The sequence below is a fragment of the Chlamydotis macqueenii genome, chromosome 1, assembly GCF_036417535.1.
Source record: "Chlamydotis macqueenii isolate bChlMac1 chromosome 1, bChlMac1.mat, whole genome shotgun sequence".
NCBI classification, from domain to species: domain Eukaryota; kingdom Metazoa; phylum Chordata; class Aves; order Otidiformes; family Otididae; genus Chlamydotis; species Chlamydotis macqueenii.
The window spans coordinates 87,035,540-87,302,284 of NC_141556.1; the positions used below are offsets into that span (position 1 = coordinate 87,035,540).

The 266,745-nt window shown below is 40.8% G+C and overlaps 3 protein-coding genes, 1 long non-coding RNA gene and 1 pseudogene across 5 annotated transcripts; 3 read left to right on the plus strand and 2 right to left on the minus strand.

The window, feature by feature from the left end:
• The first annotated feature begins 9,567 nt into the window (after window positions 1–9,567).
• On the plus strand, window positions 9,568–153,850 carry MAN1A2 (mannosidase alpha class 1A member 2). The gene is made up of 13 exons (XM_086759953.1): window positions 9,568–10,108; window positions 41,738–41,993; window positions 59,023–59,119; window positions 79,893–80,011; window positions 82,433–82,513; window positions 99,992–100,086; window positions 102,845–102,968; window positions 103,386–103,479; window positions 123,488–123,603; window positions 131,158–131,377; window positions 138,852–139,024; window positions 147,100–147,215; window positions 151,119–153,850. The coding sequence occupies exons 1-13, from the start codon at window positions 9,801–9,803 to the stop codon at window positions 151,249–151,251; spliced, it is 1,932 nt and encodes a 643-aa protein (XP_086616079.1). The 5' UTR covers window positions 9,568–9,800; the 3' UTR covers window positions 151,252–153,850.
• Window positions 153,851–169,009: 15,159 nt separating this feature from the next.
• On the plus strand, window positions 169,010–170,276 carry ZNF697 (zinc finger protein 697; annotated as a pseudogene).
• A 4,267-nt stretch (window positions 170,277–174,543) lies between these two features.
• Window positions 174,544–185,057, minus strand: LOC104476511 (3 beta-hydroxysteroid dehydrogenase/Delta 5-->4-isomerase-like). The gene is made up of 3 exons (XM_010116328.2): window positions 184,904–185,057; window positions 179,159–179,323; window positions 174,544–175,358 (listed from the first exon to the last, which is right to left on the minus strand). The coding sequence occupies exons 1-3, from the start codon at window positions 185,055–185,057 to the stop codon at window positions 174,544–174,546; spliced, it is 1,134 nt and encodes a 377-aa protein (XP_010114630.1).
• A 6,782-nt stretch (window positions 185,058–191,839) lies between these two features.
• On the minus strand, window positions 191,840–201,836 carry HAO2 (hydroxyacid oxidase 2). Of its 2 annotated transcripts, none has more exons than XM_010116329.2 (8): window positions 201,739–201,836; window positions 199,929–200,082; window positions 198,941–199,092; window positions 197,820–198,103; window positions 197,245–197,460; window positions 195,616–195,774; window positions 193,862–193,931; window positions 191,840–192,552 (listed from the first exon to the last, which is right to left on the minus strand). In XM_010116329.2, the coding sequence occupies exons 2-8, from the start codon at window positions 200,057–200,059 to the stop codon at window positions 192,497–192,499; spliced, it is 1,068 nt and encodes a 355-aa protein (XP_010114631.2). In that variant the 5' UTR covers window positions 200,060–200,082; window positions 201,739–201,836; the 3' UTR covers window positions 191,840–192,496. The 2 variants fall into 2 exon arrangements, with proteins under 2 accessions (XP_010114631.2, XP_086624044.1); XM_086767918.1 differs by having other exon boundaries at window positions 199,929–199,980; window positions 201,739–201,809.
• Window positions 201,837–202,191: 355 nt separating this feature from the next.
• Window positions 202,192–204,371, plus strand: LOC147602196 (uncharacterized). The gene is made up of 3 exons (XR_015261222.1): window positions 202,192–202,400; window positions 202,997–203,082; window positions 204,269–204,371. It is a non-coding gene; the product is annotated as an uncharacterized LOC147602196 (long non-coding RNA).
• The last annotated feature ends 62,374 nt before the right edge of the window (window positions 204,372–266,745 follow it).

The following is a 266,745-nucleotide window of genomic DNA, read 5'->3' on the forward strand; positions in this document are numbered from 1 at the left end:
AGTGGGGAAAAAGTCCTACTTACTCTTTTTTTTTCTGAACTCTTACTGAGAAAATGGGTAGCATTTCTTCCTATGGGTACAATGTTCTTCCTATCCTTGTATTAGCATTTCAAAACAATGTTCCTCTTTATCTCCCTATACAAAATGTAGCCAACGCTCCCCAAACCAGTGCCATTCCTTCAATCATCATCCATTTTACTAGCCCTAATGATTTTCATGTACAGCAGAAAGTGCTGGTTGAATCTGAACTTTTTCAAGATTTCATCAGCATCTCTCATAATTTTTAAAGCTGTCAGGTTATTTATACGGTACCACCCGAGAGACTTTGGAACTTTGTTTTTATTGTGGTTTTTCTATACTGAGGTTGGTAATTTTCATCCAACATCTTAGAATCGTAGAATCATTTAGGTTGGAAAAGACCCTTAAGATCATTGAGTCCAACCATAAACCTAACACTGCCAAGTCCACCACTAAACCATGTCCCTAAGCGCCACGTCTACACATCTTTTAAATATCTCCAGGGATAGTGACTCAACCACATCCCTAGGCAATCTATTCCAAGACTTGACAACCCATTCAATTAAGAAATTTTTCCTAATATCCAACTTAAAACCTCCCCTGGTGCAACTTGAGGCCATTTCCTCTTGTCCTATTGCTTGTTACTTGAGAGAAGAGTCCGACACCCACCTCATTGAATGATAATGCTGGTACTTTAACAGTAGCAGTTGAGCAAAAATGAATGGCTATTAATTAGTCCAACCAAATGAAAAACAGACGCTAGAAGATTTTAATCACTGAAGAACGAATTCCTGGAACATCCTTGCACCTCACTACAACCTCCTTCTCCCCTCAGCCTCTTCCTCTCCAGACTAAACAACCTCAGTTCCCTCAGCTGCTTCTCATAAGACTTGTGCTCCAGACCCTTCACCAGCTTCATTGCCCTTCTCTGGACATGCTCCAGCAACTCAATGTCCTTCTTGTACTGAGGGGCCCAAAACTGAACACAGCATTTGAGGTGCGGCCTCACCAGTGCAGGGTATAGGGGGATGATCACTTCCCCAGTCCTGCTGGCCACGCTGTTCCTGATACAAGCCAGGATGCTGTTGGCCGCCTTGGCCACCTGGGCACACTGCTGGTTCATGTTCAGCTGGCTATCGACTAACACCCCCAGGTACTTTTCCACCAGGCAGCTTTCCAGCCACTCTTCCCCAAGCCTGCAGCATTGCACAGGGTTGTTGTGACTCAAGTGCAGGAGTTGGCATCATCTTCTCATGCATTGTTTTTTTTTTTTTCTATAGTTACTGGGACTTGTGATTTCCACTTTAAAGATTCCATTGCATTCTTGTCCTATTAAATGCAAATTTTAGGTAACAAAAACATAAAGCACACCACTCATGCTGCTATCTTTCAGCCTGACTTTAGTCTCTGTCTCTATCCATGAAAGAGTATGTGAAAATCTAGCAATGGTACAGCACAATAACCTGCCAGTGGTTATTGAACTATCGGATGGAACATAAACTTCCATGGCAGCATTTATAGGGAGGCTGGATAGGCTCTCTGAAGCATGAAAGGACTAGCTGTAGAGCTATGAAGATGTTCAAGTAAGATCAGCAGATTTTTATTCATGCTTGGGAGAAAAGGGATGAAGCTGGCTTCATTTTTCCTGAGGGGAGATGGCTCGCTGTTCTTAGTTGTCAGAGTGTGTCACGTGTATGTGGGTGTGTTTTTCTGGAAGGGAAAAGAAAGAGAAAATACAATGATGGTGAAGGTATGTAATCATAGATACAGTAGAGCAGAAGTTGCCAGTCTAATCTCTGTGGCAACAATGGCAACACTGGCCACCACAACCAGAAAAGGCAGCAGCAGAAACACCTTTTTCCCTCACCTGTTGTCATATGCCTCAATTTCCGCAGAGAAACTGTTTTGCTCTCCAGAATTTCAAACTTGCTGGAACTGGAGGACTTTTAAGTGTATCTAGTAGATCCAAGTGGCTACAAGTCTGTGTAGTTCATCCAGCTGGGCGACTGTATGCCTGGAAGTCACAATTGAAACACACACCTCACGCAGTTGCTGCATACCTGTCAAGTAGAGTTAATGCCATGAGGATGTGCTGGACTCAGTTACCGTCTGTCTGCTATTCAGTCAGTTGAGCCTGACCAGCATTTCCAGCAAATGTTGGGTTCATTGTGTATGTAAGACCTTAATTCCTACCTTAATAAATGCAGTATAATCCAAAAGTTCAGGCTTACTACTCACTTGCACCTATGTACATGTGGGAAATCCCAGACCAGCAGTGGGAGGCCACTCAGCCTCATACGGCACAGCTGGAATACAGGCAGGGATTCGCTAGGATTTGTGGCTAGAAAGCCTCATGCAGTGGGCATGGGGAGGGTGGTAGAAGGTGCATAAGGCATATCCTATCTGCTAAATAGAGGCACTTTGGAGACACTGTGTAGGGCCTTTGCTGGATAAATTTCTGTTACAGCTTCTGCAGGGAAGCCCTGCAGTGCTAGCCTGATGTTTGGGTACATGTAATTACAGACCCAAGCACAAACTCAGCTCAGACCCTGTCAGAAGGAAGAATGGTGGCCACCTGAGAGGTGGGTGGCTTTAGATAACTTGGAGGGAATGATGGAGGAGAGGGAGAAAGTATTAGATAAGTGAGGAGGACGATTATTGAAAAGTGTAATGGGTAGACTGACAAATCAAGAGATGGCCTTGTGTTTGGGTGACGACTATAATCTTTCATGAAAAACAATCCCACAGGCTTGACTTTCAACCTGCAGAGAGGTGGATAGGAAATTCCTGTCTTACTGTTGCCAGTCATGATAGGCACCTTGATGGCTTCATAAGGTAGCAAGGATGAGCACACTGCTTGGGACGCAGCAGTGCAGCCTTCCCTGCCACATGTCAGTCTGTGGTTAGCTAGACAAATGCAGGCTAGACAACAGTGTGCCAGGAATTTGTTGGCTGAGCATGGCATCCATGCAACAAAATAATGCATTTGCCCAGCGTAGCTGATGATGGTGCCTGCGATCTGGCTTTTTTTGGTTCATTTGGAAACAAGGGAGCATTGGTACATGAACCTCATATACTCCACAGCATATCATAGAATCATAGAATCATAGAATCATAGAATCACAGAATCACATGGTTGGATGGAACCTATAAGATCATCTAGTCCAACCGTCTTCCCACTACCCTTGCTGCCACAGGTACTAAACCATATCTTGTAGCTCCTCATCAAGCCGCCTCTTGAACACTGCCAGGGACGGCGACTCCACCACCTCCCGGGGCAGGCCATTCCAGTGCCTGACCACTCTTTGGGAGAAAAAGTTTTTCCTCACATAATCATGAGCTAAATGACCGCTACTATGTCTAGCTAATTTGCCTTGATGCCTTCAGGTCCACCCTCAGGCTTGAGTTAGCCTAGGAGATTACAGGTGTAAAGGTAATACAGGTATAGCCTGGGAGAGCTTCCGTTTGCATAGAGCCTTTCTTCCCTCCAGACCTGTGGCTAAGCTAATGAAGAGAGCTGCTAATGTGAGAGCTGGCTCTGTTATTTTTACATCAAGTGATGTATTCTCCTTTAACAGCAGAATTCTTGGTCCATGGACCGAGTCAAATTCAGTAGCATGAACTGAATGAGAACATTGTACCTGAAGATCAGGCTTCCAAAGGACTGGCTTATCAGCTTGTTGTAGTTCTAAGGCAGTTTAGATTTGAATGTCCACCTTTCTTTGATGTTTTTTCTCTTTCTAAAGAGAAATGTATTTTAATTAGTCTTTTAGCGTGGAATGAAGATAATGCAGAACTATTAACAATGCAGTGATAAAATGTCAAATGGCAATATATGCAGGGGCTCTTCAGTTTTCTATGTATTTATGACTGACTTTCTTTTAATAGAAAACATTTTTTTTCTTTCAATGTACAGATATAGAATAAAATCACTTGAAAGCGAAGAGTGAAATTGGATCTCATTAAAACATAGAGTTAGTGAAATGGTGACAGATGGGCCCTGCTGGGAAGGAGAAGATCATTGAACGAGACTGGGATAAGTTAGTGAGTTTGCAATTATAAAGCATGTGGCTTTGTAATTTCTAACCCCCGGTTCTGCAAAGTAATCAGTGCAGTTGGGCCCATATGCCTGCAGGGAGGCTCATTGAGACAGGCATGAAGATCTGTGTAGAGGAACAGGGACATGCAGATATTCCAAAACATAGCTGTAAGAAAGTGAATCTCTCTCTTTTCTAGCCAAATTTTCATCTGTCCTCTCCAGAATGGAAGAACACTTCACTATAAAATATGAAGCTGACTTTCATGCTCCCATGCTCCCCTGTAGTGGCTACCAGACCTGGGCTGGACTTTTAAGAAAAACGTGAGCCTCTCAAACATTGATTCATCTGCCACTGTTAATGTTGTCCATCTCAGTACGCCTGTGGCAATGGGTGACAGGTTTTTTAGTTATGTTTCTAAGAGGACTCTGACTTGTTTTTTATAATGTTGAAAATAATTATCTTGACTTATTTCTGCAATAAGCTTTTGGCATCAGGAAGCTATAATTTATTTACTTAGAAATTTCTCATCTCCATTATCGTAAAGATGTCTTAGCAATTCTATTTTTAAGATTGCACAAATGGGGCATAAATCCTCTTTTTCTTTAAAATCAGATTGGGCTTGGATGTAAAACATCAAATGTGTGAGACTTGTGTCCATTTGAATGATCAGCTTGGTTTTTATTTCCAGGGACAAGCTCAATCATCAAGTCCCATCATCTGCAAACGCAGACCACTATGCAGATGATGTATTTAACTAGTTACACAATCTCTTCCATATGTTTAGCAAGTTCCAATAATTTAGGGATGGTTCTCTCAGTGCACACTACAGGCAAGTATTTGGACTCAAGGTTTTGAAGCCGTGCAGCTCTTGGCCCTTTTTTCTGAGCATCTTTGGAAAGCTTATTTTTACTTTCTCAGCCAAAGAATGGCAGTGCTGCTGCTGATCCCAATACACACTTGTAGACCTCACATTTTCTTTTACAATCTGATATTTATGACCATTTTCTGTCTCTGCACAGAAGTTGCCATGAGTAAGTTCAGTGTTCATAGCTGCAAATTTACTGGTATAGTCTAATACTCTTTCATGATTCCCAAATTCCTTTTTGATGTGCAAGTCTTCATGCCTTAGGGGAGCACAGAAGAAAGCATGGAAGTACTTGAAACTTAATAAGTAGGTGCTGGAGGCTGATATTATAGGCTAACTGGGTATAGGAGGAGCTGGTGTTTGAATCAGAAATGCTAGGAGAGAAGGGGGAGGCATGTCAGGAAAGACTAGGAGGATGCAAAGCTTGAAGTGACACAAGGACAATCACACACAAAACATCTTTCCGGAAGCACTTTGAATGGACCTGAAAGGTGCAAGACTGCCTGTGTAAGAACCAGAGACAAGGAAGCAAGACCATGCCTAGGTGGAACAGTTTGGCTGAAGTGATGGATGGGAAAGTTCCTATCTTTCATATGTTACATAGAAAAAACTCAACAAGGTGTGATTCAGAACTTGGATGTGAGGATGTAGGGAGAATTCAGACAGAAGACTATGCATGGGTTAGGGGGTCTGAATTAGGAGAAGATTATGTGCTCCACCTTGATAGGAAGTAGGAGAATTGAGATTAGGGCAGTACTAATCATCCTGCTAGAGACCCGTTGAGGATGAGCAAGGGCTAGTCTTCCTCATAAAGATCTAAGACTAAGGGTTGTTTGGAACAGAGTGGGATTTGAAGGGAGAGGTTGATTTGTGAGTTGCCCACATAGAAATAATAGAAATAATGCTTACATACATTCAGCAACACAGGAAGGAGGTGCATGGAGAGCAGGGAAATGGGCCGCTGACCAAAGTCACTGCCTGGTCTGAGAGGACATGAATGTCCTTTTGAGCTGTGTCAGACTTTCTGTGGAACCCGGGGGCCAGAGGAAAAACTGGAAAGTGCTTGGGAGAAAACTGAACAGGTTTCGCAAATAATGATTGCAGACTGTGTGCCCAGATTGTGATGCTAAAAGGGTCACTTCAAGAAGAAAGTAGTATATGAATAAGGATCTATACTTCCACAGGACTTACCTTATCTACCTTTTAAAAATGTGAACTATCCTAAGAACTTTCCAGAAATGCTGGCTTGTGGAAATAAAGTGACTTTACTGCTGATGATCAAGCATTTTTGCACCTCAAGCTCCCAGTTACATTAGTAATTGATCAAAGACAAGGCAGTGAGTACAGGAAATTCCGAGTTCTTGTGAAAACCTTTAGGTTTCAGCACAAGACACTTCTGAGAATGTTCTGGGGATCTCTGAGAAAACACTAATAGATGCAGAATCTATATAGCATAGCACAGGCTCACAAAACCAACTAATTCAATGTAGTTCTCTATTTAATGTTGTTCAGCTACAGAGCAACACCACTGCAGCGTGGAAAATCACTGGCAGACTTACAGAGGTATGCATATTACCCAGTATGACAGAACCAAAGGATGAAAAATTACTCTTAGACTTTGGTAAAGAGTAGGGAAGTCAAAACAAGCACAAAATTGTAGAACTACAAAATTTCATCATGGTTTAGACACAGATGCTTTAGAATTTGGAAAGGTCATCATAAACTACAAAACCTACAGAAATGTCTCTTCCTTGCAATGAGCTAAACACAAAGAAACATTTTATAAAGAAATTGTAAGCTTCTGCTCAGTCTTTTAAAGCAAAAGAAAAACTAGCAGTTGGCAGGGTGAAGCAAAGGGCAAAAAGACTGAAGAACAAAAGTCTTCAGGGACTGATCTTTTTTTTAAGACGGTGTGTGAAAGCAATTTAGCAAGTGAAGACTGGAACATATTTGAAGATACTTTACCAGGTCAAAACTAGAAGACAGCTGAAATGGCCAACAGACTAGTTGCAGCCTGTTGATCCTGCAGTAACGACATAAAATATTAGGTTTAGTTGCTGTACTGGTTGGAGTGCATTCTAATATCACTGATAATGCAACTCTTCTCGTATATGCCCTCTCTATAGTATCCCTGTCCTACACTGGCTCTTTGGTTTTCATCACCTCATGACAGAGTTTCTCACTTTGTTCTGTTTTTTAATAGCACAAGACTAGTGAGCAGGGTCCAGCTGTGTGCTGTGTGGCATTGTCGTGGGTCCTCTTTGTAAAAAAAAAAACAGAGAAGAGGAAGCAAAAAGCTAAGTTGATGAAAGAGTTTAGCTGGGTGGGCAGATGGGAAAGGCCATTATCTCTGGTAGGTTATGCAAAAATATCCAGCAAGGTGCAATTTGTAGCTTGGATGGTGAGGACATAGGAAGTGATCAGAGCTGAAGAGTTATTCTCATATAGAAGATGGTCTCCTTCACCTTGATCAGTTAAAATCAGATAACCTGACTGACCCTAAGTGTTTATTAATCTGGATTTTTTTTTACCTAACCACACCTGTGCCACTACACTGACCACCAGAGTTTTTTTTTAATTAGCTCAGCTGCTTTCCCTCCCTGGAATCCTCCCAAATTAACCTCGAGGGCTTAATTTCCATAGTACACCACACTCAGACTAGAAGCTGAGCACTAACCTTCATTAATTCAGCATGTCCAGCTGGACTTGGAACATTTTTTTCACAGGCCAGCATAATTCCCCAAAGATTCAAAACATTTACAGGAAAGTATAAGACTGGTAACAGACCTAAATGCCTAGTATTACTGTTATCAAACCTGCTCTGCTCAGATACCAGCAGCTGCTGTGACTGGGATCAAGGGCACCCCACTCATGGACGTTGGCAGCATTAGTGGCAGTGGAAGCCACTGTTGGCTCTGTACCTGCTCTGTCTGCCTGCAGGACACATGCCTCTGCTTTTTCTCCCACTTTCTTTGTATATTTACATGTGTAGACTGGATTCCTCACCTTTCTGGAGCTCAGCTGCAGTATTCCCCGCAGGGAGCTGCTGCCTGCTGCTTCAATTCATCCTGTCACTCCTGCCACTATCTGGGGACGCTGCCTTACACCTTGGAAGTCCTCTCCAGTCCAGCTAACTTCACCTCAGCAAGCTGAACTGACCTGTCCTCTCCTGTGTCTTTGTTTCCTTGGCTGGAATTCAGCCTCATCTGCCAGATTCACTAAACACACTCTTCTCTTCATAATCTGGGAGTACTCATGGCTCCAGTGATATTGTTAAATCTTTAAAAAGTGAAAAACATCCTACTTTGAAAAGAGGTACAGGTGTAACTTGTCTCCCACAGTCAGGGACCTGCTTTTCTTCTTTTAACTCCTCTTGATCTGGTTTCTGCAGCAGGCTTTTGCTTGACTTTTCCTTTTGCTTTTGCACAAAACCCTTTAGACTGGGGTGCTCTGCATTGTACATGCGTGCAGGCACCAAACCATGACTGAGCAGGGTAAACAGATCATGTTTAATATTGGTAAAGGGTCATTCAGATGTTTTCTACCTTCTGCTTCAGCTATGCCCCTTCTCATAGCACTTCTGCCTTAACATTCCCACAGGTTTTAAGCGGCTCAGGGAGCTGGATGGCTGGAAGTCACTGCTCCTGGCACCACTGCTTGCAGATCCGCAGGCCTCGGCTGTCCCAAGACAGCTGCCCCGGACAGCCTGCTCTGCTACCCAGGCCGATTCCCCATGATAAACCCAAACATCGGCACCTGGGGACACAAGGCCTGACGCCTTCGTAGGGCACCAGTCCACTCCCGTCAGAGCCCTGTGCAGCTCCCTAGGGATGCACCTGCACTGCCATTGACAAATATTACTCCTCCACGGGGCCCTATCTTACGCTGTTCCCAGGACGGTTACGCGGCCCGGCGCTGAGCCAGATCTTCGCGACATTTTCCAAAAAAAACCCGAAAACCAAACCCCTCGGGTTTTGCTGCCCGACCTGCCACTCTCGCCGGCACCACCTACCCCGGCTGAGAGCGCGGCCCAGAGCGACACTGGCGCTGCCGCAGCGGTGCGGCTGGACACCGCTTCCCGCGAGGGGCGACACCGAGCCCCCGGGGAAGCGACCGCTTCTACACCGAGCTGCCCGGGCAGGCCGGGCCTGGTCCGACCCTACGCCCGCCCCCGCCTCGACCCGGCCCGCCGAGGGGAACGGCGCCGGCAATCCCCGCCCCCCGCCCCGCCCCTCCCGCCGAAGAGGCGGGGCCCTCTTGGCAGCGGCTTCCTCGAGGCCTCGCTTTCCCCAGCGCGCTTGCGTTGCTGGCCGCCGCCGCGCAGGCGCCGTGAGGGCGGGGAGCGAGGGGGTCCGGAGTGGAATTGCGGTGGCCGTTCTCGGCGCCGTTCGCCAGCGGGGCGGTGCGGCGCGGCGCGGCGGGGATGAGCCTCCGCCCGGCCCGGCCAAGGGGACGCGGGCAGAGGGACGCCGAGCGCCAGGCCGGGCTCCCAGCAGCCCACGGCCCCTCGCCCCTGCCGTCCCGCAGCCGGGCGGCCGCGGAGCTCAGGGAGCGCCGCTGACCGGAGCCTCCCGCCCGGGTCCTGCTGGCCCCGGTGCGAGGGAAGGGGGCGCGCAGGTAGCGGGGCGGCCGAGTCCCCGGGGGGGCGAGGGCCGTTGGGGCGGCCCAGCCCCCCCTCCCCTGCCCTCCCTTTCCCCGCGCAGTGGTTCGGCGGGCGCGGGGGGGGACGCGGCCCGGCGCCCGCGGGGAGGATGGTGAAGCCGCCCCCAGCCCCCGCGGCGGGCCGGGAGGCGGCCGAGCGGAGCCGGGCCAGGGCCGCCCTCCGCAGGGACTGAGGGGGGTGAGCCGTGCCCCGCGGGGTGGTCGCTAGCGGAAGGATGACCACTCCCGCCCTGCTGCCGCTCTCCGGGCGGAGGCTGCCCCCCCTGAACCTGGGGGCCTCCGCCTTCCCGCACCACAGGGCTACCTTGAGACTCTCCGAAAAATTTATCCTGCTCCTTATTCTTAGTGCCTTCATCACCCTGTGCTTCGGGGCGTTCTTCTTCCTCCCCGACTCCTCGAAGCACAAGCGCTTTGACCTGGGCTTGGAGGATGTGCTCATTCCTCACGTGGACACCAGCAAAGGGGGCAAGGACCTCGGCGGCTTCCTCATCCACGGGCAAGGGCACGACGAGCACCGGCACAGGTAGGTGCCTTGCCAGCCAGCGTGGCAGCGGGGCTGCCGCTGTGGCGGCTGGCGGGTCTCCGTGGGCGCAGGACTGGGTGGAAGGGAGATGCTTTAAAACAGGTCCTTCCCGTACCCCTGTCGCTCCTCTCTCCGACATCCTCACGCCTTCCCAACGTCGGTCAACTTCTGAGCGCTAGCCTTGTGTCCTCCAGCTGCCATACATAGCTGTGGGTCCATATTTTCTTTTCCAGTGTGAATTTAGCCTTCTGGCTAGTGAGGGCTGGGAGGATAAATATGAGCTTTCCTCCAGTGACTGATTCATTTTCTTATCCTAGCCCATTCGCTAGATCAGCTGTGGAAAGAAGGGGATTAAGTTATGGCATTTTTGGAGACAGTATAAGTGACTGAAAAACTGCTGCATCTTTTCTTTAGCTTCTATGTGCTTACTCAAAGTAACTGCTTGTTGCTGAATAGTGTAACAAGAACTTTGATCTGACAAAGACTTCGTGCTGTGATCCAGAGACTGTCAGCCTACAACATGCAGGATGCGGAACTAGTGTAGATGGCACGATCACTTTTTCTAGCCCTTAAAATCACTTGTTATAATGTCATTCCAGGTAATTGGAGGTGCTGGTGGCTAAGTTTCCTTAATTGTGTTTGCCAGTGTAAAGAAATTGTAGATAAAATAGTAGTTAAGAGTAACAAGGGTAAATGTCATGCTTTTGATAAGCTTTTTGGGGCCACCTGAAGCTTTGTGCAGTGCAAGCCTCTAAATGTTCAAGACTGGGTCATGTGAAGTTAAGCCTTCAAAACAGATTTAAAAACTTAAATGAGGGTTATACAGTGTATTTACTTCTAACATACTTTAGTTGTTTAAATCCTATCCTGGTGCCTGGATCATAGTGAAGATGACTGATCTGTCTTCACTATCAAAGATGTGAAAATGCAATGATGATGGGTGATAAAATATAAGCTTTTCCGTAGTCAAATTAATAATACAGTGAAATTTAAAGAAAGGTTACTTATGCTGATAGTGTTCCTTTGAGAAGAGTTTAAAATATATCCTATTGACATGATATAAGAATTATTTAAAGGTTATTTATGCTAGATTAAGAGGAGAGCATATAATTGCCTCTTTTTATTCATCAGTTACAATGACTACCTGCACACTATGGTATTTTTTTTCCTTAAGGCATCTTTGCTGTTGGATGTCTTGGGTCACTTATCAGGAGCTCTTTCTCCCTAACTGAAAGGGTATGGATGCTTAATATTTAACAAGGACTTCTTTTGTCTGTGATGTTAACTGGGGATGCGGTTAAATGTTGGATGAAACATCAGTTTAGACGCTCTCTAATACGCCTTTGAAGTTCTCATCTTTCACTGTCTTTTTTTGGTGATCTTATTTCTTAGCTTCCCCAATCACTGTGGTACAGGCAGTCAAAATCGGGTTCTAAAATAGAAGACAGGTGAAACAAAAAGAAGAGTTCAGAATTTTTCAAAACTCCAGCTGTGACTGTTGTACCTTGTGTTGCCCAGTAGATGGGCTGTAGAAAAAAGAAGTTTGTTGGTACTGGTAGTTCTGGAGTGATGCTCTTGATTAACCTATTTATGTGGGTCCTTTTCAGGTTTCCTCTTTAAGTGTAATTACTGAGGCTACAGCTTTAGTAATGAAGTGTGTACTATTTTTATCTGTTGTGTAGATAAGCAGTAACTTATAACTGTCAGAGGTGAATGCGTTTTACTTGTTTGGGATCTGTTCTTATACAAAGTGGTTATCCTATTGTCAGTTAACTCTCTTATAGTTCCTTCATAAACTATGAATGTGTGTACCTCCCCCTGCCCAAAATTGTTCCTGGCATGTGCTTTTTTTTTTTTATGACTGCCTTCTGAGTTGTTATTTGAGCAAGAATAGATATTATTCCTGTTGGTTTATCCCTGCAAACCACTGGATTACTCCAAGCATGTCTTAACCAATAAAAAAGCCTGCCTGCTTAACCTACTTGTAAGAATGCCACAACATGCATTGTGAAAGGAGGGTTGTGTGTTTTACTTCTGAAGTAACTTTTTTGGCTTATTTCTGCATAGTCTTATCAACAGGCTATTTGCTAGCTTGGAGCTGATGTGGTGACTGTTTTCCATAAAGGAAAACACCTGTTGCCATTTGCATTCTGAGTTCCTGCTCCTGGATTGCAGGGACATTGACAGATGGTATTTTGGGAAAGCATGGGGTCTTCAGTAGTGAATTCTAGATTGCTTGCATCTCAGGTTGAGATGGAAATCTTTGTTCTGCTTACTATCAAGGGGCAAAGTCAAATGTCACCTACTCTGTAAGTGTTGTTTTTTGGGTGGTGCTGAGGAGTTATGGTACAAAAGATCAAGAGAAATTAACCTACTGGTAACACAAAGGAGGATGTGGCCTAAGATGTGACGTATGATGACAGATTGACAAGCTGTTTCCAAGAATTGTGAGACTTTGGAAGAAACTGGATCAAAGATCAAAGGTAATTCATATGAAGTATGCACTTGATTATAAAATGACAGGTGTGTTGATTTAGTGACTAAAGGAAAGTGTTTCTTCTGTGAATGCTGGTATTGACCTCTATCAAATGATAAAACCCATGTATCATTATGCTGTTCCCTTGGTATACAGATTATAATTTTTAATGCTCATTTTCTCCTACTCCTTAAATTTTGAGCTTTGTAGGCTATTGGAGGATATTAATGTTTCTGTCTTCTGGCAAAATACAGTAATGCTGTAGATAGAGGATTCTCATGCTTTAGTGTTGGGTGTACAAACAATAGTTCTCACTGGACCTTCTCTGTATTCCTCACATTGCTTTCCTGCCTCTTCCCCTGGGCCTCCTTGACATTCTTCAGTGTTTTAATTATTATTGTTACAATGGTTATCCCTTGGTGACACTGACTTCACATCTTCCATTAACCTGTTTTTCTTACTGCTCCTGTCCCTTTTCCCTTCTCCTTTTCCAGGCAGAAAAAGGGGGAGAAACTCTGCTCCCTTCCTGATGGTCTTAAATATTTGTTCAAGAATTACAGTATCCTTGCCTATCATCCAAGAAAAACCAACTTTTTTTTTGTAAGAAGATGTTGAAATCTGGAATAAGAACTGCAATATATATTTTGGGAAATGGATGGGCTGTAGTGCAAGTTAATACTGATTTTTAGCGGTTCATTTAGTGAGTAAGCTCTTTGTGTGCACTTGCAGGATAATGCATGGGGAGTGGGTTAGTAATGTTGGAAGGGTGTACCTCAAAATCTTGCCTATGGGAGGAGGGAGAGTGGAAAAGACTAGTCCAGGACTTGTGAAGATATGTGCATACACACACTTTAAAAAAAATAGATTTCATTTCCTAAAGATGAATTAGTCTCCATTTCAAATAGGATATTGCAGAGATTCTGTAACGAGAGCAGCATGATTTTGAAAACACATCTTGCCAAACAAACTTGTGCATCACTCGAAATTTATTACACCGTTTTAGATAACTGTCACTTATCCCAAACTTCTGCATCTCCCCTGCCACATAAAAACACTTCAGATGTTTCTCAGTACCTGCTTACTTTCCAGCTATCTTAGGTATTTTATTCTTCAGTACCAGGTCTGAAAGATAGCTTTGGAACCAAACCAAAACATTCTTATGGCTTTCTTGGCACCTAATGTAAATGAGTGAGAATGCAGACACCCTGTGATCTACTTGATTTATCAATTTAAAAAAAAATAAGATTATCTGTAGTATGAAAACTGAGCAGACTTGTTTCTTTAATGATGTGTCAAGCAGCTGCTCTTTATATTACTTGACAAAAGTTAAGATCATTTCTGTGGTAAAAGTACATTAATCTTGGAGACAATGAATAATGCAATTTTATGAGCGCAAAGCTACAAAGCCACTTTGTAACAGCTCTTGGCCTACTGCTGTGCCAACAGTTCAGTCCTTCTGAATTTGCAGAGCTGTACCTTCAGCTGATAAATTCCTGTGTATTACTTCAAGCACTGCGTGTGCTTAAAAAACCCCCCCAACCCTCATGTCATCAGATTGGTAGCAGGTGCTGTTAATACAACTGAACACCTCATCTGCCTTGGCCTCTGTGTGTGAGTGGGTATGGATCAGTGTAAATCATGCCTTTGACTTCTTCTGTGAAGCTAAGGAGTATTGACTTCTATGTTGTGCAAAGATATAAAATCAGCAGTCTGATATGACTAGTTGTGGGTCAGCAGCTGTATGGCAATAGTCTTAAAGTGCTCTTTCTTCTGTTGCTCAATATATGATTGTCTCTATGGCAGTAGCAGCTGCTATCTCTGCTCTTAGGAGGTGAAAGTAACAAAAATTATTCTGAAGAGCTTTCAGTCTTAATTTCTTCTTTAAAGTCTTGCAATTTTTTTTAAAGAAACATGAAAGGCTTAATAGTCATCTTTGAATACCTTTATCTTCTCTGGTCTATATGACTTAATTAGCCATAGTAGAAGTGGTAGAGGAGATAATTTAACCTCTGTTACTCAGTGGGATCAGTGTCTCTTGTCATACTGTGCTGTGCTATCAAGTATAAAAGTGCATAAAACTCTGCTCTTCCTTTCCCACCTTTACTTGAGGCACAGCTCATTAGTGCAATTAAGTAGTATTTGCTATTGTGATTCAGATAACCTATTTTTTTTTCCCCTGAAAAATCAGGAGCCACTGTAGGGTCTGGACTCCAACTCCTGTTCTATCCATTTTTTTTTTTTTTTTGCTGTATGAAATTGAGCCTATCTTCAGAATAGACTTTACAGTCTCTGAAGTGTGAGCACTGAGTTTAAGCTGAGGTGCTTGGTCTAGAAGCAAGCAGGTTTTAAAGTGCAGCACACAGGAGCTGCAGGTCCTCATGAAGACACCTGTGGAGCTAGAGAGGGCAAGAGTAATATGTTCCAAGTCAGAGTTCAGACAATTCTTGTGTGTTTAGGGCAAAGAAATCATAACTGTCTGGTGTCAGTCTTCAACTGTTAAAGCTATTGCAAGAGCACTGCCCACCTTTATCTGGAGTATTTTCTCAGTCAGTTTTTAGTATCATGTGTCATTCTCTATTCTGGACTCCGTTTTGAGAAGAGGCTTGAGAAATTATGCTGATAGTTGAAGATTTACAGGAGTTTGATTTCTCTTGGTTTCTTCTGGAGTCTCCCTCCATTATACCCTTAAAATCAATTTGAATTTCTCCTGAAGTTGTACTGAACTGTGGGAGAGGTACCCTCTTGTATTATTTCTCAGGTTCTGCTGAAATTAGGGTATTGTGTTGTAGGCTGAGAAATGCTTTCATCTTTGAATTACAGTATGCAAATTCTAGACCATCTGTCTAGATGTCCTCCCTCCTTCCCCCCATTTGCTGAACATCCTACATCATATGTACAGTGCTACTTTCTTCAAGTTTGTCAAAGTATCTCCTATATAATGAAAGAGAGGAGTCGAGAGCTGGTGTTCTCCAGTTCTTATCCTTTCCAGTTTAAAAAAAAAAGTTTTAACTTGCTGGTTTTCTATTGCTTTTCTGCATGATCTGCACTTTGCTACGTGCTGGAAAACAATCAGGCGTGGGAAAACTGCAGAAAGTCTGCTGGCTGGATTTAGGCCAGCTAATGGGTGGGAGGCAGTAGCACTTTGGTTCATTCGGAGTTTTGTAGATTAAAATCTCAAAAGAACTTTAGCATAAATGTGGGTTGCTTGATGATGGTAGCAGTGTAGGCAATAGAAAGCAGGACGGCTGGTTGTGGGTGTTTTGCACTATAAGAGTTCTCCCATCTTCTGATCCTCTAAGTTTCCTGTAGTAAATACAAACATCTCGGTCTTTCTCAACTAGTTCTGAGTTATGGAGTTTTGACTCCTGACAACAAATGTATGCAAAACTAATTACAAGTTTGGTGACATCGTGTTGTATGTGTACGTGTTTTCATAACAATTGAACTGAGACTAAATATAGGCAAAGAGGAAAAATTTTTAATGCCTTGCTTCTCTTCTTATGTCCTTCCCTAAGAAGCCTATAAAGTCCAAAACATAGTCAATGCTTTTATTCCACCATCCTGCACTTTCATCATTGCAGCCCTCAGTGTTGAGAAAAGTCTGGTCTGATGGGTGGGCAACTGTTCCTCATAGTAGTTATTCAGGCCAACAAAGTGTGAACTTGGGGGCACATATTTAGATGTAGCTTGTGGGATTTGTTATTTCCCCTTCATTTCCAGTTGCAGGCTCAAATGAGCGCTATCATCTACCTTAATTTAGTAACTAGATTATCGCTTTATTACTGAAATTCAGAGTTCTGTTACACACTGTTTGTGGGGAGAGAAGTGTTCAACATGCCAACAAGGTAGTAAGGCCAGGAAAAGGGAAAAAGAAGTACCTTTCCCCTGCTGTCAAACATCTGAAGGCTCTAAATGTCCTCTATGATTGTAACTTTTCAAAACTATCTGCGTTTACCATGTAGTTATTTACCTCTGGTTTCGTCGATATGACTTCTGCTATTAGTCTATATGTTACTTTTTTATCTTGTTGTTTTGAGGGTGAATACACTTTTCACGGGGGAAATATTAGGGAAAGCTTTAAGACCTGCAAAATTCTTGAAAGATATGTTTGCTCATAAAATTTGTAGACTTTTAATTGCTTTTGTCTTTATATTGTTGTCTAATCTAGTGTTGTGTACAGAGCAAATTGTGTAGCTTCAACCATTCACTCAGATAAAAATCTTGAGGTTCTGTATTATTTAGTTTTTGAAGATCTCAAAAAATAAAGGAGATAATTTTCCCTGGTAGTTATAGGTTATTTATTAACCTTCCTTTCTAAGCTGGAGATTGCTTTTTAAAGGTATCTTTAGCCTTGTCTCCTCAGCAAAGTTTACGTGGTTGTGCCATATGTTCACCTGTAGCACTTGCTGACCCTGTTCTGTTCTCTGTTCCCTTTTTCTCCTCCATAACATCTATCAGCAGCAAAGGGTGACCTGTATAAGTACGTTTCTATATTTTATGTGTATCTCATTGCTGGGTGAAAGACCTTGCTTAGGGACAGTGCTGAAGGAAGAATCACAGCTATGAGCCTAAGAGTCTTTTGTGATACTTGGTCTGCTGCTAGTCAATCTGGACAAGTGTAACTCGGAACCAGCCACAGTGTGTGTCTTCTGTTCTTCACTGATCACTGGAGAAGGATGGAAAATAACGCTGTGGCAGGAAAGAGCTGGGTTTTATGGGATGTTTTATGTGCTTTCTTACTTGTTACTCACCTCTTAAACCACCAGAGGATTTTGTATATGCTTCCACAACCTCTTGCCTTAGCACTGCTGTTGAGGCTTACAATGGACAGGTAGCTGTTTTTGATGATTCTATTTGAGAGAGCAAGTTTGAGGTTTTAATTTGACTTAACATTATGTAATCTGTATGGCATAAGCAAAATTACAACTTTAAGGGAGTGCATATGGTGAAGCTGTTTCCTTGCTGTCTAAAGGTTTAAGAACTCTTAAATAAGATTACTTGTGTCTATTACCCCAGCATGCAGAAATGTCAGTTTTCACATTTAATACGTGCTGGTAGCAGCTTGGAAGATTTTTGCAAGATGACATTAATCTCGGCTGAGGTTTAGCACTGTTTGTAGGCCAGCAAGGCATTTGAAATTTGCACAGGCAAGCTGCGTAAGTAGTTTCTCCCTCTTGGTAATTTGTTATAATTTCTCTCTGGAACCTGCTGACATGTTTTAACTACTGAAGTGTACAGTCAGGCCACTTATGAGCAGGTGACTGTCAGTGGTAAATCAAACTAATCCATTTTACTCTTTATTGGATCAAACTGCATGTGCTCACAAAGGGTAAGAAAAACATCTCATCTGTGGGAGCAGCGTATCCCTTAAATCTTTCAGTGGGAAGGGGAAGATCGCATCTGCCATGTTCTTGCTCCGAATATCCTGCTGGATAAGTAAACTTGTGCTGAATGCACTGGACTGTACTCGTGGTTTAGGTTTGTTGGCTAGTAAAAACAGCGTACAGCATGTGCTGTTTCCTCGGCAGATTTTTCTGGATATGTTGCTATCTTTATAACTGTATTGCATTTGGAGTGCTGTTTACTATTCTCCCTATGCAAGTTAGGGGGTCTACTTTTGCCCCAGAATACTTGCATCCTTTCTATAGTGTATTTAAAAAAATAATAATCCAGAGCTGACTTTCTGGACTGCAGACTTCCTGGTGTTTTTTTTCAGTACTTTTGTGAAATAAAATTTGCTCTATGCTTTAAAAACAAAACTTGAAAAAGCACACGCCACTCTCTTGGCTTGTTTAAGATGGCAAAAGTAGTGGGTAAGCTGCTTCTTAGAAAAGAGGGGAGTTATATTCCTGGATAAGATACAGTATTCTCGCCCCTTTTTTTTTCGCCCCAAAGAAATAGAAAATTCAGTCCTGAATAAATGGTATTGTGAATAAGTTTGACGAAGAACCGTGTTTCCAGTGACCTTTGAAATCTTGTATTAATCAGGTTTATCTGGGACACACCGAAGACTGTTTAATTCTAAACTTAATAATTGCAAGTGATGCAAGCATGTGTCTATTTTCCCAGCGCTGTAATCACACATCCTTAGTTTTCTGAAGGCATCTGTTCCACTTTTGTTGGCTTCTATTTGAGTGGAAAGTGTTCTCCAAATTATTAAGTAATGCATGTACTGAATTCTGAATTGCAATGCACAATGTTCTGGAGAAGAAAATACTGCAGAGGAGTAAGTGGGCTCTTCTGCATCATGGAGTTCTGGTGTTATAAAGGATATTAAAGGAGTTAAAACTTCTACTTTTGTGAATAACTTCACCTTCTAGAGACAGTGGAACCCGTGGCAATTAAAATATTAATGGGTCTGTGAAGCAGCCATTTTCCTGTAAATAGGAGAAATCAAAACAAATGAGAAATAGCGTGAAGAATTAAACAAGTTTTTAACTTCAGTTTTATTACTATATCTTGCACATTATTTTGAGTGGTTGTTGTTACTCTGAACTGTTAAAAATGCTGATTTAGGTACTTAAAACAGTCCAGTTGAATCTACTAACTGTTATACTTGCTAAGTTGATCCAGATTAGTGCAGTGAAAAGTTCACAACGTGTGAACGTTATGCCTATTTCTGTGATTAATGAATGACTAATTCACATCCCCGATGACGGAAGCAAACTTAACTGCACTGCAATAACTGTCACCCTGATAACTGAGAACTTTTTTGGTTTTATGTCATGTCTGGGATCTTGTTCATATTGAGAGACTGATACCTATGGAAAGGTACCAAGGTATCTATATATGTGATGTATATAAACTACTCAGTGAAGTGAGTAATCAACTGTCACTGCTGGCATTTCAGTGCTTGCATGTGAAACTTTAAAACTAATGGCTGATGAGATGACTTACTCTACAGGAAATTTTTATAAATAACTTCTGTTATGAACTTGTTTCAGCTTTCTCTTGTAGTGATATTGGTGAACAGAATGATTGTGAATCATTCAAAGTTTTTATTGGTAATCAAAGGAAGCTCTATTATAAAAACAATGCCAAAACCCACCAGAAAACCCTACCCAAAAACAAAGCCCCTCTCCCTCATCATTCTTGCTATTACTTGATGTGAAAACCACCACCACCAAAAAAGTGATGGAAGAGAACCTGGAATCTTTCTGACTGGCTTTTACCCAGTCCTGTGTTGGCATTGCAGCATTTGATAGCTGTTTGTTGACCAGAGTAGGTGATAGAAACAGGTTATTGACTTGAAGTCAAATGCCTAATGGTTTACTTTGTTCTTGTGTGTGTTTGTGAAACAACAGAATTTTTGAAATTGTGTTACTAACACTACATGTGAACCCCAGGTTCGCCCTGTTTTTTATACATCTGTAGTCTTTTGATATGTTTATTTTGGTTTCTATCAATCGTTTGAGCACTAATTTTGTTCAGATGGATATGCTATTGCAGTCATGCATAGTTGTTTGCTTGACACCCCCCCTCCCCTCTTTAGACATAATTTTCTCGAAATAGCATCTGGCTGTCACAGTACAGTGGGACTAGATCATCCAGTCTACTGCTATTATAAAGAAAAATGAGGCTTGACATATTCATGTCAATTTGGCAAGATGCCTGAATCATTATCCTCAATGAATTATGTGACGTTTGAAGTGGTAATGTAATCTGCAGGAACACTTGCAGGGGAACCTTGAGGCACTGCGAAGAAAATGCCACCTTTACTTGGTCTGGGAGGCTCAGGTACTGACACAAGTCACCTGATCAATGCCCAGCATAAGATTGAAATTTAATCTATTAAGGTATGTAATTTTATTCAAAACTTTTTGTACTTGAATTTGCTGGTGGTGATTCTGGGAAAATCTAAAATTTAAAAGGAAAAAAACTGAAGGAAATGTCTGTGGAGCTTCCTTTCATACAGTAGCAAGTAAACAAACCAACAACCATCCTGGACTCCAAAGTGGTGTATATAATTTTTGAGTACGTTATAATTACTTGCTTTGGTTCCCTAGCAAGTTTCTTTTCAACCCTCATGGGTTCACAGTATGGAATTTTTTTGAAAAAAGCAAACAATGTAATATTGTGTAGTGTTCTAGTAATTAGAAAATATGTAGAAGCATAAAAATTTAAAATATTTCTTAGATTTGATACTTTAACAACTTCATTTTCCTATCTGACTTCTGTTAAAAAGGAAAAAAATTCTGGAGCCTGTGCAGACTGTAAGTAGATTTCTTCCAAGCTGCCTTGAAAAATGGCCTTAAACTGTGTCAGCTGTAACCTTGCCTCACCAGCTTTCAGGTAGGTTCAATAATGCTTAAAATAGAATGCCTTTTGAGATTCAGAAAGCCTTCTATTTACATCAAACTGTTCAAAACCATTTGTGGCAGACCGGTTTTGGTTTTATATTTTATTTTCAGTTTCTGCTCTACCTCTCCTTTTTATAGAATCAATTGATTATTTTTAGCAATTTGACCCTATTGTCTTTGGTTCAGTGCTCAGCAGTTGAAATAAAACAGGGCTCTGAAGGTGGCAAGTGCTGTCCAATGGTTGTGTGGTCTGAGACATCTAAAACAGTATCACCACCTTCTCTGGGAAAGCTGGGAGGGAAGGGTAGGAGGAGTTGGATGGAAGTGTAACTCAGTTTTTCTTATGTTCCTTTATGCCATGCTGTTTTTCAAATCGCAGATAGCCTTTGCCCCAACCTTTCTCACACAAAGCCTAGGTCTGGTCCCGAAACACATTGTGGTGGCAGGTAGGGAATACTGCCTCATCTTCTTTTAAACTGTTAAGAATGACTGAACTTTGACCTCTGAGAAGCAAGAGTAAATAAAAGCCTCCGTAAAACTTAAGAAATCCTCAAGTAGGAAAGCTACCTTAGGCTTTCATAGCCATCTTAAATACCATGTTTTGTGTTGTTTATTTTTTCTCCGGTCCCTTCTGTCTGGAACCCAAAATGATGATAACTGAAGGTGATGTGATGTTTATAGGGGAGGGAATTAAGCTTCTGTTTCCTAGTTTGAGTTCTTGATTTTGCAGCATCTTTACTTCAGGGTTGGAAAGAACTTCATATTCTAATATTAACTTCCATGCATGACAATGGCTGCAAGGATATGACCTTTTTCACAGCATTAATCTTCAGAAATAGTCTTTCTCTACTAAATTGCTGTGGGTATGGGCTCAGCATCTTCCAGCATACACAGAGGTTCTTCAAGCAGGAGATACACAGCAGTTATTTGCTGACACAGCAGTTATTTGCTGGCTTATGCAGAGAGAATAGCTAGTCAGGCTATTTATCGAGGATTAATCATAGAATCATTCAGGTTGGAAAAGACCTTTAAAATGATGTGCTTACCAGCTTGATGAATCACTGCTAACCTGGAAGGTGTGAGGTAGGAGGGTATCAACCTCCTTTGATTCTTGGAGTGGGTTGATTCATGATCTTGCTGAGTCAACATATTCCAACTACGCTTTGTTCTCAGATTTTATGCCTTTTTTGAGTCAATATTTTTCTCTTGAATTAAGTATCTTGGCAATTTTGCTGTTTTTGTTACCTTTTGTGGCTTACAGCTGTGAGAATATCCTCTCATAATGTAACTGTTTTTGGTGGAACTGAGCCCAAGCTCACACTAGACTTTGAGTCTTAAGGAGTTGAATCTCTGGGCTTGGTGATCTTGGGACGGCAGGCTTGTTTACTCTGGACAGATATGTTTAACACCATTGGATCTAAACTTCTCAAAATAAGCATGATTTTGTTGGCTGCAACCAGTGATGGAAAGAGTTGTGGGTTGTTTTCTAGTTCCAGAGTTTCCGTTAGTCAAATCAACAATGTTATACTGTTTGAGTCATCTCTTTCTTAATTATGTACTGTTACATTATGGATAGTGTATTTGTTAGGGAGATGACCTCTCATTCATGAGGTAAGGAAGTTGCTGTGATAACTTGAGCTAATTAAACAGATCTTACATTTGATTCCTCTAGGGTTAAATTATGACTACGACTGTCAACTGCAGTTTGTTGCTGGGGATTTAGAAAGCTGACTACAGCGGTGGTGAAGGAAGAAATTTTACTTTCCATGCTGGAGGTGTATGTGATTGTATTAAGCAAATTAACAGAGGAAGATAATGCAGCGTGTATTAGGTACTGTTTATAAAACTGTCTGAAAATTCTGAGATTCTATTGATGAAGACAATTCGAATATTGAATTGCTGAGACATTTTATGTCCCCTGCTCTTCTGTTGTTTTAGGTACATGTTCTGGCCTACAGTACTTCTGTGTATTGGTCACGTAAAGAGTAGTTTGTATCCAGCTCATGTTACATACATCTAAAGCCTGTATATGTAGTCTGTGAAACATTTTAATATTAAAGTATTTAACTGATACTGGAAATTGCACTGATAGCTGTTAATCAGTGTTTCACTGCTTTAGTTAATGTTCTCTTAGATTTGAGAAACATCCATGATAGTTCTAGATGTATATACTGGATGTACTACTGTACTAGAGATCTAGATGTATATACTACTGAAACATTGCTCATTTCCTGTATTTTGTTTCACTTGTATCCTGATGGTGTTTTTATTGCACATGTATATGAACAAGGATCTGCTTAACAGTGCCCAAAGAATGCCAAGTCATTTTTAGCTGACTTAAATGTATAAGAGTAGTTTACACATCACAATTTTCTGTTTTCTACTTTTTGTGCATTCTGTCTTGTTTACCATCGTGATACTAACATCTTTACCTTTTTTATGGGTCAGTCATTCCTTAGACTGTGTGCTATATTTTACTAACCTAGTTGGCTGTCCACAATATTGTTTACTCAGTTGGGAAGACATTGCAACTGGGAAACTGTCTTTTTTAGAGTGAAGCTTATCACCCATATGCTCTGCAGTTTGCTCATATATGAGGAAATTCCACTGCATGATTTATGGTAATGGTATCTACATCCTTGAAGATATTCAGAAGCTATATGTACATGGGACTGGGCAGCTGGCTCTAGGTGGTCCTGCTTGGGCAGGCGGGTTGTGCCAGGTGACCTCCAGAGATCCTTTCCCATCTCAGCCTTTCTGTGTTTCTATGATGGGGTCTCTGTTCTGTTCTGACGTGCAAAAGAATTACTTTCCGTATTCGTAGCTGTACTGAGTAGTGTGAGCCTTGCATTGTTACATTTTTTGGGTGGGAGTTACTGATCTGGTGTTGCCTTTCTGGCCTTTGTTAAAAAGAAAATATCCAATTCCCAATACCCAATTATCTGTCTCTTGAGTCAAAATTGTGTAGTTTATTAGTAGGGTGGATTATTTTAATGTGAAAGCTCATTAAAAGCACCTGGAAGGCTAAATAATTTGTCACACAGTTGTCTTTCATCCTCTGCTTTATTGACAAGATTAAAGAACTTGGGTAGTAATGAGATACAGTTTTACTCTGTGGAACAGTGCAGATTAGACTGTATGTCATGATTCCCAGGTATTTCGTTGCTCTATCTTTAGTTACTGTTGTGGCTGATTTGCCAAGTACAGAGGTATAAAGCTTTGCTGTTCTTTCTTTCTAACCAGTCCCAGAGGTGCTGTATGGGAGAACTTCCACAGAGTATTTCCATTTTAATTAATGCAATATTACTGTTAAAAGTATATCCACACTGCAGTCTGTGTCCTCTTATACTGTGATTCGAAAGGATTTCATGTAAGTGCTATATATATATACTTTTTTTTCCTGCTGAATAAGTAGGGCCTGTGTTTAACAGAACATTACCTGCAGCTCCTGTCCTGTCTGGGTTTTTCCTCAACATGTCATGAAATATCTTCTGAAAGCTGTTGATATTCTGAGGCTGAGTTCAAATCATTTTTTTTTTTCCTGTTGTTGCCCCATAATTCTTCCAGTTCTGTGAAACAGGACTACATTTTAAACTGCTGCCACGTAGAGAGAAGGGAGTGCTGGTGACTGGTGGGATCCTGCCAATCCTGTGGTGCAAGGAGCTGATCTGTGTCTTTCAGACTAATCACACGCTGCTCCCATGCCAAAACAAGGCTGATTGACTATCACCGGTGCTGTCTTAGCCGGGAGGGTTGTGCCTAACTGTTTCTTGATGGCGAGAGGAAGCAAGTAAACAAATTGCTGAAGACCTGTGTTTAGACTAAGCTGCACACCCCTAGTAGTGTTGTTCCTCTGTAATGAAGAGCTCATATCAGTCTCCTATGGTTAGATCCCAGGGATTTCCTCCTCCTTTCTCTTCCAACTCTTTGCCATACAGCATTTTAGTGTGTGACTGACAGTGCCATGCTTGTTGACTACTATTCTGACTTAAAATTCATTGATGTAGAGGTATCAATTTTCCATATAGCTATATGGTAACAGTTATAGGTGGAAGAGGAGGATAAATCTGAGCTGTACGTGTAAACTTCCCATAGGATATTTAAAGCACTGTTGCTTCTGGGATGTGCAAGGCAACTCTGGCTGGGTAAGTAAAACAGCAATATGGAAATGCGGTAGCTTGTGTTGACAGAACATGTGTGTAAGGGTAGTCACTTCCTTAGAGCTCTGTAGAACCTGCCAAAGGGTTTCCTGTGCAGAGGAGTCTGGTACCATCTGCCTACCTGAAAGTTTGCCATCTCTGAGTTTGCATTATATGCTATTTGCTATACTCTCACTTTGCAATAGCCTTTCTCTCTTTATGTGTATTTTTGCTGTCAACTTATTTTGTATTTCAACAATTGAGAATTTTTAGACTAAGACCATACTAATATCATGGCTATTGCTTTAAATTGCTTTTTCCAGCTGTTTTTCTTCAGTTGGTGAGAGTCTTGAGGTTTAGTGCTGGAGATCAGGCTGCTGAGAAGGCTCATGGTGTAAAAGGAGGGAGCTACCATACTTACTGTGGTACCTTTTTTGAACACAGACATCAGGAAGGAGACATTTCTTCAGTTAATGTAATTCTTAGTTTTCCAATATAAGGGATTGGAAAAGGGAAAGAAGTACCTAGTTAGGAACAGGAACCTGGAGGGGGAAAACTGAACCAGGGAGAGCAGGGGGCCTTGGTGGTGGTGAGGAGCAGCAATTAATTTCTTTCTTTGGAAGCTGGAGATGGGAACTGTACATATAGCAAAAGAAAAGGAGGTGGGATAAACTGAAACTGTATTTTGCTTTCCTTCCTTTTTTCCCTAAGTAGAAGAATATCAATATTGTCTGAGGCAGGCATTGGCTGAGTGAGATATCAGGCTGTTTAGAGTGGCCTTGGGGAGAGGAGACATTTGAAGCACGTTAGTGCTCAGTAAGGCATAAATAAAATTTAGCATGGTAAGGAGTCACTCTTATCTGACGGAGGAAGCAATATTGTTGAGATAAACTGGAGGAGAGGAAACCATATTGCTGAGTAAGGGGATAGAGGTGATGGTGAGGAAAGGAATGACTGGGCTTGATGGCCATGTGAGTCTGTGTGCAGAAAACATGCTCCTCATAGCTTGGGCTTTCATTTAAGGTCCCCGAACATGCAGGTCTATAACACTTGAAGCTCATGTCCTGTTCTGCTGTGTCCCCAGCCATTTAATCTTTCCTATATACTTGCCCCAACAGCAGTGTTTGGGCAGTCAGCCAGTTAGGAGACCTGGTTTGGCCTGAAATGATCAGTGATTTTTCAGCTGGTTTAGCTCAGCATGGCTGACTGGCTTGCTGCCTGGTCTCCTGAGTATCAGCGTAAGGAGTAATGGCTCTTGTTTTTGTAGGGCAACTAAAGCCCTGAAACTTAAAAGAATGTTTTGCACAGAGATGGTGACCAACACAAGGAATATAGGGTTATAATATCCTTCATTACGCGAACCAATATTTCAAGTGTTATTGTTGATCATATTAGTACTACAGTTGTAAGCAACCAATCTTTAACTTAATAAATCAGCAGCACATGTGGACATACAAGCATCATTCACATGCTACTTGACTTGCTGCTGCTTGCTGCTGTACCACTAATTTTCTAGCCATCAGTGACTCACTGCAGCAACACGAGAAGCTGTGTTCCTGTGCGCTGTCTGGCTGGTGATCAGGAGAGGGGACCCATGCTGATGGTGAGTGCCTCTTGCTCATCCAGGGATATTCTCTTACTAGTCCACACATGCGGCTTTCCTACCTTGGGTGTACAGTGAAGGCAGTATCATCTCCTCTCTGATTGGAAGTTGGGTCCGTGGATGGGTCCTCTCTAAGGTTGTTGGAACAACTTACCAAAGCTTAACCTGCCATGGCTTGTGCTTGCGTTGGTGATCTCTGCTTTAGGTGTTGTGTGGATTGTCCAGTCAGTTCATTTATCTCAGTGTTATTATATCCAATAGTCATCAGTTTCCAGCAGATCCTTTCCTTATTACACTTGGCTTTAACTGTTTACTTCTGAGCTCTACAGTTGGTTTCATTTCTTGTTATACCAGTCACCTTAAAGCTACAATTTACGTATTTGTTTCTGGCAGCTCTGTTAAGGGAAGGCTGCGTGGACTCTTCCGCAGAGGGAAGATGTTAGCTTTGGCTGTCACCTGATCCCACCATCAGCTAATTCATGGAGCTAACCTCATGCAAAAAACCTCAGGACAAATGAATATCCAGGAGAGCACTACTAAGCCCCCAAGTAGTCTACTGTGTTTAAACCCTCCATCAGTTCACCAGCCACTGACAAGTGCCAGAGGTTGAGTGGGACCTTTCACTTGGCAGTAGCTAGGTATTAATCAGCTTAAATATGATGTGAAACTGTAGCTGGAGTCTTTTTTTTTTTTCTACTGCAAGCTGATATGTGTGAAACCGTGTCAAGGTATTTTTCTCTTCCTCTGTTGTTGACCTACATAGTAACTGATAGCAGGAGACTGTCATTCTGTAATAGCTCAAATAGTGGAGTCTCTTTCGGATGTGAAACTCTAGCGTTACTGTTTTGAATCACTGGGTTGTTAAAATGATTGTCATAATTTCTAGTGATTGCTGCTTCTTAGTTTCCTTAAAAAACACCCTCCTACCCCCAAACACGATTCTACACAGCAAATGTATCTTGGCGCACCCTATTTTTCCTTTCTGGTGTCCCAGCCTCTGTTCTTAAGGTTACTTGATGCTTTCAAAAGTCAGCCAAATATTACTGCTTGCAGTTGGTGTGTTTCATTTTTTTCTGATTGTTATTTGGAGTCAATAAAACCTATTCTTATCAAAATAAAATCAAGTTAACTATATAAAAATGAGTTAAGAGAGGTGTTTGCTTGTTAACAGTGTTACTTGAAAAGTTTTCTTTGTCTGTTTTGTAGTTTGCTTGGTCGTCTTTTTAAAACAGGATTAGACTGGGAGTTGATCTTCTTTCTACTATTGTTCTTCTTGGACTGACACATTTAGTGTGGACTTTTTGGACAAATTATTTTCACGTATGTCCCCTCTTATTTTTTTCACTTTAGAACAAGCTTATAATGTCTATGTGGACTGTCACAGAAGTGTCATCTGTCCTGCCACATGTGGAGAGTGAGGCTGTCCTGGTATATTAAGTATTTAATATGTTTATATTTAGCACTTCCCATTGCAAGGAATTAATGCAGCTTTCTCTTTGACATTCTTACATCGTTCTTTCAGCAAGCTTTTGATACCTCCTGGAGGAGAGTTTTCAAGCTGTATCTTGTGAAGGCAAACAGATAAAATCCTGCTTCTCTTTTTCTTAAATGTGCTCTCATATAGTGCTGTTTCTGCATCTCGGGTGAAATGTTAAGAAATTCTTCTCTGCTTATTAGTCAAACTGGTATTACATGTTCTGTTTATGGGCTGAACTGCCTGAACAGGAGCATGCTATTATCAGTGGATGCGCTAAGAAATACCTTGTCGTCTCTACTGGTGTGCAGAAGGAAAAGGAATTTTCAGCTAGCTAAGGGTCCTACTTAAAACTTATTCAGTTTTTGGAGGCTATTTGGATCCTTTCAGTGACTCCTGAAGATTCTCTGCATGCCTCCAGGAATTCTTTTTCCTACCCTGGGAGTATCATGTGTGAAAGGGGGAAATTTGGATTCTGGGAGCAAAGAAGATGAGGAGAGAAGGGACAGCAAAGATGCTATGTGTAATGCTCATATGATTGGAGTTCCTTTTGTTGTTGCTTTATTCTTGTTTCTGTCCCCATCTCCTCCTAGAATTTCTGTACAGATCTGAGGTTGTGAACCTAGCATCCTGTCTTGGTGCTACTCTCGGGCAATGCAGCCAATACAGAGGGTGAATGAGTAGCAAGTCAGTACTGTAGTGCAAGCTTCCATAGACCATATACTGAAACAGTTACTGGTGCTGTACAAAAAGGGACCCATGATACGTGTTTTTTTTTAACTAAAGAAAATGAAAGAATTATATTTTTTAAAACCTCAATTTTTTTTCACTCCAGAGCACGTTAAGATATTAAGTAGTGTAGAAAGTGCTAGTTCTGCACTTGCACATGCAATTTTAGTATATCTCTTCATGTGTTCAGAAGGGTGAGAATAAGGTGTAGCGGAAACTTGTAATAATTTTTTTTCAGGTATTTGAATCTATTTTTTTAATCTAAAATTAGCCATCCAAGTCTGGCTAATTTTAGGATTCTGTTTAATATTGGATTGTGGTTACTTGGGAAAAAGCTGCCATCAAAGCAGGTTTGTTTTTATCATTGTGAAAAAAGAGTGCATATATTTAGTTTTGTATAGAATAAAGAAAAAACTTATAAAGATAGTAGCATGATGACCTCTGAGAAAGATGAGCTTTCAGCAGTATAGAAAATACAGTAATGCTTCAGATTGCAGCATGATGTATGCCAAATCATAGAATGTACCACTTTCATTTTTCTTCCTGGCTTGTGTTGTTGGGTTTGTCTCTTTGGTTTGTTGTTTTTGTTTTGGTGGTGTGTTTTGGTTTGGTTTTGGTTTTTTTTTTTTTTTTTTTTTTTCTTCTTGGAAATGTAGTTATTTGACAGTAATAGTAGACTGGATATAAAATAACATTTAAGAGCTTGATGCTGTTTAATGGGAGTGCTCTGATTCCTTTTATTTCTGCTTGAGCAAATGCTTCGGTATCTGATCTGTGCCATCAACGTCAGTGGGACTGCTTTGTCCTATAAGTAAATGTGCTTATTTGTAAAGATGCCTTTAATAAGAAGTAGAGATGACACACTGCTCTTGCCTGAGAACCCAGTTCTGTGTAATTGATTTCTCAGTATCACAGGACCAGCTATGTATTATTCTGCCTTGATCAAAGTGTCTTTTATATCAATAAATAATTTATCATGCAAGGTGTTTGTCCATGCTGTCTTAGACTTGACTGTGGTGAGTAAAGTGTAAACACTCTGATGCATTGCTTTACATATATCTAAAGTTGTGCAACAGCAATGTTTCCTGCAACCAAGAGTAGTTTAGAGTAGACAATTCCGTGATTTGACATTGTTAATTGTATAGGCTTCTGCAGTTTTGAATTATTTATCTTGTTATTTTTGGTGCTGTTCAAATACTGCATCAAAATAAACTTTCCATTTCCAGACACTTGTTCTTACTGTCTTGCTAATTTCTAACTCAATTACTCAACTAATTTCTAACTCAATTACCTTGTTCAATACTGATTTATTTTGTTTCTTATTCCTATAGTCTATATGTATTTTTCACTCCTGCTTCTTGTAAAATTCTTCCCTCTTTATTACTTAAAAAAAAAAAAAACAAAAAACCAAAACAAAAAAAAAAAACCCCAGTCAGTAAGGTGCTGGGAGACAGGAGGCTATTTAAAATCCTTTTACGCAGGGCTGGTAGCAATATTCTTCTCATTCAGGTTTCTTGGCAAAACATGAAGAGGTCCTAGATTTCATAAACTTTTAGTAAGACTTAGGCTTTTCAGTGTCCTTTTTTAGAAGTAAGATTGATTCTTAAAAAAAAAATAAAGAACTTTTCCCTCTATATTAGCATAGTAAGTGCTTTGACAATCAGATTTAAGACCTTGTTCTGCAGAGGCTTAATGTTCTGCACAGAAGTAATTAGCTGCAGCTGTTAAATGAAGTTTCTTTAATCAGCAAAAATTCTAAAATAATGCCTTCTTTTGATTGTATGTTAGTGCCTTGAGGCAAATCTACTTTTTCTTATATTGTATAAGCAAGAAGATTTAGATGAGATGTGTTTGATTAGAATAGAATCATTAAGGTTGTAAAAGACCTCTAAGATCAAGTCTAGCCATCAGCCCTACACCACCATGCCTACTAAGCCATGTCCCTAAGTGCCACATCTGCATGTTTGTTTGTGGGTTTTTTGTTTGTTTTTTTTTAAACACCTCCAGGAACGGTGACTCCACTGTTTCCTTGGGCAGCCTGTTCCCATGCTTGGCCACTCAGAGCTGTAGTGCTTGAAAACTCTACATTGTTGAACTTTATGCATCTATTGCTTTTCCTAACAAAGTATTTTCATACCTGAAGGACTGTAAGATGCTAAAAACTGAATGAGCTTGCCTATATCTAGTTGAAGACTTGTGTAAAGTGTTGTGTTGTTCATGTTTTTTCTTTGTTCCTCACAAATGAAAGTTGCATTCATTGCTGTTGTAGTCTTAAGTGTCATATTTTTTCCTGAAAGAGTTGATCTGATTCTTCTGAAAATCTTTCAGCTGATATAACTACAAAACTAAGAAATTTCATGTAAGCTTAAAATACTTATGCAGTCTTTCTACTGATCCTTCTTAGCATTGACAGATGTCTGTATGCTAATATGAATACAACTGTTGGAGTGTTTGTAGAAAACATCTGCCTTTCTTAACTAGTAAAGCTTAAGGTGACTGTACTGGCTATGAAAGTGCTTTCAGGTCCCAAGAAAGCCATAAGCTTGAGCTTGGCATCCTCCTCCTTTTTTTGAATCGATGCTTGAGATTACATGGCTGCTATAGAGAGAGACCAGGAACAAATGTCTTTGCTAATGGTCACAGCACTTGGCAGAATTTCAAGAGAAAAGTTTTTCCCCATTCTGTTCATGTTAACATTCATAACATAGGAAGAAAGTAATTCATAAGGATGACTCCTTGCCTGTATGTTGTCTTTATATTTTTTTTTCTCTCCTTTGGAAGTTATACATGTTCTACGTTTGATTGTGGAATCTGTACTGTTTAGTTTTTAACTGGAAGGTACCTACTTATTGTGAAAGAAAACAAGAGGTATCTGATATTCTATTGCACTTTATTAATGAAGTATTTTGTTGGGTGCATTGCCTTGTAATGATTTATGAGGATTCTGGCTGTGTTCCAAAATCTTATAAAAGGTATCTAGCAATGCAAAGGAATTTTTTGGCTTTGAGTTTTGCAGTGGGCTTGTTCTTCCTGCTTAAGGAATGTACTTCAACTCTCCACCCACTTCTGCAAGTTCTGTGTGCCCATTCAATCTGTGGTTTTGCAGTTGTCTCTAAATATATTCCCCAAGGGTTTTGCTTGTCCTCATTCCAAAGCTGCTTCCAAAGGCCCTGCCTAAATTGCAAGACAAAAGAAAACAATTGGGTGGACGGAGATACAGGAGTAACAAGCAACAGTGGTCTTTAGTGATCATCATAGAAATCAATGAATTTAACACATTGGACATCTAGAAGTGACTATGTTTTCTTTCTGTTGTGCCTAGAAAAATACATACAATGAATTAACATTTTTGCAGAAAAATAAAATACTGAAAGGCATTGTAAGGATGCAAGTAATTAAGTGGATTGTCTTCCAAACAGAATTGCTGGATCAACAGAACAAGATGAAGATCTGAGGGCTTCTAGCTGTATGGGTTAAGAAATACTGCATTTAAAATACATGGAAACTAAGCAGAAAAATTTAGGTGCAGTCAAGTTCTAGGAAATGGGAAGAATGCCCAGACACTGGCAGTCTGGGCAATGGAGAAGTTTCCACTGCTGAACAAAAGACGTGAGAGGAAGATTAAAAGTTAAGCTACAATTCATTTGACTTGAAGATGACACCTAGCTAGCTACAAAGAAGTGTCAGACTGAGGTTTTAGCTTAGATGAGAGAGCAGGTCTGAAACAGGATCTGTGAGCTTCCATCTTAGAGGTGACAATTTTTGAGAGCAGTGATGAAGGTGGCTGAAGACCTAGGTTCTTGGTGTGAGATTTGGTTGGAAGGGGATCAATTAGGGACATAACTTACTCCACAGAAGTGGAAGCAAATTTTGTTTGGAGGTGATCTATGTGGAGTTTAAGAGGAGCTATTTAGGATTAAAAGACAGTGCCTGTGTCAGTGAGTTAATTATCTCATCTCCCTAGCATGGTCTAAAGAAGTTGAATAATGAAAGTGAGTGAGTGGTGGCTGTGCCTTTGTAGAAGACCGAGGAAGCAAGCTAGCGGAGCCTAAGTTGATACAAATAATAGTAAAGGAAGGCAGGAAATGAGAACATGAAAAAGGTCAAGGGGAGGTGTGCCAGCAAGAGGAAAAACTTCTGAAACTGGAGGGATAGGGATAAGAGGACTTGAATAAGGACTCTGTCTTATGAGCAGGGCTCATGTCATATGCAAATCTAACCACTTGCTAGAAATAAATTGTCACCTTTGTCTAAAAGAAACCACTCAAGGAATCTGCAATTTGAGTTAATTCTCTGGGCAGTGAAGGGCAGTAGGTATCTATCCAGTATCCTTGCATGTAATAAACGCATATTCTTCATCTATGAGGAAAATGTGATGGGTTTGTAATATGTGTGAATGTTACAAAATCGTGTATACTGCAAGATTGGAAGGAAAAGCAACTTTTGTAGTTAACATGTGAAACGTAGTTAACATGTGAAACAATTTTTAGGTACTGACTCTCAAAAGATTGATCTATTTATTTATTTAAAATTAGTGCCGATGCTTTTGTTTCACTGTGTCTCTGAAAGTAGTCTCTCATTGAAGATTAAGCTTGACAAAAGGGTAAGAGTTCAGAATTTCCAAAGGGAAATTCTGGATGGCAGACTTACACAAATATTATACAAATATTACAGATATTTGTGCTTTAACAGTTCTTGTGTATCCATCTGCTGAAAATCCAAGTGATAACAAACTGTCCTTTTGCTGTAGTGACCCAGTACTCTGCTTTTTAGTGTGAGAGAACAATTGCTGGTGGCGAGTTTTCCTTTCTTGACTCTGTTTCAATTTTTACTTCCTTTTTTGATCATGAATCTTATTGACAAGTTTGAAAGCATTTTTGGGTGTGGGTTTTTTGTTTTGTTGGTTTTTTTTTTTTTAAATACAATTGGGTTTCTCAAGAACCTGTTGTGTCACAGTAGATGGGAGACTGTTATGTTAAAAGTAATTGTCTTGGCAAGTGAGGCTTTAGTAGCAGTTAAGTTAGAATCATAGAATAGAATCATAGAATGGTTAGGGTTGGAAGGGACCTTCAAAGGTCATCTAGTCCAACCCCTCTGCAAGGAGCAGGGACATCCCTGACTAGATCAGGTTGCTCAGAGCCTCATCCAGTCTGGCCTTGAACGTTTCCAGTGATGGGGCATTCACCACCTCTCTGGGCAACCTGTGCCAGTGTTCTACAACTTGCATTGTAAAAAATTTTTTCCTAATATCCAATCTAAATCTACCTCTCTCTATTTTAAAAACATTACCTCTCGTCCTATCGCAACAAGCCCTACTGAACAGCCTCTCCCCATCTTTCTTGTAGGCCCCCTTGAGGTACTGGGAGACTGCTATAAGGTCTCCCCGGAGCCTCCTCTTCTCCAGGCTGAACAGCCCCAACTCTCTCAGCCTGTCCTCATAGGAGAGATGCTCCAGCCCTCTGATCATCTTTGTGGCCCTCCTCTGGACCTTCTCCAACTGGTCCATGTCCTTCTTATGTTGGGGGCTCCAGAAATGGACAGAGTATTCCAGGTGGGATCTCACCAGGGCAGAGTAGAGGGGCAGAATCACCTCCCTTGACCTGCTGGCCACACTCTTGATGCAGCCCGGGATGCGGTTGGCCTTCTGGGCCGCAAGGGCACATTGCCGGCTCATGTTGACCTTCTCGTCCACTAGCACTCCCAAGTCCTTCTCCTCAGGGCTGATTTCAATCCATTCTCCACCCAGCCTGTATTTGTGCCTGGGATTGCCATGACCCAGGTGCAGGCCCTTGCACTTGGCCTGGTTGAACTTCATGAGGTTGGCACAGGCCCACCTCTCCAGCCTGTCAAGGTCCCTCTGGAAGGCATCCCTCCCTTCCAGCGTGTCCACGGCACCACACAGCTTGGTGTCATTGGTGAACTTGCTGAGGGTGCTGACAAAGATGTTGAACAGGGCTGGGCCCAACACGGACCCCTGAGGGACACCACTTGTGACCGGTCTCCACTTGGACATGGAGCCGTTGACCACCACTCTCTGAGTGCGGCCATCCAGCCAACTCCTTATCCACCGAGTGGTCTGTCCATCAAAGCCATGTCTCTCTAGTTTAGAGAGAAGGATGTCATGTGGGACAGTGTCAAAAGCTTTGCACAAGTCTGGGTAGATGATATCCGTTGCTCGTCCCTTGTCCACCGATGCTGTCATCCAATCATAGAAGGCCACCAAATTGGTCAGGCACGATCTGCCCTTGGTGAAGCCATGTTGGCTGTCACCAACCACCTCCTTGCTCTCCATGTGCCTTAGCATGGTTTCCAGGAGAATCTGCTCCATGACCTTGCCAGGCACAGAGGTGAGGCTGACTGGCATGTAGTTGCCTAAGTCTTCCTTGTTCCCCTTTTTAAAAACGGGGGTTATGTTCCCTCTCTTCCAGTCATCGGGGACCTCACCAGACCGCCACGACTTCTCAAATACGATAGCCAGTGGCTTGGCAACTTCATCCTCCAGTTCCCTGAGGACCTGTGGATGGATCTTATCAGGTCCCATGGACTTGTGCACCTTCAAGTTCCTCAGATGTTCCTGAACCTGCTCTTCTGCTACAGTGGGCGGTTCTTCATTCTCCCAGTCCCTGCTTGTGTCTTCCACAGCTTGAGTGGTGGGACAAGAGCCATTATTGGTGAAGACTGAGGCAAAAAAGTCATTGAGTACTTCAGCCTTCTCTATGTCCTGGATAACCAGGGCACCGGTTTCCTTCCAGAGGGGGCCTACATTTTCCTTGGACTTTCAGAAGTTCAGAAGGCTTACTCCTGCGTGCGTAATTAAAGCATATTAAGTTTTGGTTGGTGATTCAGTTATCAAGCATTACAATTTGTGGTCTTTTCTGAATGACATTTATACAGCTCATTGAGAGTGTACAGTATTCCTGCATAAACAGCTGCAATAGTTAATTACAGTGACTGTTTAAAAAACTTGCACCTGTTTCTAGTTTCAGATTCCTATTGTTAGGACTATTTATGGTTCTTGCTGGTAAAAATAGTCTAATCACAGGTTCTTTTAAAAATATTGCTTCTTTTAAAGTACCTACTGCTGTAGTTTCATGGTGCTTGAACCTCTATCTTGAGACTTTGGTATAAGCTGTTGGGGTGACTAGAAGAAAGTAGCAGCTTTCTGTTAGATAAGATTTTTGAAGATTTACTCAAAATACTCTGTATTTTAAGAGTTTGCTTATGTTGCCTAGAAGCAGAGGGTGGGGTGGGTAGTTGGATAGGGAAACTGACACATTTTGGTATATGTGTTTATGCTGGGATCCTTTCCAATGTTATATTTTTGGATTGATCCTTTCTGAGGTCTCTTTAACTCTGAGCATTTGAATGTAGTGATATCTACATGATTAAACTGTTGCTGACTCTTCCTCTTCCTTATGCTGGATGAGGAGGTTGTTGGAGTTTGGGTGTGACAGGGTGGAGGGGATGGGGAGCAGTCAACTGCTCACACATTTCCAGTCTTCTCTTTATCTTAACTTTATTCTGTATTTTCACTTAGTTCTTGTTGCTTAAGAACTCAGAAGATACATGTGGTATTGATATTTAGGGGCATGATTTTTCTTCCATTAGGGTCGTATACTTGAATATAACTGGTAAAATATGTCTTCAGCTGGAACGTAGAATATGACATTTCTTGTAGCTCATGCTGTCCATCATTGGTAGTGGTATAGTGAATATCTGTATGCAGAAGCAGCTCTTGTACTACCTCCTGTAAACTCCCTCAAATACCTGTTGACCTTTCTCTTCATCGTACTGTTTTACGCTTGTCTCAAAATGTCACTTCCTGGAAGACTTAGAGCTGCTCGTACAGTTAGCACTAGGATTTTTCATCTCTATTAAATCTCGGTGTATTTTCTTCAGACACTTAAGTATTCTACTGAGTGACTGAAGGAAAGTAAACTGTCATTCAAACCTCCTTAATGACTCTAATTGGATTATAGTGCTGTAGAAATCAACAGCTTTTGTATGTTTATATACTGGTTCCTGCAGTGTAAACAGATGCGAGTTCAAAACTTGTTTTCCAATTTACGGCTGTTTCATGCAGTTTGAATCTAGAAATAGATAAAGCTGGTAGAATGATGGAGCTTTTGTTATTACTGTTGTATGCAGCACCTGGGACTGAAAATTTAAAGGTAAATGGTAAAGACAGAATCAACATGGCACTTGGTCTTGATGGTACGAAATCATGAAGGTGCACTAAGCACATTACCAGTGACTCATTTTAGTGAGTCAGACTCACTGTAACTACTCAAAAATCATTAATCTTTTTCACACAGGGGATTGCCTCTGGGGGCATGCATGTTAACCATGGGTTTTACCAAAAATGTTTCTACTTTTGAATAAAGCACACTCATTGTAAAGCATCCTTTTCAAATTAGATTAATATGGATATACCTTGAACATTGTTTCATTAAGATCTGAGATACATTGTTACCCTGTTTTTCTAAAAATTAAGGTTTTTCAGTGATGGTTGATCCTTTGCAAAAAGAATTTCAGTATCTATTAACAAAATGTTAGTAGATTTAGTCAGAAGGTAAAGTCTGTAACTTGCCTCCAGAAACTGAATTTTGAAAATGAGAAACATACCTCCAAAATACATTATTCTCACACTGAAATATTTTGATTCTTGAATATTCAGTAACACTTCCTATTTCTCATTCTCTGCAAGCTGTCTCTTTGGCTCCTGTACAGCGTGCTGTCTCTTGGTGAGAACATGACTGTGGGAAATTTTGTCTCCTTCTGGGGACCTCATTCTCATTCTCTGGCTGCATCTTACGCAGAGCCCTCTGCCCCTGAAAAGACTTTCCAGAGTACAGATCTGTAGTTTCAAATCCTTCAGTTGATAGAGGTTTTCAGCTGCTTTTGTTACTGAACTGGGCACATGGCTGCCACAATAGAATGTGAGTAACGTTTACAGGAATACAAGAAAGTAATTTTCGCGCATAAATGGGCCATAGTAGAAGTAAAAGTTATCCTAAATGGTATTACTTGTATTTTCTCTCTTTAGACCAGTGTTTTTCCACTTTTAAAGTGGTTTCTTTGCTCTATAGTTGAGGGAGAGCACTGTTACTGTTCAACAGTGTTAATAAGCTTGAATTCGATAGTCAAAGTGAGGAGCTCAGTCCTTAATTTTTTTTTATTGTTTGTGAGAAATACGTATGCGATGTGGGTCGTATTGAGAAAGGCCGCTGAAGAACAATTTGAATGCCTTTCAGTCAGTGCATCTGTTAAAACATTGCGCTGTATTTCTGGTACTGAAATACTGAAAGGTAATAATGCTACTATATTTTATTTTAAATGCAAACCTAATAGCACTTAAGAAAAATAAAAGGGCTAGTAAAACAATCTTTGTGTAACAATGCATTTTGCTGACAGCATTTATGTTACAGTAGCGTGGTTTTCCCCCTGCATGCTATGGACATTGGCCTGTAAACTGGGAAGTTATTTTCTAGATGACATCAAGTGATGTCAGACTTTGTCAGATTGAGAGTAAAATGTATGCCTTAAAGTCTCAATTTGAGCTTTTGAGCCCAAGCTAAAGACTTAAGCAAATAGGAGTACAAACTTTAAGTTAAAAATACACCGGATGTTTATGAGATAGCAGTCAAGGCTAGCGCACTGGAAGTTTGAACTGTGAATTTCTGGAACTAAAAGCTTGATTTATTATATTTTGGCTTAAAATCAGCTCACTTTAGACAGAGGAATGTAATAGTCATAAACCTTGCACAAAATGAACCAGTCTGGGATTGCTCTGATACTACTGTATCATATGTATATGCAAGTTATTCATTAGTAGCTTCATTCTTTGACCTTTTTTTGTAAAGGTGAAGCAGTGCTCTAAACGAATATGACATGACCGTGGTCTGTGAGATTAAGAAACACAGTTCTACTATAGAATCATAGAATGGTTAGGGTTGGAAGGGACCTTCAAAGGTCATCTAGTCCAACCCCCTGCCAGGAGCAGAGACATCCCTGACTAGATCAGGTTGCTCAGAGCCTGGTCTAACCTGTCCTTGAACGTTTCCAGGGATGGGGTATCAACCAGCTCTCTGGGCAACCTGTGCCAGTGTTCTACCACCCACATAGTAAAATTTTTTTCCTAATATCCAATCTAAATCTACCTCCCTCTATTTTAAAACCATTACCCCTTGTCCTATCACAACAGGCCCTACTGAACAGTCTCTCCCCATCTTTCTTATAGGCCCCCTTGAGGTACTGGGAGACTGCTATAAGGTCTCCCCAGAGCCTCCTCTTCTCCAGGCTGAACAGCCCCAACTCTCTCAGCCTGTCCTCATAGGAGAGATGCTCCAGCCCTCTGATCATCTTTGTGGCCCTCCTTTGGACCTTCTCCAACTGGTCCATGTCCTTCTTATGTTGGGGGCTCCAGAAATGGACAGAGTATTCCAGGTGGGGTCTCACCAGGGCAGAGTAGAGGGGCAGAATCACCTCCCTTGACCTGCTGGCCACACTCTTGATGCAGCTCAGGATGCGGTTGGCCTTCTGGGCCGCAAGGGCACATTGCTGGCTCATGTTGACCTTCTCGTCCACTAGCACTCCCAAGTCCTTCTCCTCAGGGCTGATTTCAATCCATTCTCCACCCAGCCTGTATTTGTGCCTGGGATTTCAATGACCCAGGTGCAGGCCCTTGCACTTGGCCTGGTTGAACTTCATGAGGTTGGTGCAGGCCCACCTCTCCAGCCTGTCAAGGTCCCTCTGGATGGCATCCCTCCCTTCCAGCATGTCCACGGCACTACACAGCTTGGTGTCATCGGCGAACTTGCTGAGGGTGCACTCTATCCCACTGTCCATGTCGCTGTCAAAGATGTTGAACAGGGCTGGGCCCAACACGGACCCCTGAGGGACACCACTCATGACCAGTCTCCACTTGGACATGGAGCCGTTGACCACCACTCTCTGAGTGCGGCCATCCAGCCAACTCTTTATCCACTGAGTGGTCCGTCCATCAAACCCATGTCTCTCTAGTTTAGAGAGAAGGATGTCGTGTGGGACAGTGTCAAAAGCTTTGCACAAGTCTGGGTAGATGATATCCGTTGCTCGTCCCTTGTCCACTGATGCTGTCATCCAATCATAGAAGGCCACCAAATTGGTCAGGCACGATCTGCCCTTGGTGAAGCCATGTTGGCTGTCACCAACCACCTCCTTGCTCTCCATGTGCCTTAGCATGGTTTCCAGGAGAATCTGCTCCACGACCTTGCCAGGCACAGAGGTGAGGCTGACTGGCGTGTAGTTGCCTAAGTCTTCCTTGTTCCCCTTTTTAAAAACGGGGGTTATGTTCCCTCTCTTCCAGTCATCGGGGACCTCACCAGACTGCCACAACTTCTCAAATACTTGCAAAGCTCAGTAACCTCTATCCATATCCTCAAATATTCCAACACAGCACCCCAGCAAGTTACTTAAAATCTGTTTGACTCTCTGGAAACTTTATTGATTTATCATAGACTTTGGCATATATTTTTAATAACCTTTGTAGGATAAATATCCCAATTTAAATATGTAGATACATTACTATTTTTGTTGTCAATCTTGTGTTTATTTTCTTCTGTAAACTTTGGATTGGCTTTCAACTGCAGTAGGGCCAGATGATCATTGTAGGTCCCTTCCAACTGAACTTTTCTATTCTAATTCTCACTTATCAAATGGTAGTTGCTCCTTTTCATTGGTATGTTTTCAGCATACTGGAGAAAACATGTGATATGGGTCAAGGGACTCAATTCTTCCTAAAAGCGTTTAGGCCAAGCTTGGTATTTCTTACATGCTTACTTCTTGCCTTCTTTCCTTTCCATTATCCACTGTCTTATCTTTAATGCTGTTCAACGAAAAAGCATTTTTGCCTGACACGTGGCAACAGAGAGCGAGTGTGGTTTTTGTAACTAGTGCTTGTTTTAAATCCCTAGGACTATTTTGGTTTACATTAGTCATTGAGCAACTCTGTAATTCAAACAAGCTTGAAAAGGTTGTGTTATATTGAGAGTCTGATGTGTATCTTTCTGATGCATTGAAATATTTTAGGACTGGAATGAGCCATTTTTGTCTATTGTTAGAATAACATCTTGTTTAACCCAGGCTTTAAAAGAGCACTCTTAGTTTTGTATGTAAATCTCAAAACGTTTTTTTAATGATCATTAAAGATCATCATGGAAGATAGTGCTTAAAACCAAGATGATGTTGGTTTTGTTGATAGTGAGTTTCAAGGTCATGCTTTACTAAAAGCTCTTATGTTCCTAAATGTCTTTATAATTAACTCTGCATTTACCTTGTGAGGTTTATGGACCGTACTGATTCAAACAATGAGTTCTGAATTCAAGGTAAAATATGCTGTGATGAGGTTTCCAGCTCTTGCAGGTCACACCTCATTAATAAAAGGAGTGGCTGTGATTTTTTTTTAAAGTGGTTACTTCAGATCTTGACAAGTTGTATACGATGTATTTATTGTGCAGAAGGAGCCCTTCTGATTTTTGTGCAGGAGAGGAAGAGCCCTTCTGATTTCTTTCTTAAACTCAGTGATTGCTAGATGTGTCTTTGCACATGTCCTGTAGTTGAAGTACAGGATGTAGGGCTTTTCCTCTCTAAATTATTGACTAGACAAAGGTGCTGAGATATAATCTAGAAAACCTCTGTGATACACTTTTCTACAGTAGAGTTGCTGATGTGTGTGCTATTTTTCTTTTCGGGTATCATGGCAAAAATAGTGTACAATTATGCACTAACAAAATTCAGTGAACTTGTCAGAATTATTAGAATTGCTTAGAATAAACCAACTTGAGATGTGGCTTCTGTTTTGAAGTTACAATTGTTTATAAGCAATGTGTTTTTAGTAATCAGATGCTGACTGGCATTTGTGTCTCTAGAGAAGAAGAGGAACGTCTGAGAAATAAGATCCGAGCAGATCATGAAAAGGCTCTGGAAGAGGCTAAGGAGAAATTGAAGAAATCACGTGATGAGATTCAAGCTGAGATTCAGACAGAAAAGAACAAAGTAGTGCAAGAGTTGAAAAAAAAGGACAGCAAGCCACTGCCCCCTGTTCCTTTACCAAATCTTATAGGGATAAACAGTGGAGAACCAGCAGACCTGGATATCCGAGAGAAGAGGAACAAAATTAAAGAGGTAAAGATGATGATGTGATCCTACCTGTTCTTGTATCTGATACTGGTTATTTATATGGCGTCTAGTTGCTGTTATAATTAAAAGAAAAGAAAAACATTACTACAAATCTTTTTGATAAACAGTAATATAAAAGTACATGTCACTTATTAATGAACATCAACATTATTGCATGTTTTTTTCTTGATGTTGGGGTGTTTATTTCACTGGATAACAAAAGTGATTTTAAGGATTTTGTCAGCTTAGTAGTATGGGTTCAAGGTGAGTTTATCGTTAACACATGGAACGCAACAAGTGCATCTTTAAAGCAGAGCCTGACTTTGGCAGGTTCCATTCAAAGAGTAGGATATGTTAGTGTGTCACAAAATATTTTAGTGTTTAAAAAGTGGATTGAAAAGACAGGAAAAAAATGACCTGCTGCTAAAATTCGCAAATTACCAAATTATCGTATGCTTTTCAAAACAAGTTTTAAATAGGAGTTCATTTAAGTCGATTGCCTCATTTGTCTGTAAAACATTCAAACTATGGTGTTGGCTTTAGGCTTTTGGTTCTGTGGCAGCTTGTGCGATGGGAATTGCTGTTTCTGGTCTTACCCTTTCCACTCCTGGTTAGCCGTGAGATTTATTGCCCTCTTTTGCCTTGACAATGCCAATTTCCTATAAGTATTGCCAGGCGTTTTTCTGAGTCTGTACTTCTAACTAGTATGACAGAAGCATTGCACAGCCTTCTTTTTCTTTCCTGCTGTAGTATTAGTTTTATGCCTAAAAATCATGTTAGCAAGCAGGAATGGTTCAGGCCAGAGGCAGACAAGCACAAGCTCTGTAATTAAAGAACACCCAGGACCACAGCACTTAGTAGTTGCATCAGCTGAATCTTCTTTTAAATTGTAATCTGAGTTTAGTTAGCTCATAAAACCAAACAAAAAAAGGTCAATCATACACCTGTCCTCATAATAGGGAGGAGTTGCAGCTGGAGTATGTGCCATGCTGTGGGTAGATCACCCGAGTTGGAACTTTACTTTGAATGTTAATGATGACTAGATAAAACCCATTCTTATTGAATAATGAGCAACTGCTTGTGATACATGAAGGGTACAGCATGGAGCTGCATCACTATTTGTGTCGCTCATGTAGCAAATCTTTCCCTAGAAGGTGTGCTTGTTCTTCCAGTGACTACTGCAGAAGCACTTCTGACTGAGAAGTGGTGTGTGGAATATTGGACCCCCTTGACCCTACTTGGTTAGGTCTGTTTCCCAAAGGACAGCACTAAACTGTGGATTTCAAAAGGCTCTACTGCTTTTCAAAACTGTGCCCTCAAACATTTTTGGTGGGAATATACAGAGAATCTTGCTTTTCAAAATGTCTTCTGTAGGGTGAATGGTATGGACATTTAGCTGTCAACATTTCTTAACTTTAACTACAGATTACTGTATTTAAATACCTTTAAGTTTGGCACTGATGGATTTAATAGGTAGAATAAAATTTAATTGACAAAGTAATGTGAAAGTACTGAGCACAGCTAACAATGAAGAACTAGCTGGAAGAAATAATCAACTGAATTTGCTATAGATCAAGCCTGGAATTGGAGGGAGGATTGAAAATTAGTATTTGCATTTCTGAGGTTGTTTTGTCAGATTGTGGACTGAGAGGAGATGAGAAGCTACAGGTTAATACAGAATGGCAACTTTCTTGGTGACATAAATAAGTAGTAAATAAATAAAGTTTGGACAGTTCTTGCTGATCTAAACCTGAAGGTATAGCAGTTTTTGAGTGAGGAATTGGGGTAATTTAATAGCTCTGGTGATACTTAGCTGCATTTGCCACAAATCTCATGCTGTAAAAGGCTTATTCCTTTTTTTGGTGGTCAGCCTACATGTGAATCACACTGACAAGCTGTTGTTTTTCTTATTGCATAACTTGTTGATGGCTCCCATTGTGATTTCTGAAGTGTAGCTCTTCATAGTCAGACCAAAGATTTTATGGGACTGTATATTAGGTGGGTAAATACTTAAGATAATTGTACCTTTGTACTGAGCAGTCTTCAACAGTGTGACTGCTGTGCTTGAACAGCACAGGACCATATTAGCATGGCTGAATTTTCTGACTTTGTTGCATGAATTGCCTTAATTGAGTCAAGTCTTGTTAGTACTGTGTGACTATCAAGTGATCTCTAGAATTTTTAAATTATTTGATGCAAGGCAGCAGATTATTTCTTGTACAGCTAGATGTGTGAAGGGGTAGAATACAGGAGTGGAGGGTCTTCTGGTGAGAATGGACAAATAATGCTGAAGAACCCATTGTTGGTACATTATCATTTTTGTTTGGCCTCTGTGTCTGCCTCTGAATTTTGGCATCTGCTATATTGCAGTGAATAAATGTGGCTGAGATAAAACGTGTGTTGACAGTGTCAGATGAATAAAATTTTGCCTGAAACCTGTTTTTGACAGCATCAGATGTATCACAGAAGGCTGCAGCAATTCCAGAGATGCAAAGTGCATTTTGAAATATGCTATGATCATCGCCGAGGTCTTCTCTCACTGTTTTTTTGTAACCAGTGTAGACCAATACAAATAGTCTTTATAGATGAGATGGAGACTTATTTAAAAAAACCCCAAGTTCTGGAGACAGTATCTCTAACGTAGGTCTAAACCTAGCTTATGTAGCATTTCTGACATGGAAGACATTATGGTTTCCTGGATTGAGATGAAAAAAATAGCACAGGGAAGCATATCCAGCTTCATCCGTCATCCTCAGAAGGCATTTAGCTTGTGCCTTGGTTTACTTTGAAGTGTCTTGATGCATATTTGAGGAACTTCACTCTTACAGAACAACTTTAGACTGCTTAAATTCACAAAATGAAAGAATTTATACAACCTATTTTGCCTAGTATCAAATGGTGAAAAACTATGTAGAATTGGGCTGACTGGGGACAATTTGTAACACACGTGGCTCTTTACAATTGGGAGAAATTTTAGAAAACCTTCAACCATGGATCTCATTCCTGTCATTTTTACAGAAAATTTATTACTTCTTTTTCTTTCCAAAGAACAACTTGAAGTCTTTTTTTTTTTTTAGCAGATCTTTGTTTAAAAAGTGGTTTTACAGTACTTGAATATTTTAAATATATGTATATTTTGATTTTTAAAAAACAGTACATAAAAGTAAAAAGAATTTGTGTAATGCTTTTTAAAGCTTTGTGAAGCATTTGAATGCTTTATGTAATAGGAATGTTTACTCAGCACAGAGAGGGAGGCTTCTTAAGGTTGTGGAATAAACCAGGAGCAGAATCTGCATCTCTGGGTTTTGTTTTTGTGTGTTTTTGCTTTTGATATTTATATTTAGTGTTACATTGAATTAGTTACAATTGAGAATGCAGAGTTGTATAATCTATCTGTATTCTTTTAACAACTATTTATGAGGTGGCTGATTATTTTAGATGTACAGTGACAACTCTGAAAAGTAAAGGTTCTTACTGTACATACTTTGTACCATTTCTCTAATATATTAGCCTGCTGTTTTGGCTTTTAAAAAAAAAACTGTGTTTTTTAATTAACTGGTATTTTAAGAATAAATGGGTCTGAAAATTATTTATGCTGCCACACTTTAGGTTTGTATTTTAGTGATTTTTCTCATACTAAGTAAAAGATGAGAAAATGGTTTTAGAAGAGTAGATGTAACTTGTATAATTTTCTAAAAAGATTAAGATGTACCTTTTATTGTGGTTAATGCAAAGAAATTAAGAAGAAAACTAATCTTTTGGAAGTCATTAGATATAAATTGCATGAGCACTTGGAATTTTTGGCACTTATGTCCTTTAAATGGTGTTCAGAATATTGTTTCTTTTCTGCAGTTTAAATGTAGTCATTACATAGTGCTCTTTTTGTAATGAGTTTTGTTTCCTTGAGAAGTTAATTTTTACCCAGTCAAATAAGGAAAATTTTATAGTTCTTTTCATGCTACTCAGGGTTCAGGTTTTCTTTCAGCCTGAGATTTCACAGTATTATCTTACTACCAGCCTTAATTTTGGATACTTGCTGAAATAGCATATTTCAGCCAATAATGGTACTACTCCCGTGTAGGATGTCGTGTATATACCTTGTCTGTTCTAAATGTTGAAATATTTGAGTTCTTGGATTGTTAAAGTCTATAGGTGTTTGCTCTGAGAAGTGTTGAAATTATGGATGTCTAAGTTTTACATACAAGTCAGTATCTATTGTATGACATACAATATCAGTTTTGCATATGTACTGACTACAGAGCTCTGGGGGAAATTGTCAGGGACCTAAGGGGCTGGATAGTGACCTCCTGCTGGTAAGGGGAAAGGGTGTGAGGACGAGGACATTGGCAACACACATCAGCAGTTGGCTGTGGAACTGTTGTTGGCAACAGGGTTTTGGGTTCTACAACCATGGGACCCTGTTTGCAGGGTCTGCCTGGGAGAGATGGGATCAACCTCACTAAGACAGGAGACAAAGGCATCTTTGTCAGCAGGATGATTGACCTTGTAAGGAGGACTTTGAACTAGGAATGATGGGGGAGGGAGAGGATAATTAGCAGCCTTGTGTGGGACTGACTGATAGGGAGGATGAGCAAAGGGCCTGCAGTGGTGTGACTGAAAGGGATCACAAAATCAGCAAAACAAAGCTTAAGCAGGGTCACCTCTAGCATTTGCATATAAGCAAGGAAATGCCTACAAGGCACCATTATGGAGAAATCCCCAAAACCATTTTGGGGAAATCAGCATGCAAGGGTACCTCTCTGAAGGGCATGTACAATAATGTGTGTGGCATGGGGAATAGACTTGATTAGTTGGAAATCTGTGTGTGGTGCAGGGCTGTGATCTTGTTGGGGGATGTGGAGATGGATGGAGAAGTGATGGCATGACTTGCATGACTGGAGTGTTGCGTTGGAGGGATATAGACTCTTTAAGAACGGGCTAGGAGAATGAGGGAGTGAAGTTGCCTTTTATGTGAGAGAGCGCTTGGAGTGCCTGGAGCTCTGCCTGGGTATGGATGATGAACCAAGAGAGCTTATGGTAAGGATTAAAGAACAGACTGGTATGGCTGACGTTGTAGTCTATGTCTACTATAGGCTGCCTGACCAGAAATAACAGGTGGATGAGGCACTCTACACACAGATTGGAACAGCATCAGGTTTGCAGGCCTTGATCTTCATGGGGGACTTCAGCCAACTCAGTATCTGCTGGAGGCACAACACAGCAGGGCGTAAGGAATTCAAGAGTTTTCTAAAGTGCATTGATGGCAACTTATCCTCCAAATGATAGTGCAGCCAACGAGAAGAGGTGCTTTGCTAAACGTCATACTCACAAAGGAGGGATTTTTGGGGATGTGAAGTTCAAAGGCAACCTTGGCTGTAGAGGCCATGAGATAGTGGAGTTTAGGATCCTTAAAGGAGGGAGAAGGGCAAAAGGCAAGCTCAAAACACTGAACGTCAGGAGAGTGGACTTTGGCCTCTTCAAAGATTTGCTTGGTAGAATCCTTGGGATAAGGTCCTGGAGAGAAGAGGGGCCCAAGAAAGCTAGTTAATATTGAAGGATCACTTTCACCAAGCTCAAGAGCAGTCCGTTGCAATGAGCAGGAAGTCAGGCAGAAATGCTGATTCTTTCAAAACTCAAGTGCAGAAAGGAAGCATAAAGAAGGTGGAAACAAGGACAGTTAATCTGAGAGGAAAACAGATGCTCTCTGAGCTTGCAGGGATGGAGTTCGAAAAGCTGAGGCCCAAAAGCCCAACTGCAGGTGAATCTGGCAAAGGATTTCAAAGGCAACATGAAGAGCTTCTATAAGTACACAGGTGACAAAAAGATTGAAGAGTATGTGGGCCCACTGCTGAATGAGGCAAGGGACCTAGTGACAGAGGACATGGAAGAAACTGAGGTTCTTTTTTTGCCTCAGTCTGGGCTGATAAGAATGGCCTTCAGGAATCCCAGGCCCTGGTGACCACTGAGAAAGTCTGGAGCAAGAAAGACATACCCTTAGTGGAAGAAGATCAAATGAAGGAATACTTAGGCGAACTGTACCTACTTAGTCTATGGGCCATGATGGGATGTACCTAGGAGTGCTGAGGGAGCTGGCTGATGTCATTGTGAGACCTGCTGATAATATCTGAAAGATAGTGATGATTGGGAGAGTGCTCAAAGACTGGAGGAAAGCAAATGTCATTCTTGTCTTCAAGAAGGATGACCTAGGGAACTACAGACTGTTCAGCCTTACTTTGATCCCTGGGAAAGTGATGTGGTGGAGCAACTGATCCTGGAAACTATTCCCAGGTTTATGAACAACAAGAAGGTGATTGGGAGTAGGAGGCATGGATTGATGAAAGGGAAGTCGTGGTTGACTCACTTGATAAACTTGTACGATTAAATAACTGGCTTAGTAGATGAGGAGCGAGCAGTGACTATTGTCTGCCCAGTCTTTGGTAAAGCCTTTGACGCTGTCTCCCATAAGATCCTAGCAGAGAAGCTGAAGTATGAGCTGGATAAGCAGACAGTGTGGTGGGTTGAAAACTGGCTGAATGGCTGGGCCCAGAGGGTGGTGGTTAGTTACTTGAAGTGCATTTGGAGGTAAGTAACTAGTGGTGTACCCCAGGGGTCAATACTAGGTCTGATCCTGTTCAACATCTTCATTAATGATCTGGATAATGGGACATAATATATTCACAACAAATTTGCTGATGACAAAACTGGGAGGAGTGGCTAACATGCCAGAACATTGCACTGTCACCCGGGGGACCTCAACAAACTGAAGAAATGGGCTGATAGGAACATCATGCAGTTCAACAAGGGCACGTTCAGAGTCCCTCACCTCGGAGGAACAACCTCATACACTGCTGGAGGTCAACCATCTGGAGAGCAACTTTTCAGAAAAGGACTTGGGAGTCCTAGTGGATACAGAGTTGAATATGAACCAGCAGTGTGCCCTTACAGCAAAGGTGAATGGTATCCTGGACTGCATTAGACAGGGTGTTGCCAGGAGGCTGAGGGAGGTGATCCCTCTCCACTACTCAGCACTGATGAGGCCACACTTGGAGTGCTGTGTCCAGTTCTGGGCTCCCCAGTACAAAAGACACGTGGGCATACTTGAGAGAGTCCAGTGAAGGGCTGCGAAGATGGTGAAGGGACTGGAGCATCTCTCATCTGAGGAAAGATTGAGAGAGCTGGGACTGTTTATCCTGGACAAGAGAAGGCTCAACAGGATCTTACCAATGTGTATAAGTACCTCAAGGGAGGGTGCAAAGAGGATGGAGCCAGACTCTTTTCAGTGATGCCCGGTGACAGGACAAGAGACAGCGGGCAAAGGCTGAACCATAGAAGGTTCCATCTGAACATCAGAAACTCTTGTTTGGTGTGGGGGTGACTGAGCACTGGAGCTGGCTGCCCAGGTAGGTTGTAGAGTCTCCCTCCTTTGAGGTGTTCATAAGATAACTGGCTGTGGATCTGGGCAGCCTGCTCCAGATTACCATGCTTGAGCAGAGTGGCTGGACCAGATGACCTCCAGAGGTCCCATACAACCTCAAGGATGATGTTTGTTGGCTAAGCCTGTCAAATGGAAGAAAGCTGCTCAGGAATGTTTCACAAGTGCATGCAGTGAGCTTGAGTGAAATAGTTCTTATGTTCTAGATTTCAAAGATAGACTGGAAAAATCCAATTTCTCTGGAGCTTTTGTTCCACTGCTTGTTCTATATTCGTTGTGATATGCAGTCATGTAATTAGGCAGTGCTAATTATACATGGACTTTTAAAAATTCAGCTGAAAAGAGGTGTGGTGCTCACGCAAGCGAGAGTTGTGAAGTGGCTGAAGCTGCTGGCTGTAGCATGCTTGCTTCTTGTGCGGTTTAAAAGCTGTTATAGGATAGCAAGGAGATATGACTTTCTGATAAGCTGTTTTCAACATGGCAAAATTTTGGTTTTATTCCTGCTTGTCATGGATTTCTGGTAAAAATAAGTAGTTGAGAAAGATATTTAAGCGGAAGTTGTTGTGAAATTGGCATCCAGGATGCACAGGGGCACAGGTGAAGATCACTTGCTACATCTGATACCTGCAGAATGAGTCACTGTTAAGTTTGGGGACCAAAGTCCTCGCTGGGAAGCTGGAGATGTTCTGACTTGAGTTCTTTTGCCAGTTAACTTACTGTGGCCTTCAGTGACTTGTAATGTGTTGCCTCTTAGAAGGGGAGGTAGGAAGATAATTTACTTAATATTAGTGGAAGCAATTTTGGAAATACTTTTAGAAATGTGCCAAGATAAAAAGTGATTAAAATGCATTTTCATCATGTTATCTGGATGATGCTCAAGAGGCTGCTAATAATGTTGAGAAGTAACAGACTTTTATAAGCAGCAAAACTGTTTCCTATGGATTTTTGACCTACATCCCCTTATACCACCCTCTGCTCCTTTTACACATGTTCCTGTGAATGCCCTCTTATATTTCTATTTGGCTGCATGAATTGCAATGTGTTCTGTGCCTGGTTTTTGTGTCTGTCTACCTTATCTAGCCACAGATTTGATTTTTTTTTTTCCTCTTCTTCTCCTCCACCTCTGAGTGGCTGGTTCCTCCAACTCTGTAAAATCAGGTTTGAAAAGAGAGAATGGATTCAAAGGCTACTGCAAATGTGTGTGGCAAATGACAGATATCCAAACAGCAAGATTGTATAAGCCTTATTCTTTTAAGAAATCAGGTTAAAAATAGTAAGTGTCCTTTTACCTAGGTTCTATTTTCTATGCTTTTTGAGAAGAGAGATGTGCAGAAGAAAGAAATACTTAAACGTGTAGCAGTCTTTTCATGCTGCATAACTCCTCTTTTCATAGTTACTATTCATAAAACTTTCACTGCTAATCTCATTTGTGTTTTTTTTTGTAATTGCAGTATTTCTGATCTAGCCAAATTGGCTGCCTTCTGCTACTGGAGGACTTTTTTCAGCATCTAAAACCAAATTAGAACAATTTCATTATTGCTGACACTCTACACTGTTTTTGTTTTTGAATTTACTTGGACTTCTAGTTGGTTAGGACATCAGTTTTTAGTAATACATGTCTATTGCTTTAAGGTTTTTGCATTGTATTTTGTAGCTGACTGCTCCTGGCTTTGATCCCAATAGAAATGAAGTACAATATGTATTACGACCTATCTTTTTCAGTATTTAAGATAAGACTCCCTGCAGAGTATGTGTGTAAAATATATATACACACACTTACATAAAAGTATGTGTGTATATATTAAAATGTATTTGTATCTACGCATACGTATACACACACATCGTTTATTAAGTGGTTTTGTTTGCACACCTTGGATTCTCAGTTCTGGATTCTCAAATGTAATTCAGCATGTTGAGAACAGCTAAGTTGGCTTTAAATTAGTTTCACTGCACTTTTTAAGTGCTTATCTTTACTGAATTAATAAAATCTATGTAAAGTAAGGATGAACTTTTTTTGATCAAGCCTGTTGGTATGTATTGGAATGAAAATTGTGCAGTTGGCACTTTGGCCAGTACAGGCAAGTTAGGAATGGCCCTGCACAGTTATGTCTCAGCATGTTGGGATGATTGTATAAAGAACTCATTTTACATTTGTAAATCTTTAATTTATGCCTATGAGAAGCTTTGTGGCGTGGTGTGTTTATTTTGCTCAAACAGAAGGATGAAAATAAAGCTCCTAGTATGGATGGTGCGGTATTTCATCATCTTAGAATACATCCTGGATAGGTGGCTTTGGTTGGTAACTTAAAATGTGCTATTAATGAGGAATGCAAGTTTGTGAGGATATTTAAAAACCGAACCAATTCATTCAAGTTGTAGCAATTACAGAATTCTCCAGCACTCGTGCATTATTGGAAGCATGTTAAAAATTCAAGAAGGTTTTCATTATTAAAGATACCTTTTTTTCCAGACCATTATGAGAAGAACCTGTCTTTCAGCACACTGATGTATTTAAAATTCATAGATGCAAAATAAAATCAAGAAAACAAGGGAATACTTCACTTCCCTAATATAATCAGCCAAACAAAAATGAGCAAAACCTCAGGTAAATTGCTTATCTTCAGAATTGGGTAAATCAAAAGGCTCCATGATACCTGGTTGATCTTGCTATTGTTTGTTTTTGTTTGTGTTTTTTTTTTTTAAATTTTGTGTTTATGTGCCATTTATTCCTGTACTATGGCAATGTTAGTAGCAAAAATCATGAATTATGGCTAGATGGAAGAGAGCTCTATGTTAAATTATACAAGATCTATTATACTAGTGACAATGTGTGTTTTTGCGGCTATGGAGACTTTGATTGGAAAGCAAGAGCATCCTCTTAAATACAGTAAAAATTCTACTGCTTGTTAGTCATCTTTGCATAACTTCTGCTGTAGTCGCCTCTGTATTTCCCAGAGCAACTCCATAGAATATATAGCAGTGTGTTCTCTGACACACAGTTTTCCTGATGATGTTACATCTCAGAGTTATTGATATTAATGATATTATTGATACACAATGTGAGCGACTTGTAGGTGATGAGTAACCTCTTCTGGTGTGTTCCATTAGGACATAGACCTTCTGCATACAATACTGTAATATCTGAAACTTGCAATAGTTTACTCTGACTTAGTTTGGATTCTTGATTTGCATTGCTGTCATCTATTTGTATTTTCCGCTTTGTCACCAGAGGACTAGAAAGTGGCTTACAAGACATCAGTTTTTGAAACTGATTCAAGGGGAGACCAAAGAACTGCACACCCCTCTTCTGATGAAGAGCTGCAGATAAACAGATGCTAGAATAGGGAATAGAATTGTTGAGCACACACATATGTAAGATTTCCCATTATATTTTTAATGATGGCATGATGCACAAAGCTGTAGAAGATCCATGAAAATGTCAACAAGCATGTGAACAAGGGAGATATGGTTATATACATAATTTAAATATATATATATATATATATATTTGGCAAGGTTCATCACTAACAGCTGTTGAACTAAGTGGCCATGGGATAGAGGATTGTGTCTCTGCCTGAGAAGTTGGTTAGAAGGCAGGAAAGAGAAGAGTACAAATAAATGGTGCTGGAGGCCACGGAGGACCTGTGCTGGGGAACCGTGCTCTAAATTATGCAAATAAATATTCAGAGTTTGAAAATGGATGAGTAATAGTGTGATCAACTTTGCTGCCAACATGGAGATTTGGAATAGAAAACTGAGTCCAGACTGAAGAACTGGGGAAAAATCTTATGGGACTGAGTAATTATCTCCCCTTTTATTTCTCAGCTAAATATAAAATGATGCATATTGGGGCTGGAGTGGGAGAAATTCTAACTTCATGCTTAATATGAAAAGGTGTGAGGTGACTTATTACCACTTGAGAATGAGAGCCTGTGTTTATAATAGTTCCTTGGAAATGTCGCTGCAGTGCTCAATAGCAGACAAAAAGCAAATATTCAGTATTTTAGGAAAGGCAAGCAAAACAGGCAAGGTTCTTATGGTAGTGTGTGGGGCTAAGGTGCCTCTGCCTTGTGTGCTTCATCTAGTTCTAGTTTCTCAGTTTCAAAAAGAATATAGTAAAACTGGCAGAGGTGCAGGGATAAGCTGATGAAGGTTTTTACGTTGATGCCTGAAAAGGCAAGACTGGAAGAAAGGAACTGCTTTCTGTTGGCTCATGTGCAGTCCCAATTGTTAACAAAGATGGTCTGAGAGGTTCTAGTTTTCTGAACACCACAGGACCAGTCAAATCCATGAATACCAGTTTCTCTTGAAACCATGAGGACACACAAGGTCGAAACTACTGACTCATCATCTTAGAAAAAAAGCATTTGGCTTTCTTCTACAAACTTGAACAGTCAGTTCACTATTATAAGCTCTCTAAGTTTAGACTCTTTACATCTGCTGTTCCAGTTTTCACCAGACTGAAGTATTTTCCCCTTAGCTCCATCGAGCGTCTTAGACTTCAGTTATTTAACGCCAACAAAAAAGGACAACTTCCCACTTTGCATACATTTGATAAACATTTTAGTTTTGGTTTAGTAATGGATTTCTTACCAGATTCATCAGTAAAAGAAAACCCAGCTTTCTGTGTGTTAGGAACATGTTCCAAACAGACTTTTCCAGTGACAGTGTCCAGAAATGCATGACAGAGGCATAGACTGATGTCTGAAATAATTTCTCTTTAGGTAGAAATTTGTAGCTTCCAGAAGAATAAAATAGTCTAAGTTTTCTATGTTTCTTCAGAAATCTGAGTATCTATACAAGGAAAAGATAATTCTTTAATTTAACCTCCAAAAAGTAGTCTCTGCAGACAGTAGGAAAGTGGTTATTAATTTTTAATCTGCCAATTGAGCAGTGATCTTGTCTTGCAAGTCCTTGGTAAATTTTAAAGGAGAATTTGAAGGTGGTTTATATAAACCTCTTGAAATCATATGGCAAAACTGATTTGCTGTCTCTGTTATGCCCATTCCTGATGCAATGGCAAGAAGAGGGTAGATTTCTCATTTCTAAGCACAACCTGTAAAGACTGCAATTTGCCAGTCAGTTGTTTCTTTTGCTTATTTCTCAGGATTCTTATTTTCTGTTTGTTAGGTGTCTGCCCTTTTTGAGGAGTGGAAAGGGGCTTTTGAACAAATCTGTGGTTTGAATTATTGTTTCTAACATGCTGCTGTAGTGATATAATTTCGTTACAAAAGTCTCTCCAATCACTATAACCACCTTTTACTGTTGCAATTATGATTTTGTCAAAAGACATCATTACCACTCTGTGTTTATAAAAACTTGAATTCTCAGTGACTATAGAGGATCAGACCTCATGAACATGTTCTGAAGTAAAATAATCTAGATAACTGCTTTTGTAGGTAAAAAGTTTCATTCAACATGCCTTGCTTCTTGCTGTTCTGGCTTTTTACAGCTGAGTCCAAATTAATCTTTTTATAGAATTATCAAGCTGTACGTGCAACAGCATCTTGCTGGCTATTGTATATGGTGCATGCTGTAATAAACATTTGTGATACTGATATTCAATGGACTATCCCCTGTGAATGATTTTGCCTTCAAAAGTGTCAGTAAAAAGTCCATCACTGAAACTGTTTGTTCTCTGGTAGAAAGATTACAATCTCTCTGTGATATGCCACCAAGCTTCAAGCACTTAATTTGACTAACTGTTATCAGGTATGGAAATTTCAGCTATGGCAATCTACACCTTGCCTTTTTCATGCAAAGCATGCCTTTGGTCCATGCTTGGACCAACTTGTTATTTTCCATCTATTGAGCTTCAGATGTCTTTGTCATGGGTTCTTTAAGGGTTAGGAGTGGTTTTTTTGCAAGTATTTTTACCTTCTTTCTATTATCATTAATGCTGATGTTCTTATCAGTGTCGGAGACTTCTCTCTCCTCTAAAAGACAAGTTTGTTTTTCTTTTAAAGAAAATCCTATCTATACCTGCAGTTTTTCTTCTAGTATTTACAGCTTTCACTACTTTCACTATGCAAATGCTATCTAGCATAACCATAGAGATAGTCTTGTTTTTCGGATCAGGAGTTTGCATTGCTTGTACTTCCTGAGCCAAAGTGACATCTTTCTTTTAAATTTTTAGCTGGTAGAGGCTTCTGTCTTCTCCTGTCTCTGTGTGCACAGCTGCCCCTGATAGTATAGGTGTTATGTCTGTAGTATATCATGCTACCAGTTCTGGCAGTAACAGAATTCTCCATGTTGTTATAAGATCTCTTGGCTTATCATCCTTACAAAACTTGATATTGTATACAAGAGCTGTGGGGTTTCTCACTTGCATGTAATTTCTGCTAATGTGAAATTGTGAAGTCTGCTAGCTTTGTGGTAAAGGAGAGTAATGAGCTGTGTGCCACAGTAATGTTCAGTGTTCACCTGGAAAAAATCAGTTGACTAGTTAGTGTAATGAAGTCAAAAGATTCTCAGGGAGCTAGAACACCATATTCTTTGTGCACTGTTTGGAGGAGGCAGAGGGGACAAGACAGGCGTTCATATTTATCAGAGTAGCTTAATCTTCTCAAAATACAATTTCCTGTCTCAGCCCTTATGACGCAGTGAACTGTGTCTTAGTCTCTTGTGTTCAACAGAGTTTCTGGTCTCAGTGCATTCTTAAGTTACTTCTGCATTAATTCATGACTCTGGCGAAATTTACTCCTTTACAGTTTCTATGTTAATGAAATTTTATCTTAGGAGAAAATTTATCTTATGATCTTATGGATATGGAAACATCTTACATCATGATGTATTATTTTGTAGCGCTTTGTAATTTCCATAATTTTCTTGGGGTTCCTCCGAGCTAAATAGTCCAACAAAATCTATGCCTTCCCCCGAGAAGCAGAGCAAACTGGGACAGTGAAATATTCCACAACTATCATTCTGCCATGAGGAAACAAGCTGTTGCGCTTCTTTTGGACTGATTTTGATCTATACTGCTGTTTGCCTACACTTTGAGATTTGTACAAGGCTAAAATGTCGATGGTCATTTGATTCTCCTTCATTAAATATTTATTTGATGCATCCAAAGGTCTCAGAAGCCCCATTTCCCTTATGTGGAGGCAAGTTGATTAGATTTGCTGTGTCATGGTCACCTTGTTGTTTAGACATCCATCTGTTATCAAACTCGCATATAACTTACTGATCAGTAATTCTTTAATTTCATCCTCTGGTGCCTTCCTGGTCTTTTTCCCAGGTAGAGCTTTTAGGACTTAAACGTGGACTGGCAAGCTGTGAGTTAAAGCAGGACACTTCACGGAGGCCTTGACTGTCTGATTGTGACTGGAGAAAGCCTTTGGTTCACCCTGACTGGATAAAGCCTTAAGTAGCCCAGTCTGATCCCATAACTGATCCTGCTTTGAGCAGGAGGTTGAACTAGAGACATCCCGAGATCCCTTCCCACCTGAATGATGCTGTGATTCTCAATTCTAGGATATCAAATTAATGAACAATTTTGCATTAAAAATTGTGTGTTGATTCTTGATAATGTCAGTAAGAGACCTCAGAAGATCTTCTGTACTGCCTGTGATCAGGCTTTTATTGCATTTATCATGCTGTAATGTTGTTAGCTGTCAAGAGAGGATCACTTTACCTGAGTCATCTTGAGGTTCTAATAGCTATTAATTGGTCAATTTGATAAGTGCTTTGTGAACACTAAGGAATTTGCTAGTGCTAGTGAAATGACTTTTCTCTTTTAGTATAATATTTGCATTCCTCTTTTTCTTACATTACAAGTTCATGACACTAAAAGAAATGATGCAGTATTATTGCCTAATCTGGTGTCAGAATATTTTAGTACAAATTCCAAAAGCAATATGTGTACTGACTTTGAATGACAAAGCAGTAGAGTGGGACCTCTGGCATCTTGAGAGGGACATCTGTGCCTAGGTTGATGTCAGTTTAACACAGCAGTGCTTCCCAGCTTCTGGGCCTGTGCGTATACCTTTGCTGTGGTTCAAGATTATTGTCTATGCAGGAGTTAACTGAGCTGTGAGAAATGTGAAGGGACTTTTATGTTCAGAGGAATTACAGCTGTGTAGGTTGGACAGGGATCTCTTGATGGTTGTAGGGAGACATGGACTTTGTTTTGCATGTCTCAGCAGGCTGCTTAGATACAGTTTGAAAGATTTGGAATTACTGATGCTGACTTCCATTAAATCCTGAACTCGATAAGAGAAGAGCGCTGCTACTGTGTGAGGTAGTGCTGGTAAGGCAACTGGCTGCGCCTCACTTCTTAGCATCTGCTTGTGCCCTCCAGTTTTCTATGAGTATGATGACTCTGATTAAAATAAGAAAACTACAGTCTTGAAAATCATAGTGAAGTAACCTGTTCTAGTCGAAGACGTCCCTGCTTCTCGCAGGGGGGTTGGACTAGATGACCTTTGAAGGTCCCTTCCAACCCAAACCATTCTATGATTCTGTGAAAACTTTACTTGCCATGATGTAATCAGTTTCTTAAAGGATTAGTGTTGATCTGTTAGTTACATTAGCATAGTTTCTCCTCTTAGCATTTCTCAAACTTGTGGAGATCATTATTTAAGTCCTATGCATTTTCTTGGGATTTTTGTTTACATTAACAATATTTTAATGTAATTTTTAAGATCCAATATAAAAATACATATAATGTGGATACAGCTGCATGGCTGTTGTTTTAGAACAGGTTTGTTCCTAACTGTTCTTTTGTGTGGGGGGTACTGTCTTTTGGAATCTTATTTCTTCCTGTTACTTGCTTTGATCTGTTTAGGTAACTAATAATTGATTTTTTTAGACTGCATTCACTTTGCAGTTTGGTAGCTGCGGAATTTCTGCTGTATACTAACAAGCAAGGAATTTTAAGTTTTAGCAAATCCGTAAGCACTGCTTAGCAGCTGATGTGTACAATTAATACTTGTGGGTCAACAAGACCTTTTGTTTTTTAGAAGTAGCTTGCTTACTAGGTGGTGGAAACATCTGTTAAAAAGAGTTGAGAATGTTTTGTGGAGCAAACATTAATAATTTTATACTGCTTTTTCATTGTGCTTTCTAAAGACTGCAGCTTTTGGCATTTGTTTTGGTAGAGGCTATATGACAGTGTATCTTTGTCAAGTTGGAGTTGCTAATTAAAAATTTATGATGCTTTTTACAAAATTGTTTAGTCATACTTGGATACAACAGTCTAAATAAATCCCTTTTATGCTTCAGATATTGGTAGGTTTTTTTTTTCTTTTGGTTAGTGTCTTAGACATTAGACAGTATTTTTCACCAATTCCTTATGCTTAAATGCATTCCTTGTGCTTAAATTTGTAAATGTCTGTGCATTTCTTTAAGGAAAAGAACGAACAAGAAAATTACCTAATGCTCTGCATTAGGCTCTATACCTCAAGTCCAGTAGACTTGAAGTTAATTCCAAATTTATTCATGCTGTATAATCTGATTTCTGTAACAGACAGAAATAGTGGCAGAGAAATGATCAGTATGCTGGGATGACTGTGAAAGATGAAGTCTCAAATAAGGAGTAAAATATTGTATTCGTACAAAGTAGTTTTATAATGTAATCGAATCCTATTTTTTTCTATCTCTTAGATGATGAAGCATGCCTGGGACAATTATAGGCAATATGGATGGGGACATAATGAGCTCAAACCAATTGCCCGGAAAGGACATTCCACCAACATATTTGGTAGGCTGTATTTTCTGTTTGGTTGGTTTTTTTTATCTTTCTGTCTATCTTTCTATCTGTCTATCCTCTTGGAAAGTCTACTCAAACTTCCTACCAAATTATGTTTTAATGTAAGTATTTTGAAGTGTGAATCACAAAGTGTATCAATAATTTCAATGGTACTTTAATGAATTACTTCACTGAACTGTCTTTTTTGGAGTAAAGTGTTCTTATTTTTGCAAAAGCTAAGCTGTGTTGATGTGCGTTGTTACTTTGTGTACACACATATATATAAAAAAATAAAAGTTACAATGCAGTGGTGATATTTGGGATACAATTAATATAATTAAAAAAAAACCCCTCATCTTGTATAGATCATTGTGTTTAATTGCATGAGAATGTGATACAAGACAAAATGCACATGCAAGATCCCAAAAATGTGCTAGTAGCTAGATGAAATATAAAGTAGCTGGATCTGGGTAAGGCGAAAGCAACGTTGTTGCTTGATGTGTGACTTGTGGATTCTGAACCTCCTCTAGACTGAAATGAAAGAAGAAAACAACATTCAAAATAGAGAAATTTGAGGGTAGGGGAAGAGTTTTTTCAATAAATTTGAGGGACAGAGCGAGGATATTTGAACAATGGAGTGTGAATATGCGTGTTACAAATGATGTTGAGAATAGTATGAAATATGAGGAAGGTAAAGATCAAGAAATTGAATAGCCTTGTGTTGTGTACGTGTGATCAGACTACATGGCTTCTCTTCCTTAAAATATCAGTGATCTGCAGCAGTACTGCTTTTGCTGTAAAGGCATTAGGATAGAATTAGTAGAACAGTGATCGGAAAGTGACAAGTATTTTATTGGTATTCAAACCAGGAAATAATTTCTCCCCCCAGCCCTCCAGTTCAGTAGGACTAATGGTTCAAAAAACTTGTTTGTAACTGTTGAGGACTGAGCCCTGGAGGTTCTCTAGCTTTGTCTTCTAGTATAATATGCAACCTTAGTATTAGTGATGAAAGGTTAAGCCTGGATTGGTCCAGAATGCACAGCACCTAGGATGACTGAGCCATGGATTTCATGCATTTATTTTGAAATATACACAGGAGAGCTGCTCTGAGACTGGGTAGGGTTTTCTGAATTTGTTGAGGGTTTCTGTGGAATCTGAGGAAGGTACAAATTTATCATAACCACTTTTTACATCAAGAATGAGTGTGAATATACTGTGTATACATTAAGTATGAGGACAGGCTGAGAGTTAGGGCTGTTCAGCCTGCAGAAGAGGAGGCTCCGGGGAGACCTGATAGCGGTCTTCCAGTACCTCAAGGGGACCTACAAGAAAGATGGGGAGAGGCTGTTTAGTAGGGCTTGTTGCGATAGGACGAGAGGTAATGGTTTTAAAATAGAGGGGGGTAGATTTAGATTAGAAATTAGGAAAAAATGTTTTACAATGCGGGTTATAGAACACTGGAACAGGTTGCCCAGAAAGGTGGTGGAGGCCCCATCTCTGGAAGCGTTCAAGGCCAGGCTGGATGAGGCTCTGAGCAACCTGACCTAGTCAGGGATGTCCCTGCTCCTTGCAGGGGGGTTGGACTAGATGACCTTTGAAGGTCCCTTCCAACCCTAACCATTCTATGATTCTATGATTCTATCTTAGCTATAATAGTTTGCTTGAAATCAAGATTTTATGGGCTTTTATTGTAGGGCAGTTGGCTAATGACTTTGAGGTTGGTTCTCATAGTAATTGGAATTTGGTTTATTTATCTTGCTTTAAACTTTGAATTTGTTTCTTGTGGGTGGTAGAAATAGAGATTAGGATTGTGTAATTGTCTGGTTTTCTGTGTTCAGTGCTTGAACACAGAATAAATTATTTTGACTTAAATAAAAATTTGGTTAGCTTTTTGTTTTCATTTATAGGCGAAAAGTAAACTCCCAGAGGAAACCTACTCCAAAAGAAGAGTAAAAGGACTTGTTTCAGAAGTTCTGTAATACTTTAAGGGGTTTTTGGTTTGGGGTTTGTTTGGTTTTTTTTTTTTTGTTCTGTCCCTTCCCTGATCTTGTTAAATTTTATCTTGAAACCATTCTTGTATCTTACCAAATAAACAAGTGATTTTCTTTACATCCAAGCGGTTTTTCATCAAATTTATATGCATGATGAACTACAACCTTGAATAAGTGCTGGACATGCAGAAGGGAGGAGAACTTTAACTGGACGTACTGCTTCTTTCCCCTGCTCCCAGCAATGGAAGGAGAGCCTCTGAGATGCCTTTTCTGTGATACTTAAGAATAAACAAACAAACCCCCAAAACTGCCCAAAAATAAACCCCCTCCCCAGAAACCTGTAGTGCGTAGAAGCCTAGTTAAATCCATAGTAGAATAACTTCAGCTTCTTTATGAGCCCTGTCTGCACTATGGACCCTTCACCTTTACAGTGAGCAAACCACTTAGCCTGGCATTGATTGCTTTGTTCACTCACTGGAACCTGGTTCACTTCAGTATGGTGTGAAGGCTGGTATTTCTTTTAAAGAAAGAAAAAGAAAATGACTGGATCAGGTGGAGTTGTCTGAGGTGGAGGGAAGATGAGCAAGTTAGTGTACTCAGGAGAAAAAAAGCATCTGGGCTGGAAGAGGAGTTTGAAGAGTGAAATGGAAGAGTTTAAGATGCAGCCAGTAGTGAGCATAGTGCAAGGGGAGAGTGTGAGGCTGCAGGGAAGACCAGAGCAACAGGCTTCTGCCATGACAGACAGGAGGACATTTCTTAGGTTCCTGGAGTGTATTGTGTAGTATTCTTAGATGATTTCTCTTTGCTGCCTTGTACATTGGCGCTGCTTTCATTTCTACTAGAAAAATATCTTCTGAAGCTTCCTGTGATTTAATGTATGTTAGCTCTAATTCATGACTTTCCTTTATATTTTTTCCAGCTGATGAAGTTGGTTCTGCAGTGAAAATCTTTAATGTTTACCTGTATGTTCATGTAGCCTTTGCTGTTGAATTTACTTGCAATTTCATTGCTTAATCTGCCAAGTATAATTTTAGATCAGCCTTGGTTTGTAACCCAGACTCTCTGAAGTGAGATTTTTTTTTTCTTTATATGACAGTAAAAGATTTTTTCTAGTGTTTGTTTTCAATGTGACTGACACAATATTTTGAAGCAGTTCTGAATTACAGTTTTAGTCTAGTCTTTTTATTTTCTTTCCATTCCTCCTCTGCTTACTTCTAACATGTCTCCTAATGAGCCTGGAGGACTTCTACTGTTTTGTGGTTTGTTTTTTTTTTTTTTCCTCCTTGGAATGCTTGTTCTTTGAAGTTTTGGCACTGCTGTCTGAAATAAATTGCAGGCTTCCTCCACATTCAAGTTTCTCATCCTCTTATTCCAGCTAACTCTAGCAGCCAATTCCCTAAGTGTTTGACCTTTTAAAATCCGGATGCTATTTTATGCCATTTAATTTTTAGCCAAATCATGTTATGATTACTATGTTCAAGGCTATTTCATATAAAAAACTTTTCTGAAATTTATAGTGTCAGCATATACAAAGTCGAAAATAAAATCAACTGCCATTGATTTGGTGAGTGGTTGATGAGAAGGGGGAAAAAAAAATTGGACCAAGTACTGAGAACTGTCTAGGCTGCATTGTTACTGCTAGTACTTTACCAATCTCTGTTACCCATAATGACACTGTTCCCAGTGGTATTTGCCTTTATAGAAGCACGACATAATTCTTTGAAATCTAATGCTATTTTTAATGAAAAGCTGCTCAACAAAAGGTGGTTTTATTAATCTCAAAGATGATTTGACCCAAACTATTTTCTACCATTACTGCAGTCTGTTGTACTTCCATTTCAATTCATAGCATGTCTGTGAGATTCAGTAAGGAGATGGTATCACTGGTTGACACCGCAACCCTTTGCATGAATCTTTCGGAAATCAAGTTTACTGATAACTCTCAAGTGAGGTAAACACGATTAAATTTAGAAGGCAAATAAGCCATTTGACTTCCCTGTTGGACTCCTCTTTCCCTCCAAAGCAGTCTATATCTGTATCTATGCCAAGAGGAACATCAATTCCTAACCTAACCTAACATTGCAAGATCTGTCAGGGTTCAGACTGGGATCAGAGAAGGGAAGAGGAGGTGGCCTGCTCTGCTTTCATAAGTCTTAGTTTTAAGTCATTTAAAAAAAATAAAGGAAGATGGTAAACTTTAAAGCAATATGCTGTGTGCCTCACTGGGGCAGGCCAGCAAGAACATTTGTGGGCTGCTCAAATTATTAGTTTGACTTTTATAACAAAACCTGCTGGGGTTGCTTTAGTTGACCTACGACTAGAAACTTGCCAGTCTTTTTGAGATGTCTGACCTGGTGACTGTAAATTGTAAAAGAGAGCCTGCTAAAATGTTGCTCATCAAACTGTGTAGTCAGTCAGTAGTTAATATCTTGAATAGTACCTTTCCAACAGCTGTGTCACAGCATTAGTAGTATGGTGCTGCCTTGGGAAAGTATGACTGGGAATTGGTGGGCTTTTAAAGGTACTTACATTTAGATGACACATGGTTCAAACCTGTATAGGTTCTGTGTTGGTGAAACAGGGTGATAACTTGCTCCTATTTTTGTGAAAGTTGCCTGTTTTTTGAAAGGGCCGGTAGTCTCAAGATTCATTATTTATTCCTACCCTATAAGGTAAAGTATAAAAGGCAAGGAGAAAGTATAGCAGAGAGGTATAATTTCTCTTTCCAGTTTAAATTTTTATTTGCAGCTCTACTGGTGGTTGTAGCAGCTAAGCTAAAAAAAACTTTTTTGTTGGGCTACTTAATTTGATGGAATAGTTGTTTGGCGGCCGCAGGGCGTTATTGCAGAAGTGGGTTTGTATGGAATCTGGGTCAAGTTCTCATAAGAACATAAAGGATGAAGAGAAAAGGCTGATGGAAAACGATGCATATAAGATAATGAGCAAGCACTTTCTGGGTTTAGTGAAAACCAGAGTAGTTAATAGTATTGTAGGATTCTCTTGCTGTAATGAAATCTGATTGGATTTGCTTTTGAGGATCAGAGTAAAGGTCTGAAACATGCTGTTTAAAGATTATTTGTCCCTGCATTTGTTTGGTGACCCCTAGATTAGTATCTTATGGAAACACTGTTAAAAATACTCAGTCTGGAAATGCTTCAGAGTTTTCAACTATGTGTATTTGTGCTATCTTTTACTTCAATATCTTATGGACTAATTACTGTAGCACAAGCTTTGAGGATGCTTTCTAGTGAGTTAAACTGAGCAGTTTGTACTGGTGGGTTTGTATGAGTCTTCAATCTTTAATTTTATAAAACAAAGTTTATTTGAGAACCTGAATGACTTTAAGGAGAAAAAAAGTAAAGAAAAAAGACTACAATCCTTGGGCAACTCACAACATTGTCCTCGGCAAAACTAGAAATGGTGGACTATCATCTTACCTGATGCTTTCTGAAATGAGAGTTTTGAAATTTATGATGTGTGTTTTTGTTTTGTTTTTGGAGTGTTAACTATCTAAGAATAAAGTGAAGATGTGCAGTTTGTCAGGTAATAAGTACGTGACAAAGTACTGATACAAACTCTTGCAAAATTATGAACTTCCCATGTTACTAGCAGTGCATTTCTAAACTTTACGTTTGGACGTATTCTGTCTAGAGATGAGCTGCATTAAGTGAAGACAAACTGATACTGTATGCATATATGTCTAGATATGTTTTGAAGGGTGTGAAAAGATCTTTCCTAAGTAATAATGATGTGGTGTTTTTGAGTTGTAGACACTTACATACAGACATGCACAAGGATTTAATGAAATTATTATTTTGCATTTTGTCACACTAGAACTGTCTCACCCATCTATAGTGCTTTCATGCCTTTCACATTCTCTTAGCTCATGTGCCATGCAAACGGTTTATTTAATCTGTAATGTCTGCAGGCTTTGTCTTGGAATGTTGTATTCTGGCAGGAAGGGAAAATTGTCAATGAAGTCACATTGTGGTTGCATTTGCATTATTTAGTAGAGTCTGAAGGCTGCAGTGCAGTGCCATATCTCTTCCCTAATACATTACCAAATACAGCTGTTCTCTTTTATGAGGGACTTTTGTCTGGCACGTTCAGTGTCATATAATGTGCTACTGCTTCATACATATGGGAAAATGAAATTTTGAGGTGTATGTTGGTTAACAAGCAAGATGTGACCAAGGGAACAACTCAGGGATTTAGTTGGGGCAGCTAGTGAGCTGATTTATTTTTCCTCCCCCTCTAACTTGCCAGTGAACTGCTTGGTTTCCACCTTGTTGAGTGTGTCCTGTTGCCTGACTTGCTGCACAGTCGTCTCAGCTTTCTGCTACCAGTGCCACTGATAAATCCCTGTGACCTGAGAGAAAGTTGCTGAGCCAGCTGCCAACTGTCCAGTGCTGCAGCGTGGGAAGCTCTTGCTGCAGATCTTTGTGTTGCTAAGCAATGGAGATCTGACAGCGCATTTCTCTGCCCTGCTGGAGAGCAGGATGCTCCCAAGCCCGGCAGAGAAAATGCATTTGTCAGACTGCAAGGGCACGGGTTGTTGCGAAAAGGAGCTGAGTCAGGCGAAGGAGTCTGTTTTTCCAGTACCTTTGGCAAATACAGTATAACTTGGGAAAGTGATGTGATTTCTTTGTCCAGTTTGTGGTCTAGAAAACAAGAGGTGGAGTGTTTCTTGTAACCACTAAAAGAAAATGCTTTAACTGATTTTTTTTTTTAAATCACCCTGGGAAATATTAATTAGGTTATTAGACATTTTTGTCATCTGTCATTGTAACAGTTATTGGGCTGTCTGAGCTCCTCTGACACTGTCATCTGAATAGTTGCCATTTACTTTTGAAGTTCATGTAATTGAGTGTCAAGGGTGTCAGGTTTCATGGGCCGTTTTTTTTTTTTTCTGGGATATTTTTAGCTGCCAAATAACCTGCGAATTTATAAAAGTTATGGAAACAAACACTTTTACTGGGAAGAAACTAGATGATATACCCTAAAGACTGAGGGATGACCTTTTGAAAATATGGCTAAAAACTTCTGTGTCTTCTCATTGTAAAATGCTAATGAAGAGTACGCTCAACATCCTTTCTCTGTGCATATTTTCAGCCTCTGGATCTGTGTGAAGGATAAATGAAAACAAAAAAGGAATATGAGATATATGTAAACAAATATGTTCTTGACTTTGTGTTTTGATGAAGAACAACTGTTTGGTAAACAGCAGTTTTTATCTTAACTGTACATGCACAAGTAATCTACCCATCACTGCCTTTGTGGCAAATGAAAGGGGAAAGAAAATCTGTTCACACTAACTAGTAAAGAGAGGTCATTTTAATGGTGCAAATTTCAGCCCAATCTCTGTATTTAAGGTTCTATTCAATTTTAAAATAAATGAAACTGACCTTAGCACAGGTCTGTGCAACCGTGTTATCTGCAAAATCTGTAATAAGTGACTACACTGAAACAATGTTGAATATTATGTGTGCATTGAATGTGTGTGGTTTTTTTACCAGTAACACACATTTTGGAAAGATACAATTTTCAGAAATAACATAACTCTCAAGAATTGCTGGCTGAGTTTGGAATTAGAATAATGTTCTGATAACACTAGAAAAATTCCTTCAGGTCAGATGAAAGATCAAACATGATCATTACTCATCCTCCGAAAATTGCTCACAGCAGGTACCTAGGGAAGAAATGCAAGAGCAGGAAAAGCATGTAGTAAGTGAGCATTTCTCAGTGTGTTTTGGACTGTATTAAAATACTAAGTAGACAGGCATGACAACTAAATAAGGATTAGCAAACTGAGCTCTCTGCACATGTACAAAGTGGGAGGCAGATGCAAGTGTGGTTTCCTGTCATCTGAAGCCAGCTGGGAGGCAGCTGCAATTCAGCAGCAGTTCAACCATGGGAGTGCAGCACTGCACTTGTGCCCAGTACACTGATATTGTTCACTCAAGTTTTGCATCATCTAATGAAGTGTTATGGCTACCATGCTGAAATCGGCTCCTCTTTAACTGTCTTAAAGAAAATTTAGAAGGCATTTTGGACCAAAATGTGTGGAAGTGGCCCAAGCTTTTATCTAAAGATGGAAAAATGTATGTGACATGATGACTGTTAGAGGTGCACTTCTTGTGATCTTTTTCCTCCTACCTGGCTGACAAAGTAGTTTAGCTTACAATTATCTGCCAGAAATTGTATCTTTACTGTCTTGGAAGATCAATACATAGCTTGCTTCATACATAAGATCTCTGGACTCAAGTCACAAGTCCAGATAACATCTTGCTCTCTTGTTTACTGTCAGATATTAATCTTGCTTTGCTTGCTACTGAGTTTAACTGACTGCTGCCTGTATTTAGGTTCTGCATACCCTTGAGCCATCATTCACAGGTACTCTTCCCTTCAGTCTTCCACTTCCTAATTTCTCAAAATGGAGTTTCTCCAGATCTGTATTTCTGGTTAGTTTTTATCAACTGCTTCATATGTGTAGCTGATGGCCATTGCCCTTCACTTGTTGCCTGTTACGCTTGCCTGCCTTCTGATACACTTTTATCCTCTCCTTTGTGCTCAGTTTAATGCCATCTCTCCCTCCTTTCTTTCCTGCTCTGAAGCTCATCCTCATCTTTCTCTCCTGATATTGTGATCCTTTGGTCATCACTAGGTCTTAACCTTCCACTAACTCAGATCGTAGTTCCAGCGTTAATCTTAATTATGGTCTGCATACAGTCCGCTCTTTCCTCCTCTTATCTACAGTAATTCAGTTTTGTGTCTGTGCTTGAAAACAAAATGAGGAGGAGGAGGGGCATGGAAAGGATGAGACAATTGAAAGAAACATAGAAAATTTAAACAATCTGGTATTAATATGCTAAACTCTCTTCAAATTTAGTTTTGAGGGCATTCAGGCTTCGTACTAGAGGGACTGCATTCAACTCAACTCTTACGTGTATGAATTTTGAGTTAAGCTGAAGAGCGTCTAGGGTTTAGTTGGAGAGCAAAGTGAAGCAATCAAATGAAGAGCAGAGAAGAGGTAGGTTTACTGTAGTATAAATTCTTAGACAAAATTTTTAAATTTGAGACTTCAGGACATAGTTCTTTAAGCAGCATTTTGTTGATTAAAGACATCTACCTTCAGGTTTGCTTTTAAATAGATTCAAAGACAAGTATACACTAAAATGCTTCATTCTCATTACTTCCTCATTTATAAAATTAAAGCATTACAATTGATTATTTACTATTATTTATATGCTAAAATACTTCACTTTCAAGTACAAAAGATTAGGAACTCCTTTTCATGTTGTCTGTTATCAGCAATTTAACAGAACTGAGCAATCAACGTGCTTAGTTTTTTGTTCTGCTTTTTGAATTAGACTAAAATGTTAAAGGCAATTGATTTCTTCATGGATACTTAAAGGCTTATTGCATTATATGGCAGAGCTGAAATCATATGTTAGCTTTGTATGAAATACATGGTTTCATTGACAAATTTGGAGGCACTTGTTCTCACAGTGGAATTAAACTCCATTGTTCAAAAGTTTTAATTCATTTTCTTAAACATTATTTTGTTCCTTGTGAGTCATTAAGATATTTTATAGGTGGCATGCTTCAGTAGTGACAGCTTTATTGCCAGAGTCTCATTAGAGGTACAGAAAACTGGGTTGATAATTGTTTGCTTTTAGTTTTCATGTTATGTATTTTTTCTACCAGGTCTGTAATTGTCTATCACATTAAGAAATCCTGTTGCTACAGTCTGAAAACTTGAATTCTTTGAATCTTTTTGAGTAGAAATTGCTATACTTCCCTAGTTCAGTACAGTCTGCATTTTTCAGGCATTCTGAAGCTGGGCAGGCAGGAATATCAATAACAAGAATATTTATTTTTTTTAAGATGGCAATAACTCCGTGTTTAATGTCAGAGTTTATCAAGGAAGCATTTTTGCTCTGTTGCTAGGAATTAAAACACTTGCCTGTGTGAAAAAGAACTAGTCTTTTAGGTTCAAAGTGTGACAAGAGGTCACCTTGAGGTGACTTTACACCTCCTCTTTTGTTTCAGGAATCTGCAATGGAACAGGGAGGATCTGCTTTATGCTTGGGAACACCCCAGTTGTCAGGTTGCTTTGGCAGTAATGCTGGACCATTCTGAAGTTCAGGTCACCTGCCAGAGTGGAAATTTAACTTTTAAGTTAAATTATCCCTTGCGAGTTTGATTCTCATAGATTCCTTTTGCAAATTGATCCTCTCCACAACTCCAGTTAAACATACAAGTAATCAAAGGCGTTCTGCACCCGTAGGAGTAGATTCTGCTTCCAGTAAATGATGTCTGTCTAGGGCCCTGAAAAAAACAAAGAACTGGATATGGGTGGCTATGAGACCAATACTATTTCTGGCACACAAAGTCTGTTTGTATCTTATGATTCTGTCCATCATTAGGATCATCCCACTGGTTCTGCTGTTTGGAGACTGAAAGCCATTTCTTTACATCCAGATCTTGTCTCTATGCATAACTAACTATAGATTCTAGCCTTCTAATGCTTATGAGGAGAAGTTAGCTTTCTGGGGTTTCTACACTTCTTTCCATAACAGGGATGCCTTGTTGTGGAGATACTTGCTATTTGTATGATATAGAGGTAGTTGTCTTCAATAGCAGCCCAAATACTTTTACTATATCCAACTGCTTGTTTTTTTTTTCTCAAGAAATCTTGCTGATTCCTTCAGCTTTCTTCAAAGCACGGCTGGTGGGGGTATCCACAGGCTGTCCTTGTAAACAGGAAAAAGTCTCTATTAGATTCCCCTGCTTTTTCACTGGTTTAGAAAATACTAAAACCCTACCTTGACCCACTTCTGGGTTTTTGATCTACTATCTTTTCTGCTTAAAAATAAAATATTTCCTTCTCAGTCACTGCGTAAGGTAGAAGGGTAAGAATAGTTACATCCACCTATTAGGCCTATTGTAGCTGACTTTACTTGGAGACAGAGTAGCCTCATGGTAATTTTTCCACTTAGGCTGGTTTCCTTGACATTGTAGCCGCTTTTCTGTGGCCTAGCATGCATTTTGATAATTAGAGGTCCATTTGATCTGCATTTCCTTCAGGTTTGTTACTCCTCTAACTGGTCTTTGGGTAGATGCCAAGTGTGTTCTAAGACACTAACACATTTCTAACACAATAGTGTTAGAGGACAGACAGACAGAGGGTGAAAGAGGAAGAAAAAAATGTAACTATCTATAGTTGTAGTTATTTGAAACCTGCTGGCCATACAAATTCCAGTTTTGCTTTATCTTGAGTCTGATCTCCTGCTGTTGACCCTAGCCAGCAGCCATGTTGACCCGTCACCATGCAGCCGCTTGCTCACTTCCAGTCTCCCACTCAGTGGAGTCGGGGAGAGGCTAAGAACAGCAAAAGCAAGAAAACTCTTGGGTTGAGATAAAGATAGTTTAATAAGTGAAGGAAAGGAGTGAGATGGGAGAAAAGTAATGCAAAGGCAAACTGAAGGTCAGCTAGTCCTTGAGGAATGGCTGCCTGCCAGATTAACACCACCCCTCCCCCCACCCGCCCCCCCAGCTTTTATCATGGACCATGATGTTATATGGTATGGGGTATCCTTTTGGTCAGTTTGGGTCAGCTGTCATGGCTATCTTGCCTCTCAGCCTCTTGCCCACCCCTGGCTTATTCACTGGGGAGTGGCAGAGGGGGGAAAAAAGAGCCTTGACGGTGTGCAAGCACTGCTCAGCAATAGCCAAAACTCTGGTGTGTTATCAACGCTGTTTTAGTCACTGTTTTAGTCACCATACATGCTGCTGTGAAGAAGATGAAGTTAATCTCAGCCAGACCCAGTACACCTGCTCAGCCCTCAACTCAGGCTAATGAAGGCCCCCATGGAAGTGTTTTTTTTGGAAGAAGTAATGAGATTTGTGTGTGTTGTATACTTGTTGAAGAAGGGAGTAGGTATGGGTCACATATCAAATAATCATACTTTCTGTGGAGCACCGATTTGATGATTACTTTTCAACTCAGAGTGCACGAATTCAGTTTGCTGACATAGAATTTTAATTTGTCATCTTGTTCCTTATTTACATAACATATCTGTCTCAAACTTCCATAGTCGTCTTTGATCGTAATTGATCTGTGCTGCTTCACATATTTTCTCTAGTACCTCACTGCTCATAGTCTCTTCTGCCTCCACATAATAAATACACCAGGCAACCCTGCAGTTGGTATCAGACTTTCTAAATCTCTATACTTATTCTGACCGTATAATGAAAATGGACTATTTCTTTTCTTCACATTCCTTTTGTCATGGAACACATGACAATGATCTGTCTCCCTGTACTTTGATAGTCTCTTATGAGACGTTGAAATGGTATAAATAAACCAGTTCTTCATCTAGCACTTTGACGTACTGAAAGAATTTTAGATAGGAAGACCATTTTTCTTTGAATAGCCCTGCTCTTTACACTTAGTCGTATGATTTGCTAGATATTTCAGACTGTAGATTTATGTGCTGTCAAGTGAAGGAATTATTTGTCTAATCTCAGGAAACTGAAGTCTACCTAAGTACAAATCTGTCTTACTCTTTTGCAGTCCTTTGGAATAATACTCTTGCTTAATGAGAGTGTGCATGATTTTGTTAATAGTTTAGCTATTTCACTGCTAAATTCCTTCCATTAGCTCATGATGGATGTTCTGTTTTATTTAGAAGAATGAGCATTGCATTCATTAGGCAAACTTCATTAAATTTGGAGCTCAATCAGCTAGAACTATAATTATATGGAGAGGAAACTTCCTAATCTGACACTTGTAAAACTGAGCCCTTTTGGAATCAGTTATTATCTTGAGCAGCATGACCGACTGAGCCTTTGTATTGAACAGAGGCAGACCCTGGGAGGAGTGCCTTCAGCTAAAGAGAAGTGTTATTTTCTATTATAATTTGTTTTAGAGCCTTTTTCACCACAGCGGCACATCTGTTCTCTCTATATGGTTGAGGTGGTAGTAAGCAGTGTATACTCCTCTAAACTATTATCTCAGTTTAGAGTTACTTTGTTGCTTTTCAAATGACCTCAACTGCAGTTTAAGTCTATCAATACTGTCCTCTTGTCCTTTAAGGAAAAATTTATGGATCTTAGCATGGCTATGAAGAGGAAAAAAACCATACTTTATTATGAATGGAAAATGATTTCTTTTTGTGACTTTAGACTGAATGGTTTGTGTTGACATCAGGAGGGGCAGATACATGTGCCTGTCCGTTAGTCTGTTTTCCCTATAGCACCATGTGTGACTCTAGTGCAGGCCAGTGATCTTTGAACTCTTGCTGTTTCTTCCTGCTGCTGCCTTCTGGTAGTGCAGTGCATTTTAAGTGGAGGAAGACAGCTATGACACCATTATTGCCTGTTCTGGTTAGGCTGTGAACCTCAGCAGGTACAGAAGAATTCAATGGAAGCTAGTATTTAGAAACAAATTAAGAATGACATCCTCTCCACATAGTCTTCCAAGAAAGAAGGTGAGAGCAGTTAATTAATTTTGCTCTCTAACCCAACCCAGTGTAGCTGACAAATGGTTTCAAGTTGTACTCGTCTTGCAACATGGGGCAGCCAAGGTGTTATGTTAGTTCTGTTGGCCTCTGTGTTGCCTTGTGTTCAGCTGTGCCCTCTCGTCTTGTGTCTACAAGACTTCTGGGTATGAATTCTGCATTTTGGACTCTTCCCCCTCAATGCCCAGGGGTATGAAATTAGCTTGTGTTGTGCTGCCTGATTGACACTAAAATAAGATTACTTGGGTACACAATCTGTTGCAAAATACTGTCTGTCATCTCTTGACCTTTTGGAAATGTGTTTGGCCCAAAAGGTTTAAAAAATGAAGATTGCTTTTCTGAGTCTTCCTCAAGGAAGAAGTATTAGTGTGCAGTTACGATTAGTTACCATATGTTTAAGAAGAAAAAAGAAAAAATAAACCAAATTTGTTTGAAATAGCCTACTTTTATTAATAATAAAAAAGAAAAACAAATAATTTAGTATGAATTGGCATATAAATGCTATTGTTAGAAGACCATGGTACGAAATAGTTAAGTTCTCACATAGAGTCTAGAAACTTAGACCCATACTGATTGGCATTTCAGAAACAGGCACCCATCACTGCTCAGGGAAGAGGCATGTGTGAGCAGAAGGGACTTTGCTCAGTAATGTTTTGTTGGACATTTGTAGGTCTAGGAAAGATCATACAATCATAGAATGGTTAGGGTTGGAAGGGACCTTCAAAGGTCATCTAGTCCAACCCCCCTGCAAGGATCAGGGACATCTTCGGCTACATCAGGTTGCTCAGAGCCTCATCCAACCTGGCCTTGAATGTTTCCAGGGATGGGGCATCAACTACCTCTCTGGGCAACCTGTTCCGGTGTTATACCACTCTCGTGACAAAAAAAAAAAATTCCTAATATCTAATCTATATCTACCTCCATCTATTTTAAAACCATTACCCCTTGTCCTGTCACAAGAGGCCCTACTGAAGATAGACTTAGAAGATGAGAGGAAGGGGCAAAAAGGCAGCAGGAGGGAGAGCTTGAACAAACTATTGGTATGTGGCCCAGACAAAAACTTACAAATATGAATCTATGCCTTTAATTGACTCTTAGAGGCAAAAAAATGCTGAGCAAGTCTATTTTGCTCTATTGGACTGCTTTTATTTCTGTGTCTGCAAACAATGCTGGAGGGTCTTGTGTGCAACAGGTTGTCAGTCAATCCCATACTAGGGGCTACTGGTTTAGGTGGGAGTTCTGTGTATGGGATTGGGGGCTCACATTTAACACTGTGAGCATGAAAGCCAATTTCTTACCTATATCTGGTGAAGGTGTATTCTTCAATCGCTGTGGGATGCGTTATGAAACCACGGACACTTCTGGTTGATTGTGGATGGCGCTAACACACATGGAAAATAAGTTGATTGGTCACAGCCAACACGACTTCACTAAGGGCAAATTGTGCCTAGACAATTTGGTGGCCTTTTATGATGGGGTTACATTGTTGATGGACAAAGGAAGAGCAACTGATGTCGTCTACCTGGACTTGTGCAAAGCATTTGACACTATCCCACACAATGTCCTTGTCTCTAAACTGGAGAGATGTGAATTTGATGGATGGGCTGCTTGAAGGATAAGGAATTGGCTGGATGGTCACACTTAAAGTGTTGCGGTCAATGACTTGATGTGCAAATGGAGACTGGTGATGAGTGGTGTTCCTCAGGGGTCCATGTTGGGCCTGGCCCTGTTCAGCATCTTTGTTGGTGACATGGACAGTGGGATAGAGTGCACCCTCAGCAAGTTTGCTGATGACACCAAACTGTGTGGTGCAGTCGACACGCTGGAAGGGAGGGATGCCTTCCAGAGGGACCTTGACAGGCTGGAGAGGCAGGCTTGTGCAAACCTCATGAAGTTCAACCAGGCCAAGTGCAAGGGCCTGCGTGTGAATTGGGGCAATCCCGAGCACAAATAAAGACTGGACAGAGAATAGATTGAGAGCAGCCCTGAGGAGGACTTGAGGGTGTTGGTTGATGGGAAGCTCAATGTGAATTAGCCAATGTGTGCTTGCAGCCCAGAAAGCCAATTGCATCCTGAGCTGCATCAAGAGGAGCATGGCCAGCAGGCCGAGGGACGTGATTGTCCCCCTTTATTCTGCTCTCATGAGACCCCCCTCTGGAGTACTGTGTTCAGCTCTGTGGGCCTCAACTGAAGAAGGACATAGACCTGTGGAGGACCACAAAAATGATCAGAAGACTGAAACACCTCTCCTATGAGGACAGGGTGAGAGCATTGTGATTGTTCAGCCTGGAGAAGAGAAGGCTCCAGGGAGACCTTATAGTGACTTTCCAGTGCCTCAAGGGGACCTACAAGAAAGCTGGAGAGGGACTTTTGACAAGGACATGAGGCGTGCCGTGCTCGACCTTGTGCTTACCAACAGGGAGGGACTGGTGAGGGATGTGAAACCGACGGACAGCCTTGGCTGCAGTGACCACGACACGGTGGAGTTCAAGATCCACGGGGCAGCAAGGAAACTACACGGCAAGCTCTCAGACCTAGACTTCAGGAAGGTGGACTTTGGCCTCTTCGGGGACCTGATGGGCCAAGTGCCATGGGAGGCGGCCCTGAAGGGAAGAGGGGCCCAGGAAAGCTCAGCAGACCTCTTCCAAGCTCAGCAGAGGTGCATCCTGATGAAGAACAAGTCGGGCAAAAAGGCCAGGAGGCCTGCATGGATGAGCAAGGAGCTCCTGGATCAACTGAAAGTAAAGAAGGTAGCCTACAGAGGGTGGAAACAGAGACAGGTAGCCTGGGAGGTCTACAAAGAGGCTGTGCGAGTGGCCAGGGATCAGGTGAGGAAGGCCAAAGCCCTGACAGAACTGAATCTGGCCAGGGATATAAAAAACGACAAGAAGAGCTTCTATAGGTTTGTAGCGGACAAAAGAATGTCCAAGGAAAATGTAGGCCCTCTCCGGAAAGAAACTGGTGTCCTGGTTACCCAGGACATGGAGAAGGCTGAGGTTCTCAATGACTTTTTTGCCTCAGTCTTCACCGACAAGAGTTCTTGTCCCACCACCCAAGCTGTAGAAGACGCAAGCAGGGACTGCGAGGATGAAGAACTGCCCATTGTACTCGAAGAGCAGGTTTGGGATCATCTGAGGAACTTAAAGGTGCACAAGTCCATGGGTCCTGATGAGATCCATCCTCGGGTCCTGAGGGAACTGGCAGATGAAGTTGCCAAGCTACTGGCCGTCATATTTGAGAAATCGTGGTGGTCTGGTGAGGTCCCCGATGACTGGAAGAGAGGGAACATAACCCCCATTTTTAAAAAAGGTAATAAGGAAGACCCGGGTAACTACAGGCCGGTCAGCCTCACCTCTGTGCCTGGCAAGGTCGTGGAGCAGATTCTCCTGGAAACCATGCTAAGGCACATGGAGAGCAAGGTGGTGATGGGTGACAGCCAACATGGCTTCCCCAAGGGCAGATCGTGCCTGACCAATTTGGTGGCCTTCTATGACGGGGTGACAGCATTGGTGGACAAGGGACGAGCAACGGATATCATCTACCCAGATTTGTGCAAAGCTTTTGACACTGTCCCGCATGACATCCTTCTCTCTAAACTAGAGAGACATGGGTTTGATGGACGGACCACTCAGTGGATAAGGAGTTGGCTGGATGGCCGCACTCACAGAGTGGTGGTCAATGGCTCCACGTCCAAGTGGAGACTGGTCACGAGTGGCGTCCCTCAGGGGTCCGTGTTGGGCCCGGCCCTGTTCAACATCTTTGTCGGCGACATGGACAGTGGGATAGAGTGCACCCTCAGCAAGTTCGCTGATGACACCAAGCTGTGTAGTGCCGTGGACATGCTGGAAGGGAGGGATGCCTTCCAGAGGGACCTTGACAGGCTGGAGAGGTGGGCCTGTGCCAACCTCATGAAGATCAACCAGGCCAAGTGCAAGGGCCTGCACCTGCGTCGTGGCAATCCCAGGCACAAATACAGGCTGGGCGGGGAATGGATTGAGAGCAGCCCTGAGGAGAAGGACTTGGGAGTGCTAGTGGATGAGAAGCTCAACATGAGCAGGCAATGCATCCTTGCGGCCCAGAAGGCCAACCGCATCCTGGGCTGCATCAAGAGAAGCGTGGCCAGCAGGTCGAGGGAGGTGATTCTGCCCCTCTACTCTGCCCTGGTGAGACCCCACCTGGAGTACTGTGTCCGTTTCTGGAGTCCCCAACATAAGAAGGACATGGACCAGTTGGAGAGGGTCCAGAGGAGGGCCACAAAGATGATAAGAGGGCTGGAGCACCTTTCCTATGAGGACAGGTTGAGAGAGTTGGGGCTGTTCAGCCTGGAGAAGACAAGGCTCTGGGGAGACCTGATAGCAGTCTTCCAGTACCTCAAGGGGGCCTACAAGAAAGATGGGGAGAGGCTGTTTAGTAGGGCCTGTTGCGATAGGACAAGGAGTAACGGTTTTAAAATAGAGGGGGGTAGATTTAGATTGGATATTAGGAAAAATTTTCTTACAATGCGAGTTGTAGAACACTGGCACAGGTTTCCCAGAGAGGTGGTGGATGCCCCATCCCTGGAAACATTCAAGGCCAGGTTGGATCAGACTCTGAGTAATTTCATCTAGTCAGGGATGTCCCTGATCCTTGCAGTGGGGTTGGACTAGATGACCTTTGAAGTTCCCTTCCAACCCTAATCATTCTGTGATTCTATGACACGTAGTGATAGGACAAGGGGGTAATGGTTTTAAACTGGAAGAGAGTAAATTTAGATTAGACGTAAGGAGGAAATTCTTTACTGTGAGGATGACGGGGCATTGGAACAGGTTGCCGAGAGAAGTTGTGGATGCCCCATCCCTGAAAGTGTTCAAGGCCAGAGTGGATGGGGCTTTGAGCAACCTGATCTTGTAGAAGGTGTCCCTGCCTGGGGCAGAGGGGTTGGAAATAGATGATCTTTAAAGGTCCATTCCAAGTCAAACCGTTTTGTGATTGTGTTCCTGCAGTCCTAGCCTTTCTGCTCCATCTTGAGATGCGTCTATTGGATGGCAAAAGTCATCATGGACTTTTGCATTTCCATGGCCCTTCTTCCACGGTTCTGTGCAGAGAACTCAATGAAAAAGGTTGTTTAAAGTTGTATTTTTGAACATATTTTCTTGAGAGCTGGAAAACAGTTATTCTTGTTCCCAACATACTGCTTTACCCTGATGTGGATGCTTGAATGTACTTCTGAGATCTAGATATCTATGGATGATTGTACAGCGGTATCTGAACTTTTTTTCTGGAGTGGGAAGGCCAACAACACACCAGTCCATCCCCAATACCAGTCCATCCACATGCAATGCATTCTCTTCACCCGATGCCAATTATAGAATATGAGAGCTTACTGATGTGGTTATCACTGTGTTTAAGTTAGAAGGTTTTTATTTTTGGAAACGATTACAAGAGGAGCTTTCAGGATTTCCTGAGGCTATGTATCCATGTTCATTCAAACACCTTGTGTATTTGAAAATGTTATCAATGTGGTTTAAATAAAGGAACAGAAATTACTTTGAGTGCCATAGCAGTATAACAAATTCCAACTTTACATCAGAAATACCTTGTCAGCTAATACTCAAGTTAGTCTTTGTGTTGTGGTCTGGTTTGCATAGTTTTGTGATAAATTGACTGTCACATTACACTTACGAAAGCGTGCAAAGCTAAGCACACGCTGTTGCTCTACTCAAAGTAACCTCCATTTCAACATAAGCAGTGGTATTTGTCACTTGCTGAAGGTGTTAAACCTTACAGTACTTGCACACTGTGATGAATTTGTTTCCTGAGAGTTATAGGTATGCCTGCTGGCCAGTTTGTCAAAGGATGTCTTTAAATCTTACAAAAGATAGTGTGTCCCGATCTGTACTTGAGTATTCCTGTATTCCTAACAGACACCACTGACTTAAGCCTTTCCATGTCAGTTTAAGTTAATTAAGCAGATGCATGGCTATTTTTGAAGAAATTAGTTGGTGATTACTTTGTCAGACTGTTGTGTTTAATTTTTATTATTTGGGGAAAGAAATCTCTGAAAATTGAATTAAGCTTGCATGTAAGTATTGGTCATTTAGGTGTGTAAAAGAAAAACAATGAGGGTGATGACTTCATTCAGTTATTGTTATGCTTAAGGAGAAAAAAAAACTCTAAACATGTAAAAATCAGAAATTAATGAATAGAAACAACCAAGAAGGAACACTGTGCTGTAGAGATCCCATTATGGATGAAAAGCACATTAAAAAAATAGCTTAACTTGTTAGGAGACTACTATCATTAAATTGCTAATCATATCATATCATTATTGTCCTGTTTTGTAGATTACGGGTATGAACGGTGAAATTGGACTACTTTATTAGTGGATAGGAAGTTTTATACGCGCCATGAAAATAAATAAACCCATGGTAATTGTTCCTTTCCTCTAGAAACAAAGACCTCTGCCTACTAAGGGCAACAGCTTAGGTTAGGATGGCCTAAGAAGGTCAAGGCTGACACGGGCAGTGGCTCAACACCTCTTCGTCCTGTCTTCCTTGTACAAGCTGATGAGTCACTCGCCAATCAATCAAAATTGCTGCTCTTTCAAGTGAATGGAGTTTTATGGTAAAGCACCGTTGATTTTTATTTGGCTTTAAATGCTCCACTTTAAATGGTGACAACTGAGTAATCCATTAGCACCCCATAGTGTGGGTCCATGCAGGCAGTGAGGTGAAGTGAACATCTTGGGCCTGCGGCTTTGTCAGTCGAGCCAAGCCAGGGCATCCCTGCTTATGAGTCAATGCTTGCAGTGACTCTAGGTAGCTTCCGTAATTGCAGAACTTTGAACTTTTCAGTGGTGAAAGTTGGGAAGTACAAGGCATTACTGCAAATACAAATTGTTTTATCTTGCATATGCTTTTTAAAAACGCTTCTGTCCTAGAATTCCTAATAGCTTTTTGAAGCTGAATGTCTCTCTGTCCTTTTTTTTTTGTGTGTCAAAGTACAGTTGCTTGTGTTCAGGTTAGGAAAGCAGATGAGAAGGTTTTTTTTTTTCTATCTTTAGTCGTCTTTTCTCCCCAGAAGCCAAACCGTGTTAGAATCCTGATGCTTTGAAAGAGAAGTGTGATCCTCTTTGTAGCGGTTAATTCCGTGCTCATTTTGATTATTCTTTTTGCTCTCATCTTTGAGGTAACTTTGCTTTGCTGCTGCTTGGGTTATTTTCTCATGGTCGTGATGTTTAAGAAAAGTAATGAAATAATCACCTGTAATATAAATCCTTTTTGTGTTTAGGAAACTCACAGATGGGTGCTACCATAGTAGATGCATTGGATACTCTTTATATCATGGGGCTTCACGATGAATTCAGAGAAGGACAAGAGTGGATTGACAAAAATCTTGATTTCAGTGTGGTGAGTAGAGCGTCCTCTAATATTTCTTCTAGTCCTTTTCAAAGTGTTCCTCTTGTGGGGAGACAGAAGATGTCTTTCAGCTGGAACTTAAAAAAAAACTTATGCCTCAAAGTACCAGAAGTTTAGATATAAGCTTTAGTGAAGTTCTCTGTGTTTAACTTTGTTTTGAAAAAAAGCCTACCCCAACCCTTTTGCACTTTAAGTATATATTGTATATTCAACATACAAATTATAGTTGGGTAATGGAAAAAAGGGAAGGTGTTCACTAAGAACCAACAAGGCCTCACAAATGAAGGCAAAAGATGAGACTTTACAAGCTGATGTTAGTTGGAAATAACTGAGCTGTGAAAGATAATTTCCTCCCAAACCATGGTATAGAAGTTACTTAACAATACAATCTCTTCTCCCATGTCTTTAAGATGTTTTAACATGAAGAATGCTGCTTGAGTTATCTTAGTTTGCCTACAGGTTCTGAATCTATCAGAAGAATTTCCCACCTGGTCATACAGCATCTGACATTCTTCATGTGTGCAGAGTTTGGAAGTGTTAAATTGAACAAATGGCTCTATATTATCCTCATTGATTAGTGTTCTTGTTAGTAATTTTAGGAGTGTGACAGACTCTGACAGAATTTGTATTGCAATGTTTAGACTTTGCCCTATGATTCTAGAAATAATTTTCCGTTCAGTAAAGCACAAAATGAAACATAGGTATACAGTCAGAATTGAGCAGATACTTGCTGTTGTTTTTGTTATTTCCTACATTCCAGAAGTGATTTGTTTGGATTTTTTTCCTTTTTTTTTTTTATACATTGACTGTCTGGCAGACATAAAAGAAATTCTACTCTCTGGGTTTTTTTCAGTTAGCGCCAGATAATTATTCATTCTAAAAATGAAGACCCTAAATATGTCAGAGACAGTGTAGACATAATGGTATCATCATGACGATGAACTAAATTACTCCCATAGCTTTTGTCTGGTCTGAGGCAACTTCAGTATAAATTTACAGAATTAATCTAGGATTTGGGTGAAATAAATTTATGTAATGCTCTGGGATTCAATTACAGCTTCCTCTGTATCAAAAAAACATTTTTGAAAGTTAATGAGTTGTCTTATATATACCAGACTTGAGTAGCTTCCTTATGTGGTTTGAAGTTTATAAATAAATACGTAAATTTGTTACTCTTAGATTTTTTTTTTTTAACTGGGAAATACAAATCATCGATTTCCCTCTGCACTGTACCATTGCTTGTGTAATTAATGACTTTAATAGGTATTAAGTGGAATTGTATGCTAGGTTGTTGATATTTTTTTTTTTTGTATCACCTGTAGGTGAGTAAGAATACATCTTTTACTAAAAAACCTATATTTGGGAGTGTTTCAAGCTTAGACTTCTGATCATCGGTGCTATTTGAGGAAATCTTTAAAGTATTCATATAATCTTTCTGAAATAGATAAATACACTTGGCACATCTTTGGATACAAGCCAAATGCATGATACAACTGCAGGTGCTATAGGAATAGTGTAAAAGGAAAGATATACCTATAAATATAATTTCAATTATGTGCTAATTGATGGGGCAACTTATACAGTGTACATGCTAGTGACTTTTCTGGATAAAAGGGAAGGCTCCCTTATCTCAAAATCTTTTAATAAAACTACACTTCTGTGTCTAATGGGTTGAATGAATAGAAGTTCATGGGGGAGACAGGTGGGGTGTATGCAGGCAAAGGAGTGAATGGGGTGCAGAGGGAGGCAGAAAGATGCTAAAACTAGCTAGTTCCTCTTAATTTTTCAGTGGGTTAAATGAGTGAACACATACCAGTGAATTTAGCCCAAGGATATTAATGTGGAGGAAGGCAGTAAAATAGCTTATTCTCTTGAGTTTCTCAGTGGTCTTGCAGTACTTGTTATTATAATATTAAATATGTAAAGGCTATTCTGAGACAGAGACTATGTTAAAATGGAGGTCTGAATTTGAAGTTGCACATTGGTAATTCAGGTTAAGAAAGCACATTATAGGAATTCTCTATTATTCTACTTTATCCTCTAAACTCAAAAGATTTGGAGTTATACTTAAATGTAAGAGAAAAGATGCTGAATTGTGGAAATGTACAGTCCTCACCTTCTTGCCCACCATCCCCAAACAACTTTAATTGCACTTTGTGGTGATAGTGTGATTAAAGAGTAGGAGAAAAACTAATTTGATTTTTAAAAAATCCGTTGAAGTTGCAACTAGAATTATCATTCAATGTCATGAAGATGTACACAGGAATTTCAATATGGATCTAGATACTGAAACAGTATGAACCCTGGCATGGTATTGGTTTAGTGTATGTACTTACCTTTATCTGGATGATTTTCTTTTTTTTTCCTTGATTACAGAGTTGGTTGATTATTTACTCTTTCTTCCTGTTCTAGAATTCTGAAGTGTCTGTTTTTGAGGTCAATATTCGCTTCATTGGTGGTCTTCTAGCAGCATACTACCTTTCAGGACAGGAGGTAAGGAGATTGGAAGGTGTCTGTGAAGTTTAATGGATTCTAGCAAATGTTGCATATGAAAAATTTTCTAGAATCTTGGTTTCTCATTAGTTTGCAAACTAATTCTATAGTGTAAGTTGTACAAAGTAATGAAATTCTTAGAGTGTGGAATCTTTACAGCTTGTTTCTTAAAGGTCTCAGCCAGTTTAGGACTCTCTGTTAGAAATTTGAAGCGCTGCTTTTATCAAGATGTTTTCAAAAGATTCCACTCAAGTAAACATTGGCCTGAAATGTCAAGTCACTAGCTTCTCATGACAACAATAACTTGTTTTGATATTCTGCAACTCTATGAAGGCAGAAATAATAGTTTTGTCACTTGTCCTGCAAGACTGCAGGTTTGCTTCACAAAAGCGCTACGCAATCTTCTTACCATTTTTTCAGTGATAAAGGCAGAAATATCAAGCCAGTTTCATCGTACTCTTGAAACTTCTATTAAGAAATCAGAGACTTATACTTCTGACCACTTATGCACAGAACATGCTTGGATTGAAAGGATACACATACTCAGACTCGCAACCGTGGACTCCTTTGGTCTAGCAGTAATGTTGCTGTCACCTCTTCCTTCATAGATTTTAACAACACTGGAGCCTGACCCAACCTTCCGATTAAGTCATAGCTCTTCTAATGTCTTATTAGCTACCTATCATTTGATCTGTTGCTAGTGTCTTTGATTTGTTTGTTTTTATTCTTTATTTTTCGTGGCCATTCTGTAGCCTACTACCTAAAATGTTAGGCAATGACTGTGATATAGTTGATAACATAAGAAAGTAGAAATGAAATGGTCCATATACCTGCTTTGGAGTAAACATTGAGTATGGCAGCTTAGAATGAAAATCAGCCTTATGTGAATTAAAATAAACCAAAAAAAACCCCCAGACCCCAGCAACAGCGGCAGCAAAAACCCAAACACAAAAAACACCAACATTTGGGGGGGGGGGGAAGCGGGGGCTGCATTTAAGACTCAAGTATTTGTCTTCTTTCATGCATCATCCTGGCACAATACCAGTTTTTGTCCTTAATTATGAATCCATGTGGTTTGTAGTTTTGAATGATACCTGTCAAGGCACTATTAGCATTTTCCCTAGGACAGTATGTTCATTGATGTTTATTCCAAGTTAATTCCCTAGACTTACTGTGTAAGTATGTTTTGTGTTCTTTATGGTTATCTTTAACTTCTTATCCAACACTAGTAAAATAAAGTATTTTTATATCACTCTGTTGTGTATAATAGCATCAGGATAGAAATGGTTATTGAGAGAGTATCATGTGTATGCAGCAATCAGAACAAGATAAAGCACTTGCATTTCACAAAGAAAGGATGGTTGGAAGTTACGCTTTTATTATTAGATTGGAGCTGTCTGTTCATAGTCTTCTAAAGTTTCTTTCCAGGGAGATTCCTCTATTACGTGGTAATCAGCCATATTGTATAGCTGGTTTCTCAGGATGTGACTCTGGAATTATTTCATCTCCCATGGTGTCTATCCAGTTCCCTGATTTAAGACTTTTTTCAAGGTAATCGTATTTGCTTGCTTTTTCTCTGGATAACATGAGGTTTTCTCTTCACTGCATATGCTGGTATTGGTAAATTCTTTTTTTTTTTCAACACATATTATCTAATCAATCTTTATTTGGTATATGATTGATTATATGTTCTTCCACCTCTTCTAGTAATCTTTGTGGATCTCAGTCTTTTTGGGTATCAGGATAGCTGATATTGATTTCTGAGGAAGGATAGGAGGGCCACTTTGTAATATCTCTGCCTGTCCAAAACAGTCTCAACTCCTGGCACAAAAAATCAACAGCCAAGCAAGCAGTAAGAATGAATGACACCGGACAGAAAAGAGCTGGCTGATCTTTCTGCATTAACGCTGAAACAACAAAGCTTGCCAACAGATCACAGCTAAAAGCTGCAGCAGAAGTTACAAAATAGATCCGTGACAAGTGTGCCTAAATGTTGAATCTGTGAGAGTAGGCTGCCAAGAGACCAGTAATTACAATGTTCTCTAGGCTTAGGACAGTAAAAGGTTTGTCAGAACTTGATGTAGCACACCACACTGGAATCTTCAGCAGAAATGGGATTTTCTTGTGATGTGCTGAATCAAATGGTCAAATCCAAATGTGATTTCCATTATTATTTCCCCACACCTGGTTAGCAAAGGAGCCATAAGCACAATGAAGATGTCGTAGACCAACAATGCGTGCAGAAACAAGCTGCAGTTCTTCATGTTGGCTATGTGAACTTCTTTGAGCTCATAAAGGCACATGGAGATTCCTGGAGCATCTTACAGGATCCAGGCCCATTGCTTCTCATTTCTGAAGATCATCCAAAAGATGTCATTGAAGATGCTGAACCCTGCTAGGAGCAGTTTCTTCACTTCCAAGCCTTGCTGAAGACACTGTAAATTAACTTTCTGCTCTCCAAATGGGAGTTTGTTCAAGGAAGGAGAGAGACAGCTGTAGAGCCCAAATAGTGCATATATGCAGAATAATCCTGTAATTAAACACACTGAATGATCATAGGAGCAATAAAGCATAAGCAAGATGAAGGGTAATATGTTTTTTTTGCAGATAAAGAAGATACCAGAGTTGATTGCTGTGTGTTCAAAATCTGGAGGTTTTTTTACAGTTTTGTTTGATGAATTGCTGTAGTTTCCTCTCTATGGCTCCTGCCTAATAGCCTCCAGCAGTGACTACCCACTGCTAGAATGAATGTGATGCTCATATTACATGCCAAATATCTATCCAGCTTCTTGAAGAACAGATAGGTAAAGCTGAAATTTTTGAGCAAATAGACAGGAACAGTAATGTCTTCACAGTGATTCAAATCATAGACATGTCCACTGTCTGTGGATACTGTGGCACCTCCCCTGAGGGTCAGTAATCCTTGAGTACCATTTATTCCTTCAAGTGCAAAGTTGCAGTTGCCCTTTCTCTCTGAGGCAATTCTAGTGATGAGGCCCCTGTCATCACCATTGTCCTCGCCAAAAGAAGGAAGGGAGAAACATAAGGCCCAGAAGGTGAACGAATATAGTTGTGATGGGACTGGAACCAGCCAGGTTGGCTATCCCTGCTCTTCAGGAAGCATTTCCAGTGAGAAGGGACTAGGAAGCAGTAATCTCCTCCCATCTCTGGGGTAACTTTGAGTCCAGTTTATTGAGTCAGCATTTGCAGAAGAAACAAGAACATCAGGAGCAGAAGAAGCAGTGCCATCATCTTCAAGGTATTCTCTATGCTGTGGGACCTCTTCTTACTTATTACTTGCTTCAGTAAAGTTTCTGTCTTTCTAAGTGGCTTCCTTGTTACATAGCAAGTCCTAGCCAAACAGAAGTGAGCCCCATCTGCTGATTGTTACAGAGTTATCTGCATCTCCTCAGCTGAAGGAGCCTCCTATGCTCTGCATACCAAGTCTCCCCCTTCCCTGTGGCTACAGTCTCACCCTTGTCTGTGACATCCTGTGGCTCACCATGGTGGCAAGCCCTGATTGCTGTGGACACCTTCTGGGGCTTGGTGTCACCCAGGAGGAGTTGGTAAACTCCTTCAAATAGTAACTTTTCTCATAGTCACTCTGCCCTTCTCATGGCTGTGTGAATTGGAAGATGAAGTCCTTTGATATCAGACTTCCAGTAATAAATCTAATTTCAGTTTGTAGTAGCTTCATAAACTTTCAGCCTTGGTTAAGGATTTTGGTGTTTCCCATCTGTGTTCCTGGCATACTTTATTTTTCTGCTCTCTCATGTTGTGTATGTTTGAAGTTGAGCGAGATCCTGTGTATATGGAGAGCAGGAAACAAAATCCTCTGATGTCAAGAGAAAGTACCTGAAGCAAGCATATCCAGGTACTTGCTGGACCATTTGTGTCTCCAAGTAGGAGAAGGCAGGATGCAAAATGCAGATCATTGTCAGGAGGCTGAAGAGATATAGTTAACCCAGACTAAGAGAGTCAGAGGAACATGGTGTCACGTGCATTTCTTTTGTTCCACTGCAGACTTTCTTTCAGGTACCTAGATTTTATCCAAATCATGATGAATCCTTTAAGTGTGTGTGTTTTCCTTGTCTTTCTGAGCTTTGCCTTTGGGAAGTTTGACTCTTTCAGCCTGAATAACTTGGGGCAGTAGAGAATGTATGTAAGTGAAACTTTGATTTGAATGATTTTAAACGTGACATCACTTTTTGTAGTTAATGTTTGGCATAATCTTCATTGTTTCTTTCTGTATAGATGAGGGCTTTATTTACATGTTTTTGTACTATTTCTTCTTTAATGCTCGTTTCAGTGGGTAACCCAGTTTTTCTTCTGATCTTCAAGAAGGCATTGCTTATTTTGATATGCTTGCTCTGTGGAGGTTTGTTTTTTTTAATTGTATCACAGGCTCTAAAATCCGTGTTCCAAGGTGGTTGTTTTGGGTATGAGTTTCCCCAAAGAAGTGTGGGTGCTGACTGTAGTAGAGTGTTACAGCCACTCCTCTGTGCCAGATCTGAGATGGTTGGTAGGTCACAGAGTGCTTAGGAAGTATTGTTCTGTCCTGCAAATGCATGAAATGCAACCCCAACCAGAGGGCAGATCACAAGGGAAGAGTGAGTTGTCACTCATGCTTTCTGTGCAGGATCCTTGGCAGGTGTGTCTAAAACCTGTCTTTTACGCACCCAGCATGATCCTTCTGTTCTTAATCTTTTCTATAAATTTATACTGGCCATGTGCCCCATAAATGTTTGTTCATGGAAGTTTGCAGTATTCTTGTGAGAGTACATGTTATCATGCTAATTTCAGACATCAGCAATTGAGTAGTGGTTAGGCTTCAGGATATAACGCTGGAGATATTCACTGGATTTGGGGTGCTTCAGTGAGCAGAAGTATAACTGTACCTTTTCTCAGCAGTTAGCACTCTTGAGAGCCTATGACCCTCATTTACAGTCTTTAAAGCTGCTGAGAATTCAACACGTTTTCTGAAGCAAGGTGGACCAGAAAAAGGAATGCCATAGCTAGCGGTGAAAAAAAATCTGAGAACTCAGATTTAGCTCTCTTGACTAGCATCGTAGAGGAACGCTGTAATAAAACCAAAGATTGAGCCCATGGCTTCTGGGTTCCTCACCACAAAAGTTTAGCTGCAGCAGGATTTGGGAATTGTTTCCAGTTAGTAAGTAGGTTCTAGGTTGTAAAGAAAGCCAAATGACTGAGAATGAGGATTAGTAGGTGATACTTACATGCTTTGCCCGGAGCTCATTTGCTAGAATCCGTAAAGAGATTTTTAAGATGTGCAGGAGTAAGCCCATCTTGCCTTTGGAGTAACTAAGCACCTTAACTGGTATGAAGAACATTTGTCTGTGGAGAGAGTGCACAGGGTACCTGTTGAGCACTTGCTTTTTTCCATGAAGTGGAGCTTTACAAGTCATTAAAGCTGGTGTGACTGCTAGGGGCAAGTAAAACATTCCTGCTAGCAGTAATATGTGGAATGATAGAAGCCCAGAGATGGATAGAGGGTCAGTTGTTGTGCAGAATATATGGCTGTGTTTGGGAAACGGCATCAAGTAAGGAAGACAATGTGAATATTGTTCGAATGGCTGTTGTGTGGTAGTGGCAGGAGGACGCTTACACCGTTATGACAAATTGTTCTTGTCTGCTGCTGATTTATTAATATAATAATAAGGATAGCTCATTGTTTTATTTTTGTTGAACAAAGTTATTTATGGTATTTGCAATATAGCAAAAAGGATAATGATTTACTGTGTTTACCTTTGCCAGCCTTAGATACAAAGCAGTTCCTTTACAGGATTGTCTTTCTCATTTTTATAAATACCGTCAAAATGACATATCTTTCTGGGCAAGATAATAATATAATTCGCATGGATAAATCCAGCCTGAAATCTGTCGTTTAAAATAGAGAGCGAGGGCTGTTAAGTATGTGATACTCTGTTAACAGGTAATCAAACTAATCCTTTCCAGGAAACTGACAGGCAGCATCTCTCCTCTTCAGGAAGACTCCTCAGTAAGATTATGCTGCATATAGGAATGGATATCTCCAATAACTGACCTAAAAATATAAAGTATAGGTCTTCAGTAAGCAAAACAATGTAATTTTTGAACTGGTTTCACAGAAGACTTGACTGTACCCATGAAGGGGCTTATCTACATTAAGTTTCCAATGGTTTAAAATCTCAGAAGAGGTAACAGCATTGTGTATGTCCTGTCCAATAAAGATGAGATTTCAGTTTGTTGCCAGGAGATGAGCTGCTTATTCACAAGTGGTTGTGACAGCTCACTGTTCTCAAACAGGACATAGCCTGGAAAAAAAAAATCTTTTTTTTTTCTTGAATTTTAAAGCATTGTCACATATTGAGCATTGCCACTGCTCCCTGCAGTGCAGATTATAATCCTTGTGCAGTTTCTGTCTGCCAGGCTTGTACTGAACGTTTTGTTGACTGGCAGATGCACAATTTATTGCCGCATCTTGGTACCATGCAGCTCCCGAAGAGGAAGAAAGGAGGGGAAAACTGACTTCCTTTCAGTTTTTTCCTGTAAGCCTAGTTTGAAATAGATTTATCTGTTGGTAGAAAATATTTTGAACTAGTGGAAATAAAGGACAAGCTGTTTTAGCAATAGAAAATACAATAACTGTGCAGTAATAGCCACTCTTAAAACTCACTCTTTGGTCTTGTTCTTGTAGAAGGCTATAAAAGCTAAGAAAAATAGATAATTTGTAACTACTCACATGCTGTGTGTCTCCTGATGACCGTTTCTGTTAGTTTTTGATTGCCTCTGCAGTAGCACAACAGTCATACTAATGCTGGTGGGCACCAGTGACAGCAAGCACAGTATCTTACTTGTTATTTTTCCAGATGCTCATTTATTGGCATTACTGTTGACACAGTAACACACTAATTTCTACCCACTGAGTTTTTCTATTTTCTGTCCTCCTATGTTAGTGTCTACAGTGAGGGTTTTTGTGCCTGATCTGATTGAGAAAGGAAGTATGGCATTCTTTTTCTTCAAGTGAAAACACAGTTTTTCCAGTAGGAGTTTTTTTCGTGTTGAAACAAAACAAAAATACAACTCCAGATAGCACTTTAAAACCAGGCATCTTTGCCTGGTTTTGCCTTTTAGAACTTGTTTTCATTCCATGCTAACTATTATGTTTCCCTCTTAAAAATTAGTTTGAATAAAGAGGGTAGATTCAGATTAGACATTAGGAAGAAATTTTTTACAGTGAGGGTGGTGGAACACTGGAACAAGTTGCCCAGAGAGGTGGTAGATGCCCTGTCTGTGGAAATGTTCAGGGCCAGGCTGGAGGGGGCTCTGACCAACCTTATCTACTTGAAGATGTCTCTGCTTGCTGCAGGGAGGTTGGACTAGATGTCCCTTCCAACCCAAACTATTCTGTGATTCTATTAAAAAGTGTTTAGACAAGAACAGGTACTGTGAGAGAAAAATGAAATAAATACATGCTACAGATGCTACAAAGAAACTGCTGAGGAAAACCGCTAAAAACTAGCAAGAACACTAGCCAAAGTCATGTTGCCTCTAATGATGCGTTCCCCTATCCCATGATAAAGATGGTGAACTTCTAGTCTCCATCCCAGAAATTCAGTTAATGGAAAATAAGAGTTCATCAGTATAGTAGTGATTTGAAAATAAAAGTATTCTCATAAGAATTTACAGCTGACTGTAGATTTGCTCATGTTGAAATGGCAAGTAAATAGAAAACTCTGGAGCAATTTAATCAATTGGTTGACGTGGCCTGTATAAACAAAGTCCATTTTAATGTTGCCAAAAGTGTAGATGTCAGACTGTGAGTTGTAAGAAGAAAACAACAGCCCATGTTGGCCAGACCAACCTGGGAACAGAACAAGGGGAATATGTTTTGAGTAGCTGTGGCTTCAAGAATATGTGGAACTTGCAAAAGGCAAGCAGCTCAGTTGAAACTTTTGGTATGAAATAACGTGGCAAAAGACCTGTGAGCATTTGCATTTATAAACAGTTTTGAATACGAGGAGGAATTTATTTCTTTTGAAGTCACTAATAAGGAGTTGCTGTTGGTATGCTGTAAATGTGTTTATAATCACGTTCTTAAAAGGATGTGTAAAAGCAGTGAAAGTGTAGAAAAATCACAAAAAGACAGAGGACTGATAGTTATGTTTCCTGGACACATGAATAGTCAGTATGTTGCATATGACTCAGTCCAGGTATGTCTCTGGAATAAATGTTTCACTTTAATACTGCTTATTGACAGAAACATGAAAGTGGTTTGGTAATTATGCTTTATTTTATACAGAAGATCAAATTGTTGCTCTGAGTCTTTTTGATTTTTGTTTTTATGGCATAAAAGAATAAAATTGTTGTCTTATTTCTGGTACGAGGATCTATAAATTACGTTGCAGGAGTTTAGGGTGTTTATCTTATCATTTTTCAAAATAAAGGTCCATTTTTTCAAGTACCTTGCAGAATTTATGCAACTGAAAATTTGGTGCTTACTAATTCATTGTTTATGGCTTTTGTTTGTTGAAACTGAAAATGTGTTTGTCAATAACTTTCTGTCAGAACTTGGTCCTAATATGTGTATTAACTGTAGATAAGATACATATGTCTGAATCTGTGAAAGCAAGTCAGTTCATCCATTTAAAAAAAAAAAAAACTAAAAAAAAACCAAACCACAAAACACTATTTACTCACTTTCATCAAGTACAGCGTAATGAAATGTATTTTGCATTTGATGTTGTGTAAAGGATATGTTTTTTGAGGATGTAAAAGCTATGTGATATTTTAAATTATTTTTTTCTAGACTGTGATTTTTACATTGTAATCTGTTACATCATACCAATGGGAGGAGGGAGGTTGTGTGTATAAGGAGTGCACATAGTGTGAAACTATATGTAATTTCATCTCTGTTTAACTTTTTTGTGAAGGCAAATACAGTCTAAAGGGGACTGAGCAATTTCTGGCAAAGTCTAAAGGGGAAATCAAGATTAATTTAAAATTGAAAGCTTGGCAGCACATTCAAGAGAAACAGGAGACAGATGAATAACTGAGAAAGTAGAAATTGATACAATGTATCAAGAGCTGAAGGACAAAAAAGATGACGTGGCCGAGGAAAACATAAAGGACATGAGTGTAGAACATGTTAGGAGCAGGTGTTACCAAAAAAAAAAGCCAGTGTCAAGAGAGATTAATAATCTGAGAAGGTAGATAATTTTTATAGCATGAGAAGAATTCTTGTAAGACTTGTAAGTATAGCACAAACAACTTAATTACTTGACTTCAGAACTACTTCTTAGGGCTTCTAATACACATTTTCCTTATGAAAAAACCACAGAGACTGATTCATCAGTTGGGTTGGGACCTTTAGGAACGTAATACAATCTGTTACTCAAGTCAGTAGAACAACTGGTAGTAGCAAAATACCAAGAATCACTGGTTAATTAAAAAAAAAAAAAATCCCAAGATTAATTTTTACCATTTGCTTTACCTGCGTGTATTTGGCTACAAAGGCATTTTGAGAGGCTGAGATATTAGGGTCAATTCTAGGTCTGAAGACTATGTTCTGGAGATGAGAAAGCATTCTTCCCCTGTCAGATTCCCCAAGGTGTTCCTCGTGCTTCTGTTCACAACTGCACTCTTGGCACTCCCTTCATGGTCCCTTGTTATGTCTTCTCTGCTTTAGCTCTCCATTTATTCCCTATCCTTCCTCCTGATGCCTTTTGTTTCTTGCCTTCAGCTCCTATTTGTGCTTTCTTCTTTTAACAACTTCTCCCTTGTACTTCACCTTGTATGAGGTGGGGGACTGGAAACCCTCTCTTTTACCGATTTTACTTCCCTGCAGGCAAAGCTCTGTGCTGATCTTGTGTCTCTTGATGGCTCTTCTGTTTGATTTCCTGATGGCCACTCAGATTTTATCCTTCTCTTTATCCATTCCCTTTTTCCAGCCTTTCTAAATCAATCTACTTTCTTGCTGCCAGCAAATAGTGGGGGAACATTTAAGCCAGATGCCAGACGTTGTTTGTGCTCTCACATTTGGTTCCCTGTGCTGCTTTCAGCAAGAAGAAGTCATCTGAAAGGAGAGTCTTTTAAAAGCCTGCTTATATCCTTGGAGCATGCTTAGGCATGAGTGAGTGTGTTTGGTATGTTGTGCAAATTCAAGATTGTTGCTTCTAGTCCTGAAACAATTTATTTACAATGGTAACTAATTTGGCAGGTTGATACTGCTTGTGCAGGGAAACTTTACAGTTAGGAAGTCAGAGATATGAAAACAAGGAAAGATAAAGCAGTAAAATTGCCTGGGCTGAAAGCAACTTTCTAATAATAATAAAAGATAAAATTAACTCAAAACTGCCATGACTTTTTGGCTCAGGCGGGATGAGAAACAGCACATTGTATCTTCCTGGAATGATCAGATCAACGAGGCATTTATATGCCAGATTTTCATTGCATTTATTTTGAATTTTAAGTTCTCTGTGATGTTGGCTGACTGGTATAAAGTGGCTCAGATTTGAAGGCCGTTTAAAAATGGAGAATGTGGTAACTTTTCTACTCAGATATGCATGAAACCTATGCCAAGGAAGTTGATACAGCTAATGAAGTGAACAGAAATTACGCAGTTTAACTGAGGTATTATTAGCCAGTGTCAGGTAGTTTAAATGTGATTAGCTGGTTGTCCAGTGCATGCCAAATTTTTAAGTTTTGATCTTTTAGAGCAAAAATTTCAACTATTTCTAATAAGCTAATATATGCACAAACTTTCTCATGTAGATTTTTCGAAAATACCAATAGTGTGAAAACAGTGAATATTTCATGAGATCCTAAGATGCCTCAGTCAACAGTAACTACATTCCTCACATCTGTTGTCCAGGAAAGCAGCTTTGGAAAACTTTAAAAGATAAAGATAGTATCACTCAAGAATTCTGTTTGCAAATCTTTCCCTGCTGGTGGTAGAAAACCACCATAGTAATTATTATCTTTTATCTAAGAAGCAGCACTTGAACATGTAATTGCTAATTTGTAAAATGTGAATAGGGAAAGTTGTAGTCAACCAGATAATATCTGTCTTATTTGTATTTAACTGATGCAGTTTAAGTATTTTTCTGTGTTTATTTTTCTGCTCCTTTATAGACTGGAGATTGTAGCTAAACAATGTGATCAGATAGGCATCATAATGTTTTTCAGTACAACTCTAACTTAGGAACTACCACTAGGACAATTTTCCTAGATTGTCTAGTCCATACGTATAGGTTGATAGAGTGGGATAGTTTCTTGCCATCTCTTTTGCCAGTGCTTTACCTGTCCCTGTATTCAATATTTTAAAAAAACAAAACAAAACATGACCTTTATTTTTATCTCAGAGCAGTCTAGAGTCTCTAGGAAAAAGCAGATCTGGAGATCTGTGTGTATGAATGGACCTATGCAGTCCGTTGGGCTTTACTGAGCTTTTTGTTTCAGAAGTAGAATGCAGAGCACAATTACAGCCTTTTTCCTTGAAGTCAGGACAATTCTGGTACACTGCATTAGAGATTTTTACAAGCTGAATCTCTAGACAGAGATACTAGGGATAGCAAGGCTTGTGTAGCCATGATTTTTAGATCAGAAGCAACTTATGTCACCTAATTTCATGCATCATCTGAAACTGGACAGCCTTTCTTGCTTTCCTACCATACCTTCAAGCTGTCGACAAAAGCATAACTTTTGGGGAGATATCCAGTGTGATTTTCTTTTATAAAAGTATCTGTAGAAGTCTCACATGTGGTGTCATTGGCTAAACAAAATGTCAGCCTAGTCCACATTTTGAAAACTAAGGGACTACCAGAAAATCTCTTTACAAAAGCATTTTTCTTTTAGTGAAAAAAAAAAACCCACCCAAAACTACTTGCTAAATCTCACATGAACATGGATTTACATTCTCTAGGACCAATTTTAGATATGATGTATCTCTTCAGTCATCACTCTCAAACATCTATAAAACACAGCTGAGGTGCTCTCGCACTCTTAATTCATACTGTGATAGCTGAAATATTACCAGAATCTTACTGCCTCTCCTTCATCTCACAAGATGCCTTTGTAATTAAATCCATGGAATTTGTTAGAAGCAAATATGTAAAGAGGGAGTCATTAATTTCTTGGTAGCAGGATGGCCCCCACTTGCATGGGGAATGCCTTAGGAACTCTGTAAAAGCTAGGAGTTCCCAGTCTTCGAGGGGAAAGTTGTTTTAGAAGTTAGAGCTATTCATCTGGCATACAGACATCTTCCTGTGCAGTAAGGCTTATATATTAATAGGGAACAAAACAATGCCTATTAAGCTAGTTATCTTTTTGTGTGTGTGTGTGACAATGCTGCTTATCTTGATTTTTCAGTAGTAAATCATACCACGAGCCTCTGTCTCTACTCATGCAGAAAGTCCTGTCAGACAAGTTGAGCTTTAAATGGGTATTTACTTACAGAAGGGTGGTGAAGAGTTCACTACTGCAGACTGAACTCTGAGGGTAGAAAGATAACTACTTTAGATTGGTCCAGGAAATACCAAATATTTCCCTCAAGTGTCTGAGTCTAGTATTGCTGTCAGATGCTCTTTTTTTTTTCTTTATTCAGTAATTAGATAGGTCTGCCTCATCATCTTCATGCTTAGCATTCAAAGGAAACATTTGCAGCATTTGGTAGTAATGGTAGCACTGACGGTGAGAGTACTACGTTTTTGTGAACGTATGCAGTGGATCTGTTTTTTAAAGGATCAAAAGTTATTGAACCCACAGAGCCAGCCACATTTCATGACCATGAATACTCACTAGTTAACAACTATCAGATTAAGTGGAAGTCTGGTATTCATTACTGTTGAAGAAGAATGACTGAAAGAGTGATCTATGCACATAAATAAAAGAGATTACGTATATAAAACATCTATAATCCTCCTCAGAGTTAGTAACAGAGGATGTTTGAGGCTGTTTACCATTCACAGTGCTGGGAGTGAAAGCCTAACAGCAATATTAGCATAATATAATCTTCAGAGAATTACAGCCATACATCTCAGCAGTCACTGGATACATCAATAAGGCTTTTGAAGAATCGTCTTAATCTTTAAGGCCTTTTCTGCTCAATGTTTTGGCCTTAGTTGGATTAATAGGCTCAGGAGCAAGCTTTCATGTTGTGGGGTGAGTGGAAGATTTGGTATGTTACACATCAATGTAATGGATGAAAATGACCCGGACCCTCACAGCTGGACTGCTGTACAGAGTAGTATGTAGATACTAATTGATGTTTTCATCTTAATGAGGGATCTGATTTGGGGTTTAGGTTTTGCTTTTTCTGTTGGTGTTCACTCTCTCTCCTTCTAGCTGTAAACAGCTTGATTTATATTTGATAGGAGGGAAAAAAAATCCTTCCATTGCTTTAGAGCATTAGCCTATCAAAGGCTGTGTAAATTGATGGATTTAGAGTATTAGATTTTGCCGTGTAAAAAACTTCTCCGAATCTATGGTGGCTTCTGAAACTTTTCTGAAAAAAATATCCATGTTTTGAGAATGGACAGAACAACTACCCTGGGATTAATACACATGCTTACCTAGAATAGTATTTTTGCGTCTTCAAAACAGGATTCCTTGCTAGAGCTGTTACGGGATCTTTGCTTTAAGAAGACTCTAATTGGTTACCTCTACATCTTAAGGCTACTACATGCTGAATTATATAGTAATGCAAGTGCACATTGTCCTGGTTTTGGCAGGGATGGAGTCAATTTTTTCTCTCAGTAGCCATGTGTTTTGGATTTTGGATGTGAAGAATGTTGATAAACACACTGATGATATGAGTCATTGCTAATGAGACCAAGGACACTGTCTGGCTTTCCAGGTCTCACTGATGTGCAGGTGCAGGAAGCTGGGAGAAAGACAGAATAATTGACCCAAACTAGCCAAAGAGAGTATTCCATGCCATAAATGTCATGCTCAGTATGTAAGTGGGGGCTGCCCAGAGGGAAAGGCCAGGGCGGGGAGTGGGTGGCACATCTATTTTCCATCTCTCTCTCTTGCTGGCATTGTTCCCTCTACCTTGCTGGCTTCCTTTCGCTCCTTTGCTTGCTGCTCAGTTTTGTTTCTGTGATCACTGCTCAGGATGGGCTGTATCGGTCATTGGGACATTGGGTGGTGAGAAATTGTGCATTGTTCATTTTGTATGTATTAATATACTTATATTTTTAATTATTGTAGTTTTCCTTTGCTTTTTTTTAGTAAACTGTCTTTGTCTCAACCGACAAGTTTTCCTTCCTTCCCAGTTCTTTCCCCTATCCTGCTTGGGGAGCAAAAGGGGGAGTGAGAAACTGTATGGTGACTCGGGCTAAACCACCACGCACATTTAAAAAAAAGATTGAGTTATCCTGCAGGAGCAGCACTTCTTTGAGACTTGTTGTCTTTGTGCTTTCTGTGACTCCCTCTCTGTTATAGGGTCTTATACTTTGGAGCTTGTGCTTAGCAAAGAAACTTTGGTGTGGATGGTCTTCGTGATTTATGCACCAATTGCAAAGGTGCTGTGTGGGTTTACAGAGTTAAGTACAAGACCCCAAGCGAGACAAAACATTTTCCTCTTACGTGTATGAAGTGTGCACAAGCCATTTGATTAATTGGCAGTATGGCTGGAAGAGTTCTTAGTTATTCTTCTGTTCCCTGGCAGAGTCAAATCATGTCAGGCTTCGTAGTTGCAGATGTAGTACAGTGCATTTTTAAAAGCTGTAGTGATGATTATGTTGCAGTCACAGTCATATTTCATTATTACTTATCACCAACTTTTTCCTAATAACTGACTTAATTTCCCTTGCTCCATTTTGTGTTCTCCATCTCTATGGAAAAAGTTATTTCTTTTTCCTTGTATTAGCCTTTTATATACTGAGAAGTCATTATCTTGTTCTCTGTGGAACATCTTTTTCTCTGGACTAAACCTCAATTCTTTTACTGTTTTCTAATGAGCTCTATTTTCAAGGCATCCATTCATGTTTTTGTTCTTCTCTGTTTTTCTGCCTGTATGTTTCTTGGAATGCATTGCATGTCAGCAGGGAACTGCCAAGGCGGAAATAGAATCTGTCGGTTCAACCTGTTTTAAAAAAAAATAAAAATACTTACTGTATGGTAAGTGACCATGTTGTCTGATGCCAGCACATTATTTAAAAGCAAGAGCCTAATGCATTTACTTCTGCTCTTATGATAAGGCTGAAACTTACCAAAAAAAGTTGCCTTAATGAGCTCAGCAGAGCACTCTGGTCATGTCTGCTGAAATGGCTTGGCACGGTGATTGCCTTGCTTTAACTGTCCTTGTTTAGATTCATGCACATTTAGGTCAGCTTAACCTTTACTTTATACACTCTTACTAAAAACTGCACCCAGTACTGTAGTTTGTTCCCCAAATCATCATAGTACATTTTAAATTGATTAAAAGCTGGATAGCATTATGTAAATAGTTAGCCATTAAGAATATTCTTCTAGTGAGGATGTTTCTAGGGATGTTCTCCTATCAAATATTCTTACCCTAATGTTTCAGTATCTTTTGTTAATGAATAAGACAATAATGCGTAACACTCTCAGAGGGCGCAGGATCCAAAAAGCTGATGCTAAACAAATTCATGCCACAAATGTCTTTCTGAACTATGTACTATTTAACTGGAAGTTGCCATTCTGTTCTGGATTAGGTGTTCAAGCTTGTCTGCACTAAAGAGGAACTCCCTTCAGATGACTCCCTGTGTGTAGTTCTGTCTGATCTTGACCCATGTAATACTTAAAAATCTAAAAGTTCAGCATGAATTTTTGACACATATTTATCCTATGCAAATCAGGTAGTTTATATGTAACTGGGCCAAGATAGAGCTTCTAGTTCCCTAGTTCCCTTCAGGGTTTACTTTTCCTCAGTTACTGTAGACTCCACCTGTATTATACTTCTTACTTATACTATGCCTTTGTATTTTGATTTGGTCCTTTATTCAAGGTCAGAGTGTTATCTGAATTTTACTGCTAAATTTCTGCATATTTTCTCAAAGACTGTCTCTTGTCAGTGTCTTTGTTAAAAATCATTCAAACCGTATTGCTTCTGTTACTTCACAATTCTATCAGACTGTATTCTGAGGTATCCTCTTTTTCAGTTTAGATATATGCTATCTTACAATTCATTTAGAATGCCTCTGTCAAAGTTCTTTTTCCTGGCTCATTGCTTTTAGATCCACCTCCATTTCACCATACTCCACTGCATCAAATACAATTATATGTCACCTTTAATATTCTTTTTTGGTTTATTTCATGTCTCTTCTCAAATATTAGGATACTGATCTTTTCCCACCTTCATGTGAGAAATGAGGATGTTCTTGATTGCTTGTTTTTCAGCTACTTTTCATCTTGCTTCTCCTGTAAGCATCTTTACAGAAGGGAGAAATCCTTTTTATAAGTCCAGCAGAGCTGTCTTGTAGTCCTTCTTAAAGCTCTTATTCTTCTTGATTACAGAGTATTGGGCAGATAGTTGATAATAATGTTTCTATAGTATGTCCACATTGCATAAGTTATTTTGCGGCATGGTAGCTCTTTTTATTACATGTTTATGCAGTGCTTCAAGCTAATGAATAATCTTATCTCCAAATTAAGAAGATACTTCTGCAGAAAGGTAGTGAATACTGCCAATGAGTTAATTAAAAAGTGTTCTACCAGCTAGGTGGTAAAAACAGTTTTATGTAATAGGGAACTACCAGAACTTACCATCTTGGAAAAGATGCTTCCTATAGGCTTAGAAGGAACTTTCTCACAGTTGCTCATTTAACTGATAAACATTAGAGTCTGAATAAGGCTGTTATGGATTTATGTTCAAAAGTAAGTAGTAACAACACTAGAAATGCAAAAAGTTTCATCCTGTCAGTAATTTCTATAAGTAATCAGACTTGAGAGGGAAGAGTAAGCCTATAATTATTTTCATATACATTATCAATGAAGGAAAAGCTACAGGAAACTGTGTGTATATGGTTTTGCATATACAATTTAATAAAAGAATAGAAATTGTCTGCGAGATATATATTTCTCATTAAAAAGAGATCAGAAGTTTGTAAAAGTTAAAATACTTGTGTGGGGGGTGGAGGATTTGTCTCCTGAGTTTTAGCTACAAAATATAAAGTATGATTTAAAGACTGCTTTAGAATGCACTTGAAATTCCTAATATTGATGGAGGGAGGTGGGAGGAGAATTGATACTCTCTTTGATAGGAACCTAGGCACTACTGCTGGAGAGCATGGAAGGAAAGAAATTAAAGTGTCAAGTTTTCTTTTCATGTTCAAATCTTAATGAAATTTATAAATTAACAAGTAAAAAAATAAATTATAAGTTAATATATTTTTTACAGTGTAAAACTCTTCTAATACAAAGAGATGGGAGGGGCAAGGAAATTTCAGTCTTTATAGTTCTTGGAGATAAATCAAACTTTGTAACTATTTGCAATTGATCCTACTATCTTAGGTTTTCAAGATCAAAGCCGTGCAGCTGGCAGGAAAACTTCTTCCAGCCTTCAACACACCTACGGGTATACCATGGGCAATGGTGAATCTGAAAAGGTAATGAATTTTCTTTTGTGGGGAAGTGTGTTCCTCTCCCTCCCTCCAGCTTAAAATTACTAATGGCATGCGTCAGTTTTTCTTAGTAGTGGAACTGCAGAAGATGCAGACAAACTGACATTCCTGGCGCTTCAGAATAATTTTATTAGAGTTCAGAGTATTCTACCTCATTAACTGCAATAAGTTGTGACCGTGATTTTTTTTTCTCCTGATTCTGCAATAAGAATTCAGCATGCCATTGGAACATATCCAATGGCGCTGTGTGTTGCCCTAGAGCTTAATCACTGGTTCTTTAGTCATTAAAGAACAAAATTGTTTGCAGGCCATGGGTGAACTTACTGGGTTTTATGTACAGTGTGAGCTGTACATTACCTTTCTAAAGACTCACAATGTTTGAGATGGTGATGAGACTCTGAGGATATTAATTCATTTTACAGTTCAGCTTGGGTATAAGGACAAGTGGGCTGAAGTCCACTATGGTCTGTGAAGACAGAGAGGCTTCTTTAGATGGCTGTTCAGATCAGACGCTGAACCTACATGGTCTGCATTGCCTTGTGGAAGAGAATTGCCGTGTCTGATTTATCTTGTATTGCTTGTTCAGTGCTGGGATTTCATAGAATCATAGAATGGTTAGGGTTGGAAGGGACCTTCAAAGGTCATCTAGTCCAACCCCCCTGCAAGGAGCAGGGACATCCCTGATTTCAATCAGACTTTGAGAGAGCATTTTTGATGCAAGGTATTTTTAAAATTTTTATGTTCTTAAGCAGTAGCTGAGTTGGGATACATGTCTAGACTGTGTGTACACTTAAGCAATTCAGGATAGTAAATAGCAGAGTTTTTACATTGTTTTCCATCCAGGAGAGATATTTGTTGTGCTTTGTTAGACTGTGAAGAAGTTTAGGACAATTTAGAAAGTGTTAGCCTTACATGTCTTTGTAATCTGGTAATCCGGGAACAATCCTCACTTTTCTGTCACTACTTGGGTGAAGACCATGGAGCTGTGGTTTACCCTTTTGTTTGCACAGGGCCTCACCACCCCTGCTTAGTTTTCTTTGCTTTGCCTGTCCAGCACTTTCCCCGTTTTTTGGACCTCTATACAATTAATATTATTGAGTTAATTTCCCTACACACTTTCTGCATGGCATTATGGTTTACTCAGTCTTGTGTTCTTCCTGAAGTTCCATACGGCTTGAAATTCCTCTTTGCGTAAGTTTTGTTTGTTTGTTTTGTTTGTTTGTTTGTTTTTTATTATTTTTGCTTTGTTTAGCCCAGGCCTGCACTGTGATTCCAGTATGTTTGAATGGCCCAGGTGGCCGTACTCCTCAGGCAGCCCAGGCATCTGGCTCACTGGCTTGAGCAACATAGATGGCGAGGTTCAAGAAGCTGCAAGCAGTAAACGCGTGGATACTTATTACTAAAGCACGTGGGTCAGGCATCAGAGCACAGTCAGGAAGGCAGGACCAGGGAGGAGGATTTGCTGTAGGCAGAGGGGAAAGGATTGGAGTGCCAGAAACTTCCTGTGTGCTGGTATTGTTTATGCATTTAGTGTGTCAGTCTCTTGGTAATATAGAGAACCAGCTAGCATCACAGCAGAAAATAGCGGCTGGCGTGCCAGAGGGCAATGATGGTAACAAGCATATGTGTGAACACTTTGCACGAGGCTGACATGCAGTAAAAGGCAAGACTTGAAAGAAATATTTGGAAAATTATTGACTTGTATTTTATTAGCTTTTGTATTCATAGTGAAACAGTTAATTTTCTCTTTTTGAGAGCTGTACCAAAAAAACTCTGAAACCCTAAACAAGCTATGTTTTGGTTTTTTTTTCTCTATGCTCTGTAAATGCAGTGGTTACTGCATTTTAAAAGGTGGTGCTCTGTGTCAGGTCAGAGCTACAAATACTACTCCATTACCAATGTTTTTCCTCTGCATTTCGTCTTCCTAATTTGTAATTCAGAAATAATTAAGAAGACATTCCTGGTGGATTGTAGTCTTACTGATAAGTGAAATCTTTTATGAAAGGAAGTAGAAATAACCTCCAGGAAAATGTAATTAACTTCTGAAATTAAAAGACCCGATCCTGAAAGGCGGGGAAAACCCCAAAGGTCGATTAAAGCAGAGGTAATTTAGGAGTTATGACTTAGCAAGATGGCATCTCTTAGGGTGCAAAAGATACGAAGTTATATTATACTTTCTGTTGATTCTTTATGTGAGCCTGAGGAACTCATAATATTCTACCTAATATTTACCTAATAGTAAACATACTATTTTTCTGTACAGATAGGGCCCACTCCCATCCTACTGGAGTGTCTAATACTGACTTAAAGCACATCCCACACAAGTAAAGGGAATACAGCAGGTGTTTGGCAGAACAAGAAAGTGAATGCTGCCACCTTTGCAAGTATACCCTTCTCGTCTTGATAATTGCTTTTGATTCTTTTTCTTGCAAACATACAATGAATAAACAGCAATTGAGATTGGGTCCATTGTTAAGTTGTCATATTTCTGTAACATCAAGATATTGTATCTTTTACTCACAAAACTTTGTTGATGATGTTATGGTTTTGGGGTTTTTTTTGTTTTTTTTTTTTTTTTTCCAAAAAGACCCAACGAATGAACCAACTGATCAATCAAAGCACAACTCTTGTAATCATAAGTACGGGTTAGTATTTTGCTGTAGTAGTTGTTACTAGTGCTGTGCGTGGTAATTCTGAATTTGTTGTTTTCTCCCTTTTTTTATGCATATTTGTTGGAATTCAGTGGTGTGGGTCGAAACTGGGGTTGGGCTTCTGCTGGCAGCAGCATCCTCGCTGAGTTTGGTACTCTGCACATGGAATTTGTTCACCTCAGCTATTTGACAGGGGACCCTGTATACTACAACAAGGTGGGTCTCAAATTAAGGTTTTTTTATCATACAAATGTCTTTAATACTGTTTCATCATAAATTGCATTAAAGGAGAAGTACTGTCTGTATTGAATTCTATTTGCATTCTTGGTAGGCAGTAAGTTTTTTCATATTTATATTCATTATCAAATAGGTGACTTTTTCAAGCAGAAATTTATGACAACACAAGTTTTCTTATTTGTTTCAGCATACTTTTTAAAATCATAATTTTTAAATGTGTTTATGTGAGCAGTCATTTAAAAACAAACGTACTGATCTGCAGGAAGTCCTCAAGCAAGCTTCTTGGTTCAGATAAAGAAAACTTAAAAAAAAATAAAAAAATAAAGATTAAATGTATTATGTGCAAAGAGCAGATAAATGTTGTTAGTGGTGATCCTGATTATTTCTTTGATTTAGGTCATGCACATTCGAAAGTTACTTCAAAAAATGGATCGTCCTAATGGACTTTATCCAAATTATTTGAATCCAAGAACAGGCCGGTGGGGTCAGCGTAAGTATTCTTATTTTATTCATTCTTAATTAAAGCTTTACTTCTTACTTTGCTGCTGAGTTGGAGATCCGAAAAATTATTCTGTAGGGTACGAACAATGTTGCTTGAAAACATACAACATAGAAGGATTTCTTAGTCTTGATTTCTCTTGAAACCAATTTTTGCCTGTCACTCTCTCTGAAGTCACGCAGCTCTATTTTTATGGTACTTTCTGAAAGCAACTTCCTACCACATCTGATGCCTACTCTTACTTTTATCAGTCAATAAAATCTTCAGTAATAAAGACTGAGGCTGAAAATAGTTTCCGTTTTTTTCTGTAAACCATCTGATAAGTGGATTATTGCAAGGTAATGTAGAAGTAATGCATGTTTGTGGTGGTTAAATTTGGGCTCCTTGACTTAGTCTTAGGAACTGACATTTACGAACATAATTCTTCTACTTAGTGACATGAAATGGCATGATAAACATCCTTATAGATCCTGCTGGTATCAGTGTGTGTGTGTCTTTTTTTTAAAAAAAAAAAAAGTTTTTGGAATGAAGAGAAAAAAAAAATCAGTTTTATTGCTGACCACGTAAGTGATACGCACACAAAGACAGACACAAACACAATTCCTTTTATTGAAGTAATTCTTCCAAGAAAAATTGAGTGGTTTAGTGCCTTCATAAGTGGGTATGATAAAAAAGCCTCTTTTTCTTCAGTATTTCTGTTCCTCTTTCTTTTATGAGTGCAAGTTTATTTAGGAAAAACAAGCAAGATGATCTATTTCTGTCCTGTTTGACATCATTGACAGATTTCAGGGCTTTCAGTGGTTGGCTGTAAATATCCAGCAGAACATGTTCTGGCTTGCAATTTGCTTCTGACTTTGAGTCTGGTATACGAGGGAAATTAATGCAGCTGTCATTGCAGTGACTGTGAAGAGAGTTGTCTAATCCCATCATTAAGGCCAAAATTCTCTCCAAAACTAGTATCTTTGAGTGAAAAGTGACACCTTCTGAAGTGGACACATGGATTGATGAGAGAAATTCTTCAGACAAATTTAGGTTTAACAGTCCATTCAGAAAAAAAAGAAAGTGAGCAAATACAAATATTTATTTATTCAAAAGACAATTCTACATTTTTGTTCTGAAATAAATTTTTCTATTGCTTTTTTCCATTCCTAACCAATTGCTCCTGCTACTTTTATCAAAAGTAGTCTGATTTTCTGTATCACCAGGATTCTTTAGGGGCTTTTTGACAGTTGTAATAATAATGCTCAGAATTAGCAGCTCTTGGGAAGAAAATAATCCTCGTTACTGAGAATAAACATACAGTGAAAATTTGAACTTTGCAGAACTTTGGTAGAGCTCAAACATACTATTAAAATGAATTTTGAAAGATAGTACTGACATGCGAAAAACAGACTCCACAATCTGTAAGACTGTAAAGTAGGTATGTTTATTCAGCGCTGGGCAGCACAGGGGATCGCTCCTCCAAACATGTGCAACGTGTTAAGCAACAGGTCCAGTATTTATGCATCATCCCGCGGACTTGGTTATATATTAATTAGGTTTCTGATAAATCATTATCCTAAGTTTCCTCCCAGGACAGGTTATTCCCCTGTCTCTGCGTCCATCTCATGTCTGTGCTCAGGAGTCACAGTCTCTCTGGTGGTTGTTCTCTCCTTCTTATCACTATGTCCGGCTGCGCTGCGTGGATTCAGACCTTAAGTCCTGCTTTGTTCATGCTGCCAGGGTGGTTTCTTGATGACTTATCTTTGCTGGTTCCCAATTTCCTTGGTTATTCCACCCGATCAGTTGGTTCTAAACTTCTTAAGTCCCCTTGTCTTGGTCTCAGCCAGTGTGTCTGTACCCCCTCAGGGTGTTCCCATCTAACTTACCTTAGCTCTTGCTAAGAGCATCCTGAAAGTATCTTGTTAGGTTAAGTTTATGACTCTACTGTTCTTTCTCTCAAGGTTAGTAAATCATTGATCACTATTTATCAGCTTGATTCCTTAGTATTAATCCCTTCTTTCAATACATTTGGGACTAAAGTTTAGGATTACAGACTGAGACTTAAGTGCTAAGGATAAAAAGAAGTACAACTTCATAGAGCTTTTGATTTTTCTGTGCTGCCCATTAACCGTGAACTTATTTCCTGGAATTTGGTGATTGTTTCTGGGGGGAAGGTGGGTTTTTTTTGAGCAAGTAAGCATCCAAATGAAGATACAGATGTTATGGTAGTGTTTCTAAGATTTCCCCAATGCAACAGGCATTTGTAACCTGTCTTGAAAAGTTTTGTGAAGACAAGGTAACAAGAATTCAGCATTCTGGTTTTGCTTCCACAAACCAGGATGAAACAATGAGAAACTGTCTTTGTATCCCTGTGAATCTATTTGCAGAAATTTAAGAAGTTACAGTAAAAGTGCACATGCACTGAAACACTGGATATATGAACTGGAACAGCTGAGGCTTAGACAGGAATTTTTCTTCTGATTCTCCTGCAGAGGTTGTCTCCTGCATCACAGAAGTCAGTTAAGTAAGGGTGAATGCCTTCACGCACTACATCTCGGTTCGCTAGAGGACTCGTGTCAGAGCCCACGATACTGTTACTAACTTGAGTCACATTGTTGGTATTAAGGGCAGGCAAGGCTTTTATGTCCTCCTCAGAAGGTAATTTCAAAAAGCATTGTGTCTGGCTTATTTCATACGTTAGTACTGGCAAGAGTACCAAAGCATAACTTTTCTTTTTACAGCTTCTGGGAAAGCTGCCCTTTTCACCTTTGCTGTAACCTTTAGTTTGATGCATCTTATCTTGTACAAAGTACTATCTCCAGATAGTTTCTGAGAATTATTTCAAACTCTTTATTTGCCTAGATACATGTAATTCTTGACTCTGACCTTTCTGGGTTTTCTTACCTTCTCCCCCCACCCTGACTTTTTTCACTCAATTCTAGTTAAGTTTTTGGTTAATCTGTACAGTGTTCCAACTAAGTAATGAGGGGTGTCTACATAAATACATTGTTGAAGAAATATAGGATTTAGCTGCAGTATAGCATCATTCTAGTGGTGGGTTTATTTTCTGTTTCTCTACCCATCATTCTAGTGGTGTGTATATTTCTAGTGTTGGATACCTTTATTCAAAGTAATAGAAATATCAGTGATCTGCACATAGCTGTCAGACTAGTTAATATTATTGCTACCAGTTGAATATCCAGAGAGTATTAAACAAAATATATAATGGAAGAATTTGTTTAGGTCAAATTTTCTCAGTAGTTATATTTTGTCTTTACCTTTCAATTTATTTTTTTTAAATAAATAGTTGTGTTATTTGAATAGAAGAAAAAAGATACACTTCTGTGTTGGTTTTTTTCTGTTGAATTTTGTTCTAACAGGTTGATAGGTAAACTTGAATGCTTAAAGACAATTCTTACTTCAAGACAGTTTTGTGGAAGAAAAGAGAAGCCTCAAACTTTTTCTGTGACTTTGGTGTGGCCCCATAGGACTGTAAACTGGATCTATCTCTATTTGCAAGAAGAATTTTGTTGCCTTCTTTTGTTGCCATCAAGAATTCTTGATGCCTTCTACCTTGATAGAGTATTTTGTTACCTTCTCAGAAGTGTTTGCGCAAGGAGTCTAGGTACACTCTTATTTTGTGTTTTTAACAAAAAAAAAAAACAACCCACAAGGATTGCATCTACTTTATTTGACTTGCAATCCCAAGTATTAAATGTTAATGTGAGCTACTAATGTGCCTTTGAAATACTCCATTTAGAAATCTTTCCTTCCATTTTCCTCTTTGCTCCAGAGATGTGTGCAGTGATTTATGTTGCCATATAACTTCTTAGCACTTGTAAAGTCTCACAACATACTGCCTTTCTTTTTTTGAATCTCATATTTTGCAGAATCTAAATGTCATGTTGTCAGTTAGAACTTAATATGAACCGGATATAATTCACAAATATGAAGCTTATATCTCAGCTGCTGGTGCTAGGAGATTAGAGTAATAAAATTTGGTGCTTGGTCTTATGGAAGGGGAAGGTGATATTTATTTGTTTACAGAGTCATTAAGCCCGCTCATTTTTAGCTACTCTCATTTTCTCATAACTTTAATACACTCATAATCACAGATACCAAGACATGTCCAAGTTGTCTGGACTCAGAGAAAAAGGGACAATGCTATCCAGTTCTCTTTGCATATCTAGGGTTCTTGAATGATGTTGAGGTGTATATAATATGCTGCAATCTTGTTGCCATCCTTCTCATGTGGATATGATGAGTCATTTCTGCTGTGGTTTGATTTATCAGAGTGCAGGCCTTTTGGTCTCGATAGAAACAGCATGTTCTGCAATTCCACTGCTGGGGAATGATGTTCTGGGGACAGAGCCCTGTGACATACAGACCGTCCTTTTTGCTCATTGTGCTGCTGCTTCTGCTGGTGCTTACAAAGACATACTTTTCGGTCAAACCAGTCAATGTTTCTGTTACAAATACCTAGAAAAGTATATTTAGTAAAGTAATTTACCAACTAATTAGTAATTACGGTTTAATCAAGAAGGATGTGACCATGGCTTCCAGGTTCTTAACAAGCTGGAGAGATGAGTGGAGTCATGTAGTGTGATGTAAGTCTAATCTGTACCCGTGTCTTTATATTCATTGAAATGTAAACATTACAAATTTCCCTCTGCATTTAATGCATTTTACAGAGCACTTGAAGAAGAGTTCTGGTGGCAGATTACCTTCCTTCTTTTTCTACCTGCCTCATGAAGCAGTAGCAGCCAGAGTTGAGAACCACAGCAGGCAGGGCTGCACAGGGACTACTGTTCCATCCCATCATTACTTTCCATTTGAATGCCATAAAACCCAGTCCTAAAAACTGCTGGGTGAGTGGCTTTCTGGTCATTGCTAAATTTCCATGCCTTTGGTGGATATGCTTTGTAATACAGCTGTACATAATTGGACCCTTGCTGCTGTGTAGCAGGAAGGGAGTTCGTTATACCCAGTAGGAGGAAAATTATGTCATGTGTAGGCTAAATATTTGTGTTTAAGCTTTTAATGCGCAGGTATTATTACAGCATGAGTGGCATGACAGACAGCTTTTTAATGGGTTCAGCTCACTGGAGCTCTTGCTAGACGGCAGAGCTATAATGCCCACAGGAATGTTGACAAATTCAATTTTTGCTTACGGACTAAGGTGATGTTTCGGTAGGAACAAGTGATTAACAATACTTCTGCCTTGGGGTTTCAGTTTCTGTAAGACTGGAAGGAAAATACCTGGCAAGAAGCATATTCTAACCTCTCACATTAGTTAACTTTGTTAGCTTTTTGTTTCACTTGATGAGTGCTTGTGATGTAAGCATTAGAACTTTGGATTTTAGATTATTTTCAAAACAGTGACAGAGAAGCCTGCTAAGCAGATATAATGACTAGAATTTTGATTAAAATCAAGAGATTTCAGAATTATGGAAATTAATTTGTACTGAAGAAAGATTATTTTTTAGAAAATGAAAATATATTGATAATATTCAATTGTAATTCACGTTTCCAAACAGATTAGATGAGAATACCAACTAGAACAGCAATAACAAAAAAAAAATGCCAATCTGCATGTTACTGCCAAGACAGAACATGCTGCTCATGTTTGCACATTTCTGTAAAGTGTGCATTCTTCCTTTCTGCTTTTCAATACCAAGTACAAAGTATTGCTTTTCATCTAGTTCCAGCATCTCTTGCAAGTAATATATTCCTGAAGAGGAACTCAAGTCGCTCTGGCTTCACATTTCGCTTCCTGCAATTGCGCTACCTCTGAAGTTACCTGTGTTAGTTATGCAAGAAAGTTGTGTCAGTTTAACTGAAATGGGTTTTTAGACTATATATGGTTTCCATATGCAAGAAAATAAGCAGAGATCTCTATTCTATGTTAGCCTTCTGTGTTTATTACGCCTTAGTGATATGTGAGCACATTAACAAGTTACTGTAAAGTAAGCTAGTATGTGAATTTACGGTGCATGAGCCGAGCTTTACTATTAGGAGTTAATAGCAGATACTGAAATTACCATTGCTGAATGCTGATATGATGAACATTCAGACTGCAGTGCTTTGTTTGTGTCTCCTTGCCAAAAACAAGCCCCTTTAGTCGGATTTGCAAGTGAGTTAAGTTAAAAGCCGGATGAGGAATACTCTGTCAGCACGTTTGCAAGAACTCACCAACAATGTGACATTGATCCACCTATGTGATTTAATGCACTAAATTTAAATGCTGTCTTTCATGTACAAAGTAATGACTGTCCTTTGTAGAGAAATAAGAGAATTCACACTGGTATTTAGCCTTCCTGGTTACACACACTGCCTTTTGGTGATGTTCTTAACTTCTTGCAGTTCCCTGCATCTGTTAATACAGAATTTAGTAGAGGTGCAACTCCAGGTGGCTGAAGGGGAGAAATTTATATCCTCAGTTTCCCAGTTGCTTTTGCTGCCAACTAGCCTTTAAATAAAAAAAAGCAAATGCCTTTGTGGATGTGCATATTTTAGGTTCTTCAGGTGGTCTTTCATTTTCAGCAATAAATGCTTAAATTAAACCAAAGCAAGCACTTTCAATTTTAAAATACTATTTAGAGAAGGCTTCCATGGATTTAATTTAATTGGATTAGATTTACACTTCTGTTAAAATGGTGCAATTTTCACATGTAGTAGAAGCAATAAAACCAGTTTTAAATTTTTGTCATTAAATCAGTATGAATACTGGGTGAATATTCCTAAATTTTTATGCCTGCCTGTACAGCTGGTTTTAGTCTAACGCTCTTGGGTTGAGCTAGGTAATTAACTGAATTGCTTCATTTAGACTCTTGCAGGTAAGAGACAAAGCATGAGTAATACATGCTATCTGTTTTCACTTGTGATGTGACATTGTATCAAATATATAGTACTATCTGTCTGTATTTATTTGTCAGTATTTAAAGGAAAATTGAAAATAAATTTGATCTCAATGTTTGAAATGCACTTCATTAAAGATGTTAAGAAAGCCACTGCATCCAGCAGACTTCGAGACCTGAGCATTCCTCCTTCCCAGCTATTGAAGCCCAGCCAGGTACATTTTGAGACCTAGGAGGTCTCCCCATGCCAGTCCGATGGATATGGCTGCTGCTGTTTCCGTTTGCAGGTTTGGCCAGTAGCAAGGCTGAGGACGTATCCTAGAGAGGTGCACAGATACACTAATAGGCCTCTAATTCGGATGCACACACAGACTGGCATCCACAACACTGGCTTTGTAGCACTCACACGTACTGCTGGCACAACTTATATTAGAATTACATACAGGTACCCAAGTCTTGCTGCTCCTCCTGATGGTCACTGTCAAATAGATGCATGCATTCACATGCTTTTCATAAGCACCCTCACACTCACAGATCCTTCAAATATTAGCAGAAGCTCTCAGTCTGCCCAATACCTGTGCTTAAACTCTGGACCCTTATGCAGCATCAGCTCAGAACTTGGGTCTTTTCAGATGCAGGTCTCCCCTTACTCACCAGCTTGTCTAGCTTGAAGTTTGCTCCTGAATTCCACATACACACGTGCTCTCAGGATTAAATTCACTGAGAAAAACACATGCATGTCTTTCCGGCTTCTGGCATGTAAACCTACGGCCGTGTGACCTGCTGTCTTTTCTCCAGCTGCTCGCACCCAGAGCTGCAGGCACGTGTGACCTACAGCCCCCCTCTCTGTTTGCTGTCAACCTGACCTTGCAACACGCATCCCAGTCCCTTCAGTTACCGGCACCCAGACGTCCCTCGCATGGCCCTCTCTCCAGATGCACCTATGGCCTCTTCTAAAGTTCCTGATGTTTACACCTTGTGGCGTTCACACAAGAGTGAGGGGGATTACATACAAAAAAAAAATAAGGAAAAGGATTTAATAAGAAGATAGGACAGACTGTGCTGATATGGTGCAGGGCTCAGACAAGTGTGGTGATTGGTGATCTTTTTACACGCAACTAGGCCCTTTTAACCCACCTGCTCTCCATTTTTCCCTTGTTTGTTCCTCCTCCAATCCACCCTGATCCTTCCCTTTCACTCTTTTTGGCCCTTCCCCTACGTAGCCCATAGTAAGTTTTATCTAAAGCCATAGACCCTTTCTGCTGTCCCATAAATATGTTTTACACGGTCCTGCAAGTCTCTTCAAATATCTCATAATGCTGATGACAACTGTGTTTCCCCTTATCAGTGACAAAGTTCAGGTTGGCTGTCTGAGGCTGTGGTTGAGTAGTTCCTTTAATGGCCCATCAATCAGCAGCTGAAGAGTTCTGGTCTTTGTTATTGCCTGTTACCACCTGCTTGTTAATGTCTGTGTGTTTAATTTACCAATTTCCTTGTCATTTGTTATTTCTTTTATACTGAGTAGTCTTTACCCAGGTAACTTGATGAAGAAAGTGCTCTCGGATTCTGTGTATCCCCATGTGTGAGAATGCTAATACTGAGAATAATCAGCATGTCAGCTGAAGGATATTGTCCTGGCAGTGTGAGATTTATAGGAAAAGTGGCTCTCTTGAATGCAAACTTTTAAAAGTGCTGCAGAGATTGACAAGTAAATCACTATTTGGTTTTCTGTTATTGGGACTTTCATTGTTAAAATTAAGCAAGAAACCCTTTCTCTCAGTCTTTACATCTACCCCTGGGAGATTATAACCCTTGCAGTTTGTAAGGTGAAGTGAATAATATTGAAGAATGAAGTACTCTTTCAAAAGGTTAAAGAAGTATTTCAGATAAATATTTCAGATAAAAATAGAATTGTAGCATAAAGTAATGGGTTGGTAGTCTAGTTATAGGTAGTGAGAAAGATGCTGGTCTTGGAAATTCCTGTCTTTGCCAGCTGAAGCTGATAGTGTTCTCCTTTATCATAGAATCTTAAGGTTGGAAGACACCTCCAAGATCATCAACTCCAACCATCGTGCCTACTAAACCATGTCCTGGAGTGCCATATCAACATGTTCTTTGAACACCTCTAGGGATTGTGATTCCACCACTTCCTTGGGCAGCCTGTTCCAGTGCCTGAGCGCTTTTTCAGTAAATAAGTGTTTCCTAATATCCAATCTAAACCTTCCCTGATGCAACTTGAGGCCATTTCCTCTTGTTTTATCACAAGTTATTTGGGAGAAGAGACCAACACCTGCCTCCTTACAACGTCCTTTCAGGCAGTTGTAGAGAGCAGTGAGGTCTCCCCTCAGCCTCCTCTTCTCCAGACTAAACAATCCCAGTTCCCTCAGCTGCTCCTCATAAGACTTATGATCTAGACCCTTCACCAGCTTTGTTGCCCTTCTCTGGATGCGTTCCAGCAACTCAATATCCTCCTTATACTGAGGGGCCCAAAACTGAACACAGTATTTGAGGTGTGGCCTCACCAGTGCTGAGTACAGGGGCACAGTAATTTCCTTACTCCTGCTGGCCACAGTGTTCCTGATGCAAGCCAGGATGCTGTTGGCCTTCTTGGCCACCTGGGCACACTGCTGGCTCATGTTCAGCTGGCTGTCTGCCAGCACCCCAAGGTCCCTTTCCACAGAGCGGCTTTCCATCCACTCTTCCCCAAGCCTGTAGCACTGCGTGCAGTTGTTGTGACCCAAGTGCAGGAGTTGGCACTTGGCCTTGTTGTACCTCATACAGTTCACCTCAGCCCATCGGTCTAGCCTGTCCAGATCCCTCTGCAGAGCCTTCCTATCGTCGAGTGAATCGACACTCCTGTTCAGTTTGGTGTCACCTGCAAACTTACTGAGGGAGCACTCAATCCCCTCATCCAGATTGTCGATAAAGATATTAAATAGAACTGGCCCCAGCACTGAGCCCTGTGGAACACTGCTTGTGACTGGCCGCCAACTAGATTTAACTCCATCCACCACAACTCTTTGGCTTGGCCATTCAGCCATTTTTTAACTCACCGCAGGGTACACCTGTCCAAGCCATGAGCCGCCCGCTTCTCTAGGAGAATGCTGTGGGAGATGGTATCAAAGGCTTTGCTAAAGCCCAGGTAGATAACATCCACAGCCTTTCCCTTGTCCACTCTGCAGGTCACCTGGCCATAGAAGGAGATCAGGTTGTAGATAGTCCAATCCTTTGTTATCTACAAAGGTACTTTGCATTTTCTCCCTCTCATCCTTACATCATTTGTTTATTCACCATATGCCTTGTTTAGCAGAAGCAGTCTCTTAAATTACATCTGTTAATACCCCTACATGCCATAGACCACACTAAGAAGCCAGCAATGCCAAGAATCGTGAAAAATCCTACTGTGAAATGTAACGTTGAGTCCTGGCAAAACATCCATAATTTAAAAGGAAGTGAAGGGAATTGTGTAAAGTAGGCCTGTATTTTCCAAAAAGTGCTTTACAAGACTTTTCAGGTAGTTACCTTCAATTTGGACTCGTAGACTTTCTAATGCTTTAATTCTTGGGTGATTTTTCTTTCTCCTTTGGCTTAAGGAAAATATTTTCTCTCTTTTAAATAGAAATGGTGTAGGATTAAAATAATTAATTTTATTTCTTGTAAAAATAATTGCAGAGGTAGTTCCCAGCCTGACTTCATCTTTGCACATTTATTTGATTTAGCAAGTGGATTTCTTATTTGATTTATGGTTGGAACATCAGTTATAGAACTGGAGATATGTAATCTATGTGATGATTAGTTTGGGGATTGATGCAGGCATTTATTGTGGTGTGTTTTTTATTTCAAAACTGCTTTCAGTTGAGTACATTATGAATAAATAAAAATACAACATGATTTCTAGACTTCTAGTAGTAGGCAATGCATGTATCAGTTGCAGACGAGGACTTGAGGATGGTTCTCTGCTGTTTAATTTTCTTTGCTGTCTTGGTATATGTCCTTAATTTTTCTCTCCAAAATATTCTGTCTTGTTCTGTATTTATGACCACACATGTGTCTTGAATATAAATAATCTATGTAATCTCTGATGGGGAATTCCCCTTGCCCTTCTGCTTTACAACCATGTACAAATGTAATTAACTGTGTTCCAAGAACAGGTTGCATTCAAATTTGATTATTCATTAGAAGCAAAGAGCAAGTTAATCTATTAAAACTTTTTTTAATGAAATACAGCAGAGCTGTGTGTTACAGGGAATATGCTTTTATAAGTCTACAAGGTTAAGACATTTTGCTGATCTGTTGAGCAAGATGCTGAAAAAGCTAAAAAAAAATAAAAACTTTGTTTAGTGTGTTAAAGACGGTAGTGTTATCGGAAGGTTAAACATGTATATGAGTTATGCATTTGAAAGGGAGCGTCTGTAAATAATTCCTAAAGATAGGATTTGGATATAGCGTAACTGGATTTTGAAAGTACTTGCATACATTGCTGTGGAAAGAGATTAATATTTTATTTTGCTGTATCACCAAACTATACTTTTAGAGCATGATCTTGGTGGGGAGTACATCAATATCTAGAATTTGAAATCTGGCCCACAACAGCTTTAACATGTATTTTCCTTACTGTAAATTCAGTAAATTAATCTGTATTAACAGGCCCCAGTATGTCTTAGGGTACTGCCTGACATTATTGAGAGTTTGAATTGTTGGCTTTGAAGACAGATAACTTAAAATGATTTGGAACTAAAACTGTATCCTTTGACACAGGCTGTGTGAGTTTTTAAAGTCTGAGCTCCTGTGGAATCTCATTATTTCTGTAATACTAGAGTCTCTACGTACCTAAACTGTATTTTTTAACCATTCTTGACTTACTCATTTGGTATCAAAGGGAAGCCTATCATGGTCCATTTACAAATTGTTACAGCCTTATTACAGTTACTTGTTTTTATTTTGTTCCTTCTGTATCATTTGTTGGAGGCTGTGTACCTAGCTGTTTATATTGACCTTGTTCTCTAGACCACTAATAGATTTCAGACAACACATAACAGCCTGTTGTTTTCATTCTGTCTTCTTAGAACTTAGAAGTAGAGCTTAGAATCATTAAGGTTGGAAAAGACCTCCAAGATCATCAAGTTCAACCATCAACCTAACACCACTATGCCTAGTAAACCATGTCCCGAAGTGCCATGTCTACATGTTTTTTGAACACCTCCAGGGTTGGTGACTCCACCACCTTCCTGGGCAGCCTGTTCCAGTGCCTGACCACTCTTTCAGTAAAGAATTGTTTCCTAATATCCAGCCTAAACTTCCCCTGCCACAACTTGAGGCCATTTCCTCTTGTCCTATCACAAGTTATTTGGGAGAAGAGACCAACACCTGCCTCCCTACAATCTCTTTTGACTGATGACATTCGTGTATTTTGTATATATACACACACATGTCCTGGTTTTGGCAGGGATGGAGTTAATTTAATGGCTAAATTTAATCTAATAAAGATTTTCTCTTTCTTATCTTCTTGTTTTTAATCTGTAAGAGGGGAGTTGAGATCTTATAGGAAGACTTAAGGTGAATAAACTGAACATTTTAATGACATTAAGATTTTACAATCCCCCTGTGTAGAAACTCTTGTTGAAACGGACCCTTTGGATTGTGGGCACATACTCGCAGCAGTATTGGTTGTAGCAGAAGATTTTACCACCTCTTGGCTGTTTTTTCCCAGACACCATGACAGGTTAAAAAAGTGACCAGACGTAAGCATGTACCTGGCTTCCCATCAATCCACTGCAAATTCCAGCAGCTCAGTTAAAGCTGCCAGGGCAGGTGGGATTTATAGTGACTCCAAACTTGTCAGAGAGGCAAATTTGCTTCATTCAGGTGACTCTGGAAGACAACTTTGGGTGATAAAAGGCCACTTTTCAGTAAAAGCACCAATATAGAGGTAGAATGTGTTTTTAATTTTCGCACGTGGACTTGACATATTTAGTTTATTGGTCTTTAATTTGTAAACATGTCTTCTGAGAGAGATGACCTAGATCTTTCCAGAATTATAAATAGTAGCTGGAGTGTTTTGAAGTTTCAGGGAAGTTTAAATACAAAAAGGGAAATATTTGTTCCAGCTGTGAATTCCTGAGTGTGAAAGGAGAGCCTGTTTTAAGATATCAAATTAGGATACTCCTTTGACATTACAGAATCATAAACTACATTCAATTTGAAGATGTGTTTTGATTCTAACAACATGAGTTACCTAAATGTATGTATTTGTTGGGCTAGTTTTACTTGCTGGTCTGTTTCAAATTGTTTCTGTTGTCTTTGCATTCACTTGAGTTGTGCAAGTTTGAGAATTGTAATCTTTAGTTTGATAATCAGTTCTAGGAAGTCATTTTGATTAATTTTGTTATACAAGAAACTGGTAGCACTTACAATTAAGATTGCTCAACGCTTTCCATTAAGTGATTGTGTTTTCAGTTTCTTGTACCTGCCAAACGTCAGCTGTTCCAACTGGAATATTCTGTTCTGTTTGCCTTAAGCTGTTTTGTTGGGTGTCTTGAAACAGCTTTGACAAAAATGCTTCAGCTAATTCTAAACAAAGCTAGAGGTGGAATGTGATTCAACCCATATTAAAGTTTGCTTTTTCTAAGCATGCAGTTAAGAAACGCAAGAACCATCATGTTTTGGATATGAAATACTGTGGGAATTATGTATTTCAGGAGTGCTTGAGGGAAGAAAAAAAATCCATATTTTTTCAAGTATTTGAAAAATATTCATGTCTGTGTTCTCCATATGGAGTATTTAGAGTTCAGCTGCTACATTCTCTAGAGTTGCATGTGCCGAGCAGGCGTGATCACGCATCCCCAGGTTAGGAGGAGCTGAGTTAGGTTTTTCTTGTTGCTTGAATCTGTTGTGGCACCAGACAGTAGAAAGGGAAGCTGTTCAGCTGTTTCCTAAAGTAGTTCTGTTATGTGACAACCTGCATGTTTTCTGAAAAATTCTCATGCTGATAATGTGTTCCTTAGTGATAAATGATTCATAGCTCACTAAAAATTGCACCTCCACCTCCTTTTATCAGGGCTGCCTCTGCTGCAGTTAATTTACAAATGTTTGCACTTCTAAGCCATCCACTATGGCTTATGGCATCCTTAGGTTGAATTTCCACTGTGAATTGCAGCAGCTGCAATTTCCAGGGCCTCAACTTTCTGGATTAAAGGATTAGAAAGGGAGCTTGCACCTATTAAAGCAGCTGAGGTGCGCTAAGCCGAACTACATGAAGTAAAGATTGAACTGAAATTTAATCAGAGCCACTCTGAAGACAAAAACAAAAGCAATTCTCTAAAGGCTTCCTACACAGAGAAAGAGAGCTTCTGCAGTGTAAGGCCAGTTGGTACCCAGAACAACTACTGGTGATGAGTTGTGTGGATTTCTTAATGAAAGCTAATATGAGCTTAATCACTTCACTACTCCTCCCCAGTCACTTATCTTTTCCACTCTTGAACTTCTTTTCTGACATATTACAATAGCACTTTGTGATCCTTCAGGAAAATCAACTTCCCCTTTTTACTACTTTGTTCTTTTGTTGCAAAGTAGTTCCGTAGTACTGTTCTTTTGGTTGGAATGCATCATGAGTTTGTTCATCTTGGTGTTTCCAGTCCACTGGCTATAGCATTGTAGGCAGGTTTAAGTTAATTTTCCTTTACCTCAGAGTCATAACGAACAATGTCAGTTCTAAGACTTCAGTTTCTTTTACATATTGGCAATTTTCTAATTCTTTGCCTGGTTGTTCTCTAGCTGTCTGTACTTAAAAATATTAAATCAATGTTATAGTTGCAAATTCGTTAATTAAAAATACTATTGACGTAGTTGATCCTCATCTCCCCTTGCTTGTGTGTATTTACTACTAGAGTGTTATCTCACCTCATTGCTTTTCAGCAGGGCAGTCTGTGCACTCACAACATCTTCTGCTCAGCATTTTATTTCATCTTTTTCATTCCCTGCACAGTAAATGACGCGTAAGCTTTAGGGACGCAAAGGAAGAACGAGTGGACCTGCCCTGGGGTCAGGAAAGGGCATTGGCTCACTGCCCGTCTGCACGCCAAGCCTCTCCCTCAGATGTTGTGACTGCAGCATCAGTTCTGGCATAATGTGCTGCTTTTAAAACAATGCCTGGCTTCTTTCTTTATTCCTGCTCATTGCCAAGAAATGACAATTGAACAATTAAGGCACAAAGCAGAGAGGGTTTAGCAAATCATGAACTGTTTTTAATTTGCCTCATTAAGCTGCTGTTAACTACTTAAAGCCATCTGCTTAAAAATAATTTACGCATCTTAATTTTGCTCTAGAGAGCAGGTAGACCTTCATTAGAGCAGGTTTTGTTATTAATGTTATCTTTAGGGGACATTCAGTTGTTGTGGAAAATATTTTATTGCTCACTGAACCAAACTTTCTCTGTAAACAAAAGGAGATGGCACACGTTTGCAACTTGCAGTCTGCTGCCGTCTGTATTCTTGGGAACCACTGCCATTCATTTAGAAACTGGCTTGCTGTGGAGGAAGCCATTAGGTAGATCTAGGTGTGAGAAAGAATGAGCTTTGCGAATGCCTAGTATCTGTATTATCTACTACCATCCCTGAAAAATTAGTCCTGGAGAGGAAGAACAGCTGGATCTGTCACACTGCCTCCGCTGCCTATTGAGGAGGGGGAACCCTGCTGCCTGTGCCCTGAAGAGCTAGCAGAGGAAAAACAAATTTATTTATCTCCCTAGGTTTGTAAAGAAACAATACCACTTACAGACAACAAATCACCAGAAAGCTACAGACTCTCCCTCCTGTCTCAAGCTGAGATTCATTGTCATTTCAGTTAGATAACATGTACACTCCTTTCTGACCTCCTATGTGTTTCTGTGTTTGCTGGGAAATTATAGTCCTGGTGCTCTTCAGAGGAGGCTGTTTCAGCACTGAGCTAATGGATTGCTGATAGGAATAAAGTAATTTGGAATGAAACTAGCTTTAGAAGTTTTTAGATAATGATGGTGTGAGAATTCAAAAGAAGGTCCTCCACTCAGTCTGTGCGAAAGAGGTGGAATGGATTTTTGTGATATTAGTGGAGACACAATGTTTTACTAAATATAGGTCTTTTATTAATAAATTAAAAATTCATTAAAATATTGCTGTTAAATTGGTTGGGTTTTTTCAGTTACATACTATTTATTAAGAAGAAAAATGTCAATATTTATCAGGATATAAACCTCTTGAAGTATCTGAGAAAAAATGTTTCTGTAAACTGCAGATATCTTTGTCTTTCTATTCAGATTTTTTCTCTTTCTGGCAAGGAGGAAGCCTACAAACAGACTGACTCCATAGGTTTGCACATGACATGCTTTCAGCTGTGTGAAAAAAACAGAAAAAAATACAGTGCTTTGTGTAATTGCTTTTGGTTGCAATAGTTGATGGTATTCTTTGCAACTGCAGCTGCTGTATCTTTTAATTTAAAATAAGACTTCCGAGGAATCCTTGACCGTAATCCTTTCATGTTTGCCCAGTTATCTGGGCCTATGTTTGAAAAAATGGGGAATGAAAAAATATCTTGATTTGTCTCGATTGGAAGGAATGAATGTTCTAAAAATGTGTACATGTCATTGAACAGAATATATGGCTTCTGCCATATTTGATATGCCCTCATACTTCTGTTCTCTTTGCTATATTTGTCTTTATCTGGAAAGAATTTTACTTTAGGATTTCACTGTGAAATACTCCTTCACAGTAAAAACCTTTAAATGACACAGAGTGAATTAAGTAGTTCCTATAGATCAAATATGTGGAAAAATTAAATCAATTTTTAAATTTTCAAAATAGTTACAAACATTTTAAACGTAGTACCTTCGCAGCTGTCTACTGAAGAGTGGCCAATGCCAAGACACTATTGTAAACTCAGTTATTCAAATCATGAGTTATTCTTTTTAGTACTCTGGGTACATGCAAGTTTAGGGCTGATTGAAAAACCTCACAATATTTTATGGGCAAAACATTTTTATGTGCAAAACATTTTGAGTTGAACTGAATTAAATCTCTGAATCCATCTGAGCTATAGCTCAAATAGCAGGAGAGAGTGCCAACCACCATGGACCTTCGGATGATAAGTTTGGGTCGGGAGCCAAATTTATTTGATGATAAGTTTGAGTCGGGATAATGTGTGATGACCCAAATCTACAGTTTTCACGAGCTACATATTTGCTAAGGAACCTTGAAAATTATTTCTTTTGCATTTCTACTCCAAGTGAGAGCAAGTTGTCAGAGTCCTGCAATCATAACAAAAAATGTTTTAATTTTCAGTCGTTTCTAGTTACATTCCTTATGCGAAATGCAGCAAATTCTGATTTAGCAACACCTTCTGCCACTAGCAGAAGACTTGAAGATCTTGCCAGAGGTGCAGTTAATGCAGCTGTAGTAGCTGGAAAACTTGCTATGCTGTTTCAGTTCAGGTGCTGTGGTGGCCTCCTTTTCACTCCCACCCTCTTTGTAGTTTTTTTTGCGGGTGGGGAGGGGTCAGGGAAATAAAGGCAGCTGTATCTCAGTGAAGTCAGCTGCCTTGAAATACTGCTTCCCTCTTGCGTGAACCATCTCTGTCCATGATGTCTTACCATGTGTGACCACCAAAAGTATTTCATCTCCCCCTTTCCTGCTGCTGAAGAGATGGAAGAGAATCAGTTTACCCCTTCTGACAGGTCCACCCTCTGTTCCATCTGTGAAGGGCTTCTGCTGGAGAGTGTTGGAGTCCAGTGTTTAATGAGAGAGGATCCTTGAAAACTAGTAATTCAGAGTTGGAGTGAGGTATGTGAAACAGGAATAAAGAAAACACTGCTACCAGGAGCTCTGAGGCCCTCAGAAACCCTTAGCCTTACCGTGTTTGCTTGTCACTTGCTGAGTTGGAGGAGAATCTGTATCTGAGAGGCTTGTGCTACTCTGTTCTCGGAATGCATGGAGGTGCAGGAAAGGCTGTCAGGGGATGGCTCCAAGTCCTGTGTGTCCCGATGCTACTGGTTCCTGTGTTCCCTGTACTTTCATCTAAGATAAGAAACAATGTGGAGAAGGAGAAGAGCTGCTGACAGGAGAGGAAGTTCTCAAATGACTGCCTGAAGAGGTAGATGTGAAATGGGGCATGTTTCTGATAATTGACTTTGGAAACTCACCTGGAATGTGGATTTCTCTGTTTAGGAAATAAACCTTCTCCATGCATCTTCCTGCTCTTTTGTTCTCTGAACCCACCTGCAGCTGCTACAAGACAAACCCTGCTGAGCGATATTCAGCAACCTTGCCCTGGTTTGGGATTGAGTGCATCTATGAAAAATCTGGCAGAGGAGCAATGCTGATTCAAGTGACAGAGCTCAGCTGGGGAGGAGGCAGCAGCTTAACAGTAGTAGTTTTAAACCGTATCTCTTGTGAAGAGAGTCCCTGAGCAGCACTTGACGCGAGTTGTAACTTTAAAGTCTTGGGATAGCTTGTTTATTTTTTTCTGAAAACCACAGACCTTTAATTCTTGTATCTACTTGAGAATGTAATTTTGCACTGAAGGAATAATTTCTAGCCCTTGCATTTGTGGAAGAAAGTGACTCATGACCTGAATGCCCTCTTACAGCTCAGGGCTAGAAAGCTTATGAAAACTCGTTGTTTTTAGTTAAATTACTGAGTAGCTGGGTGTGAAAAGGCTGTCTAGGAGATACTGAGATGTAAGAGAAGGGCATGAAGTAATTTGCTCCAAATTCATAGCCTGAAACCAAATGGGAAAGCTACAGGCTTTCCACTTGCACCTTCCTTTGTGTAGAAATCCATTGGTATTCAGCAGAGGAGTCAAGAGGCAGCTAGAAAAGTTAGGATAGAAGCATCTACCAGCTTTTACCTCCTACTCACATCTTCAGAGACAAGAAGATATGCTGGGGCAGCATGGTATTTGGAGGAAGAAGGAACAGGAGAGCTTCAACCTCTCTTTTACAGCTTTATCCCAGGAAGACTGTGAATAATACCACGTTTTTGAGGTACTTTGGAAGAGGAAGTGTAAAACATTTTCTTTGTTTTTCACACAGGAAAAGTGAACTTGCATGGCTATAACAGCTGTGCTTAGGGCAGTGAATTTCGGGCATTGTGACAAAGTTGGTCTTAAACATTTCCTTCACCTAGCTTCAGCAGACTAAAGCTTCTGATGCCAGCGTTTTAGGGGCTGTAACATTGGGAAAGAAAAGGTTATGTGCCATTCTAGTAGGAGTCACTTACTAAATCTCAGAGCGTACTGCTTTTTGAAGGAAAGGTATACTGAGCGTGTGCTTACTGTGGTTGGAGCAGGAGCTCTGAGGCTGAGTCAGACCATCAGTAGGCTTTTTGTGGGGATGTATGGTACTTCACCCAAGAGGAACGTAGGTAGTTCTTATGTGGTCTGTCAGCACAGAATAGTGATGACTCTACTTGTGGAAGGCAACTTCTGCAAGGAAAAAAAAAAAAAGATGACAAGAAATCTGTGTGTTAGGAGGTCCAGTTTATGTGGTGGTGGATTCTAATACTCAAGTAGCCTTACTGCGTAGCACATGATATGGCTCTGCACGACTGCTCCGGCATAGCAGAACAGAGCAGGGCTTGTGTTGTACACTGCAAAAGCAATTTGCCACCCTTTTGACTGAAGTAATTTAAATAAGAACATTTTCTTTGAGAAATTCTTTAGTCTGTTAAGTAACTGCCTTGCTGGAAATAAAAATCTCCTGGAAAGATTGAATTATTTGTAGTTCATGGCCAGCCACATGACCTGGTTGCATCCTGGATACAGAGATCTTACAAGTTTTTATATATACTTTTTTTACATATATTTAATAAAAAATTAAAACCTCAAACTCTAGCAGCAAAACAGTTGGGTTCTGTGGAATAAAGTAAAAACAGAGGTCAAATTACATTTTTGATATGAGGGATAGCCTGTGCAGAATGACAAATAGTGAACACATAGAGCAGACTCCATGCCTATGAAGTGAGTTTGGAGGGGATAGGGGATACAGTTGCAACTTTGTCCTGCTAAACAGGCTTAAAATATTGATAATTCTACAACAGTAGACCTTAAAAATATAATTTTATATTTTGAATACATTTAAAGTGCTATTATATAACAACTTAAACTTTTTTTTTCCTCTTTCCCTCCTACAGATCACACATCCGTGGGCGGGCTGGGAGACAGTTTTTATGAATATTTATTGAAAGCCTGGCTTATGTCAGACAAGATGGACACGGAGGCAAGGAAAATGTACGACGATGCAATTGAGGTGATTATAATTCATTGAGTTTTCCAGTACAGTGGAACTTAAAAACCACCTTTAAAATGTAAAAACAAACAAACAAAAAACCAGCCCACAGGACTGGTTTTGATTATATAAGTTTTAAGAAACCAAGTGATGAATAATACTAGCTTTCACTCTCAATAGTTTAAAAAGTATTATTGTGGAATACATCTAATGCAGATTATTGTGCTAAAGAAAATCAGCTTGTCCAAAATGGTATAATATAAAAACCCAAGGTATAGTTTATTAGAGGGAGATCTCACAACCCTAAGATGTGTGCAGAATGACCAAGTCACTTTTCTCCAGTGTGCAGAATCATTCTAGGAGTTGGAAATCCTGAATTCTTTTATTCTTTAAACTATTTTCTAAAATATTTAGATGTTATATTCCATATTTATCTTGTAAAATGTAGTTCATACCTATTCCTTGCTCTATGGTTATTTTTTGATATGGTCTTGCTCCTTCTCACAGATCAAGTAATGCTTGCCCAAGCAGGGCAGTACTGCAGAATGATTCAGTGGGATTTGGGGTGGGGGCATTTTTGTGGTGACTTTGAGCTTTATGCTGCCCAGTTCTTACTCTCTTAGTTTTCCCCATACACAGGCATCTTCTTTCATCAGGCTCCCTTGTGCCCATATACATCAAGATGCCTGTGCTGCCATTAAGACTCACAGAGGGTAACTAAGATAGTTTTAGTCAAGTGAGCTGTGTTACCAACAGCAGCGAGGACTGTGTAGTCTTGTCCAAGTGCAGATATGTGCTTGGTGCCTTACTTGTTCCATGCTCTTGCATGCTGTGTTTCTTTCAACACAGGCTTTTAAAGCTTAGTTTTACTGCAGTGTCTCATAAAGCAAAACAGCTGTTCTTGGAGTTCTCAAAATTAACATTTTAAAGGATACATAATGAAAGTTTTAGTCCAGAGTTGCTCTGAATTTATAGTATGTCTTACTCCTGACCTGAATTTGATTGTATTTGGCTTTCAGCTACTTGAACTTTTTCCTTGCCTACATTGTTTTAAAGGGTTATCTGCGTCCTGTAACTGGTTACTAACAAAGGTACGATAGGTTCCTCTCCTGAAGGAAGAACATATTATTTTCTTTAGTCTCAGAATATAAAACAGATATTGAATTATTTCTTATGCTTTTTTTTTAAGTACTTTCCAGGTTCTTCAGTATGGAGACAAGAATGGTAATGGTAATGATGGTTCTAGTATGTCATCACCTGATTTCTTCTCAGTATTCTCCTCTTCATCCAGCCAAGAGCTGTGTTTACACTCTTAATCTTTGCCTCACAGTCATCCACTTTCCAGTTGATTTTACTCTGAAGCTGATTATAGTCTTTTTGATTTACTGCTTTCCTACTACTGTGATACACATTCCAGATTCCTTGATGTGTGACAGTATACTTATCTCTGTTAAAACACAATTGTGCAGGCAAAACCCATTTTGTCACCTCTTCTGAATGATTTTGTAGGACTGACTTTCCCTTTATCACTATCTATAGCTCCCTCAATTTTTGTGTCATCTGCAATTTTTTTTAGCATTTTTTTCTTGCAGATCTTTGGTAGAAGTGCTGCCCAGCTTTGAATAAAAGCATCTTTGCAGGATCTTCATGGGATGAGGATTTCCACATTTTTTTTGTTTTACTTTGAACTGTTCTCGCAAGCCAACTTTCAATCTGCTTCATATGTGCTGCCTTGAATTTGTTTAGGACTAATATTTTGTACAGTACCAAGAAAATTCCTAGTACTCCTAATATCAGCATGCACTTGTCAGATATTTTATATGATGGTTCAATTAACCTTTTAAAATACTGTTAAAGCATCAGGTATTTCCCAGTCCTTTTGAACTTCCTTAGCTTTCCAGGGTTTGTTAAAGTCAACATTAGTAGTTCCTAACATTAGTTGAGTAATTTTAGTAGTCTAAAATACAGTTTATTGGGTCCTGTGGGTTTAAAAATGTTTAGCAGTTGATGTTTAACATCCATGTGGTTACTGTTGAAATACTTTATTCTGATTCCTAAACTGTGATCACTTTAAAATCCTCTTCACTGTAAGCCCAGTCTTGCAAACAGAAATGTTTGGGCAAATCTCTGCCTCTGAAAGGAGACACAGCAAAGCAAGTTTGGGACCAAATGAAAATGCATTGTGGATAGGAGGGAGAAAGAGCTCAGCTGCTCTCCTTTCGTTTGTGGTATGACCTACACTGCAGGCATCAGATGGTATCCTTTTTTGCTTTCTCTCAGATAAACCCACCCACGTACATTTGAGTCTGCATGAACTGTACTGATTTATGCATTGTGGAATATCTTTCTGGTTTGGGGTTTGTGTTTATCCCAGGTCCTACTTGACATTGAAAGATATGTGCAGAGAATCAGTGAGTAGAATTTGTTTTACGTAATTGCATTTTGAATTTTTATTTAAAATCTCAAAATATTTTTAGAAGCCCAGTCCCTTATTCTTTTGTTGTTATCTGTAAGGTAGGTTTTCCTCCATAGATGATCCTTCTTTCTCTTTGTTTTTAAAACTTGGAGCAAAAACTCTTTGCTTCATTTATGCAAGCAGAAGGGGAAGGGTGTAAAATACATTCTTCCCACTCATAGCACAGAGTTGGAAACTTTCTCAGCACCCACCAGTCTAAAAGAAGGTATCTGTCCAGCCATAATTCACTCCCTTAGCTTGCTACAGGGGAGAAGGTGGCAGATAGACAACCATACCCTCACTCTCAAGTCTTGCAGTAGGCAGTTCCTTGGAGGTATTAAGAGGAAGAAAGACAACAGCATCTGTTCTTCAGATGTCATGATTTCTGATCCATGACATATGAAGCCTTACCCAGGTCACCAGATACTTCATGACAAGAGTACAAACAAATTCTGTATTAGTGACTTCTGTGTGCTATGTAACATCAGTGGGGTCTTCCACTGTAAAGGACACTTCATTTCAGTGCCCTAGTGTGTAGACTCACAGCTGTGATAAGAGCTGAAATTGTGAAACTTGTTGAGAATTTTTTTGTGGTGATAAATACTGGGAGTGGGCCTGTTAACTTTGCTTTCAACATTGTCATGTGGACCTTCCAGCTAGTCTGGTTTAAAGTATCTTTTCTCCTTCTCACATTGGCCGGAGGATAGGGAAGCTTCCTGTTGTTCTGTTCCCTTGAGTAGTCTAATCTGTTAGGCTCACAAATTTGGTCCTCTCTGTTTCATATTGCACAGCATTAGATAGCTAAAAGAAGGTTTCAGCAGTGTGTTTGATTATCACAACATGGTTCTGCTGCAAGACAGCTTAGAAAATGCTGGGTTTTTATAGTCATAAAAATCACAGAAAGCATGAACATCAGATAGAGAACATTCATTCTGTTTTCACATCTCAGACTATTGTTTCAGGCCCTTCACAGACTAAGGAAGCTTCTTCCCTCAGTTAATCTCTTAGCTGATGTGAACAGAGTCTTTTCTTTGGGAGCTTAAGTATACATGTCCACTCTGGTGCATGTATGCTCCTCGTGGTCCGACTGGATGTCATGGTGTTACTATTCCTATGGGAGTGCTCTGTGGCCCCAGGCATCCAGCCCAGGATACAAGTGTCTCATCTGTCCCAATCTGCTCAAGCTTTTCTTGTCCACTAGGCAGTGCTCCCAGCAGTGCCCAACTGTTCCTTGTTAATTACTGTAAATATTAATTGTCCTTTTACAAGTCAGCAAGTGGTGGATTGTTGAATGATAAAGTATTTTGAGAGGGTTGCATTTATTTTCTTTTTGAGGATGCATCTTTTATGACTTTTAAGATGTAACTTAATAATGAAGTAGCTGACAGAACTAAATTTTCAGATTTCAGAAACCTACCCCTTATACAAGACAGTGATGTTCAAGTTCGGAAGATGTGTTTTCTGTTCAGAAGAGGGGCATATTGCACCTAGTTCTTCAGTCAAACCCTGAAAGCAAGTCTAGAGTGAAGGAGTAGCTCATGAAGAAGTGTATAAATTTGGCCTTTGCTGGCTTTCCTGGTACCAGCCATAGTGATTTTGTCCCCCTGGCTGCTCCTGCAGCCATTTACTCCTCAACAGTTACGAAACTACAAAAATATACAATTCCAAAGGGAATTTCACACAACATTTTGGGAAAAAAAAAAAAATTTTCCTCCAGGAAATAAAGAATCCTAACTCTTTTAAGCTTTCTTGCTCTTCATAGTAAAAGTAGCTTTCCTTTAAAAAGGACTTCTCAACTTTTATGTACCATGTGGTCAAAAAAATCCTGTAATCATCATCATGTCAGTTCTGTGACAGTCTAGGATCGTTGAATCAGCAGAGCTAATGCTACAGATCTTAGTATCATCTTCAGTGGCAGAATTTTCAGCAGATCCAATCTTTCCTATACCAGTACTTTCAGAACAAATGAGGGTTGTACAGTTAACCACATCAGGCTCCCCAGCAGCAGAAGCTGCGGTATTGTGCCAGTCCTCAATGCCAATTTGCATGATTTTAGACAACCACTCTGGCAGCTGTCAGAGACTTATTAGTTGCTTCTCTGTCAGTTATTTCTGCATTTTGTTGCTGGATCCTGCCATAAGCACAAGCTTCAGATCTGTCAGTGTGTTGTAGTTTAGCCCCACTCAGGACCAAGCTACGGCAGTCTCTTGCTCGCTTCCCCCCCATCCCCCAGTGGGATGGAGAGGAGAACTGATAAACAAAAGGCAGCAAAAACTCGTGGGTTGAGATGAAATGAAAAATAAATTTAAGACAGATAACACAAGAAAACAAAACAGTGATGGAAAACAAATACAGTACAGTAACTCACAACAAATCTCAGTGCCCACTTTCCTCCCACATAGCAGGAGGCTCCCTTCAGCACCCTCCTCATGTATATACTGAGCATGATGTCACAAGGTATGGAACAGGCCTTTGGCCAATTTGGGTAAACCTACCCCAGCTGTTGGCTAATTAGTAAACTGTCCCAGCTGGGTGCCCCAGCCATAGGGGCCACCAGCTCCAGTTCTCCCAGCTCAGGTGAATATTAACTCTATCATAGTCAGAACCAGGACACAGTGGTATTAGCAAAGAAGTAAACTCAACAGAAATGCAGACCAGCACTTCTTTTTCATTACCCTCAGAATGCATAGGCTCAGTAGAGGACAATGGAAACATTTCACCCACCAAATCGTGGCTCAGTCCGCAGTGCAAGTAAGGAGTAGGGCCCTACTGATAACAATACAATCTTCTCCCTGTAATCCGCTGCACTGGATTTTAGCTAGTACATTCACCTTGGCCGTATAGAGACTGCAAGATCCTCACTGGCTGCATGACTGAGGTGTAGATTCCCATCGCTATAACCATGCAGAAAAGCTGCTGCAAGCACTGCAGCATCTCAAGTCAAGAACATGTTCAGAAACCATACAGAAACACATACATATTCAGCAACACAGCTATTTCAGGTTACTGTTTATATTATAGTCTTCTCCAGATGAGGCTCATAATCCTATGAATTCTGCCTTTTCTAACTGTAATTTCAATAGTTTTGTTTTTAGAAAAGTTTTTTTTTTACTGAAGAAAACTTTGGAAGGTTGTCAGATGCTATTTCAGTACCTGGATGGAGGAATTCCATGTTATCAAATATTGCTGGGTTCAATACAGGTGTTTTAACAGTCCTGTATCGCTTAAGCACTAGCTTAAAAAAGTTAACCTGATATATATGACTACAGTCATAGAGGAGCTTGAAGCTTTTTGTTTGTCTGTTTTGTTAAAAACAAGACAGTCTCACTTTTTTATTTAGAGAGAAAAGCTATTTCCCTGTCCACTTCTAAAACTGAATTAGAAGTTGCAAGCTGACTAATCTATGTATTTATTGCTTGAATATGTATTGTAGCAAACTGCATAGTTTGCACTGTGTAGACAGCAAGGGGACAACTGTGTGCAGCAGACATGACCTCCACATCCGTGACAACTGCTTTAGTTATATGCAGGATCCTCTGCCTTTGTGTTTTCAGTGTATCTAGTTTTAGTGCAAAATACAGTTGTGGACATTTCAGGTGTAATTTGTTGTAGGTACCAGAAAAGCAATGGAGAGGGGTAGTAATTCACTACTTCCCATCCACAAGATCTGTTACAGGAAAGTAGTGACTGCCTTTCTAATGTCACTTTAATCCTTCAACTCTAATCAGCCTTGAAGTACTCTAACCAGTCATAGGTCATGCACTTTGAAGGAAACTGTGAATCCATCAGATGGTTATGTGCTGAAGTACAAAGAAGATTTCTGGAAAGAAAATAGGAAAAATGTCTTCATGGTAAAGATTATAATTGCCTTTATTATTATAGGACTCAGACTGTAATGAGATTCTAGTTACAAGAAAAACTGTCTTGTGCTAAAGATAGTAAGTACTACAGTAGACTGATGGGGATTGTGAACCTCTCTGAAAGAGGCCTAAGTGAATGTGTTGTTCCATGTAGTTTGCAAACATTAGAAAGTTATATCAACTATTCTCCTTCCTACAACCAGAAGGATATCATAGAATCATAGAATGGTTTGGTTTGGAAGGAACCTTTAAAGGTCATCTAGTCCAACCTCCCTGCAGTGAGCAGGGACATCTTCAGCCAGATCAGGTTGCTCAGAGCCTCATCCAACCTGGCCTTGAATGTTTCCAGGGATGGGGCATCCGCAGCTTCTCTGGGCAGCCTGTTCCAGTGCTTCACCACCCTTGTGGTAAAAAAATTCTTCCTTATATCTAGTCTAAATCTACCCTCTTTTAATTTAAGATCGTTACTCCTTGTCCTGTCGCTACAGGCCCTGCTAAAATGTTTGTCCCCATCTTTCTCATAGGCCCACTTTAAGTACTGGAAGGCTGCAATAAGGTCTCCCTGGAGCCTCCTCTTCTCCAGGCTGAGCAACCCCAACTCTCTCGGCCTTTCTTCGTAAGAGAGGTGCTCCAGCCATTTGATATGATTTCTAAGTCACAAGCAACAACATGTATTGGTACAAATGTGCAAAGAAAAAGCAGCAGTTGCCTCACCTATAAAATAATAATGTTTTTTGTGAACAGCTGCTCTAACCCTCACCCATCCTTTGACCATGTGCAATCAGAAGGCTCCTATGGAGAAACAGCTAGGTGGCTAAAGCATTCCTATCACTTCCTGTTAAACTCAGACTGAGTGTACATTACGTATGTTGCTGACAAAAGCTTCCAACATAGATGTATTTTCTGAGTATGTGCAGAATGTATAGCAGAACAATTAGGTACTTCTCAGAGTTAACAGGTAGATAAACATTGTTTGAGCCATATAATATGTGCTGAATTCTCAACAGGAAGTGCAGTATTATCTGTGTAGTGATTTTCCTATATTTGATCTCATTAGTGTCATTTATCAGTAAGGGTATTTTTGTGTGTGTTGAAATTATATTCTTATAGCTGTTTGTTCTTGTAGTGCTCAGAAGTGGATTTGAAAGAAGAAGAAAATTATTTTTGCTTTGGAAACAGTATTTTATTCTTTGAAGAAGAGTTACTATGTAAAACTTGCATGTGAAACAGAATTTGAAAGTTGTCTTAATCTTCTTGTAGGCCATAGAAAAACATCTCGTCAGAAAGTCTAATGGAGGACTGACCTTCATTGGGGAGTGGAAGAATGGGCACCTTGAAAGAAAGATGGGCCATTTGACCTGTTTTGCAGGGGGAATGTTTGCCCTTGGAGCAGATGGTTCCAGAGATGATAAAGCTGGACATTATTTGCAGCTTGGAGCTGAAATTGCACATACGTGTCATGAGTCGTATGACAGGACAAGTAAGATACATTGCTAATCTAGTTATTTCAGTAGTTGAAATACAGAAAATGTAATTATTTTTATGATTTTGTATGAGTATAATTTTTTTAACATCCATATATTTATTTCTGATCCACATCACGGTAAGTAAATGTTGTTCTTTATATGGTTCCTTCCTGCATGTTTATACCTACTTTTGTATCAGCTGAGATAGGTTCTATGAGTGCAGGTAGGAAGAAGTGCGTATGAACTCTTGTCCTCCCAGATATATAGGGCAGTTTTTCATTTTATATATACTGTTCTTACACTTACATAGACTGAAAAATTTGTAAATACACCTTTTACTGTTTTTAGTAGTACATTCCGGGTAAGTACAATTAAACTAGAGAGGGTGAAGATGAGTATGCAAACTGTGAGATGGCCAAAGACCTGACTAATGAGGAGGCAATATCAGACTTCACTGTTGGGGTGGAAGTTTCTCATGTTCAGTCTTTTGGACCAGGTTTATTTTACATCTTTGGTAGTAAAGTTGATGCATAAAGTTGGAGTGTGCTGATTACGCTTACAGTAGCTGTAAGCGTATAAGATGCAATTAAAACAGAAGAGTCTCAGAATACTAAATGGGAAGATCTTGAGGACTGGACTGTCAGAAATAAGTTCACTAGAAAAAAGAGAGGAGCTCTTTCTTCTAAATGGAGAGTTGAAAAATGCCGGTGCAGTCCTAGTCTGTATCAGGAGAAGAATTTTCAGCAGAGATTAGAGAATATAAACACTGCCTTAGAAGACACATATAATTTGTCATCCAGAATATGCTGTGCAAATCTGAATTTCAAAGCAGAATAAATGCAGAGAAGGACCAACAGAATTAGAGCAACAGAGCTTTTATCTTAGAGTGGAAAAATAAGAGAGGTCGGCCTGCTCAGGCTAGAAAAATAATGTCAAAGAAGGGAATAAATTTGTTGTCATCTCAAGGGGTAGACACTGAAAAGAAATAGAGTTATTTTAATATATAAACAACACAGTTGTACCAAGAGCAAGATTTCTAAGCTCACCATGAATAAATTGGAAATGGCTTTGTGTAGCCATAAGAGAAGTGAGCTTCTGAAATAACTTCCTTATAGAAGTAATGGTAACTAAAATTCAAAAGCAGTTTTAAGATGAGAATTCATGTATTTATTCACAGGATTTCATAGTATCATTCTATAGTTGCTTGTAATTTTGAAGAATTCAATTAGATGGTCACGAGCGATACTTTTACCTGGATGGCAACAGCATTAAAAAAAAAAGGGGGGGGGGAGGAAAAAAAGAATATGATTAAGGAAAAAGGTATGACATAATAACTATTGTTGCATTCTGAAAAACTGAACGTTGAAATTAAACATTTTAATGTTTAATTTGACACTTAAAAATAAGTGATACTAAATTTATAACTGTTTTGCAGCAGTCCTAATTTTATTCCTTCAGATGTTTATTCTGTACCCTAAATAAGTCAAAAGATGGGAGGATAAAAGTTTTGATTACATGTTTAATGACTATATAAGAACACACACATGGAGGAAACAGACTGAAAGTTGTACAGACAGCTATAAATTTGCAATGTCCTAGTTTTCTTTTGTTCAATCCTGCGATCTAAGTAACGTGGATTTTTTTTTGTTTGGGTTTTTTTTTTGCCTGGATTGATTTTTCCAAAGAAAATAAAGATCTGTTATGTTCAAAATGTCAAAATTGCTTTAGCAGCAATTTTCAAGACATAATTGTATACTTTAATGACAGGACTAGCTGGTTACAGAAGAAGACTTTCTTTCAGAGGGCAGACAGTCATCCTGATTCAGCTGATAGGTTTATGTTTCAGTTAGCAAAGGGGAGAGCCTGATCTCTCTGTCCTACAGAGCTGGCAGGACTCTTGCCCAATTTGGTTTTCCCAGAGGAGACAGGAAGGTGCTGAGGCTGTGTGCTGAGGATAGAGCGCTCTTTTCTTCGTATAAACCAACCCAGAGCTGTCCTTTCCTGTGTCTTCCCAGGGTTGCTCATAATAAACTGCAGTATCTGCCTGGTTTTATAATACAGTAGTGTAAAAATACTACTTCATGAAGCAACCTAAATTTCCATAAGGGCTGAGCATGACAGAAAAAAAAATGCAGTCTCAGGAGAATCAAAACAGAATTTCACAGAACACACACACACTTCTGGAAAAGAAGGGCATTATACTGCCAACTGTCAGCAACTTGTTGCATGTATTGCAAGTATGAAAGCCTGTTTAAAAATAAGCATTTGATACTATACAAAGCATCAGGCAAACTAAATTATATAGCTGCTACTATCTGTCTTTACAGTAATGTTATATAAATCATGAAATACCATCTCCAGAAATTCTAGTTTGAAATAATGCTTTCCATGGCTTGCATAAATAAATAAACAGGAGATCCATGGTGACGTGACAGATGATTTAGGGCCCAGGATTTCTGGGTAGTGTTATTTCAGATAAATTCCACTGGAGTAACTTTGATCCGTGCAGATTTTGCCAGTGTGATAATAAGTAAAATGCTTTTGTCTTACAGTGACAGTCCACATGCCTATTTAGGACTGAGATTCTTTTCTGCCATGACATTTGTGGCTGGAGGTTTTTGATGTGGTAGGATTTTTTAAAGCAGTATTAGTATCCTCTGTGGGCAATTTTCCCTTTCATACATTCTAAGACCATCTCTCTGGTCCCTTGAATGCCTTTGCTTCTGTTGATAGCTTCTAAGACCCTTGAGGGGTGACAGGCCATTATGAATCCTTCTCCACTCTCTGATCTACCCCTTGATGTCAAGTATTCTGTCACTAGCCAGTTTGTTTTCTCAGCAGTAGATCTTTATGGTGTTTAGGAGCTGGGTCCCTAGACAATTAGACCTTCCTCTCCCAGCTGTGACAGGTGGAGGAGCAGATTGTATTGCAGGAATCCCACACAAGCCTGGCCGGGTTACAGTACTCTTAAACAAATTCTAACACATTCCCCAACTCAAATACATTTTAAGTTCCCCAGACTCATGATGTGTGTTTCACCATAAATTACTTGGTGAGGACTGAGGACAACCCTGCAGATACAAAGGCATCCTACTTTTCCATCTATTTACTGATGAAAAAATATCCTACACTGCCCATCTTTTCTTTCCGTTTTCACAACGGCAATCACTTTGGCATGTAACCAGTAAAAGCTGCTACACAGTCACTTATTTGCATTAACATTGTCATCATTAGAATGAGAGCTTCCACTAATGTTTTGGGTATTCCTCAGTCCCCTGGAATGTGTATCAGTGATCCCTTACAGGTTTTTTGGATGCTCACCGTGCATCATTGGGGATTGCTGAAGATTTTAGGATATTTGTTAACTTGATTGAAAGTTGTGGCACAAGTTAAAGCACACCATCACCTTTTGAACAGATTGTTGCTGACATGACACTATGCCACATTTTCCAACGTGTAAATAAGACCAACTTCAGATCTGTGAGGCTACCTTGAAGAGGCCACAGCCTATAGCATCTACATGCCCTGAGTGGGGCTAAACTACGACAGTTACCTAGCCATTACAGTTACCCAACTTGAATGAAAGCATCTGCTTTTATTACCCAAGTGACTGAGGATTAAGAAGTAGGTTAATCATGCCCTTCAGGTTAGCTTGAGGCTTTTTAGCTTTGGATAGTTAAACTGGGTCAACACCCTGCTGTTGTTTGGGAGCAAGTCTTCCAGACCTATCCCCTGATAAAATTTTGCTATCCTACACATGCTGTTTTCTCACATCAGGCCCAAGTCCCACTGTCCAAATGCAAGGTGGTCTGTCTACTGTGACAGCCTTCTCCTATATGACTTGTTACAAGTTTTGCCTTAATCCTTCTAGATGTTGCTATATCCTTTGTATTCCCTTTCCCACCAGATTGCGTTCTGTCAGCACTGAAGTTGCCCATTTCATCTCTCATGATGCGCTCTACTCCACAGTGCTGATTAATACAGATAATTTGGAAAGTCCTTGCAACCATTCCTAGTGTATTTCCACGGACATTATATCCTAATGACAGTTGGCATCACTGCCATGTAGTCAAGTGAGAGGTTTCTGCAGGGACACAACTGCTCTGGTAATCTGATTCATCTATCGATGTTCTCCAGGAATATCTCAGAGAAGACCTCAGTCTCTTGAGTCGTAGGCTGGAGAAGTGACTGGGGATATCCTGAGGAGCCCAGGCCCTTGCCATGGTTCTGTGAAAATCCCTGTAGATTATTATTATTATTATTATTATTAAGCCTTTCTTACCTTCAGGAAATTTGTTGCTAGATTGACTGTGGTCTTAAACGAACACTGAAAAAAAAATAAGCAATGTTTTCAAAATTATTTCTCAAATTAGATATACAGATATTTGTCTAGAAGTCTGAGGATTTCCCCTTACTTTCAGCAGTGCTAAATACAGCTGTTACTGAAGTCAACTTTAAATCAGTTAAAATATCTTTTTAAATGGTTACTGGTTTAGCTTTACAGTTTTGCACTATGATATGAAATTGTTTCTCATCTGCTCTCCCTGACTAGAAGCAGCCTATCAGCACTATTAATACTAAAATAACTGGTTTAAAGTGTGACCTAGCATCATAAAATGGCCTTAGATGCTTCCTTGCTTAGAACAATGCTCCTCCAGAAGGCAGTATGTTCATAGTAACTTCTTTACTTTAGTTAACTATTAGTAGAAATGCTGCAATTAATTTACATCTTTGGTTTCAGGTAATAATTCAGTGAGATTGTCACAATCTGCAGGGATCACCCTCTGGGTGGACCATCCATCTTCTGGGTGGTATAATTTCTTGGAGTGCACAGTAACATTAGAAATAGATATGATTAAATTCCTAAGATTTAATGCACCAGCAGGCTACAAAGCAAGATAAGGTGTCGCAGTTTCTTTAGGTGGTTCATCACCAGAATTGCCTGAAATCTAGCTTCTTTGGTGAATAAGAGCAATATAGCTGACATGGTTCACCTGATTTCCAAAAGGCTTTTTCAGAAGTTCTCTACTAAGGCCTTTTAGGGATATTAAGCAGCTACAGCATAAGCAGCAAGTACCTGCATGGAGAAAAAAATGGTTGTAGTATAACAAATAGTGTAGAGGTAAAATAGTCGGCTCTTGCAGTGGACAAGTGGTGGTTAACCAGTGGTAGTTTGATATATTTGATGTATATTTACGCACATATGTGTATAAATGTATATTATATTTACATTTTCTGTTTTTATATGTGTATATACAAACAAAATATATATACCTTGTATTTATACGTATGTACACATATATAAATCATCAGGAAAAGGGCAGGAATAGTAAGACAAGTGTGCTGATAATAATAACAACTTTATTTTTAAAAAGCTACTCAGGGTAGCAAAGGTGAAAGCTGAAGAATTGTACAAGGTTCTTACGAGACTGAGTAATTGCATAATAAATTACTAAATTAAATTCAGTGTAGTTAAATGTAAAGTGAGGCACCTATGAAAAAATTATTCCTAACCCCACATATGAAATTATGAGCTCTTAAGTGACCATTACAACTCAGGAAATTGCTCTTGAGATTATGAAAATGTCAGCTCAGTAGCAGTTAGGAAAAACAAAGTGAGAAAGAACAAAATAGAAAATGTTATTATGTCACTGTATTAATCTTGTCCACTCTTTTAGTGCTGTATTCAGACTGATCCTTGCATTTCACAAAGGATATAGTAGAATTGAAAGAGTTGCAGAGAAAGGCTAGAAGGAAAACTGAAGGTATGGAAGTTTCCATTTAAGGAACAACTGAACTGGATAGTATTATTCGGTGTGGAAAAGAGATTATTTAGGTAGGATACAACAGATTTGCAAAATTAGCAGGGGACTGGAGAGAGTGGGTAGGAATAATTTGTTCACTTTCTTCTCCAAGAGAAGACCTAGGGTTTATGAATTTAGTCTAGTGGGAACCAAGCTGAAAATGGAAAAGAACAAAAAAAAAGTGGTTTTACACTGAAGAGATAGTAGAGATGTGGAACTCTTCACTAGAAGTTGTTTTGGATGTTTAAGGCATACATAGTTTTAAGGAAACACCAGATAAGTGTGTGGGAAATAAGTCTATTAAGGATTACTGACCACATTAAAAATTATATGTAGTTTGGGAGAGGCCTCAAGCTCAAAAAAAATTGATGACTGGTAGAGAAGCTGGAAAAAGATACCATATATACTTGGCCTGTTCTTCCTCTTCCCCATCCTTGTCTGATTTTGGCCACTGTTGGAGACATGATACTGGACCAGACAAACTTTCATCTGGTTCTAGGTAGAACTCTGTATCTAATCTCATTGATTTTGCAGTAAAATATGTTTGGTTTTTATTTTAACTGGTAAAATGACCAATTTTGAAAGAACTGTCATAAACCTTTCTTGATGGAGTTTTCCCTACCATATGTGTGGCTGAAGCACAGCATGGTGCTTTTTTCTCTTTGCTTCTGGAGCCATTCCTTGAAACAAAAAGATCAAGGAACTTTTTTTTTGAGATTTTCTGCTGGGGCACACACTGGGACGTGCTCATATTTTTCATGGTAGTATTTTAAGGTTCTCCTTTCAGACTCATGAGACCATGGTTAATTTGAGCCTCTAGCCCATGGGAATTATGTGATTAATTGCTGTGATAATTTTTAAGGCTGGAGTGCAGCTTCAAAGTTCAGCACCTTAAAAATTTTCTGTCAAAGCAAAGGGTGGGGTGCAGCTATAGATTAAAGTACATTATTTATGTCAAATTTGAAGAATAATGTCTAGCTGTAGAATAAAAAAATCTTCATATTATAGACAGTTTTTCTACAGGTGCCTCCTTTTTATATGAATAGTCTTCCAGATGTTGGTACAGGGCCATTACAGCTTCCTTTAAGGACTGAAATAGTGAATCTCTTAGTTCCGAGATTTATTTTCAGATGTGGCTAAGTTTTCATTGCCTATTTGTAAACCCTTTACTTGAGGATCCCATTAGCACATCAGTTACCGTGGCCTGACAGCACTTCCCTAAACCAAGAGAGTTTGGATAAAGATGCAGGTTATTTGAGATGGCGGTACTTGGTTTTGCTCCAAGATCTTTTCCCGCTGTGCTTGGTGGGATCAAAGGACATCGAAACCTTTGTTGACTCTTGGTTTTTTTCCTTTTACTTGTAAAGAACTGATGTCAGTCACTTTAATTTTATCCTATAATTGAATGTGTTAATATGTTTATATTCTTAGTGTTTCATTAGTTTTCAAGAGGATTACTGTACTCCTGTCAAGATAGGTAGTTTTCTCACAGGAATTGGATAAATTATTCATAAGAAAAATTATAGGCCTCAACAGTAGGAAATATTTATGAGACTACTTCAAGACAAGCTAGTTTCTGCCTTCTCACATGCTTGGGATATAGCAATTTCCTGGTCACCTTTCCTGCAAAGATTGTAAGGAATAAGTTTTTTTCTTTTTTTTCTTATTTTCCTTTCCTCTGCAGCATTAAAGTTGGGTCCAGAAGCATTCAAATTTGATGGTGGTGTGGAGGCAGTGGCAGTGCGGCAGAATGAGAAGTATTACATCCTAAGACCAGAGGTGATTGAGACCTACTGGTACATGTGGAGATTCACCCATGATCCCAAGTACAGGCAGTGGGGCTGGGAGGCAACGCAGGTAACTGTATTAATTATCTGTCAGTAAATTAATTTACATATTTTCCTTTTCTAGCCACTTGCATCCTGTGGTACTGAAACACTTCAAATGGTAATTGATTTCACAAGTCCCTGTAAACTAGGGTGCACTTATAAGGGTGCACGCAGTTGTTCCTGTTTTGGAACATTATACGACTGGTAAGTTTTAGGCATGGAAATAGTATCCACTGGCCATGACTCCTGCTGTTATCAGTAGTCCACAGCCCCCGAGGGCAGTAATTTATCTTGGGAAATGAAAGTATGTTATAAATAACTTTGTGAAGCATGTGTTCACACTCAGTTTAGATTAAAAGACAAAGCTATTCTTACAGTTTCTTCTTGGTCGACTATTAAAACACAAATGGTAGGACAACTATTCTCGGATGCTTTGTGGACTAGGTAGTATGTACACATGTATATGTAGGTTGGTATCATGGCTTTTTCTTTTCTTAGTTGTCTGATTGGAAGGAAAACAATTTGTCAGTCAGTTTAAATTTATTCAATTATAAAAAAAAATTACAGCATCTCAGGAAGTAGATCATAAAAGAAAGTCAATAAGTAATGGCACATAAGGCAGAACTTAAAAATTGTTGCCAAGGTATTTTAGAGATTGTTGCTTTTTTTTTTTGTATAGCTGCTTTCCTGGGTTTAAATCTAGTTGTTGAATGTTTTAATCAAATTCCTGAATGTGAAAATGCTTCTGAGTCTTTCTTATTGGAAATCCTTGTACTGGTCTCCAAAAGCTCAGATTCATTTTAAGACTGTTAAAGCAGATCTGTGCTCATGGCCTTCCATCATTCATCTTTTGTACGTAGATGGATAACTCCTTTGTCTGGTAGTCATAGATTATGGGCTAGATGGATAACTAGGCTTCATTTTCACATGACAATATAATATTCTAATTATAAAAATTATTCGTAATCCCCTGAAGACTTCGTCTTTCAAATGTTTTCCTAGGGCTCAATTTGTGAGCCTTTTTTGGTCTCATGTTTCTCACTGCTTCCACCTGCTGGTCGGTACTGGGCTTGTGCAAAACTAATTTTCTGGCCAAGCAGTTTTCTGGTTGTCTTCAAGATCTGTGGATTACTACAGCTCTTCCACTTCCCTGCTACAGCTCCAGCAGTCTTTGTAAACACAGCTCAAAGCCAATTTCAGTGATGAGAATAATCATTAAAGATAACAAGATGCTAGCTAAATATTTTGACTACAGCCAAAGGACATGAGGGAAGAGGAAAGGAAGAGACAAACCAAGAGCCTGAAGAGACTTAGTTCTGCAGGTGAAGACCAGTTTTGCTCCAGAGGCAAGAGACCTAGAAAAAGTACTTGGAGTAAGAGATCTGTTGAGAAGCCTGTCTTCATCAGGTGGAAGACAGTTAAGGCAGGTTCAGAATATTGAGCTGAGCTCATCCCTATCCTTCCCTTAATGCAGTTACAATCACATAGAAGAGTCCAAGTATTTTAAGATTGTGTCTTCGTCTTAGTTAGGTTTTGCCTTGTAGACTGTTTTGTTATAACCAACATTATGTTACTTTGGGGAGAAGTTCCACATTTGTGTTCCAGAATGTGTTGCCAGTCTCTCCAAAATATCAAACGCTGAGTCACATCATCCCTCCTGCCCAAACTATGCATGTTTCTAATACGACAAAGAAACAGATTTAGTAAACTACTCCTTGCCAATGTGGGTACTACAGAAGCTTGCTGATCAAACATGAGCTCTTTTCAGAAGCTGTGACTGTGATCCAAACTAACATTGGTTCCTATGTACTAGGTTAAAGAATCTACAAATGTAAATTTTTCAAACCAGGATATGTCTCTTAAGCACACTACAAAGCATGTCTTTTGAAGTGCATTTTGTTCTGTTTTCTCCATTTGCCTTCCTATCTTGGTCCCCATTAATGCTTTCAAACCAAACCTCCCCTGCTTCCAATTCCCTCTATGTGCGGGGTAGGATTTTATTTTATCCTTCTGTCAACCTGCTTTGAAGTTGTGTAAATCAAGCAACCCATGTGCTTAACTGCCTCTGTCATTACAGAGTGCCTTTTTTTGCTTGCTTCCTCAATAAAGAGTTTCTTTATCCAGCATAGCCATCAAATATTTTTGAACTAATTGTAAATGGTTTTGCATACTTGTCCCTCCCACAGTTACAGATTTTCTTTTCTCTACCATCATACTAACAGAGAAGCTCGGTAAGCTTTTTGTTCCCCGTGATTTCCTGTTCCCTGCATATAGATAACAACTTCTTGTCTTTACTCCTCACACCTGCTCACTACTTTCTCTTCTTCCCTACCACACAAGGCTCTGGTTGTGTTTATTCCTCCATTTATAAATAGAGAAGAATTTGGTGTGGCACACAGAGCAATTGGCTTACTGCTCGTGTACAACACTGTCTGTATTTGCTTTCCTTTTGCCTTTCAACTACTGAAGCATACTCTGAAATCTGTATTACAGACTTCTCATGGTGAATGATATTTTCTTCATCAGAAGTCTAGCAGTTCTTTTAAACTTTTGGGGAAACTGAGTTTTGTTTCTAAGTGGTCTTATTTTTCTACATTGAAGCTGGTGTGACCTGGTGTTTGATGCTGAATTCTTTGTGGTCTCGCTTGTTTGCTTCTTTGAACGGGTGAATACATCCCTACCCGAATGGATTGTGTTAGTTCACCAATATGCTAGAGGTCTACATTTGTCATTTTAAGAACTCTTCCGAGATGATCCAGGGTACATTGCAGAACCACCTGGCATTTAAGTGTACTGTATTACTTAAGTTTCTTTAGCATTCCCAGCCCAGATCTCTTGTTGCCTTTTATCGATGGGAATTTGCACAGAGGGCTGGATTGTATGTGTATGCAGATCTTTGTACTGTACTTTCTGTTTCAACATTGGCAGCTTCTTTTTGGCTTTATTATCTAGATTTTTGGACAAAACTTGGACATTTTAGTGCAGGTGTACTTTGACCAAGGCCTGCTTTGTCACATCTCTCCAAATCCAGTGTCTGTGGAGAAAAAACAGGAAGTTGAATCTTTTCTTTCCTCAGTGATCATAAATCTCTGCAACAGGGTCTTTATTTCTTTCCTAAGAAAAAACGACTAATTCTCCCAAATACTATACTTAGCACTAGAGACAACATCAATCTCAATTGTTTTGGCCCGGCCAAATTGGATGATGGTATGCTGGGGGGCTGGCTGAGGTATTACAGAATACACATGAAAGATATTCAGGGTAAATACAGAAAATTACTAAAATCCTTTTTAGGCTAATTATTTGAAAGCAATAAGAGCCACCACCTCACAATAGGAATGCAAAGCCAATTACTGATCTAAGCTGTTTGAATAAAGGATTCAACTGTTTGTTGGGGACTTGCATATCTGACTAAGCAGGAATGCACCAGGGAAGCTGCAGAGTTCATTCAGAGTTTCTACTTACAGTGAAAATAATATACAAGACTTCAAGTTCAGGCTAACTTCAGGCAAATTGAGGATTGACAGTAAGATGGAGTGGAAAGACCTATAGCTGTCTACTTAGTGAAGCAAAATAGAAAGAAAAGATCCAGGCATAGGTTGGAGGTGAAAGAAATGGGGGTTCAGAGTTCCTGGTTTGGAAGCTGTTAGTACCACAGAGAGGTGTTTTGTGAGGTAAGCTGGTGAAGAAACTGTTACGGTTTTTAGGAGCATGTTGTTGGCATAGTCAAGAATGCCTGCAACCACAAAAACACCCTCAAAGGAACTGAGGGAGCTGGGGTCTGATCTAGAGGCACCTCCAATTTCAGTTCCAAAGAACTTAGATCAACTCTGACCTCCCTGTGTGTCACAGACCTTGAAACTTCGCTTTGCACCATTTTTGAGCTAAGACATACGTATTTGGCAAGTGTACACTATTGCATATTCTTCTGTTCTGCTCTTGATTTGAATACAGGGAATTGGAAAATCCACTTCTTTTGATAGTTGTTCCATTATTTAATTACTTGTGCTGTTAAAAATATATGCTTTATTTCCCATTTGAATTTGTCTAGCTTCAGCTGCCAATCACTGGATTTTCCTATGACTTCCTATACCATATTAAAATGTCTTTTATTCTCCCATGTTTTCTTTCCAAGGAGTTTTCATAGATTGTAATAAGCTTACTACTGAATCTAAACAAATTGTATTGTTTCCCACTGTAAAGCTTTTTCTCCAAATGTCTGCACCCACGTCAGTTCATCATCCTTTTTAGAAATGAATTCTAGCATTGCATACTCCAGTTTTGACTTTACCCACAGCCCTGTGCAAAATTAAAATTATATCCCTGCTACTGTTTACTATCCCTGTGTGTGCACCTGCCGCAACATCCTAACAGGAACCCGTACTGGATTGTCTCATGCGGCCACTGAATTCTTTTAAGTGTCTCTGCTTTCCAGGCTAATCTGATTCTGCAGTTACACAGCCTTTATGTCTAGATTTAGGATTATGTACCTGGTTATATGAAACTCATTTTGTTTGGGCTCCAGTTACCACCAGATTACACTGACTGCTGTTAATTTACCCATGTCGGTTTTGCCAGCAGCAGTGTTGCAGTGTTTAATAAAACTTCAGACCACTCCTTGTGGATTTTTGTGAGAAGCAGCTCTATTTGATGATGATTTTACATCACCAGTTTGTTCTTAGAGCACTGTCAGTCAGTTTTAGATTAAGATAGTGATATTGATATGGTATAGTGCTGCTTTGTCTTATCGTATGTCTTATGGTAGGTACCATGTCAGCTGGCAATTTGTAGACCTCAAAGAATGAAATCAAGCTTGTGAGCTAGATATTTCTCTGTGAAACCATGCTGATTGAGATCAATTATCCTCTTATTCTTCTTGATTTTTCACATGTGTTTCCGTAGTTGTTTGGGACCAACATCAGGTATGCCATCTTTGAATTATTCAGCCTGACAGTGCCTCATAATAATAGCATTATCTTGATACTCTTTCAGTCATCTAGAACTTCGCTGTATTCTAGGGTGCAATAAATTTAGCATCATTTTATCAAGGAAACTGGTCTTCAGCTCTGGAGTGAAAGAGTATCAAGATGGTAAATCAGATGCCTGTACACTGAGTACTCTCAGATCTGGGTGAAGGCAGAACACTGCAGATTTCAAGTACATTTTAAGCAGCTTGTGTACAGCACAAACTTTTCAGACAGTTCCTTGAAGTTCTGTACACCTCTGAATCAAGGACAATTTGTTTATCCGTATTTGGATTAATAGCTGTGTAGCAATCTTTCAGAGGAATTTTTCCTCTACGGTTCATTACTACCTGCACTGTCTAGATGTCTGATCAACCAGGATAAATCCTCTGTCTGTTCTGAACTCCAGTCTAGCCAGTCTGTCTCCCTAAGGAGAAATTTCTGAAGAGACAAGACTACTTGGTAATTGTAAGGGGAAAAAAAAATCAATGTAAATCACTTTTTTTTTTTTTTTCTTCAGGCTTCTAGGCCTGCTAGCTTCACCCGTGTTGCACTTAATTATCCAAGCATGAGACCTCTACAGCACAGAGCAGGATCTCAGTGCTATCTATTATCTACAGTCTCCAGAATAAACGAGTTGTGTCTCTTATGCTAACTTGGAGATTTAATTATTGAGGAGGAAGAAGGCAATATCCTAACAGTGGACATTTCTTTATTTGTCCTGTTTGTTCCTTCTTTTCATTTTGCCACAGTCACTAGCAAATTTCTCCTGTCTGATCTGTGGCACACAGCATCAGGGCTGCTGAACTGCTTACCAGAGGAACATCTGCAAGGTCAGACTCTGCATGCTAGAAATTCTGGAAGGATTGTAACCACTGGAGCTTTCTTGCCACAATCCAGAGCAGAGACAAGGTGGTGTTCTGCAGCATTATAAAAAAAGTGGATAGTGGCAAGAGAAGGCACTTCATTTCCTGCCTAGAAAGCAAAAGTGCTTTGGCTTTTGTTTATTCATATAACACCTGCCTGGTGGCTGTAGGACTTGTGGGGAGGAACATGCAAATGGTTCCATAAACAGCGTATGCTTCAGAAGTTGGCCAAGCAATTAATTTTTGTCTTTTCCTTTTTTTTCAGTTTGGCTGCCATGTGATAGCTAGCATCACTTGTGTTATGCAAGAGCGTGCAAATAAAGAGATTGTCATGCAACTGATGCTATTGGGCTAGATGTGTCACATACACCTTTCTCTCCAGACTGTAGAGAAAACTTGGTCAACCCAAATCCCAACAGTGAATAGTTTCAGTATAGCCATCAGATGCACTGGTAACCAGATTTGAAAATAATTAATCCAGACACTTTCTCCCTTTCGGATCAAGTCCCAGCAAAAAAGGGAGCACTTCCATCCAAACTTGGAGAAAGCTCCTTGCAATAAGGAATTACAGCAAGAATTAGATTTTGCCAAGAAAGACTGTACCTTTCTTGGCATAAACTCAGACTCTAGAGCCACAGCCATTCCAGTAACATCCTTTTGCCAGTGTCTACTCTTGCTTCATTAAAAATCTTGGTCTTCAGAAATTTGAAAGAACTTTGTACAGTCTGGATTGTTAAAGAATAACATCCATCAACAACTTCACATTTCCAGAGGGTAAGAGTGTATACTAGGAGGTTAGCTGTGGTACCTGATGTGCTGTGACTTACTGTCCTAGATAACTTGCTCATTTGCCTTTTCACTTTTCCTTCTGATTTCAGTGATGGCATCTGCCAGCATTCTTCATGCATGTGTCCAGGAGAAAATTCTCCTTTGTTTCTCAGTATTTCTAGTATGCAAAGGCTATGGTAAGGACCTCAAAGAGTTAATTTTGATTGAATTTCTTTTTTCTGCATAAAAAGGGACATCATTCAAAACTTATCTGCTCTCCTGCCTTGACTCCCCTCAGCTTCTGTTGAGTATAACTAGCAAAAATCAGAATTAATGAAAATCTGGGCCTAAAGCACCATACAGAGAGAAACTTCATACAGGCTGGTAGGCTGAATCATAGATTACTGAACTACAGGTGGCTACGTTCAGTGGTTGGTAACGACAGACATCCTGAGGCAAACATTTTCCTTCATCACTGTGTCTTTTCTGTCCCTGCATGAATCTATTAAAAGAGTTGATGTCTGCTGAGGAAGCACTGCCAAAGCAGCAGGGAAGCACAAATAACCTGTGAATCATTTCAGAGTTGTTAATTTAGGGCCGGTTTTAATGGCTGATATCCCTTTGTGCTGTAAGGTCATGCATGTGAGTGGAATAATGAAAGCGTAGGCAAGAGGTGCTCTGAGCTACTAACTTGTTCTTTCCAGTATCTTCCTCTTCCATTGTGCTGTTTGCAGTGCTGTGTTGGAGCTGACTAGCTGGGTGATTTGTGAATCATGGATCCATTGTCCCCTTTCTGCATGGAATGTTTATGGATTTAAACTTTGTGCTTTAAAGATAAGGAGCTCCTCTGCAGTCCAGCACGCAAGCTGACTTGAGTTTCAACTGTGTAAAGGGGAAAAGAGAAGAGCATGTGTAGGAGATGGAAATGTGGGGAGAAAGCAGCAGCTAGAAGAGTTTATAAGATTAAATCAACAGTCCCTAAAGATGAGTACAGTATTTTGTTCCTACTTTTATTAAGTCCCCATGACTAGCTACTAGTCACAGAGCTCCTATAACTCTTCAGACTCTTCCAGCTGCAAAATCCAGGGACATTTGTCATCTTCCTATGCACTTCACAGCACATAATGCATTGATTCACTGATGGATGTTCTACTCAGTGTTACCTATGAGGAGCTGTAGCAGCTTAGAGCAAAAGTCTGCTGAGTCCATGTCCTGTCATCAGTATCAGTCAACAGTAAATACTCAAGCATCTAGCAGTTTAGCAAATGTGGTGGCATTAGTAGTCCTGGAGGGATTTTACTTCTGTATGTGTCCAGTCCCTTTTTATTTTTTTTTTAACAGCGTATACTGTTAACATCCACAGCATCCTCTGACAAGGAGATTCACAACAGAACAGTGCAGCATGGAAAGAGCTACCTCCTTTGTTGATCAAGCCTGAGCCTTTAATGTTTCCAAATTTTGCTCTACAATTAAATTCTCCTTTCCTTTCCCCTTCCTCTTCGCAGGCAATTGACAAGTATTGCCGAGTCAGTGGTGGCTTTTCTGGTGTCAAGGATGTCTATTCCTCATCTCCTACCTATGACGATGTACAGCAGAGCTTTTTCCTTGCTGAAACTTTGAAGTAAGTTCTCTTCATTCTTGCATCTTCCTGTAAAAGCTAGCATCTACATTCTGGAAGAATATGGTGGCTCAGCCAGTAATCTGTTGTCTTGTGAGGGTGGTTTATGGCTTGGGTTTTCTTTTTTCCCCACCTTTAGGGTCCCAGATCAGCCCATTTTACCAGCAGAAAATACAAGTGGAATTTCCCAGACGAGAAACTTATGCTGAGAAAGCTTTAGTTTTTAAGACTTCTCTGCTGTAACGCCAGAAATCAAACAGGAGACGTTATCTCCTTTTAAGAAATTCCCTTTGCAAAAAACATTTTCCTTTAGATACAGTGACTTGATGTGCCTTATATAAGCATGCACCATGCTCTGATATTGTAGGACCTATTTCTCCTGTGTATGTCACTGGAAGGGAGTAAATGCACAGAACAAAAGTCCTTCATGCCCTTGGATGATTTTTCTGTATTTATCCCACAACATATTTTTCTAGAATGCTTTTTGTTTTAAGGAAGAATCTCAGACATATTTTATAATCTCTTACACACTTAAATATTTTCAGTTGAGTCAAATCAGTAGGACACCTCTAGTCCACCCTTGCAGAAGCTAATGCACTCTGTTGCATATTTAGTTCAAGGTAAAATGTTCAAAGTCATTGGTCTTCTACCATGTTTCTTTTTAATTAATTGCAAAAAGTGCTATACTAGAATAAGTCATAACGTCTAACTTACAGACATGATAGAAAAACTAGTATAAAGATAGGAACATGTTATGGAGATTTGATTAAGAGATCCATTTTTAAGACTGAGCTGTCATGTCATGGCTGCTCATCTCCTTCATCATTGACATAAACTGTCTATCAAGAGCACTCTTTTGTCACGCAGTTGTGATCGCTCTGGGGTTTTGCCTATGAAGCAATGTCTTCTAATGTGTGACAATTTTCTTGATACTTAAGTTACATCAGCAGTTTTGGTAGTATAGTTCTGGCATTGAAGTCTAACAAGATTCCTGAATTGGTTACCTCCCTGGAATCTTGTGAATTTGTCTACTTTTGGAAGAAAAGTGTCCGAGTTGGCTGTGTTCCCTACCTCTTTTTTTTTCCTCCTGCATAACACTTTGGAAAATATTTTATTTGGTTAATTCCATAAACAGAAGCCACTGCTGGTAGTGTGAATGAGACCAGAGCTGCTCTTAGGAGACTTAGTTGTTGCTTCTGCTTAAATATCCATGCCACTTTCTGCCAACATGTGATGGACGGGATGATACATATGTTGTTGCACAAATCTGTCAGCAACAAAGACTCATTAAGGTGCACTTTCTGTCTTTACAACCCAGTGATATGATGAAAAAACAGTTGTAACCATTTGGCAGTCTAGCATGGCATGCAGGCTTTGCAGAATAAACAGGGTTTCTGTACAGCAGCAGCATTTATAGTATCAACAATATTGGATTTTCAGGTTTTAGCTGTTCTGATGTATCTGAAGATTGATTTTGGGTGTTGGGAGTTCAAAATGCAGTGGGGAGAAAGCAAGTCCTGAAAGTGGCAGTAGTGGTGCCTACTTCAGGCACCACAACATGGTTTACTGGCAAGAAGGGTCTCAAGAGTTCATCACATGTCCTTACATGAGTCTGGCTATTCTGTCCTTCTGCTGACTCCTTACCAGACTCCTCTACCTAGTCACAGTACTTTGTTTCCTCATGTTATCATTATCAAAAGAAAGGCAGCCACTGCTACCTCCTCTGTTGTCTTCGTTAATTTTACTTCACTTACTTTTTTGAGTTCATATTCTGAATCCTAAAAGCTGTACTCCCTAAGAGAGAGGCAGCAGCTTCAAACAGGTCCGGTCAGAGAAACAATACCTCCCCAGGAGCTGATCGTATGTGATTGATCTGCCTATAAAAGCCAAATCAGAGAATAAAATCTGCTCCTCAGGGACATCTGTGGCAGCAAGGCTGACCTTTGAAGTATTGCCAGAATCCTGTCTGCATCTTAAATAATCACAAGGAGATCTGAAAATTCACCTCATTCAGTAACTGGGGGTACTATAATGTAAACATTGCAAAAGGAGGCAGTTCTAGGAAGGAGCTCAGAAATGTTTACTGGCATTTGGTTTGGATCATTTCCCACTTGTGGGACAAAATGAAGTTTTATTGGAGAGCTGGATATTAGATGTTTGATGATGATGCCGTTGGCATAGGCAAACCAGAAACTGGGATCACCCTGAGATAAAATAGAGAACTTAAGGTCAGGATAGCTCAAATGGTTAGGAAAATAAAGGCAGAAGGGTTGAGTGCAATGCCATGAGGAAAATGAAGGTGTCCCTCAGAAGTGAGGCATAAAATGTGTGTTACGGAATGCCTGCTATGATATTTTCTGCTATTGATGATAACTTCTCCATCTTCATTCCCCTTAAATTCAAAATTTATCCCTCTCCCAAACATGCATTGTTGCTGCTTAGATACTTTGGCTCATCAAAGATACTTATGAAATTATGAGAATTTAGGCAGTATGAGTGGCAAGAAGGTAGCTGTTGATTGGGAAGGAGCAGGACATAGAAATAGGTTGCTTAAGTTATTCGAAGGAAAAGCATGAATCAAATGAGGAAAATTAGTTTGAGTAAGACGAAACATTGCTGCTGTGGTGAAAAAGAGTTTGGAGAGCTACAGAGGTAGAAAGCAAGGTAGGAGTAAGGAGGAAAGGAGAGGCATGATGCTTTAAAGATGAATGAAAAATGTAGAGAAAGAGACTAAACATGTGGAACAAAACTGAATCATCTCAGCAAGAAGTTTTTATCTGTAAACAGTTAACTGCTGAGGAAGGGAAGAAAAAGTAGAGCTTCGCTGACTGGTTTCTGCTGTGGATACAACCAGCAGATAAAGGCAATGGGAAAATGATCAAACAGGGACACACAGCTGTAAACAGTAGACACTATCAGCATCTGATTGAGAGAGAGCAAAGTAACAGCAGCCTCAGCAAAAAGAAGACAGAATAGTGTGTGTGCACATTCTGGAAGTGACAGAGCCCACTAACGGGAATGACACCCCTTCCTTGTCATGTGCTGCAAGACCTGTCATTTTCTGCACGGCAGGAGAGCAGGCTGAAGGCACAGCTGAGAGGTCCTGTGCACCCATGACCTTACACTTGCGCTTGCACAATGAGGTTTTTCGGAAGAAGGGAAAAACCTTTTGAATTTTAACAATTGAGTTTGGAAGCCCTGACAAAGATGCCTCCTACCATTGTCTCCTACAAAGTACAGCACAGCCACACTCAAATGTGTGTGCTAAGAAAAAAGAACCAAGAAGTATTCTTCTTCCATATACATCCAGGAACCTCACCTTTGTTACATGCTTCATTTTCTTTGCATTACTTTATAGTGTACAACATTTACGAATCCCTTCACAATACATTGGCCGGTTTCCTCGCACCAGAACCTGAACCAGCTTCCAGCATGATGATGACAAGTCATATTTGTCATGGCTTACTGGCTTCTTTTGTGCTTCCTCAAAGTCCTTAATTTGGATTAAAGAGGATTAGTAATTTCCAGATGGGTTTACTCCATTAAGAAGAACTTTTTGCCTACTTCTCTGCTCCCCTGTCCCCCAAATCCTTGTGCTTAATGTCTTGATGTTTGTTTTACATTGCAAGTCTTTGAAAGGAGTCTTGAAAACTGAAAGTTACTTGGAAAGATTAAAATGCTGTCTTTATAGCAACTTTTATTTGAAGGGCTTGATCATGATAAAAATGACTTTTCAGATCGTTATAATAGTGAAGTTTGTGTGGGTGCTCTACAAAGACTGAAAGCAAGTAACTTGTTTATAGCTTTAGCTGCTGGTTGGTGGGACCTGAAGCTGCTGTGTTGCCCCTTCCTGTCTATTGCTCTGCTTTAATAGCCATTATTTTTGCTCTCTGTCTTGATATCTAGGTATTTGTATCTGCTTTTCTCCAATGATGACCTTCTACCATTAGACAACTGGGTTTTTAACACAGAAGCTCATCCTCTGCCTGTTTTACATTTAGCCAACACCACACTGTCAGGAAATCCTGCATATCGATAAAAATGGCTCTATGAACAGGAAGAGAGACTGTTTTCAGCTCTGTTTTGTTTACATGGACCACTTGAGACTTTAAGCAGGAGAGGAGAAAGACAGTTGATAAAACTAGACCTCCGAGTCAAGCACGTACTGGCGTGAGAAACAAAGCTCTTCAACAAACAATTAAGTTAAGTTAAAACTGAAAAAAAAATTCTGTTTTATACATGACCAAAACACGTTAGTGTGGTATTTACAGGACAGAGACTTCATGTGCTTTGAACCCTAGCAAGACATGGAATCTAATATAAATGCAGCAGCATAAGGAAGAAGAGGCTTTCCTGTCCAGGGAGAGGAATTTGCTGCTGCTGCTTTTGGCTGTTGCAAGGAACAACACATCAGTCACCTCTTCAGACCTAGTGCGTTCCAAATACCTTTTTTTTTTTCTTTTGTTTGTTTGTTTTATGGTGGCATGAACAAAGCAGCAACAAAAAGCAACATCACTGCACCAGCAGCATCAGGATTGGATTTTTTCTGTACCTATCTGAATTTTCTAAGGAGCATCAGTTTGTTCAGACTGGCAGCCATTCTCAGGGCCTCTAAGCTATTAAAACTAAACTCTAAACTATAAAAACTATTGCCTCCTCATTTTCCCTTTGCAAGATAATGCTGAAAAATCTGTATTGTATGCTTACATCCAAAAAAAGAATTAGTAAGCACTTGGTTTGTAGTTCACTGTCAGCAACGTGGGCTTAGTTCATTTGAGAGGCTCCAGTTACAGAGTCTGGAGCATAGCGCATAGGAAGGAGCCTAAGTTTCCCTTCCTCACAAATCCTGTCACATGGTCGAAAACAATCTCTTATTAGTCCTAGTTCTTTTTAAATAAACAGAGATGACAACATGAGGAAAACAATCTCTCATTATTTATGTAGCAGGATACAGTATATATCTCCTCGAGGTAAGCATTTATTTTTCCATACAGTCTGAATTTTTCCTGAAAGTTAATTTCATTCTTTGGATAAGGATTCATAGATCCTTCTTTGCAAGTATGTGTTTGACAGAAGCCCCGAACTGCCTTTGATTTAGTTTACAAAACTCCTTGTCTTCTGAGTGCTCCAGTGCGAAGCCAACATGATCTTCTTTGGAAACAACATAAGATCTCTTACATGTGAGTGGAAAAATAAACTGAAGAGTCTCTTCTTACATTAGTTTATGAGAAATTAGATGCTGTTACCTGCATTGTTTTTTTTTCGAGCACTCCTAGGCTGGACTGGACAGTATCACTTAAATGGAGTCTGCTTCAGTCTTCACTTATTTGCTGAAAGAAATTTCATCTTTTCAAGTATATCTCAGTCTCTTTTTTTTTTACTATTATTCCAGAATTCTTACAGCTCAAATTATTCTTTTTATTTCCTTTTATAGTTCTGAAATCCTTTTGCCATGGTGGCTGGCCCCTTTGCTGAAAAAGAGCTGTGAGGTGCTCCTTTCCCTCCTAATTAGTGCACAGGTTGAGTTTTAAAAAAATCTTGATTGTATTTTCATACTAAAGTGAGTGGAAGAACTCTTCAGTGAGCTACAGCAGTACAACAGCAGATCTAAAGGAAGTCGGTGCTATTTCTCCCCCTCAAAAACGTTTATATGTGAAGCTTTTCTCTCCATCATATTATAATATATTTGACTGTACATTGTAGTAGAATTTCCCCATAAAATTTTTCTTCACTCATCTTTGACACTAACTTAGACACAGAAATCATCACATGATCTAAGAAAAAACACTGTCAGATGCTTTTTTCCAGACAGTTACTTTAGTTTAAGAGGAGGAAGACACAGAGCTTGGAAAAAACTCCAATCTCAATGTTTTTACCTTAATACTGGTTACTTAGTTACTGTAATTTGCAGCAGTATCCTAATGAGAACTGATAAAGTAATTGATATAGTAAATAATACTGATTCAAGTAATTGTTTATTTAAAATTAGAAGTAGCTTAATAAAGGGATTCTTCTTACTGGTGCCACATTAATTTATTTTTCTAATTAGTATTCAGTGACTTACTGAAGAGGTAGTCATATTCCATTTTCCAAAGTTCAGATATGTTGTGTTTTGAAATTGAGTTTTTCCCATCCCATGAGAACTCTTATTAGTTTAAAACTACACTCTATTGCCTTGTTCTCCTAATCTCTTTTGGTACAAAGGAGAAAGAGGAAAAGCAGACTTTTCTGTTTTGTTCTGGTTTTTTTTTTTTAAGGGAAAAAAAAAGAAGAAAGAAAAAGAAAAAAAGAAAAAGACACTCTCCACCCCCTACATCTTTTGATAAATGCAGTTGTAGAATGGCTGCCAGTCTGTTCAGAGAAAGGTCAAGGACAGAATTCTGGAGACCCAGAAACAGCAAACTTCTTATCATTGTTGGCTGCTCTTCCATCCCCTTCTTGTGAATTAAAGAGCAACCCTTCAAATTAATTCCTCCATGAATCCAAATGGGTTAACTCACTGCCACAAGAATGCTTGAATTGAAGACTGCCGTTTCATGTTATGGGATGGTGTTTTTCTCAAAGCAGATGTACAGTACTGCTATTTCTTCTTTGTGTAGACAAGCAGCAGGTACCAAATAAAGGACACTTGTTTCTCATTTTCCAGTTACCCCAACGGCTGTCAGTTTTTACTCGATCACTCTTTAAAATGCAAACTATCCTTTTCCTCCATAAGCTACTGATGTGCATAATCTATCAGAAAGAATAGATTTTATGGACTAATTGCTCTGTCATTCATTAATATCTCCATCCTGAAATTTCCTAGAGCAAGCTTGGGTTCGGAGGTAATAGGTTTTGGGCAAGGTGGGTGCATAATAACAAAGCACCACGGATATTGAAACTTACAGCTGATGTGACATACCCTCGTTCTGAGTCCTTCACAGAGAAGTAGGTTCTGATCTGCAGAATGGTATTATATGCAAGCCAAAGTTCAGACTGTTTTCCCTCTGGGTACCTAAGGTACAGTAGAATATTGTCATTTTCATTCTGTTGCTGCTGTCTTACATACTTTCATGAAGATAGAATGTAAATTTAAGCACAAAATGACTTTTTAGTCCTAGTTGTTTCCAAGTCTTGCACTGTATTCTCTAACAAAACAATCGTTTTTTTCTTTAAGTAGCCATCCCATTTTAGCAATTTCTACAATCCCCTCTCCTCTTACAGGATGAAATAAAGAACAGAAAATCATGTATGTTTTTGGCACACTGGATTTGGGCAAGAGCCTGGAAATCCCAGAATTGTCTATTTCCTGTTTGCATGCAGTCAAAACAATGATGTTCGGTTCTTTTCCTAATCCAAGCCTCAAGCTTGCCTATTGGTCAGGATCTGCTAGCAGAACATTTTTTTCTAACACTTACAGCTTGACTTTTCAAAGAAGCCAGATTTCTGCAGCTTCCATTGACCACCCTGGAGCTATGTGTGTCCTGCGGTCAAGAAGGCAACTTCTTAACTTTGTCCTCTAAATAAAAACAAAACCCTTGAGTGATATCCTGGGTGTTCATTTTGCTGCACAATGTGGTCCTTAAAAGTGAATGCTTAAGAAAATCATGGAAGACAGTAAGTACCGTGGAGTAAAGGGAAAAGCAGGTGGTTCCCTGTGCAAGTCACACCTTTGAGGCTCCTTTAACTTCCTGCTCCAAACTTGTGGATGACTGTGTTCTACCTCCCAATCACTGACATATTCTCACAGTGTTTTACAAGATTTGAATGTTGAGTATCTGAGTTCTGAAAAGTGAGAATAATTACACACTCCTTGTAATACTGTCCTGTAAGAATAAAGGTCTACCCTGTGTTGATTTACAGCAAAGCCCTGTTGGGCTGTCCTTTATGATCCCCTCTTCTATCCTTGAGGAAATAAAATTACAAACCTTCAGAATGTGATTCTTCTAGTTTGAATGGAGAAGTGGTTAATAGCATTAACGTTGGAAGGATCAAAAATGTAACCTGACATCCACAGAAAATGGTGAGGCAGTTTACATCTCAGGGCTGTAAAAGCAGGCTCAATTTGCTAAAAGCTGTTACGTTCATTAATAGGTCTAGTGCATGTTTTTAAGGGGACAAATAAGCAGGCTTCCTATTACCAGAGAAAAATGAAAGCAAGCTGTTGATCCACATTGTAGTTCAGAGATCTGTTTACCTTGATAAGACATCCCTCTTTTGCTCCTTGAATTTTGAGAAACAGTCTTCTGACTCAAGAGTTTGTGTTGCTATACAAAGAGGAGACCCAAGCTCTTCTGCAGGTTATATGCGTACAACTGTAGCAGGACTAGCTAGATGAGCACTAGCTGCTATGGCTGTCAGCCCCTTACTAGCAAACTGCTCTGTAATTGCCCAGAAAAGTTGGGGACCACTGAAGTCGAAAGAGACAGCCTGACTTGTTACGGTGAATTGTTGCCTTTAGTCGTAATCGCTTGGTGGAAGTTGGATTTGTGTTCTGCCTTTATTCTTGCTTTGTCTAAAACTGACAAATTATTTTTCCCCTAAAAGGGCAAAAGTCTATCTTCTGATGTGGAAACCTTCTGCCTCTGACCTGGAATCCTGCATATGTACTTTTTACAGATTAAAAATAATATTGTATATAAAAAAGATTGAATAAAGAATGTCTTTAAGTGAAAAAGGTGGGCTTTGTGTCCTTTGCCTCCAACAGCAACATCCTGTAGCATTGGACTGTCAAGCTGATCTGGTTTCATAGGCTTGGAGGTGCTGGAGCTTTTTACTCCCCTACAGCTCTGTTAGGGACTTTGTCAACTTAAACATGTATCAAGACCCCCTGCTGCAAAATTAAAGTCCTGCACCCCTTGCTTGCTTTTAACAGGTTGCTGTAGTGCTCTAATTTTTCTCAAGATGTAGCTAAATGTACAACAGTTTGAGACTGTTTCTGTGTGCTGTCGTGAAAGCCACCAAATCTCACAAAATTTTGAGCTTCCTACCCTTTTGTTAAATTTGTGTGTAAGGGGCTAAGAAGTTCAAAGATTTTTAGTGATGAGGGTAAAGGGGGCAGGCAGACAAGCAGTGCTGCTAAATAAACTTAATTTTCTTAAGACACCAGGTTAAAACCTCAGATTTTCTTGTTACTAAATAGCCAGTGAATTGGCAATTAGGTCTGTCCATCCATCCCTCTGCCCTGTGTGAGAAGGAGGAAGTTTGTAATTATTTAAATATTGTTCACAGGGAAATTGGCATAAGGAAATTGCTTCGAGTGAGCCCATTTTCCTCCTGCACCTTTAAATTCCCTGAAACTGCTGCTATAGGTCTGTTTTGCAGTACAGCAAGTGAATAATCAGATTTGCTTTCTGATTCACAATAACTGTAGATAATCCTCACTGTCTGACGTCACCCACATTGCTCATACATAGTACTGTGTTCTCGTGGCGTGCCATGACTGCCGTTCTGTGTGTCCTCTGTGCTTCATATCCAATGCCCAACTTTCCCAGAGTGCTTCTGCCTCAGGATGCAATGGCCTCCTTCAGTATTGCTTCGTAAGATAAAATTGCTTCCAAAGTGCCATAATTTGGTGCAACGCATGACACCAGGTACACACCTGCTGTCACGGTATGGCGTCCACCTTGAGATCCAGTTACGCATTCAGCTGTTGCTCCCTCGCTTTCCGCACAAGCGCTGCATGTTCATGATGCACCCAGGTTCCTACCACAGTCCCACCCCTAAAGCAGTGTCTTTTGCCTTCACTGATCTTCCTGTGCTGTGCTCAGCCCTTAAGCCTTTAAGCATCGAAATTCTTGCATCAAAGCGTGTTTGCTACCTCCATCCACGTCACACCATCTCAGCCACTGAGCCCTAACACAGAAAACCCTGCCTCCTCCGCTAGTACTGTCAAGCTCTCTGTCCTTGCATATAGCATTTTAGCCAATACGGAAGGCTTTCTTACTGTCCTCGCTTCTCTTCAAATGGGATCCTGTCCTTTGTGGTTGCGTTGCATTGCATTGTCACTGCTTTTCAATAGTGAAGTGTTTCACCCTTCTACCTCTTCTGAAACACACTTTCTTTGCACGTCCTCTATCCAAGGATAGATAGTGAATATCCTTTTATTTCTCCTTTGGCACTGTGCCCGCGTGTCACCCTCCCCCCTTTTCCCTTGTAGACTCTGTGATTGTGTGTCCTCCTTCCTGGAGACCATGTGCCTTTCCTATGCATATTAATTAGCTGTATTTAAAAATCCTGAAATTAATCCTTAACGGGTTATTTTTAGTCTTCATCTTGTAGCGCTGGGAGGTGGCTTCTCTCAGTGCAAAGCCACAGGCATGCTGTGGGCTTTGGAAAGGAGAAGTTACTCTATTTGTCCTGGTTCACATGTGGGATGTGTGAAGGTTGGTGGTGGTGTGGTTATTTTTTTTAATGTGAAGAGCAAGGGTCTTTTTGACAACAATATTTCAGGCTGAGCAAACTCCCATGTGAAAAGGTTTGAGAAGAGTAGTCACTCATATAGCCAAGCTACTTGTGGGTAAAGATTAGGGAAGGATTTGAGGAGGAAGAAAAAAAGTACTCTGTGTCCATGTGTATCAAGTTTCACTGTTTTCTTTCTTGTATGGTTTCCATTGTACACGCAGTTATAGGCAACAGATATGATGTCTGTTTGTTACCACATGCACCAGAAAGAATGAGCTGCTGCATGACTGAGAAAATAGCATCGTGTGTTGGTATGGGAGCACATAGAAGTCCCACGTGAACTGCTACAAAAATGTCCCTAAGTTATTTCTTCCGCAAGCTGGTGCTGTGTATATCTGCATACCTATCTCTTTACCAATTCATGCTGAAGCTTCAGCAAGCAAATCCGTGGAGGAAGCCCCAAAGAATAGGAGTGGATGCCAGAAGTCTGCTACATCACCTGTGACAGAGGCCTGTGCATGGGTTCCGGGAGGGGAGATGCAGGAAGATTTCTCATGTGGATTTACTCACATGGACAGGTAGACCCATCTGTGACTGGTGTCTGCATCATGCCCAGCGTTCCTGTGAATGCCTCTTACAGAGCTTCTGGCTTCACTTAAACCGTCTGTGAGGTTATTCTGAAGAAAAGAGTCGCTGAAGATGCAGAATTACTTGAGATACCAAAGACAAAAGTTTTCAGGGTAACCAGATGCTACTTTTTATGAGAGAAATCATTCTCCAGATGAAAGATGTATGGTACATCTTACGTAACTGAACTTCAGTCATGTATGCAATACTGCATTTTGATTAATTTGTCTTGAAGATATGAAGTTGAACACAAGAGCTGCACAGTGGATAAGGAATTGGATAAAGGAGAAACAGGGTAGTATAAAAAGGAGAAGGAAACTTCTAGGTGTTTCAGTGAATGTCATTAAACTCTCGTACTGGGACAAAACTTCTGTAATGGCAAGAAGAATTGGTTTGCAGCAGAAGAAAGTTAGGAAGAATTGTCATAAAGAAAATGAAGAATCAGATAATCTTGAGGCCTGGAACAGCAGGAGACAAAAGAAATTTAAAAAGTCAAAAGGCAAACTTGTTCCTCCAGGAACTAGGAATAAAACCTTTCACTACAACTGAGATGTTGTCAGTCTGAAATCATTAACATTGAGAAAGTCTTGAATGTATAATCAGTCATAATGACACAGATCACCAATGTAAGGTGAAAAAAAAGCAAGTGAAAAGAAAAGAATGGCTGTGCTGGGTCAAAACTAAGGTCTGTCTAACCTAGCATCTTGGCTCAACAGTGACCAAGAGCAGATTCCTACAGAAGAGTAGAAAAATAAATGTGCGTTGATACTTCACAAATGTACTCTGAAATGATCTGCAGCTTCCTGAGCCCTAGGTGGTATCTTTGTGTTTAATAGCCCTTGACATACCGGGGTGGGGGGCGAGGGGGATGAATGTTCTTAGGAATTAGTCCAGTTCAGTAAGTGACTGTTTACTGAATCAATAGAGACAGTGTACAGAACAAGCTCTGTCAAAGAGCCTCATGGTGTTGGCAAAGTATGCATGAATTGAAAGGGCATTTCTGATGGCATTTTAAAAGAATGTGTGTTGTACAAAGGATGAACACATCTGAGATATGGTGCATGGTTCTGATCACCTGTATTTAGAAAGGCTTGTCTCAGTGGAACAGGTGTAAGACAGGTGTATTTAGGCTTACCAGGGAATGGGGGGTTGCTGTCAAGAGACAGAAGAAGAGTTTAGCCTGGCAAAATGGAAGACTGACAGAGGGGATAACTGCCATCCACAACACATCAAGTGGCTGATCATCCTGGGAGAGAAAAAAAAGCTGTTTTTCCAGGAGGACAAACCTGGTAAAAAAACCCACAAAAACTGATCCCTGCAATATCTGAATAATTTCTGACAACGAGGTCCTAGAAGGAGAAAACAAGTTGATCTGCTGAAGAAAAAGATGATGTTGTGTGCTTTCCTGCAATTTCAGGTACCTGAATCAAGGATAGAGGAGATTCCTTCCTGTCCTACATTCCAGAGCTCCTATGGGAGCTCTGTCTCTCAGGCTGAATTTACAAAAGCCCTTTCCATTGTGCTGTTATCTGTTTCTAGTGCAGGGCCAGTGTAAAATGCCATTGGATCAGAAAAAAAAAAAAGCCTTTCTTACCTACATGGATGGGAGCAATTGGTTCATATTTACTATGCTGATTGTGTAATAATGAATAGAATCACCAAAATACTTGCTATTAAGTTTTCTAACATGATTGTTCAATTAGCTTTCACCACTAGATTTGCTGTGGCTGAACCAGAAACAGACTGCAATGTGTTGAAACACAGCGCTATCAATATAGGACACCAATCTCTTATGTAAAGATTTGTTATTGAACAAAAAACGAGGAGCAAGGAATATGATACTAAAATAGAAGAGTGGTACAGTCCACAAATAAAGTCCTTTGTGCAATGATTCTTACACAGCAAAATAAGTAAAGATAATTAGGACCCTCAGAGAGATAACTTCTGAAGATACCATCTGGTGCATGCACTTATATTCTGTTTTCTCCATATTTGTATATGGCTTGTCTTGCCCTTTATTTGGGTACACATCCCATTATTACTTGAAGTGCTTTATGTCTGTGGGTTATTTCTATCCTAATTAATGTTTACATCAAGAGATTTCCCTGACAGTTCTCTGGCATTTTTGCAAGTGTACTCTTAGATCTGCACTGATTCATAGTTATGCATTTTGTACACTTTAGCTAAGCAAATAATTTCAAAGAATCCATGTATTATTGCTGTTGGTATGCTCCAATCTTAGAACCAGTGTTACTTGGGCAACCATTTATTAGTTTGATATAAACTCTATAAGGTTATAGCAGACTATAGTCTGCTAAAAACTCATGCCAAGCTCCTGTAAACTCAGATGCTGTATTCCTACTTGTATCATAGCAAAATTAGATTTTCAGGTTTTCATTAGATATTTTTTAGCTGAACTGGAAATTTCCCCCAGGAAAAGAATCCCCAAAATCTTTGAATACCCACCAGTCATGAACTTCTGGGATTAATTGCTTTCCTGTGAAGCAGACTTTGATGAGATCAGTGACAGCAGGGAAAAATTTACAGCCACATCCAGGAAATATTGTTACAGTGATTTTTCATTAACTTTAATAATATACAAGTACTACTTATCCAGGTGTGTAGTCTAAGTAAACCTTTCTATATACTGCCTCTGATTTCATCCAGTTCCTGCTCATGCTATGTCTTAATAGAGCAGAAGTCTATGGGGAAAACACATCAATCCCTTCACAGAGCACAGCGCGTAGCCCTGGAGCTGTTCCCTCTGAACAGGCTATGTTCGGTGCCAGATGCTTGTCAACTGCATCACAAAGATGCTCTGCCCACATCCATATTTTACCTCTGCAGTAGAAATTTCTCTGCCAGCTTGAGCGGCCGGGAAAGGGCGCTGATGTGGCTGGCTGTACTCTGGTGCTGGTACCACCTTCCTCGCCTCTCTGTTGTCTGCTGTATTCTATGTTCAAGGCGTATCCAGGCTAGTCAGCCCAAAACTTGAAAGTCATGATTTGGTTTCAATAATAGTATGAGATTAATTTCCAAAATTTGAACATTAGGTTCAATTGTCAGATGCACATTGTCTCCCAGATGCTGAACATCCTTTGCCCATTTGCACGTGTAACACCTGATGCAGCTGACTCACCAGGATGTGCAAAGTCCCCTGTTTCAGGAGGCAGCAAGGCTCAGCAGTCCCAGCTGAGTGAAAGGGGGACAGCAGTCTGCCCTGAATAGAGGAAATCAACACAAAGGATGGTGGTGAGTTTGTGATGTGGGACATGAATCGTGACCGTGAGAAGCCTTCTTCCTGGAGGGGAGCAAACGTGCCTGACAGGGAGGATGTGGTAACCTCTGTGGACACCATGGGATTTCAACTGTCTCCTGTTGAGAAAAGACTGTAGTTTAGGTTTTAGCTGCTTGCCAACCCCAGTTTTTTGAAAGCTCTGCAACAATCTGCAAGAATTACGAGTTTGCTTCTAAATAATAAGTTTGAGGATCTTTTTCCACGTCTTCAGGGTTTTATTTTTTGATTTTGAGCCTTTGCGTCTCTCAGTATAATATTGCCAAGCCCTTCCCCTTTCTTCCAGAATGATTAAAAACACCCTTAAAAATAAAAGAAAAAGAAAACTTGGCGTATCTCCCAATCTGGCAGAAGTTCCAGCACTTTATACCAGCATCATGAAATAACCAAAGAGTGGGCACTGCTGCATTAAGCTCAACCATTCTGGAAAGCAATTTTTTTTTAAACTGAAATCTGATAAAAACACAGATCATCATTCCCAAGACATAGCTGGCAATTTCTCCTGTTGACTGCTCTGGTTCAAGCACACACAACTGGCAACCTCCTGTTTTTAGTGAGACAGTTCACAGAAACCAAGTATGAAACACAACACTCAGTAACTAACATGGCATCCCAGTAAAAAGTTCTGTGATATGAAAGTGAGTCCCACAACTACTTAGGGTTCTTTGCACTGATCTTTAGAGAGGGAGTCTTATTTTTCCAGTCCCAAGTGAATAATAAATGAGATTCATACATTTGGTCTTAACTCCGACACTTACCTTCCATCTACTACTCGCTGCAGAAGTGCTGGAGGGAGAAAGGAAGGGAGACCTGGGATTTTTTAAACCCTCTGCTACATATCTGTCTGTACAGAGAGACCCGTACAGACTTCCAGTGTGTTAAACAGTTTGTTCTTAGACAGGAATGGAAAGCTAGACATTGGCACTCTGGGTTTGGGAAATTCTTCCAGATTCTATCTGAGCTGTGCTCTGGTTGTTCTGTTGTCACAGCTGAACATGGCATTACTCTCACCTGAGCAATCTTCAGAGAATGAACCAGAGACCTTTTCTTGAATTAGATGCATCAAGCCATTCCCTTAAAGCAACATTGTGACATTTTGACTTGTAAGGGGGGTTGCAAAGCACTCAAGGATGTTAGCAGGAGAGGTGAGATGAATACTTGCATGAATACTGGACGTGATAGATCAGAGTTAATCCTTTGACTCTGTTTGTCTGACACCCAGTAGCAGGCAGCTTGCACCAGCAACCTTGCACTGTGTTATTTGTGATAGAAGTGCAGGCTTTGAAAACACAGAAGCTCAGCAGTCAGAATTTTAAATTGGACTTCACCGAGGAAGTGAGGGGAAACTGTCGCTAAAGGTACCATCTTGTGGCAGTAAGAGGCACAGACCAACAGAGCCAGCAGATTTAAATTGTATGACGCAAGCATCAATCCTATTGAATGGCTGATCATGAACGCCTTGCTTTCCAAGGACGCCACCGAGGAGTAAGTACTAGGCTCAGATCTCACTCTGCCCGGTCTGTCCTAGGCCAGGAGCTGCAGGGAGGGGACACAAAGGAAAAAATAAAATCAGTTTTACACTGCACTCACCCCACCCAGCGGTCCCCGATGTTCCTTGTCCAAAGCACCTTCCCCTGTGAACAGGTGACGAGATCAAAATGCGGACCTGGTCCTTATAGTGGGATGTCACCTGGACCTCCTCAGTGGCCACTTTTCAGCCGCCTTTCCACTACAGCAGGAACCGTTGCCCTCGGTACCTCTGCCAGCAGCAGCCTGTGCCCCGATGCCCAGCGCAAATTTCCAAGCACAGCGCATCCGCTCGTTCCCTGCTGTTCCCACAGCCTAAGCCCAAGCACAGAGACACTGACAGTCCCGTTGGGTGGAGGAGATCCCAGCTACCGTCTATGTTCCACAGTGGGACCTGGTCAATTTGCAATTGAAGTGCATGTTACAAGAGCTGACCTGTTGTGATGTTTTCTTATTTCTCTTCCCTCATTTATAGCAACACCGTGAACAGAGAGTACAAGGTAAATGAGATCACCATGAAAGTAACTACTTTCTCTCTGTAAATATATAACTAGTAAATTCAAGAGGGCTGAGGAGAAGTCCCTAGAAGGAAGAAAATTTGAACACTGAAAAACAGCCACCTTGACCACTTCTTACAGACAAAACCTACCGTGCCGTGCTCAGCGTCGAACAGTTTTCAAATCTTGATTATTCCTTGTGGCTGGCCAGAAAAAGCACATTGCTCTAGCAATACCTGTGTGCCAGAGTTGATTTCAAGAGCTATCAATTGCAAGACAGACCAAAAAAAGCCTGCCATGAGAATGACTGTCTTGAACATAGCAGTGGGGTATGTACTGTTTCTTATGTCATCAGCATTTAGAAGTTAAGTGTGTGGGAAGCCCAAGTAGATGTAAAAATCCAATGTGCTTTTGGTCTAGATTAGTTTAAAAGCTTACATACCTAAAGTTGCATGTGGGATTAGCAGAAAAATGTGTATCTAGCTCCTGATGAAATCACCGCATTGAAAAATTTGAGGTGCAAGAATATTTGAAAAGGAAAATAGTATGTAATGAGAAACTGAAGATGCTCCAGTCATGTAATTTTTTTTTCAAAAAATATATGAAAGGATGAGGTGATTGCAGAGTACATAAGTACCTTCACTGGGAGGAACTTCAGAGTTCTCAAAAGCTTTTTATTCTAGTAGCGAAAGCATAACAAGAAATCAAAAGCCAGAAATTGAACCTTGACAAATCCAGACTGAAAAATAAGTGTACATTTTTAACAGTGAAAAGGCTTAATCACCAAGGAAAGTGATATATTCTTCTTCCCCTGACACCTATGGATGAGGTCTGGATGCTTTCCCATATTACACGTTTCAGTCAGGCCCAAGTTATTTAGGCTTACTGGACATAAGCAGGTGAAAGTCCACGGACTACGTTATTCAGTCAGTAAGAGTAGACCATGCAACTTACCCTTTTATCCTTGAGAACTACTGCAATAATTTTAGAAGGGCTTGGATGACTTTCTGAAGAGCATCATTTGGTTATTCATCTGAGGAGAAAGTGCTACAGCATCACTTTGAAAGAAAGATCTTCAAACCAGGCTGAGCCTTACTGAAGGAGAAACTCCTTGAGGAGGGATATGGGTGAGACACTGGGTTTAGAGCATAATAGCTGGTTAACAAGCCAGGAAAACTATCCTGTGTACTGACACCTTAAAACTCTTTAGTCATGTAGTCTTTTATAAAAAACTGAAGAATACCTGTGAAGACACACAAAGGCAGATGTATTATGGCTATGGTAAAGACTCTTTTGGACTGAAAGAAAAGAACTTGATGACGAAATGCCTCTCTACACCTTTCTTGGAAGCTCTGTGTGAAGCTGTAACCTGATGTGCTTGAAGCCAGTACAGTTACAGACTGATAATGTGCACAGATGTTCTGGACCTCTAAGCCTATTGAGCACTGCTTGCACAGCTCCATGGATACAGCTTTCTCACCAGCAAACTACCTTCAGATACCAGTATCAATGACTAATGGTTTGCACCACGCTGCACCAACAGGAAGCGATGGGATCATGGTCCACCTTGAAAAAAGGTCAGCTCTTCTCGTTGGCACCAGCAGATGTATGAATTAACGACTAAATGGGCTACTGAACAAATTTCGTGGAAGCTTTGCTAGCCTGTGCACCATTGGACTGTCCTGGCATTCTTCAAGCAGAAATGCTAAAAAGGCTTTGGCAGTAAAAACAACATCAAACAAATCCCTCAAATTGCAGAAGAAAATGATCTGAAATGTTTGTAATACCTGCAAAATCTTAAAGAATAAGATTATATTACTAATAACAAATGCAAAAATTGCTTTGCCTTCACGCATTTTGTTTTCTTTTAACTCTCTAGGGTGACTTTCTACATCTTAAGGCAGCAACAAAACCAGTCCATCTTTGCTTCAATGGTCTTCTACAATACATATTAAGCATTATGATGGAAGATACTATATAGTGCAAGTGCTATTGCAGGGCAGTGCTCAACTTTCAGCCCTCATTCTCTACACACGTCTTTCCCACCCATTCCCATGGCTCCGCAGTTGTGAGAGGAGACATGCATCCGTCAATGCCAGGTGTGTTTGGAGAAACCAGGTTTTTAGACATACTTTTGGTACCAGAAGTGTTCTCTGTTGGATTTTGGTTTGGTTTTTGTTTTTGTTTTTTAAATAGGAGATGAACTTGACAAGAAGAGAAGCCCAACCCCACAAGCTCTCTGGTTCAAACCAGCCTGTTAACTGAGCATTTCACTGTAGGGAACTTTTGGCAATTTGACAGCAAACCTGCTACCTGCCTAATCGACATTCACAAAATTGAGTGGCACCTGTTACAGGACCAAGCTGGAGATTTAATGTATCTTCTTTATTTTTGGTTACTGTGCTTTTCCCTTTCTTAGATTAGTCGTCAACTACTTAATATTCAGCGCTTGCTGCTAGAACTGGAGAGGCACATTTTATTTAAGAAATGTGAGAAGCTTAGTTATGTGAATGACGAGCTTTTAGAAATTACAAGCATTGGCAGGCGAAAGAAATCCATGGCCTGGCCATACATGAATTCCAGTTATCCAGTGGTTTTTGAACTTTGATGGAGATGCAGATGGACAGCTTTAAAGAGGGAGAAGAGTATTATATGGGAATACAGGGGTCATGACAAGAACTGGTGAAATAAGGATGTCTTTTGAAATGCATCCTACTGTACTCCCACTTTCCAAATCAGCTTTACAGTGGCTGTAATCTATTCTTTCAAGATGTAAAAGTGACAGATTCTTCAGGTTAAGAGACCATTGTTGCTTTGGTTTCCTACGTACAGAGGCTATACATTATGTTTCACATTGTGATTCTGCACCAAGCCTGTGAATTAAGCCAAAGCTTTTTTTAAAAAAAAAATATGCTGTTTTGATTTAAAGGTTGTAATTGAGGAAGTTAACATTTAATTTGTGATTTTTATCATTTAATCTATTAGTTCATTTAATGTCATAGTGTAAAATGACAGCTTATAAATCAAACTTCATCCAATAATAAATCAAAACCTTTATCGTTATTTGAAATCTGCAGTGCACTCAAAATACCAATGCCATGCTTGTCTGACAATATGGATTCTTCATAAAAACATGCTCATTGGCATTTACTATCAAACTCCATCGACTGTATCCTATACCAACAATGCCATGCATGTATTTCCAGTATTGACATGACAGCCTGTCGTAGTTCAGCCCCGATTGGGACCAGACTATGCAGTCTGTCCCTCACTCCCCCCACCCTCCGAGAGAATACGGAGAGATAATATAAGAAAAACCGCTCAAGGTTTGAGATAAGGACAGGGAGAAAATCCTTAAAGTTACCATTACAGGCAAAACAGACTCGACTTGGGGAAAACTATTCATTTATTACTACAAACAGCAGGATAATGAGACAGAGAACAAGATAACCTCCCCCCACCCCTCCCTCTTCCCGAGCTTAACATTATCTCTACTACCTTCCCCCCCAAGCGGCACAGGGGGAAAGAGGGGATGGGGGTTGCAGTCAGTTCATCACACGTTGTTTTACGCCACTGCTTCATGGTCGGAGGAAGAACTCCTTACATTCCTCCCCTGCTCCGTTGTGGGGTCCCACCCCTACACCACAGTCCTTCATGGAACTGCTCCGGCGTGGGTCATCTCTTCCACGGGGTGCAGTTTCTCCAGAACGGCTGTCCCAGCGGGCCCTCCACAGGCCACAGCTGCCTTCAGGCATCCACCTCCCCCGATGTGGGGTCCTTCATGGGCTCCAAGTGGATCTCTGCTCCTCCGTGGACCTCTATGGGCTGCAGGGGGACAACCTGCTCCACCATGGTCGTCACCACAGGCTGCAGGGGAATCTTGGCCAGGAGCCGCATTACTCCTCCCCCTCCTTCTTCACTGACCTTGGCGTCTGCAGCCATTCCTCACAATAGGCTGGTGGATGTCTCTCAGGATCTTTTTTACATCTTATTCACTTCTCATCTCCTCTCCACTTCTTGCAGCCGGGCTGGGCCGAGTCGGGCCCAGTCGGCTGCCTGGCAAGAGGCCAAAGGGTGAGGCCTGCAAGGCCCATGAGGCCTGCACCTCCCCCTCTGCGCCTCTGCCCCCGCTCAGCTTCTTCACATCTTCTCTTCTCTCTTATTTTTCTGTTTTCCCCTTCTTAAATACGTTATCGCAAAGGCGTTATCACGGAACATTCTGCTACCAATTGGCTCGGTCTTGGCCAGCAGCAGGTCTGCTCTAGGCCCGGCCGAGTCCACTGAACAAAGGGGAGCAACTTCTAGCAGTTTCCTACAGAAGCTACCACCTTAGGCCTCCCCTCACTAAACAAAACCATGACATAGCCACATTTGCTTCTGCTCCTTTGGAGCTTCTTCAGTATTCCTAAATTTATTAAAAATGTACACTAATAGCTCAGAATTCCTGGTCTATTTTAGCAAGGAAAAATCTGTTCCTCTCTGGCAACAAAATATTTAATAGCCAAAGGTGGTTTTTAAACTCAGCTTTGGTACCTGTTGGAACCAGATTAATTAATTTGTCTGGCGTATGGAAGTATTGCTGACATATTTTTGCTACTTCCCCCTTTTCTGCATGCCTGAAGGGTAAACAAACACATTTCCAGCAAAGCAGCCTTAACATTTTTTTTCTTTGCCCGTGTGTATACCTAAGTAAAATTCTTCTTACTGATCCTGCTAACAGTGGATTTTCATTGATAACCAATAGTTTGCTGTACTGACTGCCCACAAACTAATTAAATTTGATGAATGGTACCGGTCAGCTAACTTAAAAAATAATAAGGCTCTTACTGATCAAATTACATTTTGTAGCCGCTTTGCTAACCTGCGAGAGTATATAAACAAGTTACTGCAAAGTAGACCTAAAGTGTAAAGTTGCAGCAAATGAACTGCAGTATCCCTTGAAATATCTTAATTGGCTTGTGCTTGTTATCGGGTAACACCACGCACAGGCTCGCTCGCTGACTGCCGAGCAGCAGGGTAACACGTTCAGGTATCCATCTCCTCGGGCTTTCAGGACTTTTTATTGCAGAGACACCACTGTTTTGGGCACACACCTGAAGTGAGAGGCAACACAGATGCAAGCTGGAGGGTGCTGGGGCAGGACGGTTGCCTGGGTCCATCTCTCCTCCTCACCTTCTTCCGGCCCTGCCAGCGCCCTGGCACCAAGAAACCCAAAAAAAAGAATTAGAGGCTTAAAAATCCCCACTGCACCGCAAAAATATGACTAGAAATAAATAATCTAGGCCTTATTTTTTTCCCTCCATTTCTGCTGGTGGGCAGGTTTCACACCAACAGATGCTCTGGGGAGCAGGATACAGCTCCATAGGGCAAGGGCCTGCAAGAAGCTCAGTGTAGGGGGCTCTTTAGGCAAATTTAAGGATCTTTGCTATGTTTTGGGTTTTGCCCTCACCCCAAGATCTTTATCCACAATGGAAAAAGAGGTGCTGGCCAGGGTGGTGATTGCGCTAAAAGGTGATTAGCTGGGATAGCCTGCAGGGTGAGGGGTATCCAGGTGGTAATTACTGCTACTCTGGGGTCTCCTTCAGGGTCCGTTCGTGGTTGGTCTCCAGATGGAAGGAGATAAGTTGCTGTGTGTGGCCATTTTCAAGGAGATCGCAGGAAGGGATCTCCCCACTGACATCTCCGAAGGTGAGGAATACAAGTTAATTCAGTACTTCCATAATATAAAACCAGTAAAGTAACTTCTGCATTCAGTTTACAGGCAAGTCCAGGTCATCATGTTGCCCTCCAAGTCCAATCTTAAACTAGAGTTAATAAAGGCTTACAGTCTCCAAGTCATTTTCCTTATCCTGCTTTCTTGCTGAGCATTCATGTTGGCTTCTCTTTTATTGAGATGATGAGGCCAATAGTGAGAATGAAGATGACGGTCCCTTGGCAGATGATCTTGAGAACATGAAACAATATGAGACATTACTGGAGGCATTTGAAGATTGTGCTTTCCAGAGATGTAGCAAGGCAGAGGCCTATGAGAGCCAGCACATGTCAGAAATGCATCAGAAGAACCTCTTTGGGGAGAAACAGGATGATGGCATTCATCTAGAAAAGGCCCTTGAAGGTCTCCCTGGCATCCTTCTCCACCCGAAAGATGCTATAGGGGACAATAATTCTGCATACAGTGAGTGTGAGGAAATAATCAGTCAGACATCAAATCTTCAGCAGCATAAGGTATCCCATACAGAGAAACCCCACAAATGCCCCAAATGTAACAAGGGCTTCAGGTGGTGCTCTGATTTAATTAAACACCAGAGAACCCACACAGGTGAGAAGCCCTTCATATGCAGTGAGTGTGGGAAAAACTTCAGAGTGAGCTCCCACCTCATCTCCCTCAGAAGAATGCACACAGGAGAAAGGCCCTACCCTTGTCTTGAATGTAGGAAAAGTTTCAGCTGAAACTCTCACCTTAGAAATCACCAGAGAGCCCACACTGGTGAGAGGCCCTTTGAATGCACACAGTGTGCAAAAGGCTTCTGTGATTTCTCAACGCTTGCCAAGCACCAGTGAACCCACACAGGTGAGAATTCCTATGTGCGTTCTCAGTGTGCGAAGTGCTTCAGAGAGAGCACTCACACCAACAGACAGCAGCAAGTCCACACAGGAGAAAAACCCTTTATGTGTGCTGAGTGTGGGAAGTGCTTCCAAAACCTCAAGCAGCACCGTAAACTTCACCTGAAATAGACAGCAGGACAGTATTTCCCTTGGGTCTATGAGCATCGATGTCCTGCCTTTAAGAAAAAAAAAAAATAGTCAATTATAAATTCTATGGTGTGGTTGAAGGCAGGAAAAAACCACCGAGGGGAGGACAGGGTCTCTGTCACAGTACAAGTAGGTTGCTGATGAGATGGGAGATGGCAAGGTAGGGGCAGAAGTTGGAATAAGTTTCCTGTCAGGAGGAATTGCTTGTCATGGGGATTGAAGGAAAGGATGTGGTAGCAAGAAATAGGGAGGAAGTTTAGCAAAGGAGGAATTTGGTGCTTAGAAATCTGATTGTTGGGAGCATGGCCCTCAGAGAGACAAAAAGATCCCATTGTCTTAATGAGAAGGCAAAAATGACATGGTAGGCTCCGGCAACGGGAGCCAGCATTCAGGAAATGAGTCCTTACTGAACTGTGGAAGAAAAGTTGTCCTTTATTCCCTCTGGTAGCATGTGTAGATATTTTAGGAGCTCTGTTAGACCTGGGCAAAGATGTCCCAGTTTTCTGGTACGTGTTGTAATATTCCAGCTCTTTGATGTGTTAAGTACCTTCCCCTATTAAATAGCAGCTCCGCTTCTGTTGTTCTCCCCCTTCTTTTCTTGCTCTATTTCTGTGTGCCTGGATTGTCCTTTCTACTCCTCCTTCAGTGACAGAGCAGCCATGGATGCGCCTATCATTTTGGTCTCACTGGACATTAGGATGAAATATCACTAGCCTAGAAAAATAATGGGTGTTACTGAGTGAAACACCTTGGTTTTGCTTTTCTCAGCACAGTTTGATAATCGCCTTCAGCAGTGTTTTGTCTTGCGCATCCTTGAGAGCCTTATTCAACCCTGGAGGCAACTGAGATAACCATGTATATGTAAATAGATGGATACTAGCAGCACTCTGCGGGCTGTGAATTTTACATACTTGGGAGTCTTTGGGAGGCTTATGGCCATCTCAGAGCCTTCTGCTTATAAACAGAGTGAAAGCGGGCAACTGGAAGGGCGCAGAGTGTGAATAGTGGTGACTGGAGGGCCACAGGCTGCAAACAGAGGAGAATTGAAGTTGAAACAGAAATGGAGGGAACCAGAGGGAAACAAAGTATGTACAGAGGGGAATGGAATGGAACCAATCTGTGAGAAAAAATCCAGCAATGCAGGAGCTTGGAGGGGAAAAGAATGTGAATGGTGAGGCTCAAGGGGAGGTGGCATGAACAGAGGGGCTGTAGCTAAACAGATTTTCACCAGAGAGATCAAAACAGAATAAGAACATGAAAGGAGCGGAGAAGTACAAGTGGAGGGAGCAGGAGAGGAAGAGATCTCTGATGAGAGGGACCTGTCAGGGATGAGAATGGGAATAGTGGGGAGTGGATAGAAACAGAAGACAAACCATCATTTATTGATAGGAACAAAGGTGGCTTTTTCTCATTTACTTCAACGTCAGCAATGCTCTCAACATCATCTCTACCAGCATTCTTGAATGTGGATGGACATTGTGGATAAGTGCACAACCAGATGAGTAAAAAACAGCATTTGGATGACTGGCCTCAGAAGGTAGTAGGTAATAAGTATGGTATCGCAGAAGTCTATCCTGGGTCCTGTCTTGTTCCACATCTTTCTCAGGGACCTGCAGGAGGCAACGGAGTGCGCTCTCGGCAGGTTTGCAGATGACACCAAATAGGGGGAAACAGCTGACACTCTTTAAGGCAAGGCTGCCTTTCAGAGGTACAATGCGCTCGAGGAATAGGCCAACAGAAATCTTATTAAATTTAACAGGGACAAATCCAAATCCATGTACCCAGGCTGGGGCTGACTGACTGGAGGAAGCTCTGCTAAAAAAGTTCTGAAAGTCTTGGTGGACATCAAGCTGGATGCTCCAGCAGCAAAGGTGGCAGGACAGTGTCCTGAGATATGTTAAGAGGAGCACAGCCAGTAAGTAGATGGAGGCCAATGATTATCCCCCTCTACTCAGCAACAGTTTGGGACCTGTAATATAATGGACAGAAACAGAGTGGACACAAAGGAGATTGGAGGGGAAAAATGCATGAGAGGCGTGGAGAGGAACAGGGTGCGCATAGAGGGGAATACATGGAAATAAGAGTGTACGTGCACGGGAGGGAAGAACAGTGTCCATGGAAGGGAATGAAGGGGAAGAAAGCATGGAGAAACGAAGTGTAATGTCCTGGCTGCAGGGAGAGGTGAGTCTTGAAAGGACCGGCGAACGCTCTGCTAGGGCCTAAAGCAGCAGCCCCAAAGAGCAGCACTCCTTCCCACTCTCCCAAAGCCTCTCCTTTGGAAGCATTCTTTCAGGATGTTTGGCAGAAAAGGTGAATCATCACACATCTGGATGCCCCAGGGTGCAGACGGTGAGGATCTTTGTAAACTGCTGCCATAAGATCAATTAGACCAAATCATGGCCTCTCTAGTAGTTTATTTACTAAAACTATCTTTATTTTTTTAATGTGATGTTGAGGCCTGAGGGTCTCCTAGTAGTGCTTATATAGCCCGTTAGCAATGCTCACTCTGATGTGCCGCTTGTCTGCCACAAGCAAACTCAAATGTGTCAAATACTGCCTTTTGTCTGTTTTTAAACTTCAGTGCACACACCAGTTTGCTTGGTGCAGATTCTATCCAGGAGTTTGCAATTCCAAATTTCATTTTTAAGTCCCTTATTCTTTAAGGTTGCTGCAAACATCCTCACTCTCCATCAGTCTCTAGAGGTGTTATCACACACAGTGTAGCTGGGGATGTGTCTCCTTCAGCACGGAGTGTTCTTCTGTGTGCTTCATCTGTGTGCTCGCTAATGAAGGAGAAACTGATGGAGGTGTTAAGAGTACTGCTTGCTCAGTGGAGAAGAGTGGAGATGTTGACATTGTTATCTGTGAAGCGATGGCATTCGAATAACATCTGCAATACTAGTTTGCTGAGTGTTTACAAAGCCTTCAATGGGACCCTGGAAAACTTATTTCTGTGTCCCCAGAATATGACTGGAAGTTCTGGTTGCTGTTATTCTACTGCTTCACATCTTACACACTTAACCTAAGATGTTACTAAAGAAAATGGTAATATTTGCACTGGGCCTATCTAATGTATAGGGCACTGAATAACTAAACTCCACGCAGACTTTAAGCTGCCAGCATCTCTGGAAATGTGATTTATTTACATTAGTACTGAGTCAGGTAAAATGTTTGTGTTCATGCCATCCTGAACAGAACAGAGAAATTCCCATCTTTTAGAGCTATTTTCAAGCAAGCTGTATGTTTAAGAAACAAAGACTGGATCGTGTCTGTTCCTTCAGACAAATTCTACATTTTTGGCCTGAAAGTCAAGTTACATATTCTGCAGAAACTCATGGCCATCAGAATAGCACAGGGACAGCACACGTGCATCTATTAGCTAGTTAGCCTTTGTTCCCAGCTGAAACCTGGAAATAGCATGATTTTTTTCAGCACTGTTTATTCTTCCTCAGTGTTCACAAATGTCTTGACTCTGCAATGGAAACCCTTCAGTGACCAAGGCTGTCCCGCAATATTTTTATCCTTTTCATCTTGTTGAAGCTGTTGTTCTTCTGGGCAGCCATGAGATTTATTGCAAAATTGGTAACTAGGAAAATTTAAATGGAGGAGGAAATCTTCACCTGACCAAATCTCCCCCTTCTCTCCCACCACAAACCATCCTAAATAAAACTGTTGCACTTGCATTGTGCTTTTGGCCTCACAACGCTTACAGTGCCCAAATTTTCTCTCAAGTTTGACTGTCAGGTGAATGGCACACGGAACTAGGCAATGCTTTTTGAAAAGGTGAGCAAGATTTGTAACAGCTTTTGCAATCAGGTGGCTTCTGCACGCTGCGTAAGGCTGGCAGGTGCTGAGTATTACGTATTTGTGAAGTGTAATTACAGTTCCAGGGCACATTGTGCACTTATTGCTTTTCAAAAGCCTTAAAAGTGGCATGGAGTGAAAAGAAGGGCTGGTGTGTTCACACCATGGACTGCGTGGAGTCTTACTAAGTTGATGCCTTTCTGCTGCACAAGATGCAGGAGTGGATGTAGACTGTACAGTAAAGTTACCCTGATCAGCCTGTACTCAACAAACAAATGAACATTTCACTTTTATTTATTCTAAGTTGGGGCGGTGGGAGGGCGAGGGGGGTGTTACACAAAGTCTTCATTTAACTGCTTTGTAGTTACCTGCTACTGCTGTTCACCCAGCTCTCCTCTGGCTCAAGGCCCTACTTGTTTAGCCAGGTCTCAGCTGATCTTAAGACTTAGGCAGTCTTGATTTTCAAGTACACCCTTCTTTGTGGAATCATGGAGATAATCCACTGACAAGTGCACTGCTTGGCCTCTTCCCACGTGTAGCGGGGCATGTAGCCAAAATCCTTCTGTGCTTTTCTGTAACAGAAGGTGAACGGGGTGTTCAGTAGAGTGACCAGGTGACGGTTGGTGGAGGGGATGTATCTGACAAAGGGCCGGAGCAAGAAGCTCACAATCTCCAGCAGCAGTGAGAAGTAATACAGCATTGTCAGAGGCATGGGGAGCTGCGGCTCAATATCAAACCCCAGGTCCTTGGTCAGCTCATAATTTAGGTCTGCATAGCTCATATGAGGTGTGTCATCTGAGATGTAGTAGAACTGCCCTCTGATGTGCTTGGCTTTCTCTGGGACCTGCAGGGCTTTGGCTGCCTGCACATGTGCCCAGGCGATGTTCCCCACATAGACGGGGTTCACCAAAGCCTCCTTCCTGGAGAAGCGCAGGTAGACATTTTTGTTCAACAGACATTTATCCACATGACCTTGAAGAAATGGGCATCCTTCTCCAAAAATGTACATGGATCTCAGGGCACAAGTCATCAGCATGCCACCATCCTTTAGCACCTGGCCATCTGCTTTCAGCACAGAATCCTCTGCTAGTCTCTTACTTTGGGCATAAGGAGATTTTGATGTACTCTCATAAGCTGTATCTTCATCACCATTGAAAATTGGGTCACCTTTGCAGTTTGGGCCTGTCACTTCTATGGTACTCGTGTATATGAAGTGCTGGATGTTACAGCGGACACACGCCTCCAGCAGTAGCTGAGTACCTTCAAAAGAGAAACATGCAAGTCAGTTTAGAGCTCACCAAGCAGGGAAAAAAAAGGGCTTTTTAGATCAGAAACACCGTCTCTGGCCTGCGCTTGGCTAGATCTCCCTCTCTGCAGCTGGAAGAATCTTCTCCTAAACGGGGCAGCATGTTCAATGAAACCAAATCTGCTCTGAATCTGTGTTCAAATGGTATCAGTGCACCTGCCAAGAGTAAAATTTTGCTCTTGCTTAGGTTAGCATAGATACTGACCATAGATTCAGAAGCTTGTGCCTGTTGGTTGGATTGACTTGGCTTAAGGCAAAGAACCTTCAGAAGATGCCCCTCTCATTGGGCACTGTCCATCCTGTATGCTGAAGCCACTGTTTTCCAGGCTTGAGGATGCTCTTGGGCGCTTTGCTAAGCAGGGACAGAAGTAATGTGGGACCTGAAAGTTTGCTCCAAAATCAGCTTCACTCAGTGGGAATCATCCACTATTCAATTAGCTTGATACTATGTAGTCAAAGATCATAGAGTGATGCAGTGAGCAAAGTGATGATTGTATATGTACCCCTCCTTTTTCACATATTCTGGCTTTTACTTGCAGCAATACAGGATTTCTTACTTCTAAAATCCCATCACAGTGCTTTCATTGAGGAAAGCAGAGCTAAACTGGCATGTTTGAGGTCTTTTAAACATCCAAGAGGGTTAAGCTAAGAAAGCACATTCAAAGGAGAAATAAATACTTCAATAAATTGTGCTGTTTAAATTGCAAGTAGACTCTTTTCTTCTGAGCTTTGAGGCAAAAATTGCCTTATTTTTCATGCATAGTGTAATGAGAGAGATTATACGTGAAAGAGCCAGTGACTTTGGAACAGAAGATGCAGCTCAAAGACATTTGAAAATGTCTTTGGCAAAGGAGCATGTGATATCAGAAGGGTGTGGCCTAAAATCTAAGGGATAAACTCAAACACTAGCAGTGAGGCACATAAGTAATCTAAGAAGTCTGCTCAATCTGTTACAACTAAAGGCAGCACAATGCAGAGCAGGCTAGCATTGCTAAAGAGAATATAATGAATAAAAGAGGTTCAGAGGACCAAGAAATATTGGCAGAAAAATATGGACCCACTAATGGGTGAAAAATGGAAAGAATTATTGAACTGAATATTGTTAGGGCACAAAAATTCCTTTTTTCAAGCTTGAACAAGAAAAGGAAAGAAGTTGAAAAAAATGGAAAATAATTCCGGATGAGGCTTTAAGAAAAACTAAAAAAGAGCAAAGAAAAAAAAGGTTATGCAGCCAGGGATAAATTCATGTGAAAAGTGAGTTCATGTAAGTCCCTATGTTTAGGTGACGTACAAGCCAGGGTCACCTGGAAAATTCATTAATTAATATTTTTTTTAATTAATAGCTTAATTCCTGCTATCAATGCTGTTTAAGAAGTGGGGGGAAATAATAAAGTGCAAAAGGGCTACATAAAATCAAATGAGATAGCAAGTTTTTTAAAAAGCAAATGTAAAATTTTCTTGACAGTTGGTATCTGTTCAAGACCAATTTCACCCAGATAAAATGTGTTTTATCTGAAAAGCAAAGTTGCATAGAAAAAAAATGAAAAGGTTCTTACAGTAATAGGAATTTGAGCATCTTTCACAAAGCATGTAATAAAGTAAATGTTCCATGGAGCAGGTCTCCAAGTTTTGCTTGCACACAAAGCCATTCTGGCTGAGGATCTGATTCACAAAGGATACTTCTGTTTGGATATATTTAATTATTTTTTTAATTCCCTTCCTCCTAAAAATTTACTTCCCTTCCTTCCAGAAAGGATATTTTTTCTCTGAGGCATTGTGTAGTATTTGAGACAGAGGAAAGCCTTGCATCTTGGCAAATTTAACTTTTTTGCTTCTGTTCTGGTTTGAGAACATCCACGTCTGGTTCCTTGACACATTCGTATTACAAGTTCAGTTTTCTAGAAGAAACAAAACTTTCATCCTGCAAGTCTATGAAGTACGTAGCTGTGTCTTGGCTGGTCAGAAAGCTAGAAGAGTATCAGAATGGAAATGGAGGGAAATAGGGAAGAGGACTGCAGTTTTTACCAACTGACCTTAGAGTCAGTTTGCTCTAGGAGCAGGACTGGCACGTGCTTTCATTCTACCAGATGTTATCAGCTAACCCTCACTGGCCCAGTGGGTTTATTTCACCCACAGACAGACTCTGCTGGGGGGGGATTTGAAAGATTTATGAAAGCCTAGATACTTTGTGCTTAAGTCTAAACCTGCCAAAAAGGGACGATGGAACAGACTTAAATAAACTTTCTATATCTGACTCCAGCTCAGAGCTAGAGAGCTTTCTGCTTCCTTCTGGGAAATTTTAGTGTTTGTCGGGTTTTTTGTTAGGTTTCTTTCCCCCATGGGTTAGGCAACACATTCTGCTGTGAAAAACAGATTGTAGCAGGAGTATGGCCGTAAAGAGAGAGCTTTACAAATCCTCTTTCTCAACTACCACCACTGTATATTTATTTTACATACAACAGAATGCATAGGTTTGTAGGAGCTTGCCTTTCTGCTCTTCCCTCCTGGCAGGGACCTAAGAAGCTGCCCACTGGCCTCTAATTTGTGGTCGCTGACAATTTGTGGCTTTGACTGAGCAGAAATGAAAGGGTCTGGAAGCTGAATGTACAGGCAATGGGCCAGGCTAAAACAACCAAAATGCCATCCCACTGTTTTTAAGGTGCGTGTAAGAGACAACTCAGCTACAAAGAATGCTCTCTTGCTCTGAACGCTGGTGAGTAGCCAATATTTGTAAAAGTGATGCCTGTAGAAACACGTTCCTTATTTTTTCTGTGAAGAAGCCCTGTATCTGTGGCAGAGAGGAGCAAAGAACCAGGAAAACTATTCATGTAAATAAGAACATCTTCCCCAAATCTTCAGTAGGAAGCTGAAGCAACACAGCCAGGGAGGACAGTGTGCATGCAGGTTAGGCAGTACCAGTTTGGGGATCACAGTTGTTCTTTTAGGAAATATATTTAAATTTCCTGGCAGCTGGTGCCACACAGGCCATTCCTAAGCCAAAAACTTCCCACTTCATTTGATCTTTTAATGAAGAATAAGAGCTCCTTAGTAGAAAGGGAGATCACATCATTGAGAACTCACTGAAACCACTCTCTCCCATAGCTTTGAGTTTGTTGGAGGATTTTTAATTATAAGCTCAAGGTGGGAGAGAACCTGCAAATCTGAACTGCATTCATGCACACACAGACGTAATGGCAAATGGGAGGAAAAGGAGAAGAGGAGGGAGAAAAAGAACAGGAACGAGAGTGCCATGAGTCTGAGACATTAGCAATGCAAGTTTGCTATCATTGCAGCCAGAGCCTGTAGTGTTTGTAAAAACTGGAAAATGTACACGGGCAGTGATGCTACATGGGGAGGGAGAATAAGAACAGATTTTTCTCAGATGTGCATTGGGATTTCAGAGGTGAATTACTTCTAGAAAGGTCCACTGATCATGGGATTATTGCTATCCCCACTGAAGGCAGAGCTGTGCAGATCTCAGGATGGACCTATGTGATTGCTGAGAAGAGTGAATGATCCTGCAGTGCCCTGCAGTGGAAGACCTGTGCATGCTGGCTGTGGAGAGGGCCAGAGCTGCATAGGACTGCACATACGCATGCTTTACACTCACTTGTATGGCTGTACAAGATGCAGAAAATCCAGTTAATCTGTCACAAAAAAAAAAAAAAGAACAGGTCAAGTGCACCCCTTCCTGAGCAGATGATGATCAGGACATAGTAGACCTGGGTTTGAGAAAGGTCCTTCACTCGCTCACCTGTCACATTGACTTCCCACAGCAGCTGCTTCTCGATGAGGCCCAAGGTGTCAATGATGGAAGCTGTGTGGATGACGAGGGAGACCCCCTGACAGGCACGGTGCAGGAACGTCACATCTCGGATGTCCCCTTCCAGGATTTTCACCTCAGTCTTACCCTGGAACTCTGCAAGGGCAGCAGAAAACAAAGCATCCTAAGATCTTACAGGCGTCCTAAGAAGGGCACTGAAAGGGGTGGTGAAGGGCTGTGTGGAAGCTGACGCTGTGCCTGGGAGTCACTGACCGCACAGGCACAGGAGTGATATTTTAAGGCTGTCAAAACAGAAGGCGCTTTCCAATGGCTATATTGTCAAGTGCTAATTACAGTGCTATAGAAATCTATGTTGCTTTACCTACCATATTTTTGGAGCCAATATTCAACATGGTTCTCTCTTTTTTTTTTTTTTAAAGATAAACCTTTCCTACAACTAGCAAGGGCCTGAAGCTCCCTTCAGGTGTGACTATTTTAAAGTTCTCAGGGGGAGTAGTTTTAGCTGGGCATGTTCTGGTGACTGGCTCCTTATAAAAGTGTTAACCCAAGTACACCGAACAGCCAGGCACTGCATGCTCCTGTCTTCAAGGTGGTGAATGATCTCTCTCCACCCCACAGCATGTGTGCACAGAGCTGTGTTCAAACCTATTTTCTGCCCCTTGACCTTGCTCATATTGCAGCTCTTCTAATGCATTACTTACAGTTCTGACACATGTTTTCTATGTGCCTCTTCTAACTCCACCTCTGGCTCCATTTCAGCATTTGTGCTGTGGGGTCATTTTTAGGATCCACATCTTTCTGGTCCAAATCTGAACCCTCAAAGCTGCTCTCCTGAACTACCTCAGCCCTGATTTGCTTTAACTGCTGCTTTTTAAGCCCCCTGCCTCCCCAGCAGCTAATGTGCGTGACCCTGGTGCAGTCCTAGGTCTCAGAACCATCCTCCCTCTAAGTTTTGCTGGGCAGAAGCATCCTTTTATACAGCCCAGAAGTGCACTAACAAAACGGAGCCAGCACAGGACGATCGCCTGGAAAAATTTATAGTCCAAGGTGATGCTGCTTTCCTGGGAAGTCTGCTGGCCCAGCTGCAGCTATGCCTTGGGAGGGGAGAGGGCTTTCTCAGCACGAAACATTCAAGGCCAGGTTGGACGAAGCTCTGAGCAACCTGATCTGGTTGGAGATGTCCCTGCTCCTTGCAGGGGGGTTGGACTAGATGACCTTTAAAGTTCCCTTCCATCCCTAACCATGCTATGTTTCTGTGACTTAGAGCTTGTGCGGAGCTGGTGTCAGGACCGCACGTCCCCTCCCGAGCCTCTGCCGTGGCTGCGCTAGGGGGCTCCCCAGGCACGGCTGCGGGATAGGGACCGCCGCGCAGCGATGCTCTGCCGCCTTCCCGCCCCAGCAAACGCCCGTTTGAGATAGGAGCAGAACCTGATCAACTGATACAGCTTTGAGCCTCAGCCGTGACCGAAATCTCCTCTATCCTAGTGTTTTGTCACTGGCTGCGAAGCAGGCAGTAATTCATCCCGTGTCTTTAAGGGAGGAACACTGAGAGAGACAGCTGATGGGATCTGGAACTGAGTGGGAGTATCTTTTAAAATGGTTTTGTCTCATTATGTCTATAGCATGCTAGAATGTAATCCTGTATTATTTTAACAGTTGTTCTAAGGCAATAGGCTTGAGTGTCTTTTATTTTTTCACCATGATCAGTTGGTCCGAGATGTGAAATGGGAGCCTAAATGCTCAACATTTACAAACTGTTACTAAATCTGGAGTTACTGTCCTCCCAGCAGAGTCACTGCCACGTGCTCTCTCATGCTCTTCTTTTATTTTACAGGGTGCATTCATTTCCTAGGACTCTGTTTCCAGAAGGTTTACACTGACTTCTTCTTGTATGGCTGCAAGTGTCAGACTATGAGGCTAGGCTTTTTGTTAAGCACTTAGCAGATAGATCTGCTCTAATAAACATTAGTCTTTGCACAGCCTTTAGGTTGATGTTCTCCAAGAATAATGCTTTGTGGGGTTGCAGTAATCCAAAGGATTGCAATACATGTTTTTCACAGTGTAAATTCTGACATGTGCCCCCTTCAGAGTGGTTGCTCTGCCTGGGCAGGAGTTAGGAAAATGGAAGTTTTTACACATTAATCAAAGCTTTCAAGAAAAATACAAAAGAAACTTGTCCCTTTTAAAGCTGATCACAGGGATAGTTGGTATCAGTCACTAGAAAGTTGCTGTCTAGCTGCTTTGTGCCTTGTTTGAGCTTGCAATTTAAGTTATATGTGTGATATAAGTCAGGAAAGCTGCTCCTCCATTCCACTTTACTCAGTAGAAGTTACCCTGGTAAGTACAGTATGGGCCTCGTTCACTTTACCAACATCAGCTAGATGTCAGGAATCAGTAGATTGATCTTTTTTTGCTCTGGGGGAAGAGGAAAACTACAGGTGAACTTGGAAGCAGAGAGGAAAGAAGAAATGACTGACAGGTTTCAGTCTGAGATGGACAGCATAGAGAAACTTGATTTCCATCTGCATAAACCATTGCCCAGGCATCAAGAAAGCATGTGTGTGTCAGGTGGAAGGGGAAGGAATTAAACTCAGCTCTCCATTTTTGCATACAGTGATTATAAGAAAGTACTTCTGCTTCACGAATTGTTTCTATGTCCTCTTAGCTGTAAGCAATGCTCCCTGCTGGCTACGGGGTAGTTTTGCTTGGAAATGCAATGATTACTCAATAAAATTCAGTGTGCTGTTGTGAGCAGTGTCTGACTCAGCGATTCAGTCAGACTATCTGCCCTAAACTGTCTTTCTCTTTTCTATGTGTTGTGTAAAGTTCAAGGAAACAGCAATGTTTATGGGACTTAGTTTCAATTTCTTAGGGCTCTTTTACAGAGATCCTAACAACTGTGGGGTGGATGATGTGGGGGAAAGGCACTCCTCATGAGAGATCTCCACTTCCCTGGTTAACTGGATAGTTCATTAAAATGGTATACTTTGTGTGTTCATAGAAGAAACTTTAAAATTGCATCTTATTTTCATTTGTAAAGGGTAAAGCAATGTATTGGCTTCTTTAGCCCAGGGAAGCTGAGATGTTTATTCTGTTCCCATTTCAGCTGTTGGGATGTTCTGTTGCTACTCTGCCTTTCTGTTTTGAATGGAGTGATAAAAGCAAATGAATGTCTGCAACGCTGAGCAAAAAGCCAGGAGGAAGTTTCCCTGAGCAGGAACTTTCCCCTAGCAGAAGTCCTGGAAAAAAAACCCCAACATTCCTGCTCCCTCTACTTTCCTTCTCCTTTGGAGCAGTACTGGGTTAGCAGTGCAAAAACACTCAATGCTCAAGCATCACACAATCTAAAAATGTCTGTCTCTGAAAAAATGACATGAAATTAGGGTTCAGGTGGAGAGGGGTGAGATCTACAGGGGAGAGTCAGTGAGAGACAAGGGGGAGTCAGTGCTTTGAAATGGTGAGAAATCCTCTTGAGAACAACCTAGGCGTTTCTAACTTTTCCAGAAGTGCCAGTGCAATAGTGAACAAAAAAAAAAAGAGAATTGCATAAGTGGAAGGACAGGAAATAAATTTGAAGTGTAGCTGGGAGGTAGGAAACCCAAGGCACCAAACTACCATGTTCAACATGACGTTCATTCTCAACCACACAATCTAACTGGGTAGACTCCAGCTCACAGCACTTGACATTGGTTGGATCATTCTGGACTCCCTAGGGCTGTGGAAGACCACAAATGCCCCTGTTTTACGCAGACTGAGTGAGGTGGTCAAGGTCTCAGCGGGAAAGTCGTCTGGACAAAAGAGGAGTGTCCCCAAGTGTCTCTTTGCACAAGGAGCACATACTCTGGTATCTTACTACCCACAGCCCTGACTCTGCAAAGATATTGCAAGTGAAAGGTGCTCAGGACCTCAGTGAGAAAGAAAAACACTCAGCTCTGCTTCTGGCTATTCAAGAAATCCAAACAACATATGCTACCAAGTAAAAGTCCCTGCAGTAAAAATGACGGTCAGAAGACTCGAGCTCTACAGTTTTTGCAGCAGCCCTACATTTGGAATAGGAGTCACTGTGCTAGAGGAGGGCTTGAAAGGGAATGGCAGGGAAATACTTCAAGTGGTCCCGAGCACGGGCACTGGCAGGAGACCTGAAGAGATGTAGCTGTAGAGGCTGATACAGACAGAGGGATTGCCAGTCAAAGTGCAGGGGTGCAAGGCCATTCAAACACATCTGAAATGCCAGCCTGTTGTTCCTACTACCTATTTGCGGGTGAAAGAAAGTTATAACAACTGATTTTTCCCTTCCTCCTGTGCTGGTCAGATAGGCAGCAGGAATGTTGCAAGAATGGGAATGTCTGGGCAGTGTTCAGTGGAGGAAGGAGGGAGGATAAGGAAAGAGGGCATAGAGCTTTCCTGCTAACAAAGAAAGAACAGTGAAACCTTTACTGCAGTCCAGCCAAGACTATGCTCACACAGTCGTTTCCACTCCCCAGGAAGCTCCATTATCACCCCAAAGCTCTCCTGGCCCAAAGCAGCACAGGTGCTTCTGTCTCTGCCTGATGCTGCAGGTGCTTCAGCCTCTGCTGCAGCTGCAGATTTTGTCACTGCAGGAGCTGCCTGGAAATCAGAACAGGAAGGGCCGCTGCAGGGCTCAAGGGCATCTAGCAAATCCTCAGTGGAAGGCTGAATAAGAGTTAATGAGGAGGGAGTCTGAGTTGTATAAAACCATCCTAATGGCTTGTGCAATTCGCACCAGGTTTATGGTGCACTATTACTATTCTTTGATGACACAGAAATGCTTTATAGAAAGATTGTGGCTCTTTAGCAAATTGTATGGGGATATTCCTGTGTAGAGGAATAGTAGTCTTCAGGTTAAGATGTGATGGAGGAAAGCATTGTCAAGTGAATTTGATGTAGGGACTTAAGAACTTGATTGAGTTTAGGTTCCTATGTGCCTTTTTATAGATGTGCTCAGGATCGCAGGAAATGGGACATTTAAAATATGATACTCTGAGTTGCTTTCCCCACCCCAGACCATTTCTGGTCCTGGGCATATCGCTCATTCGTGCTGTCTCCAGACCATTCAAGAAGCCAGAGTGCTGATGTGCCCTTTGCAAATGGGTGCTGTCTCTTGTGTGCATAGCACAAAAAGGGTTCTGTTCTCCAGGCAAATGTGATAGTATTAATAATAACAAATTCTTAAGATACCTCATCTCAACTCTCAGCCAGCAGATCACTATTAACCAAACTAATCACAGGTTGAAGAAAACCATTAGCATTTGCACCCACAACTTTGCCACTGCCTTCTAGTCTAGCACATCAAAGCCCAGGACAGCACGCTCTGGGTTACACTGCCCCTCACCCCTCTGTAGAAGAATGCTTGCAATTTCCTTCTCCTCCAAGAAGTGGCGTGAGATTTTTGCACTAGTTTTGCTCTGTATAATAGAAGTCAGGTTGAAGGCAGCCTGTTTACTGCATGAACAGTATATAGGTCTCTCTTCCACTCTAGAGAAGCCTCATGGTCCAGCAAACAAAACTCTTGCTTTTACACTTTACGTTTGATTTCTGTGCTGGAGGGAGAGGGAAGGATAAAGCAAGACTTCCTTGAAATGAAATCTCTATCTGCAAAGCTGATTTGGATGAGAGGTAAAGACTTCCAAGCTATCCATATGAGACAACAGCATGTACATTTGCAACACATAGGTCTCACAAGATGGTACTTACTTCGAAATCTCCCGAGTGCTTCATTGCTAAAAGTTTTGTCCAGCAGTCGGATCTCAGCCAGCGCCTCCTCTTCTTCCAACAGCAAGCGGACAATCCTCTGGCCAAGAAATCCTCCTGCTCCTGTCACCAGACAGCTTACCCCAGCCAGGGACATTGCTCTGGGTTGCTCCTTGGTGGCGAGCTGGTTGTCTCTTGAGCTTAGACTGGCCTGTTCACCTCTTGCCTGAGAAGATGAACACACAACAACAACCTCTGAAGTCTTTACAAATCAAAGCATGTTTCCAGAAAGAGACAGTACTGAACAACAAACTCTAACCTCTACAATAAACAACAATTTTTAAAGCATTTCTTACTTTTGCTAGCTATTCCTATTCAGAAGTAGCCTATGCATTTTTTTCCATGCAAAGAGAAGGCTATTTACAAGATGTTACAAACTAAAGAAATTAACAAATCTGAAAATGCTCAAAATCAACTTCAATGCTGAACAAACCCCACAAAAGTCTCTCTCAATCCTTGGTTCCACCTCTCTAGCACTCTGTGGGAGAGATTTGTCTGTATTTATATACCACATAGCACCACCTCAGTCATTTTGCTTCCCCTCCCTCTGGCATGCCTCCTTCGCTGCAAATGAATGTGGTGCTTCCACCCCTCCCCTCTCCCAAGAGGAAGGCTCAGGATGCAGCAAGGTCTGAGCATCTGCCTGGATGTGGCCCTGTGTGCCTCAGTCCTCAGAGGGTAAACCCTCATGCTGGTAATTCTCTGTAGCTGTGCTTGCTTGTGTAATACAGTGTTAATATGAAAGGTGAGAGCATTGAAATTAAGTGTAAATAGCAGTGCTAGCTGTTTATAATTGTTGGAGAGGTAGACTCTACTGCTGTAGATTTTTTGGATACTGGGCTCCCCATTACAGCATGGGTTTCTCACTCTCTCTGTGCGAGACTGAAAACTAACCTCTGAGATTTTGTGTTTGTTCAGTATCTTCAAGGCATCTGAAGTGATTAAATGGTCTAATGTACGTACTGGTTAAATTAAAGCTCCTGGAGAAAAAGATTCACCTCTGAAAAGTCTAGCATGACAGCACCTGGTTAAAATAAGGCTGTGGCTGGCTGTTTGTGCCTTTGCAGTGGACTGTGTCTTTACTTTTTGCATCTCCAAAATACAGGGAAAATGCACAGGTATTTCTCCCTAGGGTTTCACTCCAGTTCTAGCGAAACTCTTTTCCAGTGTGAGACCAGGGCAGGGCTCAGGCACCAGCCTGAAGCTTGTAACACCTGCCCTGCCTTCCCAAGTCTTTGTGTACCGACACGCTAACTGGAGCTGTATTTCTCTCTCCCAGACAGGGCTAGGCTGACATTTCTGCTGAAGCAAGGTGTTAAATAGGTACTGCCTTAAGTGAGGTGTGCTGCTACCTTACAAAGAAGCCCAGCAACAGGACTAATTAGGCTGAAATTGCTAGAAAGGGGATCACTGATTCAAGCGCAGCTGGAATGGATCTCTAAAACGCTGTACTTGCATTCGTGGTTTTTTTATTCTGTGGTTGTGAATTTTGTTCACTCATTAAAGAGAGCCCTGGAGAAAAGCTGTAGAAGCAGCACGCCCCGCATTGTTACTTTTTTAGAGCAAAACTGGTCCTGCAAGTGACAGCAGGAAATAAAAAATATTTCTGTTTGAGAAGAAAAGAGTTTCTAGCTGACACGGATGACGAAGTTTTGGCAACTGTTTCAATCACAGCATCCTTGAAAATCCTTCCCTTACCCCAACAAAGCTGTAAAAAAATGTTATCAGTGCTCCTTTCCTTGACTTGTCTCAAACAGGACCTTGACGTTGTACGTTCTTTTCAGAAGCTGTCGCAAATTAATTTTGTGCAGTGCATGCGTTTTGAAAGGAAAAATAACTGACCAAAGCCTGCTGCTGTAACGGGTTTTCTCCAAAACAGTACTTTCTTTTTACTGTTAGAAAGGGAATAAATTGCCTTAGGGGGGCATTATAAAAACAGACAACATGACATAGCCTCTTGGGATAGAAAACATTTTTGTACACCAAGCTTACCTATTGGAACGCCCAAGTTTAGGAGGGGTCGTGCTTTATATGAGAATATGAATGCTGCATGGAGGACTGTAGGGAGATTTATTGCTGCTGTGCTTTTGTCCTCCCAGGTGCTACTGGGCCAAATGCTTGGCATAGTTTGAGGGAATTTTTTACATCACTATATAGCAGCCTTTGTTCGAACTGCTGCTTGTGGATGTCAGGGATCAGACAGCAGCAGTTTGCTCAGTTCAAGCGCAGACCTGCTGATGCTTCCTGCTGTCTCTCCTAGAGACATTGTCACCTTCTGTTTCTTCTGGAAACTGCTGTGTGGGGTTGCGGAGTGGCATGATAGCTCCTCCATGCTGCAAACAAGACTGGCTCTGGTGTTCCCTGAAGGATACAGAGGCAAAAGCAGGAATGGGCTGTACGTCCCAGAATGGTGTCGATGAGCAATGAGGCCAGAGCACACCAGACCCCTGACCACCAGGAACAAATTGAAGAAATTCAGAGCTATTGCATGAGTCTGGGATCTCCAGACTAAAACATAATTCAGCAGCATCTAAAAAGTCTACCAATTCTGCATTCTGTGTCAAGGCATAGTCATTTTTAAACAGCATTGTCGTCTTCTCCTTGACTTTATCAAAAAACAAGGCCTTCACAATCTGACATTTTGCTGATGTACACAGAGGTGGATGGTAGAATGGGCTGCATGTCCCAGAGTATCATTTCAGAAAATCAGAGGTTGCAAATTTTGGCTCGTGTTGGAGAATTGCTATACATGGACTAAGTGCATAGCTTAGTACCTGTGCAATCCACTATGTCCCATCACACTCAAGTTCCCAGTCTGCTGGTCTGGGAACAGTGTTGATCTTCCAGCTTTATTGATGCTTGCTGTGACACAGATACTTTGGGGCAATGGCTGGCTGGTGTTAGGAGAACACATTTTCTTAGCCTTGTCACAAGGAGAAATAGGGATTGAGGGGGTGTAATGGAGATAAGAAGGCAGCAGAAGAGAAATAGTGAACGGAAAATTGAGTAAAAACTGAATTATGGCACTGGAATGAATAAATGCAATAACATTGCAGAGCACAGAAGTTTTAGGTAGGATAAAATATTATGCTTTTACAGAGGGCAATGCTGTTTAATTGTTTAATTGTGCAATCAGGCAAAACAAGCTATCCAGGAGTAAGAAGAGAAGGATAGATCCTTTTGTCCAGAAAATAAATCTGCTTTAGGAAAGGGGTTTCTGGAGTTTGCCCTGTTGCCCAGATTGATGAGAACTGAAGCAGGGAAAAGCAAAAGCATGCTCATTATTTAACTGGACCTCTTGCTGTCTAAGCATAGAGTAATTGTGAGCAAAAAGCCACAAAAAATTAACGTGCTTCTCATGTGAAAAAAATGTATGTGTTTCTTACCATTGTATGCCTGTAAGTTCAAAATGCCTAGATGCTTGCAGCTCTGGGAAATAGAGTGCATTTTGAGATACAGATTTACTCAAGTAAAGCTGCTCCCCTTCACGGGGGGAGGCACCCTTCCCTCCTGGAAATATTTTTCTCTCTCTTCTGGTTACACATTAACAAGAGACAACAAGACTTAAATAATTAATATACAGACAGCTGTGCTGAATCAAACTTTGAATTAACACAACTTCTCACAGTGGGGAACAGTTTTATGACACTTCCTAAGGTATGAAGATAACCACCTTAAGAGGCCTCAATGTTTCTGTGTATTCAAACCTTAGTATTTCAGTAATAGCAAAATTCTTTTGGTAGAAGGGAGAAGTGATTGTAAACATTTATTACATGATCTTCAAGATCAGAAAGATTTACTTGTAGTACTCTTTGCTATATTAGACAGCACAAGAATTGGGCAATTAACTAGGGACACGCGTTTACTCTCATTTTCCCTTTAGCTTTAGGTAGAACTGTGTTTCCTCAACTGAAATTGATGAGTGAATTATATATTTAAAGGCTGTAGAAATTTGCACCATATGCCAAAGGAAAGTGTTTATATTTGGATCCATTTTGTAGATAAACTACCCTTGTAAACAGACTGATTCCCTGTCCCTCCTACATCCTCCAGGGATGTTGGGAGGCAGCAGGGTTTGATTAGTCCTTAACCCACATGTTTACAATCTCTTCAGGCACAGTTTTTTGAAAGAGTCGACCTTGCCTGAATTTGTGTTGCAGATATTCACAGCTAACAAATACAGAAAGCAGGCCAGAGTGTAGAAAGGGGGCATGAGACTTTGGTATGCATTGGCACAGGCTTAATCCAGACTGTAGAAAAATTCCAAAGTCTTGGAAAAGTTGTTCAATAGACTCTCAGCCTGGTCAAACTCTGTGAGCTTTTCTTTTAACCTCACTCATCAAATAGCTTTATTTTTCCCTCAGAAAATGCTTTCTGCAGCCTCTTTCACAGAGATACAGGTGCTGCCTCTGCAGCTCCATGGTAGTTGATCATTGTAACACATCTGTACAGCAGCATACAGATCTGATGTGCGGCTCTTATTTTATGATTCTGGGATGTTCCCCAACAATTTAGATTGAAAGGACTCTCTGGAAGTCTCTGACCCAAACTCTTCTCAAAGCAGTTAGACAGATGAGGTTGCTCAGGACCTTGCCCAGTTTCCATCTCTAAGGATGGAGATTTCACAAACTTTCTCTTGCAGTGTCTGATCACACTAATGGTGATTTTTTTCCACTGATTTCTAACTGGAATTTTCCTCATTGTAACTTGTGCCCATTGCCTTTCACCCTTTTACTGTACACATCCAAGAAGTGAGGCTGGATCTTCTCTATTCTCTCCAACTGAGCAGTAAAAGATAGCAATGTGATCCCCCTCCCCCCCTTGCCTTTAGCCTTCTCAGGACTGAGCGCACTCAGTTGTCCTCTTGAACATCCTTGAAGTCCATCAATATGCTGTGTGGTATTATTCCTCAGTCTTATCTGCATGGCTGTCAGTTTGCCAGCAAGGTTTATTATTACTGGAACAGAGAGGAAGGCCTCCGTGTGAAGGCCTCTGGAAGATCACTGCAGACACTGCTATCTCTGCAAGAAATTAAGAGTCTAAACAAAATAATCTAACAGGGCTACCTTCTCTCTTCTGCCTTCTTAAGGCCAATTTAAAGTAGGGCTTATGCAGAAGGTGGCTTCTTGATAGCGTGGCTTCTTGATAGCATGACTCCTCTGGAATGTGGCGGGGCAGTGGGCACCAGGAGAGCTGCCAGTTGCAAAGCAGGCTATGGCAGAGGGTCCGCACTACTGTGAGCTGGGTCTTTGCCCCAGAAGTGATGCTCTGCCACAGGCAGTGGCTTGCCCTTAAAAACTCAACTGAAGAGGCCAAAGCTCCAAGAGGAGGAGAGGGAGGCCCCACTTGGGGATAGCTGTGCCTGGGGCCAGGGCAGTGCAGTTTACAGGTGACCACCGTCCGAGCTTGCCTTCTGCCAGGTGTTCAAGGTTCTGCACCCAAGCAGAATACCTGGCTTCTCCAGCCTAATTAACTCATGTAGGAGGATGTGAGCCTCTCAGAGAGTCACAGTTCAACCACCTGGAGCACTTCTATTTATGTCAAAAAAAACAGGACAAGGGGAGAGCACGTCGGTGTTTTTGGATCCTGCAGGATGAGGCACCAGCTGAGTGGGAGAGGCTTCTACAGCAGTTCTGGATTCAAGTGGCTTCATTCCAGCTAAGCCCTGCTTTGCACGAGGGGATTAACCAGGGGATTATCAGAGAGGAGAAAGAAGGAAATGGCTCCAAGTGCACAAGAAAGTGAGCCTTGTGTGCATGGGAAGACGGGGAAGTGCACTAAGCAGAGGGGGTGCCCAGCAAGATGGCACTTCTTTGGCACAAAGCGACATTCAGCATCCCATTGCTGCCCAGCATCCGTCAGCCATTTTGTGCTGCCCTAAAGTGCCATAAAAGCAGTCGCTGCACCAGTGAGTCTGGCCTTAAAAATTATTTATAAGAAAACAAGGTTAGGTGTCTTACCAGATATCTTTAAGATCACATTGCATTTTTAAAGATGAGGCACATTAACAGTTTTCATGTGTGTATAGTCCTAGTTTACCTAGCATTATTTAAAAGACCTGATTAAGCCCAAGTAGTTAAATCAGTTGAACTTTTATTGGAGATTTAGCTTATTTCCAGTTACACTGGGCCAATTCACCAGTGATTTGCACTCCACATTTATAACAAAGACAAAATGTGCACACAGGGGTTTTAGCCATTTTAAATAGATAAATTCTGTTTACACCTTTACTTGGACAACATTATATAAAGATTAAAAACCAAGTATTGTTAAACTCCTCCTAGGAGAATAGTTCAGAGTAATTACTCATGCTGCAGCCTGTTGACACAGACAAACCCCAAGGGACATCAGCTCCAGGTAATACAATATCAACAGACTTCTTCCATGGCTGCAGGACCCTATCTACCCCCACTCTGCTTCACCTCCCCTCCCTTGTAGTTTCCTTCAGCTCTGGGCAGCAGCAGGCTTCCTTGCTCTCCTCTCCAGGCAGCGAGAAGGCAGCTCTGGCATTCCCACCAAAAGGTCGATGACACTGGGAGGCTCATGTTAGTCAGCAATATACAGAAATAATAGCCTAGATGAGGACTGGTTTTTTTTCTGAATAATAGGGAAGGGGAGCTGGTGAGGGACACAGAGATTATGAAAGGAAGAAAGAGGAAGACTTGAAGACAGTGGAAGATTGTGCTCTAAGTAGTGCTACAGAAAAGGAACCATCCAGGTGAAAAAAAGAAAAGAAAAGGAAAGGAAAAGGAAAAGGAAAAGAGAAGACAAGAAAATACAAAAAGACAAGAAAATACAAGAAAAAAGAGAAGAGGGAGAGAGTGAGGGAGAGGGAGAGGGAGAGGGAGAGGGAGAGGGAGAGGAGAGGGAGAGGGGAGAGGGAGAGAGAGAGGGAGAGGAGAAGAGAAAGAAAAGGAAGAGCAAGCTCACAGTTTTTATTAAGGACCCATCACCACAAGGTGATGACAGGTGGGTGGCACAGCCAAGAGTGTGCTTCCTCATAGAGAAGCAAGACCATCTCAGGAAGAAACTTGAACAAGGATGGGATGAGCGCAAATTTCTGCTAGCTGCTGCATCTTGTTTCTGTATCAGCTATGAATACATCCAGAAAAGCCCAGGCTGTTGAAGATATCAGCTACAACGTTTACTACCTGGGGCAGGAAAGGTGTATATCTTGAGCTGCAGTGGAAGGACAACCAAGTGGAAGAAGCAGTTTTCCATGTCTGGTTGCCCGATGTAACAGAACTAGGGAGTAAAGCTCAACACAGGGAATACCAGGGAAAAGTCAGTTTAAAGGAAATTTAAGCAAGTAACAATTACCCAAAGTGTTAAAGAACTCATTAGTCTTGATCTCAATAAAAGCAGAGAATGGCCTTTGGTAACATGGAGTTTTTCCTAATCTCTTCAGGAATTTTCTGAAGGCCTTATCAGATACTTATTGCACATTCAATGTTTGCACCTCCTTTTTCTCTCTTCAGTCCCATTTGGGACCTTGGTGTGAGCTGCCACTCATTGGTGGGCATTGCAGAAGGCTGTTCACAGTTTTGAGAGCTGAACTAGATGTCGACCAATCTCTGAGATGCTGGCACAGCCTGAAATAAATAGAGAAATGAAACATGTTGGTGAAAGAGGAAGGTCTGTGGATGAAACTTGGAAGGCTCCCTCTCTGAGTCACAGTTTAGTGTTGTATGAGCCATGTGGGTTGGTACTTCACATCTCAGTCACAGAAGCCTTACTCCTCTATGGCATCTTCAGCCTTGAGGTTAGGCACCAGCCTTCCTGCACAAGAAGAGTTAGACACATGAAAAAAAAAAAACAGCATCCTTATAACAAGCCGAGCAGGGAATCTTCTGATCCAGCCAGAAGTGAAAGGTAGATAGAAAAGACACAGGGATTGCTGTGTGTCAAATGACTGGAGGTGAAAATTTGCATTTGGTTTCATTTGGTCAAATCTGTGCAGAATTTCACAGCCCTGCCAAAAAGGTCCCAACCTGCTACCCTTGCCAAGTTCAGTGCCCTTTTGCATGTAAAGAAGTGTGAGGGCCTCCTAGGGAAAAAAAAAAAAAAAACAACACACCTGGTAGGAATCTTTACTAGTGGAAAAAGTAACCTGAAAAAAAACACCCTATTAAGAAATGCCCAACAGGATTTCAGATCCAGTCACTCAGGCAGCATTGCTATCCACTTGATTTCATGGTTGCTAGAGCATGAAATTTTTTAAAACATGATTTGAGGTGGTATAAGACCCTTTGCTGATCCCTGAATACATCTGCACTGGACCTACATGTTGTACTTGTTCATGTGTGAAGCTGGAGTTTGCACTGGGCTGTGCAAATTTGCTCTTCAGTGAGAGTCAAACATGGCAGCTACAGGTAGGAGCAGACGCAAGAAACACAGAACAAGGAACAACAGTAAAAACTTGGAGGAGAAACAGAGGCTTTTAAAGCATATTGGATGCAGAGAGTTGAACCTCCACCAAAAGACTGTATTCTCTAGTACACAGAGAAAAATTCTGCATTCATTTTCCCCGAACTTTTCATGCAGGAAAAAAATTAATTGCATTTTACCCTGGTAAATATTAAATTAAATACTGAAAAACATATGCAATTCTCAGAAGAACAGAAATTCCAAGTTTTGCTCAGCTCTAAGTAGCAATTTTGCATCACTTTAATTGGGTCAGAAAGCTGCTTTAACCTAATTCCTGCTTGGAAGCTTCATTGCAATGGCACCTGAAATGCCAAGTGGTTTCACAGGAAGCAAAGAATCACTTTAAATATAACAACTAGAACCAGCACAGCTCACATGGATTCCCTGTTTGTGACTCATCCGTCGGACTTCTGATTTCAGATTGCTTGCAAAACCTCTGTATCACCAATACCAAACAACCTGCAAAACACTTACCAGCTAAGGCCATTGACAGGCGAAACTCATCCTGCAAAATCCTTAAAACGTCTTGAAGACCTTCTTCACCCTGCTCCAACAAAGAAAGTAGTCAGGGTAAAAGGAGCACTGGCACGGAACAATGCTGCAGGATGCTTGCACCGTGAGAGCTGGGACAGTCCCGTAAGTCCCTGCCAATTCCACTCTCATACAGATGAAGGATTAAAATGATAAGATGAATGTGCTCAGTTCACCACAGATTAATTTAGATGCTTTTCCTTTTGTGATACATCTGAACAGAGAAAGAAAACAAAGCTGTTTTTCACTTCTGACATTTTCTAGCTGTTTTTTTTTTCCTTAGCTTTTAGTTAACTGCCATCAATGGGCTTGTTTTAAAATGTCAAGCTTTACAAAGCTGACAGTATTTTATGAAGTAATGAGAGTTTTATATATGGTACAGCTTTAAAAACTTTAGTTTACTCAGATACCAGATTGAATATTTAAAAATAGTACACTATGTGTTTTCCTCTGAGCAAGTGACACCAAGAAGCTAAAAATCCAATAAAATGTACATATGATTTTTTGATCTTGCTGTAAAATATTGGAGGATTTTTTTCCTTTTTTTTCTCTTAATTTTTGTTTTTATTTTTTGCAATGAAGAACGCTCTGGGTACAGACAATGTCAGTGCTTGTTCATGCCCTTCCTCTCTTGTATGCCAGGGTAATGCCACTGAGATACATCTTTAGGAACACTTAATACAATGTAATAACAAAGCACAGCTGAACTCAAAAAATCCCATCTCCTTTCCATTTGCATTGTAGAAAAAAATGCAGGCAACTCACAGCAACACCCTTTTTATGTCAGGTCTTTTTTCTGTGTTTACTGGCAACAGAAGCAGTGCTGCCAACTCTTCCAGGTTTCTCACAAGATTCATGTGATTTCTTGCTTAAAATTTATTGCTGGAATCAACAGCAATAACACCACTGGACAGGAGTCTGATTAAAAGACAGAAAATGTTTCTAGACATAAAAATACATTTTTTTTCTTCTAGAGAAAAAGCTTGAAAGCTCTAATCCAGAGACTAAAAAGGAAAAATTTAGCAAAACAAACAACTAGTACTAGTTGTTTGTTGTTAAATTTTATTTATGTTATGTTAACCTTCTGCATCAGAGGCCTAATTCATTACTCTGGAACATAGAAACATGCTAGTAGTTAAGAAGCAGCAAAGCTGGAACCGAGATAGTAATGGCAGGCTCAGGCACCTAACAGGACATGGTTGTGTTCAGTCCTGTCCAAAATGTTTCAGACATCAGCAGGACAGAGTTCTTTATGCATTTCTGAAGAATCCGGAATACTACTGTGAAACTGCTGTATCAAAACTTTATATTATTTCCAAGTAAGATGACAGCAAATAAAATCGTCAGACTCATCTTTGTGGCAAATAAGCCCATCTCCAATTTTGAAAAGCACTGATGGTCCTGAGTCCTACAGTGTTTTGGCACCAAACTGCAACACCAAGAAATCAGGGCCGACAAAACAATGTTACCAGCTTCAAAATAATATTTGAAATTGTAAAATTCTCTGGTATTTTTACATCACTGAAAATGTCTGGTTTTGATTCCGTTTGGGATGTTTCCACTTAGAATTCAGCAAAACAACAAAAATGGGTAAGATTCTTCACTAGCAAAAACTGTCGCTATGACTTTTAAATAACAACAATGGAGTGCTGGAGAGTGTGAGAAGCAGACATACAAACTCAAAGCTCCTTACTCACCTTGTAAGCCAGACCCCATAAAGCCGGTCTTCCAATAAAGACGCACTTTGCTCCCAGTGCCAGTGCTTTTAATACATCACTTCCTTTTCGTATTCCACCATCCAAATAAACTTCGACTCTGCCTTGTACTGCCTCCACAACCTCAACCAGAGCATCAATCTGCAAAGAAGCAGCCACTCTCACCTTGAGCTCAGCTTTTGATTCCAAGAGAAAGAGGAGATATTCCAAAGAGGCAGGCAAGGATGCAATGCTCTAATAGCATGCCTTCTCAAAACAGAATGTGATAATGCATCACAAGTAGCTTGGCACCAAAAGCTGCAGAACGAAGTGCAGCAACCTGTTCTGTTTGCCAGACAGTTAATTCCATTTTCCAGTGCTTTGCTTATATTGATATTCTCTGCTAGCACTTCTGACAAGTGAAAAAGTAGCATTTTCACTTGCTTTCTGAAAGCTTTTAAAAATAACTTTCAATGGAACTAATTGTCGTTAGTATCTTACTTTTGTTTGAGACAATGATAAGCCATGCAAACGTTTGTAAAAAAAGGCTGATGTCAAACTTCTCCCTGCTACTGTCCAAAACTTACACTTCAAGCTAATCCTGGTGATCACCTGTTGAAAAGCCTCCTCAAACCCTCTGAAGCATCTATGAAGGATTTCCTTTGCTATATAGTACATTCAACACATAATTTCCTCCAGGATAAGTCTCCTTAAGGTCTTTTCCTCCTTAAGTCTCCTAAGGTCTTTTCTGTAGAGCACAGCATGGTGCCAGGCTGGTAGTGCAGGGCAGTACCACACTCTTCTTCTTCTGAAGTAGAAAAGCAGTTTAATGCAGATGCCATTTCCATTATTATGTCCTTAGCATTTAGATGAATATTTTTAAATTCATTATTGTCAGATTTGACATAGAATAGAACAGAATTTCCTGGTATCTATTTTTATTTTACAGGGGGAAAATAGAGAAAAGAAATTACGTAAATACTATGCAATACAGAATTGTAAAATAAGAACAATTGGAAAAACTGACAGAAGCCAAATTAAACCAGTGAAATAAACATATGTCCAAACAACCCATTTCTTTGTTCAGATTAAAAAGCAGGGGAATTTTTCTTCAGATAAGTTATCCTTTTTCTGGCTCATGAAAGTCAATAAATTCCTATTTAGACTTGAGTCTGTAAGTACGCAAGCAGACCTCTCACTAAATCTAGCTGCATTGTTTGTGCATGTTTTGGCAGATGTGAGCAATGAGAATACATTATGCTCTCATTTGTACATTTTTGGTTCCAGAGCTTCGTTTTATTTTTGCTGCAGTGCGCAAAGAGTACGTGTGTACTGCGGCAGCTAATGAAGGCATAGGCAGAAAACTTCTATTAACTAAGACCAGCAGTTTATCTGCAGTTACGTGGGTTCAGGCCTGGTTACAGAACCCTCCCAAGAAACTGAGAAAATACTTCAGCGGATAGCCCACGCCAAGGCATGCATCTTGCCACTTTAAAGCTAAAGTACATCTGCACACATCCACAGCCACACAGCAAACACAGAAGTCCACCAAAAGCATACATACAAAGATGAGCATAGAGACACCCAGGTTAGCACACTAAACACTCACGAGATACCTGTTTTCTCACTTACAGTGGCAGGTCCTCCATCCAATTGTCTTCCACCATGATTGGACACAATAATTCCCTGAACTCCATGTTTCACTGCCAGCTCTGCATCTTCTTTCGTCAAGATGCCTTTGATGATGATGGGCAGGCGAGTCAGTCTCCGCAGCCAGTAGATATCATTCCAGGTGACTGAAGGATCCAAGCTGTTGGGTGGCAGTCCGTACTCAGAGCGGTCATCTCCCTACAACCATAGGACAGAAAGAAACCTCATCTGACCTGTAACAATACAGAGGGCCCTTGAAGTCTTTCCCTAGAACAGACTAATTAAACTTGCTAACAGACATGTTCATCAGCTTCATAAAGCACATGTCTCTGAAGGAAAATAATTACAATGGGGATGGAGATCAGCATCTCTAAGGAAGCTGGACTGGGATTTTAAAGCCCAGGCTGGCAGGAGGTCAAGCCAGGACACTGCAGAATCAGAAGGGGAGAAGATACGCCCTGGGCACAGCAGATGCCAAAGCAGCAGTTACCCAGTGGTTTTTTCTCATGTGGTGCATGCCAGTGCAGTGAATGAAAGGATGAGCTCATTTTACAGACCTCAAAAGCTCCTTCCAAGTTCTTCAGTTTCATGTGGGGAGGAAGGCGGAAACCATTGCGGACATCGTCGCGTCTTCTGCCAGTGTAGGGCAGATCTGCGGTGAGGACGAGGCCCTGGAAACCCAAGGCCTCCGCCTGTTGGACCAGCTGCTGGGAAACTGCCCTGTTGCGGTGGATGTAGAGCTGGAACCACCGGAGGCCATTGGGGGCAGCTGCGGAGATCTCCTCCAGCGTGCAGGTGGAGTACGTGCTGGCAATGTAACATATGTTCATCGCTTTGGCCGCTTTGAGAGATATTGGAAAAATAATCAGAATCAAAGTAGTTTGAATGGTCTAGCCAGACATCAGGTACAAAATTATGTACTGTTTACAGAGACCACCTGGACACCTGTTTTACATATATCGTATGAAACGCAGCACTCTACCAATTGGCAAATATGTCCCCAGGGTTAAAAATGGCTATTTACCATGCACTGTTGTGGGATCGTGGTTAAGAAAGCAGGAAAGGGAGAGGTAATTTACCAAGTGGTGCTTTCATTTTGCAACAATTTTTTCAAAAGAAGGAACTTTATCTTTATGACTGTGTCCTTGCAGGAATCCACTGTCAAATGCACTCAGTGTACACAGAAACACAAACAGGAAAAAAGACATTTATAGGGGTCAGCTCTCCAAACCCACCACAGGATTTGGGAAGAGAGGTTATTCTTTTCTCCAAGGGAGACACTGTTCTTAACCAGTAACAAGGAATTTACAGGCTGAGTCACATCCACCACTTTTATTGTCCTATCTAGAGACTCCAGGACTAAGAACCTTGTGTGGTTCTTGATGTAAGTCAGAAATGTGTCTGCTGCCTCTGTCTTAAGTTTGCAGCAGCCTCCACAGGGCTGATCTCGTAATAGTGGTAGCTGGAGAAGTAAGGCAATGTTTATACAGCTTCCCATGCACTCTGTGTCACCAGAACCAAGTGGGTCATCCACAGAAAGGGGTGTCAGAAAGTGGGAAAGCAGTTTGCCCCTTCAAGCCTGAAGATTTTGTTCAGTTACACTTTAAGTCATTCTAAGAGCTTCTTGAGGCTTTTCGACAAACCTCTTTTGCTACATGGCAACAAAGCAGAAGAGTACCTCTGGCTGTGCTTTTCTCTCCATCAGGCCATGCTAGCTGGTGGAAGCCGGTAGGGGCAATTCCTACAGGAAAGCTGATTTCAGTCCCCAGGAGCTTAGTCCTAATGTCCATCATGGATACGTCCCGCAGCATACGTGGCCGGAAATGAATTCTGTAAGGCAAAAAACCCCCTTCAGGACAGTAGCTGTTCTTCCACTCTACTATTTATATGTCAGTCCTCGCTGTACATTGTACCTGCCCTCACTCTCTGCAGTATGTTTCTAAATCCCATCCTACTTACTCGTAGGCTTCCTGCTGTTCACTAAATGCACCCCATTGCATCTCACTCTATTATAGCTAGTCACCCCCTTTCCTGTCATACCATAGAATCATAGGATCAAAGAATGATTTGGGTTGGAAGAGACCTTTGAAAGTCATCTAGTCCAACCCCCCTGCAAGGAGCAGGGACATCTTCCACCAGATCAGGTTGCTCAGAGCCCTGTCCAACATGGCCTTGAATGTTTCCAGGGATGGGGTATCTACTACCTCTCTGGGCAACTTGTTCCAGTGTTCCACCATCCTCATTGTAAAAAAATTTTTCCTGATGTCTACCATACCATACTGTACCATACCGTATTGTACCATACCGTACCGTACCATACCGTACTGTACCGTACTGTACCATACCATACCATACCATACCATATAATACCATACTATACCATATCATACCATACTATACCCTACCCTACCCTGCCCTATCCTGCCCTACCTTACCCTAACATTTGACTGTACCCTCAGCATCCCTTATGCCCTGTACAATCTATGTCATATTCAGGCTAGCATCAGAGCATACAGCGTATGTCATTCAGGTAAGTGCATTTTGCTTGGAGATCGCATTGAAAGGGCAAGGTGTTAGGAATCTTTGCTTGTTAAGTCCACGCACTTGCACAAAAACATAGCTTAAAAGCTTCCAGTATAACACTCCTCATTTCCTCCTGACATTACCTTTTATATGCCAGGATGTTTTCATCTCGGGTGCTACAGTCGTCTGCTCCAGCTGCAAAAAAATCCCAAGCAATCTTGGGTAAATACTTTTTAGCATAATCTTCAAAGTCTGAAAGACACACCATAGCCATTGCTGAAAAAGGATCTGGGAACCCTGAAGAAAAGAATAACACAGAGCATAAATTAGATCCCTGAACTGTCATTTGCTCTTCCAGGGGCTCTAAGGTCACTTAATGTAAATCTTGGACCCATCTGTCTTGTAGAAGAGTTGCTGAGAGGTTGTCTCAGTCTATCTTGCCATTCATCCTCTACCCTACTACGAGGAAAACTTGCAGATGCAGCCGTAAGAGTAGGAAGAAGCTTGCATCTCTGCGCCTTTCTTTATTCTGTCTTAAACAGAAGCCTGAAGAGGACATTTTAGGTCCTCTGCTATTTTAAGACACAGCAATTGTGTAATTCTGTCATAAATCCCATCTTAAAACTAGCTTGGTTATTTGTTCCACTAATTCTTCTCAAAGGTTGTTCCAGAACATCGTTTGCCAGATTACCCCTTCGGACGGCTCCCTGACTGAACAATTAGTTATGGAGCACAGTGACTAAATTCAAGCTCATAAAATCTTGAAGCAAGTAAATATGGAGTCTACATCTAACCTGCTCCAGCATGAACACATTGTAAAACTATGTCCAGACTCTGAGTGCAAGTCACTGTCAAGGCCAGTGCTAGAGAAAAACAAAGTATTTTCTACAATCTCCTTTTTTCTTTTGTAACAAATATCTTCCTGGTGTTTGCTTTACATACTGCAGCACTGATGCATGCTAAAAAAGGAGCATATAAAATTTGACAAACTATAAGAAAACATGGGCAAAAAAGCTAATTCCACAACATGATTCTAAGAACTATCCTCAATCGTTCAGGGAACAGAAGTGACGTTGTGTGACCCAGATGTCTAATCAAACCAACACAAGTGCTGCCTAGCAAATGCCTGCGCTTACACGGCTTTTCAACCAGCCAGGACTAAAAACTATGCAAATTATTGTTTTAGTAAACCATGTCCATGTGCGAGGAAACATGCACAAAACACAGACAAAATCAATTTGCTAAATCTTTTGTTGCAATTACTTCCACAGCTCTGATTAAAATAGGCCTTTTTCTAAGGTATATGAAAATGTGAAGTTTTAAAACAGCTGTGCTTTGGTCTAATTTTTCTAAAAATGTACAGGAAGAAGTAAATATCCTAGTTTTCAGGATTAACCTCCCACTCAGATTAGCGGGGGTTGCAAGCTTCACAAAAACCAGTCCCATTTGTCTGATGTTGTACACTTCTGGCACAGATAAACACATAGGTTAACGACCACAGATCCAGCCTGTCAAACTGCAGATATCGATACGTCTCACTGACTGAGGTGCCTGTGTATATACTTGAAAATTAGGACTCATAATTCTCTGCTAGGAAAGAGACCAAAATGAGGGACTCATTGGAAGATGAAGAAGAAATGTGACTGATTTCTTCAGCATTGTTTTGTTTCCTCTGACAGGCATTAGATAGCAGGTGGTAAAAATGTCCCAAGACCTCTCCCTATGCCTTCAAGACATCAAGCGCTACATCAAACACAGGTCTTCAGATATAATACATTGTGATAAACTGCAAAATATCTATCATAACTTTTGCTTTTCCATCTGTTAGAAAGATCAAAGCCAACAAGCACAAAAAGATAAACCAGGTCCTCCGACAGCAGAATAAACAGGAAGTTTAAACAACCCAGGCCCAGTCCTCACTGTCTCCCAATTCAGACCTCAGTTCAGACTTACTTTGGGTTTGGGGGAGAGCTGCAGGAGGTGAGTTCCTCTCCTTCAAGTTCACCTACAAATATATAGAGATCTTTTCACTGAGTAGCTGCTGGGTTTTTTTCTGGAGTCAATAAGCAACCACCAGAGATTAAAGCTCAATCTTGCAGTAAACTTTGTACTGTTTGTATAACACTGATTTTGTTTTGTTATCAAGTGATTTAAAGTTACTTCCAAAACCATGCACCACCTTGTTAGCAGTGTGGTTGCTCGTGACACAGCACTGGAGCTGTGCTCTTCAGCAGTGCCTGAAGGCTGTGCATTCATTTAGGGAAGCAACAGCATTTCAGGGGGGTTGACTCAATCCCTAAACTGCTGGTAACTTGCTGCTCAATGTGCTACAAATCCCATCAAAGCGACGATCCACAGACGGTGTGAGTTGCTACAGCCCATAGCTACAGACCCTTCAATCTTTACCACCACGTGTAGAAGAGATTTTTTTTTTTGCTTCCTACAGTACGTGAATGAGTAAAGTGCCCCTTATCTTCTGCCATTTTTAAAGGGCTACAAGTGCTCTCATGATCCAGTTGCTCTGCCACTGGGCTTGCAGATTCCCCTTCGGCTCCTCGCCCAGACATCTCTCCCAGGAGGATCACTGGTCCTCTCCCTTTCAGTCCTTGGAGCTGGTGAGACTTCTCTGTGCTTCCCTCTATCTTCCTTGCTAAGCATTACAAACTGGAACTGAACTGCCAATAGATTTATGATATTGACTTAAATTTGCAAGATATAAAGAGTAAACACTGTATGGTTTTATTTGTCTTTGGGGTTTTTTAGCCTTTAGGGTTCATGTTTTCAATTTTTCCATGCAAGCATGAGAGCTTGAAACTTTGATTTTTACTAACTGAAAATTGAGACATTTTTCTTTAAAACATATGATACCAAGTGCAGAGGATGAGGCAAAAACTTGTGAAAACATTCCCAAAGTTCTACCAGTATTGCTGCCCTCCGGCCCAAGCAGGCCAGCTGGGGCAGTGAGTGAGCCAAAGGACTGAGAAAAAGCTGGAAGGTGAACAGAGCTGCAACCTCCGGACCTGGCATCCAAGAGGCTGGTTTGATCCAGGGCTGCAGACCTGACGTTCCCGACAGTAGAAAACCTGGGTCACTGACACGATCTGTGCAGCTGCACTGAATTCTTCTGTTAGATGTATTCATGAGACCCTGCCCAAACTCTGCCAGGTATGATCATCAGCACTTTTGTCTTTTGAAATGTTTTTGAATTCAGCCTTCAGAGTGCGTTACCCGCCAACAGCACTGTGAAGTGAGCTCCTGGCATCCAGCTACGGATACGGGTGGCATGAAGGAGACAAGGTAGAGTGCTCCTTAGCTCCTTGGTTCATTTTCCTGCCCAGGACAGACCGTGCAGCAGCCAGCCCTCAGGGAGAGGAGAGCAGAGTGCCATCTCTCTCTGCGCCCAACGGAGTGCATCCCTGGGAAGGGAAGGAAAATCCTTCCCTCGTTCTCCCTCCACTAGATGTCAGCTTTGGGTCACATATATCAACCTACGGTGGTAACAACAACAACAACAACAAAAAATTGGTACTTAATGGCCTGCCAGGCACTACGGCCTTAAAACCGATACGATCACATCACAAGGGTGCCTGCCAATATGTTTGGAAATCTTCATTCCCTGTGTTTTATTCTTACCATTTTCTGGTGCACAGCATAGCAAGAAATGTAGCTACATCTGGCCTGGCCTGATCTTTGTTTTAGCTGACAAGTTATCTGCAGGGTCCTCTGTCATATTTCTCATTATGCTGATCTCAGTACGCTCCTACTTTAGGGATGTACTGCCAACTCACTGAATCATAAGGTTTATAGTTTCATGGTTATCATAATTTTACATGAATTAAAAATAGTCTGTGACTACTGTATTTTGGATCAAGAGAGGGGAAAAATCTCTACTTTTGTGCTGTGGCTTTTAAGATATTGTACTTTGCATCTAGATATATTCTCTTCCTTCAGCAATGGACTCAGTTCAAAGTAGCAATGACTTCTTGTACTGCAAGTAGTATTTTCTCCGATACTAGTTAGACTCCTGATTTAGCTGTGAAGCTCTAAAGTTCTAAGGAAATAAAAATTTGCCACAGAGACAGTATTTTTTATTAAAGTCCTGCTATATACTTGAAAAAAAAGTGGACAAGTTTTAAAGTTCTGGAGCCCTTACATTGGAGTACAATAAAAGACCTAAAAAGACTCTGTAAAAACTTTGCTGGAAGCCTTGCTGCTTTCTTTTGAGAAGTGAAGAAAATAATATAGGAAATACTCACACATCTGGTCCAGCCTTGCAGGTAGACTGTCAAGCAGTCAACAGCCAAAGCTTCATTTTTGCACAGATCTGCACAGCTGGGGTTTTGTAGTTGCTTACTTTTCAATACTAATATAGCTGAAGGCTCGTGAGTCCAAACACAAAGATCCTGTGTATATCTGTGCTCCAGTTCCTATTACAATCACGATGCTCATTACTCCAGTTGGTTATATTTGTTTACTTTTTCAGAGATGGCAAATAGCCATGCGTCAGGCTGACATCTATCTCACTGCTGCATCCACTGGTGGTGGGTTCAGTCTGGGACTTTACAGCACTTTGGTGAAGAATCTGGTGAGCTCTAAGCAATGTAAATAACTCAGATCACATAACAATTTGCATATAGTCACCACTAGTTTTCCTTATGAAATGTCTTTTTTGGTCATATGCCCTGTGTTTGGAAGGAAAATTGTTTTTCCTTGCATGACTGACATGCAAGGACGTTTTCCCAAAATTAAATATTTAAATAGCCACCTCTCTATTAGAGGTGGAGATGGCAACAAATCTTGTGTTTAACATTGCCTAACACTTTTGGTTATAAAATCCAGTTTTCAGTTGCTTTTAATTTTGTCATATTTTAATCATTCTAGGCTGAAATTTGCCATCCTTGGTCTCTGTGTTGGGCAGAATTTTTTTGGGAACATTTCATTGAAAGCTAGTCAGCAACTTCCAAGAATGAGGTTAGTGAAAAAATATGGTGGTTGGCCCATGCTGAAACTGTCTTTCAGTGGTTTCACTGCAGTTCAGTGCTTCATGCAGAAACTTGAAATTAGGGCGGGGGGGGGGAGAAGGGGGGGATCCCTGGAGGCATCAGGCTGTACTTGCTGGCCTTATGAAAAGCCAGTCAGATCTGACCTAGCTGTAAATCACTGCTCTGTGCTTGCACATGCTCAGCAGAGCTCGTCTGAAATCCAGATGTTATCTTTACTAAAGACTTGCCTAGTGCAGAACATGCTTCTGCCTATGGCCACAGGAACTCAGAAAGCCCCAAATACGAGCAGATGGCAGAGAGCTCACCGCGCCCCAGCATCCCACTCCCCATGCCACCTGTGCTTGGATTCAGCCTTAAACAGCATTGGACGTGAGAAGGAAGAGAAAAAGAATAGCTCAAACCAGGAGCAGTAGGGCAGCACCCAGGGACAGGCAGGGTGGGATATGCAGAGACAACAAGGTCAGAGACAGAGCAGATGGGAGCAAAACAGGGCAGAGACAGGACTGTAGGGGGATAGAAGAATCAAGAGAAGGGGGCAAGTCTGGGGAAGAGGCAGAGGGGGAGAGCCTGTGACACACTGGGCAGAAAGAGTTCTAGGACACTACCAAATATTTGGCTCTTCTTTCTGTAACCACTTCTGTCTCCAAAACCCAGAAAAGAGCTTGATTTATTCTTAGCATTACTCTGTGGAAAGGCAAACAGCTACAAAGCCCTTTGGGAAAACATGTCTCATCTACCCCCAGTGTTAGATTCTCAAAAAGGAAAAGTGTTTCCCGTTAGCAGTTGACTCCGCTTGCTCATGCGGCAGGGCTCTGTGCTGTGTTTCTGGAGGTCCAACCATATAAAATCTCACATCTCCTGTGTACTGTCACATGTGGTAAAATGTCATTTCTGAGTCTTTCTTTCTGGCTTACCTAAGGTGCCATTACATCACCTAACTACGAGTCTTCCCATAAGGCAGCTGCATCTCACTTTGACATCTGCACCAGCATTAGAGAAAGGGTCTGAATTCAGCAGATGAGGTTTAACTAGGGTGCACCAGGGAGCACCAAGGAAAGATCTGCTAAACCGGTGACAACAGGACATAGTGAAATGGCAGGATGCAAAAGCAGATTGGGTCTGGAAAGCAACGTCGAGGCTGGTAACCCACAGCCAGTTAATTGCTAGTAACGCTGTGTCCCTGCTTCCAGTCTTTGAGCATTCAGAGCTGTTCTTAAGATTACCACCGCACTGGTCCTAACCTCTATGCTCTGCACTCTTGGCTGTAAAATAGAGATGACTTTGTTACTACCTACAGCACCAATTCAGGACCATTCTTTTTTTGGCTGGCCTGTGCAAGAGCTAGTGGACTTGGGTTGCCTGAAATAAAACAATTCAAATCCATGGACATGTTGGGAAAACCATGCCTCATGGGTTCCTATCCCAGTTGCCTCACGTGGCCACCATGGCTCTGTACATGGAATCTCTTCTTTTTCCTGTAGAGAGTTCTGGTCAGAAAAACAGTGATCCTTTTCCCTTGCAAGCTGCAGGGATCTCTTCTGTCCTCTCACAAGGGGAAGAGAATGGAGTACAGTCAACTTTCCAAATCACAGGCTGGACTTCCCACTTCATCCCAAACCAAGCCGCAGCAGGACCTTTCAGTTGACAACTCCTTTTGCATAGAGGAGCCTACCTCTCTCCCATACCACGTCTGTTTTAGCCTCCCTGAATGTGGCAGCTCGCACGTGGAGCACAATGCCATCCATCAGTCTGAATCTTCCTACATCTTCAGATTCTCTCAGTAACCTGAATTTTTGTGGTATCCTTTCTTTCAAATAATCTTCATTCCTTTTTGCCCAGAAAAATATGGGAGAAACTAGGAGCATGCTTCTGGATCTTCCGGATCCTACTGTGTAAGACTGTTGTCTTGCATCTCTTCAAGTGAGGAAGGTCTGGAGTGTTTTGTGGCACCGAAGAGAGACGACGCAGTCTTTTCACCAGGTTACCCCTCTTCATAAAAATACTGGAGCCACAGTCCAGTCCACTTTCATGGGCGGCTGTCCCTCTTGAAGCCAGGGAGTCAGAGGCAGCTGGATATGACGTTAATCATGATACAGCCTTATGTAGAGTTGGCTACAGATTATTTTGTCCATATCTGGCCTAATAGACTAGCTAGGCTTGTGTAGATGTCCAGCCTTTCTCTCCTTTCTTGTTTTTTAAAGTACTGTGGTACTAGCAGTGAAAAAAAGTAGCTCACTCAAATCCACAGAGCACAATAAAAACAGAAACAAGAGGTACCCAGGAGCTGCATCCGCCCTGAGGCGAAAAGCACTCTGGGCTTGATGCCCCACTTCCAGTTTACAAGATGGGCAAAGTCCTGGCAACTTTTATCTGCACTGGGATTCTCACTGAGAATCAGTGAAGGCTAAGTCTTTATCTGCCACTGCATGACTGCTATAGATAAATACAAAAGTAGGGCTGAGACGAGGCCAGAGAGGCCATCTAGTCCACACCTCTTCCTGAAATCAGAAGATTTACAGTGTTTCACCTGGGTCTCCCTTCCCGTAATTTAAGCTATTATCCAGGCATAGTAGGCATGGAAAAAGATTCACTCCCATTCTCCCTCTGTCTATCTTTGAAATATTTAAAGATCATTTCTGGGCCATCCCCTCTACTGTCTCTTTTCTAAATCAAGTTATGTAAATTCCTTCAGCCTTTCCTCATGAGCCATGTTTTCTAGACTTCCAGCCTAGAAGTCCCCAATTCTCTCCTCTGACTCTCCAGATGTTCCACATCCTCCCTTAATTACAGCGCCAAAAACTAGTAATGATCCTCTCCTGCCCTTGTCAGGAACAAAGCAGAAAGAATATGCCAATGCTTCTGTTTATTCAGCTGTGATGATAGAAGAGTATTTTTGTGTTCATTACTCAGCAGTATGTTCCTTACTCATTTCTTCAGATGTGCCATTCTGTCCTGAGATAAAGAAAGAAGCCAGACCCTTTTGTTCATCTCTTATACACAGAGAAGTAGTCTCATCTCTTTTCCAACTAGGACAAGAGTCAGGCTAAGGGTAATAGAAGTCTCAAACCCCAGAGATCAACCACCTAGCAAAGAACTCCCATTTTTTGTTAAAAATGTTGAGAGGAAATAGTTGTCATAAAAAGACTCCATCCCAAATACAAACAGACACACCCTAATACATCCAGAATTTCTGCTCGGAGAAACAGAGACAGAGAAAACCTGATATGACATATGATATAAAGAAAGGCTTTGAACAACAGTGTCAAGAACAGTCTGTATCCTGAAAGATCAACCTCAGCCTTGAGATTTCTTAGTGATGAAAGGGCAGAAAATAAAGGAGATGTTCATGACTCTCAGTCTGAATGAGAATGTGGACTCAAAATCACAACTGAGGGGCTCCTTTTAGCCATGCGATTAAATTAGTGTTTAAGCTGAGCCTAGGACTCTGGAATCCCAGAACTTATGTCTTTGCAAAAGTAAAACCATACTGGTGCCTTGGAAGTTGACTTGTCTATTATTGTTAACGTCTGGACTCCAAGTAGAGGTTGAGTCCTCTCATGAAAGCAGAGGATCTGCTCTCATAAGGCCACAGAGCGAGATCAGAGTGCTTTCCCTGGTCCCAAAGACCCCAAGGTTGACCCACTTTGGAGGTAGTCCTCTGGCTGACACTAAGAGTCTAAGTCTAAGACAGTAGGGAAGCAGCCGAGCTGAGGCAGCATGACCCTGTTTGCACATTGATCTGCGGCAACCTTCCACAGAGGGCTTTCTGTGTTTTGCAGCAGCATCACCTGCAGTTTTCAGCTTGGGACACACTTCAGCCTTCATATTCATCCCTGCAGAGCTGTTCTCTACCTCTTGCACATCTCTTAAGATGCATCTTTCTGCTGTTCTTCCCTATCCACAAGTCCTGTCACAAAGGCATAGTAGATTGGTTTGGTGTGATTTGTTCTTGATAAATCTATACTGGCTGCCACTCACTTTGTAGTTAACTTCTGGAGGCTCAACAATTGCTTCCCCTGCCCCCTCATTATTTAAAAAAAAATTGTAAGCGGCAACACATTTTCCTCTATACTCCATGTTTCCTCAAAGATAACAGCTAATAGTTCTGGCATTGCTTCAAACGATCTTCCCAGTATCCTAGCAGGAATTTCATCAAGTCCAGCTGATTTGAAAACATCCAACATATCTAACTCTCTAACATGATAATCCTTGGTCTTGCAGCAAATTGAAAACATTCTCAGACATTCTTAGCAAAAATGAAGGCCCTAGACAGTCATTTTGAAATGAAAATATTCCCTTACCGGCTGAAAAAAAACCAAGTAGCTGGGGAAAGTCAACAGGTGCAGAAGATCCCAGATTCAGCATGAGTACCCTTATGAGAAAAAAAAAAAAAAAGGGAAAGTTCTGAATCCTGGAGGAAAGCACAATCCAGAAGACGCAAGTAATCCAGCAGGGAAAGGGAAACAAACATACTGGTTTTTATACAAGGTGTCAATAAAGAACTAAAGCAGTGCCACACTCACTTCTACACAATGTTTGAAGTCTAAAATATAAGATGAGGAACCAGAATGTCTGATCCAAAACACAGACAGTGATACACCAGATATATTGGAAACCTGGGGAAAGGAAGACAGTCAATGGGACACTAAACCCAGGATATAAAGTACACAGTAAAGATAAACTGTACCAGAGGCACAGAGGCAGAGAAGTGCTCTGTGTTACAGAAAACTCAGCATCAAATCAAATTTACAAGCTCATCAACTCAACCAGTAACATAAAGTCTGTACAGGTTGAAATTCCAGGCCTGTCTAGGAAGAATATACTTATGACAGATAATGTTATTGACCCAGAATAGCAAAATGCCTTGAATTCAATAAGCTGAAAGAGACGAGAGAGGCAGTGTGGGCATGAAAAACAGTAGTAACAGGAGACATCCATTGCCCTCCTGTAGATTGACAAATGTCATGCCGGGACATGAAACAGAGACAACATTTTTGGGCTCTGTCAGCAATTATTTCATGAAGCAGCTGGTGAGAGAGCCCACAGGAGCAAATGCAGTCCTCAACTTTATGGCTCTAGCCCTTTCAGTGAAAGCCCCACTTTGTGACAGTGACCACAGAGGACTCGGCTTCATCAGCTCTACAGGAGCACTACAGGCCAAGTACGCCACTGCCATTGTCCTCAACTTCAAGAAAAGCTATGCAGAAATCAGGAGGCTTGTTAAAAAGAAGCTAGAAAGGTCAGCAAAGAGAAATCCTAACAAGCAGCATGGAAACTTCTGAAGAACACCAGACTGGAAGCATAACACCACTGCGTATGACCTATTGAGAAAGGCTTGAGAACGGATTAAAGGAGGCCAGCACACACAAACAACCAAGTAAGTTTATTAGCAGTAAGCAGGCATTTTTCAAAAAGATGCCTATTGAATCCAAACAAATAAAATGAAATGAATAGTGTAGCCAGGCAGATTAAAAGCAAAATCCTAATTAGGAAGGCTAAAAAGGAGTTTGAGGAGAACTAGCTAAAGGAACCAAAACTAGTATTAAGTCCTTCATCAAAAATGTCAAGAGCAAAAAACCTGCTGTGGATTCTGTATGGCCAGCTAGTGATAAGGCAAAACTCAGAGACAATGAAGTCATTCTGCATTGTTGTTCACTGGGGTAAGTTTTCATAAGGGGGAAAATGCAGAGGATATGTCTGAAGTCAAACAAATTGTGGATGAGATTGTGTTTCAAACAGACACAGTGAAAACTAACAAATTGCTGGAGTGAGATGTACCTAGCAGAAATCAATGATGGAAACATTAAATTACTAATCATGGTCTGCAATCTCCCACTTGAAACCTCCTTGGGACCTGAAGACTGGAAAGTAGCAAATATGAAGCCAATCTTTAAAACAGGTCTCGGGGAGGGCAGCATCCATGGAAAGTCAGGTCTTATGTTTTGTACTATTTTTTAAGCCTGGAAACGTGAGCAGCGCAGTTTCAGGAGAGCAGGATGTGCATGTGTGAAAGGTTCTTGCTCTTGACAATGCTAATAACAAATTATTAGATTTGCTAATGACAAATCATTAGCACACAGTAGAGAATTCTTTGGTATGTGAAGAAATAAGATATACTTTAAAAGACTCAAAATTACTTGTGTAAAGAGAAGTCCTGTCTGAGAGGCTTCCTTGATCATCTCTGAAAGGATCAGCAGCAGACAGGTGAAGATGGCCCTGTAGATAGGCTGCTAAGTACACTAAGCAGCCAAAATATAAGGAAATATCCTGGAAAATAATTAATTTATATAAAGGAAACAGAGGGTAGAGATGAACAGTCATTTTCAGAATAGATGGATGTCACCAGAGGAGTTGTGCAATGGTCTGTGCTATGTCCCATGTCCAATATGCTCATAAATGACTTGAAGAAGAGCTTGAGCTGTCTGGTGACATGAGCTGACGGTACAAATATATCTAGGTTAATGAGGATGAAGGCAGACTGTGAAGAATGGTAGAGGGATTTTACATGACTGACTAAAGAATGAATAAATTGGCAGGTGAAATTCAATGCAGATAAATATGAAGTAACGCACACAAGGAAAAGTTGCCAATTCTGATACAAATTTAGGACCTCATGCTGACCATTGCCACTAAGGAATAAAACATTTAATTCCATTAGGACATTAGTTCAGTGCTCAGGAGCAAGTAAAAAGCAAATCAGAAGTTAGGAGTTACTAGGAAGACAACAGACAGTAAATCAGGTAATAACATCATGCCCATGTATAAGCCTATGGTTAGTCCCAAACTTGAATCTATGTGCAATTCTGTTGTTACCATCTCAAAAAAAAAAGATATAATGGAACTGGAAAACATTCAAAGAATGGCTACAAGGATGATCAAAAACATGAAATTGCTTCTGTAGGAGGAATGACGACACGGTGGAGTTCAAGATCCACGGGGCAGCGAGGAAACTACACGGCAAGCTCTCTGCCCTAGACTTCAAGAGGGCAGACTTCGGCCTCTTCAGGGACCTGATGGGCCAAGTGCCATGGGAGGCAGCCCTGGAGGGATCTGCTATGGTCATAGAATCATAGAATCATAGAATGGTTAGGGTTGGAAGGGACCTTCAAAGGTCATCTAGTACAACCTGTTCCGGTGTTCTACAACTCGCATCGTAAAAAATTTTTTCCTAATTTCCAATCTAAATCTACTCCCCACTATTTTAAAACCATTACCTCTCATCCTATTGCAACAGGCCCTACTAAACAGCCTCTCCCCATCTTTCCTGAAGGCCCCCTTGAGGTACTGGAAGACCGCTGTCAGGTCTCCCCAGAGCCTTCTCTTCTCCAGGCTGAACAGCCCCAACTCTCTCAGCCTGTCCTCATAAGAGAGGTGCTCCAGCCCTTTTTTCATCTTCGTGGCCCTCCTCTGGACCTTCTCCAACTGGTCCATGTCATCCTTGTGTTGGGGGCTCCAGAACTGGACACAGTACTCCAGGTGGGGTCTCACCAGGGCAGAGTAGAGGGACAGAATCACCTCCCTCGACCTGCTGGCCACACTCCTCTTGATGCAGCCCAGGATGCGGTTGGCCTTCTGGGTCGCAAGGGCGCATTGCCTGCTCATGTTAAGCTTCTCATCCACCAGCACTCCCAAGTCCTTCTCCTCAGGGCTGCTCTCAATCCATTCCCCGCCCAGCCTGTATTTGTGCCTGGGATTGCCATGACCCAGGTGCAGGACCTTGCACTTGGCCTGGTTGAACTTCATGAGGCTGGCATGGGCCCACCTCTCCAGCCTGTCAAGGTCCCTCTGGATGGCATCCCTCCCTTCCAGCATGTCAACGGCACCACACAACTTGGTGTCGTCGGCGAACTTGCTGAGGGTGTACTCTATCCCACTGTCCATGTCGCTGACAAAGATGTTGAACAGGGCCGGGCCCAGCATGGACCCCTGAGGGACGCCACTCGTGACCGGTTTCCACATGGACATTGAGCTGTTGACCACCACTCTCTGAGTGCGGCCATCCAGCCAACTCCTTATCCACCGAGTGGTCCGTCCATCAAACCCATGTCTCTCTAGTTTAGAGAGAAGGATGTCGTGCGGGACAGTGTCAAAAGCTTTGTACAAGTCCAGGTAGATGATGTCAGTTGCTCGTCCGTTGTCCACCGATGCCGTCACCCTGTCATAGAAGGCCACCAGATTGGCCAGGCACGATCTGCCCTTGGTGAAGCCATGTTGGCTGTCACCAACCACCTCCTTGCTCTCCATGTGCCTTAGCATGGTTTCCAGGAGAATCTGCTCCATGACCTTGCCAGGCACAGAGGTGAGGCTGACCGGCCTGTAGTTACCTGGGTCTTCCTTATTCCCTTTTTAAAAATTGGGGTTATGTTCCCCCTCTTCCAGTCATCGGGGACCTCACCAGACCGCCACGACTTCTCAAATACGATAGCCAGTGGCTTGGCAACTTCATCCGCCAGTTCCCTCAGGACCCGCGGATGCATCTCATCAGGACCCGTGGACTTGAGCACCTTCAGGTTCCTCAGATGATCCCAAACCTGCTCTTCGAGTACAATGGGCAGTTCTTCATTCTCGCAGTCCCTGCTTGCACCTTCTACAGCTTGAGTGGTGGGACAGGAACTCTTGTCGGTGAAGACTGAGGCAAAAAAGTCATTGAGAACCTCAGCCTTCTCCATGTCCTGGGTAACCAGGACACCAGTTCCCTTCTGGAGGGGGCCTACATTTTCCCTGGACTTTCTTTTGTCCCCTACGTACCTATAAAAGCTCTTCTTGTTGCATTTTATATCCCTGGCCAGATTCAGTTCTGCCAGGGCTTTGGCCTTCCTTACCTTATCCCTGGCCACTCGCGCAGCCTCTTTGTAGTCCTCCCAGGCTACCTGTCCCTGGTCATTGCTGCAGAGAAGCTACCAGGCTACAAGGATCCTCGATCAACACCAGAAGAGCAGTTTTCACATACTCTTTCTTACATAGCCCTTTGAGTGACAGTCTAGGGTGTGCACTAAAATGACTCTCAGGCTAGGAGCAACAAAGAGTACAAAAGGCATCTTCTGCCTTACCTATGCATTATCAAAGGCTCCCTTGCATTCAGCCTCTGCCGTATGCCTTCATAGTCTTAAGTATGCTGTCTTCTCTCTAAATAGACTTTCAAACTCCTTTCTTCTGCATTTTTAAATAAATGGAAAGATAAACATTCTTTATAAACACGAGCTGCAAAAACACTTACTAGTTCCCATCTAGTTCCTTAAATAATGACAAATACTGTAACACTTTATAGCTGTCTATGTAAAACCACATTTCTTTGTTAAGCCTGCATTAGGATCAGTTCTGCTGTTCAGCCTGCTTTTCTCAGTTTCATCTGTCGATGCCAAGGTGTCATCAATGCAGTTCCAGTCTTAGGCTCCCTCCTTTACCATCCATCTCTTTCTTGATCCAAATCTTCCTATTTTCTTCACATTTATGCCTAGTGTTTATGCAAAAAAAAAAAAAAGAATGGCTGTCAAATATATATACTTTCATACTATTCCACAATGTTAAATTATCAGGTCTGAAAGAACAGAAGGAATGCCTTGGGTTTAGTTTGTTTGGTTGAATTGATTTGCTCTGTTGAAACAGGGCACGAATTGCTCCATTTGGCCAGCTTTCCTATTAGATTATTAAAGAACTCTTCAGAACGTAGTATCTACTACAATGAGAAATTTGAATGATTGCAGCATTTCCAGTGTGGTTTTGATTGTTTTATATGCATCATTTATTTCTCATCATTTTATTATAGGGCAAATGAAAGCTTGGGAAAAAAAAATAAGCAATCAGTCTTCCTTAATTAAGGGATATCATTCCCTCTGGTGACTTTGGAGAGAGCAGGAACAGAAAAAAATGTCTTTTCATTTCCTCACTGGGAATATTAAATACAATGCAGTTAATTTGTCTGTGAATTGCATGTCCAGCTTTTTTTAGCTCTTGAGTGTTCGTCTTATCTGTTATTTTACTGTAGCAGGGAAAGATGCTGTACTATGGTAGCTGAAGCACAGTGAATGGAAAAATCTTTGTATTCTGGGTTCTTTTTCTGATATTGAATTTCTCTAACAAAGATAGGTATATACAGAAAAAAATAAATGTAGTTGCTCCAGGAATCAATTTCTTATCATTCTTCTCAGCCTATTGAAAAAAAAAATTATTTCTTAGAAAGTCAAACTTAAGATGCAGTTGTCTGACAGGAATTTTTATATTTCTAATGTTGTGTCTTCTTCAATTTACACAGATTTCAAGCATGACGTTTCTGCTGTCTGTGGCCATAGCTTTAAAACCAGCCTCTCTGAATGGATTTCCATGCAGATCTAGAGCCTTGGCAAGGTTTGTGTGAGGGAGCTGTTTGGGACAGGTGTCACTGGCTGTGAAAGGGACCCTCAGACTGGTATGAAGGACACCAGAACTTCTTTGCTCTGCCTCCAGTACCTCCATCCCTGTTCCCTCCAGAAGCAGTGGCAGTACTATCCCTGATGAAAAGGATTACTTCTTTAGAGCAAAAAAAATTAAGGAGTGAACAGGTTTTAACCTATCTGCTTGCAGGTTAGAACCCACTGACAGTCCTGTACATCCATCTTCTCTTCCTTCCTCTGCTCTGTGGGCTTTTTAACTGTTCAATGTCTTTTCCAGCTGTGTTGCTTTTAAAGCTCAGCTGTTGCCCTGTTAGTTTGGAGGTTGGTTGGAAACATTGCTTACTTGTTGGCTACTGCATTGGTCTCCTGCTTACTTTTCCTTCAGCAAGGCCAATTCTTTCCCCAGTGAAAGCATTATAATCTCAAGTATAGTAAATCATCTCACTAATAATGTCACCATAAAATTATTGTATCTCATTATTCTTAATTAATTTGCAGTATTTCCACATTTTTCCCCAAGCTCCATGCTGGAGAGAAGAGGATATACAGCCTTTCTCAGAGCAGAATTAAGGATGCACTCCAAGAAAGACCCTAGGGTAAATTTTAGTTAAAATCAAGATCCATTTTTGTCCCAAATGTCCCACGTTTGGCCTGTATTTTACATATGGCAGAGTAGACATTTAGCATGTTTATACCAAGTTTAACAACTCCTTGACCATTACTGAACAAAACAAAACAAAAAAAAGACTGAATGTGTTTGTTACATTTACATGTGAATTGTGTAAAAAATTTCTTGCCCTATTTACTATAAGCTCACTAAAAACTATCTTGATAGGGAACTTGGTATTTCTATAGGCAGCCCTTCTATGATCTGCTGTTCTGCTTTTCCATTACACTTATATCTGCCTGTTAAACAGCTAATCAAATAGACTATGCAGATAAATATGTATTTATCTATTATACTTTATGTTTGTAGTTCTACTTGAGCTACGGCTCTCCTTTACAAGCTTTCTTAAATGGCCGTGGAAAGCAAGGACTTTGTCGCTAGGAAAAGCCTGCAAAGCATAGGTTGTGATATCCATACTCTCCTCAGGCACCAGCAGGCTAGCTGACCTTTAGCAACTCACTTCTCAGGATGTTCTTTCACTTGGGACTTCTATTTTTACTAAGGGATAATTTCCTGCAGGACGCGCTATTTATGTCATCCAAGGAATGGTGTAGGACACTTGACAGAATGCAATTGCCATATATTGGCCAGTAGTTTCTTGCTATTTCAACATTTTAGTTTTCTCTCCTTATCTCTAGAAATTTTTACATATAGCCTCCTGGCTGGCCTGTCCTAGACCCAGCATACCCTAAATTCTAGCCAGCCTACGAGATGGAAACAGATGCAGTACTGGTGGATGGTCTGCTGGTAAAGCAGAGAGAGGACAGATCTGTCCCAGTCCTTCTGGGCTGTTGTGCACTCTTCAGGTGTCTCACAAGACACCAGCTGTGGGTGATGTAGGGTAAAGGGTGCTGATGTTTCCTGGCAAGATGCATTCAACAAGCAGTGGTGGGAAGCTGCATCTCCACAATTAGCCTCTTTACCTGTGAAGTTCGTCAGGCACTTTCTCTGCTCTCTACCTGCTCTTCTCAAAGTGTACACATTCAAAGTCCCTATGGCTGTACCCTCTGCAGCCTGAGTCCACTATCCCAGAAATAATTCTGAGAACTACAGGGCAGATTCATGTCAACAAGGCATCATCCTCAACTGAAAACAGCTCCTAAAGCCTTGTGAAAAATTAGGAAGAAAATGCCTTTTTGCATTTTAGAGGAAACGAAGAAGAATGAAGGGCAAGGCCAGTTAGCAGTGCCCTGCTTTGGAGGAACTTCTTGAAATGGAAGTTTGAGTGTATCTTGTGCGGCTTAACATCTAGTAGCATGGAAAACCTGGGTGACAGCTTTGGGTCTGGGTCTGAAAAACATCTGGGTCAAAGGTATTGCATATATTTGTTCTTGTTAGGCTCTATGGCTTAGACCAGAGGAAAAAAAAAAAAAATGGAGCCTGTGTCTATTCTCTGGTATGTTCAGCACGCTTAAAGTAGCTGTATTATCTTTTCATGAAAAACATACATGTATTTGAAGTTCTTTTCTCCACCTATCCTTTTCTCAAAGAGGCAGGGTCTGGGTTCATCTTTTCTTACTACAAGCAGGTCTACAACACAGGAACTGGGGCTCAAAAATTCTGTTCAGAAAATAAAATAAAAATACTTTAGGCAATCTACCATCCACTCATTACAAGGAATCCATATGCTCTGAGATATAAAGCCAGCTTCTTCCCTTTTCTGATTCACACAGAGGAGCTGCACTGCAATGTAGCATTTAAATATATTGAACACAGAAGTAAAAGGCACGCTGGCAATGGTGGACAGCTAGAGCCCCAAATCTCTTTCGTGAAAACACACATGAACAACGTCAAGGTTAGCGTAGAGTGGTTAATACTAGCTTAATACAGCACAAGCCTACTCCCAGAGTCTGTTACTCCCTTAGGCTTAGATCCCTTCCATTCATACAGCTTGACAGTATGAGGACAACTGATGCTGGAAGAATATGGGCTCAGTATGTCAGCCCAGCAAAAGGAGATGAATAAGTATCACACAGATGGTGTGTGCCTAAAGCAGAGGACAGGATGGAGACACTCTCCTTATAGCTGGCCCAAAATTTAATCATCTGTGCACCTGGCTTCAGACAAAGTCAGAGCAGAGATGTGGTTTTAGTTAGGGATGTAAGCTGCATCACAAAGGCAGAATGTCTATTAGTTAATGGCTAGTATCAGTTTTCATGCCTTTTAAGCCCATAAATATTTTAAATATCAAGGCCTTTTTTCTTTCATGTGTGTATCTATTTCTCTTAAGTGCATTCCACTGCTGTCTATCCACTCTTTTCCTCTGGTTTGCTCTGCAAAAGATTAGACATGATTTTGTCTGATGGCCACCTCAAAGCCCTCCGTCATGGAAGGTGTTCCTGGCTCACCACAGGTCATGTCAAATTAATCCATAATCATTTCATAATTTGCTATTACCTTTGAGAGAGGTCTTCACATTAGAAGACTGGACCCTCAGTCTCACAAAGATGCTGGAAAATATGACTCAGAACAAGGATCAAGCACTGCTGTAGGAGGTACGGGTTAATTCAAGAAAGGCAGCGTGAAGCTGTGACAGAGTTAATACTCCACCTGCCTATAAGTGCCTGGGACTGATACAGAAGCACAAAAGCAGACCAGTCTGAGATAATCAGAGCAGCTTCTGAGAGCCTCCAAAATGCAGAGTGGAGTGTGATATCAGTGTCCATTTGATATGGAGAGTTACTGTTTGATTTGCCAGATGTGCTCTCCTCCATTCCACTCACCCATCATCTCATTTCCTCTCCATCAGCGACTGTGGTATTTGGAGTGTGTTTCTACATATGAGGGCTTTCTTATTTGGTTCTGTGCAGGTTTTACTAGTAAGGCACACTGTTCCTTTGCCCCTGTGATGAGGAATACATTGACCTCTCTTCTGTCTTGTTCAGCTTTGTTCTTTTTGCACTCCCCAGTCAGCTGGCATGACAAGAATAAATCGACTTGCCTCCTCTCCTATGTATTTATTCCACTTTAGAGAAAGTGTCTCCACTCTTTGCATTTATTAGACATCAGTATTAGTTTGTGATATCTTTTTCTGCTGTCACATACAATAGAAATCACCAAATGAGGAGGCTGACAGCACAGGTGAATCATACAGCAATGGAGAGAAACAGTATCTGTGAATTCACCCTTTGAGAGAACTGTCCACAGGGTAGGCAGGCTCCAGGGATATGTCCAAGTTCCCTAAATGCCCCTGAGAAGCACTCATGTAATTAATTTGGGAGAGATAATTCCAGCTCCTCCAACTTAAGTTTTTGTTTTAATAATGCCAGATGTGAACGAAACTAGCAGACTTGGTGGTTCCAGAAGTAACAATGGGATCTAAATAGTAGCTATATCTTGCCTGGAGGATGTTGGCATCAGTCAGATGGTGGAGGGACTGAACAATTTTAGGGACAGCAGAGAGGTAGCTTCAGTGTTTTTATTCTACATGTGACATACAAAGATGAATAACCCTGTTTTAATTTCTGGCATCATCTGGTGGCAACAGAATATGACAGAAACTTAAGAGTTTTCACCATATGAGGCTTATCTTTCTTTAACAAGGGCATATATCATAAGTTTTGTCATTTTCTGGGAGCAAAACCTCCCTGCAGAATTGGTGGTATATTCACATTCATCTGTGTATGTGATGTGGGTTGTCTGGGTCGCTGACGGTTAAGTGGTCAGATTCTCTGTTTAGACATTATAGCATTGAGACTCTTCTGCATTACAATCACAAACAGCTTGAAAAATCTACTTTTATCAAGGTTAGTGAATAGGTAAGTTTGTAATCACTTGTCTGCTGCTGAGGTTTATGTATTCAAAACTAAATTAACTCCATTAACTCTCATAGTCACATGTTTAAAGGTGCTTAGCTAAGCTGACTTCTTTAGATACATGTGTCTGGAGCACAGGCCTTATGAGGAGCGGCTGAGGGAGCTGGGATGGTTCAGTCTGGAGAAGAGGAGGCTCAGGGGAGACCTTATAGCTCTCTATAACTTCCTGAAGGGAGGTTGTAGTGAGCTAGGGGTCGGCCTTTTCTCTCACGTAAACAGTGATAGAACTAGAGGCAATGGTTTCAAGATGCGCCAGGGGAGATTCAGGCTGGACATTAGAAAATATTACTTCTCGGAAAGGGTAGTCAGGCACTGGAATGCACTGCCCAGGGAGGTGGTGGAGTCACCGACCATGGGGGTGTTCAAGAAACGTTTGGATGTTGTGTTGAGGGATATGATTTAGCTGAGAAGTATTGGTGATGGTTGGACTGGATGATCTTTTAGGTCTTTTCCAATCTTGACAATTCTGTGACTCTGTGACATTAATTGTTGCTTTCACGTTGTCCTTTAAGAACAATCTGTTAGACCTCAAGCAGCTGGGGTCCAGATTGGAAAGAAGATGTCCACAGCAACTGAATATGTCATTTAACATCGTAGCTTCACAGAAGGTGTTAAAGGGAGCTGGCATGCAAGCTATGCAAGGGACATAGGGATTCAATCACACACTGTGCGATTTCAGACAACTCAATTGGAAAGAAAGAATGAAGTGAAATTTGTGCTATTATCTAGGAATGGTCGAAAACACTTTGAAGTCAATGGAAAGATTTTCACTGACTTCCAGAGCTCTGTATCAGGTCCTGGATAATCTTATACAGAATGACAGGGAACTTTCATCTTCAGGAATTCCTTTCAAGGGACACTGCATTAAATAGCCTTCACTAGCTGTCAGGGTCAGTGTATCTTCAGATAATGAAATGGAAAATGTTTGGATCTTCATGGCAACTTCAGCTGTTTTCTGCTAAGCAATTCAAATCTAGACACCTACACTGAGATGCATACATCTATGTTTATCATCTATATAACTGAGGTCAGACATGCGGAGAGGATGAGCTCTTAGCACTTGCCATTGAAGTTCATTACAACTGTCGGTGATTATCAAATCTAAAACACCGGTCTCTTGCTGAGGTGCCTAAACACAGATTAATCAGAGGGATGCATCCAGGAAGAGACCCTGTATCGAACAATGGATACTGATGTTTGTTCACAAACTCACCTTTGTTCTTAGGCAAATGTCTGCAATCAAAGACCAATCATTCCACAAACTTCCTTAGGGATTTGTTGTGGTTTTGTTTAGTGAGGGGGGGCCTAAGGTGGTAGCTTCTGTAGGAAACTGCTAGAAGTCGCTCCCCTTTGTTCAGTGGACTCGGCCGGGCCTAGGGCGGACCTGCTGCTGGCCAAGGCCGAGCCAATTGGTAGCAGAATGTCCCGTGATAACGCCTCTGCGATAACGTATTTAAGTAGGGGAAAACAGGAAAAAAAAAAGAAGAGAGATGTGAAGCAGCTGAGCGGGGGGCAGAGAGGGGGAGGCGCGAGCCTCGTGGGCCTTGCAGGCCTCACCCTGTGGCCTCCCGCCGGGCAGCCGACTGGGCCCAACTCGGCCCAGCCTGGCTGCAAGAAGTGGAGAGGAGATGAGAAGTGAACAAGATGTAAAAAGGATCCTGAGAGGCGTCTGCCAGCCTGTTGTAAGGAACGGCTGCAGACACCAAGGTCAGTTCAGAAGGAGGGGGAGGAGTAACGCGGCTCCTGGCCAAGATTCCTCTGCAACTCGTGGTGAAGACCATGGTGGAGCAGGTTGTCCCCCTGCAGCCCATGGAGGTCCACGGAGGGGCAAAGATCCACCTGCAGCCCGTGGAGGACCCCACGCCGGAGCAGGTGGAGGCCTGAAGGAGGCTGTGGCCCGTGGAGGGCCCGCTGGGACAGCTGTTCCGGAGGGACTGCACCTCGTGGAAGAGATGATCCATGCTGGAGCAGTTTCACGAAGGACTGTGGCCAGTGAGAGGGACCCCATGCTGGAGCAGGGGAGGAATGCGAGGAGTTCTTCCCCTGACGATGACACAGCGGCGTAAAACAACACATGATGAACTGACCGTGACCCCCGTTCCCTTTTCCCCCCCCGTGCCGCTCGGGAGGGGAAGGTAGTAGAGATAATGTTAAGCCCGGGAAGAGGGAGGGGTGGGGGGAGGTTATCTTGTTCCCTGTCTCATTCTCCTGCTAGTTTTAGAAATAAATGAGTATTTTTTCCCCAAGTCGAGTCTGTTTTGCCCGTGACGGTAACTTTAAGGATTTCTCCCCGTCCTTATCTCAAACCTTGAGCCGTTTTTCTTATATCATCTCCTCCTATTCTCTCGGAGGGTGGGGGGAGCGAGAGAGACACTGCGTAGTCTGGTCCCGATCGGGGCTGAACTATGACAGTTATTTTGGTGCCCAACGTGGCCTCCCGCCGGGCAGCCGAGGGGGAGGAGTAACGAAATAACTGTCGTAGTTCAGCCCTGATCACGGGACATTCTGCTACCAATTGGCTCGGCCTTGGCCAGCAGGGGGTCAGCCCTAGGCCCGGCCGAGTCCACTAAACAAAGGGGAGCGACTTCTAGCAGTTTCCTACAGAAGCTACCACCTTAGGCCCCCCCTCACTAACAAAACCAGAACAGAGAGGAACGGCTGCAGACGCCAAGGTCAGTTCAGAAGGAGAGGGAGGAGTAATGCGGCTCCTGGCCAAGATTCCCCTGAAGCCTGTGGTGACGACCATGGTGGAGCAGGTTGTCCCCCTGCAGCCCATGGAGGTCCACGGAGGAGCAGAGATCCACTTGGAGCCCATGAAGGGCCCCACATCGGGGGAGGCGGATACCTGAAGGCAGCTGTGGCCCGTGGAGGGCCCGCTGGGACAGCCGTTCTGGAGAGACTGCACTCCGTGGAAGAGATGACCCACGCCAGAGCAGTTTCACGAAGGACTATGGTGTATGGGTGGGACCCCACAACAGAGCAGGGGAGGAATGTGAGGAGTTCTTCCCCCGACCATGAAACAGTGGCGTAAAACAACACCTGATGAACTGACCGCAACCCCCATTCCCTCTTCCCCCCTGTGCCGCTCGGGGGGGGAAGGAGGTAGAGATAATGTTAAGCTTGGGAAGAGGGAGGGGTGGAGGGAGGTTATCTTGTTCTCTGTCTCATTATCCTGCTGTTTGTAGTAATAAATGAATAGTTTTCCCCAAGTCGAGTCTGTTTTGCCCGTGACGGTAACTTTAAGGATTTTCTCCCTGTCCTTATTTCAAACCTCGAGCCGTTTTTTTTTTTTATACTATCTCCCTCTATTCTCTCGGAGGGTGGGGGGAGTGAGAGAGAGACTGCGTAGTCTGGTCCCGATCGGGGCTGAACTATAACAGGATTATATACTAAAGGGGATCAGAGCTGCAGTCAAACAAGCCAGCTGTCTGGAATTTGAATAAATGATGTTTTCCCAATGTTTGAACATTTCTCATATAGAGTTTACTTAATCATTTATATATACATATACATGTATATGTGTGTCAGCCTTACCAGCTCAGTCATAATTTTTGTTCCTTCCCACTAGATTCTTCCAATTTGTCAATAAACGTCTAGTAACGAGGCAGCTATAACCAAAGACAACAGGCAGAGGCTCAGTTGGTGTTAACTGGCACAGCTCCACTGACTTCAAAGTCCCTGAAACTTTCAGGTGTGTAGAGAAGGGGTTTATTATCATGTTCTCTGATGTGATGCCTTTGTGTACGCATCCCAAACTGCATTGCTGACACATTGCAAACTCATGTCTAATTTACTGTCCTCTCTCAAACTTAGGTCTCTTTCTGACTACCTAATTCCATGGCTCCCGTGGTGAATAATGTGTTTTAGATAATTTTCCCCATATGTATTAGTTTATATTAGGATTTAATTGTGTCACCCAGTGACCTACTTTCAGATTCTTTGGCTTCTCCAGTCTTTCTCTATTCACATTACCTTGAGGTACTACCCTCCTGCCTGCAGACACGAGGAAGCTGAGGCTTACTCTCTTGGCCATTATGAAAAACCTAGAAAACATCAAAAGTATTACTCAGTATGTAACGTGTTCTGCAAACTTCTGGAGAGCTCTTGATTGTAAACTGGTTTTCAAGGCACTTTTCAGCCTGTTATTGACAAAGCATTTTAAATTGTGCTACAAAAACTAAAGGCCCAAGTCTAGAGTTACACCAGGACTGAGACAGCCCTAAAAATAAGACAGGGCAAAGCAGCTTAGCACTGTGGTACCTTAGCAGCAAAGCACTCTCAGCACTTCCCAATCCGGCTGCCAGGCCAGTGCCTCCTAAAAGCCAAAACTGCTTGAAGGTCTGCTCTGATTCATCTCACTGATCTCAGGCAGGCAGAAGACAGACACAGTGGGGACAGGAAGAAAGCAAAGGTGACATGCCTGCATTGGAGACTTGGAGAAGGGATAAAATAGGAGGCAGCACGGCTGGCTTGCTGCAGTGCAGGACAGGAAAGGGGGTGCTCAGGGGGCCATGTAAAGCACGTTTGAAGCTGGCTCCGTGCCAAAGACCCATTCATCCCATACACTACTAAAATCTATTCTAAAAACTTCTGTCTGACAAAGTCTACTTTCTCTTCATGCTTCTACAACATAGATCCTGCTGCTTACTTATCCCTTGGCAGGTGAGAGCAGATGCACAGGGATCAGGGCTCAAAGACAGCACTGGATTTAGGCAGTTAAATGATGCACATGCTGTGTGATCGTGCGGCAGCAATTGCAGCAGAAGGCAAGAGCTGAAACATGTAAAGTTTGCCAGGAGCTCTTCATAAGGTGGCAAAGGTCATAAGGTGGCATACTCCAAACTGCAAAGCATGGCCACAGCTTCTCTTCCAGTCTGAACCCATATTCCTCGTGTCTCTGGACCATAAAATTGCAGAGGTTGTGGTGCTGCACCACAAATGACTAGCATACAGAACTCATGAGTAAAGACTTTTAAACAGAATAGACATTAAACATGTGGGACATTTTCTTTGTTTTTAATAACTTTATAATTGCTTTCATCAGGTTTTCCAGTATCGTCCCTGCTGTTATCAGTCATGCATACAGCATAAAACTACATTTGCAAATGGAACGGGAACTTGTCTGCCAAAAAATCATAGCCTACATCTACCCTAGTATCTACCCTGAATATTAAACAACAGCCAGGCCCAGCTAGTAGAACTGGTGCTCTGTCATCTCCCTGTTAAATCACTGCAACTGCCCCTTGGTGAAACCTTGGTGTAGAAACCTGTAGTGGAAGGCAAGATGAAGGGACATTCTTTTCAAAGGAGGGACCACACAGTGTATGGGAACATTTTAATCTTCCCAGGTGGGGGGAAGCATTGTGAGGGAATGGCATGGAAGGCAGGGGCAAGATGGAGCAAAATATAGCAGAAAGGGTATAAGAGTTGGCAAAGCATGGGGGAGCAAACTGGGAAGGTCAAGCAGATGAAAATAAGACAGGGCAGAACTCTGTGGCACCTTTATATTGCATAAGGGACCAGACAGCAAATTGTGGCCAAGCTGTGCTTGGAAGTTCAATGCTCCTTGGCTCTTGCTTTTATACCCATCGCAGAGCTAGGCCTTGGGTCAATCGAATTGCCTTGTACTAATGCATAGTACATTGTTCTTTATTGGACTGTATTTCCTGGTGAGCACATTTGAAATATCCATGAACAAAACTGAAGTCACTAATTCACAGTAACAGGATCCATATTTCCTTATAGTCTCATTCAGTTTCTGCTACTGTCTTGATATGTGGTTTCTGCTACAACGACAGTGACTGCTTTCACAATTTTGACTCTAATTCATGCTCAAGAATCTGTTTGTTGAATGTTTAGCTGAACAGCCTTTTTAAAATATCACAAGCAGCAATCTCCTCTTCCCATCTCCCACCTCAGAAGTGCAGTGTCCTCCCAAAGTCCTTTGTGTGACCAGATAGCCAATCCAAGAATTTTTCATGCCATTTTTCCTTTCCTATGGTTTCATCAGATGCTTGTGATTGTTTCTGTTTTTATTGTATGCAGAAGTACATCACTGTTCTCCTCGGCAGGACCGTAATGAGTGGAGCTGTGACCTGATGATGCTGTGGACAAAGCAGGTTGGGTACGCAGCTGCCTGTATCACACCTTGCCCCATGCCTGCAGGAGAGCAAAGGGAGGGCTCTGGGACAGCTTTGCAGCCTGACCATGGCAGCCAGGACAGCCTGGTGGCCAATCAGATCTCATATGACATCTGATTGGCCAATCAGAAGACATATGACTTCTGATTGGCCAGTCAGAATACTGACAATTCTGGCCAGCCAATCAGAATACCAACAACCTTTGACTGGCCAATCAGAATACACAGAGCTTCCAGATAGCCAATCAGAAAGTGTGTCATGGATGGCCATACCCCATTGGTCAGTGGCTCACCAAAGTAGCCCCGGGTGCTGCTCAGGCCCCAGATTTTGCACCAAGGACAGGGCAGAGTAGACACACCTCTCCCCTCCGCCACCCCATTTTAATTCACAATAACTGAAATATTTTCTTTAAGTGCTTTTTCTAGGTGATGGTTTGCATTCAAACTGAAATATTTCATTTCATTAATGCAAACTTGCTACTGTGCATTTTATTAAAGGATAAAGCTCATTATTATGCTTTTATTAAAATATTGTATTAAATAGACTAGTCTAACATAAATTTCCAAGTGGACTAATCAAAACATTATGGCAACTTATACCAATGAAACTAATGAGGCTATTCACACTTTTATGTAGTGGAAATATTAAAAAATAAGCCTAGAAAATAATTTTAGCTAGCTCCAATCCCATAAGTATGCAGTAAATAAAAAATTATACTAGAAAATTCTATATAGATTCTAGAAAACCAGGAAATAGTAGATTATGTAATTAAACTTCTGACCATTGAAGTAGGTAGGAAAGGTAGCTTTCACGTGAAAAAAAGAAAGAAAGTCTTATAATATAATTAAAGGGTGCATGAAACATAAGGAAAAGGCTGTGGATGAGTAACCTCAGCAGTGGTGTTCGTGTCTGGATTCCTGACAGCAAGCTTCTGTTTGTAATCTCTGCTTGCCCTCCTCTTACGCCTTTTATGGGCACTGCTATGTTCTTTCACACTCTTTCTCTTCTCTCCTCACCTGTCCTGTCTCTTTCTCCTATACAGCACTCTGTGAATCTCCTCCCCTGCAATTTTCTGTTGCCTCCTTCTTTTCCTGATCACTCATTTCTATTTCTCTGTCCTAGTCCATGATTCCCACTTGGGCTATTCATACCCTGCATCATCTTCTGAGCCACCCCAGTAATTCACCTTAATACGGCTCCCTTTCTTCTCCCTCACCCTTTATTTTCTCAGGAATTCCTATATAGGAAAATTCCTATTCCTCGTATTTTGAAGCTGCCTGAGCACTGCATTCTCTCACAACAGCCCCCACTTTGCACTCACAGTTAGTTCTCTGAGTCCACCAACAAAGACTACGATCTTCCATACCTGGCTGCTCCTTGAGCTATATACATCCACATCTTCTCCCCACTCTTCCTCACCCTTATTTTTTGTTTCCTGCAGTCATCTTCAGCGACAGGTACTCCGCAAGCATGTATTTTCTTTTGCTCTTCTCTGTTCAGTCCTTGTTGCCTTTCATCATGTAGTCAGTTTGGTGCTGTTAATGACCTGCAAAGCCCTTAATTTCTTTCACACACCTGTTAACCAAGCTGCATGAGGAATGGTCAAGAATCAAGACAAATATAAAGTCCAATCTCCTCCAGGTCCAAGATAAGACTGTAAGAAAAGGTTGACAGAAAGGTCCAAATGTCCTTATTCCATATAGAATCATAGAATAGTTTGGGTTGGAAGGGACCTTTAAAAGTCATCTAGTCCAACACTCCTGCGAGGAGCAGGGACATCTCCAACTAGATCAGGTTGCTCAGAGCCTCATCCAATCTGACCTTGAATGTTTCCAGGGATGGGGCATCCACCACCTCTCTGGGCAACCTGTTCCTGTATATATACACTTCATCACAAGCCACATAGCATTGCTAAAGACCAATTCCTAACATGAAAACTGTAGCACAAAAAACAAAAGCTACACATGTCCCAAGGAAAGAACTAGTGATACAAAAAAAAAATATGAAAGGAGGGAAACATTGATGGAATCATTTTGTGCAGATCTGGCTTCAAGTTAAAAAAAAAAATAGTTTATTGGCCCACTGGACCTGGCTGAGATCTAAATTCCATCATAACTTCATGTCTCTGTCAGGCTTTGTGGACAGATAGCACTCTGTCTGAGCTTATCCTGCATACAGATTTCCACCAAACTTTGCAACCAAAGTGTCTGAATCCTTGCCAAGATGAACTTCAGGGCCACTGCCCCAGGTATGCTCCATTTCCCTAACAGCAGCACCAGAAGGTGAACAGGAAGCTGCACCAAGTGCCAGAAGCTCAGCAGGTACCCATGGGATGCAAGGCCCTTCAAACACCAGCCCTCCCTTCCCCACACCAGAAATCGTGTCAGAACCAGTCAGACGCCCAGCAAGCAAGCCATTTGAGTGGCTATTTCCACATCTAGGAATCCCTAGATGCAGGGGCATCTACAGAATGCATGGCACAATAGGGCAGATGTAGCAATTGTGCTGACCAATCTGATGTGGAGAAAAATTCCTTTATGACCCTAAATCTGGAGACTGGTTTAACCTGGAGCGTGCAAGCAAGCAATGCCACGCCTGGAACCTATGAGATCCATCAGTAACCTCAGGACTACTAGCAATAAAGGATCTAGAGAGTATATACATTTCTTCTATGCAGGCCTTGAGCCTGAGCATGAGTGTCAGCAACATTTTTGGCTGAATCTGGAAAATTCTGCCATGTGGATTCACAATGTGCCTTTATTGTGGATGGATGGGTGAGTTACCTATGATGGCAGGAATTTACTCATTAAAATAATAAATACAATTCACCTGTACAGACTGCCACATCTGTATCTCAACTGCAGCACAAGTTGCACCCCCCTACAACTGTTTGTTGCCATTCTGCACAAAGACACAAAAATAGTCTGTGAAAATAAATGTAAAATATCACTGGGTAAACAACTCTTAGCTCAATGTAACTTAGGTCTCTGCGTTCCCAGATCTCAGTGTGCCGGATATCCTGCAACTGAAATACCATAGGCAAAAGACAATTGATTTAATTGATTCTTATTGGCAGAATCCCCATCTGCAGAATGAAATTCCTGCATAAACGGTAAAACAGATCTCTTGGCAAAAGACAGAGATTGATTTAGCAATTGGGAGCTAAGAAAGAGGGGAAGAAACTTCCTCTTGAGGGAAGAAAACTGGGAAACAAATCTTAGACTGCATTAGAAAACTGTTCTCCACAGGTACCAAAACAAAAATCAGTCAGATATCCCACCTGCCTCCTTCCTCTCCCTTCTCCCCTGTTAAGGACCGAGAGGCAGGTATACTCACAGCAATTAGACTTAAGCAAACAAAACAAATTGGAGAGGTCATGAGTGTGCTACCCAAGTGAAAAGAACAGGCCTCTTGCATCAGCATTTAGTGGGCCAGCATGTGAGAATGATGGATGGAGAGCCTGGGGGAAGGGAGATAAGGAAGTGTCCTCGCTGTTGAAGCCCCCATTGAGTTTGATGGGAATATGTGAGCAGGAGACTTGCAAGGAATATGGAGCTGATAATCAAAAACATGACAGGGAAACAGATGTTGCCTGCTTTGGAGACTCTCCTTGCACATCCAACACAATGGAAAGGGCTCAGATAATAAAACAGAGAGGATCCCAGCAAGAAATATAGCGTGCTGACACTTTTATGACCTGAGATGCTTACAAAATACAGAAATGGCGTTTTGTTTGCTTTCCATGCGCAGCTTGATATCACATGCTCAGCTCTCTCTGCTGCCACTCGGAGTCAGGAAGGACGATATATTTTCCTTTCCAGATAAACCTAGTGATTCTAGTCAGGTGCAGAAAGCAAATAAATTACATGAGAAGACTTTCTGTATCTATTAATCAAGAGGCTTGTCATTTTCCAGGCCTTGATCCACATGAAAGAAAGTGAGGAGGGGGAGGGGGACCTAGGAATAAAGAAGGATGTGGAAGGGAGCAGAAAGAAGATTCTTGCTGGAGCTGCTTGAGAGGTTTCTTATAGCACGAAGGACCACAGCTTAGACAAACACTGAAAAACAACTCCCTACCACCTCCTTTTGGGGCTTTTCTCTGCAAGCCAAGGGGACACAGTCCAAAAGGAGGAATGTACAAACCATAAATATTCCATTATGCTTTGGGGGCAGTTATTCTCACATTTCCTTCTTCTTTTGAATGTGGAGAGGAAAATGCCCTGCTGCTAAAAAAAAGGAGCCACATTCAACACCTTGTCTTCAAGTATATCCCAATAGGCTATGTCATGTACTGAAAGGTTCCTTTCCAGCAAATAGCTGGGTATTTGTGGAGTATAGCAAGGGAGTCGTGAAGCAACAGGGTTGTCTACTTACACAGATAAAAGAGGAGATAATTTTCAGTGTGGATTGCAATAATTCTAATATCAAGTAGAGAGATATGATGGACTCAGTAGTTTGCGTGAGAAACTGGCTCTATTTCACTCTCTGCAACTGACTTCACATCTAGCATTAAAACAAGACTCAGAATAATCTTATTAAGGCAGTCATATCTACTTTCTTCCTTGGATTGCTGTGAATGTAAATCAATGAATATTTATGGCATTTTTGAGATCTTCCAAGAAAACAAACCAGAAAAGCATAAAATTACTGCATGGAAGGACTGAATTATTGCTGCAGCCCAAACATGAATCAGAATAATATCCCACATGGAAAACTGTCAGGAAAGTTCTTGAACCAGGAACCTGGTTCAAGGCCAAAGAGTAAATCTGGTTCTCTCTGAATCAACAGCCTGAGAAAATCTGTCTACACACTGCTAGATAGGCATGTAGAGAAAATATGGGCAAAGCAATTTTCTCTCTGAGGCTTCTTACTAAGGCTAACCTTGGCTTAGGGAAGCTGATCTCTCTAAGTTCCCTCTACTGTCTATGACACAAGAATGGCTTTTCCCAGAGGCACCTTGGACGACTGGAGCTTAGGCTCTTCCATGTTGCTTCCTAGAGCTGCCTATACAACAGTGTGTCTCTCATCTTTCTAATTTCTGCACAGAAGTAGGCAATGAAACAATTAATGCCCGCAGCTAAAGTGTTATTGTGATTGGAGCAATGGTTTTAGTTATGGTGTCTACACCCATAAGAGGATGGTAGAAATTGGAAGGGGTTCAGAAAATAATCTAATGATTAATATGAGGTCAGGGAAATCTGCTGTATAGCAAGGAAGGAAGGAAGACAAACCTAGCTTATCCAATAGGCACTTGAGAAGGGATTTGAACCTTACCTACAAATACCTATATGGGGAAGAGATAAGAAAGAGCTCTTTAGCAAGAAAAGACTATGAGAGTTACAAATTTGGATTAGAAAGCATTTCTAATTAAACACTGAAATTGCCTACTGAGAGACATGAGGGATTTTCCATTACAAAACTGCCTTACATCAAAACTGAAAAGATTTGCAAAGGATATGCTATAACTCAACCACAGGCTACTAAAGTCACTGAAAAAAATCTCAAGCCTTATGTTTTATGACTTTGATTTTAAATCCTCTAGAGCTTACATTTTTTTTGCAGCTCTTCCAATAACCTCTTAGCTTGTTGGCAGTCTCTGTGCTAGGTAATATTATCAACATATTCAAGATCAACCCAAGATGATTTTGTAATTTTTACTCCTCCTTTAACATCTGTTGTCAGACAGTCAACAGGAACACCAAAAATACTGGCTAACAAACAGTTCTCTGGCAGATCCCTTTTGAGAGCAAGTCCAGAAGACAACCATCAAGTCTTTCATAATTAGAGGCAAGGCAGTAAAATTTCTTAACTGGATACCTTAACTACTCAGATGGAGGATTCATCTCTACATTTACACTGTGACTTGCTACATTTACGTGTTCTACGGGTCCTGATAGTTACAACAGGATACCAACCACAAAACTTGCTCCTCATCTGGGTTTCTTGTTTGTTTGTTTACTTTCAATTAAGAAGTGGTGCACTCACTTTCACTGTATTTCCTGTTCTGGAGGAATCCAGTTAGTTAATAAACCTTTCCTTTAACATTTTCTTCTGCCTTAGGAAGGCCTTCCTGAAGTACCCACTTTAATATAATGTCAAAATATTTGCAGTATTAAAGTATATCCTCCCAATTCCTTTTCAGTTGGAGTTAATATAATTTTATCAAGAGGGGAACAGAGGAGCAGTCAATCACTGCATCAGTCTGGGTGTTAATACCCTCAGCCTCATCACAGCAAGCTGAGAGGGTAGCCACATCAGTGTTCGATGAGAGCCAGCAGTCAGCTGTCCCTCAAAGCTGCTTCGCTCCCCAAGCCAGCACCCTGTGAAGATGGCTTTGGCAATGGCGTTCTGACTTGCAGACTACAACCAGGCTATGTAGTCTGCATCACCCAGACTCAGCCAAACTGGGCAACAGTGACCCACCTTTCCCCCAACACTTTCGATGTGCTCTCAAAATCCCGGAAGCATGCAGCATTCCCATTCTTCATGCTGGTAATTGCTGGTAGGTCTTGAAGTGCCAAATGTCGTTCAAGATTACAAGCAATATATCCACGGTGGGCCAGTAAGGCTCTCAATCTACAGATATCTGTTTTTCCAGCTCCTCACTCAACTTTTCTTCCATTTTCTGTGTAGCTCCCTATTATTCTATTTTTTTTTTAATTAACTAACAGGTGCTGGGATGGGAAGACGTATGATTTGCAGCATAAAAAATTCACTTTGTAAAAATGTGTGAAGAATTTAGATACAATATATGTGCCAGGGTAGCATCACAACATGAATATGTCAGTACAGTGAGCATCACCTTTCAGGACTGACCACACAAACTGGAGTTTCCTTCTGGTTTAGGCTGTGCTACACCATCACTGTTGATTACCAGTGGTTTGCAACCAAAGATGGCATTGAGTGTGGTTACACACAATCACCTTCTGTTCCCATTTCATCTTCTGGTTGGCCATAACGGGACCATCATACATCTGTAGTGCATGAGTGATGGGCTGGGAGATGCCCATTCAACTGCGTATTTGTAATGGGTGGAAATTCTGCCACAAAATGAGGCCCAGATGGAAAGTTTGTGAGAACCTATGGATAATTGTCAGGCATCAGGGCTGTGGATGCTGTGTCCTGCTGAGCTGACACAGCTCCTCAAGCTCCAAAACTGATGCAACCACCTGACAGAAGCAAGTTATATCATAGAATATAAATTTCAATTCTCCATGTTGCAGGGATGTCCACCACACTGGACAGGGATGTTAATATCACATTTTCTTTCATTTTATATGTTTTATACAGTAGGTAGCCTATGCTGCCTAGGTATACCTCACAAAAAAAAAAAAACAAAACCCAACCCCCTAGCAACATTTTGCTCTGTATTTTATTTCCACTCTCACTCCTTCTTCCACTCCAGCCTTCACAACCACAGCAAGTTTATTCATTCTGCTTGTACTGTGTGGTCCCAGCCAATGAGGCTGACTTGGTTCCTGTCATCCTTTTCACTTGCAGATCTTACTGGAATGTAAAGACAAATTATCCAAAACATTTCTCTCTGCAGCAGTCCTGATACTCACCCTTTCCATATGTTCAAAGGCTTGATTTAAAGTCTTGCAAGTACTGGAAAATTCACCATGTCTCTAAATAAGTTGCTTCAGTAGTTAACTAACTCCACCAGCATTCATATGCTCCACATCTAGTCTCAATTTGACCAGATTTAGTTTTCAAACACTGGGCCTCTTGTGCCACAGTTGTAACCTATCATACAACATATACCTTAAGGTACACGCCCTATTGATTTTTAAAATCTAAATGCTATTGCTGTGGCTCAACTCTTAAACTAATCCCTTGGAAGATTTAGCACCTCCACTATATATATGGAGTTTGATGCCTTATTAAAAAAGACCATGACTAACAAAAATTTTTATAGAAGACTCATTTTTCTAGAGGAAAACTTCATAAATTTGAAATGTGATTGGGCTAGCGCACCTCTGTCAGACATGTCCATTCCAAAGAGGACTAGCAGTCAATACTACTGCTGGTTCTGAAATTATCTTGGCTAACATATGTGGACTCAGCACTAAGGAATCTTGAACTTTATTTTTTTTAATGGTATTTTTGGTAGCTAATATATGTGACATCTTTTTCAGCATGATTGCAGGGGAGTGTAACCAGTCTGTGCAGCAGAACGGCTCATCCGTTCACATTAGCCATAAACTGATGAAGTTCTAAAGAGCACCAGATTCCTGCACAAAAGACACAACTTATGCATCCAAGAGACACAACTTATACACTTCCACCCTCCACATCCAGTGTGCATTCTCAGATCAACAATATTCTCCTCTCAAGGAAACTAGTCATTTCTGTACCCAGGTTCTCTGATGGACGACTACCTGGGCTGGGGGCAACTGTTTTTGAGACTTCGTTCTGATCACAGAGCACAATCTAACCAGATTTCAAAAGTGCTTAATTCCTGTTTGTTTCTATGTTATGAAAACAAGTTCTGTCTAGTGTTTTGGATACCTTTTACAAAGGCACTCCAACTTTTCAGAATGACATTGCATCTTGATAGAAAGACTTCAACTGATGTACTGTCCATCAGAGAACTGTAGAAAGTTAGATCTGGAAAGGAATGCAAGGGTTTCTGTCACATTTCATACAAAATTTGGTGACATAGTCTCTCTACAGTGAGAAAACATCATCCTGGTTAGTTTATGCAAGGGGGTGTTAAGTGTGACGCAATCCTCAAAAGTGTGTTCATGGGGAAAACATTTCCAGCAAAAGACAGATAAAAACAAAAGGAAATCGAGTGACTGGAAAGTGAAGGAAGAGAATTTCAGAGTATAAATAAGATATACATTCTTGCCCATGAAAATAGCCATTCAGGCCACTTACCCAAGCAACCCTTCATCAGTTGAGGCTTTCAAATAAAATATGGAATGTATTTCTAAAAGTTAATTTAGAGTTACAGCAGAAGATGTTGTTCTATTAATGGAACCTCCAAATGCAATTGCTTGGCCTATCTTATGGAAAAGCCTAGGCTACAAATATTGTAGTGATTCCTCTGGGCTTTAAGATCTCTGGAAACATCATCAGTGCATTGTGTTTATAGGGTTTTAGTCTTTGTTTTACCTCTTCTGTTTTAATAGGCTGATTTTCAGCTTTTAACGACATGCAGCTTCTTTATGTCTAAAAGTGTCTCTTATTTTTTTTTGTTGAGCAGTGTCCTTTTTGCGTACAGGGCATAATCAATGGAAAATTTTGCTCTTTTTTTAAAAAAATACTGATCTATACAAAGAATAAAATATGGTTCTATTTAGCCCACTGAGATGATGACATTTTCCTCTGACATAGCTTTTTCAGTAAGTGATGTTTCAACATTCTCCTTTGACAGAAGGGGGAAAATAAACTTTCAGAGAACCTGCCTCTTACCAGCTGGCAGATCCCCACTGAAAACTGGGTTGGAAAGCTCACTGTGGCTTCCTCAAGCTACAAAAGGACTGGGGGATGCGGGAGTGCTGAGTGACCGAGGGTGTGTGTTGCATGTTCATAAAACATACAACATGATTGTGAATACAGACGTGAGGGTGGTGTCTTTATTAATATCTGAATGGGTTAGACATTAAAAATCTAAGAGTCACTATCTGGGAGACAGAACCTGCAGTACCAGTGAAATCAAAGTGTGGGCACTGTCAAAGGCAATCACGAAGCACTTCTTCCCAGCAAGACCTATAATTTTTAGACTCTTGAGCTTTAGAGTTTTAGACTCTTGAGCTTTGCTGGCAAGCTCAAGATAGACCATATGTCCTAATAGTTCAGTGTCTTATTCCCTGTGTTGTGCTGCATTACCTCTATTGTCAATGTTCGAGATCATGTGAAACACATATAAAATGTGAGTGGGATTGAGTGCACCCTCAGCAAGTTTGCTGATGACACCAAACTGTGTGGTGCAGTTGACACACTGGAGGGAAGGGATGCCATCCAAAGGGACCTTGACAGGCTGGAGAGCTGGGCCTGGGCAAACCTCATGAAGTTCAACCAGGGCAAGTGCAAGGTCCTGCACACGGGCCGGGGCAATCCCAGGCACAGATACGAGCTGGGCAGAGAATGGATTGAGAGCAGCCCTGAGGAGAAGAACTTGGGAGTGACGGTAGACAAGAAGCTCAACATGAGCTGGCAATGTGCAATTGCAACCCAGAAGACCAACCACATCCTTGGCTGCATCAACAGAAGCATGGCCAGCAGGTCGAGGGAGGTGATTCTGCCCCTCTGCTCTGCTCTGGTGAGACCTCACCTGGAGTACTGCTTCCAGCTCTGGAGCACTGCTTCCAGCTCTGGAGCACCCAGCACAAGAAGGACATGGACCTGTTGCAGAGAGTCGAGAGGAGGGAAGATGATCAGAGGGCTGGAGCACATCTCCTGTGAGAACAGGCTGAGAAAGTTGGGGATGTTCAGCCTGGAGAAGAGAAGGCTCCAGGAAGACCTTATAGTGGTCTTCCAGTACCTAAAGTGGGCTTAAAACAAAGATGAGGAGAAATTCTTCAGCAGGGCTTGTTGCAATAGGACGAGGGGTAATGCTTTTAAAACAGAAGGAGGTAGATTCAGACTGGACGTAAGGAAAATTTTTTTTACACTGAGGGTGGTGGAACACTGAAACACGTTGCCCAGAGAGGTGGTGGATGCCGCATCCCTGGAAACATTCAAGCCCAGGTTCGGTGGGGCTCTGAACAACCTGATCTGGTTGGAGATGTGCCTGCTCCTTGCAGGGGGGTTGGACTAGATGACTTTTGAAGGTCCCTTCCAACCCTAACTATTCTATGATTCTATGATTGACAGCATTTGACATGTTTGGCTTTGCATCCCAGTTGCAAGGTAGCAATGGATGGTTCTCCATAGTCTAAGGAGCTTTCACAAAATAAAATCATTCTTCTTTCTCCCCGTCCACCTCCTCCCTAGTAATTTCTCCACCTGAAATTTCAAATAGTGAGCATGCAAGAGAAACAGCTTTTCTGACTGGGTGAGAAATGTGACATCCAAGTTTTGTTCTGTTTCTGTCAAAGTCTACAGCTTATCTAAACAGTTTGCTATTACCCCAACTAACACCTCTGGGAAGCCGGAGCTAAGGTTGCATATGTTGCCTGTAATTTAGGAACTTGATAAAAATATAGATAATGTTACTTAAATAAAATGAATCTCAATTGTAAGAAATGGAAGGTAAGATTACAGATAAAAATATGCTGGAAAGGACAGAAATACAGAACTAGCAGGGAATGCAGAGTTCTCTGGAGTACGCCTTTGAATATTGTGTATCTACGCAGGAGATCACAGCACCTGTTAAATTTAATACATATTAAATCTTGTCATATCTTATATATCTGGGCAAATGTAGCATACCTTCATATTTTGCTGGCAGCTTACAACTCCCAGATTTTAGTTCATGTTACAGAAAATATGTAGTCAATTCCCAAAGAAAAGCTGATTTAAAGGGCACCACTGGGGATTGTAAGGAGATCAAATTGTTTTAATACTTTCAGTACATAGAAAGGAGAATTTAAATGGGAAGCTGGGAACCTTTGTTCCTCATGTGAAAAATAAAGGTCAAGATTTTACCATAGATACAAGAGTTGGAAGACAGTTTCTGGTTGCATAGATATCCATATGTCCTGGGTGGGTACTTAAGACATCATTAAATCACGTATGATGCACATTGATTGCTCATCTTGTCAATGTACAGAGGGATTGCAAATCTATGTAGGTTTTTTCATTATTATGAATTGAAGATCTACAACGAAAGAAAAGCAGACTAAAAGTTGTTGAGATCTTGAACTTTCTGAGGTTTTAAATTTTTAAGTTACCTTGTTAAATTTCACATTAAACCTACTTTAAACTGTAGTCTTTCACCATTCTTTTTCATTCTTCAGATAGGAAGGTTACTTTAATTTTAATTTAATTTAGATTGCTGGAGTGCTGGTTTTTCTGTGGAAGAAATGTCACCCCTTTCTAGAAGAAAATTAATCTTGTGCAAAAGGCCAGCGCAAGGCCTAATTTAAATACCAGGGTCGAACATGAAATCTGTGTTGGCTGTTGCGATCATTTTCTGCCCTTGCAGTCACACTGTTCTCCTAGCAGCTTCTCCTAGCACCACTGCACTACACTGTCCATCATTGCCAACTTGTCCATCATAAAAATTCATGCAAGCTTTGCTTCTAGCTTAACCACTCACAAAGCTTTACTTGTATATAGCAGACTATATTCACACTACTCGTGAATTATCACAGTTTTTGTACAAGAGAGGAAGAAAAAGGGAGTAAGAAAAGTTGGAGAGTTTCCTCTCCACTCTACTCATTCCCAAAATAAAACAAATCAGATTTTATATGATTTTATGCTTTATTTTTTTAGCATACTGTGTACCCTCTCAAAGCACTATTTCCTCTACTTCTGATAGGAACTGATGATGCAAAGAATAAAAAACACACTCATAGCTTACTGCTTGCACAGGGAAAGAGCACCTGTGATCTGAGAAGCTCAACTACAGCTGACAAAGCATTCTGAATCTTTGGACTGATGGTATTATCATGGCAGAAAACTGGATAACATAGCTCCAAATCACCTCCTCAGTGTTTATCACTGCTTGGGTAAATTCCCTCACACCCCCTGAGAATCCAACATATGCTATATCTGAGAAGGGAAGCTACAAAAAAATTTAAATATGTCATAGCTGAATGGGATGGGCTTCTTCAGGCTCATAAAAATCAGCAAGCAAAGTTCTTACAGCATCCATAGATTTTTTTTCAGCCTAGCTAATAAACTTTTACCAAACTAGTCATAGGCACTAGCCATTGATGAGATCATCAGAGAAAAAAAAATTGTAAAATAGAGCTACAAAATATATTGATGTAAATAATTAACATATTTGCCCAGAATACTATCATTTGGGGTTAATAAAAACTATTCATAAATTCATACTGAATTTAGCAAAAAAAAAAAGTTGACATTTTCTTGGTAAACATTTTGATTTTTACACAAAATATTTTGTTTTGAAATTTGCCTATAGGTAGTATTCTTAAGAACAAAAAAAACCAGTTCACAAAATTGAAATGAATTCTCTGCTTTGGTATTGAAGAAAAAAGGCATCTTTCCTCCCCTTGCTGGGAGGAAAAAATCAATTTTAATTAGCCAAAAAAAAAAAAAATATTTCAGTATTCTCAACTCAGAATTCAAGTTGAAAATCCACCTATTGATACAGCACTAATATGACACATTCAACAAATGGCATTCAGTAACCATTAAAAAAGCTGACACTGAACATGTGTGAACCTGGCTCAATTTGGTCAGCTCTTTCCGTGGCCGCTTAACCTCTGTTTCTGCAATTGAGAGGTAACGGGTAATTACATGGGAGGTTGTCCTTCCGTACACATCAGGCAGGGAAGGGAGAAAGACGACTAACCAAAAAGGACTGCCCCTTTTACTTATTTTACTCTCTGGGCCCCTAGTACAACCTGAAAACTTAGACTTTGTGGAGAAAACCCACGGTCTTGGCAGATCTGGAATTTTCCAGCCCAGGTTGCTTTTGAGTCATGACAAGCCAAAAATAGTAAAAAAAAAAAAAACCAACAAAAAAAACCCTGTTTAAAATAATGCTTCAGTTTCTATATGAATCCAAAAATGTTTCATTGAATTTGTCTCACATTTTCCAGAAAACTTCTTCTCTGACATGAGATCATATATATGAAATGTAAGACAGACTGGTTTGTAGTTTTGGCAAAGCTGGAAAGGAAGACAAATTGGATTGTATTTTTAAAAAGAGAATTAGGGTCCCATCTTTGAATTATCACCTATTTAGGCAAGTCCTGCTGCTCATCACACTTTAATCATTAGAAATTATTTAAAAAGCAGTATATATGTTACTGGGAACTACTTTGCACTGGTAGAGACATCATAAAGTATGTAGGAGGAGGATTAGACATAAGGAAAATAGGGATGTGTGGGGAGACCACAGAGAATAAAGAGGAAGGAGTTACAAAAACTTATGAAGATGCTGTGTGCAAGAAAGAGCTGACAGGGAGCTCAGGGGACTATGTGGTCTAGTAGGATTTTAAGGACCATAGGAGACTGTAAAGTACAGAAGAAAAAGAACAAAGAGATGTTGAGAGACTGGGGAGATGAAGACCCTCCTGAGGAAACAGAAAGAAATAAAAAGTAATTTTCTCAGAGAGGATGGAATAACTAGAGTTGTCTCAGATCAGAGAGGAGGGAAAGCCAGTTTATGCCATTGCTGGAATTATATATATATATATATATAAAGTGGATGGGCTAATGACTTGAGTGGGCTTGGGGCATCCATCTTGCAAGCATTTATACTGCAGGAGAGCTCCAGTACACCACCACCCACCCACCTTGCTGCTAGCTCCTTCTGCACTACAGAGACACTACCATTGCTCCCCTAGAATGCACCCATGCAGACATTGTTAAAGGGTGAAGTCAACACAAAAATTTAATTAGTAAACTGTGTTCTCAAAATACCTTAGAAGTGGCTTACAGTGTTTGAAACATGCAGAAGGATACCTGGGCTATATAAAATTGAGTAAGATCATCCAGTTTTGCTTTCAGCATACTAAAGGTCACCACCTTAAAGAAATGAAACACTTCAAAATAAATTGCATAATGATAAACTATAGCACCCAGGAATAATCCACAGCAAAATCATTCTGAGCTAGAAAACCCCCCCAACTCCTGTCTTAAACTCCTTTGAATGCCTTAGGATGATGGCTTTTATTACTTTTTTGTCATGATTTCATTTTTCCTTTGCAAGGAAGAAAAGCTCTGTTACTCTTGGAAAGACATGGGAGGGAACCTGAGGTGTCATGCAGCTCGCTGCCAAAAACACATACGAAGGCAGCCTACTTGGCAGGAGGAAAACAACTGGCCCTGCCTGTCAGCCGCATGTGTTTCCTGGTCTCTATTTTCTCCTTAGCGTTACCACATGTCACAAAGTACTTTACAAAGCATTAATGGGAATTGCAGGCCTCCCATCCAAACAAAACCACAAAAAACAATGCTGCAATTAAGTACACATAACTAATTATGAACCTTGAAGACGTATTGTTGCTCCTGAGTTGACACAATTCATTACAACTTTTGACTTTTGCACTTTTTTTAGGGGCGAGGGGGAGCAGGCAGGAGGTTTGGTTTATTTTTTCCCTAATGGCTCTGCCTTTTGAGGGAAGAGCCAGGACTATGGGCATTTAGGTGACATCATCTGCTAGACAGCAGCCATATGGGGAACATGAAATGGAAGCTTTCTGCCCAGCTCCTGGCAAGCCTGTGGCAGATGCCGTGTGACTGGGACCACTGAAATGCAACAGGCATGATCCCCATCCTTTAAAATGTGCAAAAGGGCCACTGGCACAACTTGTGATTGATCTGTGGGCAGACATTTCATCCCAGGAACTCTCTTTCAGCCCTCATTTCCTCCAGGGGCTGGCATCCAGGGAAGGACTACGTTGACTGAAACGAAGCAGAACACAGGACCATAATGAACCTCCCGAGTCACCAAAGCAGGCAATCACATAATGTAATCCTTTTAAAATATTTACCAGCCCTGTCTTAAAGTTTGTTCAGCTTCCAGTTTCCATTATTCCTACTGATGCTTTTCCTCACTCTCCCAATTCACAGCACATGTTTACTCAAAGCCATTTGTTCTCGTGCCAGGATGGTCATTGAGCTTATATTGCTCTTCTGTACCTCAGCCGCTTCACCCTGGATTATGCATAGAGAACATTAATATCTTCTTCCTGCTCTTGTCGCGGCTGAGTTAAAGAAGAGAAATTGTCTTGGCCTCCAGACACAAGACAGGCTTCCTCTTCACAGCCACTCCAGCAGGCATCCTCTGCAGTTTTCCTTCCAGTTTAGTCTTTGCCAGGCATGAACACTGAATTCTTGTATCATTATATCGAAAGTCAACCTCTGTTAGAAACTGTAGGATGACATTTGTTTTCTGCAACAATTGTATCACACTAGCAACCATAGCCAACCTGCAATCGAGTAAAACCCTCAGTTCTTATCTTGTTCTGAACACCCTTACCCTTGCCCTTTCTATGCACCAATATTCACAGCCACCTGCTTGTTCCTGTGTGAATCATGACCTTGAATTACAGAGCCTGTAATGCAATACACAAACGTATTTTAATACTGAAGTATGGTTCAAAAAATCAACAGAAAACATAATTCAGGGATGTTGAAATGTTGCGTTTTAAGTGAAGATGTCAAAAAAATATTACCTTTCTGGATAAAGCCTTTCAGAACTTCCACTCTGCAGGAAGGTTGATGTTCCAAGCATTTGATATGCCAAGGTTAAGACTATTTTTAGAAAAATATGTTACTTAAATATTTATTTCTATTCATTACTAAAACTCAAAACAAAGGTCACTTCAGTCACATGAGACTCAGAGAGATTCAATTGTACAACAAATGCTAATATATTTATATACCAAAGATGTCAACAGGTGACAGTTTTCATAGCTATCATTTTATAAGCAAAAACAATGGGAAAATGTAGGCTAGATTGCAAGGTTACTAATCAAGCAAAGCACTCCCTATCAATAATATGGATTTTGTAACAAGGAGTAATATGTGTTGGGCTTATGACCCTATGCTTAGTGATAGTAGTTTAACTTTTAATTAACTGGAGCAAATTGAGAAAAAAGCAAATGTCTGTACCCATAGCACCCCTCTTTCTTTCTCTCATATGTAAAACTCACAGAATTAAGCCAGCTGTTCTCACATCTGACTGTGTTCGGTGTGGCATTCCCCACTATTGTTGACCTGGTTACCTCACTCTGGGTGGGAATCAGCCATGATTTCATCTTGAATTTAAAATAATACAACAAAAACATTACATGAAACCATAGACATGGGAGAAAAATTACAGAAATATGTTTTCTGACTTCAAAAAAAATTCAGGATTTTTAATCAAATCTTTCCAAATTGACTTTGCAAAATACATCAAATTTGCTTCTGCAAAATAAAAGCAAAGTGTCTTTCAAACGGGCAGATTGACTTCTTTTATTTTAATTTCCCATGTTTTACTTTTTCTTTAGGAGACTATGTCAAAGTGAAAATGCTGTATAAATTATAGACATGATCTATGATGCAGTACAATATTTATAACATGCCTTTAAAGTTATGTAATGCTGAGAACAGAAATGCAATTAAAGTAGAGAGGAGAGGAAGTTCTGCACTCTGCAGAGCGTGCTGTCTCATCTTTTAAATGATACAACATGATGGAAACCAATAAATGTTTCTGCAGAGGTGACCCATTTTTTGTAAGATGTATTGATATGGGAGAGGTTGATCTCAAAGATGCATTTTTTCAAAATCAATTTTTCAAATTCATTTGGGGAAAACAATGACATTTTCATTTTCTTTGTAAGAAAATAATGTACTATCTTCCCCATATGTTCTTAGAATAGTACAGGCAAAAGAGGGGGTTTGGAAGTTATTTTCCAGTTTGTACTAAATTATTTCACGTGTTTCAAAAATAAAAAGCCATGTTTATATGCATGGATGTATTTTAGAGAGAGACAGATAGCTTCTCAGAAATGGGAACCCAAGATGACAGTGGCATCAGACACTTTCTCAGGATGTCAGCTGCACTAAAGAGGGCTCTTGTTTTCCACTGATAGAGCAGGGCTAATTAATTTCATGATTTAATTTTCACAAGAGATATTATTTTTATTTATTTGCTTTTCATATAGCAACTTAAATATTTATGCCTCACTAGTTCCCATCTGCAGCTGTTTGTTTGTGACTGATAAGTATCAGAAATGTGCCAAATATTCATCTGTGTATCAGGTATCAGAATCATTAGCCCTTTTCAAGACATACCAAATATAACTTCAGAGTCATGTCCCAAAAGTTCCTCACCATAAAGCTGCCCATAGGATATCTTTGCCTTCCAGTGCTCCAAACAGAGAGAAGATTGATGAGAGGAGCTGACACCATGCAGCCACATAACCAGTACTGCACAGGAGTAACAGCAGCATTAATGACAATTAATGCATAAATACAACTAAATTGTATTTATGAAGAGTTGTTTGGGTAACTGACGCTGCTATGCCTCTCTAGTATGGTGTCCTGGATAACTTGTTAGTGCTCTGCCACAATGGTGCACCAGGAAAGGACTGATGGTGAGAAAGGGAGAGGAGAGGCATCAAGTAAACCATGTAAATTAGTATCTTTAGACTGCAAATCTAAATTTCTGGGGACATGTTGTTTTTTTTACTGAAAGAATCTAAATCCTCTGGAAAATGTCCAAATCAAATGAAATTCAACACTTTTCAACCAGCTCTAGCAAATAAACAAAATAAGAGGATGAAAAATAAAGAAAATATACCTAACTACAGTAATTTGGAAGTGGTTTATGGTCATTATTATCTCATTTGCTTGATTTTCTTTTAGGGGCTTGATCTGTTTGAGGAATAGGAATTTTGCCTTTCCCTGTATTAGAAGAGCAGGGTGTATATGAAGGGAAATGCAAATCAAAGCTTGACAACACATGAAAGAGTGATGGTACAGAAACGGAGCAGAGGAAAGGAACAGGGTAAGGAACGTGGAGGAAAAGTTAAGAAGGCTTCTAGTTATTAATGCAAACATAGTATCTAGCAACTACACTCTGAGGGTCACAGCCTCAAGACATCACCAAAGGTGATGGAGAGAGCACTAGGCATCACAGTTGAACCTGGCTGTCTTTCCTTCTGCTCCTTTTATCTTCATAGGGCTTCTTAGAGCATCCTCTTCTGTATTAGATAAGAAGGATCCTGAAGGAATTAGGACGAAGGACATAGACCTACTGGAGTGAATCCAGAGGAGGGTCATGAAGATGATCAGAGGGCTGGAGCACCTCTCCTATGAAGACCGGCTGAGAGAGTTGGGGCTATTCAGCCTGGAAAGGAGAAGGCTCTGGGGAGACCTTATAGTGGCCTTCCAGTACCTCAAGAGGGCTTGTAGGAAAGAGAGGGAGAAACAATTCAGCAGGGCCTGTTGTGATAGGACAAGGGGTAATGGTTTTAAAATAGAAGGAGGTAGATTCAGACTGGATATAAGGAAAAAAATTTTTACAATGAGGGTGGTGAAGGAAAACAAAATTTTACAATGAGGGTGGTCAGGCACTGGAACAAGTTGCCCAGAGAGGTGGTGGATACCTCATCCCTGGAAACATTCAAGGCTGGGTTGGACGAGGCTCTGAGTTACCTGATCTGGTTGGAGATGTCCCTGCTCCTTGCAGGGGGGGTTGGACTAGATGACCTTTGAAGGTCCCTTCCAACACAAACTACTCTATGATTTGCAAGACCACGCAGAAAGATAATTAAGATGTTTTATGTTCAGGTCTATTTAACAGGAGAGAGATTATTGTTGATTACAAATTTAGGGGTGAGAGATCAGCTCCTCATATATTTTAAAATTTGATCCTTCTGTTAAGGCACTCAGATCTGGCCATCCTATCTCCTCAAACCCAACCATATTCATTCAGTTGAAGCTGTTCACCATGCTCAGGCATCATCAATGGATACACTTGTATTTCTCCCTCACAGAATTATCAAAAGTGGACAGACTGGGACTTTTGCAATAATAACTTCAGAAATATGAAAATTTCTAAAAGAGAAACTTGATGGGAGAAACCTAAATTAAGCACTTTAATATGGTAGACAAGCCTCACATGAGATCCTCTTTGAAATGGATAATTTCAAAGATCCGCTTCAAAATGGACAATTAATTGCAGCAGCTTCATTGTGATAAAAATGTTCTTGCTGTAGTTATTTGTTATTATACCTTGATTTTGAACAGGATCTTATGAATTCTGACCCATTTACTTCCATCTCCAGCAAAGACTATGCCACACTTAGAACTGGGATCAGGCTACATTCTCAAGGGTATAATTAGTTATTTAAGAAGCAAATATAGAAAACAAAGGTGTTCTTCAGACTGAAGCAGGCTTCAGGGACCCAAGGATTAAAAGAGTGAGGACTAAACCATGTAGATATCCAATTGTACCCTCTTACCAGGCAGAGGGGTGCCAGAATAATATTCTGTGCTCTTCCAGGAGTCTGGATACAAGCCAGTGCCAATAAACCACAGGTACAGAAAGGCAAGCCACATTTTACAGATCTGAGCTTACCCCACCATGCTGCAGAGGTTTTGAGTAACCATGGAGCCGCAGATGTATCCGGTGACTTGGAGTGTGAATTCAGGACTACTGCTGTCTTAGCCCCACCTCATTAAGTCTGAGCTGGGAAAGAAAAGGGTGTGCATAATACTTTTAACATTTCCTTTTTAAAAGCTTAGAACTGAGAAAAGAAAAGAAAAACAAGCACACACATTTTTGAACAACTGACAAAAACTGACAAATCCTGGCCCCAAAGTACTCAGAAATATTGTGTTCAGATTTTAAGAAGAACATGTGAACAACTTAAAGAAAATAAGACTATTTTGAGGAATCTTCCATTTTCAGATTTATTTTTTTTTTACAAAGTAAACTTTGGATGGGAATTCTTTAGCTAGCTCTACTCGCAGTCAAATACATATCATAGCTCTAAGACCAACCACACAGACTCATTTTGCTAGGACTCTAGCTTTCTTCTCTCAGAAAACAGACACAGCACGTGTGTTGTGGTTCCAGAATTGTAGGTCATTATATCTGATAATACCTTTCAGAAAAATTCAAAACAAGAGTTAGAAATACTTATTTTTATCAAACATTCAATTTTCTGCATTGCTTTGCTCCTGCTAAAAAGAATACGAATATTTGCATTAAAACTGCTTTGGTCTTCATTTTGCTCTTTTAAGATGCACATGTCCTTCTGCTTAGTTCTCACTGGGATTCACAGATTCCTTCAGAGCAACCAATAGTGATGCGATAATCTCAGACTAAACTCCTGACACTTGGGAAAAGATCAGAAAACTAAGAGGCTATTTTCTTGCAAGTACTCTGAGAAGTGTTAAAACTTGGAGCCAGAGGGAGAGCATACAGGTCAGCTAGTGGCCATCCTGCCCAATTTACATTTGTTAGAGTTTTAACAGGGACAGGGCAAATAGACTGGAGGTCACCTGTGCAAGGTCCAGATTGCAGAGGAAAAAACAAACTCTGCCCAACAGAGCTTATGCTACAAATGCCATTGACATCCCTGAAATCAGATTAACAGGATTGTCTGTATCCTCAGAGAAGTTGTCTTTTTTTTTTCCCTAAAAATGATCTAGGTTGCCTGAGTTCAGTAAGCTACATATCATTACCGCAGTCACCAGAGCAGTCCCTTTCATCTTAATGGACTACTCACATGCTACACACCACGCATTTAAGAATGCTCCAAATTGGAGTCTAGAACATCACATTTCTGTGCTCCCATTTGGTCTTTGCTCCAGAACAGTGTGCCTGCACAGTGAAGTCACTTCTCTGAAACTGGGTTGTCTCTGACTAACGCATACGAAATGTTAAATAAAACATCATAACAGGCATTTCAGAGGCTGTAAAAAGAGACTGCTAGCAGACATTGTACATCACGTGCCACTGCCTGCTCTATGGGAAGAACATTCATGGAAATCAAAGACAAGATGGTAAATGTGTTTAAAATGTAACTTGACTACAAAACTCGTACAAAACTCTTCTCTAGTCTTGCATCAGGCGAGAATGAAACAAGAATAGCATCTTATTCCTTTCCTACAGCAGCCTTTCCTAGCACTGTACTTAATATTTTCCTTCAGGTTATTTTCAAACTCTGAGTTCATTATAGCTGGTTCCCATGCAGGCTGGAGTTCTCTCTCTACAGGGCAGGTGCAGGACCAGCAGGTGTAGCATGGGTTTCTCCAGATATTCACAGAGCACAGCCACTGTGGAACTCATTGCTCTGGGAAACTGGCACAGCTCAAAACCTAACAGCAATAAAAAAGGATCATACATTTATGTGACTCTCAAGAACATCCACAGTTGTCACTGGCAACAATAGCAAGCATTTTGTACCTGAGGGTTTATGCCACTTCCTAACTTCTGGAGATCTGAATGGAATTGGACATAAAGGTTAAATTAGCCTATTTGCTTTTCTCACCCATTGTACCACAGGATCCTCAAGTCTTCCTCTGAGGGAAGATTACATGGGATCTGGACACTGGACTGGATGGGCAACAGTCCAACAAGGCCATTAGTTCCTACTTATCTATACCACAGAAGAAGGAAGAGAGGAGTTCAGTTGCCCGATGTTTTACCTTCAGCCCTTTCCACTGAGATTTAATAACAACTGTCATATACGTTCTTGGTTTTCATCCACAAAACTCAAAGTACTCTCTGTAGAGGCTAAGTCCTGTTATCACCAGCCTAGAAAGCGATGTCAAAAGAGCTGAAGTGACTTTTGCTAAGTGTCGCACGCCAACTGAGCATAAGAATCCAGAAGAAAACCCCAATATGCTTCTAGACCTTCATAACTTTGCAGCCATGCTGGTATTTCCTAGTTGAGTTGCATGTGTCATGACTCTGCCCACTATAGGCTGGCATCCAGCCCGCTGCTTTCTTCTAATCAGACTCTGGCTTCTCACATTGGGATTGTGGTGGGCTCTGCTTTGAAATGAGATGCCTGAAAATGGTTGACACCTGTAGTCCTCTGGCTCTCGGGAAAATTTGTTAACCTTCAAGAAAAGTCTTGGAGAGGAGGGACTTTCAAGTTTTACAAGATGGTGAAGTTCTCTTTGGTTCCTTTAAAAAGCATTAGCAAAGGTCAGATTAACAAGTCAACACTGAAACTAGATATGACCAAGACTCCCAAAATTGATGCAGAAAAGAAAAGAGGTGGGTGGGGACTGGGTGTGGGGGGAAAAGGCCCACAACACAACATTGGCTCTGATCCTTTCCCCCTTGTTGGGCCTGGGGCACACTTGATAAGGTGAAGGGAAATTGTAAAATTAGACCTGGCAACCTACACAGAGAGGCCCAGCACAAGGCCCTTGGCCTGAGGCAAGCTGAGAAAGTTGAGGAATTGTGGGGGAAAGGAGACTTGGCAGGCTAACTTCCTGTGGCTGCATCCAGGGCTAATTAGTTTTCAGTGTTCTGTGTGTGTTTGAATGGAAACGAGCCAGCACTGAGAGGCACAGGGTGAGGAAATCAAAAACACATGCACCAAGAAGGAAGACTGGGGAAAAAAAAAAAAAAAGGAAAAAAAAAAACCTGTCCTTTTTAGCTACATTTTCTTTTTCAGGAGGGGATCTCATCATTTTGTTCCATGAGCACTAAATCACCCCCGCTCCCCTGTCTATCACATCTCACATCTGCTTCAGAACTCATTAAACATCAAAAGGCCTGCCCTATCAGTTCTGCTTAGTTAGAAGTCTGAGTTACTAGAGTCCTAACCAGGGAAGATTTTGTATGTTTTTAATAATAGCTTAAGGAACTTCTTAGCACCCCATAAATTACTTAATGCAACAAACTCTTCCTGTGGACCAGCAAATGTTTTACAGAGGAGCTGAATGCTGCCTTAACATGCTTGTGGTCAGTCCAGAGTTACATAGCAACCTGCTTAAATGAACCTTTAATCCACATTTCGGTTTAGGAATTGTTTTCTCATGTATCCTCTCCCGCCGCTAGCCCACTCTCATTTTTACTGCCGCTCTAATTTTATATAACTACATTATAACTTGTATTTCTGTAGCATTTTGATCCTCAAGAATGCCAAGGCAATTATTAAAACCGGGATCATAATGCTACAGCACCAATGAAATCTGCCTGCTTCTGCCATACCATTTCCCCTACTCAAATACACGTGTACAGTGCCCTCCACTACTGCGTATGCCAGAGAAACAGTTCGTGAAAATAATTTATATACAGGAAACACAATGAACACAGTAAAGGCTCCAGTGGGCGTTTGTTATTAAGTGTACCGTAAGAGCTCTTTAAAATGAACTGAGCCTAGACCGAGTGTGATTTCCAAGTGCTTGTTATTCAGACAAAAGCAAATCTGTTTTCATCAGGACACTCACAAATATTTGTCTTTAAGAAGTTTTTCCTGCCTAATTTGAAGTTTCTATCTGCAGCTGTTTTATAATAGAGCAGTTCCATCCCTCTTTATAGAGTCAGAAAGCATAGGCTGTGCACTTTTTCTCATGCTCAGGAATTACTAAATCACTTTTCCTCACACTTTAAAAAAAAATGTGATCAGTGGTCAGACTTGAAAATGTGAGTCCCAGAGATGAAACTTTCTGATGGTGACGGGCAAATCAAAGAGAGGCTTTGAACTGAAAAAAAATTCTGCAGCTCCAGCTTTAGCAGTCGTCCCCTCTCGGCTGATACTGATAAGCTTTGTCATTAGTTTCAACTGTTCCTGCTTCCATCTGAGGTTGGGGGCATATCTACACTTCAGACAGGCTGAGGTTCAGCAGCATCCTTGACTCCTCAGGGTTGTGCTGATGGTTGAGCCCTAAAACTCAGGATCTCTTCCCTCACAGTTCTAGGGATAAGAGATCAATATCTCACAGTTAAAAAAAAAAAAGGAGAAAAATTTAGAAAATGGACTAATAAAGAATTTCAGCCAAAAATAGCAAAGACCACAGTTGTACGTAAATGTGTTTTTTTAATTTCATTTGCCAGGAGTGACATTCTGGGCTACAGGTATTTAAGAATCTCTCTTCCAAACAACTATAAATCAACAAAATGTATTTTTTTCAAAATGTCAGCATAAATAAAAGGAAATAAAAAACAAATCACATGACCCTCAAGCCATGTTGAACCGCACTCATCATGGAGCATGAGCAGAGATGTGTGTTAGCACATCCATTACAAGGCCCTATGTCTCTACTGCCTATCTAACACTCACCTCAGTGCAGATGAAACAACCTTGAACATCAGGGGTGCTATTAGACTACGAGTCAAGGAAAAATGAAGTCATAGAATCATAGAATAGTTTGGGTTGAAAGGGACCTTTAAAGGTCATCTAGTCCAACCTCCCTGCAAGAAGCAGGATCATCTTCAACTAGTCAATGGCAAGTTGCTAACCCTTTTTTAGTATTGCTACTGCTTGCCAACAAGTTCTGGATACTGCTTCCCAAGGGAGATTTCTCTTTCCAAATACAGCATGTCTGGTTCCTTGCAATTTAGTGGAGGACGGTCCTGCAGAGGATCGAGGCCTCCTACATCTGCAGTGGGTGCAGGACAGCGGGGAGCATACGCTCCCTATATTAACTTGTTCTTCACACAGAGGGTTCCCAGTGCTGTCTGACCAGATCAGATTTAAGGGAAAAGCATGAAGGTTATTCCAACATGATGCACCATTAGGGAAGAAGTTACTCAGTTCAGCAACAAGTATGAAGAAACTAAGTTCAACAGGGAATACCTAGTCATTTAGCAGCATTTCAGGATCCGTGTGGCACTCCCTTCAATGACACTGCTGATAGGACAATTTCACAGCTGTCAGTGCTGCCAGCTAAATTCCTAGCTGATCCATGGCCTCTGTTCATTGCTCCTCTAAGCAGGGACCTTTATCTGGAATAAGCTTCCAATAAGAAATCCCCAAGTCACCAGAGGTCCTGTTCAATGTATTTGTGCCTCTGGAGACTGTCTGTAATCCTTAACCTTGACAAGTAATGTAATTAAGATATCAGTTTGTAAGAGTATTATCAGTGAAATGCAACCAGTCACAGTATTAGTCTCTCTTATCCTATGTGCTTAAGGAATGAAGCACCAACCTATCAATAAACAAAGCACCTTGTACAATGCAAGGCTTACATCCCCTACAAAGCATGATGTTGGGGATTAAATGTAGTCCTTGAGAGTTCACATAGATTTAAGCACAGAGATGTTCAATGACATATGACTGCAAAACTATTTACTACACAAATACTTAAATGATAGAGAGGAATCCGGCTTATTACTAGCTCTAAATAGAGACTAAACACATCAAGAAACAATGACAACTTGAAGATAATTATGTTTAGACTGAAAAATGCTTCAGCCACAGTTCGTTGTGTTGGGAACCCATGTCAGACCATAAATATTCCAGAATCACCGAAAGACTATGAATAACACTAAAATGAAAAGTACCTAAAAGGTATCATTGCCTAGTCTTTCAAATAGGTAGGCCATGTACTCTGGATCTGAAGAGAACTATGCTCAGCCCTTAGCTGATGTTCTCAGATAAGGCATTCAACAGCTGTAGTCTTCCTCCTGTAACTGTTATTTTCCTCTGTATTCAAGATTCGCATCCTGCACCAGTTTAAATTAAGCACCTCTATGGGGGAAATGACAGATTCTGAGTGAAAGAAGCTCTAGGGAGTGTGTGTGCTTTCCCACTCTTTGATTTCTCTCTTCATGTGGAGCTCACACTGCCTTGGGATGATATTTACTCTTAACTTAGAGTCAAAGAACATATTTGCTTTCTGTTTTTCATTAAATACAGAGGGTTTCACAAAAGAGGCCATTTTTCATCAAAAAATTGTTTTCAAATGAAAAATATCTACCAGATCTACTCCTGACTCTAAACAATTCCCAGCCTAGGAGCACATTACTGTGACTTTACAGTTCACAGAGTGTGACTTAAGAAATAAGAAAAATGTTTTCAAGAAGTTACCATGAATATTTTTAAAAAAAAAATCAAAGTATTTATATCATAGCTAACAGTCCAGCTGGTAGCCTGCATGCCATCTGAGACAGCCACAGCATTCACTAGCATTAATCTTGCTTCTTTTTTTGATGATGGGCTCTACATTTGCTTTCACTCAGTCTCCTGCTTCCGCCTTCATTTTCTTTAAAATAATTGTCAGTAGCATGATACAAGCTGTAGTGTTTTTGTCCTTCTTCTGCCTTTCCTCATCTTCCTGCACTTAAAGATGTCCCAGAATAAGGACAACTACCTAGGTTGAAGGAAGCAACTGAATAGAAGGTATTGAGAGATGCCAGAGTCATAAATTGAAGGTGCTTGATGTGCTGTGGCTAATGTACCAAATGGGACATGAGGGCTTGCTCTATGTTAATGCCTTAAGGGGGGAAGTATGTCTTACTTGGGTTCTAAAAATTTTCCTAAGACATTCTTCATATGCACTCAAATTCTTTGCGGCTTCATCAAAGCAAAACCTAGCCTCTGTTCAGGCAGGCAATTTTCTCTTTTTTTCTTTCTTTCTTTTCACCAGAGACTTCCTGTGTATCTTTTTTCTAAAATGACATAAATCTTTCCCTCATCAGACCAGTGCATAGAGTATATTTGGAGGCAGCCTATATAAACAAAATAAAACTGAATTATTAGCAGAGATTGGGTCAACTGATCTGAGCCCTACATAGTGGCGTAGTTTTGCACCTATGGAAGTCAACAGCAAAAATTCTCTTTAGCTTAAGACTAAAGCATTGCCAATCAAAGAGCTCAGAAATCATGACTCAAATACAACAAAATTGTTAGACACACTTAGAAGTCATGAAAAATACTTTAAAATAATAAATTGTAATGTTTTTGATGCCTTTCAATATCTTCGGCCTTTATATTTGGCCGTCTTAAGATATAAATACACTATTTTTATAGACAAAGGATGAGATACACAATCCCTTCTGCAAAACAAAGAAACCAAAATATTATCTCACAAGACACATAGGTGAAGAGTATGAATTATCAGCATGAAATGGGGTGAAAAGGCACAGTGGAAGTTCAGTCTGCTTTTAGAAAAACACCAATGGTCCCCTTTTCCAAGTTCTGAGACAGAATATAAGGTAACAAAAATAAAAAGCCATCTGCACTCAGAAAACTTGATAATGCATTCCATGTTGGCAGGACACTGAGCTAGCTACTACATGCCAGTAATGTCGCCAAAGAAGGCATCATTGCCCAGGAAGAGAGGCGAGTTGAAGTCATTAGGGATATGCTAACAATACAGCCCCCAAGTTATAACTGTGCATCATGATTTCCCTAGAGAGTAAAGCAGAAAATAAAACTGCTGCCTCATCCAATGGAGTATATCAAAGGAATGCAGAAGCAATGGTGTTTGACATCTCTGGAGTGAGTCCTCCCTACTGGGAGGAAGACAGCAAGACACTGGATATAGAAAGTAGATGTGAATTTTTTAGCATCTCTGCAACATCTATCCTCTAAATATCTAAGCATTGGTAGTATCTACACCACCGTGATATATATAAGTCCCAGAGTTATTATCCCAACAATGTAAAGCCACAGTTCAGTAGCTGAGGGAATTTTTAATTTTATTTCTTCTCCTCATTTTCCATTCTCCTCTTTGTTTTCATTTGTTGTTGTTATTGTTGTTTTAAGCTTCAGTGAAGACAGGAGTTTCTACGTTTTATTCACAGAATGCCAAGATCCCATCTCCACTGGAAAGGAAGCCAGTTGCTGGGAAAATTTCATCTCCTGCTCTCATGCCATTGCTTTCAAGTTCAACAGTTTCATAACACTTCCTATAAGATAATACAGAAACTATACACCATATCATTTGATCCTTGAAAGCATATAATTTCACCTTTGTTTATACCTTTATTTATTTATTCATCTATATATTATTGCCCTTGCAAACTATTTGCAGCACATACTGTCACTCAACTACAAAGAAGGACAATTTTAGCAAAGGGCTAAAAGGTAAGGAAGATCCTTGTCTGCACGTACTCTGAGGTTCGGTTTTCTCTGGACTAAAGCTATTATAAATAAAGTTCCTGCAAATCAACAGCACTTGGTTTTGGCCAGACCCAGGTCTTCTGCAGCATGACTTTTTCCTTAATAGTGGCTCATACTCTCAGATATGTTTACTTCGTTTTTGCAGACTAAAGAGTGTTTGACACCTGAATTCTGTTCTTGACTATCTGTGGTTCTTTCTCTGAATGTGTTAATTAAATCTCTGCCTTTCCTCCCACAGAATTAGCACACTGCGTTTTAATTTTCCTGTCTAGAAAATTCCACTGATAATGCAAGAAGTAAAAAATAACATAAAAAGTTACCCACTACTTGAAATCATCCATATTCCTGGGCAGCCATCCTTCCAAGGGCCAGAGTTTCTGAGATCTAGTTCAATAATTCATGCTCCCTGAATCGTTTTCCCTTCTTCCCTTCTTTCCCTTTAAAAAATAGATTTTAAAGAATCTAAGTTAAGCATTAACTCATTCATCTTCCTTTGCTGCTCATCTCCTCTCCCTTTGAGTCTCAGGTAACTCTTGCTTTGACGCTCTCTATCCCACCAATTTCATTTATGGCTCAGTTGCGTTTCAAACCTCCTGTCTCAAAACAGCTCCTCATTACATATGCTGCCTGCTTGTTATTCTCTGAAAATGTTTTGGTTTTTTTTCATAAAGGAATGCTAGCTCTTTGTGCTGTAATTACAATGGGTCTGCAAGAGAAGGCTCTGGGGAAAGGCAAACTTTGTGAGGATGTCTTCATGGTGACTTCTTAGGAGGGCTATGGGAAGGACACAGCTCTCCCAGGAAGGAAAATGGTTCCTCTCCCAGAGCACATGAATCCTGAGGGATATTCTGAAGGCAGGGCTATCTGTGGAAAAGCTCTGGATTTCCCTGCTTCCCCACATTTAACACTACAGTGAGGGCGTAAAAGTGAAGACACTGATAGGAAGAAGCAGCTTTTTGTCAGCCTCGCTACGTCCATTCAGAAAAGGATGATATGAATGCACACGACTGTCCTTCCTCTTCCACTGAGAATTGCAGTTTTCTCGTGCTTGTTCTATGTGCCCAATTCTACTTTACTGTGGTTTTATTCCTATAAATTCCCATGAAGTCAAATGGAGTAAACTTGAGTAAAAAGTAAGTAAACAATGAACACGGGATTGAGGGTTTGGTCCCACATTTCCTAATTTTCTTTTATCCTCTCTATTTTTTTCTTAACTTTTTTTCTTTTCCTTCTTCACTGCACTAGCAAATTCAGTAATTCACTCCATGTTCTCTGTCAGCAGAACCTCTTGGGTCTTGATGCCAAACTACTGTCTGTCTCTCTCATCCTCTCCAGCTCTCTCAGATGGCAAAGCAGATACCAAACAGTGTCTTCACTGACTAGACTCCCTCCCTTCTGAACAATAAAGTTATTTTTCCCATTCAGTTTAGGAACCTAGTTTGTCCTTCTTTTGACTAAAGGGAATTTCTAACAGTTATCAGCATACATAAAGCTTACACTCCTCCCTAAACTTGGCATTTTGTGGCATTTGCTGTTTTGAGAACATTTTGTTCTTATTCTCTTCTGCCTTGGCGGTTAGCAGCAAATGCATATTTACATTTGTTTGTTCCCTTTTCTTGAGTTCTCACTTAAAAAAATGAATTGGTACACTTTTAATTGCTGAGTTGTAGCTAACTAAAATTGCCTCTTTACGCTCTTCTGTTCTGTGTGGCTTGTATGCCTCATGCTGTCCTTCCAGTTTTAAGTATCGCTTTATTAAATTTCAAGGCTTGTTTACTGCATTGTAATATACATCCATTAGCATAGCCGTGTCCTCAGAACTACTTATCTGATTCACAAGCTCATTGTACCTTAGTACATTCAGATGTTCCTATTTTTAATGTTTAAAATAACTCCATCTTTCAGCTTTCATTTATCTCCTGATGTTAGGAGAACCCACCAGACTATTTCTGTTAAGCAAAAACTTGTGCTTCTTATCAGGTTTAGACATAGATTGGAGGAGCAAACTCATCCATCATGAATCATTTGCACCTGTACATGTCACCAGCTCGTGATCATTCATGGTGCTTTGGTAACACTTGTACATAATGCCAAAATCAGATCATCTCTTACATGTTGTTTCCACACATGTGAAGTCCCTACATGTGAAAAAAAAGAAATGCAATTATTAGTTACAATTGTAATTTTGCGAAATTGAACAGAGGAATTAACACTAGCCTGACAATCAGACCCAAACCTTCTCTTCGAATCATCGCTGACAGGAGTATTTTGCTGAAATCCCCAAAGTCAAAACTCAGCTATACAAATAAATACTGTAGCAGATCCTGACAGGAAGACGTTCAGCCCAATCTTTTCCAGATGGCAGTGATGGATGGCTGTGTGCTTCTATTTATTTGGTTTCCCAGGCAATGGTGTCCTGCTTTCACTGGTCATCACTTGAAGTGCTTTGGCTTACAGACCGGCACAACAGTTGTGTATGCTGCCAGACAGGTATTCTGGTGGGCTTACTCATTGCTTGGATGTCATGACTGAAAAAAAAAGAAGCTAAATTTTACCACTTTGCTGGGATTATCTTTTCTAAAAATGGCATGTCTTAAATTTGTGACAAACTCTTGGCATGGGACTCAAGGAGCTCCCAGGTAAAGCAGAGACTGATCATATGTAAGTTGCTGATTGCTGAGATATGCCAGTTCTGAAAACAATAAAGTGACCTAAAGAGAAAAGAGAGGGAGAGGAAAGACATCCAAATCCCAAAACCACATTGACTGAAAATGTGGCTGTCACTATTGTTCTGTTCTGTAAAACACATGGTACTTTACATAGGGCTATAAAACAGAAGTCCATAGATCAGGGACTTACATTATAGAATAACGTGTGGAAGAGTGGAGCTGGAATACAAAGACTTCTGAATCCAGACCATTCATTTTGCCTGGCCATGCTTGAATAGTGAACCAAAGTTATTAGCAACAAACAAATGCTTGGTGGCCTAGGTAAAATGATCCATTGCCTCCAGATGATGTTCATTCTGCAGCCATCCATACCAGGGAACAAAATGAGAAGAGAACTGCTTGCTGCAGGGGTTTCAGTTGCGTGGTGCTAGCACATTGTAAGCAATGTGGGGGAAAAGCTGTATTTTCATGTGTTCATATAATATCAAGCATAACAGGGCCATATTGATGACTGGGGCTTTTGATGCTACTGCTAACACAGCAACGGATAAATGCAAATTCTTGATATAAGAGCTTCCTGGTGAAACCAGGTGACAGCTGAAATGTGGAGACATCCAGAACTGAATGCATAATGGGAAAAGACACAAAGAAATGCATGCCCTTCCCATGGTCTCAAGTCACAAACTTATACAGTCATTCTTAGGAGGGCAATAAAGTGCAATTGTGATAAAGCCTCCTTCTAAATGAAAGCATACACAATAACATCAGTAAGTGGACAGACTAGGGGAAGGTTTCTTAAAAAAAAGCTTTATCTGGAAACCAAAGACAGCAGGAAGTGAATGAAATTGGTTGAGGCTGTGGGGATGTGGTCACGCTTCTCTGTGTAGATGAGCAGATGGGCAGCAGAATTCGGCATGTGCTGGTTTGGACAGCCTCAGGGACTCAGGGAAGCCATAGAAAGGGAATGATAAGAGTACGAGAAAATAAAGGCAGACTGAGGATTTCAGCAGAGACTGAGTTGCAACACCAGTGTGCTCAGGCACAAGTCTTGCAAAAGGCAGTCACTAGCTACGAGATTAGAGACTAGGGTTACCTGCTGGGCTGAACCATACTATTCAACAAACAGAAAAATGAAGTTATAAAAACACTAGTAGTCATTGCAATGACAGATAATCTGAAGTCAGAAATAAACCAGTGTGCCTGGTTTTTATGACGCCTACATTAACAAGGCTCTCCTGTGGATGCACACTATGGTTCTACCTTTAATTACATGACATATGACACTTTTTCTTTAAAAGTTTCACCTTCACACTGAAAAATTAGAACAACAGAAATATGGCACACTAGTGGCATGTGTATGACTCACCAACTAAATAAGAGATTTTTTTCAACGAACACAGCTCTGAGTCATGTCATCAAACACCTGACAGCAATATTAGATTGTCAACTTCTTTAATCCTACATATAGAGATTAAGCCCTCTCACAGTATTATTCACAGGTAAGCAAATAGAAAAGGAATTAATGATTCTTGGGTTTTGAACCAGAGCCTGGAAAGGAATGAAGACTCTTCCTTTTCCTTGAAATTTGGCCCTTTTAACCCATCGTGCTATGTGTCTTTGTCCTGCTTCTTTCTCACCTTGGTCCTCTTCTCATCCAGCTGCTCACAGAACATCATCCAACCTGCCTCGGAAAAATTACCTTGGGCCCACACCATGACAGAGCAAAATCTACCCTCAGCCTTTCAGCTAGACCCTTCTGATTCCCTCTCTCGCCCTTCTGCTGTCACATGCCAAGTCACAGCCTCCTGCCCAGGTACATCCGGTCTCTGCCAGAGCTCCAGCAATGGCCGAGCTGTCTAAGGAGATGTCATAGCTAAGGAAAGTGAGAATTTCTAAATGGATCATGGCAGTAATTTATTTTATACATACTCTTGGCAATAAATTCATTGCTCGCACACAATATGCTGCTGAGTTCCAGATCATTATTTTCCTAGCCACTCAGCACCAACACAACAGCTGTAGTTGGCCCGAAGAAACTGAGGAGTGAGGTGAAGACACAAGCAGCAGCAGCAGCAGCAAGATCCCAGTTATTTGCCAAATGTAACATTTTCATATAAGAACAAAACTGAAATAAGCCTAGGCAAGCTTCTTTGTTTATGATGAGAATTTGAAAAATGATCCCAGTGACTCTAATTCACTCTTCCCGTAGATTCTGAGTAGAAAACTATCTCAGCTTTCAGGACTGTGCTCAAAGCCCACCACAATGGTGAAGAGGCAATCCCACATGCCAAAGAAGCAGATGACTGGGTAGGCACATAGCTTTTATGGCTAAAGGAGAAAACTGGGAGGTTATCTTGACTTCCAGTGCAATACAAGGCACAGAAATCCTATATAAATCCTGGAAACTTCTTGCTGAGCTGGAGGACATCTCACAGGCAAACAGCCAGCCATAATGTAAATTTACTCAGTCACTTCAAGTAAAGAGGAATATGCTGCATTTGCTGATGAGTTTTTTCCAGCAACTCTGGCTTCACTATAACTGTCTGAACTTGATTTTCAGCACAAATTTGTCTATCTTGCAATGTGTAAATTTGGTCATTTCTGCATTTGTCTGAACTGTTTGATCAAAATCTTCTGTCTTTATAGTTACATACAGTTACATACATACATCAAATAACTTTCACCTGATTTGCTCTCTCGTTATGAAGACTCCCTTTGCGGTCATATTTGTAATTGCTTCTAAAACCTCGTCATTTTTTCATCACCTTTTTGAAGTGTAGACAGCAGAACTGGGCACACATCTAGTGCCAGATACGTATCACCAGTGCTCTTTGCAGAGGAAATACGATCTCTTTATTCAGTGTTGTCTGTTTATACACCCAGTAACTACCCAGCCATCACTCACTAGGCTCACTCAGCCATAGCACTGCACCAAAAGGTCATATTCAGTCATTCACCACAAGCTGGACTTTCCTTTTCGAGTTACTGCTTCCCAACCAATAGACTTCATCACACCAAGGCTACCTACTTTCTTTGTCCTACTAGTCTATAGCATTCGATTAACTCCAAACAGGTGAAAAAAATTACTTCATTCCAGCAAGGTAGGAGTACACTGTGTCAGCCTCATGTAGAACTTCATAATAAAGCCACTTTGACAACTCACCCCTACAGCATGGCACTAACTATGGGATTTAACAGATCTAGCCAGTTCCTTTCCAGACCATATATTTAAGCTGCATTTCCTGCTATCTAAGGAATATCCTTTGTGTGACAAGTCAACAAGAATTCCTCAGGCTGCACCATTTACATCCTGAGAGCGATGCAAATTGGACATGAACCTAGAAGGAAGAAAGCTAATGGGAAAGAAGGACTCTAGGAGAGATCCTAGGATGGGTTCTTTCCATATACAGAATCCTACTTGAGTGCTCAGCTACATGCAGAGGAAAATAAATTGATCCCATTCCACTCAGTCATGCTTTTCATTGACTACGGGTTATGTTTGTCATGGAAATTATGTTTATTCACCTGACTTTTGGCCAATACAGATACAACACTTTTCACCACCTAAAGATTTCCACCTCTATTGACATTCCAGCTGGATACTGTGGAATTTTACTCAAACAGATCACCACAAAGGACATGCTCTGTCAAAACAGGAGCAAAAGCTTAAAAAAACTGCCCTCCAAATACCCTATTTAACCTTAATGTAAGGTGATGTGATTCATCTAAAGACAGTGTGTTACAAGCTCATGTTAAGGTCACCACTGGGTTTGACTGTCCATTCTCAGCATATCTGAATAAGCTTGTAGGCACTGGCTGAAAATATAGTGGGATTCCATGACTGATGTTCTGTTATTTCTGCCAATACGCTGTAGAAAAACAATTTTAATTCATTCAACTGGAGACATTTTAAGCGGAAAATATACAGGGAAAAAAAAAAAAAGCCAAATCCCTAGAGATTGAAATCAGCAGTTCCAGGAATGGAGAGTCAAGATTTCTCTATTTCAGAATTTATTGAACCAGATAGGAGGGTCTCAAATTTGCACAAGTTTTGTGCAAAGGGTCATAAACTTAGGGACCTCTGTGTTGCTGACACTCTCAGCAGGGGCTGAAGACTGCTTCTGGCTGAAGTCCACACTGATTTACAATGCTCAGCATCCTATCAAGACAGCAACATATGTTATTCCTATTATCTTGCATTCTTTCCTTCCACTCAGTTGTGGAGTATCAACTCCACCACCCTATAGTTCAGTAGTAGGAGAGATGGTAATCTCTAAGAGTTGTAATTATATTAATCTAACGGTGGAAAGCACTCTTTCTGCAGATGCATTTTCGTGACCAGAACCATAGATTTGAGTTTTATCTATGTAAAGCCCAATTACTTGAACTTCTCTCAAAATGCCATGCTGCTGGTTGTATGAAAACTATGCTGCACATACTTAGAGCCTTTTAAAGTAGAAAACTAACAACACTTTGGACCAACCACTGAAGCCATTTTAGCTATGAGAAAAAGAAAAGGCACTGTGTTCACTACTGCTATTCTAAAAATGCAGAGATTTTGTTCTGACTTTGAAAGAAGGAAATGAAGAGATAAGCCTTCTCCCTTTTGATTTCTCCTGTGGACAAGATTCCACTTCAAATAAACAATCAGACATCTGGTGGGCCAGAACGGGAGTGAAAGTAACTCCCATTGACTCCAACTGACTGGTTCTGACAATTAGCAGATATGGCACTTGTCCAGTGCAGGTGAAACCAAGGTTCAAGTCGCTGCTCCAATTAATACTTAATCACAGAAAGCAGCATTTGCCACGTGAACTGCTGGATTTCCAGAAAAGACCCAACATCTCTCTGGCCTGAGTTCTGACTGAGATTACACGAGAAAAGGACTGCAAGCGTGGATCAGGCAGCGTGGGGACTTTAAGCAGACTTTCCTACAATGTAGTCAAATCACTTAGCCTACAGGTCTCCTGGAGAAGGTGAAGGTACATCTCTCTTGTTTGCAGAACAAGTCTTTTTTGGAGACCTGTTCTCAGTTGAGTGTTTCTTTTAGCCTAATCTAATACTGCCCCAAACTAAAGGCACAGCATCTGTTTTCTATTGAGAAGAGATCAGGCTCTTTACTCCCTTTCACACAAAATGAGACCGATAGCCTAAGAAAAAAACTTGATGAATGCACACTACCCATGTTTCCTGGAAATGGGTTGAGTCTTGCAGGCAAAGCTCCTCTGTGAGCTCCTACAAGCTCTAGAGCTCACACTGGCTCTAGACAGTGATCAGTCTAGACAGAAAAATCTATTTCCTGATAGAAAATGTTTTTTTCACATGGGCTAGTTCAAGCAGAATTCAAGCACATAGGAAAGATACTTACAGAGCATTTTGTACAGAGAAAAATTTCATCTAAACTATGAGCCAAATTTCTAACCATTTCCACTACAGTACTTTTAGTTTAATATCTGTCAAGGCCTCAACTGCACTAATAGACCTTAGTTGCCCTGTCCAGCCTTACCTCTGGACCTCTCCCACACACCCTGCCAATGGGCCCAGGAGCTCCCTGCAAGTTCAGCCCTGAGCTAACTTCAGCCCTTGCTTGAACTCTGTTGTAGAACTACTGGTTTCCAGAGTAGCCACAGCCTTGACTGTGCCTGATCTTGAATCCCATTGTTTTGGACATTGACCAAGGACCTGTCTTGTCATTACAGACCTTCTTCATGATCACCAGACTCTGACCCTGGTTACCCACACGAGACCCAACCTTGACTTGTGGATTGACTTCCTGGCTTGACCCTGTACTTACTTTATCAACACAAGCTTGTCTGATGATCTGGACTCTTGGTTGAACATGGCCCTGGTTTGCTCTGCTTATCTTGTTTGGGTATGGTAGAACTAGACCTTGCTTGGTAAAACCATTGGCCTGCCAGACATTTTATTTTCCTCAGCTCCCAGGTCTCCATCCCTTAGGGTGCAACTGGCGCTCACTGCTCCCTGCAATACTCAGCTACTAAAAAGAGAACTTAAAGATGTGCTTCCAAAATTTTAGGCAAATTAATCCAACTGCCCCTACACATACTGTTCATAGAATCATAGAATAGTTTGGGTTGGAAGGTCACCTAGTCCAACACCCTTGCAAGAAGCAGGGGCATCTCCAACTAGATCAGGTTGCTCAGAGCCCCATCCAACTTGGCCTTGAATGTTTCCAGGGATGGCGCATCTACTACCTTTCTGTGCAATGTGTTGAAAGACTCTTCATTGTAATGGCACATATTTACTATATCTCCCACCTTGACCTTCATCTCCCAATCAGGAACTCACAGTCTAGATATGCCAGTATAGCTCTTTGTCAGGACATTCTTTCTTTGTGGTGATAAACACTGCAATACTTAAATATTATTACTGGAGTCTACTACCTCCCACCAATACAAACAGAGCATCCATATCGTATGGCTTATTATTACAGATGGTCTACAAAATGAGGAAAATGTATCTTAAATTCACTTTGTACTTTTGAAGGCCTTCTTCAAAATTTTAATAATAAAAATTAAAAAACATTTCAGACTCCCCTAAATATAAGACAATTTGTGGGATGGGGGAAGAAAGAGTTTCAGAAAATACACTCTAAACTCTCACTCCACATCAGTATCTCATTCTATATTGAATGCTTACAGACTCCCCTCCCTGACGGAGAAGGGCAGGCGCGACCCCTGCTTACAGCCAACTTCCCAAGGAGGCTTGCTTCCCAGCACCTCACATGGAGACAGAAGCAGCTCAAAGTAGCAGGCTTGCTGTGCTGGAAGACTGGACAATCTTGACCTAGTCTGTAACCTGAACATAGGGAAACACCTTATTTTTTGTCTTGTGTGCAACGTTAAAGACCCTCTTTACAAAATTCACATACACAGAAAATATTGACTGTCTTCCATTCAAAGTTGCCTTGTGTTTGGGTAAATGCATTACTTACAATTTAAATGAAAGGTAAGACCAGGGAACACTTACTAAACCCATCTCATTTTCCTGTCTTACCTCTGTTCCAGAAAACTATGCTGCCTGAGATGGCCTTGTTTTGGGAACCAGCAGTCTAAAACTAGCAGAAAGTCTGGTGAATGTTTTCCATACACATGAGCAGCCCAGAATAGACTCCAAAGAAAGTTGTAACATTTTGAGTCCATAAGGAAAAATATTCTGTAATTCTGGAAAGCCTTTCAAAGGCAGAAGAGTCTGGTCTACAGGGAATGGGTGTACTAAAACTCACCATGTCCCATATGACACTGGACACACATAAAAATCTATACCTTCATTGTGTTGATCCAAGTGGTATTTCTTCAAATACTGAAAGCACCAGAACTGTGATGACCCCTCCAAGTCCCTGACCACAAAGAAGAATGCACTAAAAAACTGAATGTAAAAATCTAATTATGTTAATATGAATAGCTTGAACAGCTATTTGGTACAGAAAAACTATTTCAGATAGTACCTTGCGACAGTAGCTTCTAAATTGTATTATTTCTTAGACTGGTGACTGTGATAAAGTTAAATCTTCCCCCTTAAGTGGGGATGCTAAACAGGGAGAGGTGCACAGAGACCATGAGACAGCAAAAAGGCCACTGGTTATTTTCAAGCTTTCTGAAATATGATAATGAAGAAATACTTTCTGAAATAAATGAAAGAGAAGGAGGAGATAACTTTGTCTATTGTCTCTCAGATACAGGGAGAATACATAAGAACAGGAATCCATGAAGTATTAATGATTGCTAATAAATGCATGATTTAAAGTGTCCCAATATGTACTAGAGCCCACCCCAAGCGCATCAACCTCTGCAACCTCTTCCCTTCCCATCCAAGGAACTTGGTGACCTGAATCAAGACTAGCTGTGGAATGGCACAGCTGTGTAACTTGGATCAGATGCAATAGAAAGAGCTATAAGAGGCCTTGTCAGAAGGACCTCCCACCTTTGCTCAGGAGCTGCATTGAGGCTTAGGGCTTCACCTTTGGTCCCTGCCTGTGCCCGGCCTTGTATCACAATCCTGAGCCTGACTCTCTGACTTGACCTTCTGGCTTGACCTTGCACCTGCCCTGTCACTATGGACTTGTGTGGCAATCACTGGATTCTTGGCTGAGCCCTCTTACTTTCACTGGACCTGCCCTGCTCACCCTGTTTGGGTGCTATGGGATTGTACTGTTTTATTGGTGAGGTCCCAGCCCCTGCCTGCCATGCTGTCACCCTCACCTCCCACCTCATCTTCCCCTGCAGGGCAAACCACTCTTGCTGAGACAGTATACAAAAAAAGTCTCAAAACTTTGAAACATCTAGTTAGTGAGATACATATACTAGGTTTCCTACAGATAAGCCTTATGATTAGAGTAAACTATGACAAAATAAAATGTCTGTCTTCAAGTTTACAGAAAATTATGTACAAAGGTGTACAGAGTGCTCTACGTGGAAAGCAGCCCATGTAATCAACACTGCTGCTGGCTGAAGCACTGAACATCGTGTAGGTGGCAGGCTTACTCCAACAGAAAGTGCCAGCCTATGGCCCACAGCTTCCTTCTGAGGAATTCCCTAAGCACGTTAACTGTGCTACTTGCACAGGATTGAGTCATGGCATTACCCTGGCAGTACCACAGTACACAGGCTCGGCTTATTTTTCACAAGCTCGAGAAGTGGGCCCATGTGAACCTCATGAGGTTCAACAAGGCCAAGTGCAAGGTCCTGCATATCAGTCAGGGCAATCCCTGGTATCAATACGGGATTAAGGAATTGAGAGCATTGCTGAGGAGAAGGACTTGGGGGTACTGGTGGATGAAAAGCTGGACCTTATAGCAGCCTTTCAATATTTAAAGGGGGCTTCTGAGAAAGATGGAGACAAACATTTTAGCAAGGCCTGTGGCAATAGGACAAGGAGTAATGGTTTTAAACTAAAAGAGGGTAGCTTCAGACTAGATACAAGGAGGAATTTTTTTACTATGAAGGTGGTAAAACACTGGAACAAGTTGCCCAAAGAGGTGGTAGACACCCCATCCCTGGAAACATTCAAGGCCAGGCTGGACAGGGCTCTAAGCAACCTGATCTAGTTGGAGATGTCCCTGCTTCTTGCCGGGGGGTTGGACTAGATTATTTTTTGAGGTCCCTTCCAACCCAAACTATTCTAAGATCAGCATCAAATGGATTCACGAACAGTGGAGTAGACACAAGAGAGTATGTATATGAATGCATACACATAGGAATGCAAACTAGCCTCAGCCAAAATCACACAGTTCTGTTGTGAAAATGTTAACATCCAAGACCAAATACAGTTCTGGCGCACGGCGAAGAGCACTGCTATCATATAGCTGCAAACAACAACAAATGAAAATATCCTACACAGCTATAAATCACAGTTTATAGGGTAAAGCAATACCAGGAGGTTGTTACAGCTCAGTCACATCTGCACTGCTACTGGCTAAAGCACTGTGTCTGAGATGTCCAAGGATCTGGGATTCCAGGAAATAAAAAATTATATTGAAAGATGTAACGCCCACTAACACTGAGGCCCACTAACACTTCTGCCAACTAACACTGAGGCCACATAATAATAAGCAACTCCCAGTTAAGTATTGTAATACAAAAGGGAAGTTCTTATGCTTCCCTAAAAAGTTACAGCACAAATGAGGCTACATTTTTATCCGCTCATACCAGTGG

Coding starts and splice junctions, on each gene's coding strand:
- MAN1A2 (XM_086759953.1), top strand. CDS start 9,801: ATGACCACTCCCGCCCTGCTGCCGCTCTCCGGGCGGAGGCTGCCCCCC. Junction 123,604..131,157: donor TGTACGACGATGCAATTGAG/GTGATTATAATT, acceptor ATCTTCTTGTAG/GCCATAGAAAAACATCTCGT. Junction 147,216..151,118: donor TTCCTTGCTGAAACTTTGAA/GTAAGTTCTCTT, acceptor CTTGATATCTAG/GTATTTGTATCTGCTTTTCT.
- LOC104476511 (XM_010116328.2), bottom strand. CDS start 185,057: ATGTCCCTGGCTGGGGTAAGCTGTCTGGTGACAGGAGCAGGAGGATTT. Junction 179,324..184,903: donor AGCACTCGGGAGATTTCGAA/GTAAGTACCATC, acceptor CTGCCCTTGCAG/AGTTCCAGGGTAAGACTGAG. Junction 175,359..179,158: donor GTGGGAAGTCAATGTGACAG/GTGAGCGAGTGA, acceptor TCTCTTTTGAAG/GTACTCAGCTACTGCTGGAG.
- HAO2 (XM_010116329.2), bottom strand. CDS start 200,059: ATGGCTATGGTGTGTCTTTCAGACTTTGAAGATTATGCTAAAAAGTAT. Junction 197,461..197,819: donor ACTTGGAAGGAGCTTTTGAG/GTCTGTAAAATG, acceptor CTATGGTTGTAG/GGAGATGACCGCTCTGAGTA. Junction 193,932..195,615: donor TATGGGGTCTGGCTTACAAG/GTGAGTAAGGAG, acceptor TTGTTGGAGCAG/GGTGAAGAAGGTCTTCAAGA.